Here is a 234,911-nt window from a genome sequence, read left to right on the forward strand (position 1 = left end):
TGTGGCTTAGGCAAATGTAGGGTAAGTTTAATTTATGTAGCACCATTACATTGTGATTTTATTAACTGCTTCTAATTTTTTGTTATGTTTATGTTATTTATGTTATTTGCTACCTATAACATCATTACCTTACATAGCTATCATTTACCTTTAAGGCTTACATTTATTTATTTATTTATTTATTTCTGCCTGGAAAAATGGCCAACATGGTATTATTGTAAAACTTTAATACATAACAAAAACAGTCATTTATTATTTATTATTATTTAAAAATGTAAATTATGGTGAATTTGTTAGCATTTATAAAACACAGTAACTGTATATACAGTCCAGTACAATACATATAGTATAATCTATACATCATGTATTGGATCAGAGAAAGTGGCTCATTAGAGGGTCTTCATTCCTGTCTTCTACTGTGTTCTTCTGTTACTAGGCTGTTACTTGGATGACTAGTACAAAGAGAAAGAGCATATGGGCGTCTTCCAACAGTGTGTGTAGTCCACAGTTTTGTAGTGCACTGAAACATTTTACAAGATTTAACTTTACATTTTTAAAAAAATGTTTACATAAATTTTGTATATATTTATCTAGATAAATTATCTATTTTATGCTTTATGATTTACTAAGTCAAAAAGAAAAAATATATTTTCCTTTTTCTTTAATCATTGATGGGAAAACTAGAAATAATCAAACCTGTGAATGTTAAAAATTTGGATGGTGAACTGTAGTTAGTTATTTTGTGAAATAGAAGAACCAATTCATATTTTTGGCCAGAAATATCATATCAAAATGTCAACTCCCATAACTATAACGCCCCTAATATTCAGGCTATTAAATGGCAAGATCATATATTTTTAGCTGAATCCACCATTCTGCTTTAAATGAGTACACTATTCTATTAGCATTAACATATTTATAAACAGAAATATTTAATATATATTACATTATTTTAATTACATTTAAAGTTTAATATTTATATTTTTAAGTAAATTAATTACTTAAATAATTTAATAAATTATCAGGGCAAATGGAAGGGTAATTAGTGAAAACATTTAAAAATTATGATTTTTCCAAGAAAATTTGTTATTAGTTCTTTTAGACAAAATCATATGGGTCTATTTACAAATCTGGAGGACTAGAGGCATAAAGGATGGCCTGATGACCGACACTCCTGGTAAATATGTCAAAATGAGTTAAAAAAGAATTCTTTATATTCTCAAATTTGTATTCATATTTAGGAATATCAGAGCCATCATAATACACAACCTGACAATGTATTCTGCTTTGTTATATTCACATAAAACTCGACGGTATAACTGGTATAATAGACCTATATGATTTTGTGCAAAAGAACTTATAACAAATTTTCATGGGGGAAAAAATCATCATTTTCCATTATATATTAAACTTTGAATTTAATTAAAATAATGTAATATATCTAAAGTGAAAATATAAACTTATTTATAAGCGATATCATGTACTACCAGTAGATGGCAGCAGCACTGAACGTTTACTGTTCGACTTCCGTTTGGTTGGAAATTTTACATTGTTTTCCTCTTTCTTTCATTTTAATATCTAAGAACACATTGGGCATCACAATACCGATTATTCATTGCGGTCCTGTTTGTTCGATAAACTCGGCTTTCGAGTCTTTTGCACTAGAGATCCCAGGACGATGGCTGGTGACGTCGTCACCAGTGATCCGTCACCTTTTCCCCCACATCCGGCTGCACTGGAACACGGAACTAGAAGTTGTTGTTAACGACAAGAAGTAAATAAGCCGTTTCTGACAGGGTTGGGTTCGGATGTACAAGTAGCTTTTAATTTAACTGGGCAGCAACTTCAACAAGGAAAGGTAATTTGTTTAAAATTCTTGTTGTTTGTATTGTGGATGATTGCAGGACTGTGTTTCTGAGCTGCTACTGTAACTCAGTCAGCTTACTTTGATATCAAAATAAATAAACAAACAAACCAACAAATAAATAATATTCCTACATTTGTAGCTAGATTATTTGTGGTGTTGTTATGATTCCATGTTTGTATATGTTATAGATGTGAGCTACAACATAGCAGGTAGCTTTGTGACCACCTGAAAGTGCTCAAGACATGAAGGATTTCCTTCTTGCGAGATGTGGAAATATTGTTGGATTTACACTTTGTTTGTATCACGTTTTGAAACGCTCTGTGATGATTTGTGCTCTTTTGCACTAACACTTCTTGTCTGCTGTGTCTTCAGTATCGTCCTGCAAAATGATGTCTGAAGGCAGTTCGTTTTTCAAAGGCTTGGTCCTCGGAGGCGTCTTCTGTCTGGTTTTGTCGCTTTTGGGAACCTTTAGTCCAACGATACCCCTACACGGAGAAGAACACCACGACCATCATCACCATCTCAAACCCCTCAGTAAAGAGGAGATGCAGAAGTTAAGCGAGACCGAGAAGTCTGAGCTCACACAGCAGGTGCGGGTGTATTGTGTCATCATGGTGACGCCTAAGAACCTGGTGCACTGGGTGGCTGTAAATGACACTTGGAGTAAACACTGTGATAAGGCTGTTTTCTACACCTCTGAATCAGCCAAAGTAATAGATGCTATTGATATGCAGGAAAAGGATGAGTGGATTAGGCTGCGTAAAGCAATCATACATGCGTATGAGCATGCAGATGGCCTCCGCTGGTTCTTTATTGCTCGACCTACGACGTTCAGCATCATTGAGAACCTAAAGTATCTAGTTCTGGTTAAAGATCCCAGTCAACCCTTTTACATTGGACATGTGCAAAAGTCTGGTGAGCTGGAGTACGTAGAGTATGACAGTGGCATTGTGCTTAGCTATGAGGCTGTGAAAAGACTCACTGAAGTTTTTAAAAATGAGGAAATATGCCCTGAGCAAGGCTATAGCTTGTGGAAAATGAGTGAAGAGAAACAGCTTGCTGCGTGCCTGAAGTTTAGCGGTGTGTTCGCTGAAAATGGAGAAGATGCTCATGGCAAGGGGCTGTTCAACAAAAAGAGTGTGTACACGCTCATCTCTGACAGCATGAGCCAGAACCCTGCCGATGTGGTGGAGGCTTGTTGCTCTGACATGTCCATCACATACGGGGACATGTCACCCAGCCAGATGCAGTTAATGATGTATGGAGTTTACAGGCTGAGGGCATATGGACACAACTTTCATGACTCCTTAATGTTTTTACCTCCAAAGAATTCAAACAATGATTAATCACCAATACCGACACTACTGATGCACCAAAAAAAAAGGTTGTATAATAGACAGTGATAAAATTCACAGTGCCAGAGAATATTAATGCACTGTAAACTGTTAGTTAAAAGAAATGTAAGAAAAGGAATTTTTGTTAAATAAAGGTTAAATTGTTCCTAGTTAGAATTATTACAATCTGGATACACTCAGGTTACACTGCAGCCCTGACAAGGATAAAGTGGTTACTGAGGATGATTGAATTTTTATACACACACACACACACACACATTATATATATATCTCACCAGGGGTTCAAAATGAAACTGTCCACAAGATCAGCAACCTAAACACATGTTAGTGCATAAAAGCCTAGAAATAATCTTTGTAATTGTGTTGATTCTAAAGTTACATTACTATTTTACAGTAAATAATCATGAGTGAATGAATAGATATTAATGAAACAATTATCTTAATGAAATACAATATACAGCAGTGATTAACTTGGCTTTTTTGTTTTCTTTCATCATTTCTTTATATTAGCAGGTGTATCAGAAAGAGAAAATTTGTTTTATATGATAAAATGCTGTTTTCGCACTGTTGAACCAGGGTTCTAATGAAGGGTAATGACTTTCTTTTTGTGTTTTTAAGCTGATTTTGTTTGTGATTATAGTTTTTTAAAGGTTTATTCTATATGTAGGTAAAAAAGAGCTGTGAATTCATGAGGCATTCCTTTCTTTTCATTCAATTCATCTGGATTCACTTGATCATTAGGTTGAGTTGTGGTGGTGATGAAATTTGTTGATACAAATAAAAGTTGGAATTCTTATTTTACAAGAATTCTAAATATTTTTTGTCACATTGAAGTCATTTTTTCACTTATATATACAGGTGCAGAATTACTGTTTATGAAGTGTACAGGACTCCTATTAGGGCTGCCATGACCAGATGTTATTACGGCGGTGTTTTATTTTTAACACACCACTGATAATGACTTAGTAGTGGTTTGGTTAAGTCTGCACTATACAACCAAATGTTTATGGACACCTGACTGTCACACATTTGACATGTGGTTGGGAGGCCTAAACCTGTTCCAGCATGACAATGCCCCTGTGCACAAAACAAGCTCTATGAAGACACGGTTTGCCAAATTTGGAGAAAAAAAATCCAGTGTTCAGCACAGAGCGCTGACCTCAACCACACTCACCATCTTTGGATGATCGGAACTCTGACTGCACCCTAGACCTCCTGACCCAACATCAGTCACTTATCTAACTAAAGCTCTTGTAGATGACTGACTGGTTTTGATTTTCACCTTCAGCCTGTGTGCAGGTTCTCCCCATGCTTCAGGGGTTTCCTCTGGGATCTCCAGTTTCCTCCCCCAGTCCAAACATGTAGGCTTACAGGCATTTCTAAATTCTCTGTGATGTGTGTGCAATTGGTGTGTGTGCCCTGCGATGGGTTGGCACTCCGTCCAGGGTGTATCCTGCCTTGATGCCCGATGACGCCTGATATAGGCACAGGCTCCCCGTGACCCGAGAAGTTCGGATAAGTGGTAGAAAATGAGTGAGTGAGTGTGTGCAATTGTGCCCAGTGATTTTATGTCCTCTATGGTGACATCTAGGATGTTCACTGCCTTCTGCCCTGAGATAAGCAGTACAGAATATGGAAATATGGATAGACAAAGTCTATTGAGTAATTTCACAAAGAGTAACATCCCACAAAAACCTAGCGTATTGGGCTACATGTTTGTTCATGGAATTAAGGCAATCACAGGTGATTCACAAGCTCTTTTCACATTAGACCACTGGTTTTCAGTTGATCTCTAGGGTAAAACGGCTGGCTGTACCCAAGGCGACTCTGATCTATAAAAACACCCGTTTAGATCGGCTTGAATGCAGGCTTTATTAGTGCATTGGGTTCAGGATCTTCAGCGTGGTTTGCCGTTGATGTACAGCAGACAGGCAGAGTGTGTTGTCTGGCAGTTCAGAAACTTGAATTACATACAGATGTTTTACAGCGTTATTACTTATACGTCTTCATGTGCCACAGTCCGTCATTGAGATAATGAACGTTCTCGACCCCAATCCCCTTGTTGACCTTCTCTCTGTTTTTAGACATAATGATTATGGTTATTCAGGCAGAACACAACACACAATCCAAGTTAACATCATCTTGCTTGTAGTTTCCGACATGAATTTCATGTGGATATTTAGAAAGAAAAAAATAACCAAGACCACTTACATGTTGTCTGTAGACATCTTCATCACCCCCACAGAGAGAGCATGCTGCTTGCCTTCGGCCATTATCGCCTGACACCATGACTCAAGGACAAAAAACAACCCATTTTGTATTCTGTACCAGTTTAACCTTTATTTCTACTGAAATATTCTGTGCTGAGTCTCAGAGGATACGACTACTGTGTCCACATCAGCAGGGTAGAGTTTAGCTCCTGGAGACGTCAGCCCCGGGCACATGATGTTCGCTCCGCTGAGAACAAACTTGATTGCTCCTTTATCTACTTGCTGGTGTGGAAGAATGAAAGGATCTGTAAAACAACACAGCAAAAAAAAAAAACCAGCACAAATGATCAAATACTGAATCCTGGCTTAAGCAATTTGCCATTTTTTTCAATAACACAAATTGCCTCTTTAGTTATTTTCCCTGTTATATCTCATTAGAAAACATATGGAAGAGAGGCACTGATGCTTGGATGAGAAAAATATCAAGATAAGGAATTACAAGAGTACACAGTGTACAGTTTGTCATTTGGGACATAGATTAAAATGTATTTCAGGAAACAGCACAATAGCTATGTTTCTATTAATGAAATCCTCTTATGCTATTAGGTAACAGAAGTTATATAGTTGTTATATAGTTGAATATGACAGGACAAAGGCAGGGTTGTGTAATGTGTCCTTATTATTTCTTATGAGAGCAAGTTTTGAATGATTTGCAAATGTTAATACATTTTTAGTAATTGTTAATAAAGAACGCCATGCACTTTTCATCACTTTCAAATGACATTTAATAATGTGGAAAATCCACCAAACAAATGGCATCCTGTTATCAGTTACGTTAGAGCAGCTATAAAAAGCATCCCTCATCAGCACCTCTTTTTCTCTAGCAATTTTGCCAAGAAACCAGAAAAATAAAAAGGTGCAGCCAGTGGAGACTGGTTTCAAAAAAATAATACATAAACCTCAACTTTACCACCGATTAAACTTTTCCTACTGACCAATCAGAACTAAGAATTTAACAGCACTGAGAAGAACAGATAAATAATAAATGGATATTGCTGAGGCAAATTAGGAACTTAGGGTGTTTGATGGTTTAGAAGATTTACATTTGTGGAGGAGTCGCAGGGTTGGATAGAAAGGTCCTTCTCTCTGCCTGAAGAAGAGCAGCTCACCATTTACTGTCAGAATTTCAATGTGTTCATGACTGCAATAATAAACAAACAGGAATCAATAAAAACTAAGAGATTTTTGAATTCACAAAATTAAGAATATGCGATTTACAAGCATAATGTGTTTCATACCATCTGACAATTTTGACTGGATCCTTTTTGGGCATGATCTGATTGAGCCATGGGTCAATGTCAGGGAACTGCTCAACAAGCTGATTCTTAATGCCTTTGATTACAGAAGTCTTTAGCTGAATACAGTTGGAGACATTTTCCTTTTCATCAAATCTGGATGAGGAAATACGAGGAACAGGAACATTTGGATTAGTAAATGAAAAAATGAGCATGATGGAATGAATGGATGTTCAGATAAAGATGATTAGACCCTATTACTAGTCCTTTCCTAAATCCTTATTTAGTTTCAACTGTTAGATGTTGTTATGGATGAATGTGAGAAAGTATGAGGTTGAGCTACTTTTTATCTCTAATGAGTGTCTGGAGCAGAGCAAATTGTTAGTTTGCATATCTGAGGTTTTATTTTGTCTAGAGCAAATTGAAAAATGCGGCATTTTTATCACATCTACCGTCACACATTTTAACAGCACAGTGAAATCCTCTCTTCGCTTATCCCTTAGCTTGGAAGATGGGGTTAGAGCCTGGTGAGCATAGGTCAGTCATGATGCAGCACCCCTAGAGAGGGTTTAAGGACCTTGCTCAAGAACCCAACAGTGGCATTTAGCAGTGCTGCAGCTTGAACCCCTATCTTCTGATAAACAACCGGAAGCCTGAATAATGTTGTGATGAAGGGGTATATTTGGTCTTCATCAGTGTGTTGGTAGGTACTAACCACTATATACCAGGAAAACTCTACAAGGCCTGCTGTTTTGCAGATACTGTCTTCTAGCCATTACAATTTTGGCTTTTATCAAAGTCACAGATTCTTACACTTGCCTGTTTTTCTTGCTTCCAACATATAGACCTGAATAGAAGTGAGCATGCCAGTAGTTTTAATGTTATAGCAGATCAGTGTATAGTATCCATTACTATTCACAGCAAATATCTATTATATGTACATTTACATTTTCAGCATTTGGCAGAAGCCCTTATATCCAGAGCGAATTACATTATCTAATTTTTATACAGCTGAGCAATTAAGGGTTAAGGGCCTTGCACAGGGGCCCAGCACTGGCAGTTTGGTGAACCTGGGATCGAACTCACAACCTTCCATTTGGTAGCCCAACACCTTAACCACTAGGCTACCATATGTCATTATATTATATTAAGACGTTGTAATGTTTAAAGCACAACAAAATATAAACACAGCACCCGAGAGTAACTCCTTGCATACATTGGTGCACATGTTCCCAACCCTGGTCCTCCTGTCCTTTACATTCTGGTGTTGTTCTTGCTCTAAGACACCAAATCAATTCAGGATTAACTGTTGATATGATTGGCTGAAAGTGGTGCACTAAAGGAGTAAAAACACATTTACAGCATTTAGCAGACACCCTTATCCAGAGCGACTTACATTTTTTTTATCTCATTTTTATATAACTGAGCAATTGAGGGTTAAGGGCCTTGCTCAGGGGCCCAGCAGTGGGAACCTGGTGGACGTAGGAATCGAACTCACAACCTTCCGATTGGTAGCCCAACACCTTACCCACAAGGCTACCATGGTTGGGAACCCAGTGCACTTGGCTAAGAAAGCACGATCCACATGATTCACGGGACTCTTTGATGGAAACCTGGTGGATGTGTAGAGAAGGATTAAAGCACATAATTAATGTAACACAGCAGTGAACTTCCTAGCTAGCTTTAGCATGTAGCCTGGCTTTATAAACAGAGAGAATAATAGTAAGCTGCTAGCGTGAGTACTCAGTGAAATACATGGTTTTCACATTGTTTTCGTAAGTAGGGTCGATTTCATCATCTGTACAAAATGAAAACAAACATAATTCACTCTCCCATGTTGAAAAGCTAACTGCTAATCATGCTAATCTGTGTATTAAAAAGTCACAGCCGGTTCTTACTTCTTAAACATTTTGCTGGTCGTGTCTCAATACTCTTTCCTGTGTGTCCCTTGGTTTAAAATAAAAAAAAATAATAGTAAAAGGTTAACAATACGTAAAAATCATTTAACAAGATGTTCAATGAAACAAACGATTCATTCCTCACGTCGTGCAGCAAGCAAACACAGCCTAGCGGACTCTACCGTACGCGACGTCTTTTTTTTGTGACAGTTTTCAACTCTTTACGGCATGTAAAATGTTTGTATATACAATATGTGCCAGTGTGTGTAGTTCATTGGCTACAAATACAAAAAAACCTGAGCTTTCACCTGAGTACAGTTAGTAAATATATTTCTCATATATTTCATACCAAAGACTATACCCTGGATTTTAAAGACCAATATTTTTAGCTTTTATAAAACTGACTTTTAAAATTTGTAAAATAAAAATCCTCCGAAAATTTTAATGAGTACACTTTTCAAAAAGCAGCAGAATAGAAAAGGACATGATAATGGAAACAGCCGTTTAATCTGAAGCAATAAAAACAAGCAGATGTATTCAGACAAGAGATACTTGTCCTATTATGATTTATCGAAACAATGTAATCATACAACTCTATTCGTCCAGTGATGCCATACAGGAGCTTCTCAGTGTAATATGCCAAAGAAATACAAACATACTAGGATAAGGTAATTATGACACTGCTGTGCTTTTATACTGTTCAGTTTCTGAAAAAAATTGTTCATTTGCATTAACTTAATTCCCAGTCAATTTTAAAAGACAGTTTTCCCTCCAACTGCAACAAAACAGAATCTTTATTAGAAAACCATCCTTAACATTCCTGCGATTTTGTCCAAAGCTTGACTAAATCTGTGGTAAGAAATCCATGCCAAGATGGGTTGCAGGGTGGATGTGGGCATGACATATATATTTAAACAGAAATCAAACAAAACCAAACCTCTGGGTAGAAACGAGTAGATGTATTGACAAGTTTAGCAGCATGATTTAGTCCTATAACAATGAGTGCTTGATTGTATCTAGTTTGGCACAGTTTAAGTACTTCAAATTTGGCTTGCCTCATGCCTTCTGACCATTTTCAATTAACCTGTGACCCATCCGTCTCCAGTAGTGAAGCTTTGTTTCTGTCTGTAGAGGTTTCCCATTAGAAATGTGAAACCTTGTTTTTAATGTTATACACTCGTGTTGCTACAGCACTAAACAAATCTTATTTTATTAGTAATATCTTTTTTCCATTTTTCCTCCAAATGCAATAACATTTTGCACAGGATACACAGTGAAATAAAAGGAAACGTGACTTAAAAATAAACAGAAAAGGACATCCTGAACATAATGGACTTGGAACCAATTCTGAAAAATAAATACACTTTTCCTTTAAGCAAATAAAAAAAAAAGTGAGGGTGGAAATCATGTATCTGGTATTGTCCGATTCAAAAAGAGGAGCTCTGACACTGAAGAATACATTTCTTTAATGGGCATGCAATCCAGACGAAAACATACCCCAGAGAACAATTTCCATTCAGTTGTCGGTCACTGGGTTAAAGAGGGTTAAGATAACTGAAGGCTTCTATTTCACATGTTTACCGAGAACAGCCTCCTCTTTCTTGTTATTCCCCACTCTTCCTTTCCTTTTCTCTCTCTCTAAGCCACATAATTGTACTGATTAGAATTCTCCTTGTCTCTTTCCATGTAGTCTCTATCGATGAGCGACTCTATCCTCTTCTTTAAATCAGCAGGCTGTAATGCAGAGACAAACACATGACATGAACTTAAATTTCTATGTATGAAATATTGGGTTTCTTTGTATATTAGAATTATTTCTACAGATCACCTTAGACACGTCTCAGTCAGCTCCCCAGCTTGTAAATCAGTACATCATGTAGTTCGGACACTGGTTCACTGATGACTTCCAGTGACGTAACTACAAACCCACACTGTACAACTAAACCACTGTCTTGTTTTCAAATTAATTATGGAAACTACTTTGTCATTAAACACTTAAAGTTAAAAATGGCTAATGTAAGTAATCATTTAAGTGGTGCTACAACAATAACAAGCTACTTAATGTTGGCTGAGAGTTCGTCCACCATTTTTTTTCGACCTCAAAAGCTTTGGAAAATATGACATGATTTGCAGTAACGAAACACAAAGAGTATTGATGCTCCCTGGTTTTTGCAAGGCATTGTGGGATTTGTAATGAAGTGAATGTTCCGATGCACTGCAAGGATATGGTGATTTAGAAAGCCAATAAAATGGCCGACTCCCTGATCAGTGCCCTGCCTAATGAACTAGGAAGCTGGTTGAGATGCACCTCTTATATTTGCATTTGCTTTACTATTATTACATACTGTATATTAAAAAAAAACATTACACAAGATTAAAAGTAAAACATTTGATGTCACCTTTACAGGGAACTTGAGTTGGTTGTAAACCTCAGACACAAGGAGGTTATGACTCAAAGTCTTCCTCATCTTCATAATGCGGACGATGGCAGCGTCAATCTGGTATTGCCGGTCCTGGAACACTCGCTCTGTAGTGCTTGCCTGCTCCTCCACCTGTAATGCAGGAATCGTGCATCAAATAAAACTTTCCATTACCTCTAAGACCAGAGTTTATTTATTTGATTATGAAACCCAATCGGGTGTGTACCGTTTCTTTCATCTGGATCTGGTTGATCTTAATCCTGAAGAGCTTGTGCTTGAAATCATCATTACAGGAAAACTTGTCTCCATCTTCCACGTCTTTACTTTTGGGGGTTTTGGTGAGAACTCTCGCCTTGCCACAAGCCAGGGACTGGAGGGTACGCCTCAGCTCGCCATCCTCTGTAAGTATTGGTATGAACCTTATTTTCACTATCATATTTGATTAAATATTTTGCTTAACTTTTTCTGAGATATATATATATATATATATATGGAAACACAGGGCTGTAGTTCGTGTACAACAAATTTTGCATACTTTAGAAGACTGCAGTTTTCGCTTGTGCTTGTATCTCAATCTTATTCAACACACTTTTAAAATCTTTTTTTTTCCATAAGTGAAAAGAAACAAAATTGTATTTAAGGCGTTCATTCTGTCTGAAGCATGACTTCAGAATGGAACTGAACTAAATATTCTTATATCTATATTGCTATTTTCCTTCCTTCCCCTAGAGTGTGACTGACATCTGTTCTAAAATGCATGCACGGTTTGTATTAAACTCTCACCACATCCCTGAGTGACAGATTTCAATGCAAGGTATTGTGAATGCAAATACACGGGCACAAGCAATAAGACATACGAAATGTAACTGCAATAGACTTTTGGTTTTGTGTAAACAAAAATGCATTTTTCATTTGGTCGCAATTTATTATTATTTTATTATTATTAGTTTATTAAAAATTTTAAACAACCTCAAATACAATTAGATTTGATACAAATAGTCCAGAATGTCCATATGTAAGTATCAAAAACCTTCAAACTGTAACATTCATGGTGTAAGAAGTTCCCACTAGACGTCTTCAACAAACACTGGGGTAAAACACGATGTGGGTGTGATTCTGGAGGGCAGATACCCTAAGTCATGCTGTTTTACTAAAATGTTTACTTAAAGTCCAGTGCTCACGGTAAAGTAACTGCAGAAATTTGTGAAGTTTCATCATTTTTGCCCGGAACTCAAAGACTGTGGCATTTTTGCTCAAAATAATACTATGCTTCATCCTCCCCAGTCAGAAAACATACCCAGTGATTTTCAACTGAGGATAAAAAAACAACCTAGATTTACACATACCTATTCCTGTGGCCAGTTTGATCTCTTCCAAGGAAAATTCTTCTCCCTCATTAAACATGAGCAGAACTAATGTCTGAAACAGTGACACCTGCAGCTCTTTCTTCCCCTTTACAAAGACAGAGATATGGTGAAATTGTCTCAGGGTTTCTTTTGGTTCACAGCATGCATAATGAGAAATGTCAGTCTACAAGTTGATGGCTCGGTGTTATTCATTGTACATGTACACATGACTTTTCTATGAATATGCATTTAAAAACTTTCATACCTCTTTGAATTCAGCTTTTAATACACAATGTCCTAATGTCGACTGCCACTGTAGTTTTCTTCCACTGTGCTTCCCAAGATAAAAGGTCTTAAAGATTTCTTGTAGTCTTACCATCTTAGAGGATAAAAAGATGAGCACTGATTCACTGTAATTATGAGTTCAGAAAACTTAGAAAGCTTTATTTATTTATTTTTAATTTATTCAAACAAACCTCAGCAGGCAGATGAACTTCCATGGGGACGTATGTTGGCCAGTAACCCATAGTGAGAATGTTCACGGTCAGCTCAATGTTTCCTGGAATATTTTGGCATTGCATGTACTGAGATGAGACATCAGAAAGATAAAGATGTTAAGAGGCCATGTGAGCACTCAGTCAAAGGGACTCCAATTTAAAAAAAAAAAATACAAATAAAAATAAAAGAAAAACACCTGTTTGAATTGCACCATAATATCTTTTGAGAGCTCCATGTCCTTGAACATTCCTTCCAATTTACTGGTAAAAGCTGCTCCACATTCTAAAGCAATGACAAAAAGGCAATTAGTATTGGCTCAGCATTGGCTCACACAGTTCAGATGGTTAATGGTGAAATAGTGACACAATAAACAATTTGATTCACAGCCATACAGCAATCTAAGGACGTGCAGCAATTACCATGTTTCAGTTTTGAGAGCATCGACTTCTCAGCATCGACAGAGGCACTTTTTCCGACCAGCAACCTCTTTGCCAGGTCTTTTTTGTAGAAGGCCTCAAACACATCTTTGCCTATTAAACAAAAGAAAGCTCAGTTGTAATAACAAAATATGTAAAATGTTGTGTTCTACACATAGTTTACAAGCTGGAAAGTTGTAATTACGACATTAGTTATGTCCCAGTCACTGTGGTTGGAGCAAGATAGAGGTCTCTTTACATAAAAAAAAAAAAAAATACAGCCCAAAAAAAAAGTTTTATTCTAAAATTAAAAACAAAGAATACACATCATATGTGTATGTTTTAAAACATTTATGTAGAAACTGTAAAGAACATTACATATTATATTGTGATTTCACAATACTATCATAATTGAAATGCAATGCTTAAATCTTAAACTCTTGTTGAATAAAACTAACAACCAGAATCAGATTCTGAGACATGTAAACATTCAATTTCAACAAATTTACCATCAGCTATGAATGCCGTGTCTATTGATTCCACAGACTTACGACTTTGTGGTGTGTCCAACTCGTAAATACAATCTTTCCAGCATGACCACATATACTGATATGTCCTGTTGGTTTTGGTGGAGAATACAAAAAGATCTCACCATAAATAAACCTGAATATGATCATAATCTTGTCTAGCATCTTCTCAAGTTCTTCATCTGTGGCTTCCTTATTTCCTGCCCGCAGTTTTGAATCCACATATTTTGCTAAAAGAAAATGATGATAATATTTACACAGGAACGTTGCTTCCAGGACTGTAAATTCTTAAGAGTTTAAATCTTGCAGTAAAGCAGTAAGGACTCAAGAGATTTCGAGGCTCCTCACCTATGAGCTCTGCAGGTTTGTTCGGCCGCTTGTTGATGAAGGTCTCAAAAGCTTCCTTCATGGCATTTACAAATTTTTCATTCTTCATGAAGCATATATCGATGATGGAGTCCACTTTATCTTTGAAGTCCAGCAGTTCCTGCACCATTGTCTTGTCTTTCTCAGGATTGATCACTATTGTGCTACCGAAGGCCTATAGCATTAAAAAAAATCATATTAATTTAAGCAGGAACTTTTTTTTAATTGAAGCTTAATTAAGATTAACAGATCTGGATTTTACCTTGATGTACTCAATCCAGTGCTGCAGAAGGACCTGCACTCCCCCCCGAACTCGACTGAACAGCTGATACAGCAAAGACAAGTCCTGGATACGATTCTCATCCAGCAGATGATTCAACCCTAACACAACATGATGAACATTTGGCGAAATGATGTAACAAAAGCTTTATTTTCAGGAAAACCATGTTGCTTCCCTGATATGTAATTACACACTTTGATTCAAAAAAACTTTTAAGCTAAGGCAGAAATGTAAGAAAAGGCCTGCTTTAGAATTAATATTGTTTTCAGTTGAAGCAGCTGCCCACTGGCAGGGTGTGTTGGATTTACACATCATTAACACATCACTATATATTACTATTTCTGGATCATACTTTATTTACCTTAATTTGCCTTTAAACTACAAAGAGCCTGAGATTTTTCCTTTTCACCAAACAACACGACAACGAGTGGCACCGAAAAACACACGTGCAAATAAATACGTGCAGACGTGATTGTTCTTTTGTACTCTCCGTCCCACAAACATGGGTTTGACTGATACTGAAAAGCAAAGCACTTTATACAGCACTCTAAATTACACTTTTTCTGAAAGGTGCAGAAAAAAAATCTTTCTTTCATGTGTTACCTTTCTGAAGTGTTGCTGTCAGATGTTCACCAAGTAACTGCTTCTCCACAGTGGCAATGAGAGGTTTTCTACAACATATCACACAGGAAGTTATTCATATTTCCAAAAACCATTAAAAATTTAGTTTTCTAAGGGCAGATGAGGAGTTTAATCATTACTGTGTGCTCTGGTCCAAGTATGTGATGACTCTGTCTGCTTCCTCCTCCAAGCGTTTGTTTACATGATGGAGATACTCAGGCACCTTCAGAAAAAAAACATTTACTTTAAAAGTCTTTTTTTTTTTTTGTGGAAAAATGGAAATCACCATTTGACTGAACAACAACCTCATGTATCAAACTAGATTCAGTAAGTCAATGTTAAGAGTGTTTGCACAAGATCTTTACTGTGGATTAGAGCAGTTTTATATATGGATATATATTATATATTTTACTGTTAAGTTTTAATTGGATGTTTTTATCACATTTACAGCATTCAGCAGACACACTGAAGGCACTTGGACAAACTTTAACAATATCCTAGAACATTTTGTAAAAACAAGTCCTTTCATCATATTGGCATTTATTAAAGAAAATGAAAAATACAAAGTGAATCAACGTAAACCAATAAAATAAGACAAATAAGATTCATTTAATTCTGGCAAAAGAAATGGTGCCAAATAAAATGGATGGACCATACTGTTTGTTTACTATTAGTATTAACATTAATAAAGACTTTCACTGGCATACAATTGAGTCAAAATCACTGCCACTTGTCTTTCAACCTTCACTGTCAACCTTCATTTCAGGCTGTCAGCTGCCAGCTCTTGAACTTGTATGGAGTTTTATGAGTGACATTTGATTTACAGATGATCAGTATGATCACACCAGAGTATAAAGAAAATTCAGCTTCTCCATACCGGACAAAACTTTTTAAATTACTATAAAAAATTTATTAAAATGTGGCCCAGTGGATTAACACATAGCTGTAGCTTGTACACACTGAGCTTTTTGAGCTGCAGAACACAGACCAAAATAATATTTGTGCTAGTATAGGGAATAAGAAGAGTCCAGTCTAAAAGCAGACACTAAACAAATACATCACCTCTCTTTCCTGCATCAGCCTCTGACCTTCTGCAGCATACAGCCGATTTGTCTCCTCCAGAAAGCGTTGCTCAAATGAATCCTGATAAATCTGTATGAAAAAATGACATTTAAAAAAAATAAAAATCCAGAAAAGCAGCCACAAATGACAGGAAAGATTTTAAGAGATTGTTCTTTTTAAATCTATTAATCAACTTAAGCATCTTGTGCTCTCTAATGATTATTCCCTGTGACAATAACAACCAATATAAATTATGAATATAACATTTGTTAGGTTCGCAAGAAATATAGCAAATCGACATGTGTGGCTTTAAATGCATCTATCACTCTACCTATTTATCTAAGCTGTACTAACGCACACTGATGTAAATGTGGGCCGAACATTAAACTTTTTCATGTATTCAGTCTGACAGCTCTATGTTGCGTCTTATTATTAAAGCAAGCAGTTCGTAGGAAACAGTCCTGTCTGTGGTTCTGTAAAACTGTCTTTGCAAACAGTGCTGCTGCTGCCCCCAGTGGCTTCCCCGTGCTGTTACACCCTGGAATAAAGGTTGCAGTTACTCAGATAAAAAAAAAAAGACTAGAAAAATATAAAAGACTAGAAAAATATAAAAATCAGTGCTGTTGATATTTCACGATTAACATTATCTACTTCAGAGTAAGCTTAAAAGCCCTAAATATTTCCCAAAAATTGACTTTACAAAGTTTCAACAGCACTAAAAGTGAGTTTTTGTCCACGGTTAGTTTGTGAATTGGCCCTCAACAAGTCCATAATGCAGCAGCCAGCACCAACAAAAGTAAAAAATAAGCTTGTCATAGCACTGCTAATTCTCAGTTTATCTGGTAAGATGCTGGTCATTTATTTTCTATATCAGCAGGTCGCTGACAACAACAGAGCCTGCAAGACAAATGAAAAGTTTAACATAAAGCGCTTGTTCTATTGAATTGCGATTTCCATAGACACTTACACAGAAGCTTGCTGTATATGGCACATGTACAACATAATATCATGTGAGGACACATTGACTTCGGATTTTTCCGGAGGAGTTTCCATTGTCAGTAGATTGTACAGTACCAGTTAAATGTAAAGCTAGATTCTCTGACATTAGAAAGCTTATATGAGCAGGAGCTCTGCAGTTCTTCACTGCATCAGTAAGAGAGGCTGTTTCTAGGTCAGTGATGATCTAACCTAACCCAATCCTTGTACAATCCACAACGATTAAAGTAACATTCAATGTATGAAATTTCATTTTGTGTGTGTTCTAAAATCTAGGCACACAAAAATATTGCAAAAGTTCACATTGTTTTGGAGTTGATTGTTTTCCTAGAACAGTACACGCTGTAGTTTTTTGTTCCTTATCCAACACATACGGAGTGATTTAGGAGTACCTGGAGGTCAGACAGCATGCTCAGCAGACTTCTCAAGAGAGAGCGGTCTATAGCCTCCCCATTGCGTTCTCTCTCTATGAGGAGTAGGATCCCGTCAATCGTCTTGCTCTGTACTTTCCAATCACTGATAATGTAGAAACGAAACAACTCCAGTCCCATGTCCCTGAAGATAATATGAAAAAATATGGACTTAGAAATACTTGTCTCCAACAAAACAAACAAACAAAAAAGAATATATCTGTAATGATTTTTTTTAGTTTACACTTACAGCAAATTGATACATACCAGATTGATGGCAGCATTGAATTTTGTAAAACATATGTGCGATCCAAAAACAAAAATATACTCCTAATCATGATCTGATGAAAAACCAGCCAAGAAGAGAAAGTGTTCATTAGTTTAAATGTTAAACTGTAATAGAAAACATGAAGAAGAAACAGTGAAGTTTCTTGAAGTTTTTTGCAAGAAGTACACAAAAAACAACTGGAACTAAATATAATAAAATATTCTAAATACAAATGCTAAAGAGAAATATTGAATTTAATGTTACTATAATTAAAACAACACATGCTAATATCCTGCAATAAAATACAGCTAGAGTGAAACTAGAAAACCACTGCATCTGCCCCAGCAATAGCTCATCTAGGTACACCATGTCCTCTTTTTAATTCACTTGATAGTACTATAAGAAAATAAACGTCTAAGAAATAAATAGTGATTGGTCTGAATAACGACCCCCAACATTTCACATCAATACTGTACATTTCCCCTAATAATCTTTCCAAGTTGCATTATTACCGAAACCCAAACAGTGCCTTCACATCAAACACCATTCTCATATGGAAAAGAAAAACTAAACTAAAGGGCTTAGTTTAAATGTAGTTCTTTTACCATCTGTCTGCAGTGATCTTGCCAACACTTGTCTATTTTCTTCAAGAATAGCACACTGTCCAGAGAGTCCGTGACATCAAGGTTAAGAAAAAAAGAATTTCATCATCATCATCATCATCATCAGGTCAATTCAGTCACAATTTAACAAACTGGTTTCACCACTGCTTGTGTCATAGACTTCACATTGATTTGCAAACATGAGGCTTTTAACACAGCAAACTCTGCAAAATCAACATGCTGAAAAGGATATTCTCGAAACTCATCGATTTGTGCCTTAATGTGGTCTTCACAAACCAATCTCAGCTGCTTATACAGCTTGGCAGATATCTTATGGGAGCACAAATTCTCAACAGCCTGAAAGAATTAAAACAAATATATAGATTTAGAGGTAACGTGTGTACAGGGAAAAACATACAGCATGGTGGATAGTGATACTGCTGCAATAAACACGGACAAATGTTTGTCACAGAAGGAAATCCAGGAGCCAGGCTGAACGAGGACATCACTATTTGTTGTAACAGTGACTCAGCAGGTGTAATGGAAGTAATATCTGAGCACTTATTTTCCCACCTGATAAAGTTCCTCCAGATTGTACTTTATTGACGTGCTATTCTGAATGGCTTCCACTGCATCCTTCAGCTTCTGCCATGTCTCACGTGTGTAGTTTTCAGGCAATTTTGGCTTTTCTGTCAAAAATATAAAATATAGGATAGAATAGTGTGTATATATGTATATATAAATATGATGACTGACACATGGGATTAAAATATTGCTAAATAATAATAATAATAATAATAATAATAATAATAATAATAATAATCAGATTTGCTATAGTTCTTGTTTCGTAACCTTTTAAGGATTATGAGAAGCTGAACCTGTTACAGCACCTAGTATCCGGTATATTTAATATTGTGTACAACAGTAATACAAGAAATCCAGTCCTGGAAAATGAAGTGTGTGTGTGTGTGTGTGTGTGTGTGTGTGTGTGTGTGTGTGTAAATTTAGTTGCAATGTGGATTTCTAATAACAAGCTAGTGGTTCTGGTTTAGTGGTTCATCTTGGGAGGCTTTTCATATCATCAGTACAGAATATTTGGCACTTCCAGGCCCTAATACTGATAACTGATGCACCAGTAACAACTTATCCGACACAAGAGCTTATATTACTATTATAATAAGCAGTCAGATTGGAGCTCGAGCTCGTGCTCACGGTTTAAATATAAACAGGGTGATTTTCCTAAGAGACAACAAACCGTACACACACTTGACACCTGCGTGCAAACGTCCGTGTGAACGTGAACGTAAATAAATGTCAAGTTTCGAAGCGTGAAAGGGAACAAACAGACATGGGGCTTTAGAGGCCAGTGGTTTCGGCTGTTTTTACCCTTAAAGTTTTTGATCACAAGTTTCTTAGCAGCTCCGGGTTTGCTATTGGTGGTGAATGTCGCGGATCCGGCGGATTTGGTGAGTCCGTTTGCGTGACCGGAGAAAAAAGCGCTTTTCGCCTTGGAGCACGATGCGGTCGGAGATTCTTCTGCCATCTTTACATCCAGCCCTGTGCACTCCGAGCGCTCCTCGAACCGCAACTTCTTCTGGATGTGCTGCGAGGAGGAGGAGGAAGAGCAGGACGCAGAGGAATTGCACACTGCTTTAGGGGATCTCGGAGACGCAGAGACGGAATCAGTGTCCTCTCTGTCGGAGCTGAGAATCTTCCTCTTCCTGCAAGGCGTCAGGCTGCTGTCGCTGCTGACATCCGAAGCTGCCGCTCTGGCCTCTTGGCTTGGCGCTGGGGGTTTAGGGGAAGGTAAACCTGTTGGAAACATGAAAAAAAAAAGAAAGGAAAAAAAAATCAAGTCGGTGATCTGAGAAATGCTGCGCTGCTGCTCGACGTGCCGGTGGAAGTCGTTTCTATAATCCTTTAGCCCTTAGTGTGGGTCAAAAAAATCCCCAAAGCTGACGTCCGGTCTGTGTTTAGTGTTAAACAGACAATAAATTGAGAAGTGTAGCCCTAGTTAGAGCCCCTGTTTTCTTGTTATTGCTGGCAGAGAGGAAAGATGGTTGATTATTGCTTCCTCTTGGACACAAGCTTGTGAGATTCTTCAAATTGATATTCAAATTCATTTCGGTCACAAAACACTACAGCTGTACGTTGTAACGGTTGTATTAGCATTCATATTAAGTTTCTTAACCGTATTAGTGTAGAGTTTGTTATGTAATTCCGCTGATAAATAGTTATGATCAACTTTACAAGTCGAAACGTTGACCTACCGGAAGTACTTCCTATACTGTTGTGGTTAGCATGTTAGCTCCGTGTGTTAGCTCAGCAGCTGCGCTGTGCGCGTGGGTTGACCTGACGTGGGCCTACCACCAGGGGGCACCCCAGACCTGTTTCAGCTGCACGACGTTTACCATAACAAGATTTCAGTGTCAAAGTATGAAATGAAATAAAGTACAAGTAACTATAGTAACAGGTGTTCTGTCTGTTTCCTCACACCACATGTTATGATCACGTGTTTTTTACTAGTCTATGTTGTGTCAAAATGCTATCTTGCAGTGAAGATACTTATTGACCAAATAGACTACAACACACACACACACACACACACACACACACACACACACACACACACACACACATACACACACACACTTCTGAAAGACGCAGTGGAGGGAGAACATCCCACTGACCTCAGTGCTAAATCTCACAGGGACATCATTCACCATTAAAGCGGTTTACAACAAATTTTGTTGTGACCTTAAAATATGAAAAAAAAAAACTGCATTTATTAATGATTAATTTTAACCTTTTGTCTTACATAACATAAGGATTACCTACTAAAATATACCAGCATATTATTTTGCATTCTATAGATTGATATCACTGACTGTTTTCGTTGCTTTGGGGTAACCAGTGTGGAATTATACTGATAAACCCATATGTAACATCAACTAATGGAATAGACCTGTAAAATTGAGTCCTGCTCACTAGTATCATTAACTTTTTACACTTAGCCAGTTAACAACTTCTTTGTTGGGCAATCCAGTCACATACAAATCACAAAAACCTTCCTGATCATAAACTTAATCTGAATAAAACAAATATGTTTTTATTCTTTTATTTTAATTCCTTATTCACATATTTCTTTTTATATAAAAGAGGAACCGTCTGTACTGATATATTTAGAGAGTTATATAACTTTTTAATTACATATGTGGGGTAAAATACATGCAGATGCAGTACGAAAGCCCGCCCTATAATGACGGGATCCCAAAAACACTTGTGTAAAGCATCAATGCAGTTCAGGGACAGCTTCTTTCCCCAGACACTAATGATAAAGGCAGGCATTATCTGACACCAATTTTCCATATCTTACTACACTAAACTTCTCGGTGTATCTGCAAACTTCATTCTTGTGATTATATCTTGCATCTTCTAACCCTAACCCTGTTCAAAACAGCCATCTTTTTTCTGTGTTCTGTATTGTACACATTCATCCTCGAACCTTTCATAACTTACCTGCATTACTGGATCATTTTGTATTCCTCATATATTATGCAACCTCACACCTGTGCAATATCTTTCAGCCAAATTGTGTCCTGTCGTCGTTGTATGTTGCATACATGAAATCATGTGCACTTTATGTTAGCTGTAGCATATCTGTCTTGTTTTAGTCTCTATCCTTGAAACAAATCCCAGCAAAGTTGACTTGAGTCAGAGACAGTCTCATCTCCTCTTATATTTATTTACGTAAAGAAAAAAAAGAAAGAAGTAAGAAAGAAAAACATGACACATTGGCTCAAAACATCCCCGTCGATGGAGGGATTTTTAAAGCATGGCAACACAGCGGTGCATCTCGCCTGTCATGTGACTTCCTATCAGCTGGGCTGATTGGCAGCCTTTTATAACCCCAGCTTCAGCTGCTCTCTTACATTCAGCTCTTTTTGTTTCATATACATTGGAGTCTCGGTTTTTTTTTGGGAACTGTGTGGGGAAGTAACCGTGGACATGTTTCGCTGTCTTCGCCTGTTTATTTTGCTTCCTTTGTGTGGTAAGTACATCTTCCTTTTCATTAGAGTGCACCAAAAATCTAGCAACTTTTTTTTTTCTAAGGCAAAATTTGAGGCCCGGATGCTAACGCTGGCTAGCAGAACAGTTTCCCGGTCCTGGTAAAGCAGGTAACTCTCAGTTCCTTTTTTTTTTGTTTTGTTTTTGTTTTTAACCATTTGTGCATGAGGTTTAAGCGTTTTCGGCGCTTACGCTAAGTTGTTTAGGATGGGAGAGCCGTTATGTTTGCTAGCTGAAGTCTGACGCATTTTGACGGCTCGCTGTTAAATAACGGGTTTCTCTCGCTAGCTCTCTGTAGTCTAAAGAGTTCAATTGACTTTTTACTGCTATACAGACTGTGAATTCCCTGTTTTAGAAGTATGAAGTTTGTGTTTGCTCACAGTAACGAGTCAATGATTTTAGAGTTCGGTGGAATGACCTGAATTGTGGTGATTGAAGCTGACTGGCACCTCGTTAAGGTGTTTTCTTGTACATGTGCCTGCGCCTTTTCACTGCTTCGGTCTTTCTTCATCATCATGTGACCTGCAGCGCTTGTCATACGAGATGCCGCTGTAAAATTCCCCAAGCTAATCATAAGGCGAACGGGTTTTAGTGTCAGTGTGAACTCGTCACCTGTACGTGACTTCTTCGTGGTGTAAAATGCCCTGCAGTTTGAAGGCCCAGGTCATTTAAACATGCATTTTTAAATGGCTTTTTGTGGTGGGTTTTTATTTATTCTGACAAAGGCCATGGGCAGAAGTATAGTCTCTGGGTGTAAATGCTTGCTTGTAGTTTTGTGCCATTTAACAATTGTTGGAACATGGCCTATTCTGAAATCACACGTGTGTATGCCTGCAGACAAAGCAACAGGAATGGAAAATTATTACTTATTATATATTGAAGCAACGAGACAGTAGGAAGTTGTCCTGTGGGCCAGAAGTTCTAGTGAGGCTTCTAAGAATAACAAACCTGAGGAATCTCTCTGAGCTATGTTTGCTTTAGAGACAGTATAGGTTTCTGAGATGGCCCTGGTTGTAGAATCTGATTCTAGATCTGATCCAGCTCATGTTCTAAACCAGAACCCAATTACCTAACCCTAATCCAGGTCACACTGAGCCATATGAAACACAATAACCATCCTTTCCAAGCTAAAATGTGTTCCAACAGGGCTGCCAAGGTAGGATCTGCAGGTTTAGGTCTGACTCCACCCCATGGACTATTTGTTTTCTATTTTTTAATGTTCATGACCTAGTTTAGAGGACCTAAATCATGAGATAATTACTGCCAATTATGGTTTGGTTCTTGCCTTAATCTAAAGCACCTGATTCTACTAATCAAGGTTTTTAAGGTTGTCTGTATCAGTGCCATGTAGGTGGTTTTTGAAATCAATGGCCCTTATTCACAAGCTGGTTTTAATAGTAATTGACCCATGTTTGGGTGGGTTGGATGGCAATGGTTCCTTCCCTCTATAGCAATGGTTCCTTCAAGAGTGAAGTGTATAAGCATGCCACAGCTAACCATTTAAATTTTGGCAGTGTGACTGAAATGTGACTAATACCTATATTTCTCTGCTCTTTTGTAGTTCTTGGGCAGGCTGATGTGCTTCTGTCAACGCCTTCCAAGAGCTTCACGTTTCCCACCGATCAGCCAATTTGGGAAGAGACCCCTCCACCTACAATCCCATCTTCAACAAAAGGTTCTGCCAATGCTGTAACAGGGATTGCAACCACCTTTGAGCCAAATTTGCCCAATGATACAACTTCCCAGCCTGCTCTAGACATAAGTGATGCTACAACTGTTGAACTAACCACTCCACCTACCCTGCAGTCCACCAGTTCTACCATGGCTCCTCTATCCTCTGAGCCCACCAATGCAACAACGCCTCTCCCCACCCCTGAGCCCACCAATGCAACAACGCCTCTCCCCACCCCTGAGCCCACCAATGCAACAACGCCTCTCCCCACCCCTGAGCCCACCAATGCAACAACGCCTCTCCCCACCCCTGAGCCCACCAATGCAACAACGCCTCTCCCCACCCCTGAGCCCACCAATGCAACAACGCCTCTCCCCACCCCTGAGCCCACAACCCTGCCAGTGCCTGAGGTCGGAGATTATGTTGTCCGGGCTGAGCAGAACTCCTCTGCATGTCTGAGGGCAAGGATGGGTTTGCAGTTTAGCTTTAGAATGGTATGTGCAATTAGGGCACTGTCATGAGCTGGTATTTTATGAATGTTAATTTATTAATTTTTTTTAAATGTCACCATGTCTGTGTCCATTCAGGGAGATGGCTTTCAGACAATAAATCTTGACCCTAATGCGACTAAGCCCACTGGAACTTGTGGGAACAATGGCAGTGACTCTGCACTTGTGCTGATATCAGATAAAATTATTGTCCAGTTTGTCTTCACCAATGTAAGTATGATCTTTATACACTGATCTGGATCAGTTTACATTTGCTGATTTGCTATTCACTTGAGCTTTTCCTTACACTTTGTAATGGTGTCCCATTGAGCCATCCAAATCTTACTGACTTTTATGACCTCTTGTAGCAAACAAGCAAATTCTTCTTGAGTGGTTTGAACTTGACTGTGGTCCCTGGAAGTGGTAAGTAAATTTCACTGCATTGATTTGTTGAATGTTCAAGTGTCTGTCTGCACTGACTTTCTTGCAAATCTGATTTGTCACAGGCCCTAACTTCAATGCTGTCAGTACTAACTTATCTCTGTGGGAGGCTTCATTGGGGAGCTCATACATGTGCAAAAAGGAGCAGAGTTTCAACATCTCGGGTGTTCTTATTTTGAATACTTTTGAGCTCCAAGTTCAACCATTTGGAGTCACGAATGACCAATTCAGCACTGGTAAGATTTGCCTACTTATAAAACAGCTTCAAATCAAACAGTCCTAATTGTGTGACTGTGCATAGACATCCTATTCTAAAGTTTTCTGTGCTTGTTTGATTTTAAATGTTCAGTTCCTATGAAATTGCAGCCTTATTGTGTTCATCTTCTCTCTGCCTGCAGCCCATGAATGCTCAGTGGATGATGCCAGCCTCTTAATCCCAATCATTGTTGGCGCAGCTCTGGCTGTCTTGATTCTCATTGTAGTGATTGCATACGTGATTGGTCGACGAAAGACCTATGTTGGATATCAGACCCTGTAATGACCTCACTAAATCTCAAATTATACTTCATTAAATCAGGTCCTCTAACATGATCCTGGGCCACTGCAACTGTTAAACCTTCAATTGGCTAGTGCCTCACTTTCAGTTCATTGTTTAAGGTAATGACTAATTTGGCAGCTCCTTGGATTCTGTGCACTAAAACCTGAAGTGTGATCTCTATAACTGATCCAAAATCATGGGCCCTGTGATTGTGTGCACTTGTTATTCCCCTGTTCTTTCTTCCCCCTCAGTACTGGAAGCAAGTGAAAGATTTATCTAACTTTTTCCACTTCCTGCAACTGGAGTGCTCATGACAATTGACACTTTGCCCTGAGTTTAGGGAGATTGGTCAATGATGGGGAAATTCTGTTCTTCCATAGCTTTATAGTAAACCTTGCACTTGCTTCTGCTGCACGAACTAAATTTAATTATACTCTGCTTCTTATGACATACCACAAACATTTAAGGAGGTTAATTTTAATTTAAAGTTTGTGGTTTGATTGTTGCAGTGGGTTATTAAATTCCCAAGTTCAATTTCAGTCATTACCTTTTCACAGAAGTTACTCAGTTGTGAAATAAGGGTTTTAAAAAGGGATGGCATTGTTCAGAAACAAGTTTCACTTGCTGTTGGTACATGAAGGAACCAAAATGGTGAGGAATACAAGTGGCCTGTTGCACACCTGAATTGGCTTTGCCTCAGGATCAATTCTTAATGTGTTGCTTGACTATTCTTCCTAACCTAAAGCTCTGTAGTAGTGCTACTAGTTGAATAAATGCTAAAGTTTAAACTTGAACTGCACTCTTCTTCCATTGGACTTACTGAATGAAAATTAACTAATTGCATGCACTCTGACTGGCTGTCTACATGTGATTTTTTTTAATGGTGCCAGAGAGCTTTCAATAAAGATTCAGTTATTTTCTGAAGTATGGGAAGAACTACCAAAAAGATGTGCATGTGATCCAGTATCTCTAGGTTTGGTTTTCTCTATAGAAGTGGTTTTTATTTGGGTCCTAAACTTTAGTCACTTAGCATTCAACTAGATCTTTGGGTTGGAACATTGTAAAGCATCACTTTGGAAAAACTGCATGCTATGGCACTGTCATACATGACCGTATAAGCAAAGATGAAAGGTGTCTTTTGAATGCTTGTATGTTCTTGTCTTGTCTATCCAATGTAGCACAGCATTTTAAATCTTGATTACCTTCTTGTTTATCATTCCATCTGTTTTGGTCTGCATTAGATTCTGTGTTGCTGAGAATCATTTTGTATCTGTAAATTCTTTCCTGCACCTCTGATCTGTAAAATGCTGTTTGTTCACTAATTCACTTGTTGCTGTCTGATCAGTTTGGATTTGTTTGTTCAGATTCATGCCTTGCTTATTGAAGGTGGAATTGATCAATAAAGATGGATGGACATGTCACATTTTCAGTTTTTTTTTTTTTTTTTTTTTTTTTTTGCGCGGTGTAACTTGATAAAGGGAACTCTGACTCATGGCATAAAATATTTAATAAATTCTGGCACTCTGTTGAAATTTCTGGTCTTTTCATTTATTTTTTATTTATTTTTTTGTCAAATATAAAACATGTTGCAGTCTTAATGTTTTGAGTAGTATAATACCATCTTAAATGTGGTTTTCCTCATTCATCACTCTTCACACATGCATGCTCTCTTCCTCAGCTGAGGAATGCAAGGCTGATGATTCAGGGAATTTCATCGTGCCTCTTGCAGTTGGCATCGCCCTCATTGTTCTTGTCCTCCTTGTCCTGGTGGCCTATTTTATTGGACGGCAGAGAAGCAGGAGCTATGAACAGTTCACCTAACTTATTCTGTCTTGGTTTAACTGCTATTAGTACACTACAGTCTGAAGCCTGTTGAAAAAGTGATCTGTGAACCTCCTTCTAATATGGTGTGTAATGCATATAGAAAGCTAATTTTCCCTCCCTAAACCAGCCCTTTTTTTTTAAACTCTTCCTTCTTTCTCTCTCTCTCTCCCCCCCCCCCCTCCCTGGTAATGCACTTAACTTTCTCTCTTCTTTCCTCGGCAGTGGAGGAGTGCTTTCTGGATACTGATTTAAGCTTTGTTGTGCCGATTGCTGTTGGCGTGGCTCTTGGCTTCCTAATCATCCTCGTGCTCATCTCTTACCTGGTTGGTCAGCGGAAGAGCCACACTGGCTACCAGTCTGTATAACTTCGCTCCCAAACCCTTATAACCTTCAGCTTGCCTCATGCTCTGCTCTGTTCTTTCTCCACGCTGTCTTGTATCCAATTTCAATCTTTTTACTTCTTGATCCTACTCAAGCACTTACTGCTTCTGTGAAGTCCTCACTTGTTTGTTTGCTGCCTGTGTTAAATCACTTATGTTTTGCTGACGTTTCTTCCCATTCAGAAGAGGCAGTATGCCAAGCTGCTACACCATTTGCTGAGTTGAATACTGTACAATTAATTTCCTGCTTTGTGCTGAATGTTTGAAATGCAGGGGGTGGCACCTTTTTAAAAGGTTATCTATTTTTAATTTCTCACATCAAATATATAAAATTATTGTTTCCACATGCTTTTTTTTTTTTTTTTGCTCATCCATTTTCATGTAAATGGGCATATTACTTTCTGTACAACCTGGACATGGAACACTTAAATGTTAATAAATGATGTAAATTAAATTAAAAAAATCTTGCACTTTGCACATTGTGTGGAATAGGGGACATTAATATTTGGAGCGAGTATTTGTAACTTAATTCTTAACCAACTGGTTTCCCTTCTTTATGGTTGGAATTGTCCAGTATAGGTCTAAATACTCATTTGATCTGGCTGTGGACTTTTTTTTGTGTGCGTGCAAACTATCAAATTTGTTAGTGTGAATTCTAACACTAAGAACACTAGAGTGCAGTCATCCCTTAAATATTGTGTGCCTTTTTCACTTTATGGTTCCATTACCTTCACTGAAAGATGTTTCAATAAAATACCTGATTTCGATATCTTGGTCTGTGCTTTTTTGAATCATAAGTATCATGTTTCAAACACACACACACACCCCAATATTCAAAACTTTCTAAAGCTTATGTAGCCAAGCATTTGCTGCCATATTGTATTTTTTTCCCTGATGTATCAAATAAACACACATTTCATTTGGTTAAATCTGGTCCATCTTTATTTTTTATGTCTAGAACATTAGGAGTGCTTTTTTTTAAAGACGTGAGGTGGAAACACTCGTGTGCTGTTTTTCACTGTGCTCAAAGAACCACCACCAAAGAATTTACACTTTTTCCATCTAGCCATCACAGTTAATAACTAATTGTACAATGTCAATTAAAGACAATTAATAAATAATACTGTTGATATCCTTCTCACAGAGAACCAAACAAGTATAGGATTTTTCATCTTTAAATGAGTTTGGTGTGTGTGTATGTGTGTGTGTGCGAGCGAGAGAGAGTGTGTGTGTGTGTGTGTGAGAGAGAGAGAGAGAGAGAGAGAGAGAGAGAGAGAGAGAGTGTGTGTGCGTGTGATTCTGGATATGGAATCATGTAAAAAGCTGTAAAGGGATTTCATTAGGTTTCAGTGTGAATCCAACAAGAAAATAATTTGTATAATCTTAGATAAACTTCATTCCACATTTTAGGAAAATACATATTTACTAATACACAAAATCTGTTTAGTTCATGATGTGTAAAGAAGTCTGTTAAAATATAACGATTTAATGGCATATTTTTTTGAAGCCATTCATGGTTGAATAATTGTTTAACACACAACTGAAGAGAATAAATCATCTTGAATATACTGCATAATCAAACTAGATACAAGAAGTCTTTTGCAGTTAAGATGGATTCAAACTGGCTGCCAATTGTATAAATAACATTTTCAATACTTGTGTCTGTTCTTTCTTGGACTATAAAGTTTGTGGATATTTGTCCCGTTAGAATAACTGGCTATATTGGAATTTTGTAATTGATAAGTAATTCCACATCTTGGTGTATTAAACCACCAGTTTTTTGTTGTTTTTTTTTTGCTTCTTCATTCATTCATTCATTCATTCATTCGTTCGTTCGTTCACTTATTCGTTCATATCTTCATAAAAGTGATGGTTAAACAATTAATCACTTGTATGGCTTAAGAGCTAAACATCTCTTGATTTGTACAAAAAGAAAGCAAAGACACGATGGACTTTAGATAAAGATATTTTAGTAAACTCACCAAAAACCCAATACTGACCCTCTTTACTGTACAGTGTATATCTACATTTGAACAAGTTTGGCTCAAATACCTTAATTTGTGATTTTTCTCCCCCCAATTAAAGTAGCAAATATTAATGTTTGATAAAAATAAACAAAAAATTAAGTTCCCATAGGATTCTAAATATTATATACTGCTCTTCTTAGTAGTCTACTGGGGCATTTTGTTTGTAAGCATGTATGTACTAAACACATGTGTAAGGCAGGAACATGTGTAAAGGGTAAATGGTAATGGGTAAAGACGGTATATTTGACTATTTTAACCATCATGTGCACTGAGAAGTTGGTTCTGCATTTCTACTTCCACACTACGCTCCAACCTGTAGATTAAAAGACACGCTACCGAGGAAGCGGTCGGTCGGTGAATCATTGATTATCCCCTTGCCGTTTAGCTTACATTGCACATGTAGAAGAGCGTCCAGCTGGAGATTGGGAAAACGAACAGCCACCAGAGGAGAAGTGTAGTTTACCTGTACACAGCAAGAATTTAAAAACTCATTTGATTCAAAATCATTAACATTCTGATTAAGTGTGAATTAAACTTATTTGTGAAAATGCTACAAAAGATATTTAGGTTAAGAATGTGTACTTACATGCCTGAGCTTTCCATAATAAGGATAGTACATCAAGTCAAAAATATTTTTGGGGTAGAATTCTACTTCTCCCAACTCCTCCGGCATCCCTTTCTAGACAGACAGTAGGATATAACTTGAGACTCTTCAGATGTAAAGGTTGCGAAGCCTCACCCACAAATCAGTGCACGTTCTCCATGCAAAATGACTGTGTCAGAGCTACGATGCACAAATTCAGACCAAAAATGCAGCTCATTGTCATCTTAGTAATATGTTACTTACTTTAACAGCACATGTCACATTGACTGGAGTACCGTGACCAGGTAGATAGCCGAGAATCTATATGATTGTAGCCGTAATTAAAAAAAGAAACATTTTAAATAGAAGTCAGTCATCCAATAATCACAATGCAAACAATCCACTGAAAAAAGTATGAATCCTTTAGCAGTTAGTAGTTCGTTTTAAGAACAAGATGTTGCTTTAAGTACAAAAAATTATTCTAATAAGTTGTTGTTTCATATGTGTACTTCCATTCACTTCCTTTATTTCATGTTCTTAGTTCATGTTTCTTGGTTTTTTGATTGTTCGTTCACTCACTCGGTTCATTTTGAGGAGGATGCAGGGCTTTCCATTAGCATAGCCAAAGTCTTTTTGCTCCATGCCTGAGCATGGCCCCAGTGAGGACCTCTTAAACTGGCATGCTTTTCTCTCAGCACTCTCCTCCAGGTTGTCCTGCATGAAGTATGTGCCCTGTTTGCATTCAATGTTACGCCTTTTCTGAACTGTGTCATCATAGGCTGGAGAGATGCAGTGCAGGAAGTAATGGGGTGTATGAGAGAGAGAGAGAGAGAGAGAGAGAGAGAGAGAGAGAGAGAGAGAGAGAGAGAGAGAGAGAGAGAGAGAGAGAGGCATTAAATAAAGCACACAATGACTAAACACCCTATCAGGCCCCTCAGTCAAAAGGATCAGCACAAAAGTGGGGCCCGAGTAGCACAATGTGACTGTGCTTAGCGTTCAAAAGGGATTCCCCTTCCACTGTTTCTCTAAAGCTGAGCAAAGTTGCCACAATTATAAATTTGCATATAGGCAGGAAGATATATACATACTTTAAAGAAAACAAGACAAATTGCTTTACTCCATAAAAAGCACCTTTTAGACAAAACTCACTTTTAAGTTGAGCCTCCAGTGCTTTTGCATATTTCTTCCACGAGCTGCGATCCGAAGCATTGAAATGGATTTCAAATCCATGGACAACATCTACATGTGGCGACATTGTCAAACCTGTCGATTTCAACAGCAAAAAAAAAATAATTTTCTTGCATTACTATCATTAAGTATAATGATATATATATTTTAATGCATCTTAATAAATCTTTAAATTGTTCAATATCTACGATTTAACACAGAGATTAGGATTGGAAAGAAATTTTCAGTAATAATAAACTGACCTAAAAAAAAAAGCCATATAATTATACATAGTTGACTAAGGTACTTGGATTATGTTAATAAAATAATTATTACTTTTTTTTTTTTAATTGTGAAATGTTTTCCATTCATTTATTTTTTACATTAATTTGAGTTAAAGTCATACTTGAATTCATATGGAGGTGGTTTTCAAGAATTTTGATTTATACCTGGAGGCATCACCCGGTCATTGTAGGTCGGGGCATAAGGACTGATGGACCACATGAGACAGCACATACAGCCAGCAAACATGGCTGCCAGGAAAATGTATAATGCAGAGTAGAAAAAAAGAATGAGGCCTAAAATGAAACAAAAGAAGAAGAGAAAATTAATCTGTTATCAATAAAATGTTATCAATAAGATATTTTCAATGTATTGTCAATTTTTACACATATCTCATTTAAATTAGTTGAAATTTAATGTTTTATTTTTGTTTATGTAATCATGTGAATCAGGTAAAGACACAGAATTAACCAAATTAGCCATCTACCTTGCTCTGCACTATTTTCATTCATGCTGCTTGCATGTCTGAATCTTGGCTGTATTTGCACACTGAGCAAACAAGTGTGAATGGAACCAGACTGCAGCTATTGTGTTCATTTTTAATTTCCAATTAAGGGTCTGAACAGGATCAAACAAAGACTAAATAAAATGGCTTTTGCTGCACAGGCATTTTTGCAGAGCCTAGCTGCAGCCAGCCTTGTGTCCCTCAGTCACAATGGCCTTTCTGTTCAAGCTCAGTGAGAATTCTCCCAGCTGTCCTTTTACTCAGGAACACAGTGAACCTCCGGTTGCCATCAGAGTGACGCTCTTTAGCCACCGTCCAGAGCCACCAGTGGCTCCAAGGAGCTCGATCACCCCACTCTGGCATTGTGAGGCCTCTACACACTCTTCTACACTCTCCTTTCACAAGATTCACATTATAGACTGAGGAGGCCCCTCCCCTGCTCATGCAGCTTGCCAGACCAGTCCATTTTATCTGCTCCTGAAATGCTCTGCTAATGGAAGCCTATTTCAATCAGGTCATTATGATTTAAAAGATTGTAGACTATACGACATTGGCACTAGACAGGCTTGCTCCTGTGATTATTTATTTTAGCTATGAGAAGATCGTTTCAGTTTGACTGCCAATCCAACAGGGATTCAGTGTGCTGTGAGTCTACATCACTGTCTCGGCAAAACTCCACAGGAAGTGGCACTTGCCAAAAAACTCTGCTTTAAGCTTTTTCATAGGCATGGTAGAGTTCCTGGGAGACAAGCACAATGCAAATTATAGCACACTTGGGACGTGAGAGTGTGTTCTTTTCTAGCTAGGGACATGAGAGTGTATTCTTTTTTGATGGGTTTTTGAGTATAGGAATGTGATTCCTGGCCAGCGAATGGACTGTGACAGTTGCTCTCCTGTTGTGAACCATTCCCCAGGCAGTCTGTTTTTGTACAGATTTCTCCCAGCTATCTTTGCACCTATGTAAACACTTAGTTCAGACCCACACAGTGACACATGCACACACATATGCACTTGCTTTCCCAGCAGAGTGTGCAGTGGCATGGATAAGAGAGGCATAGTTCAAAGCCCCCTCTTGTCTCATTCTGACCTAAAAGCTAACGCAAAAATAAGGAGCAAAAATAATAAGCTGTGCACTCACTTGCCTTTTGTTGTTAGACATAGACAGAACATTGCTAATTAAAGCCTTTTGTTTCCAAACCATGCTTAATATGAAGGTGAACCCCAAACACACTCACTTGGATCATTAAACAGATTCACACACTCATTCATGCACTTCTACATTCTACTCACTCCAGCTCTTTCCTGATCGCCCCATAAACTCCTTGGTTTCAGGGTTCCACAGGTATGTTTTCAGGTCATCTATTTTTTCATGCAGTGTCCTCTTGGGCTTTGGCTTGGGCTTCCATCTCTCAAAGTTAAGATCATCCTGCTCCAGAGGCTGGTGCTCCACTAGCCCTTCTTGCTCAACTTCCAAGGATTCAGCCAGCCCATGGCAGTGTTTGTGCATTGACCCAGCACGCTAATGTGAGAATAAGTACAAAGTAAAGTGCACTGTTTTTTAAACAAATTAACCAGCTCAGTTACATTTGGCAGAATAGTTTTCTTAAGCACAAGAATTAAGCCCCCTATAAATCTATAGTATACAATATTACACTCTACATCGGGTTGGTACAGGTGCCTGCACCAAAGTAAATCAGTACAAAATACTGGGGAGGGATTGAATAAGGCAGTTAAGTAATAAATAAGTGAGAAGGTGTAAAATTTTCTTTCACAATCTCAGCAAAGCGTTCCTGTGAATGCAACTGAAAGTAGAAAAGAGAAGCACTGCTGACCCCAAAGACCCTCATTGGGGTTGGAAGGTGGTGAGTTAATGTCCCCCCAGCTGCAAAGGAGAGCAGGGTCATTCTCTGTCCAGATGTTCTCAGCACTTTCGTTCTCAGAACAGAGTCACAGCACACACTGAGACCTCCATCTGACCACTGCTCAGGAGCCTCAAACCCCCATGGAGCAACTTGATTCTTTGGCTTTCTTTTTCTTTCTTGCCTTATAAGTCAAGCACAACCTATAATAACTAGGTTAGAGCACCTATAACTGTTGAATGTGAATCTGGATCTATAAACTATCCTTATCAATTTGATTAAAAGATTAAAGATGACAATCACAATAGATGATTCAATAGATGAATCATTTATAGATGACAATAAAAGTAATTCTACAAAGCATTTGACTGCTTGTATGTCACAGAAAGAGAAAATTCGGCTCATAGCTGATGGAAAAATAAAGGATAAACGTTTCCCATCACTGTTCATTACCCTAAATGGCAAAGATGCAGATGTTGATGGACTGATGTTTGCTTACCGCTTTTGGTCCTGAGGATTCGAGCTGCAGCTCCTCAGGTCCGCCCGCGGTGTTCTCAGCTTCCATGCTTCGTTCGCTGGAGAACAAAGGCACTTGTTAAACCAATCACATACACGAGTGGCCCAACGCCACTAACGCGATGTTCAAACCCGCCGAAATAAAGTTTGGACCAAGCCAAAAAGGTGAAGTGGGGAAAAAACCAAAAAGCTTACAGTGAGCACGACTTAAAGTCTTCAAAGATATTAAAATCCACCAAAATAAAGTCTGAGCCAAGTTCAAAAAGAAAAAGAAAAAAAAAAAGAAAAAAAAAGGACAATGTTTTTTTACAAAGAAAAAAAAGATTAAATTTTACTAATGATCTTCACGGTACCCAAAAGTAGTTCTTGTGCGCTGGAAACCGAAACGTCGCATTGACACTGAACGCAGGGATAAATATCGGTCAAATTAAGCGTTAAAGGTTTGCTTTATTTCATTGAGTTTTCCCTGTCCTCTCTGGGTGACACGCTCACTGCTACAGGGCCAGCATCCTAGTGAAGGAGGTCCGAAACTGCACAGAAAGTGGGGGTGGGATAGAAGATGGAGGAGGGTTTTTTAATCCCAGAAGAGCCTTTTGGCTGAAGTAAGGGCCACTCTGTTTAATATGGTATTCTGCACACGCACAGTGCGCTCTCAGTCTGAAATGAGACACAGCCACAGTGTGCGTTAATACGTGATTCTGGCCACATATTAACTCCTGTAGCTGTTCTTAAAGTTGCTTTAGACAGGAAAATAATCGACCAGTAAATGATTTTTGTCTCCTTTTCCCCACTAATTCATTGACAAATCCAGTACACACAGTACACACTTCAGCACCTTCCCATTGGAGACTGGGAAAAGTTGTGGCCCCTGTTGATGATAATAAATCGAGCTACTTGTCTAGGGGTTAAATATTTGTATCCCAGTCACGTTGTACTCTTCTTGCTTGTGTGAACCCGCTGTTTTTTGGGTTTTTTACATGAATGGAAATGTCGTCATGGAAAATTCGTTCTTTTTTTTTCCTCCTGCGTTTTTATTTATGAAAAGCACGTAGGACCTTGCACACAGTGAAACAGTGAAATGAGGAATGTGTATATATATATATATATATATATATATATATATATATATATATATATATATATATATATATATATATAAATTAGGCCATTAGAGAAGTCTATGGAGCATGCATGGCCTTAATGCGACAGACTGCAACAGACTGGTAGTCTGATTAGCCTTTTTATAGCCTATAGATAGATATCAATAAATGTTGATCTAATTGCAAATAGAGTACAGTTGTGTCAATTTGATTTTAGACTATAGAAGGTCTGTGTTTATTACAACATAGAGCAGCGTTTAATCCCTACTGCCACAATGTGTTTTGAAAAGCTGCAACACTCTAAGTGGCCACTGTGTGGCGCTCCTGAATAATATGTACAGTATAAATCGACTAAATAGCTGCAGAACTTGGCACGAAATTAAATGAGAACAAACTTAATGTCTGCTAAAAAAAAAACAAGGCACAATTTCATCTGTCCATTTACATTCTCCTTGCGATAACCAAGTTTGTCTAAACCGAGCTGTTAAACTAACCAAGTAACCATTAATTTGGTTTTAATTTAAGACACATTTCTTCAGTCAATGTCTAACTTTTATGCTAATTGTTAACAACCACAATAATATCTATAACTAACATGGGTGGGAAAAGAAACAATCAAGCTGAAGAGACTGATTAGGTTTCCCAAGAAAATGCATTTTTACTCGTTTAACCCTTTACATTTGCAATCAAGTATTGGTGTCTTGGTAAACTTAATGACCAATCTCTACTACAAATATATTGTATAAATTCGTAATGATAACTTTTACAGTGGTAACATTGTGCGTATATATATATATATATATATATATATATATATATATATATATATATATATATATATATATATATACACAATTTAATACATGACTAAAATGACAATTTAATAATTTTTTTATTTTATTAAGAGAATCACTCGACGACTTAAACGCAAGCTCCTGTTAGAGTTCACAATCTTAATAGACAGTAAAGTGACCTATTGTGTGTGTCAATAAGTCCTTATGCTAAATGCATTGGTGATGATGTTCCTCGTGTCGCGCGTGTGGAGGGAGCACAGAGCGCATGCGCAAAGGCTGCGTTTTTTTGGACCAAAACACGAGGACGACAGTGAGTTAGGACGGTTGAGCTTACGCTCTAATATGACAGCTAAGGCGAGCGAAAAAATACGTCTCGTCTCGTTAGGGGTTTCAATTTTAGTCTTAACACATAACTGCAATTCATGCTAGAGATCCTCCAATAATGCCAGCCGGAGTGAACGCGCAAGCTGCTGGGATCCCCATGTCCGATGCTATGGGTACGTGCAAGGTCAATGCTGTTCAGCTCTACGGCTTGGCTTTTGTGCGGATATAACATTATTTTCGATTAGTCTAGACTTCGACGTGTTTCTGCACCGTGTATGAATGAATATTAACGTTGCCGCTTATTTAACGTCGCTTCTTCATTGCGCATTGTTTGATTGGTGCTACAGGAATAACATTGTCCCAATCCAGCTGTACGGTTTACCTTCCAGTCCTAAAAGTCGTGATATACAGTACAAATCTACTGTATTGGTTTTTACTAGTGTTCGTTATGATTTGATGTGATGATGTAGGGTACAGTTTAACCCTGTAGGTGTGGCGGTGGATGTTAATGGTCGCTAATTTGCTGACCAATGAAATCTTACTTGCACTCTGGGTTTTAACTCTATACTTTACATGTAGAGCAACTGCTATAAAAACCAAAAAGAGTCGAGGTGTGTTCAGATTCACTGAACTCTAGACTCACAAGCCTGAGGTCAGTAACCTGAAGACCAACCACCTTTATTGCTCTGGATGCTTGTTTACAGTTTTTTTTTATTTTGTAAACAATAAAATAAAAAGTAATCATTCATGATGTCATTTATAATTGATAACCATGCAAACAAAATGGCTTCCAAGATCAATATGGCTTTTAGTTATCAGCATGGCTGATGACAATAGTGATGTTTGAGACAACGAAAACACACTAAAGCGTTTCACAGATGTGTATAAATGATTGTATTGAGTTTGGATGTAGGGGGGAAAAAATCTGATGTAATCTGATAAAGCTTAACTGGCATATGCCCTCAGAGATGCTTACATATTTTCATGGCATTGACCTACTTATTGTCTTTTTACAGGGTCTTTCAAAAGGAGGAAGAGAAAGTCCATTACCGTGACTGCATTGTTATTTGTAGTGTCTATACTTATACTAATCTTTGGCTTGGCTGCCACCACAAGGACAAAGAACATTACAGTTGGAGGCTACTATCCTGGAGTCATTGTATGTATTCATGCGTAAATGTATTTAAAAAATCATTTTATACACCAGTGAGAACTAAAAATAAATGTGAATTATTATCAGTTATTGTTGATGTCTGAGAAAGGTTAGTTCCTAGTGTTCTATTGTGCATAGAAATAAAAATCTGTGTACATAAACTGTCCATAGCACATTCAATAAGGCAAAGAATCTTCATAATCTTTTAAGATTACATTATGTAATGAACTAATTAAGAAGTTGATAGTTATAACTGGAATGTAATGGCACTTGAATTATCAACTTAAAAACCTCCAACAGACATCACATGCTGAAAATGCAAATTGACACTGTGTGAAATATGAATGAGTGAGATTATATAAAAATGATACATCTCTGTCTGTGATAAACCAGTAATAACATCTATCCTGTTATTTTTAGCTTGGTTTTGGCTCCTTTCTCGGAATCATTGGGGCTCATTTAATTGAGAATAAGAGGCAGATGGTAAGTGGTTTTCTATTTCCTTCTTTCTGTTTGTTGTTGTTTTTTTCTTTGGGCTCTGCATCATACAAATTACACTGCATCATGACAGGGACACAGCATTGCTTCTTCATGAGAAAATTGACCGTTCTTTCATTTTGAGACACTCACGTTTTCAAACGTATTTTTGATTTGGTTTGCGCCGTTATAGCATGGGGATAGGTCTGTTCAACAGTTTAAACATTAGAATATGTTCCAGGGACTTTGGTGAGATACACCCAGAAATAGCACTGTGTAAGAGGAGCAGGATGGGAGTCCAGACAGGAAGGTATTGGGGGAAAAACGGCAAAGCAGAAGAACTAGGAAATCTTAGACATTATGGACTGCCAGGAGCAAGCGTTAAATGGGCACAATTCAGTGCTTACATCGTGGCTTAAATTGGATTGTTTGTGAGAACTTAGAGCTGCTAAAAGGATAAGCAGACTGCTAAAATGCCATTTACATTTTTGAACATGATAGTTTGTAGAGCTGTCCTGCAGTGCTTTTCAGTGCAAGGTTTGTGCCTAGTACAACTGTCAGTTGTAGAATGTGGTACATCACTGGGTGTGTTCGGCTCCCTCGCTCCACCAGAGCTGTGTGGATTGCAGGAAGAATGGGATGATGTGCACTTAAATCCTCCCTGTTTCAGTGATAAAGGAGAGGAGAGCTCATTCAAGGGGAGCTAGGCAGAGAGCCAGATAGGGGCACCAGAGAAGGGAATGAATTTGCTCTCATCATATCCTTTGCAAAGGACTTCACACTTAATGACCCATGACTACAAAGTAGAAGATACACAAACTAATGGCACCACAGTCTTTATTAGTTATACTGAAATATCTGATGTAACCAAAATTGGTCTCTGTTCAAAGAGAATGTTGAATTACATCATGATGTTGCAGTGTACCAACACTGAAATGCAAGAAATTTCAGTGGATGTAACAGGAGAATTTGGGCAGAGTGATTATAAAAATTAATAAATTACAAGAGTAGATTGTGAGGTTGTGTACTGTATAGATCGTGCATTTAACAGTAAATTCCTGTCTCTGTTGCAGCTGGTAGCTTCCATCGTCTTTATCAGCTTTGGTGTGGTGGCTTCGTTATGTTGTGCTATAGTGGATGGTGTTTTTGCTGCAAGACACATTGTGAGATTTTCTATTTCTGATATTTCAAAAAGAAACAGTTGGTTTGTGTACACTATTTTCCCATTATTATGTGCTTATTTCAGTTGTACTGTCATCCCACAGGACCTCCGTCCTGTTTATGCTGGTCGATGTGAATACTACTCCAGTGTAACAGCCTTTGATGTGGATGTGAGTTCATTCTTCACCTTATAACCTTACACATTTTATATATCCTAATAGCCTAAGTAATTGCATATGAGAGTAGTTACTGCTTGCTTTTAGATAGAAAAGGAGCATTCACATACTCAGATTTCCTCTTCTGTTATTAGGTTCACTGCCAGACAGCATCACGTGTATCATGTAACCTGCGTGTGAAGAGTAAGACATGCTACTGCTGTGACCTCTACAACTGTGGGAAGTATGTACGAGACCTTTGCCCTCTCAGCCTGTTTCCTGTTTCTAAGCAGCTCTTAAGTTAAATAGAGCTATCTTTACTTTATCTTGCTTATGTTACCGTGTCTATTTGCTTTCACAAAGCGTGATTTCTTTTGCCTCAAGCTCTGCTGGAAAAGACCGCCTGTGTTTACTTATGTTTCAGAGAACATCCTCTTTTGGGACTTCAGAGTAAAGATGTTTTGAAAAAAATTAGGAAAACGTCCATGATTTGGAAGTAGGTTGTTTTTATTTTTAGCTCCTTTGACAACATTGGCACACCATAATTTGTTGTGGTTGAAGTACTCAGTGTGGCTGTGTACAGGTTGCACCATTGGAAACATGGTATTTTTGAAATGTGAAAAGTTTTTTCCTGGTGAATCTTCCTAAAGTGAAAACCAGACCTTATTTCGGAACACCACAAGCAGTTCCATAGTATCCTAATGGAAATGTAACTCATTTGTGGTCTTAATAAAACCTTAAAAACCTTGTAGGCTAAATTTAAGGATTTGATATTTCATTTATGTTATGGTTTTCTTAAGAGTGATGTGCACTGACAGACCCTGGCACTTTCATTGTTCTTGCATCTTTTGTGATGTGATACAAATTCATTTTAAGTAGCTTTTGCTTAAATGATTTTTTGTGCCCCTTTGGACAGCCATGTTGACCCCAGAGGAGGCTACCATGAGTACACAGATGTGCACAGTTGCCAAGATGTTGTGTACCTTTACCACCTGTTGTGGTCTGCCACCATTCTCAACATCATTGCCTTCTTCCTGGGTATCATCACAGCAGCAGTGCTCGGAACCTTCAAGGACATGGTAGAATTTAAATATTGAATCTACTTTGTGTAACTGTTAATGTTGGTTTGAATTTGTAACCTTGTGAATTGGACCAAGCATACACTACCAGGGAATAATGAATTCACACATTCATTTCTCTTCATTAACTGCTGTACAGTACATCCTTGATAGAACAACAGTCCACTGTTATTTATTCCATCCTAAAAATGCGCAGATACCTATTTTAACTGGTATTTTAACTGGTTTGTCTTAAAGCTATAATTTAAAATGGGATTTTTCTAAATTTTTTCTAAATTCTAACAAAAATGTAATTAAACTGCGTGTCTATATGGTTCCCAGGTTTACCAGGCCATAAAATGCAAGAAAATCTCTCTAGACATTTGCAATCAAATGTGTCGATACATAGATAAAAGAGTAAGGAATGAAACCATTTCTAAAGCTTTGAATGTTCTAAAGTACAGACGGCTCTTTAATTGTGAAATAGAAAAAGCATGGATTCACAATCTAGAATTCTTCCTAGAGTTGGGCATGTGGCCAAACCCAGTAATTACTAGGAGTACCAGCTATGGTTCAAAGGGCCTTGGTGAGGGAGGTCACCAAGAACTAAATAATCACTCAGAACTCCTCTGCAGAGATCTGAGAACCTGCTAGAAGTACAACCATCTTTAAAAATAATCGATTAACCAGGCCTTTATGTTAGAGTGCCTTCATGGAAAAAGCACTGAGTAAAAGGAATATGGAAGGTACATAAAGGAGGTGATATATTTTAGTGTATTATCTGTATCCATCTGCTTGACCTTATAGTCAACTTCCCAAACTCACTGTGTGACCTCAAAGTACCCTTTGTAGGTAATTTAGAGCATGATATAAATAATAAACGATCTTACAAATGATACAGTTCACAGAGGGTGAATGACATGAAAAAGGTGCCCTGGTCCATCAGGTTTTCTTTAGTTATTTTGACATGAGAGAGAGCACAAAATAGCGTCTCCACAACAATGCATGTTGAAATATTTCAAAGAGTCACTGCTTCTGTGTATTGCATTGCATAGTCCAGAAAAATTAGCAGAAACCAATGGCTTTGTCCAGTCAGGTTTTAATGGTTGAGAGAGGTCCATGCCTGTTAACTGAACCTCAATTAGTGGAAGAAAGCATCAATGGTTCTTTTGGGGTGGCTAGGGGTCTCAGGTGATAAATGATATTCCTGACATGCCACCTGCAAATATTGCCACTAATTAATGGCTTACAGTTGTACCCTGCCCCAAATGCCTAGCCTTGGGATTGTCAAGGGATGATAAGAGTCATGGAATAGCATTTCCCTACAGCTCTTTGTTAACAAACAGTTGGGTCATCTCTTATTAGGTTTGAATGTACTGCATCAGTGGACATAAAATATCCTTAACAACTGAGGAGAATCTCTGCTAAAGATGGTGGGACAGAGTCGCATGTTGAATTCTCTCAGCTTTGGGGTCTGGTTGACCCATTGCAATGCTGCCTTCTGTACAGTCTGGTACTACAGCTACACATGTGGCACCAGATGCTTTGTGCCAAGCTGGGTTTCCCATGTCAACAGAGAGAGTATGCAATCCAAGTTCAAAGAGGTCCATAAAGGCCTCTGGATCATCTATAGAGGACGTATACCTCCTCCCAGGTTTCAACACGACTGTAAAACCATGTGTGTGTGAAGTTGGCTTGACTTGACTTGGGAGGATATGTGAGAGCTAACTCTTGACAGAGCTTCAGGCTCACTTTGTTTTTCATACACTGTTAAAATATGTAGGTTAGGTTCACTCTTTGCTTTATGGTGCTCCTCTTTCTTCTGAAAGAAGAAAATGAAACACACGTAAGTAAACTCATCGTGATCACATAATGACAGTCATATTACCTGATGATTCAACCCACCTCTTGTCCATCCCCTCCTCTCACTAAAGCCCCCTTGTATACAATGCATTACAGTTCTGTGCAGATGTTTAAATTTAGTTTTAGTATAAATTTTGTTATAGAAGTTTATTTTAATATCTGCATTATTGGGTCAATACCAAAACATTTTATATTTTCAAACATAAAAAAAATTAAAAACAAATATTCAATATTCTAGAAAATTGCTTCTAAATTAAGACAAATCAAGTATCCAATATTCAGATTATTCAAGATTCTGAGTGAAATTTTTCTGCTACCAGATATAAAACTGAACAAATATTGCCTGATGTACATGTGTGTGTGTTTGGCTTTTTGTGGAATATTGTTTATCATATCTGTTTTTAAGATGCCATCTACAGCCCCTGACACATGTGAACCAGATTCTCTGGCTACCCCAGCAGCCCCTGAGACTCATGCCCCAACCACCCCCAACTCCTTCTACAACACTGCCCCCTGCCTGCCACCTTATACTGCCTATGACCTCCAGGTAATTAGCATTTCCTTTGTGCCATCTGATATCTGTTGAGCAGGTTTTATGAGAAAAAGTGCATATAGCAGATGTTGCTCATTTTGATGTTTAAGCTAGCTCATTGTTACTAGAGCATTCACCAGAGTTATTACTAGAAACGTGTAGAAGTGATGAACCTTGACCGCTGGACCATCACGTCCTCACATAACAATTTCATAACAATTAAGCAAGTAGCTTGGTAAGTTTACCCAGTCATTGGTTTTTAAATGAACTTAACTGACAGAACAAGATTCTATTCAGAGAGTTTTTGACTTTGCTTCACCAGGATATCTTCAGTTGGTACATTACATTATATTTAAAATTTTCAGTACAGCTACCTATTCTTTGATTAATATATCAGCTATTATTAGATGGCTAGCAAATGTTACTAAAGTCAGCTACAACTCAAAGCTCAGGACAATTAATATTAATATACCATCTTTTCCAAAAGCATTGAAGTGGCAAGGTTTTTTCTGCTATACATTAAAGACATGTGGGTTTGAGATCAAAAGAAGAATATATGGCAATAGATCATAATTTCAGCTTCAACTGACATGAAATAGATTGACTGTTTAAAAAATTAAGACTCAAAGTCTAGTCTTGGCTTGAGCCATGGTTTCAAATGTGAACTTGTTGATGAAAATGATACACCTATATGAAGTCCAGAGAGCTGTCTGTGAAAACTCAGCGGTAAGAATCTGAAGGCCAAATTGGAATTTTGCAAAGTAGTACAGAGATGAGCAACAACATTGGAACAAAGATTTACCTCTACCAAAGTGGAATTTCTTAATATATGTACACTGCCAGATGTCTGTACTACACATACTGGCATAGGTAATTGTTTCCTATTTTGGACTTCATATTAGTTACACTGTGACGGTATCAGATCTATATTTTAGACAACTTATTAGTTGCTGGTTGTCAGAATGGAAACTGCAACTGCTAATAGAGGTCCAAAGGGCAGCATTTTTCTATCCCCATGCTCACTCTATGGACATTTTTACTTGAGAAGAAGGAACAGACAGGACAGTTCTCAGTGAAATTTTACAGTTACAGGGGTGGCAAGTTGGTAGCCAAACTACCTTTAACCAACGTTTCAGAAACACTGATTTCATTCATACTTTTGTCTGTATATTGATAAATGCCAATCACCCATAAATTACTAGGCTTGTCTACAGCACAGCTGATTTGCTTTAGTGATGGCCACAAATCTTTCTAAAACACTCATACAGCTAAAAAGAACTGAAAGTTATTTTACTTTATTACTCGGTTCTTTTTGTACTGTTTTGAAACAGGAAATTTGCTAAAACTTGACAGCCTTGATTTTTACATCTGACTGAGAAGGTACATGTAAAACCATTCAAAATTAGCTGCTATACTGTATATACAGTATTGGACTTGTATTTGTTCATATTAGGTCATTATTAATATCAGTGTCCCACCAAAATCTATTAATCTAAAATTGCCCCTTCCTGATTTTTGCATGTTTGTCACGCTTCAAGTCGTGGCCTAATGGTTAGAGCATCTGACTCGTAATCCTAAGGTTCTGGGTTCGAGTCTCGGGCCGGCCATGACTGAGGTGCCCTTGAGCAAGGCACCGAAAACCCCAACTGCTCCACGGGTGCCGCAGCATAAATCGCATAAATATTTTCATTAAGGGAAAATAAAATCCAAACCTACATGGCTGTATGAAAAAATGCTTGCTCCCTAAACCTAATAACCTTAGAAGCAAGAACTGCAATCAAGCCTTTGCAATAACTGGCAATGAGTCCACTCATCGTTGCAGAATTGTTGTAATTCAGCCACATTAGAGGGTTTTAGTGCATGAACCGCCTTTTTAAGGTGTTGCCACAGCATCTCAGTAGGATTCAGGTCAGGACTTTGACTAGGCCACTCCAAAGTCTTCATTTTGGTTTTCTTCAGCCATTCAGAGGTGGACTTGCTGGTGTGTTTTGGATCATTGTCCCCAAGTTCGCTTCAGCTTGAGGTCACATACAGGTGGCCACACTGTCCTTCAGGATTTTTTGGTAGACGGCAAAATTCATGGTTCCATTTAATCACAGCAAGTCTTCTAGCTCCTGAAGCAGCAAAACAGCCCCAGACCATCACACTACCACCACCATATTTTACTGTTGGTATCATGATCTTTTTCTGAAATGCAGTGTTACTTTTACAACCGATGTAATGGGGGACACACCTTTCAAAAAGTTCTACTTTTGTCTCGTCAATCCACAGAGTATTGTGTATTGGGGATCATCAAGATGTTTACCGGCAAATCTGAGACAAGCCTTTATGTTCTTTTTGCTCAGCAGCGGTTTTAGTCTTAGAAACTGGGCAAAAATGGCCTGCTTGGCAGAGTTCCTTCTTATGGTAGAGTCATGAACGCTGACCTTAAATGTTGGTTGGCCAGCCACTCCTGAGAAGGTTCACCACTGTTCCATGTTTTTGCCATTTGTGGATAATGGCTCTCACTGTGGTTTGCTGGAGTCCCAAAGATTTAGAAATGGCTTTATAACCTTTTCTAGACTGATAAATCTCAATTATGTTTGCTCTCATTTGTTCCTGAATTTCTTTGGATCTCAGCATGACATGTAGCTTTGGAGGATCTTTTGGTCTACTTCACTTTGTCAGTCAGGTCTTATTTAAGTGATTTCTTGATTGTGAACAGATGTCGCAGTAAGCAGGCCTGGGTGTGGCTAGAGACATTGAACACAGGTGTGATAAATCACAGTTAAGTCATGTTTTAACAGAGGGGTAAACACTTCTTTCACACAGGGCCATGTGGGTTTGGATTTTGTTTTCCCTTAATAATAAAAACCTTCATATAGAAACTGCATGATGTGTTTACTTGTCATCTTTGACTAATTTTTAAATTTGTTTGATCTGAAACATTAAAGTGTGACAAAGGTGCAAAAAAAAAAAATTAATCAGGTGGCGGCCAACACTTTCACACCATTATATTTTATGTATGTATCTTATGTAAGCAGTGATCGGATTATGTGTGTAGATGTGTGTAGCTGTGAGTAAAGCAAAACAGAATAAGAAAAGCAAGTTGTACAGCTATTTTATTACATTTTTTATGAGAAAAATGTTTATTACTAACTCTGACTACCAAGTGCTAATTAAAACCTCATGTGTGCTCTTACCCTGCATCTGCTGTCATTGTTACAGCAGTGCACATTTTGTTCCCAGCATTTTGATGGTATACACTGCCAAAAAGTTTTTTTTGTTTGTTTTTTTTTGACCAGACATGAACTATTCCAACTGTAGTTTTTATCATGCTTGGAAACATTAAAAAATGTCTTGGGTTGGTCACAAAATGCATTTTTACTATGTGCTCTTAGGAAATGCTAAGAGCCATTTCATCATTGTTATGGTGGTAGGATCTTAAGCATCAGACTCCTCTCTGTTCATTTTAGTTTTGCACTGGTAGCTATAGTGATGAGAATGAATGTCTGATTGTTGTACAGCAATCCAGCTAAGATGGGTTTATCTAGTCTTGTTTTAGTGAGACCATTGTAAATAATACTTAGTCAATTTTATTGTCCTTTCATCTGTATGCAACTAAAATTCTGAATGATAAGCCATTGTGGATGTTCTGTAGACTCCTACAATTCAGAGTGCTTCCAACATAATTGCCATTAAATCATTTCGTTTCCTCTGAGTCCATCATTACGAAATAACTGTGTTACTCATTTCACAGCAACTGTTATTTTTTGTTGTCCTTCAAAGCTAATGCACTGTATACCACCAAATAAAATAAGCACACTTATAATCTTTGTCATTGCAGGTTTCCAACATGTTTCCTGACTCTTCTGGCCTATCTGATGACTCGCAATCTGGAGCCAGTCACATGTGGCCCACTATGATTCCTCCACGCTATTCTCCTCCTTATTATCCACCTGATGATAAACCTCCACCGTACAGTCCTTAAAGGACACCAAAAAGAGTCATGGTATCTCTGACAATAGGCCCTAAGGATTGAGGCGTGAATGGGCATACATACCTTAAAAACAGATCCTGCTGCTGTGGAGGATCACTGCACAGGCAATCCTGCTGATGTGATGTCTGTTGAACGGAAGCAGATCGTCGCAGAAGCTGAATGTTCATCTCTGCAAAGCAGATCTACACAGTTGTCCTGTTTAGGTACACTACGCAGCCTCATGACTCCACGCTATAACTAACATCAAGACTGTTCACAAATATGCCTTAAAAGTGTCATTATGCTCCTGTCATGAGTCTTGTCTGTGAGCTGTTTGGACACAGTGACTGCCACCATGCATCTCCCTTGCCATATTAAGTGACTATTTCCAAAGTGGCACAGTGCGTGCTGTTTGTTTTTGGCTTACCTCAGCCAAAGAGAAATGAGAAGACTTGTATGTATGTATGTATGTAATGTCTTGTTTATTTGCACTTTACTGTACATGAATATAACTGTAAAACATCAATCTACATAATCCTTCTGTGTCAGTTCGGGCAGCTAGAAATAATCGTATGGAGCCCACAGCATACTATTGTCAAAGCAGGATAAAAGATGGTTACATTTTATTTAATACCTCACCCAGGTACAAATAATATGAATTGTGCAATCATATGTTCAATCACCTGCAGTGTAAATATTCTTTTAATGGTTTTTAAATAATCCTATTACAATGACAGATTTCAAAATGAAAGATCTGTAAATAGAACATGCAGATACTGTAGATCCTTAGATCACCTCTGAGAGTTATGTCAGGTTTGTAAATATAGACTTGCAACTTATTAAAAAGTGACAACACATGAAATATTTCAGAACATTAAACTTGAAATGCAGATTTAATAGGTTAAAACATTGTTACTGCAGTGACAATGTAAATTACACAAAGTGTACACTTAAGCTGTCCATGTATGACCTAGTATTACATGTTTAATGTACAGGAACAGTTCATACTGCCTTCTTAATGTACATTTAAATCATTTTAAAAGGTGTCTGTTCACTGTGATTAGTCTATAGGTTTAGATGTATTTGATGTTTTTTTTTTTTACTTATTTATTTTAAATGTACAGATCTGTTAGCAAAATCTGTAGATGGCAGAATCAAAAAAATTAACAGGAATCACATACGATCCTTTCCGTGTATGTTTAAAATACATTTTGTGTGTATTAATATTACCTTTGTACTGCAGAGCTGGATCTGGTGGTTCCAAACAAAAACAGACACAGTGTAGACCAGCACCTCCTGTATACTTCAGATTGCTAGATTATTAGACTTAGTAGCTCAGAAATTCATAGCTAGACACAACCATGAAGAATGAACCCTGGAGAAAAAATTTTCATGTAGTTGACAGTGATGAGAAATAAGTACTCTAAAGGTTTATTTCACATTGTACAGCACTAAGACCTAATAAATACTGAACAAAATAGAAACAATTAAAACGGTCTTTAGTAGTACAAATATTTGTTAATATGTAAGATTAACAAATGTTAGAGCACTCACTTTCTGACTGGCAATATTGAGTCACAGGATCATCCTACTGTCCAAACCATTACCCACTAACTAGAATATAATGGAATACATATATGTATATGTAAAAAGGAAGTATAGAAAAGCACGTGAAAAAAAAAGAAACTGCAGAAAGCTATCATTTACTCCTCAACTTACAGATAATGGTCTGCTGAGTAAAGGCTCACCCATTTACTTCATTAATTCACAATAATTCATACACTCTTGTTGGAAACACAGCCTTATATGGCCAGCATATAAATAAAATTTTACAATATTACAAGTGCAATCTGCTAAATAATGGACATATTACTAACATTCACAAATGTCTGCCATCCACCTCTGCACTCAAATCATAAATACAAATGTTTGTTAGACAAGAAAATCAAGAGAATTATATAAAATGAATGGTCTCTGTAATGAAACGAGTGTATTATTATTGTAGAACCGATTGAGATAACCATTATGAAAGATCCAAAATGCTATAAAAAAAAAGAAAAACAAGTCCGCAGAATGTTTAAAATATATCCAGTACTAAATTTTAACAGTTAATCTTCTGCACGTTTGCCCACTTTTTGTGTGCTGGAATGATACAACAAGGGACTTTGTAGACTTTGTATAAATGGTTTGCGCTCTGTCTCATCATTAAGTTCCTCCACACTAACAATACCACAGAAATGTTGAACATGTAAAACATGTAAAATGAAACTCACAATGCTTAACTATGCCATAATTCAAACAGAATTAAGTGAACGTGTATTTACCCCACAAACTCACACCATTTATCCATTCATCATTTTCCCCCCAGCAATTCAATGCTTGTCACAGATTAAAGGAATAATATGAAGTGCTTTGATTGTTTCCTTGACTTTTCCTTTCATTCTTGCATACTGCAACATGAATTCACATGGTTTCTAATTAAGTAATATCCACAGTCTGATTAGTGTAGGAAACTATTGGGGTTTTTTTGGTGGGTGTTCAACATGTCCACATTGTACCTTTATATTAAAATTTAAAAGAAATCTGTTGTATGAGACATATTGCCAAGTTTTAAAGCATTAGACAAATGCAATTAAAAGCTACAGAACAATTTACAGCTATAAACTGTTCTGTAAAATCAAATTTTATATGATTCTGACAAAACCCCTGAAACCCATCTTGAATGACAAAACATACTGTGTTTTGTCTTTTCAATTAACTTACTAACTTTTCCAGTTGATGCACTTCTTTGAAACCTGTAACATTAAAAGGCACCATAGTAATCAGATATGTGAACATGCCAGCTCAGTATGTTTCTGGTATGACAAATTCAAACTCTGTTGTGTTGTCTACATTTATTTGGTTTGCGGGTCGAGGGGGGGGTCCGGGTCGTGCATGAGCCCCTGGCCGAGTGTGTGCATCGGGCTCGACAAAGATATCATCCCAGTTCAACATTTTGCTCTGACTTGAATGGAGTTCCTGGTTTGTGAAATGTGGCCTGGCAGGGTTAACGTGCTGCACAATCCCATTTTCATTAATGATCGGAATCCCTCCGGTCTCACCAGAGACAAAAGAGTACGGCTTAAACTGCAGCGTTTTACATGGAAGTAAGCGGTACAAGTTATTGTCTGTGTCGTCCTTCTCCTTCCTGCCTGAGGGGTCTTGATTGTGCATTTGCTTGCAGTGCGATGACAACAACTGGTAGTTTAGAAACATTTCATTACACAGTAAACATTGATATCGTCTTTCACCTGTGTGAATTATCTCATGTTTGGTTCTGTACTCAGCCAGAGCAAATACTTTGTCACAGTAACGACACGGGTACTTTCTCTCCCATGAGTGCGTGTTAAAATGTCGCCGAAGGCTTGTCAGGCACACGTAGGGACGCTTGCACACAACGCACACGTAAAAAGTCTTTCCATCCATAATAAGTTCATAATGGTCTTCTTGCTCCGTTTTACCCTTTTTCTTTCCTCGAGGTGACCCAGGGGACAGATTGCTTGTGCCCTGCACTGAGGTCTGTGATTTTCGCCCAGCAGCTGGTCGAGCTTCTCCCTCACCCGAGCATTCTTTCACAGGAACAATGTCATATGTGTTCTCCCCTATGTTCGCATAAACCTTACATCCTGATGACAGCGAATCGATTTCTGAGGCTTTGTCTAATGTAATTGTCTTCTTGGTCAGAGCAGCATCTAGCCCAGTTCCATTATTAGGGCTGAAGGTCGGCCTCACATCTGACAGTCTGATTTTGCTTGGTCGATCTGGCGACTGCTCCAATAAAACCTTCTTCTTCTGAACTCCAAGGACTTCACTGGATTCCACAGGCATGGTAGAAGTGGTATTTAGCGAGTCAGGGGTAAGCCTGTTCACTGGCTTGTCTGGGGTAGAGGGTGCACTCTGTGTGGACAATCTTGTATCACATGCCATAACATCACTACTGGTGTTTGGAGACATAGTGACAGCTGTAAGGATTGCCTGTGGCTCTGGGGCTTCTTGGAATTTCTTTGGCACATCACCTTCTGAAGGGAGCTTTCTTTCCTCATGTTGGGCATTTCCTTTTTCAGGGTTCTGTTCTTCATCATTTGAGCCTTTTTTTCTTTTAGGCTCTGGTCCTTGATCCCTATCCAAATCTATAACCTGAGATTTCTTTGTTTTCTGAGCTTTCGGTGCTTCAACCTCTGAGACAAACAGGACATCACCATTGTCTGGATCTTCTTTGTCAACACTGCCACTTACCATTTTAAATTCTTCAGCAGATAAAGTGAATGATTCGGTGATGACTGGCATATTCTCCACTCTTGTTTCATTTTTCTCATTTGTATTTAAATTGCTATTGTCCCCTTCCTTTGACAAGCCAGGTAGTCCCTTTACTTGTGAAAGTGGGGCTGCAAGATTAGCAATAAACTTGACTCCTAAGATCTGGCCTGCACTGATAAGATCTTCAATCTTGTCAGACCGAATTCGGTGGATTTTTGCGGTGTAGATGTAATTCAGGACTTCTTCAAATATGTCTGCCTTGACAAAATTTAGCTCAATCACTTGCCCTGCAACTGAAAACAGCTGACGAAAGTAAGTGCTAGATGCTGATAGCATTGTCTTGTGTGCCCTGAACTTACGGTCCTGTACAATTATGGTCACATCACAGAATAATCCGTTGTTTCTCTGCTCACTGATGGCCTCCAGTAATGACACAGGATACTGTGTGTCAGTTACAGATATTAGTTTTAGTTTCGACATCCCTGTAAAGAGAGTGGTAGATGCTTGGTGAGCACAGTAAAGTCAATCAAATCAAATCATTCATTCATTATATATATATATATATATATATATATATATATACACACACACACACACACACACGCATGTATGTGTATAGAAATATATATATATATGTGTGTGTGTGTATATGTATATAAATATGTGTGTGTGAATGTATGTATATATATATATATATATATATATATATATATATATATATATATATATATATAAAAAATAAAAACTCACAGTAAGTATAAAACCTGTCGCTGGTCATCTGTAACAGGGTTCTTTCGCCAGAATAAGCAATGTTTTTAATTAAATTTTATTTGGACTATTAAACATGCTTAAAAATGTATTGGGTGTTAAAGTACATGCTAATGTGAACACCTTTATTATTCTACTCGTATTAACTCACTATTGATGTAAACCTTATAGCTAACAAGCTAAAGTAATGAGAAAGCAACAAAAAGATTTGTTTCTAATCCAGTCGCTAGGCATGCAATGCTAAGTATGGCATTAATAAGCAGATATTTAGATATATAAGATTGTTGCGAACACAAAAGCGAAATTATATTATCACCAGATAATGCTGCAAGGAGTATAAACAAAAAATGAACTGGTTAGGAAGCTGCTGAATGCTCATTTTTTTCTCTCCTGGTAGGGCGCCAGGATGCGGCCTACGATGATAGCATAGCATGCTAGCGTAGAATAGCATAGCTAACTTAGCTAGAAGGGTGTGAAATGCTATGCTAGGTTGACTTAACTGTCACATTTATTACTGAAATAAAACGTCACATGTCTATAAAATATTTATCTTTAGTGATGATTAATTGTATACCTGCAGTGCGAGGCCTTTGTATCGAGGCTTCTGCTTCTGAAGTACTAAAAACACAATGCCGGTTTGTGGCAGCAGACAACAAAAAGTCTGTTGTTGGAGCTGAAGGAAGGCTGCGACTCTCTGTATAACCAACAGGAGTCGCACGACAGCAGACGCAGAATAACATCTGCCTACTAAATCAACCTGATGGGATGAATAATAATGATCAGACAAGATGAACTCATCTATCTTGTGTTTGTTATTAAAGTTATTAAACACTTTCAGTAACTGCATTTAGATAAGTTACTTTTTATGTATTTTATTTAACTGCATTTGATTTTTCCACCCCTAACTAGTCAGATTAAATGTTTATATATGTACATTGTAAATTATTACAAAAGTAATAATGACCTTAAATGGACCTCAATGTAAAACAGTTTCTACTTCATGGCAGGTTATGACGCAACCACCCGCGTGCTTTTGTTTTCAATCAGGGTTGCCAGGTCTTCGCGTAAAAGGCAACCCAAAGTAACCCAATACAGTCAAACGGGAGAATATTGAAACACTACGCCTTTGTATTGAAGAATGGAAAAAAAAACCCGACCAAATAAAAATGTGCAAAGCTCATAGCGTGAATAATTTTTAGTTAACTAAATATATTAATTTTAATATTTTAATGTGTATAGGTTTGCATTTAAATAACCATCCACGTGTGATTTTTCATGTATTGTGAATTACTAACTACCAAAACAACCTAAAGCCACTTCAAATTCAGACCAGACAACAATGTCCCGACATTGACTAAATAATAAAGTCTATTATGAGCAGAAACTGACTGAGTTTTATTGCTAAGTATAATTATTTATTGTGCATACAAGGAATTAGTTTTAGTGTAAAACTCTTTCAGTACACAAAACTGAAAAATGTAAAAAAAATATTTATACGAAATATATAAAAACATATGCACCTTTACAGACATTTTCTTAGATTTTACTGAAGCTGTTTCATTATGTATATTATTGTGAATAATAATAATAATAATAATAATAATAATAATAATAATAATAATAATAATAATAATAGATTTTGTGTTTACACACAATCCTCAGAATAACGCACAAACTCACAAAATGATTAGCATGGTCACCTTCACAAATAATGAACGCTGAAAAAAAATGGAAGTGTTTGATGGTGTTCTGGTTATCTGGTATGATTTCTTTTAATAAATTTTTGTATAATAATAATAATAATAATAATAATAATAATAATAATAATAATAATAATAATAATAATAATAAATATAGCTGCAAGCAGCGATTCCGGGGTCAAGCCGATCAGATGCGCTCAGAATATGTCGCTGATGAACCATACCAAGTTTCGTAGCGATATGGCATTGCATTCGTAAAATACTGGACTTAACGTGAAAATATCGTGGCCACTAGGTGGCGCTGTCACGAAACGTTGCGAAATGTCTACGTGTGTGTGTGTGTGTGTGTGTGTGTGTGTGTGTGTGTGTGTGTGTGTGTGTGTGTGTGTGTGTGTGTGTGTGTGTGTGTGTGTGAGAGAGAGAGAGAGAGAGAGAGAGAGAGAGAGAGAGATTCTGATTCTGATTCTGATATTAGCACCCAATACATGTGACAACCAACATGTGTTTTGGAATGTTGGTGGAACTAGAGGGTTTGAGCTAGACACACCAAAGTTGCTATAATAACTTATAAGACTGGCCTCTACATGTGTGCCAAATTACATAACTTTCCCACGTACGGTTCTATGGGCTGCCATTGACTTCAATGGCAGAAGAGGAAGAATAATAATAAGAAGAAAACCGACAATAACAATAGATGTCTACGCCCCTTCGGGTCTTGACCCATAATGATAATAATAATAAAAATAATAATAATAATAATAATAATAAACAGGACGTGAAGTATGACGTGTTTCCGCCGGAAATCCAGCTTTAGGGGGCGGCGTTACAAACTCACCTCAACCCACGACATGGCGACGTAAATAATAGTTACACCAGATATTATTTCACCGAAACGCGTTTATTTTAGATTCACTGATACGTGTTTTTGTTTTACAGAGTGTTTTGGGCGGTTGGGGATTTTGGGCGGTTTTGTGGATTTTAAAGTAACACTGAGGTGTTGACAGTTTCAGCGCGCGCAGTAATTAAAATAAGGATAGCTGTTGTTGTAAAAACACAGGAAGACGCTAAACGATGCACGAGCTAAGTGCTAAATATACGGAGGCCGACAGCCCGAGAAAGCGCCACCGGAGCCGCTCGAGTAGCGGAAGTGCGCGAAGTCGCTCACGGGAGCGTGTCACGAGCCCTGCGACCGATCAACACCGACACAACGGGACAGAAGTGCGGAAGTCGAAATGGCTCGAGAGCAAAGAGAGGAGTCGGAGCCGCTTCTGGTTCGGCAGCTCGCGCAGTCGGTCCAGGTCGAGAGAACGTGAGAAGTCGGCGTGGGCTGATGAACGGGACCGGGGATCACGATCTGATTACTACGACAAGAGAGACGACATCCAAAGGCAGAGACAAGAAGCTTTCATCGCTAGGTAACATCTCACATTAGTTTATAATCTCACTCATAGTCAGACTCGCACTGTTGAGGAAACTGAGTTAATGATGACTTTAAGGTTGGGAGAAGTCATGTTTAACATGTGATTCATTTTCCTTTTCTTTATTCAGACGCTTGCAAGAGCGTGAAAGAATCGGCGAGCTGGGATGCCCAGAGGTCTGGGGCTATTCACCAAGAGTCCGAGACCCAGAGTAAGTATGAGTGAAAGTTTGGATGCAGAAATGTGCCATCTGCTTTCTAACAGCAGACTGTGTGTGAGATATTTTTGTCTTGTCCTGCACTGTTTGTACCAGGTTGCACAGATGCACTTTATGTGGCTACAACTACTTACTAAATATGTATCATGAAACCGCTGTGTGCTCAAGTCACTGTTGTTTTCCTTCCCCCAGCTCAGATGAACACACCCCAGTTGAAGATGATGTGAAACACAACAGCTCAGAGACAAGTTCAGAAGGTGATTTAGTGACTTACATTTATGCCACGTTGGATCCCCGGTGAAGTAAATTGATTTAAAGTGTACTGTGGTTGACTAATCGATTTCTTATAAACAGAGGAGAAGAAAAAAAAGAAAAAGAAACGGAAATCAAAAAAAAAGAAAGCTCACAAGCACTCAGAGGACAGTGGATCAGAAAGTGATTCAGAAGGTTGGTCCATTTTATTGTTTTCAATGGTTCATTTGAACTGCTTTCCTCCTCCCAGTATGTTGTATTGTAATGCTATATGTACAGTGTGGCTAATGGTTACACAATCATACATAAATAATTGGAAGGTCTCTCTATTCCTGCAAGAGTTTCCACCACAGCATGCCATTACCAACTCATGTGGAGTAATTGTTATTAATCATCTGGTGATGTTGATGGCACTGAGGAGTTGAATGACCCTGATGTAGTGTATTCCTTGTTAAACTAGGAGTTATATTTGACTGAGCCTCTGTTTTACTCAGACTAATCATTATATATATATAAATATGGTTGTTGTTTACAGAAGAGGTCAAGAAGAAGAAAAAGAAGAAGAAAAACAAAAAGTCAGTAAGAATTTTTTAATGTATGAATATTAAAATGTATTATATAATTTCCTTCTTCTAAGATATCAAATTCAACTTATATTGATTAATAATTGGTTATTTTTTTTTAATGATTTGATAAATAAGATTGATCAGGTGTGTGGAAGAAAATGCTACACCATGCAGAGCTGTGGCTTTTTGAACAAGAAAGTAATAGCATCAACAAGAAGTAATAACATCTGCTGACATATATTTATTTCCACAGGAAGAAAAAGAAGAAGAAGGCTAAAAAGAGCCGCAAAGAGTCCAGCAGTTCCAGCAGCGATCAGTCCGAAGAGGAAGATGATGAGCTCCAAGAACTGTGGGTGGAGAAAACTCGTCTTGATGATCAAGTGGTTGGACCTGAAGCTCCTCTAACTCACATGGCTCAGGATGATAAACCACTGGAGTGCGTATCTACATTTGTATTTTCTTACTCATTAAGTTATTGTTGCACAGTACACGTTGAATATAAAGACTGTATGGAGTTAAACTGTTTTTCCTTCCTCTCCTTGATTTTATAGTTTTGGACATGCTTTGTTACCGGGTGAAGGTGCTGCCATGGCAGAGTATGTCAAAGCAGGCAAGCGTATTCCCAGACGTGGTGAAATTGGCCTTACCAGTGACGAGATTGCTGACTTTGAGCAATCAGGCTACGTGATGAGCGGAAGCAGGTATGTTTTTTTTTTTTTTTTTTTTTTTAAATATTTACAATACACATTGGTTAATTGGCTTCATTCACACAGCAAGCAAAAGTGGCCCAAATCTGCTTGGTGTGATAGTTTTTGAAAAAATAATGTATCACATTGGTAGGCATGAGCAAGAGTAAAGAGGTTTCACAATTCATTGTGTGCTGCTGCTTGCACCACATGACCCAACCCTCCCCGTGTAGCACGAGTGAGGCAGGGCCCAGATCATTGAGTACATCAAGATTTTACAGGCAAGAAAACATCATCAATCATTGGCTTAGATGCACAACACCTGCTCACCTCCTGATCAGGCTAATCTTATCCTTACCAAGGTCTGCTAGAAGCTGTTTATGAGCCTAAGTCTCACCAACTCGTCTTCAGTTTCCCCTGCCCTTGTCATTCTACAAAAATACTCACTGATAATAACAATTTCTAGTCACAAACTACTACCAGTCACAAGCATAGAAGGTCAGAGCCTTAAAAAACAACTCGTTAAAAATTTCCACCACAGGCTGTCGACAATTTTTCAGTGTGCTGTAGCGGTCAATAGTCTGAACACACGGCACTCCTAAACTTACTGACAGGCTCCAAAGAACGATTTTGAGCCTGCAAAATTGCAAGCTTGCTGTAAAAAAATGGCACCTTAATTGAGGTTAATACCACTTTTTTTTCCATGTCCTTTGTTTTTTTTTTAAAAAAATTTTTTAATGATTTTAAATGTTTTACTTTGCTTTGTCGCTGCATCAAACACAAGGTCGCAATATGTACCGTCCAATTTTGTTTTACAGCATCATCACCATAAATCAGCTGTGTCCAATCTTATCCACAAAGGGCCGGTATGGTGCAGGTTTTCATTTCAACCAAGCAGAAGCCACACCAGAGTCTACTAAAAGCCAAGAACAACTGATTTAAAAGGTGGAATCAGGTGTGGCTTCTGCTTGATTGGAATAAAAACCTGCACCGGCCCTTTCCCTATAAGATTGGACACCACTGCCATAAATGTTGATGAGCTCTGTTACTTCACCATCCCAGCACTTAATCCTCCTTCACCGTCATCCCTTTTTCCTGTTAATGCAAAATTATGACAAATCTTGATTTGAATTAACTTAACAGAAGTTGCATTACGATGTATCAGATACACAGTAGATTTCATAACCATGTATGAAAGTGTCCCAAATCGGAACTGCCTGCATATTAGTTTTATTTCTGGGATTAATGTGCATAATTAAGGTGCACTGTTTATGGTGTGTTTTGTCTAATGACTCTTTTTGCTTGATAATCCCACAGACATCGGCGTATGGAGGCTGTCAGATTAAGAAAAGAAAATCAAATTTATAGTGCGGATGAGAAGAGAGCCCTCGCCTCCTTCAACCAAGAGGAAAGAAGGAAGAGGGAGAGCAAAATCCTTTCCAGCTTTAAAGAAATGGTCTACCGTAAAACAAAAGGCAAAGAAGAAAAATAAAATTTTAAAAACTGCTGAAATTGTTCCATTTTGCACCCAAATAAATATACATTTAAAGATACCTTTTTTATCCACTTATTTATTAAACTGAGCAGTTGAGGGTTAAGGGCCTTGCTAAAGGGCCCAGGGTTGCTAGCTTGGCTGTGGTGGAACACATGACCTTGCGATCCATAGCCCAACCTCCTGACCTCGAGCTACTGCTCACCTCAATGAATGCCCTGTGGTGGATTTTGACAGCGATGTTAACCTTTCACTTTTCTTCAGTCAAACAGACATGACATACAGATCTGTTGTATAGGTCTTTTAAAGCCAGGGCCATCTTTAACAGTAAAAAGACACTTCACTGACAGATTTCATTTGAACATAATCCAGAATAGAATTTAAATAATATTTATTTAAATATTATTAATATTTTAATTATAATATTTATATTAATTATATTATAATAAAAAATGGCTTATTAGAGCCCCATTGCCATTATTCATATTCATTAATTTGGGGATCAAACCCAGTCACTTCTGACGAGTTATGAAATAGGCAAATAACTTTCCTGTTTCAATGTCAGTGCAGTAATTCTTATAGAAGCAGTAAAGGCAGCTCAAGGGATCCTTTTGCCTGAATTACTGCAGCAACGTGGCGTGGCATGGAGTCGATCAGTCTGTGGCACTGCTCAGGTGTTATGAGAGCCCAGGTTGCTCTGATAGTGGCCTTCAGCTCTTCTGTATTTTTGGGTCTGGCACATCACATCTTCCTCTTCACAATACCCCATAAATTTTCTATGGGGTTAAGGTCAGGCAAGTTTGCTGGCCAATTAAGAACAGAGATCCCATCATCTTTAAACCAGGTACTGGTAGCTTTGGCACTGTGTGCAGGCGCCAAGTCCTGTTGGAAAAATTAAATCTGCATCTCCATAAAAGTTGGTCAGCAGCAGGAAGCATGAAGTGTTCTAAAACATCCTGGAATACGGCTGCGTTGACCTTGGACCTCAGAAAACACAGTGGACGAACACCAGCAGATGACCTGGCACCCTAAACCAACACTGACTGGAAACTTTACACTGGACCTCAAGCAACATGGATTGTGTGCCTCTCCTCTCTTCCTCCAGACTCTGGAACCCTGATTTCCAAAGGAAATGCAACATTTACTTTCATCAGAGAAAATAACTTTGGACCACTCAGCAGCAGTCCAGTCCTTTTTGTCTTTAGCCCAGATGAGATGCTTCTGACGCTGTCTGTTGTTCAAGAGTGGCTTGACACAAGGAATGCGACAGCTGAAATCCAGGTCTTGCATACGTCTGTGCGTATTTTGGTGGTTCTTGAAGCACTGACTCCAGCTGCAGTCCACTCTTTGTGAATCTCCTGCACATCTTTGAATAGGATTTGTTTCACAATCCTCTCCAGGGTGCAGTTATCCCTATTGCTGATACACTTTTTTCTACCACATCTTTTCCTTCCCTTCACCTCTCTATTAATGTGCTTGGACACAGAGCTCTGTGAACAACCAGACTCTTTTGCAATGACCTTTTGTGTCTTGCCCTCCTTGTGCAAGGTGTCAATGGTCGTCTGTTGGACAACTGTCAAGTCCGCAGTCTTCCCCATGATTGTGTAGCCTACAGAACTAATTAAAAGCTTTTGCAGGTGTTTTGAGTCAATTAGCTGATTAGAGTGTGGCACCAGGTGTCTTCAATATTGAACCTTTTCACAATATTCTAACTTTCTGAGATACTGATTTTGGGATTTTACTTAGTTGTCAGTTATAATCTTCAAAATTAAAAGAAATAAACATTTGAAATATATCAGTGAATGTGCTGTGTGTAATGAATGAATATAATATATAAGTTTTTTTTGAATGGAATTAGTGAAATAAATCAACTTTTTGATGATATTCTAAATATATGACCAGCACCTCTATAAGGCCAAAGCTTTGTGGACACCCATATGTGCTTTTTGAATTCTCCATTCCTGAATTAATCCCCCTCTGCTGTTCCACTGCTGTCCGATTTTGGAGCGTGACTATGGGAATTTGCCCAATCAGTTACAGGAGCATTAAGTCAGGCACTGATGTTGGTTGAGGAGGCCTGTGGTGCAGTCAAGTGTTACAATTGAGGTTAAGGCTCAGTGCGGGACACTTGTTCTTTCATGTTACCCTTGGCAAACCTTGTCTTCATAGAGCTATAGATACTTTGTGCACAGGGGCACTGTCATGCTGTAACTGTTTTGGGCTTGACTCCTTAAATGAAGGGAAATTTTAAGACTACAGCACTCAAAGATGTTCTAGACAATTGTGTGACAAACATTGTGGCTTGGAGAGGTTTGAAGAATACACGTGTGATATTTGTGTGTCCACACCACACATGCTTGGCTGTATGGTATAGCTCAGTAAATGGCACCAAAGTTTACTTTTCCATCACTGACTGGTTGTATAAATTTGTTGTGTTTGATTATGTGATGTATATCCACTGCTGATAGATAAATCATGTGTATTTTCTCATAAAATATAAATCCATGGACACAAAACAGATATCATATATACATTATTTTAATAGATGGCTGGTCAAAATGCACGCTGCAAAACTTTTGGACAGGGACAGGGGTATGGTATGATCTTCATTTAATGTTTTCAAGTCCCTGTGAAAACAAAAAACATTTCAGAAATCGCTTTAGAGAAGAAAAATGTTGCACACTAATATAAAAACAAAAATGATAACAACAACAAAATATAAACAATAAAATGACTTAATTTAATAATAGAAATTAACCTTTGACTGGTAATACAGTCCAGTCCCTGACACCCTCTTGTCTCTTTCCATCAGGTACCACTGGTAAGGAACTCTTGCGATTCTTTTCTCCTAAATACAAAATTAGGTTAAGTATCAGAAGGGCAAGAATATAGCTTTTTTTTAACCTTGTAATACAGATAATCTTGCAAGACCTTTCTGAAAAACTTAACTAATTGTACTAATAAAAAATATACTAATTTTTAAGACAGAAATGAATTTCTATTTGCTAATCTTTATGCTTAAAGGCATAAACATAACGTCATATCTGAATGGCTCAGTGAGGTTTCTGGGTTCACATATTAATCAATAGAGAGACTGAGGAAAACATGTAAAAACATTTGTTTAATTTATATACAACCCTGTACATGGTATATGCAGTACTTATAAACAGAAAGAATTCTTGTTTATGAATTTAAACAAGCTTTCGTATGAATGTGGAAACGAGTTAACAAGTTGAACAGACTTAAATGCAGATGAATGAGAGAGGATGCAGTTTCTTATCTCACGAGAGGAGACTCATCCCCTCTCATGAGTCTCCTTTCAGATCATCTTGTTTGTAATTTCAAGTGAGGAGCACAAAGAAAAGGCATCACCATTCAGCACACAATAGTACAATTATATATACACTATATAGCACATAAAAGTAGCTGGATTTACTATTTTCCATGTAAAATAAAAGGCTGCCATGGCTCTAAGATTTCCTCCAATGAAACTAACTGCACTGTGATGTTGAATATACTTATTAAAGTATACATTCATTTTCAAGCCAAATTTAACAAAAACAAACAAACAAATATTAAGGGGTTTAATGTCTGAACTAGATCAGAACACTGAGTTAAAATCCCAGAACTTAAGTCACTTAAGATGTAAACAAAACTCACTCTAATCAGCTTTAACACTCACCTTTCTACCGTTAGTAAATTTCTGTATTTGAGAAGTTGCAACTCCAGGAACGATCAAACAAACAGTCATTATAGCAAATCCAGGCAATATTTCATACCACATGATGAAGGTAAAGTGTGTCTGAGCTGCAGTTTAATATTTTGACCAAAATGGCTGCTGCGTTGAGGGTCAAACACCGACTTCCGCTAGATAATCCACCACTTCCGGTTTGCATAATTTTTTAGCCCCCTCTTGTGCTGAGTTTATGATATCTACATATGACATACATTTAAAGACGAAAGTAAATATAAATAATGACATTAAACCAGGGTAAATATTAAAATAATATTTGAAAAATAATTTGTAATACCAATCGAACAGAAGCACCACTTTGCTTTGTATACCTCCGTTAGGTACAATGCTAAAAAAAAAAAAAACAACAACAACAAAACGAAAAAAACAAGAAACAGAAGACAGTTCACACCAGTGTGAATTTCATGCAGCTGCTATAAGGGCCTTGTAGAGTGAATTTTGCTGCTCTACGCAGTTTTTATCAACAAGAAAGCGTGCTGCGATTTGTCTAATTAGCTAGTTGTTTTATCCTGTACAATCCAGAACTACATCGACAATCCCTAATATCCCTGGGTCAGAGACCAGACAGCCAATCAGAAGCGTTTGTCTGTGTGTCGTGAAACTGCTACAGAAAGTTGAGCGAAGTAAAAGCTTCAACTCAACACCTCTTCACAGCTTTGTTAGTACATCCTGTTGTTCGATTCTGAAACATGAAAGAAGACAAAGAAAATACGCGACCCAAAGAGAGGAAAGTGGAGATCAAATGTGAAGAAAACGAAAGAACGGAGAGGCCAAATAAGGAGAAGAAGGAGGCCATGACAAAGGTAGCTAGTCTGTTTGTTGCTAAGCAGTAGCTTCTTAGCTTCATCTGTCATATAAATCTGTACAACAAAATAGTTACACTGTTCTGAGCACTATCGCAATTTTCTTTACTTCATTAGCTGGTTAAAGAAAAGGCAGATAATGTGAGTTTGGTGTTAGTCACTGCTGAGGGCAGCATTTGTAGTGTTTTCGACTGTCGCTAATCTGGAGGGACGGTTAGCATAAAACTATTTAACGTTAAGCTCTACGACCTTAAGGATGTGTGGCAGCATGTTAATAACGCGGGAGATTTGGAGCTCATGTTTGTCATGATCGCGTTGTTGGATGATGATGATGATGATGATGATGATTTTTGATTTCTGTTCGAATCAGATTGTGATCCGCCGCCTCCCACCAAGTCTAACTAAAGAAGAGCTGGAGGAGCAGCTACAGCCTCTGCCCGAGGTGGATTATCTCGAGTTCTTCTCCAGTGACACCAGGTCTGTAGCTGAACTTTATTGTCATTGCATAGTACAGATACACAGCAACGAAATGCAGTTTGGTATCTACCAGAAGTGCAAAGACTAGCAAATGTGCCAATAGACAAGTGCAGATAAATATGTAGTATATGTACAGCATGTTATATACGGGTAAATATGTACAGTAAAATATAAAATCTATAGCAGTGCAGAAATATGTGGACATTGTTAAAAAGTACAAGTAAATGATTCTAAGGCTATGGCATTGAAAAATTGTGCAGACACTGTTGTAAAGAAACAAGAAGTTAGAAGCTTCTTGCAGTAGAAGGTTATGGCATTAAAAAATGTGGAAGCTGAATAAACAAGTCCACTAAATATACTTGTGTGTGTGTGTGTGTGTATGTATGTATATATATATATATATATGTGTATGTATGTGTGTTTATATATATATATATATATATATATATATATATATATATATATATATATATATATAAAATATGTATATTCTATGTATAATTGTACAGAAGTTATATACAGTATTTTTAGTGTTCTAACGGTGTAGCGTATAGTGTTCAGTAGTGTGATGGTGAATGGAAAAATGCTACTAAAAAAATATCAAACGCTGTTTTTGTTTATACAGTCTCTACCCTCATCTCTTTGCAAGAGCATATCTAAATTTCAAGAACCAGGAGGACATTGTACTTTTCAGAGACCGTTTTGATGGTTATGTGTTCATTGATAATCGAGGTTTGTAAATAAGTTTCTTCTAATATTTGTCATTGGTATTACCTCCCTCTTTTTTAATCATATGCTGTTTTAAGTGCCATTCTAAGTTTTCTATGCCTTATTTGCCCTCTATGATATAATGTATAATAATCATAATGTCATTGATGTGAAGGACAAGAATATCCTGCGATTGTTGAGTTTGCACCATTCCAGAAGATTGCTAAAAAGAGGAATAAGAAAAGAGATTCCAAAAGTGGAACAATTGAAGAAGGTAAGAAATCAGACCAGAGAAACAAAAGTCGCAGATTTCTGTTACTGATGATGTGATTATATGACTGGGCTTTTTATAGATACTGATTATAAAAGGTTTTTGGAGATCTACAATGGTGATGAGGAGAAGTTTACATCAACAACTGAGACATTATTAGAAGAAATAGAGGCTAAGACGAAGGAGCTAGTTGGTAAGTTACTCATTGAACTCAACAAAAGCTACCTGAAGAATCGTTGTTATTATTTTAATTTTCTTTCCTTTACTTAGCCAAGAAAACAACTCCTCTCTTGGACTTCCTTAAGAATAAGCAGGTAAACATTGTCTATATTTTTTGTTTCTTTCATTTGTCTGAATGTAAAAGGGCAAAAACTCTTTGGATTAGAAATACTAATTCACACTTTACAGAGATTAAGAGAGGAAAAAAAAGAGGAGAGGAGGAGGAGGGAGCTGGAGCGCAAACGCGTGCGGGATGAAGAGCGGCGGAAGTGGAGAGAAGAGGACAGAAGGAAGCGCAAAGAAGCTGAGAAATTAAAGAAAGCAGAAAAGGCGCCTGATAAGGACAAGGACCAAGCTAAGGAGGAGCAGCCAAAAATCAAGGTACATTTACTAATTAAGAAGCTGTGTATAATTTACTAATACAAATAAATAAAAATGAAACTAGTTACCCAGAATGTCTGTTTGCCATCGAGACAAATTTGTTTTTCTTTCATACTACTTTTGCTCATACATTATTTTATTTATAAATTATTAACATTCTGTGGTTAATAAGACATTTATGGGGATCTGAATACTGTAATCTCATGCAGCAATGCAGTTTGAACCAATTAACTCGTAAGTAATTGTACATTCTTGTTGACCCCAAAACATTCAAAAAACAAGTCGAGCAAAATGAATTTGGCTTGGAGCTAGAGCTTGGAGTCCACAAGAGTATTATTGACTGTGTTCTTTGTGATTTTAGTTGTGATGCCGAGTGTGTTACATGTAGAGATGTTGGCACAGTTGCAGTGTTTGCTTGTCAGCGCTCAGTATGTAAATTAAATAAATAAATATTCCAAATGCTCTCTTAGACAAGGTGCCTAAAGTGCTTGAATTTAGCATTTAGAAATTTACGGTCTGGAATATTGACTAGTTTTGTTTAACCAAAAAAAAAAAAAGAATTAAACAAGGAAGCAGTTGTTATTTGTAAGCAGTTTTCACACCGGAAAAATAAAATTGTTTTGTGATTATATAATGATAATTATGATATTTCCTGCACAAACTGCTGTAATTCCGAAGTGGCTGTTTGACTGATATAAAAAGTGTCACCTCACAGTCACCTCCATTCACAATGACCTCACAGTCAGGTCTTGATGCACAGGTCCTATCTGAATTTGGTTTTTTTTGTTTTTTTTTGTTGTTGTTTTTTTGGCCCGTTTGTTTACATTTATTTTAGATGCTACATTAGATGTTTACATTAATAACCACTGAAAATGATTGACACTGAAAGGTTTATTATGTACATGGCAGACCCTCTAGTTTTCAATAAATTAGCTAATATTCTATCATGAAAAAAGTAGCATGTAATTACATTTATGGATGAATTTGAATATGAATAATAGAGAGAGCGCAAGCAAAGGTCACATTTCTGGTTTAAGCTGCAAAAGAAAAAAAAGTTATTGCCTGATGGAAATATTATGCCGCTTTCAGTAGGGAACTTTTTATTTTTATTTTAATTTATTAATTACAATAAAATTAACCGGGTAGAGATTGAAAATCTGCTGAATGTGTGTTTTTATATATGAAAAGATATCTAGAATTTTTATTTATTTATTGTAGGAACAAAAGAAGTTTCTAACATATTTGCATTTTAAACCTGAGCATATTATTCAAAAAGAACATTTAGGGCAGTTTGTTTTATTATATTACATTGTTTTTTATTTCTATTAGTTGATCGTATTTATGGCATGTTTTATTGGATTGTTGAGACATTTCAGGTGTTCAATATGTTAAACAGGTGCTGAAAATAAAAAACAGGTGCTGGAAAAAAGTGATCAAAAGTCCATGATTTTTATGATGTGGTGCCTGTAAAGATTTTTCTATTCTGTTAACATTTGTTTTTGCTTCAGCTCCTGAAGAAACTAGAGAAGCAAGAGAATACTGACAACGAAAAGCCCAAAGAGAAACCCAAGAAGCCAGAGCGGGAGAAACTGAAGGATGACCGAGCTCCAGGAGGAGTAAATGAAAAGAAACGTCAAAATGGCGAACACAGAGAGGACAAGCCAAGAAAGTTTGTATTCAGAGCATTTTTGACATTTTGTTGTTGAGTTCAGAAAAAAGCCAGCTTTGTTCTGCCAAACATTTCACGGTGTCTGTTTTGTTCTAGTTTGAAATTTAGTTCAGATTCATATCAAAGTAGTAACTTTATTAGTGCTTTATCTGAACTCACTGCAGATATGAGGAAGATGGACGCAGGGAGCATCGGGATCGTGAAGTCGACAGAGAAAGAGATCGGGATCGAGAGCGACGGCAGAAAGAGAGAGAAAGAATCAAGAGGCAGGATGAGGAGCGGCGGAAGAGAAGGGAGCACCACGATGGAGAAAATGTCTACAGAAAAAGAGACCGAGAGGACGAGAACAAAAAGGAAAAGGAGTATGTATGGGAAAAGAGAAAGAATGAGAATACGGGCGAATCCACTCAATCTGACAAATTTTCTAAAGATGCTAAAAAGGATGAAAATCTGAAAAAGGATCGTTTAAGGAACAAGGTAAATTGTCTTTTGAAGAATATATCGCATGCATGACTACAGATACATGAAACAGTACATATGATGAGCTTAAAAGACTAATTTGTCACTGGTTTGTTGCAAAAATAATACATGTAAATAAATAAATATTTATTTTAAAATACTCACTTGAAAGCACCTTATAACAGCTACCTTGTCTCTTTTAATCTCAAGAACATGGCAAATATTTCTCTCGTGGTAATTAATGTGGTAATAAAATTAATTTTACTTGCAAAGTTCATGAACAATCCTGGTAAATTTCAGGCAAATATGTTGAAGAAAGCCCAAGTTATGACGCAAGTTTCCAGAAGAGGTCAAAATTGACCCGAGGAAAACAGGAATTTTAAAACCTTCAGAGAAACCAAAGCAAAACACAGCTGATCTTTGAACATAGGGATGATAGACATGCTTGTGAAAGGACATTTATTGAAGTGCCAATTTAACACCTTCCTCTCCAACATCATGGTTACAGTGAGATAACTTGCTTCATAAATGTGCTGTCTTCCTTCATAATAAGTCCTTTTCACTTTGCCCTAGGATCGCCCTGCCATCCAGCTATACCAGCCAGGAGCAAGGAGCCGCCACAGAGGATCAGAGGCTGGCGAGAAGAAGCCAGATAGGGATGCCAAAAATATACAAGAGAAAGGGGAAGAGTGAAGAAAGATCATCACATGATGATAAGAGAATTCTGGCCAAATCAAGGCAATTTAGCAGTGCTGCTAAAGCAAGAGGGTCCTATCCCTCACAAGCTCTCTGTCAGAGACACAGAAGTAGATGTTGCCACCATACAGTGCCTGAATAAGACCCCCTTACTTTCTGTTTGCTTTGAGCTGTGCAGTGGGGCAGAGTGAAAGAAGCCAAAGTTTTTGGGCCATGAGAACTCCAAGTGACCTTACTCTTGGTACCCAATCCAAAATATCGTACTTCACATACTCTGATTTTCTGGTAATAAAGTTTTACCAATTCAATCTGTTTCCTGTTCCAGCTTTCACATTAATTTCTTTTATTTTCTATTTTTGTGTCACAAGACGCTCTGCACGTTATACCACATATGCAGACTTTTGATTTGAAGAATATTTTTGGAAATGTGAGATGCACAGAGGCTGGGGTTTTGTTATAACAGACTTTTGTCACTAGCAATGTTTTTAATTTAGAAACTTTTGACTACATTTCTTGTTGAATTCGCTTGAGTGGCCTTCCTTAATTTTGAAATAAAGCTTTACCCTGATGAAGAATTAAAATGTGCAGAAAATATTATTCCTCATCTTCTTACTGATATGTTAATCTTTTTTTTTATTTGTCATTTACTTTTAAGTGAGCAGCTAATGGGAAAGGGAGATTGCTTTCTAAACCGAATATATATGCATTAAACTGGCAACACAAATGTTACACTGAAATGGGGCCAACATGCTGCAAATATAAAAAAAGACATGTATAGGAAAGTGGAAATATTTCCGAGAGACGTGTGATGGAATCCTGATGGACCTCTCAAAAAAGAAGCATAGCTGGTTGTTGTAACATCACAGTCATCTGATGATCCCAAAATCAATGGGGTAATTAAGTATCGAAAGCAGAAAGCCTTCTTTTCCTTAAAAACCTCATTTTTATGTGCTTCTAGAGAGACAATGCCGCATTCCATTTCACCAATTACACCATGCGCTAAAAGTATGTTCTCTTTTTGTGAGTGTGTAATGTAAGTACTGGTACATGGTAAAACATAATTTAACAGAAGATAACATTGATGCCTAGTCACTCACACTGTCACTGTAAACAAATCCTCAGTGCATTCCAGCTTTCATTATTCCTAACTTTTAAAACATACCAGAAAGAGTAGACCATCCTGGTAAATCTGAGCTGCTCATTTCAATATACTAGAATTTGGGACACACTAATTCTAATTTCAAATACTGTTCAGGACAGCTAGCAGGCAAATTGAGACACAGTGCCTTTGCCAGTGCAGTGTAATAATGGGCTGATTTAAAAATTTTTGAAACTGCTATTCTCTTGGGATTTTGGTACACAATATTCTCTCAACATACATCAACTTTATAAGGAATGGTGTGAAAAAAGATCTTGGCATGCACAAAACATCAAACCTTTAAATGGAAGCACTAAAACAGCAAAAGAAAACCATACATCGTTCCACTACCTTCAACCACAAACAAGAATCTGAGGCTCTTATGGCCACAGACATAGTCTGAAAAATCACCTGGCCTTTTTTCCAGTTATCAACTGTACAGATTAGGTTGAGTCTGTGCCTAGTTTCTTGTCCTTCGTTGGCGGGAATGGAACCTGATGTAGTCTTGCCTATGTAGTTCATTATATAATTATGGTGAGTTGTTAATCAGGGTGATTGCCTGGGGAAACTGTTCCTGTGTCTGGCAGTAGAGGAGCTGAAAGAGGTTGTGTCCAGGGTGCAAAGGGTCAGTGGTGATTTTTCCTGACTGGTTTCTGGTTCTTGTGTCGTACAAGTCCTGGGGAGTGGGCAGGGGGGCACCAATTATTTTTTCTGCTGTTTTAACCGTGCGTTTTAGTCTGTTTCTTTCCTGTTTTGTTGCTGCACCAAACCAGATGGTGATGGATGTGCACAGGACAGATTCAATGGCTGCAGTGTAGACCAGTGTCAACAGCTTCTGTGGCAGACTGTATTTCCTTAATTGGAGTAGAAAGTCTGCTGGGCATTTTTGGTGATGGAGCTTATGTTGCACTCCCATTTCAGGTCTTGGGAAATGGTAGTGCTCAGAAACTTGAAGGCCTCCACAGATGACACCAAGCTGTTGGACATTATGAGGGGGAGTAGTGTTGAGGGGTCTTTCCTAAAGTCTAATATCATCTCCACAGTTTTGAGGATGTTTATCTCTAGACTGTTCTGACTGCACCATAGCACCAGCCGCTTCACCTCCTGCCAGGAGAGGTGGCAAAAGTACACACATCCTTTACTCAAGTAGAAGTACAGATACTCAGTTTTTAAAAGACTCCAGTAAAAGTAGAAGTAGTGACCACACTCTTTTACTCAAGTTAAAGTAAAGAAGTATGGGCTCTGACATGTACTTAAGTAAAAAGTCGCCGTTACTACTACCTGTTTAGTGTCATGCTGGTAATTGGATGTCAAGTTATATATATATATATATATATATATATATATATATATATATATATATATATATATATATATATATATATATATATATGTGTGTGTGTGTGTGTGTGTGTGTGTGTGTGTGTGTGTGTGTGTGTGTGTATATAATTTTGTAGTGTGCTGATGGATATTTGTTTCCATCAGCCACAAGAGTGTTGCGAAAGGCAGGCACTGATGTAGGTGAGGTAGGGTGGAGTCAGCGTTCACATTCATCCCAAAGGTGTTCAGTAGGGATGAGATCAGAAAACAACCACATATAGCAGGAAAGGTCAGGTGACCCAATACTTTTGGAAATATAATGTATACCGTGTATCACCAAGGCCATATCCCAAACTGTAGGGAGATTCCAGCTCTGTCCTTGAAAACAACTCAAAATTATTGTGAGGTTTTAAAAATGACAAAATTAATGTTAATTAAATTAAGCACTTCGTGTTTTTTGGGTTGACACCAGGGGTGGTTCTAGGATTTCATCTTTAGGGGGTTTTAGCCCTCGGTGAGAATTTAAAACAAGAAGAGTTCTATATTATATATTATATGACAACTCTGGTAATAAGAATAGTGACATTTCACTGCTTTTGGTTGCCGTCTTTGCGTCTTTCCGCCGATTAACGTTATAAATAAACGCTTCCAGCTCTGACTGCGCGTGCACGCTGCGCGTACCTGTGCTTCTCCGTTCAAATAAAGCAGACAAAGTAAAAAAAATCGCTTTTGGATCAAACTGATAAATTTCTTTCCCATCGACGACATGTCCTGCATTTTAACGTCATTTTTATTGTTTATTTATGAAAGTAAAAATGATCCTTATAGTTTTAGGGTGGCTGAGATTACAGACAGGGGGCTGAAGCCACCCTAATAAAGGGCTAGAACCGCCCCTGGTGACACAATTCACAACGCATTCGCCAGGAATCCTTTTTGACGCCGATTATTTCAAACATCTCCCTCATATATGGCCATGTGTGTTCAGGAATGTCCTCGTTGTTAGTTATTTTAACATCGGTGACATGAAGGGTTTAACATCCCTCTGAATTAACATTAGCCATTCCTTTTGTAGGCGTGCTGCTCATTGTTAGCTCCGCTATCCTTAGACTATGTCTGATAGCCAGTAAATAATACAGTACACCAGTCACATGGGGAAAAAGCCGCACAATGATAGGATGATAGGCTGGAAACAGCGCTCAATGAGAAGAAATAATACTAAAAGTAACGAGTCCGTTTTGAAAATGTAAGAAGTAAAAAGTACAGATATTTGTGTAAAAATGTAATGAGTAAAAGTAAAAAGTTGTCCGAAAAATAAATAGTGGAGTAAAGTACTGATACCAGAAAAATGTACTTAAGTACAGTAACGAAGTATTTTTACTCAGTTACTTCCCACCTCTGCCTGCCAGTATGCAGACTCATTGCCAGGAGATCATCAATCCCAGGAGTTTCTGTAATGCTCAAACCAGCCCATGTGGCATCACAACACAGTCACAGAGTTACAGAGATCACACCGTTTTCTTATTTTCACGTGAACATTAATTGATCTATTCGGCTGCTGCCACATGATTGGCTGTTTAGATAATTGCACGAGGTGCAAATGTACACGTAATAGGTGAAACATATTTGATATGTTTTCGCATATGTTTGCATGCGTTTGCCTTTATTTTCTGCATTTGCGGTAACTCTGTATATTTTCGTGAGGGTGTCTGAGGATATGAGGACGTTGCAGTGACTCTCCGCTTGGGGTCGCTGTGTCTCTAAGAGGTCGCGTGTAGCTCCGCCCCTTAAACTCGGAAATACAACACGGTCGTTTCCCAGAGTTCCTCCTCTTCAACCACCGCCATTGTGGTGAAAGGATTGTGTGTCTAGAATGGTGAGAAATAATCAGTAAACATCCTGATGAAGTCGATACTTTGGCTGCAACTTTCATTACCTTTCTGTGCTAACGCTTCTTCCGTGTTTCTTCGTTGAAATATTTTACGATGAATCGCTTCTAAACAGTTTAATTAGTTCCTGGTGTTTGTCGCTTAGGGACAATTTTACTTGAGGCACAGATATGTGGTTAAGTGTTTGGTCTCGGTTTAAAGGAACTCTGTTTGATTAAAGTCACCAAATCTGTGTTTTTCGGTGTAAACATATTAAATATGTATTTCACATGAGGGTAGAGATTAAGTTCGTACGTGTAGCCCGCTTGCTAACAGCTAATGCTAACGCGCGTCTCATCACTGTTTCAGGCGTCACACAAGACTTTCAGGATTAAACGCTTCTTGGCCAAGAAGCAGAAGCAGAACAGACCGATTCCTCAGTGGATCCGCATGAAAACAGGCAACAAGATCAGGTGAGAAAATACTGCTTTTTGCAACAGGACAGCTAGCTTGAGTGCTACGGCTAAAGGCCCGTGAACTTTTAGCTTCGTTTGTCTTGATTTGAAAGCAGGACGCAATTACAGTGCTTCATTTGGTGGAAGGACTGTCATTACCCTGCTGAGAGCAACATCCTGCTTCAGAGTAACAGCTTCTCACCTCTGTGGGATTGTATACACTCTGTAGTAGGCACAACTAGTGATATCTTTCACTTCCACTCCTCACATGTCTCCTTATTGCCTGTATGATTCCACCTTAGAACATCTTACGCTTCTGGTTGGTTTTCTTGGACATTTACCATAACCTACAAATACACATTGGAAGTGTCACCTGATTAAGCAAGTGTGTTGTTTAATGTGTGTTGGAGAAGGAAAAAAAAGCATGTTTGTTTTTTGTTCCCTTTTATTTTACTTTAGGCCCATATATATCTGCTTTACATCAAATCTCCAATAGTGATGGACAGAAAAGACAATTTACATTGTACTGCTTTGTAGAGATGTGCCTTTTATGTTCTGTGTGTATTCAATAAGAATACACACATTTTAAGCCTCATGTGTTCACCCTAAAGCAGCATAGCAGCAAAGTTATGCTTGTAATTTGCATTAGAACTTAACTTATCCGTATGTGGTTTACATTTTGGTTGATAATTCTTGCCACAAGTGCAGTTTGAGTTAATAAAATAAGCTGAGAAGTAGTTTATTAGCATGGCAATTGGAACCTGCTATGGTGTACATTTTGACAGGGTTATCAGAATTTGAGAATCTGCTGTTTGCTATGTACAGTATAGTTGTATAAAACCATTGAATCAGTTTTATTAGGATCTCAGTAGCTGAACTGGCTGCACATGTGTGTTCATTCTTGGAGTTAGACCAGATGATGGTGTAGATGTCTGAGGCTGTTACTTGCAGCGTTGTTCCTTTCATTTGTGTAGGAGGAGAGATGTGCTTTTTTCCTGTTCATTTTTTTTAATTTGTTTATTTTTTGTTAACACATCAGTATGTTAGATATTAACTTTAAAATTGACCTTATGTTTGCCTGCAGGTACAACTCCAAGCGCAGACACTGGAGGAGGACAAAGCTTGGCTTGTAAGCTCAGTACTTGCCTTTTCGGTTCTGACTACATCTGCACCCTGCAAGCATCACCAACTCTGACCAGTTGTTTGGGGAGCATCTGTTATGTGGATCAGAAATCTATTTTGTACAGATACTCTGAAAATGCTGTTGGTCAACAATAAATGATCAGACCAAAAATGAAATGCCTCTTGCCCTTTTTTCTGAATGTTTATTTGAGGGAAACATTGTGATTTGAAGGTGCTTGGGTCTGTGGTATTGGCTTGTGTTCAAGTAATGTAAACTACTTTTTTACAACTGATAAACTGGATGAGATTGGGTTGATTTCTAGAATTCAGCTTCAAATACATTGTCATTACTGATACTTTATGTAAATATACATTCAGGAAATTATATATACAAACTAAATTGGCAGTTACAATGCTTTTATTAACTAGTTCAATATAAAAACAATAATTTATGAAATGTTGAATTTGTATTCACTGGAATTTATACTATTTCCAGTTATCTGGTGTGTAATTATTAGATTTCTAATGTCTTTCAGTTCTTCCCTCCAGAGAAAAATGGGGAAAGTAACTTTCTAAACGAGCCCAAGCGCCATGGCCCGTTACTACTGACTGTGTCAATGTTTGTCTTTTTTTGGCAGTTCTTCACAGAAGCCTCTTCAGTGCAACATGCATTATTGTTATTAGCGTTCATTTGGCAGATAATGTGTTCTTCATCTAATGCACCAAGGAGCTCCTTCATCTCTGATGGTGCATCATCTTTGAGATATTGCCATGCCCTTTTTCCATTGTAGTCCATGGCATCAACTTTGGCATTAAATGCACCAACTAAGATCTTGATTACCATATACTGTCTGTGCATAACAGCAACATGAAGAGGGGTCTGACCACCACTGCCCTTTAAGTTCACGTCCACGGGGTTCCCTTTTCTCTCAGCATTTTTTAGAAGCTTTAATAACGCCTCGTGTTTTCCTTTCTTTGCTAACCAGTGGAGAGCTGTATAGCCGGTCACAAAGTCCTTCCTGGTCAGTAAACTGGGGTCCTCCAAGAGAAACTCTGCTATAGTGTCATAATTCCCATCAACCACTGATAGCATCCATGCGTGTTCAGTGGGATCCAGTACCCAGGATGCATTGCTCTCGTCCGCACCCTGAGAGGTTGCATCCACGCTGTCCCTAGAGGACACGCTCAAGATTGTTGACAGGCCACTATGCGAATTATAATTCAAAAATAAGTCCTTCAGGTATTTTTTGCGCATGGCAGGCGTAATGGAGCCTTTCTCCTGGACCTCGGCTGATGTTTTTGATTCAGATGCTTCCAGCTGTCTTTGAAATCTGGACCTACGCACTGCAGCGCTGAGTGTCAGCGACACCGCACGCGCGCCAACTTTAGCCGGCCGCTCCTCTGGTGTCGGTTCCGCCGTAAGGCTCGAATTTGACTCATTTGAGTCGTTCATTTGGATTTTAGCCTCTTGTTTTTGTCCGCGTGTCTGAGAATGCGAGGGAGTTTCAGATTTGATGGCGTCTCTTTCTGACAGCTCGCCGCTGCCCGCAATGTCACACATGTTTCTATCAACGACTTCGTCTTCCTTTGTCCATATGTTCTTTGTCCATATGCACTGAAGAAGTTTACATATCCGGAACTGTTTACTCTTTTCAGTGCCGGAAAACAAACATAATAATTAGATATAGGAAGTTCCTTATTTAAGCCCTTTATTGTTCCTCTTCCCACCCACCCCACCCCCAAGTATTATTTTAAACCATTAGATAGCTATAAGCTTATTGCCCAGATAGCCTATAGTTTCACTTTTACTGATGTACCCCACGGTAATAAATCAATTTCACTTCTCTCACCTGTCCGAAGGTTTCCGAAGAGTGACAGGTCTCGTGCCCCCTCCGTCTGCAGGTTCCCTTTCACAACTACGTGTGACTACAAATCCTTAGTCTAGAAAAACAGATAGTCACTCTGTATTATATCTCTGAACCGACATTTGCTTTCCAAATAAAGCACCAATTTGGTTCCGTCAATACACCACACCCCTTGAGAATTTCCTTGGCTCAAAGGTCAGCTATAATATCTATGACGACTGAACGTTCAGACACTCAGATCACGTGATCATTAAAGTTGACTAAGAATATATACTCACCATAATCAGTGACTTATCACGGTGGCTTTCTGTGGGTCACATCTGAGAAGATTTAGTTTCAGTTTCAAGTTTTAGTTTGTCTTGCAGTGAAGGGAACTGTTCAACACACTGTTGTTAAACTCTCAGTAATAGGACATATTTTTAATTATAATAATATACTGGTGTTTCATATTGACCTACGGTTAGATTAATCAAGGTTAGGTTTCTTAATGATAAGTGCTCATATAAAATTTAGATGTTTATCCTATTAAGGAAGTTGCTTATTTATTATTAAGAGATTTGTTGTTTTAAACTAGCTGTTTAATTGGTATCACTGTCACTATAGCATCTCACTATAGCATTTTTGTTTAATACATTATTACATATAAAGCTTTATTTTTACAGTGCTAATGGAGCTAAATGTCATCTATTTTGCTGGATTATGGATTATGAATTATGAATCTTACACAGAATCGTGAATGGGGTATATATGTATATATAATGTAATGTATGTATGTGCTGAGTTAAATTTCTCCCCAGTAGCAACCAGAACCCAAGAGGTTCCAGCCCTGATATCAGGTGAAAAATGTCTGGGACATTCAATGGGACTGAGGTGAAGGCTCTGCACAGTCTGCTCAAGTTGTCATGCTGGAATAGGTTTTTTGCTCTTGGAATAGGTTTTCTTGCTGTCTTTTCAATGCTCTTGACTTGGAATAGGTTTAACACAGAGTTTTTTTTTTGTTTTGTTTTTTAACTTGGGCTTCAGCAGCTGCTATGAGTTTGTGGGATTCCAGATAGCCAAAAGTCTGCATGCTGAGTGTGGAGGACAAATGGTTTCTGAAATTGGTACACCAAAAATATGGCTGGCCGGGGAACGCATGGATGGACAGACATTCACTGCTAATAATTTAGGGGCTGTGCTAAACAATTGGTGCTGAGTCACAACATGGTGTAAACAGCAACACAATGGCAATGGAGAGAGCTGGTAACTCCAGTGAGTGTGAGGGAACACATACAGAACACCCACAAGACCTGCATCCTCTATCCGTGTTAATACCCATAGCCTGGGGGTTGAGAGAGTAGCAGAGATACATACAGGTATCTTTTCCATGTGAATCATGAGATAAGTAGAGAACAAAATAAAGAGGTGACATGGCATGAAGGTATTCATAGCAAATTTTATATCACTCTCGATTTGTGACATTGTTAACGTCTTTTTCTTGAAGGTCTCAATGAGAGGATATCAAGTTTTAGACATGGCTCCTGGTGTTATGAAGGGTGATATTAAACCTATGACCATAAATTACATATTTATTCAAGCAAGATTAAAAATATAGGAATTATAATATATAAAATAGGAAAAATACACAAATTGTATTTAGGTTGTTTGAAGTTTGTCTCAGGTTGTCACTGACATTTTAAAAGTCCTAATATTTGAGTGTTTCAGATTATCCGAATTCAAGTCAAGTCAAGAAGCTTTTATTGTCATTTCAACCATATATAGCTGTTGCAGTACACAGTGAAATGAGACAACGTTTCTCCAGGATCATGGTGCTACATAATAGAAGAGAGATAAGGACTTAAGTAAGTAGTCCTAGCCACATAAAGTGTATCTGTGCATCCTGGTACAAACAGTGCAGGACAAGACAAAAAGACAGTGCAAACAAAAAATACAAGACATTACACAAAAGACAATTAACAGAAACATTAATTCATTAATATTATATAAATTATTGTTACTAACGCCTATTAGCTTTAAAACGTCGCTATGTTTTATAGAGAATTAATTATTCTAAGAGAGAGGGAGTGTGTGTGTGTGGGGGGGGTTACAAATAAAAAAAATGTTTTTTGTAGAAAGTCGTTTTATTTTGCCATAAAACTTGTGTGTACAGCATGTCTGATTGTATATATGTGTGAGTAAGAATATGTGCATACGCCACTTTGTGTTGTATGTTATGCTTGTTGCATCGTGTGTAAATTGGCACACAGGATTCGGAGTGTGCGTGCGCGCATGAGTGAGTGAGTGCGTGAGAGCGAGCGCGCGCGCGCGCTTTGTCGTTTCCTGTGCAGGCTCTTTATCCAGACACGGAGCATGGCGGCCACTGAGATAGCCCGACAAGCAGTAAGTGAGCTTTTAGCTTGGGGACAATGCTTTATTTCTGGATGTATATCAAAAGCTTAGTGCTATAACTCAACAATGGCTCAAATGATTTGTTTAGCTTTTTAGTTTATTTAATGGGGTCCGTGTTTCATTGCTTTCTTCTAAACGCCGCACAATAAACAGCACGCAGGAGCGGCGCGTGCGGAGGAAACGCAGTGATGAAACTCACCCCAGGCCTATAAGTGCTGCACAATTTCACTAGTCATGTTGATTTGCGAACGCATTCGTTTTTTTTTAATGTTTTAAATGTTATATTTCGGATGATGATGATGATGATGATGATGGCTTTATATATCGATGTATAGCTGCACAACAAACCCAGTGTGGACAAATGCAACGTTTGCAGCTACTGACATGATAAATATCGAGTGTTGTGTGTGTGTGGACTCGTATATAGAGCACATTATCGATTGTTTCATGGCGTCCGTCAGCCAGCTGTAAAGGAAGAAGATCCGGCCATGTCCTGCGCCCCCGGTACCGTTATATTATCCATCCTGGGCTGTTGATTCAGTGGGCGGTGTCTACTACCGACCAGAGGATGTGAAGAGACATTCGACAAAAATATATACCGCATAAGATTTTACAGTCACAGCGTTTAGCAGACGCCCTTATATACAAAGAGGCTTGCATTTCTATCTCATTTTTATACAGTTGAGGGTTAAGGGCCTTGTTCAAGTGGCAGCTTGGTGGACGTTGGAATCGAACTCATAACCTTCTGATTGGGAGCCTTAACCAGTAGGCTACCAAGTCCCCAGACTATTCTCTGTCTAATCCATTAACTACAGCCAGAAGAAGAGGCTGCTCTAGTTTCCCCATTTACAACTGTATAAATACAAAGTGTGGCACACATATATATGCCATAAAAATATTTGAATCGAAATATATAACCGTCAAAGGCCTCTGGAAAATTTCCAACCAGTGTTATTATTTTATTAGTGCAGAATCATTTTCATGCATATTTGTGTAGAGCAGCTGCAGTGTTTGTTCTGTCTATAGTTTATTGTAGTCTAGCTATATATCATCATATAGCTAGACTACTTTTAACTCAATCTAAAAATGTAATTAACCATATCAGTGTATTGACATTTAACTGTTACTGCTTAGTTGAGACTCTATGTGACCGAATGCTTTGAGTGTTATATACAGAATAAGAATTTTGCATTATTGTAAGAATTAACACACAAAAACTGAACACACGATTGTCTGGTGAACACAAGTTCAGTATTTCCTGTTAGAGTCATGCAGGCCAGGTGCAGACCTGTTAAAATCGTGACAGTTAAAATGCATAAAAAGCCAATAGCAAACCTGTATGAATACATTAGTGTTGAGCAAATGTGTGTAAAGACCAGTTAATTATAGTTGTATGTATAGTAAGTTTAACTTAAAAAATGACTGTTTCATAGGTATCAGCACTGGTAGATTAGTGAGAATAATATAGACTGTGTGATGTTTTAGCTGTGGTTTTAAACCGTTGCTGTTAGACAGGAAAGAGGAAGTGAATTGAAGGTTTCCCTACCTGATCTGATCGTTTTAGCAAGAATAAACTTCTACGGAAACAATAACCTAGCCAAGGTTATTTATTTTTCTGTTGTAGAGATTTTCTTCCATTAGACATACTATACATATGGAAACATAAGGTTTACATGCATACATAAAGCATTGGCAGCATTAAACAATTTAATAGATGAATGGATTTTTTTTTATATTTGATCTGTGGGATTTGGGGAATGATTATAGTCTTTGGGTTATAGTCATTTGATTGCTAATACACTTCCGATTGAGTGTTACTATCAATAAAAACCTACATAGTTCTCTGCACATTTGTACTAAAAATGGACCTGGTTTTGTTTGCAGGGAGAGGGAGCACGCGCAGTGCCACTCTCTGGCCATGTTGGCTTTGACAGCATGCCAGACCAGCTGGTCAACAAGTCTGTTAACCAAGGCTTCTGCTTCAACATCCTCTGCATTGGTAAGTGTGTCATGGTGAATTCTTATCATTTATAGCCGTCAGTCACTTACTCTGATTCAGGTACATTTGCTGTATTGCGGTGCTTGTTTGCTTGAACTGGGCCAACACCTCATGTACCTCATGATTCTTCCGCCTACTGCGGCCTACTGACTTCCTCCTGACGGCTGATGAATGACATTGTGACTACTTATGAGATATACATAATAGACCAAACTTGTATTATATGAACAAAATGAGGTACTGAAATTATTACTACATATTATGAATGTAGTACAATTTGCAATGCCATTAGAAACACATAGGTGAACCCTTGATGGGAATCATGCTTGAATTATTATAGGGAATGTTGTAGCTCAGTGTTTAAGATTGGTCACAATGTTCACACTGATTTGATGTCAGAGTATTGTGATCCAGTTTAAATGTGATCTATTTTAAAATGATGCACAGCTTGAACCAAGTCAACCTAAAGGTTCTAGACATTTGTCATAAAAGTGAGTATTAGCATCAGTAACTGTCAGTGTTTTGGAATCCTACATCCTACATTGTGAATAAAATTTTACTATTCTACTTAATAATTATTCCACCACACACACCTCTTATAATGTTATCTTATTAATGCTGCTCTGGCCTGGAAATTTTGTGTGGGTTTGTTTAATGGTTCTCTGCCGAGAGTGTATAAACATTCCAAATGTGTGATGGGCAGATGGGGTATATTTTTATGATCATTTTTAAAACTGTATATTGCCATTATATTGTCTGAAAATCTGTTGTATATGCTACACATAATTGGAAACACTTCAGGAGTTTTGAAGTTGTCATGTGATTGGTGGAATATTACAGAATTTGTTTAACAGTCTGTCTGAAGATTAAAGCCATTGTGATGCTCTTTTTCACGCATGGAAGAAGGAAACTTGTGTGTATACAACTGTGACAGTGAGCGCTTATGAGGGTCAGCTAAATGCTGGATTTTCAGAATTATGTGAAGTTCACAGTATTGACTCATTAATTTAACTTAACGATCTACAGTTGCATGTCGGCCTGTTTTTGCAGGGACATTTTCAGTCTTAAACGTGACTCTAAACAAAACGAACTGCGCTTGCTTTACATGTAAGTCAGATGCCCTCTTGGGTGGTTTTTGGTAAATAAAAGCTGCTGTTTTTGGCTGTGCGAAACTAGATATTATGTAACAATGGTGCTTTTAAAGTGTGGGTGACTGATTTTGGTATACCAGGTTTAGTTAAAGATAGGGATGTTTTTTTATTTATTTATTTATTTATTTATTTATTTATTTATTTATTTATTTATTTATTTATAAATAAATAAAAAGTCAGCCTGGAATTTTTAAATGTTTTTAATTCAAGAGCCCAAGCAGACTTTACTGGACCCATTCTAAGCTCCATAAATTGAAGGTAAGAGATATTTCACTGTGCTGGAGTTGCAGCTGGGGTGAAGGCATGAGAAGTATTGGGCTTCGGCCATTTGTAATCTTTATATTCTCTGTAATTTACTCTGGCATGATGTTGAATAAGACAGGCAGCAAATCTGTAATTAGCAGTGTGTAATTAGGAGAAATCTACCAATTAGAAGACTTAATCTTAAATGATTTATATTACTTTTATTAAATGCCCTCCCAAATATTTGTTGACATGTTTTGTTTTTTGTTGGGTTGTCTATTTATCTAACACTTTTTATTGTAATTGTACAAACTGAATATTCATTCATACAAAAAAATGTAATGTAAGGCCATCCTTAAAAATATTTTGTTTTGCAGTAACAGTAAAAAAAAAAAAAAAGGTCATTAGGTAGGTCTATTTTTTTTTTTCCAAGTTTCAATGTAAAAAAAAAAAGTACAATTTTGGTGATGGTGATTACGTAGGTATGACTCTTAGCATATCGTGACGTCACTGACTGGCCTCTTCAACCCGTGCTTTCGGGCGCATCATTGCCAACCTCATTTTGATGATGGGCACAGTTTTTCCAGGCCGTCGTGCCAAATTAAAGCGGTGTCGAACTGTTTTAATGAATTTTTATGTATTTATGTATTATGGTGCCCGAACCGGTATGACTTTGAAAGGTGACCGCGAACATTTTGTTTACGGCAGCCGCAGCCATCATTACCAAGCGCGAGCCGTTGACAGTGAATGAGAGTATGAGACGAAGCGAACGCACAGGCCATAGTGTGACATCCGGTAACCAATAGTGTAAACATACATGACGTCACAGGTTTTTATTTAAAAGAAAGAACGTAGCCTTCATTTGTATGTAGGCCTAGGCAACTTATATATTTACAATACTTAATAAAATATAATTATGTTGGCTTTGTAGAAGCCAACATTCTGATTTCCATTATAAGCTTATTATTATTATTATTATTATTATTATTATTATTATTATTAGACAAAAATTTATTAAAAGAAATCATACCAGATAACCAGAACACCATCAAACACTTCCATTTTTTTTTCTGCGTTCATTATTTGTGAAGGTGACCATGCTAATCATTTTGTGCATTGAGTTTGTGCATTATTCTGAGGATTGTGTGTAAACACAAAATCTATAGATAGCCCAAGCATTTCTGAAAGTATTTGTTATGCATTCAATGCACAGTACTCCAGGCATCCAGAATGTTGGTTTCAAATTCTCGTTCTGTCTATTGTACTTTCCCTGGTCTAACACACCCAAGAGAGCATGTTAATTACCTAATTACTTAGGTCAGACACTAACTAATTCTAACAGTAAAAAAACAACTACAGTTGTACAATAATCAAAGCAGCATAGTCTCTACATCACTATATGTGGCATGAAATAATGGCTTTTATAAAGTATATGCCATGTTGGATTAACCACAATATGAATGTGAATTCCACATTTTCATTCACAAAGTCTTGTTAAGTTAGGAAGCAGAGATTAAAATGTGCACATGTACAAAAACTGGAAATATAATTGCTTGAATTAAAGTCTGATTAATATTCATTATTTTCCTGAATGTTTGTGACATACAAACTTTATTCTCCCTGACCAGTCACACTATGAAGAGTAGAGGAAATGCTTGTGACTCGATGAGCAAGCTTCGTGGGTTAGGCAGCATGGGTCAGATGAGCAATGAGTCAAGCCTTTGCTGCTATTTTCTAATTGATCTCCCGGTGATTTAATACCATCACTGAGCGTTTAAACTGTGGTTTAATCTTTGCATCAGAAAAGCATAGCATGAGAAAGATATCACAGTTTTTGACAAAACGCTGGGCTCCTATATTATTCTATGTGAAAACACTTAGGTAGGAAGGAGACTCATTGGAAAGTATTTTGCAAGTTAAATGTAAGAAGTGGCCAATTAGAGCTATACATATAATTAACATTCTGCTGGTTGGATGATAAGCCTTTTTATTACTTTTATGGAGCACTGGAAGCCATGAGCAGCCAAGACGATGAACATGTTAAAAAATTGGCTGTGTGATTAATGAAATAACGGATGTCACAGAAAATAATAGCTCTTACATAATAAATATGTAAGTAAATATGCAGCTATTTGAATCACTTTAATTAAAGGAGACTGTAAGTAAGTGTACTTATATATATTTTACCATTTGCTCACTTGGACTCTGGTATACACATCAAAGTTTCTACTGAGCTAATGCAGCTGTTATGTGATTTTAGGGGAGACCGGGTTGGGAAAGTCCACTCTCATGGACACCCTGTTCAACACCAAGTTTGAGGGTGAACCAACTCAGCACAACCAGCCTGGAGTGCAGCTCAAGTCCAACACGTATGAACTGCAGGAGAGCAATGTGCGCCTTAAGCTCACCATTGTTAACACGGTTGGCTTTGGAGACCAGATCAACAAAGAGGAAAGGTATGAATGGGTTTGGCTTAGTAATGAAAATATTTGGGATTGATTGAAAATCAGATTTGCGTCGAATTGTAATGGTTATGCATACTACATTGCAGATCACCTCAGAAAAATACTCTGCTATACATACATTTCAACTTTGTGTAATTTTACCTAGGTGTTCCTAAAGTACAGCAATACTTTGTCATGTCGTGGCCACATTGATCATTATTAAGGTTCAAACTCTCCTGAATACTTTTGCACAAAACTTGTGGCAATCTGACAATAATTCTAAGACTTTTTTACAAAAGTGTGTTTTGCATATTATGTCAATTATTGTAAATTGGAGTGGGCAAGGCTATATGATTCATATGAACCAAAGAATCAGCAATAAATAGAAATTGTGGCTCTTCTTCAAGAAATATGCTCGAGACATAGACAAAAATATTGCAAACTTGCATAGCAGTGGGAATTCTTCTGTTAGCAAGAAATCATTTGCTGTCCAGCTAATTACCAACACACAGTCCCTAACGGTCATTAATTTTTTAATTTGAATGTTTTTAGATTTAAGTGCATTACTTTACATTTGTTCCTGTTTGCAGCTACAAACCAATTGTGGAGTTCATCGACACTCAGTTTGAGGCCTACCTTCAAGAAGAGCTGAAGATCAAGCGAACCCTTCACAGTTATCATGACACACGTATTCATTCCTGTTTGTACTTCATTGCACCCACTGGACACTCATTAAAATCTCTGGATCTGGTGACCATGAAGAAGCTGGACAGTAAGGTCAGTGCTGTTTAAAGCCTTGCTAAAGGCATTGTCTGGGCTTTATGGGTTGTTAAACTGTATTTCATCCATTTGATTGGTTTGGTTTGGTTTTGTTAGTGGGACTGTGTTGGGATCATGGGTTTTCTGTGGTTATAAGGTCAAAAATAAACTGTAAGGACAGATGTTTTAACAGTCTACATTTGCATGGACAGCCCTAAATAAACGTCTTCTTCTTATCGTAGTGATAACCATGTGATAACCGTTTGTTTGCACTGTCTTTTATCTCGCACTGTGTAGTTTGCACAGATGCGCTTTGTATGGCTAGGACTAACAAGTACTTAGCTCTGTGTTGTTCTATGTAGCTCTGTTTTTGTTCTATGTAGCACCATGCTCTTAGAGAAATGTTGTCTCATTTCACTGTGTACTGCATCAACTATACTGTATATGGTTGAAATGACAATGAAATCTTGACTTGACGGCAAAATTAAGAAACTAATTCGGAGAAGCACATATTTGGTGGATTGTTGTGTATGTTATACACACTGAACTCTGTCTAGGTGGGTAAATTGGGCAGTATATGTAAATATATGAATAAGGGAATGGAACTACAGAAAAAGATTTTAGACAGCTAGAGAAATCTTGCAGATATCTGTTTATTTTTAAATAGAGTACAACAAGCTGTTTTTGTGTTATGTTACCAAGAGGGAGATAAACTGTGCCCATCAGAATTATTTACCTGTGGTATCCCTAATATGGTGACCTGTTTAGGTATGCTATTATGTCTATGTTTATTTGGCTCAATTCCATAGTTCATTGAGCAGTGTAGGTATTTCTTACTTTCTTCTTTCTCTTTCTTTATTTCTTTCTATTGCTCTTTCTCTCTCTTTCCTAATAAAGGTGTTCCTAATAAAGTGGAATGTAAGTGATGTGTATCTGCAATTAGTATTAATGCTAAACATTTACATCAGTTAAACAATTGTTAATCATTTCATACATTTTCTTGTTGTGAAATGGTCAGGTTTTGTATTTAGGACAGTGATGTTTCCTTTGGGATTATTAAAATAGTTTCCCCGATCTGATTCTAGGACATTCATAAAAAAAATGCTAAATTTGAACCACCCCACTGTGATTTGATGGATTTCACTGCCCATGCGATTGCTGTTAGATAGAGAGGTTACATTTCCATATGACTCTTGCATTGTATGAATCACTGTTAAGGCTTGTGTGGTAGTAGTTACCACATGATATTAGGGATTTTTCTGCTTCTGTTATTTAACAAAATGGGGAAAAGCTTCAGAAATGTATTTCATTCATTTTGATCTGCTTCTTATAAATGTGTACTGATGATCACTATTAATGCAGGTGAATATTATCCCCATCATTGCCAAGTCAGATGCCATCTCAAAGAGTGAACTGGCCAAGTTCAAGATTAAGATTACCAGTGAGCTTGTCAGCAACGGAGTGCAGATTTACCAGTTCCCTATTGATGATGAAACAGTGGCGGAGATCAACTCCACCATGAACGTAAGTAACTCCAGCATTGCCAACACAGCAGTCACTAATCAAGTGCAGAAGTCCAAAAGAATGGTCTAAGTCTGACATGAGCAAGGTGGTCTTGAGCAAAATGCAAGATGTGAAAAAGTAGTCATTTCAATAATTATTTTGTAATGCACCATATGACAAAAGGTATGTGGACACCTGACCATCACCTGACACTCATTTTTCAAACTGCTGCCACAAAGTTATAAGCACACAATTGCCTAGAATGTACTTTCCCTTCACTGGAAGCAACAAAAAGAGATTCATAAAAACAAGTCTGATGTAGAAGAATTGACCTGCAAAAAACCCTGAACTCGACACCACTGAACGCCTTTGGAATGAAATGGAACATGGATCGGTCACCAGGCGTCCTTACAATAGTGGCTGACCACCTGAATACTCTTGTGGCTGAATGAGCACCAAATCGCCATGATCTAAATTCTAGAGTAGAGCTTTCCCAGAAGAGTGGGAGGAAGCTGTTTTTACAATAAAGAGGGAACCTTGGGGAAGTCTGTGTAATGGTCATGGTTCTGGAATGACCATAAATGCTTGTGAAGGTCAGGTGTGCACATGCAGTACTTTCAGTCTTATAAAATAAACTAAGGATAGCTCAAGTTTATTTTTTCTACTCGCCCAAAGGTTGTTTACTTTTTATGAGCTATGTGCATGATTTTACACCCTCAGCTGATGTTTTTTTTCTTTTTGGTTGGTTTAATTACATGTAATTACATTACATACTTTCACCCTGATGACAAGTCAGCAACTGGACTTTTAAGTGTGAATGCGGCTTTCCCAATTCCCGTGGGATCCCAGTTACTATACACACCTTTTTTTGGATTTCTTTATGAAGACCATTCCGTATTTAAAAAAAAAGATCCATTACTCAAATTCATATCATATGTATATGAATGTAAATTATATGTAAATAATGTCTTTATCTGTAGGGAAAAAATGTCTACAATGTTAAATTATGGAAATATTGTGGGTAATCCAGGCTGTTTGAATTTGGCAGCAAATCAGTGTGAGATTTTTTTGTTGGAAGTGTTTTAGTTGTGTATATTTTCTTTGATCACAAAATGTGAATATTTTGGCTATATATATTGTATAGTGTTCATTTGCATTTGTTATTGTATTTGATTATGTCCATTAGGATCCTCTACTATGTTTAATACTTCTATATGGATTATTTCCTTTTGCATTTTATATGACAGGAGAAACCACTCATGTGGTATACAGCTTGCCATCCTTGACTTTCTGTCAGGAAATAGCCCAGATGGACAGGAATGTATAATCAGTGTGCTGTCACTACAGGAAGTGTGGGAAAGACACACACAGCCATCCATAGAACAAAGACCTCTGTGTGAGACAGTTAATAAATGTAGACAGTGAGTGTAGTTGAGCAGACACTTGTCAGTTACGGTTAGAGGTCTCACTGCACTCATTTTCACACACAATGAAAAACCAGAGTCCATTTCTCTCATACAGAGAATGTACATTAGATGCTATCACTGCTTAGATTCATATCTAACACTCTACTGCTGCAGATAGCTTTCCTAAGAGTAAATATTTCTATAATTGTGTTGTGGTAGTTTGTTTGCTTTACAACCTGCTATCATTTAACAAAGTTTACTCTTTCTCTGGTCTTTCTGTAGGATTTATAACAGGCCATGAATATTGGTCATGCCCGTTTGTCTGTAAACTCGGTTGTTTTCTGAATTCACCTAACTCCATATCAAACAGTGCATTTTTCAAATGTATGTAAAAATTTTGGTTTTAAGAACACCACTGATTTTTGATTTGCATGTTCTTTTTGGGCTGTGTAGGGCCATTTGCCGTTTGCAGTAGTGGGAAGTACAGAGGAAGTGAAGATCGGGAACAAGATGGTGAAAGCACGGCAGTACCCATGGGGAACTGTTCAGGGTAAGCACTTGTCACGTCCTACAGAGGAAATAAAACAGATCGGCTCTCAGAATCAAGGCTGTTAATTCAGACCCAGGATTTCTCTCACTTAGCTACACCACATGGTTTTGTTTATTTTAGTATAAGGAAGCAGAGAACAGTTATAACATGTCACATGATTTGTGACCATTACAATGAGACCTAATGAGACTCTTTATGTAATGATATCTGAGTGTAATTTGATCACTCTGTCCTTGTACAGTATTATTGAGAGAATCATAAGCATTGCCTGAATGTGAAATAAGGAAGCCTATAAAGCTTTTTGACCTCAGGTGAGCTAAGTAACAAATCAAGAACATGTACAGGTATAGTGAAATTAAAAATGTTGGTTTTGAAGCTGTTGATCTTTCCTGGAGATTAGTAGAGATTTTTAGAGATATTTTTTGAGAAGACCTATTTCTGCCTATTGTATATAAATGTTTTTTAATTTGCATGCAAATCTTTGTATACATGTATAATTGGATGCATGTAGGTGTATAGTGTGGCTTTCTGAGCACCATCTACTGGACAAAACCTATTCACACCATAAAAAGCTTGTCAAACTCAAGTTATACCTTCACCACATCAGCAATTTTTGTGACTTTTGAGAATTGAAGGGCCATAACCGATGACTAATAATATTTTTTATGCGTTATTATTCTTTTTTTTTCATTGATCACTTATCACCAATATACTCAGCATTGGAAATAGATTTTCCTAGGGTTAAAAAAGAAAAAAAAAGAACTGTACAGTTCAGTTGGTTGACACTTGTTTTTGAACTGTAAATATTATTTTCTGCAAGTTGATGCGGCCCAAATGAAACCCTTTAGTGGGTAGTGAGTTGACACGTGGTAAAAAAAAATTCAGTATTTTATGAAAAGGATTTCTTTGAAATGGAGGTGGCATGGCTTCGATTCTCATCTGTTCATAAAGTATTTACTGTTTTCAGTCGAAAATGAGAACCACTGTGACTTTGTGAAACTGAGAGAGATGCTGATCCGAGTGAACATGGAGGATCTGAGGGAGCAGACCCACACACGCCACTACGAGCTCTATCGCCGATGCAAACTGGAGGAGATGGGCTTTAAAGACACAGATCCTGATAGCAAACCTTTCAGGTGAGGAGAGAAATAGTTACATCAAACATAGGAAGGACTAATTATGAATTGTGTTCTTATAATAATAATTAAATATGCATCACTGTTCTTCCAGCCTGCAGGAGACTTATGAGGCCAAGAGGAATGAGTTCATGGGTGAGCTGCAGAAGAAGGAAGAAGAAATGAGGCAGATGTTTGTTCAGAGAGTGAAAGAGAAAGAGGCTGAGCTGAAGGAAGCAGAAAAGGAGGTTTGCTTACTTTTAACACAAGTGTACAAAATTTAGTAAAATACCAAAAACGAAATATTCAGAAGAATAACAGAACGTTTACAGTTTGCTGAATTTTAACATTTGAGTACACACATCATCTTGTTCAAAAATATTCCAAAATATTCTTCAAGTCTTCATTTTTCCCATAATAAAAACAGCATATGAGGCAGTAGTCATGTAAATCTGGTCTCATTTTAGACATGAAAATGTAAAACAGTCCTGTCTCCTTCTAGTCAGCACGTACATGTTTTAACAGTTCTTATATGGGACATTAGGCAAGTCTTTCAGACAAATTTTAAAAGGATCATATCAGAAAAGGACTGTTATTTAGAATTTTGAATATATCTTCCCTTAAGTATTTTGCACCTATCTGATATCTAGATCTTTGAAATTTCTTTGGTAGAAACAAAACTAAGTCGTTAAAATAAGATTAAATGGTGTAATAAAGTGGTGCTATTCCTTCACCTGATTAAGGAAGCCATTTGACCATTGAACATTTGGTCCTCATATTTAGCTGCATGAAAAGTTTGATCGTCTGAAGAAGCTGCACCAGGATGAGAAGAAGAAGCTGGAAGATAAAAAGAAGGCTCTTGATGATGAGCTGAACATGTTCAAGCAGAAGAAAACGGCAGCTGAACTCCTGCAGTCCCAGGCCCAGCAAGCAGGCAGTTCCACCACACTCAAAAGGGACAAAGAGAGGAAAAAGTAAGTATCGCACTCTGTCCATCTTTAATCTTAGTATTTTTCACTCAAAACATCAGCCTGCTGACTTTAGAACAGCTGATATCCCTTTAACGATCTAGTTAACTTTCACTGTCTGATCAAAAATTAGAGATTAAAATCAGTATAAATATACATAACCATAGTTTTCAGTAGATGTAAAATGGTGCAATAAAGTTTACATTGTAAATGTAGTTATTATTGTCCTGATTGCCTGTTGTTAAATGTGTGAGTAGTCATGGTTTAGTATGTCCTAGTTTTAATCCAAATCATGAAAGGAATATTATGAATTAAATCTTAAAAAATCTCTGCTGGTAACAAGAATAACTTTTATGAAGTAAGTCAATATACACACAGAAATGTTGATTTTCAGTCGTAGCTTAGATGTTACTCAGCTCACTTGGATATTAATGATCACTATTTTGTTATTTTGAATAGCTACCATTTTTATATTTAACAATTAATATTTTTTAAATAATTCTAATTTTTTAAATAATTAGAACTGTTCAAAGGACAAAAGCTTAAAAGAAAAATCCACCCTGACTGACTTAACTTATTAACAACAATATTGCATAACAATGGGATGTAGTAGCTTAGAGGTTAATAGTGTTGGAATACTGATCAGAAGGTTGTGAGATTGAATCCCTGCCACTGCTGGGCCCCTGATCAAGGCCCTTATCCTTCAGTTGCTCAGCTGTATAAAATTAGTTTAAAATTAAGGAAATGTAAATGAAATGCCAATAATGCTATTTATAATTTAGGTGATCTTAAGTAGTGCATAAGAGGTAAACTTGTTTTAAATGTCATTCATCAAAAAGCTGGCCTATTTTCAATTTGGTTAACTAATACTAATTACCCAGCAGGTAATAATGTTGGGACCAGTGGAAATTCATCTCTACACAAAAGACAAGTGCAACAATGCTTAAAGCCCTTTAGTGAGTTCAGCTTGCTCATTTCTCCTGACACTAAATACGGCTGCATTGCATTCTAGAACTATGAGTCCAATGTTTTGTGACTGCACTACTTTTGTGTTTGTTTTTAATAGTTATATAGAAAGCTGACCATTATCTCTAATGTTTGGGATCATTTACATTTTTTTGCCAAAATCAACACTATTCAAACTGCACAGTGACAACTGAGTAATCTGACCTGAGTCATCAAACATTACAGATATTACAGCATAAAACATGTCCTTCAGGGTGGAATTTTCCATTAAATCAGCATTATAGTGTACACAACACCTTTTTCTTGCATTGACACTGACCAGATATATTTGTTAAGCCATTCTCCCAGAGAGAATAAACATAAACTAAAGTCAAAGTGACCACTGCTCCTAACATGTTGGTTATCACTCATGGTTGTGTATTCAAGCTGATTTGGCCACTTCAACAGACCATTATAACGGAGGAAGGCACTCACACTGAGAAGGTTTCCTTTTTTTTTCCTCATTTTTTCTCACTGGCTTTTTTGTTTCATTGAGTAAATCCACAGGTTCCCTCAATGGCTGCCCACTATTTTAATACATTTCAATTCATTTCATATTCACGTGTTACTGAGGAAACACTGTTCAATATGTTTGAAAGAGAATTTTAGAAAAACGTACAGTTCTCCTCAGTAACAAAGCAGGGCATGGCATGTATGATGGAATATAATGTTCTCTTCATCTTGTGTGGTCAAGTTTCTGCATGTTAAATCCATGCTTTCTTCCAGTTAATTCCTCATCTGCTTGCTGCATGCTGCATGAGACACCTTAAGCTGGTAAGGCTCTTGAACATTAAGGCATAGCTTAATCTATATCTTAGGGAAAGGATTTATAGCAAAGTCTTGTGCTTTAGCTTCAGGATACATTAATGGATTTAGAGAAAGACTCTCAGGAATGCATTAAGCAAGGATATCAATTGCACATTTTTACCCAGCCTTCATGCCAGGTGTGGCTTATTTGGCAGGCGAGCGTCTAAGAACGTGTATGCAAATGAACACGTGCACTTGCCTGAATAACATAAGGCCAGTGCAACAACAAAAAAAAACGTGTTTTGCATATGTCTCTTCAAACGAACCAGAAAGCCTGGGTTATCTTACTTTAATATTTGTTATTAGGATTATAAGTTCTTTAACATCCAGAATGTTTATGGGAGGTGCCTTCTGCTTTCGAACACATGGTCATTCTTGACTGGTGGAACAGACTGTGAGCTGTTTGTAAACTAAAATGATGAAAGTTTTACGTATAATTTAATACCCCATGACTTGCTTTTCATTGAAACACTGTGACACAAGTTGCAAAAGTGACCTTAAAATTCCAGCTCATATAACATTCTTATTAAAAGCTACACAATTGTTTTTATTATATTGTGATATAAAATAGGACTTAAGACAGCATATGTTCAACTCTAATTATCAATAGTCTGAATTCTGCCACAGCTGTGGTAGAGATGGTGGTTAATCTATTTGAGCTGTCACATACGTCCTCTGAATGTTTACGTTTATTGTGCTATGATTCCACATTAGCAAATGCTTCTCTGCTACTCAGATTGGATCATATCGTTGTGTCCCTTGGCCATAAAATAACACTGTAATTGGGACATCTGTGAAGTTAAGTCCTCTTTGCCTGGGTGATGGTGTAGTTCTTTATAATGATGGAACAATGGACATTGTGTTGGTTAGATGAAGCAGCTGGACTTCAGTTAGCTATTGTTCATAATTTCATGTTTTCATAATTGAAACATGGAAACTATAAAACAGCAAAGGTTAGGTTTCATTTTCAAGAACGTCCACCTTACACTTTCCCCATAACCCCTTTCAACATCTCTAACATTGCATTAACCTTTAAGATTTGTGTATAAGTGAACATAGTATGAATGTAACCGATAGAGAAAATAATCCTCGTTCTCTCTCATTTGCAGTTCAGGGTTCCTGTAGAAAGTGCTCTCCCAGCCAGCTGTGAATGAGTTCTTCCCCCTCAGTGCTACTGAGCCATGCTGCTCCGCTCCCCTTCCCCTCCTTTCCCTCCTCTCCCAAGCCTCATACATAACCACACTGAAGAGGGATCATTAATGTGAATGGAATCGTTGACTTAAATGCATTCTGTTTCCTTAATTTTTGTTATTTCCTGTTAAGAGCCATTGTTTCTCTTCTTTATAGTAACTTGTTTTGGTTGATCTGTAATGCATGACCAGATTTGCTATTAACGTTAGTGAGCAGCGTGACTACTGTTGTGTTAATAGTGGCCTAAAATGAGACAGACATCAGCAGGTCATGGTTTGCTCGTCATCAACAGTTAAAACTGGAATGGCTTTGTTGGTTGGGTATTTCAACCTTTGTATTGTTGGTATTTCAACCAAGAAGTCCCTCCCTGTACTACGAATACTAATGGTGTGCATCAATTTTTGCTCATTAGGTTAATACTTGAAGTAAGTGGTAATGATTTGAAATCCAAGCAATTATGTACACCTTTAGGATCTAAGTGGTACTGAGTTTGGCTTGTTTGGTGTTCGTTTCATTTTATCCTGATGCACGTTATCAGAATGTTTTCTAGTTATCTTTTGTCATGCCTTAGTGTTTTTTTTAAATACATGCCATGAACACGCTTATACAAGGTGTATTAAGACATTATAATTCTTTAAGTATCAGCGCCTGCTTATACCTGCTTCTTTAACTATTTTGTATTGCATTATTACAAGAAAAACATTTTGTACTTAGCTATTTTTAAGAAGCATTGCCAAGGGATCAATATTGCACTTGTCAGTGTTCAAAATAGTCTTCTAAAACTAATAATAAAGGACCAAACATGGACATTGTGGGCAAACTCCTTGTGTATGAGTTTCATGTCATAAAATTCTGCATTGTTACATGTTTTAAAAATATAATGTCACACTTTATCTTCAATAATAATTTTCATAATTTGCAAACACCAAAAAAAAAAAACATTCTCAAGACTTAGATAAAAATGGATCTTGAATTTGTCACTTTTTTTTTAATTCACTCCACTCAAATAGCTTCAGAAGAGCAGAAAAAAAGCATCCAAATTTGTTTCACAATCAATTTACCCTCATGTTACATATACACTCCTATATCTTGTTTAGTAACTTATCAAGCACACTTTACATATAGCATGAGTGGTTACAGACCTGAAAGCCTGAGTGGTTACAGTCCTGATAACCCCTCTATACCACACTTCAGTGGAACAGGAGCTTTGTTGGTTAGAACCGGCCACTGATTCGGGGTAAATGCTGATTAACAAACTGTGCATGGAACGTTGAGCAGTGCTTTCTATTAAAAATGTCATCAAGGTAGGTATATAATGCAGTAACAATATGCAGTTTAGCACAAAACTAAGATACCACTGTGCGGAGAATGAGACACCAGCGGAACATGTGATGTATTTTGATGGGGCTGGCAAAAGCACATGGGCTACAGTCAGTAATTATTGTAGTTCAGTGTTCATTAAAAAAAAAAAGAAGAGTACATATTTAACAGGAAATTAATGAGCATCATGTAAAATGAATGAAATTGTCTTCATAAATTGCTGCTTCCAGTTGAACCTGAGATCATGTATTGTTCAAATGGGACACAAACAATTCCTTTATACTTCATTACATCATATACATATACATCATTAACACACACAGTAAATACACTTAACTTCCATTTTATTAGGAAGACCTGTTCATTGAAGTAGTAACAGTTCAATCTTGCGGCAGTAGCTCAGTTAGTAAAATTACACAGATGCAGGTCAAGAGTTTCAGTTAAAAATACAAACATCAGAATTGGGGGAAAAAGTCTGATCTCTGACTTTATCTGTGGTATTCTATTAAGGTAAACGGTGAGTGTATAATAACTAGATTTTAAAAATCCATGATCATTAAAAGAGATGAGTGTACTGGTGGAAACAGGATGGGTATGTTGAATGGCATTGAGTAGGTGTGTCTTCCTCTTACATCCTAGGTTGGATGTGTGTGAGCAGACTTTCTTCTGGTGGGTCGAATGCTCAAGCTGACCACAATGTCCCTGCTTACTGCTGTGTGTGTGTGTGTGTGTGTGTGTGTGTGTGTACGTGCGCGTACATGCGCGTGTAAATGTTTGTGTATTTGCTTTCCTTTGCAGTAATCCCTGGCTCTGCACTGAGTAGTAACTTCACCTGCACAGCTTTGCTAATGGACCTGACCATGATTTTTTTGGTTATTTGCTACACTAAGGCCATAGGAAGACACTGTGGATGCCAGCTCTTGGGGGTTTCTAATAGAACGACTTCCTTGTGTATAAATGGGCTTTGTTTTTGTTATAACAACATTTGCAGAGAATGCTTTGTGTGCTAATACTTCTAATCACTTCCTTAAGACTCTGCTTACTTTGCTTGAAGTATACTCTATGCAGTGTTGTGTGAATTAATATGCTCACCCTGTTTAGTTCCTTTAGGTAGATCCTGAAAATGCACTCAGAATATATTTCATGCTAATTAATACATGTATATACAGTTTTCTCAGAAACTGGAGTTCAGGACGTTTATGAATATAAACAATATACAAACCTTAAGTGGATTTTACGTTTTTAAGGCTTGCATTTTTTAAACATACAGTCCATACCCATCCATGGGGATTGCACATAACTCTAAAGATGTTAATATGTGGTACAACACTTCAGTTCATGCTCGTAAACACAGTACTGAATATGTGCACTAAATATTTTGAGTGTCAAAATGTGTGATAGAATTTCAGATTGATTTGTGTAAACCTTGTCCTCCAGTGTTTTGCTATCTATTTCTATCTCTTTCTCTAATCTCCGTTTCTGTTCCTTTCTTCTAGCTTCTTTTAAATCTCTCGTGGCCACCTGTCAGAAGAGAGGATCACAGCTTCCTCAAGAACTAGGCACCCGTTTCCTCTTCCTGTCTTTCACTCTGTTAGCCTTTTTTCTTCTGGAACCTCTGTTGTCTGCTCAGTTGAACATGGTCATATGTGGGCTTTACATGGTATTTTCTCCCAGACGTACTGTATATGCTCTTTTCTATTTAGGCACATCAAACAGTCCCACACTAATATTTTTATAGACTTTGTGAAGATACTGGAACCAAAGTTCTGGTAGTAAAAAAAAAAGAGCATGAAGTGGAAAAAAAATATTGTAAAAACATCAGTTTTTATCAATTTTAAAATATTGCTTTTGCATCATAGCTTTCATTTAAGCCCCCATCTTTTGCATTTACACATCAGTTTTTATTGATTTATAGATGTGTTTTTGTTGACTCTGACTGTGAGAGAAAAACCCAAAGAAAAATTGCATTACACTGTTTAATTATAAATATTCTTTATCATAAATCCATGGAATAAATCTAAAGTTGCTCATAGTGCACAGTTATTTAAGTGAGGCTGATTTTAAGTTTGAGTTCCGGTGATACAACACTAATTTTTCACCGTCCTCTAATTTGTTGATTTTAAAAAGATTTATGGTTTAAAACAGCCCTTCTGAATACCATGTAGGTCACATTCAGAGCCCCCTATTTTCATTTCATGCTTTGCCTTATCTAATCAGCCTTTGCATGGTTTATATGCTTCTGCAGTGTAAATGTTTTCTGTTTGCCTTTTTTCCTCATTGGTAGTTATTACAGGTTCATGCTTAGTTAGATATTGCTGCAGATTTCTATTAAAAACCATGTTCTGGAAATACCACACATTTACGTATATAGTTTTGGCAGTTTAATATTCACAATGGCAGTCACAGATATCTGTGCATATTTATATATAATTTATAAGGATCTATTTTGTGTATTGAAGTAGAACTGTGCTGATGATCAGTCACACTGTTGGTAGTCATTCTGGTTGGTAGACTCCCATTGTTATTGTAGCATCTTTCATCAGTTACTGTCCAGCGCCTGTCCTATCCCAAAGTTGTGAAATATTTCATTGTGCTAAAATTGCATCTGTTTACATTTTCAATAAAAAAAAAAAAAGCCTAAAAACTTTTGTTTAGTTGTTCAATTATTTAAAATGGATCTTAACATCTTAGCAAAGGTTTTGGCAGTCTAACATGTGATACATAAATCCAGTTCTAAAAATAATAGCTGAAAATAAAAAATGCCACGTTTCTGATTTTAACCATCACAAAGGCATGATGATCCCAATATATAATTATTTATTATATATTATACAGTATATGCTCTGGAGCTTACTGTTGGATTCAACAGGGGTAAGAACTGAAAAACACTGGTATGATATTGATTATTAACAAACAAAGAACTATAACCTGTGTTATATAACCTATAACGTGTACAAATATATAATACATATTAATTTGAAAAATCATTAAGATTAATTAAGTAGCTTTAACTTAGGGTCAGCTGCTGCAAATACCTTGTTGTCTTTTTAGTAGAACATCGTACTTTCTACCATGGAAAAATTAAGATGGTTGATGCATTCATAGCAAACTAATGAAGTAATATTTCATGAACATAATCTTTATGGCATCCAGTACCCTCCATCACAGAGGCACAACTAATGAAAGGCCTGTTTGAATAAAATGTTTTGTAAATGCTTGATTATTAAATATAGTGGGCCTGATGTCATCTAGTACAAAGATCGATGACCAGTAGTATATACATTTATAGTTATTTGTTACAATGACAGTGACACATTAGTGGGTGTTGCTTTCATACAAATGTATCAACACATAATTAAACCCAACTGTATGAAAAATGGACTTCAGCTGCTTATACCACAAGGCTGTTGAATGCTTGGTTTTAGTTGGTTAAAGTTCCAGGCAGGTCTTGACCACATGGACAGTTCCATATCAATTCAATTCATATTTATTTGTATAGCACTTTTAACAATGCACATTGCCACAAAGCAGCAAAAAGAAATACATAAATTACTCAAAAAATACAAAATTTCACTTCACCAAGTTAATAGAGATAACAGACTGATAACAATAAGATACCACTGTTATGTCAGTGTCACTGCTGACTGAGAACGAAACACTACCTAAACAATATATGTTCAGAGGTGGCTGCAGAGACTGTAGTAGTGGTAGATCTGGGAAAGCACTCACTTGTGCAGGACATGCCAGGACCAAGGTAGAAAAAATGCAATTTGTACAATGCACTGTATAGAATACAACCAGTAATTACTATATATAACAACAAAATGCACATATTTTGGTGTACATAATATATGCTACACGACTGACATTTGCAGACACTTGTCCACCACAACCATACATCCAGTTTGAAATGTAGTCTCATTTTGCTGTTATAATAACCACCAATCTTTTGGGAAGGCTTTCCACTAGATTGTGTTAGTGGGGATCTTTCATTCCAAACCTTGGTACACTATGTCTTCATGAACCATGATTTGTGCACAGGGTTCCTCTTATACTGAAACAGATTTGGGCCTTTAGATTCAGTGATGGGGATCTTAACGCTACAGCATACAAACATGCAACTTTTTGGCAGAAGCTCCACACATGGATGTGATGGTCAGGTGTCTAAATGTAATAGTGTATAATTAAAGTATCTAATATGTTTTTGTTTCAATCCTATGAAACAAACAGCAGTTTATGCACATTGAAAAGTGCACGTGTATTTCAATCATTGGTCACTACGCGGCGCTAAATCAAACCGAAAACATCGAGTGGCTAACAGGCTCCTGCTGCTGCTGGAGTGTACAGTGTCCTTCGCCTGCACAGTGAATCACGTCTTGTATAGTCGCTGTCTATTTGGTTTGATAAATATGTCTACTACCACCGGCGGCGGAGAGTTCGGCAATCCTCTGCGAAAGTTCAAGCTCGTCTTTTTGGGCGAGCAGAGCGGTGAGTGGCCTCTGAGACAAATATTCCCCGATGAAGTGCAGACACAGTGGTGATTAGACGGGCCGAGTGAGAGGATGCTCCTCCATCTGACAGCCGGGGCTAAATTAGCCAGTTAGCTAACTGGCTAGCTAGCTAGAGGCCTCATTGGTGGACATACATGGCGAAATATTTCCCTCTGAATAGTTAAACATCTTAAACAATGAATTATTACTCTTCATGAACAATAGTACGAGTCCGTTATAATATGTGATCACTTAGAAATTATGTCATCATTGCTTGTTGTGTTTAGTTTAGCTTCAACCCTGCCCACATAAGCTCGACATTTTCTTTAGCTAGGGCGTTAAAGCGTTAACGTTAAGCGTTAATAATAAACGGGTTATATGACTCCCTACTATATTTTAGCGAATACAACATTCCTATGTTGATCTCTGCGTTTACAGACAGTCTATTCGAAGCGAAGTCTTATTTCAGAGAGGTAACATAGGTGGCTAAACGCCGTCGCTAGCTTGCTACAGTCCTAGACAACGCCGATAGCTAACGCTAGTTAGCTAAATATCAGCCTGAAACGTTACTGAAAACACGATGCAGTCCCAAATTGTTTTTGTCCAAAATTGTATTATCCATATAATAAATACAGCGTCTAAATAGGTGCATTTGATAGATTTGGTTATTTATATGTAGCCAAGTTTAATTCAGTTATAACTAGTTGGCTACAGGTTATTGCTAAATCGTTAGCAATTAGCAGGCGTTCTGTCAACGCCTGTTTGTGACTAGCATGATTAGCTGTTTGGTTTAATCAGCGATGTGTCAGGTGTGCGGTTCAATTCATCTCCATTTTTATTGTCTTAATTTCGAAGCAACGTGACGGTATTAAAATCGCTCATACGTAGTTAGCATATCCTTTTTTTTATCCTTAGCTAGGATCTGACACCACCCATGTTGCCAACTCAGCGACTAGAGTTCACACAGTTCCTCTGAGCAATGACTACATCATGCCTTTGTTACATGATGTGTACGTGGATAAATGATGAATATGTTTTTCTTGCTTCTGCAGTTGGGAAGACTTCTCTAATCACCAGGTTTATGTATGACAGCTTCGATAACACCTACCAGGTACAACAGAAATCCACATTCATCACACTGTAAATAGTAAATAAATAAATAAATAAATAAATAAATAAACGGCATCATAATCAGTTGTTTGTGGTTTTGAGTTGATGAAAATCTTGTGGAAAGAATTGCTTGAATAATTACACGTATATGAGCAGACGTGTACTGATATTCAGTGTTCATACAATGTTAAGCAAATAACCTGAAATTTTGATGAATCATCATCAGGCATTATCTAAGAATTGAGATTATTTTCTCAGACCAGGATACACGATGCCTACTTCAGATTTTATTTATTATTATTATTATTTATTTTTTGAAGAAAGTGGTTTTTATGGTGCCTTTCAAATAGGACAAGATACACCCACCTAGGTAGCCTGTAGTAACAGTGTTATGATGAGTCCATGGTAACAGCACTGTATTTTTTAATAATGAATTATAAAATAGCATTGTGATATTAAACAACACAGCTGTAAGCAATTTTACTCAGTTCATTGATAATTGTTTCTTATTTTAGGCAACGATTGGTATTGACTTTCTATCAAAAACCATGTATCTAGAAGATCGTACGGTAAGCAGCTTTTATCCGTCATAATGTTCTAAATGCTTTCATAATTGTCACAATGTTGATTTTTTTTTTGTGGACGACTGACTGATTTCATTTACCTCCCCTGAATACCACAGAGACCTTTTTTGTGCTAACTATTTTCCAGAGGCTGCCTACGTTGTAATGTTTGAATGTTTTGAAAATGGCATGTTACAGCTTTACAGTTTTTAATATTCATCTTTTTAATGAAATATGCTGTGTAACAACACAGTAGAAGCGTTTTTGTTTTCATTATTTTTAAATGTACACGCATGTACCGCTTGTAAAACAGTCATTGTGTCATGTCATTTTGTTTGTCTTTCATTTTGGTTTGGTTGTGTTTTTGTCCACTCATGGCTGTTTGCCCAATGGGGTACTTGTGACCCGTGTTTCACGGATGCTGATAGATTCGGCTACAGTTGTGGGACACGGCAGGGCAGGAGCGCTTCCGTAGCCTCATCCCCAGCTACATTCGTGATTCAGCAGCTGCTGTGGTGGTCTATGATATAGCAAGTAGGTAGCTGTGGCTCCTGCTTCACCCCGTCATGATGCCTACAGCACATGGTGGAGTAGATTTGTGAGCTGGCTGAGGGTCAATGGCACTCACATAGCTTTGAGTATGCTGGACCACTCACAATGTCTCTCTGAGCGACTCTAGAAAAAAGTTTTGATATTTAATGCACAATGATGGTAGTCTAATTGAATTCAGCATCCAACAGAGTAGGCAGAGGAAAAAAGGCACTTATTTAGCAGAGGGGAAAAAAACAAAAAACATTAGGTGCATTTCACAGCAAAAACCACACACCCAGATGGTGTTCATGCATGACGAAGCAGAGTGTCCAGCATTACTTCAGCACAGAGAGTGCCGTTTGTAAATCGCCTGGCCATGAGCAGGAATGCAGAAATTCACCACTGAAATTTTAACTGCTTGTTTGCATGGAATGATTCCTCTTAACATCTTGACATCTTCTAGATTCACTGAACTGTGCCTCTGTCCCAGTTTTAAAGATTGGTTTTCTCTGGTTTCTGAGATTTTGACCCTTCTTTTTAACCAAGCTTTCTTCCAATCTGTACTGTTGACTGAATTCTCATTTATTTCACTGCTTCTATTCTCTGCTGCATGCTGTTGACTGGACCTTTAGGTTCGGCTGCAGCTGTGGGACACTGCAGGGCAGGAGCGCTTTCGTAGCCTCATCCCCAGCTACATCCGTGACTCCACTATCGCTGTAGTGGTGTATGACATCACCAGTGAGTCAGAGCCACTCATTTGATCAGCAGTGCTCTGTATTGCTAAGCTAGCAACTAGTGTCAGAATTAGTGTTGTATTAATATTAAAGCATCACTTGTAATATTCTACACAAACTACAGCTTTTTCAGATTACATGCTTTGACCTTAACTGCGTTTCACTGTTTGCTCAACTTTTATGCTAATAATCTACTTAAAGTCTGCTTTCTCTGTTTGCTCTAAAAGCTTGCGTTAGCGTCTTCTCTCTTTGTGCAATGACTAATCAAAGCTAAAACGACTGGCTCGTTTCACCACAGCTGAACTGAAAATGTTATTTCCGTCCTGTAGATCTCAATTCCTTCCAGCAAACCTCAAAATGGATAGATGATGTCAGAACAGAGAGAGGAAGTGATGTCATTATCATGTTGGTTGGCAACAAAACAGACTTGGCTGATAAAAGGTATGGCACTGATGAAAATGATTGAACTATTTTGTTGCACTGTTTTGTAACAGACCTCCATGAGAAAATCCTCACACCTCTCGGCCTCCAGCTACAAAGACTTCTTTTCCTTTTTTAATTGCATGTCACATGTATTCAGTGTCTCATTTCATTTTAATTGCTCCTTTTGCTTTTTACGATTTTGTTGCAGCTCCTTTTCATCATCAACTTTGGAGTAACTTTTAATCTTTTTGGTCGTTCTAAAAAGTTTTTTTCTTCAATGTGACATTTTGATTTGATTTATTTTGATTCCCTTTTATCACTTTTGTCTTTCCATTCTCCATTATGATTTGAACCATTTCCTCACCCTGTCCCTTTACACTGGACTATGGCAGGCAAGTTTCAGTAGAAGCTGCAGAGAAAAAAGCACGGGAGCTCAATGTGATGTACATAGAGACCAGCGCCAAGGCTGGTTATAACGTCAAGCAGGTGGGTCTTTACAGCACAGGTGTGTAGACAGGAGCTGATTGTGTTCTTCACCTTCCCAAAAGAACTTTAATATCCGTTGTGGACTTCACCACACTTTTCATGAATGTGTTTCTGTATGAATGTTTATTGACCTTTTGATATTTTTCCTTGCCCGCACTGCTGTTTCTTTTAATTCTCAGCATATTATAGGAAAACTAATCTTTTCTTTTTTCCTCTTACTAATCTAAAGTAGAGTTTTTCTCTTTTTTTTCTCTCTCTTCTCTTTTCTTTGTTGTTGTTGGCATCTTTCCTTTTTCTGTTTATGTTCCACCCTCCCTGCTCGGACCTGAGCAGACAGATCACCACGGAGGAGGGCGAGCAGAGGGCTAAGGAACTGAATGTCATGTTCATTGAAACCAGTGCAAAAACTGGCTACAATGTCAAACAGGTATAGACTCAATGAGATGAGAACAGCCCAGCCCATCAGCCAACCCTTTCTACCACTACCTATCACTCGCTTTTGTTCTGCTGTCCCTTTCAGCCTCACCCAGTGCTTTTAGACACTTTCTCTACAGTTCATATGCAAACCGGCTGAACTAAGGGTTACCGCTGAGTCTGCTTTGCTGTTGCTTGTGGGTTTTGCTTTGTTTTTCTTGCCCTGAGGGTCTCTGCATGTTAGTACAGCATGCTGCCATTTCCATGATTTGATTTACCCCATAAAACACAATGAAACTAAGCATTTCCTTAGTAGTCAGGATCTTTAGATCATGTAGCCATTATAATTATTTGATCCTATTGAAATGTGCTTTTTGTTTTCTCCCCTAATTTTAATATACAAATTATTTTGAGTTAAGAAAAGGATCTTTGGTTTAGAGCTAGGAGAGGGAAGATCAAAATCAGTCATCTTGCTGTGTGGGGCGATGCACGTGTTTAAAGCATTAATAAAAAGACACGTTGCCAGTGGGAATACATGTTTATAATAACATGATAATGACAGTGAGCAAAACATCAGTACACGAGTTAGAGCAAAAGAATTATACTTAACTTTAGTGGAAGTTTTATCTTTTATCGTGTACAGCACAGTTGTGCTGCTCTGTGCATTAAAATATTGCAAGGAAGTTTTTAGTAGTTAGTTTTTTATTTCAACTGCATTAAAGTGGACTTAAAGAATTTCACTCTTGTTATAGCTTTTTAGACGTGTTGCTGCAGCCTTGCCTGGGATGGATAGCGCACCAGAGAAAAGCAAGGAGGACAGTATCCTTTAAAATGCAAATGATGTACAGTAGATTGTATGTGCTCACATCGGATACCGTGGATATCTGTGCTCATAGCGTACAGAAATGTTTGTGGTTTAATCTCTGAGAATCTCATTATAGGTCTTAGCAAACATTTTAAACATCAAAACATGGTTTCAGTTTTTTTTTTTTGTTTGTTTTTTTAACAAACACAAAACTTTGCTCTATGTATAAGGTAATGTACCGACTGTTCATATTTTAAGACCTCTGTAGAGTTGCTCTCTGTGAACATGTGTACGATTTATTATCCCTCCTTAACTGCGTTCTCTCAGTGATTGATATCAAACTGGAGAAATCTCCAGAACTGCCGGTGACTGAGAGCAGCTGCTCATGCTAGTAACCGCTCCAGACTCACACCAGCTCGGCCTCCTCCCCACCAACAGCTTGTCTCTCAGTGGCCCTGCGCCATTAGTCAGAGCCTTTTATTTCCCCTTGACTCAGTGACTTTTCGGAGTAACCGTGTGGATGTGCTATTATTCTGTATTAAAACAGATTATCGAAAAATATATATGTTAAAGGAAAAACAGTAAAGAAATTTAAGCATAGGTTATACCCACATTGGATTCGTATCTATCCTGACTGCATGGCATTGTGTACGATTGCAGACTGACACGGCTCAATTGCTCTTGCACTTTTTTTTTGAGCATCAGTGCCGTCACACTCATTATTGTCAATTTGTTTCAGATTACCTAACTCACTCATGTCGACCAAGATCTTCATCTCATCACGCCTTGCTATTTCATTGTGGTGAACAGAAAGGCAAAGGCAATCTAAATAGCATTGACTATTGATGAAATTTAAACGTGTTACTAATGATTTATTTTTATTTTTAACATAATTATAGTTTTGACAGTTGTGTTTTTCATAAAACAGCAGAAGGGCCAGTTCTGACATGGATATCGAGGGACCTCTTCTAGCTCTAATTCTCACACAATATGTTAAAAAAAAAGAAAAAGAAAAAAAGTACAAAGAAAGTGAATACAACAAAAAGAATGAATGTTAATGAATTTGGTGTTATGGATCAGTACAATTAGAGTCTTTTGTTTCAGGGTATAGGTGTTGGCCAAAGAAGACTTTTAAATATGATAATTATTAGACATACCTCGGCATTCTGTTCAGACTCTAACACACTTTATTGGTAAATTGCATGGAATTGAAATGCTCCTACCTGGGTTGAAAAGCTGTGGATGTGTATTCAGACACTATTCTAGATACTTGGGTTCTTTACCAAACACCATGTATTACAATTACCCATTAACTCAAATTATGAAACCTAATTAACTGAAAGCAATGAATACCTAGATAATGAGTACCTGAATTGTTTCTTGTGAGTGAATTGCACACTAGTGGGTGTACTGAATTTTAGCAGCTGCATCTGGTGCCTGTTCTCACTGTGCTCTTTTTTGCCTTGTGTTCAGTAAACCAGTGCAGGACCAGCATGCTATCTGAGGGTGCTTTAAACAGGACAAAGCACCAAATCACAACATTGTGGTTTGGAGAGACCTGCTGATTTGCATAAAGCTGCAGAGGTTTCTGTTGACTATATGAAGCTTTTTTTCCCTTATGCACAGCTATCGCTTAGTGTAGAAAAACGTCCTGAAGAGTTTGATCATGTGTTGCTAATGCTCGTTTTGAGACTGTTGGTTTTATATGTTAATTTATTTATCTCACTAAGAACAGAAAATGTGTCGTGTGCTTGGTCTAAATGGCAGTTATTAAACACTTGGGAAACAGTCAGTTGATTTATGGCTTGCATTTCTGCTTTGGTGACTGTATCACAGAGACCTGGTCGTGTAGTTTTCTCTTCACTATGCTCATTCTCTCTCGGTTGTATGCTCTGTGTGTAGTTTTAAGGATCTAGCCAGACTGGATCTCTAGATGTGTACATGCACTTAAATGTACATTCTTTGACAGCACCACTACACAGCAAGCTTGTTTTGAAATATTAGCATTTGACATTGTTTCGATATGTAAGTATTTAGTTACAAGAAACATCTCCTGAACAGCTGTACACTTATTGTCACTGATTGAATACTCCGCTGTGTGCTATTCTGAAGTGTTCGTCTATTTGGAATATGCTGTCTTACTAGTGTTTAGCAAAATTTATGTGGAAAAATTGCATTATCTGCTGTAAAAAAAAATAAATTCAATAAAACACTGAAGTGTATCACATGAAATAAAGATATTTCACCAAGCGTTAATCTTGATCAAATGTGTGTTTGTTTGTTTGTTTGTGTGTGTTCAGACACAAAAAGAGGAATAGGAGAAAGTCTCTTCTAGTGAAAATGAATGTTACAGGCTATCAGCTATAATAAAATGTCTACATAGTGAACCATCTATAACATGATACAGACTGTGTACCTGTTCTTTAAAGGTAACGTTAAGGTAAGAAAGTCTTTTAGGTTTCTAAAAGCAAAGAATCTGTACCAGTGCCATCTACATTGGTGCCATCTACATCCCTGATCATCACAGCTGATCACCTGGACTTCAATCAGTTTCGGTTAAACACATCAGTGCCGTTCACAGCTCTTAAGAGTCGACTCATCTTATTGATTCACATCAGAACCGTAAACAATAGGGTTAATCGACAAGTGCCAGTATCACTGACTACACCCGCTCACGACCAAAACTCCGTAGACACGCCTTAAATAAGAAGGAAGTGAGAGGAGACCGCAGTTTACCTATAAAAGCGACGCAGTACGACACAGACTCATTAAAGTGTTCAACAGGATTAGTTAGATACAGTAGTATGTGCGCGTGCTGCGGCTAACAGGTTACACCTGTACTAATCCCGGAAGTCGTGCGTTCTGGGCGCTTTGGTGCGGAACTGAAGACCACACTCAGGTTTTAGAGCAGGAATTTTCACTCAATGACGCGGTTTGACACGTGTTTCTTTTCTGGCTCTGTCTGAAACGGTTTAAAAGAGGAACTTCATTAAAAGTCTTACAAAGATATTTTCGTGAGACTGGACAATTTAGGTAAGTTTTAGCCATAGCCATGTCTCTGGGCTCAGATATTATCCCAGGTGAGGCGCTTTTCTCTGACTTCCGGAGACAGTGTCTGGAGACGGAGAACTGGGTGAACAAGTACAATAAGAACGGAATGGAGGTTTGGGTCGAAGTGCCTCCTGTCTCCAACTCCCTCCAAGGGAAAACCAGCTACTCCAGAGTGCATAAGGTCAAGGTGAGGGCTGACTTGTTATAGATCCCTAGTGTGGAAACGCTTAGATTAACCTTCAGACTCATAGTAGATCCTTTTTTTTCTTTCTTTCTTTTTTTTTAATATATATAAATTCTATTGGAGATATTAGTCGAAAATGAGAACTTTTACACCTTATTATAATGTCAAGTTATTTCAGTTTATAATGGTTGAGGCACACGGTACAAATGGGTCTAACGAGCATCAGTGTAGGCATAAGTTTTTGTACAACAGAATTTGACACTTGGGAAATGTTGCTTCAAATTTCATTTGTATCATTTGAAAAATTAATTGTGTGTGTGACGGATTCTTTATTGTTTGTCTTTCATGTAGTGTAAAATTACAGTAAATGATGTATCTGCTGCTACAATGTATGATGTTCTTCACGACAACATCTATCGGAAAACGTGGGACCCTGCAATGCTCGAGAGCTTTGAAATTGCACGTCTGGCTCCCAATGCTGATGTGGGCTACTATTCATGTGAGTCTTCACACACAAGTCAATTTATCACTCGCGGTATAAGTACAGGTACATGACTTCACTTCGCACTACAGTCAAACATGTGAGGACTGGACTGAAGTCTCAAACAATACAGAACAGATTAAAAGTTTTGTAAAATGCTTTGCCACTGTATACGAAGTCAGAGAGGTTCTGCAGCAGGTTACAGACCGAAATATTGCTAAAAATGTCGTTTCGATTACTAAATGGTGTATTAGGTAGTGTTTCTGGTTAGTGCCTTGCAAAAAATGCCTATTATTATTTTAGTTTACATAGTAGCTGTAGTAGTGTAAAGGCTGCTTTGATTACATCAAGTTATCAGTTCTCCGTTTTGAACTCAAGGATCCTCTACTAAAGCATTAGGAGTTCAGGCTTATATTAAAGTTTTTGAGCATTTTACATTTGATCCACAGGGCTCTGTCCTAAACCACTGAAAAACCGTGACGTGGTTACCGTCCGCTCTTGGCGGGCTTCTGAAGATGAATACATAATTGTCAACTTCTCTGTCAAGCATCCGGTATGTTGACCTATAAGCCAATACTTTAAACTTTAATGCTGGTGTTATATTGATACATTGTCCAATAAGAATGTAGCTGCTGACGATTTAATTTGTTTCATTACAGTTCTGTATACTATTGTTAGTGTTTTCCAGAATGGTGGTTCATGCTTATTCTTGTTTATTCTAGAAATACCCTCCACGTAAAGAGTTGGTGAGAGCCGTCTCTATTATGACGGGCTACATGATGAAACCAACAGGGCCAAACAGCTGCTCCTTCATTTATCTCTCACAAGCAGATCCTAAAGGTACCAAACATAACATGTTCACTTTGCCAATATAAAGAAATTTGTGTATGAGTGTAAAGAAATGTCCAAATGATAGTATATTGTGCTTATTAAAGTAGTTATGTGTTTTATGTCAGCAAACAATGTTATTAAATGTCACTACAAAAGAAAAAGTACTTTGTAAGGAAAAAGGCTATTTAGCAAATTATCTATGATGAAAACATGAATGAGGCACATAAAACTGTATTCTGTAAGAGTATTTTAGCACTTTCACAAAAAAATTATTTAATACGTACCTACTACATACGTCCACTACTGTATTATGTTACCTAAATGTTTTGTCTAAAAAGTTGATACGGTGTTGTATCAGAAACCAAGCTTCTGAGCTAACAGTGATCAGTGTTTTGAACTGTTTAGCCCACTACTATTGACCATGTGTCTTAACGGTAATATCTTTGAACAGGTTCTCTTCCTAAGTGGGCAGTAAATAAGGCAACTCAGGTCCTAGCACCCAGAGTAAGTACATTATATTTGATTAAATTTAGATTTAATTTCATATGATTGGTGTAATGTGGTGTTTTTCTCTGTAGTTTCTTCCGTCCAGCGCTGCTGGTATACAAATCTGATTAATCTTAATTCTGATCCTAATGATCGAATGTTTCTGGTTTAATAGCCATTTTTGTAATTCCCAATGAGATCAGACATTTTCTTATTTCCCTGTAGAGTGTGGGCTCTGAGTTCATTAGCTAAATATCACTAAATAATGTCATCTGAGCATGACTAGTGATGGATCTGACTGTAATTTGTAGTGTAGAGACATTTCACAATATCCTAAAATGAATGACTCAAATTGGTCTACATGAGAACACGTGCAGAATCACCTAGAAACTCACCGATACAAATTCTGAGGGCTGCTGTATCCATAGAGACCCATATCAAATTCTTGTCAAGTGTGTTTCTAAAACTTCTGCAGAATCAAGCTGAACCTGCCAGTCTGGTTTCTAAGCATTGGTTACTGCATTGCTGCTGCCATCTAAAACTATGTAGACCAAAGTACATATTTTGTTTTTGGAGATTATATGATGTTCAGTCATGGTTCACAATCTTATTAATAGACCAGGAGCTAACATGTGAAATGAAAGCTACTGTGGATTTTGACATTTGTTGTTTTGTCTTTTGATACATTCTTATATGCATCATGACTAGCCTCTAATCAGGCGTTACACGTAATGAGTGAAATATTTGTCAGCTGAAATTAGTCAACCTATCCCCCCAACAAAACGATACTAAAGAAAAAATTTCCAATCCATGTGTGTAAAACGAGGCCTGAAAAGCAGGATTCCAGTGTCATAGGTCTTACTCAGCCTTGTAAGTAAACAGAAAGGACTAGTGTTCATTGTGTTGATGTGTTGATACTCCTGCTACATTCTCAGTCACTCCCTTGTACGTCAATCTGCAGGTTATGAAAAGTGTGTATAAGGCAGGTCAAAACTACGCTGCCTGGAAGGCTCAGAACTCTCCAGATCATAAGCCATGGCTCTACCCTATCCAGAGTGAACTGCCCATGATGAACCCAGCTGAGCTGAGCATCCAGCGTGCAGACTCGCTGGAGAATGTGGATGAGACCGCAACTCGTGATGCTGTGGAGAATGAGGATAGCAGCTGAAGGACACCACAATAAGATGAATAAATGGACACTACACACCAATTTCTATTATGTAATTTGTGTTGTTCTTGTGTACTTGTTCCCATTATTTTTAAGATAAGGAGTAGTTATAGGCACTGTGGTCTATATCTTAGGCACAAAATGAAGCTGAGCTTACTACATTTTTTTTTTTTTTTTTTACATAATGCAAACAAATGCAGAATCATATGAAGGCTGGTCAAAAGTGGCAAATTGTCTACCCTTTTATAAATCGAAAAGAAAAGGCGAGCTGAAAGTTTGTTTTTTTGGGGGTGGGGGGTGGTGGTTTGGGGGGCTGTTCTCTGCCTAATGTAACTTTATTGCAAATGAAGGAAAGCGAACACTTGACCTCTTCAGTAAAGGTAAATTTATTCTTTCATGTAAGGTTATTTCATCTAATTAAATTATAAAGTGTTATGGACGTTTTTATTTATTTCTCTTTAGCTGATTTAAAACTTGAACACTGCGAAATAGTGCAGAGGTTATGTGGACTGATGAAGGGTCTCTTTAATCGTTTAGAAATTAGTTTGTACACCTCGTCTTGAGACTGTATTTGGTTGAAACAGAGAACTTGATTTTACATAACTATCCAAGCAAGCTTAGTAATTAGTGTTTAATTACTGTGTCTGTATATGTCAAAATATGACTTAAGTTTGTATTATACCAGATTTATTTATTACTTTCATAAGTTTCCAAACCTAGGGATTGTAATATACACAGATCTGTTTCTGCTGTAACGAATTAATTAGCAACGTAGCTGATAAATTCATTCTTACATATGTTAATGTATAAACATGTGCCAAGCATGAGGTGAGGGTTAAACTGACAACGCTGGTTTATAGAAATGCAATGTTTATGCTAACAGTGTTGTCCCTAGATATTGTTCTGTTTTCTTACTGGAACAGGTTCTAACCTATGTGACAGATGATCTGTACGCAGACCAGGGATGGATGTGGAGAATATATTACCAAAGACGTCATAGGATACTCTTCCTCATTGCTGTTTTTTTGTTTTGTTTTTTTTAACAATGTTCTCATTCTAAATATTTGAACAAGGATATTTAAAATAAAGAATTTCATCATTTATCAAGTCTTTATTTGTCACACAAAAAGTCTATAAACATACAATCTCTGAAACACTAAAACATAAAGCAAGAAAACACACTACAGGAGAGCACACATGACTTACTGAACAGTTATACATGTAGGGATGAGTTTGTCAGTTAATGCCAGGTACAAAAAAAAAAAAAAACCTGAACTGTGTTTTTTTTTTTTTAATATATCAAGAGTTACCATACAATGTAAAGTGCAAAATCCAAGCCATAGACAAGCATTCTGGATTTGACCACTGTATTTCTGAATGAATCTATCATTATAATAGATATCAGTTATATGTGCTGTGATTATTGTAGTTAAGATAAAGTTAAGGTTTTATCTTTCAGTAGTAAAAATTCAATCAGCAGGATATTAAGTTAAAAATTTATGGTGAGTGAAAATCATTTTATTATAATAAGGAATAGGAGATAATACAGAGGAGTTATATAATCCCCTATAGCGTATAGCCACATAATATATAGTAGTATATCCATACATCAGCACAATCAATACAGAGAGTATGAATAAATCTGCAAATCATAACATCCATTAGCTAAATCAGAAGTATCAAACTCCAGTCCCAGGGGCCCACACAAAGGAGCGTAGCAGCCATATGGAAAGTCAGGGGGGACCGAAAACCACAACACAGTGACTAAATGCATAGCCTTGTCACTACTGGAAAGTAAATGAATAGCTTTTATTGTAGAAATGCTACACGGAGTCCTATTGTTGTCATTAACTGTAAGCTAATAACCAAAGCATGAACTCACAATAGCCTAATTATTCATAAATAATAAACATGATATTCAAATCTCTGCAGAACTGGTAAAAATAATCAGTGATCTACTGTTGCCTCGTGTTTCTTTTGGTATTGTGCAGCGTTTGACAATAGTGACCACAATATTATGATGGACATGCAAAATACTCTTAGTTAATAGACTTACACTTTACTCTGCTAGAATTATTGGAGATACTTTAAAGATTAAAACAGAACAATATATTGTTTGATAGTTCTGTATTTAGTTGCAACTCCATTCATGTTACAGTCTCTAGGACACGTGAACTACAAACAATGTTGTGCTTCACTATTACACTATATCACAGAATTATATTTATTGCTTCATACAGATTAAGCAGCAATGAAAACTGAAGGACTGCGTTTCATATATGCAGTGTTTAGCCCATTTGAATCGAACCCTTGTGTATTTTCCTCTTTGGTATGGTTCTTTTAAGCAGGTGACAAAAACTAAAATATGAGCAAGGTGTGATTATTGTGGGGGGAAATGGGCTGAATCACACCAAAGGCAATTTAATAAGAAATTTATTTCTGCTTTAATTCACTCTATCAGAATTCCAGTGTGACAAATGTTAGATACAGAAACTTGACTGCCCCTTTCAATAGTGCAGACAATGTCAAGACATTAACCAGAAAGTTCAAACCTGGTCAATACAGTAACATACAGCAGGATATCTCCAAAGTTGCAACAAAACAGCTTAAAGACAACAAAGTTAAAGTATTAGAGTTGCAATCAAAAAACCCCACCTGAATACCAAGGAGGCCCACAGACTTGACTGACTTACATCAGTTTGTTTAAGAAGGAATGAGCAAAAATTCTGTTAACGCATTGTGAGCAGCTGGTGCTAGACTAGCCAGGTCATTCAACTTACTCCATGTTAAGCAATTAAAATGGCAAATGACAAAATGTTAACAAAACTATTTGACCCACTGATATAGTAATATAGTACATAAAAACTAAAACAAATCTCTCTCTCTGTTAGCAAAAATTTTGAAATTACTTCTTTATAGAAATAATGATCACACAAACTGTGGAGTTGTGAATCACTGAGCTTAAATATCTTTAGCTGAGGTGTAAGCAAACATTTGACAACTTTTTAATTACTGTATTTCTGACCGATGAACAAAAGGTGTGAATTTTCAGCTGCACCTGCCAGCAGACATCATTTTATTTACTTTTCAGTTTGCTTAATTAATAAATGTGGCAGAAAAACATACAAATAAACCTAAACAAATAAAAGTCTGATTCAAGGTTTATGTGTAAAAACTTCCCATAGTCACTGCTATTTAAGCAGTTTAACCCTGTGGAATGCTCAGTGTACATGTATACTAGTAAACATACAGTGGTGTGAAAAGTATTGGCCCCCTTCCTGATTTTTTTCTTTTTTTGCATGTTTGTCACACTTTAATGTTTCAGATCATCAAACACAGTAAGCACAAAGATAATACAGTAAACACAACATGCAGTTTTGCCAGAAAACATCTTGATGATCCCCAAGACTTTTGGGAAAATACTCTGTGGACTGACAAGACAGAACTTTTTTTTGAAGGAGTGTGTCCCATTACATCTGGCGTAAAAGTAACACTGGTGGAAGTGTGATGGTCTGGGGCTGTTTTGCTGCTTCAGGACCTGGAAGACCTGCTGTGATAAACGTAACCATGAATTCTGCTGTCTACCAAAAGATCCTGAAGGACAGTGTGTGGCCATCTGTTTGTGACCTCAAGCTGAAGCGAACTTGGTTTCTGCAGCAGGACAATGATCCAAAACACACCAGCAACTCCACCTCTGAATGGCTGAAGAAAAACAAAATTAAGACTTTGGAATGGCCTAATCAAAGTCCTCACCTGAATCCTATTGAGATGCTGTGGCATCACCTTAAAAAAGGCGGTTCATGCTCGATAAACCCTCCAATGTGGTTGAATTACACCAATTCTGCAAAGATGAGTGGACAAAAATTCCTCCACAGCACTGACTCATTAAAAGTTATCGCAAACACTTGATTGCAGTTCTTGCTGCTAAACGCAGCCCAACCAGTTATTAGGTTTAGGGGCAAGCACTTTTTCACACAGGGCCATGTAGGTTTGTTTTCCCTTAATTTATTGTATGTTGTGTTTACTCGTGTTATATTTAACAAATATATAAATTTGTTTGATGATCTGAAACATTAAAGTGTGACAAACGTGCAAAAAAATAAATAATCAGGAAGGGGGCCAACACTTTCACACCACTGTGACTTCCTTTACTGAGAGTAGCAGTAGATGTATAGATTAGTAGTATTTTCTATAAATAAAAAGAGTTATTATTGGACTAGAGTGCAGTAATGCTGCTAACCCATTACAGAGGAATGTGGGCTAACTTGCTGTTGTACTGCTGTATAACACTGAAAGAAACTAACCAGGTCATGGAACTTTCCTATTATATAATAATCACACATTGAACCTTTGCCAAATGTCTTAGACATGGCATGTTTTTTATGCAAATAGAGGCTTTATATTACTTGACAGACAAGCTATATCACATAGATATCATTTAGTCACAAATGTGTAAACAAATGGCTTGCTTGTGTGATAGCATGGGAGAATAATACACATTTGAAAGCATCCCCATGTGTCTGCAATTCCCCTGGACTCTTACAGAAAGTTGTGTTCCCTCTCCAAATGTAAAATTCAGCGTATGACGGCCTCTGAGATTAGCTGGTTAATAGCTAAAGACATTGCTAAACTCTAGAAGGCTGCGGGCCTCCCAGACTGGAGTCTGACAAATCTGTTTTAAGTTAAAACACACAGTCCTCTCTGAAAGTATTGAAATGGAAACCTCATTTGGGTTCAAGATCCAAAAATGAATATGAGAATGTCATATTTATTTCCTGATTACACCTAGATGTATTTAACAACATTTGATTGGAAACCTACCACAAAAGCAAAGAAGCTGAGATTACAAGGCTGGAAATACTTTGGTGATGCCAGTGGGTTGCTGGCTTGAAGTAGTTACTGCAAGTAAGGGATAAGTAAGCAAAGATTAAGTGTTATTTACTAGCTGTCCCAATACGTCTGCTCACTCAGAAAATGGGTGATTTGTTGTTAAAGTGACAAAGTTGCCAAGTTGTTTAAGAAATCTAGATCAGGGAGTTTAATGGTGAAATTCAGAATTACCATATCAAATTTTGATCTCAAACCCAAATGTTTTATTTAAAAAAATAAATAAATAAATTGGCCTTGCTGCTCCAATACTTTCCAAGTGGACTCCATAACACAGTTAAACCACAAGGCCAAACGTATGTGCAGGCCTGACCATTGCACCCTTATATGCTTGCTGAAGGTCCCAGTGAAACACCATGGGAAGTAATATAGTGTTGATTCTCTGTTGGCTACTTTGAAGATTTTCCCACTGTGTTCTGGAGCACGGCTGTGGGGATTTGTGTTAGCCATCCTTCAGCAACTGGAGCATTAATAAGGCTGGACAGTGTCAGTAAGCAGGAATGTTTGGTGTGCAGTCTGCTTTTCAATTCATCCCAAAGGTGTTCAGTGTGGTTGAGCTGAGGGATCTGTGCAGGCCATTCCAATTCTTCCCCTCCAACCTTGACAAATCATCTCTTTATGGACCCCAAACTGTGCACAGGACATTGCCATGCAGGAACAGGTCTGGACTAGGTCCTTTAGAGCCATTAAAGAGTGTTTCGTTAATACGACTACAATTTACAAATATATCTACTACAATTATGCACTTCAAACTTTGTGGCAACAGTTTGGGAAAGACTTACGTAAGGGTGTTAAGGGCAGTTGTTCACAAACAGTTGGCCATGTAGTTTAATTGTGTTAGACAGTGCAAAAATCAGAATCAGTGCAATCTTTATGGTGTTGTTTCTTTCCTGTATCAGATATAGATTCTTGCTTGCATGGGAAAGTAACAAAAGCAATATATTAGTAGTAGAAGGAAATGTGAGGTAGTGTATATGTGACGACTCTCTAAACTGGGTTTGCAAAGATAAAAAAAAAAAAGTTAGGTAAATTCTTTGAATTTCCCCAGGCATATATGCTAATATTTTCATACCTCTGATAGCACATAAATGATGAATGCAGAATTAGTGAAAGAAAACAGCTAGGATGCTGATGGTGCATTGCATATTCCCCAACTCCTCAGTAATCCAGGGCCAGTAGGACACACCGCAAAACGTCAATCTTCGGCACGTCTCTGCCACCTAGTGTACGGTCCTCTCCTTCTGTCTCTGGTAATCTAACATGCAGGATGAAGCACACTGATAAACTGGAAAAAACCCTACCGGAAACTATGCAATCTGTATCTTTCACATTAGTTTTTAAGAGAGCAATATCACCGGAATAATAATGCAATAGCAATGAGAGAACTTACTGTAAGGGAAATAGCGCACTCTCATCACAATTTCTCTGGCTGTCTTCAAAATCTCCACAGCCTAAAGCATAAACAATGATTCAATCATTGTGTGCTAAAGTTACCTAAACTATATGAATCATAAAAATTCACCAAACACAGCTATACTTTGTTTCCTCACTGCCCCATGCATCCATGATATAGTGCAAAAGGGGAGGCTTTTTAAATAGTGTAGAGAAAAAGTCCTCATGTCCCATTGCTGACTAAAAAAACCCCAAATAACAACCAAAAGAAATCCCCTTGTTAAATTGGTGAATCTGACTGGTCTGAATGCTTCAATAAATTATCTAAAACAGCATTAGTCACTTGACTTGTGGATATGGGCTTATAGAGAGAATCAACTACAGGGACGTAATCATTACTCCAGTTTGCATCAGGCTGATTTAGACCATCAATTATTGTTATATAACAGCATGCACTGTTGTGTTTTATTCTTTACTTATTTATCCATTGATATTCATACGCTCAATCTAATACATTATTCCTACTATAGTAAATTCTTAGACGCTAACAAGACAGGTTGTTGCAAAATTCTTATTTGTGTTTATATAATAAACTGTTTTGATAGACTCATTCCTTAAACGTTACATAGACCTTCTCTAAGTCTTAAGCAGACTTGCTCTCTTGGGTATGCTTTCTATTTTCTCTGTAAAATAAAGGCTGCCCTTTGTGTCTGAGTGAGGATGTGAGTAAGAGGGAGAGTGTAATCAGACAGAGTAAGTGAGAGGCTTTATCAAAAACTTTAATGTTAATTGTATGTAAAACTATAAAATTAAAATGTGCAGCATGTTGCTGAATTACTGCTAAGACTTTCTCATGTAAGAGGAATAACAATTCACACTGTGCTCATATATAAAAAAAATTTGATATATCCAGTGGGTACGGAAAGTATTCAGACCCTTTAATTTTTCACTCTTTGTTTCATTGCAGCCATTTGCTAAAATAAAAAAGTTCATTTTATTTTATTTTATTGTACACTCAGCACCCCTTCTTGACAGAAAAAAACCAGACATGTAGAAATTTTTGCAAATTTATTAAAAAAGAAAAACTGAAATATCACAGTCATAAATATTCGGACCCTTTGTTCAGTATTGAGTAGAAGCACCTTTTTGAGCTAGTACAGCCATGAGTCTTGTTGAGAATGATGCAACAAGTATTTCACACCTGGATTTGGGGATCCTCTGCCAGTCTTTCTTGCAGATCCTTTCCAGTTCCGTCAGGTTGGATGGTGAACGTTGGTGTACAGCCATTTTCAGGTCTCTCCAGAGATGCTCAATTGGGTTTAGGTCAGGGCTCTGGCTGGGCCAGTCAAGAATGGTCACAGAGTTGCTCCGAAGCCACTCCTTTGTTATTTTAGCTGTATGCTTAGGGTCATTGTCTTGTTGGAAGGTGAACCTTCGGCCTTGACTGAGGTCCTGAACACCCTGGAAGAGATTTTTCCCCCAGGATATCTCTGTACTTGGCCGCATTCATCTTTCCTTCAATTGCAACCAGTCGTCCTGTCCCTGCAGCTGAAAAACACCCCCATAGCATGATGCTGCCACCACCATGTTTTACTGTTGGGATTGTATTGGGCAGGTGATGAGCAGTGCCTGGTTTTCTCCACACATACCGATTAGAATTAACACCAAAAAGTTCAATCTTGGTCTCATCAGATAAGAGGATCTTATTTCTCAGTCTGGGAGTCCTTCATGTGTTTTTTTGGCAAACTCTATGCGGGCTTTCATACATCTTGCACTGAGGAGAGGCTTCCATCGGGCCACTCTGCAGTAGAGCCTCGACTGGTGGAGGGCTGCAGTGATAGTTGTCTTTCTCCCATCTCCCTACTGCATCTCTGGAGCTCAGCCACAGTGATCTTTGGGTTCTTCTTTACCTCTCTCACCAAGGCTCTTCTCGATTGCTCAGTTTGGCTGGACGGCCAGGTCTAGGAAGAGTTCTGGTTGTCCCAAACTTCTTCCATTTAAGGGTTATGGAGGCCACTGTGCTCTTAGGAACCTTGACTGCTTCAGAAATTCTTTTGTAAGCTTGGCCAGATCAAGTCAAGTCAAGTCAAGAAGCTTTTATTGTCATTTCAACCATATATAGCTGTTGCAGTACACAGTGAAATGAGACATTTCTCCAGGATCAGGGTGCTACATAAAACAAAGACAGGGCTAAGGACATGTAAGTAGTCTTAGCCACATAAAGTGCAACTGTGCAACCTGGTGCAAACAGTGCAGGACAAGACAAACAAGACAGTGCAGGACAAAAACACAGTGCAGACATAAAGTTACAAGACAATACAAAAAGTACAAAAAATGCAATACACAAAAGACAATAAACTGTAACAGAAACAGCGCCGGCCGACCAGTGTAGATACTGAATGTTCAAACAATATTTCGTGCAGTAACATTAGAATGAACACAGTTTCTTTGCAGCAGGTCCTTTGGATAATATATAGAGTTGTGCAAAAAAAACAGCAAATGACTGAAATATTGTATAGTATGTGCGTAATGGCTGAGATATTGTCCAATATGTGCAAAAACAGCAGAAGTGTGTGCAAAACAGTGTGTGTGTTTTGTGGTCTATGCAGTCCATACAGATGATGTGTGTGTATGTTGTGCTCAGTATAGTACAGTTCAGTTATTGAGAAGTCTGATGGCTTGTGGGAAGAAACTGTTACACAGTCCGGTCGTGAGGGCCTGAATGCTTCGGTACCTTTTTCCAGACGGCAGGAGGGTGAAGAGTGTGTGTGAGGGGTGTGTAGGGTCATCGACAATGCTGTTGGCTTTGCGGATGCAGCATGTGGTGTAAGTGTCCATGATAGAGGGAAGAGAGACCCCAACGATCTTCTCCGCTGTCCTCACTATCCGCTGCAGGGTTTTGCGATCCGAGATCGTACAGTTCCCAAACCAGACAGTGATGCAGCTGCTCAGGATGCTCTCAATGGTCCCTCTGTAGAACATGGTCAGGATGGGCGGAGGGAGATGTGCCTTTCTCAGCCTGCTGGGCTTTCTTGGTGATGGCGCTGGTGTTGAGTGACCAGGTGAGGTTCTCCGCTAGATGAACACCAAGAAATTTGGTGCTCTTGATTCGGTGCTCTTGTCTACAGATGATCCGTCGATGTTCAGCGGAGAGTATTCGTTCTGTGCTCTCCTGAAGTTCACAACCATCTCTTTAGTTTTGTCCACATTCAGAGAAAGGTTGTTGGCTCTACACCAGGCAGTTAGTTATTGCACCTCCTCCCTGTATGCTGACTCGTCGTTCTTGTTGATGAGACCCACCACAGTCGTGTCATCGGCGAACTTAATAATATGATTCGATCTGTGCATTGCTGCACAGTCGTGAGTCAGCAGAGTGAACAGCAGTGGACTCAGTGGTTCAGTGTGGTGGTGCTGGAGATGCAGTTCCCGATCCAGACTGACAGGTCTCCCAGTCAGGAAGTCCAGGATCCAGTTGCAGAGGGAGGTGTTTATTCCCAGCAGGCTCAGCTTCCCAATCAGGTGCTGAGGGATGATTGTATTGAATGCTGAACTAAAGTCTATGAACAGCATTCGTACATAAGTGTCTTTATTGTCCAGATGGGTGAGGGCTAAGTGGACGGCTGTGGTAATGGCATCGTCTGTGGAGCAGTTTGGACGATACGCGAACTGTAGGGTGTCCAGTGAGGGTGGTAGCTGGGTCTTGATGTGCCTCATGACAAGCTTCTTGAAACACTTCATAACTATGCGTGTGAGTGCAACGGGATGATAGTCATTGAGGCAAGACACTGTAGACTTCTTTGAGACAGGAACGATGGTGGTAGTTTTGAGGCACGTAGGAACAACGGCGCTGCTCAGGGAAATGTTGAAGATGTCCGTAAAGACATCCGCTAGCTGTTCTGCACATTCTCTGAGCACCCTGCCAGGAATGTGGTCGTCGGGACGAGGGATGGTCTTCCTTGGCTACATTGTTCTGTACCTCGAACCGAGCGTAGAACTCGTTCAACGCGTCTGGGAGGGAGGCGTCGCTATCACAAGCAGGTGAAGCTGTCTTGTAGTTTGTGATCGCCTGTATGCCCTGCCACATGCGCCGGGTGTCTGCGCTGTCCTGGAAGTGGCTGTGGATTGTCTGGGCATGTGTACGCTTTGCCTCTCTGATGGCTCGAGAGTTTGGCCCTTGCTGTTCTTAGGGCCACCCTGTCCCCTGTTCTGAAGGCTAGGTCCCTAGTCCTCAGCAGAGCACGCACATTAGCAGTCATCCATGGCTTCTGGTTGGAGCGTGTAGTGATGGTCTTGGAGACGGTCACGTCATCAATGCACTTGCCGATGTAACTGGTCACTGCTGACGTGTACTCCTCCTCACTCCTCCGTTGGTCTCAGCCTCCCTGAAGATATTCCAGTGCCTTGCCACAATTCTGTCTCCGAGCTCCTTGTAACCTTTTGTATCCTTCGACCTCATGATTCTCATTTGCTCTGACATGCACTGTGAGCTGTAAGGTCTTATTATAGACATGTGTGTGCCTTTCCTAATCAAGTCCAATCAGTTTAATTAAACACAGCTGGACTCCAATGAAGGAGTAGAACCATCTCGAGGAGGATCAGAAGAAATGGACAGCATGCGAGTTAAATACAAGTGTCACAGCAAAGGGTCTGAATACTTATGACCATGTGATATTTCAGTTTTTCTTTTTTAATAAATTTGCAAAAATTTCTAGGTCTGTTTTTTTCTGTCAAGAAGGGGTGCTGAGTGTACATTAATGAGAAATAAAACGAACTTTTTTGATTTTAGCAAATGGCTGCAATGAAACAAAGAGTGAAAAATTTAAAGGGGTCTGTATACTTTCCGTACCCACTGTATATAAACATCGCATGTGGTTGAAAAAGTTCACCTTTGAGTGTTCTATATCCTGAAAGTCCACTTCATTAACTGATAGCACCTGATCTCCTTCCTGAAGTCCTGCCCTGTGAGCATCCGAATCCGGCACCACCTAATAAACACAAAAGGAGAAATTACTAAACAATGCATGCAGTCTTATTCTTACAATTTCATTGATTCAGTTTTTATTTTATTTTCATTTATCATCATAACTTAAAGATACAATACTTTTCTAATACAATTAAACAATAGTTTCTTTAGTAGAATGAAATCAAGGAATTGAGGTTAATATCCATGTGTTCTTTTCAGATACATCTTTATTGCAAATTTGGTGTAACAGTGCTATAGTGGATTTGCTGTTAATAATTCACTGATGCCTGTCGTTCATAAAATAATATATTATAATTATCCCCCCAGATAATTAGCAACGATCTCAGAACCTGTGAGCTTCATATTTAGAGCCATGCCTTCATTGGCAATGATAACATAGCTGATTATGATTTGATTGTTTTTTTTTTTTTTAAAAGACAGTAAGAGTCAGTAAGTGTCTATCTGGAGAAATTAATATGCTCTGGTGTGTTAATTGTCCAGAAAGCTTCACAATTATAAGTCTATCACTTTTCTTTTAAACAACAGCCCTTAACCGATCTATCTGTCCAAATCATTATAAAGGTGACAAGAAATAAACATTTTAGCTTGATGAAAGCAGTATTAGCAGCTATGGCTCACCTTTGAAATAAAGATACCAAGCTGAGAAGCTTTACCACCTCGAATATTGAAGCCCAGCTGTGCTCCTGGAGGCTTCTTTAAGATGATGGTGCGTGGTAGGAACTGGCTAAGTTCATTATTATAATCAGGGTGATTTATCCGCTAAGAAAAAAGATAAAGGACATTAAAAAGACATGTAATTCAATAGGAGTTGAATATATAGTTACAAATGTATAGACTAGGAGTGTTACATCCTGAGGAGGAATCCATGTAGGTGGATTTTCATAGGAGGGCAGAAAAACAACAGGCAGCTGATAGTCATCATAAGGGATTTTCTGATCCATCTGTCATGCTTAAAAGAGGTCAAATAAATGGATAAATAAATAAATTAAAACATCCAAAACATTACAGACTATCACAAAGACACGAGAACAACACAGTTAGATCAATAGACAGTCAAATAGTCAAAACAGACAGTTTAATATGTATTACAATAATGCTGGTGCAGGCAAACTGCATAACCACAATGTGGCTACAACTGCAATGAAAGGTAAGTAAACAATCAGGTAAATAAATACATAAATAAATAAATACATAAATCTCTCTCCTATAAAATTTAACAAATACATCTATATCCTACTCTACAATAGTGCACTGTGAAGCTTTACTCGTAAAGGAGTCATGTTTATATGTGTATGTTAACGTTTATACTCATTTCTATTACTTTGCCTTAGCTTAGCTTAGCTTAGCCTGTTAGCTTAACTACCACAGGAAGAAATGAACTCCGATGTTTATAACCTTCCAAGAAATATGGAATATTCCTACAATTTAAAACTGGATTTGAAACAAGAGAATTCCGAAATTGTTACCTATTTATTTTCCACTTATTAACTCACCAAACTGTCTGGAAGTCTGTTGTCTTCTTCTTCGCTTATTTCCGCTTTCTCTTCTTCTGCTACTCTTTCGTCTGCAGCACACGTGGTTTACCGCCGTCTACTGAATTACTACTGACAAATCCGTACTGGGGCGCTCAGTACACTCATACAGTATCTTTAACTGAGCGCCTTCTGCTTTTTTTTTAAACCAAAACCAGCTTGTAAACAAGAACTGTCATGTTGAAAAGAAAGAAAAAACAGTTGTTCATGTAGCATCAGGGTCCCGGAGGAACGTTGTTGTGTTTCATTATGTACTGCGTCCAAATATGTGGTTGAAATGACAACAGAAGCTTCTTTTCTTGACTTGTCTTGGCTTGACAACAGGGAAAATAATGTTATTGTAAAACAATAAACGTATATATTATAGGCTTAATAAAACAGTTTTAACATTAATGGGTGTTTAAAATATGGAATATGTTGGTGTATTTTTTTTATAGCTGTTTTATACCCTTCTGTGTCTTAGCATTATTAGCACTGTCATCCATATGATCTATATTTAAAACAATATAAAAATAATAAACAATATTATTAAGACTTAATTATTGATATTGATACATAAATATATAGACTAAAAGGCAGGTTGTTTAGCTCTTGGTGTGGAAGACAATGCAGCACTATACTCAAGTTGAATTGGAAATTATTGGAAATTAAATAAAGGCTCTTCTAAACTTGTGGTTAAATGAAGCTCTGGTACTGTCATCCAGAAAGGTGAGCAGGCCTTATATAAAATACAGTTGTTTTGTTTTAGAAGGCTATTGCAACAATATCTGCAATGAGTTGATAATCTAGTAGTTACAGCCTTCTTTCTGTCATTCTGTTTTCATTGTGTAACTAAATTACATGTTCATTTTATGTAATCCAGAAGAGATGGTGGTGAAAGGTTACCTCTCAAACCTGTCAGGTTACATGTGATTTATGATTGATTTTGTGTCATTGTGTATAGGCTAATTGTTAGCCTATAAACAATTGTAAATCTTTTTTTTTCTGTTGCACAATGCATCAGACCCAAGCACAAAAAATTATCAGAATGAGATACAAGATCAGAATGAGACACACAAATAAAGAAGAAGCAATATTTAACATATTTAAAAATGCAATGAAAATACTGACATAGAAGTCAGTTGAATAACGAACAGAATGAAGCTGAATGATGAACATATAATGACAAACAAGTCATTCAAACACAAGCAAAAGTGGGAAAATCTAATTCTGTCTAAATACCATGCCAAAATTGATCCTTATCCATGAAGCAACCTCAATATAGACAGCAGTGGAGATTGCACTAAGACAGACCTGGGATTCAGTGTGGCTCATTTTAGCAGAAATCTCTTTGTTCAGCCAAACTCAAAAAGACTGGATTCAGACAAGGATTGGCAGTCAAGAAAGACAGCAAACAAACCAGCCTATTGGAATTACATACATTTCATACATGTTCAACCTCCTTTCAACCTGTCAGCTCATTTTTTTTCCAGCCTGTCCTCTTGTCTAGCCTTTGTCTAATAACATTTCAGCGTATATAGCACTCATTGCACCCATATTCTCTAGGTATTTTGTTTAACATTTATTTTGTGGTCCTCTTCTTTCATATTCTCTAGTGATGAATGTACTCTATGCCATGTACTTATCGTACTATATCCTACTCTACAATGATGCAGTGTGAGGCCTTACTTGTAAAGAAGTGTTGTTTCTTTTATGTACCTTACCATGATAAATGTTTATACTGATTTTTATTACTTTTTTATGTCCTCTCTACTGTATTCAGCTTGGCAAAAAATTACCCCTTTAGTTCCTTACTGGTTTTGGCTTTTTTTCAGTGAATTTCACTGACTTAATTTGACTTATTTTATTGTCTATACTACCTCAAAATCACTTGCTGCTGTCAGTCTGAGAAGCTTCTAGCTTTTCTACTGATTTTCTATTTCTTTAGATCAATTTTTAAGATTTCCTACAACAGTTGATTTAATGTGTTTAACAGATATGTGTTATACTGCTGGCAAAGTTCCCACATTTTAATTTACATTTTATTTGTACATCAGCATGCAATCAAAATCAGGAGAACTAAACAAAAGCATGAGACACCCCTTCTCTACATACCGATCCCCTAAGTTCCTGACAAACCTTGGAATTGTCCATAACAAACTGAAAATTTGCAGCACCATAAGTAAAAGTTTTACTTATAGCTAATGTTCCTGTTTGTGATAAAGTAATTTTTTTATGTTTACTATAATCAATTCAAAATTTTAAAACTTTACAGCTTTTAGGGATCAACTAAAATTGCACTTGGTATACAAACTGACAATATGTGGAATGGGACGTCTTCCTAAATCTCCTATGATAACACTATTGATTACACTTTTAAACTACTAAGAGTTTTTAAATACATATGTTCAGGAGTAGTTTTAAACAGCATTAACAGCATTTGGCAGACACCCTTATCCAGAGTGCCTTATATTTAATCTCATTTTATACAAATGAGCAATTAAGGGTTAAGGGCCTTGTTTAGGAGCCCAGCAGCAGCTGCTAGCTGGACCTGAGAGTCAAACTCGTAACCTTCCCTTCAGTAGTCTAACACCTTAACCACTAGGCTACCTCATCCCACCCATCTTAAATGTCCATTCCAGCACAAGAATATCTTGATAAATCTTGAGATTTTACCTACAAGACTATAAATATACATGTTTGATTAAAAACGTAAAAAAAAAAAAAAATCATGTAAATTTCCCAAGAGGCCATAAAAGTCTTTCACTACATAAGATTGATTCGTTGTCGACATTCTTTGGTTTTAGGTTCCACGTGTTTTGTGGAGTACTACCCCATGACAAGGTGACCATTGTCTCCAAATCCATTTGTCTTCTACCTCCATAGAGAGTCTGACAGCACAAGAAACGAAAATTATCCCATGATACTGTCTGATAGAGTTCTAAATCAAGCCAAAATCATTTCCACTCTCCTCACACAGACCCTGTCATTGTGCTATAAACCTAGTAGGTGCCATTCTTCTACATTCATACATTCATCCTTTGCCCAGCACTGGGGCTGATGCTATGAAAGTGCACACAAGAGGTCCTCAAGCAGGGGCTCATTCATACTCTTTATCATCCGCAGCAGGGGATTTTACATTATGGAAAAAAAGACATAGTCTCAAGTCTGAGTTTTACCTAAACTTGACCTGAGGAGTGTGTACAACCTCAAACATGTGTGTGAGTGGGTCAAGGGGTCAGAGATGATGTTTTAATGTTTTCACACAGCCTGGAGGAGCACATGTGTACAGTACATTCTGTAAGGACCTACAGGTAAGCTGAACTGTTTGATCTAACTCACTTATCATCGTCATTATTATAATTATTATTCTTCAGGCGCCGGTGAAGGCTTTGATTAACAGGTCGAGGCATAAACAGTTAACGGGTTTCCTTAAAGTCTGCTTTATATACTTTGAAATGCGAGACGTTTCCAGATTTGCAACTATTTCCGTTTCATTCGTCTGAGACGCGACTGTAAGGAACACGGACAGGTCACCATTCAATGAAGATAGGCTTACATTAGTCATTAGATTTGAACTTATCCGTTGCCAGTTGAGCTGCTTTAAGGTGCCTTCCCTCCCCAAAGGAATTTAAATCACTTCTCATTAGTATTCAACTCCCGACGCGGTGCTACAGAGATTGTGGGTGCGCGCGAGTGTCTTTCTTCTTTCTTTTGTGTGTGTGTGTGTGTGTGTGTGTGTGTGTGTGTGTGTGTGTGTGTGTGTGTGTGTGTGTGTGTGTGCGTGCGTGCGTGCGTGCGTGCGTACTGTGTGTCTGTGTGCGTGTCTGTGTGTGTGTGTAAAGAGGCCCATGTGCAGGAGGATGATTTGTGTTGGAGTGTTAAGGCATGCAAGCAAAGTTAAGATCCTTCTAGTTGCAGTGCTAAGGTAAGAGAGTCTGGTTTGTTTTTAAAAGTGCATGAATAACTGTGTATTCACAACCTAGATTTTGTTTTTGTTTTTGTTTTTGATTTTTTAAAATCGGGTCTGATAAAAAAAAAAAAAAAAAACTGAAAGTGAACTAATGTTGTGCCGGTGTCTGTTGAGTCGCTTTTGTTTAAAGCCACTTCCAAGTGAAAGTAGAAGCGGATAAATCTGTTCGCAGCTCTGATCCTAGTACCTAGACTAGTATGTACTGATGATCCGAAGCAAGTGGAACCGAGAGCCCCAAAACGAATCACCAATTCTGCATGAGCCAGTGTACTTTTAATTAGTCATTTATTCATTCATTCATTCATTCATTCATTCATTCATTCATTCATCTTTAGTAAAAAGTAAGGAATACTCTGTTTGAATGAGACGCCATAGTTAAGACTTTAAAAATCAGATTGTTCAAGCAGTATAAATACTGGATTCAGATTTCATGAGAGTTTAGTCATATCCTACTTTTTAAAAAGAAAACAACACAATAAAGGATAAAATGAAGTACAGAAACTCCACTAATACAAAACCCTGAGTCAGAAAGTTACCTGTCTGAATAACGTGCACACATTATAAAGAAAAAAAACCAGACCCCTTGTCAGACACCTTGTTACTGCGATGTTTTATGCATATATCCATCCATTAATGCGTGTCCGATGGATTCGAAAAACCAAGTTCAGCTTATTTATATTCAGGATATTAAAGCTCAAAAAATATATTAAAGCAAATAAATGATTTATAAGGAACTCTACATCGGCTTTGTCATGGATCAACTGGACAGAGTTACAAAGGCAGTAGAGAATCATTGTGGTGTGTGATGGGACTGTATTTAACTAATCAAAAATCAAAAGAAGACACTTTTGTTATAAAATGTCAGCAAAGTAAGAGTTTAAAGAAGACAGAAAACAAACATTATTTCTATGCTTTTTACAACATACACATCTTGTCTATGTATGGAATGTGGTCCATGTAAGAAGTGCCAGTGTAAAAAAAAAAAAAAAGGATATTAAAACTAGTAAATGATTTTATAAGGAACACTACATTTTGTTTTTCTTTCTAATAGGTCAACTAGAATATTTATATTATAATATTAAATTTTTGCCCCCAATATTTAAATGAACTGTGTGTATTGCAGTTGTTCAGTCTTACAAGTGAATTTTCGTGAGTCCTGTCTATAGTGGAGAAAAAAAAAACATGCTTTGTTTTATAAAACTGATCGGATACCATAAATCTGCATGCAGGATAGATTCTAGACTCAGAAGAAAGAGTACATCATGGTTGTGGGTTTTTGACTGCTTAGAATCGACCACTGTGACAAAGTTAGCGCAGTTAGATCGTTAGAATGCTCTTGACTGAAAACTGCACAGAAAACAGATCCTGTAACAACGTGCATGGTAAAACTTCTCAAGCAAGAAAAGCATGATTGTGATTGCTTTGTATGTGGCATTTCTTCTTGCAGCAAAGACAGGTTGTTCTTCTTCATGATAAAATGTTCCAAGTAAAAATATGCAAACCACAAAGGTGAGCTCATTGCACACTTGTTATAGTGGTCTTATTTTCTTTTCTACTGCACAGTCCAGGAAAATATACTCTGGTTCTGGAAAGAAATTTTTGTCTCTGATTTGTCAAATGTCCAGATGTTGTAAACTAGCAGACTGCAGTCTGAATGAGGTTCAAGCAAAAGTGTTTTTGTGGTTGGACAAACGTTTAAACTGTAGCAGTACTGATCAACATAATACAGAAAATGTCTGTAGATAATTATGTCTGTAAAAATGTCTGTAACCTAATTGGACATATCATCATTAAAGGGATATGTTGTCACTGATATGCATTTTGTATGATTTTATTTACCCTTTGTGGTCTAATTTGTAAAGTGATGTCAGAAAGGTCAGCAAGGGCAACCTCAACCTGTTTTTGAGAGATCACAATTATGAATCTGGATTATTCCACAGATGACATGATGTCCATTTCCTGTCATTATTCCAGCAACATTAGCTCATTGTAAGCCTCTGTGAGACGCGGCTGTGCTTTAAGTGTGTTGAGACCTCAAACCACTTGATCAAAAAGTGTCAGTGGTCTGGCTTCACATATGTACTTACTGTACTCATGAAATTGCTGTACTCAGGTTCGAGGCACATAAAACAAACATGGTGTTTGCTGACTACATTGTAATGATGTCATATGATGCGTCATAGCCTGAATCCGTGGAAAATATCCGAAAATTTATCCAAATAGATTTTGTGCTAATTTCTGTGAACTCAAAATCCTGGAGGGACAAAAAAATACAGCACCTGATAAATTTGTTTAAACAATTAAATGTAGATAATCATGTACTTATCAAGAAAGGGAAGACACGGAATGTCAGCAAACAAAAAGAAAGTTTAAAGACGCATTTCCCCCCTATGCTTTCTTATTACACCGATATCTTGTCTTATCCATGTAGTAAAAAATACAGGATATCTTGGTTTTACTTGGTTGTGCGTAAATATACATATATGTAAGCATATATACAGTATAGACCAAAAGTTTGGACACACCTTCTCATTCAAAGAGTTTTCTTTATTTTCATGACTATGAAAATTGTAGATTCACACTGAAGGCATCAAAACTATGAATTAACACATGTGGAATTATATACGTACATAACAAAAAAAGTGTGAAAGAATTGAAAATATGTCACATTCTAGGTTTTTCAAAGTAGCCACCTTTTGCTTTGATTACTGCTTTGCACACTCTTGGCATTCTCTTGATGAGCTTCAAGAGGTAGTCACCTGAAATGGTCTTCCAACAGTCTTGAAGGAGTTCCCAGAGATGCTTAGCACTTGTTGGCCCTTTTGCCTTCACTCTGCAGTCCAGCTCACCCCAAACCATCTCGATTGGGTTCAGGTCCGGTGACTGTGGAGGCCAGGTCATCTGGCGCAGCACCCCATCACTCTCCTTCATGGTCAAATAGCCCTTACACAGCCTGGAGGTGTGTTTGGGGTCATTGTCCTGTTGAAAAGGTGGTGTGTCAAAACTTTTGGAAGGTGTGTCCAAACTTTTGGTCTGTACTGTACTTTAAATTGATGTTATCTTTATAGCCCTGAGCTATTCATATGTTTCAACATTAAAAGGAATGTTCTCACCATGCCCCTTTGCTTATCTGGAAATTTGAATGAAAGGAATCAAATCTCACTCGCATAGTCCTTTGTTGGAGAATATAGTTTATATATGTTTTTCTAAAACTTCTGAAATTAAACCTGGCTGCTGTGAAATGAGATTCTGGTGTCATTTTAAATAATATTTTTTTATATCATGATACTATAAATAAATTAATTTTGTACCAGTGTTTTGGGATGTTGGGATTAAAACGAATATTTTTGCACCCAGAGCCCCTACTGTATGTTGTATAAAGCCGAGTGCAAGAATTTGCAACAGAGCATAAAAGTTAAAGCAAAATCTCATAAAATACTGTTAACTCTTATTTCACCCGAGGCATGTATTCATGTTTTAAAATTCTTATAACACATTTCAACATGTCACAACTGGTAATATTTACTTTAAATGGCTCCATCTGCACCACTATACAATAATGTTAAAACTAGGATTATGCCAGACTATTTACCTGAATGATTATCAACTTATTTCTTTTATTATTTATTATCACAATATACACTCCTGGCAGTACATCATACCCTCAGGTGGAACATGTCTTGTCATATGATCTAAGCTGTCTTTGCAGGTTTGAATAATGCTGAGATTATATCCATTTTTCTCCAGCCAGGCCAGATTAATTTTTTTTTTCTCCTCATAACTTGTGTCCTACTTACTGTGCTTTATTGTGGGGTTTCTTCTTCTTCTTCTTCTTCTTATTATTATTATTATTGTTATTAATAGTAGTAGTAGTAGTAGTAGTAGTATTAGTATTATTATTATTTTTAAATCAGTCAGATCAGCAGTTGGGAAGGGGAGCAGATTAACTTAAACCCATTAAAACACACCTTTTGACTGTGTATTCTGATTCTGTCTATGGTTAAAGCTTCTGATGGGGAAAATACCATTCTGACAAGTTAATTACTCGCTTTGGTTTACGGAGGTCGGTTTTAGTTGGTTAAAAGAACTCTTGCCAGCAGCTGTAAATTATGCAGTTATTTGGCCAGTGAATTGTTGAATTGTATCTAAATAAAACATAGCTGTAGTTGTTGGTGTGCTGTGTTTATCCCCAAATCTAGATTCTCCTGGCTGTTGATAAACTCAGTAACTACACAGAAAGACACACAAATATATCCTTGTCTAACTATGGAATTAAGACTAAAACACGTTATATTGTTACTTGAAACACTTTGTAGAGGTTTTCGTCTTTCCCTGGCCTACTTTAGTAAACTTGGATATTATTTTCAGTCTTTTTTTCATTTGTCCATAATCCATCTATTAATTTATCTGCTGCTTCTTTATACAGCTGTTAATCCACTACTGTTTGTGTGTCAGTTTATCCACCCATAAATTTCGTAACTTTTAACCAACCTAATAAGTTAGGAGGTGTGTGCCAATATAGCAGTGTTCTATATATATTGCCTTTCTCACATGCAGGTCTGACATGTGAGTCATTTAACGGATCCTCACACACAAACTCCGCTCCAAACTATCGCCGAAGCTCTTATTCACTTTTCATTCTGTGCATGAATTTGTGAATAAAGCACAATGAAGTCAAGAGACGGCATCTTCAGGACCTGCCTCAGAGGGATTTACAGTTGCTCCTGGAAGCGTTCTAGAGAAAGCAAACAAAATGTAAGCATTGATCAAGTGTTATCCTTCTGTAATATCATTGAATACTTCCTTAATGAGCACTTACAGTGTAATTGTGTTTTCCTTTTAACTCACCACAGTTTTCTTTGACAGATGATTTAGTCCTGATGAAAAGTCTGTTAATTGGATGCCTGATTACTGGAGCATAGGGATTTTTTTTTGCATATCAAGACTAATTTGGAATGTATTCAGGAGTTTCTAAAACCTTGTGTGCAGTGAACTGCTTTGGTTAAAAGCTGTTAAGAGCTGCAATTAGTTTATCACATCCAGCATGTCGTGTCTCATCAATCCGTCATTCATCATCAAGCGAAACTCAACATGAGGAAACGGGGGCATGGTTCCAGGAGCCATCCAGCCTCATTTTAAACATTCACACAATAAAGATTAAGTATTTTTTAAAGCCACATTTAAACCAAGGTTTAGCACTTTTTTCTTTTAATTGAGCTTCAAGACAGGAGCCAAAAGAGAACTATCTTTTGGGGTTTAAACATTTGGAACAAGTATTTGACCCCTTGAGCTGCTCTACTCAGGAAAGATCTTTAAATTCTTTGAAATGATGCTTCCTGTACATGCTATTTGATCCATGTAACCTGAACACAGGAAGATTGCAAAATCCAATACTGTAATATTTACATTTTTTAAATGATCCATAAGATTTTCCTAATTCGTGTGAACTGTAAAAACCAAACACTGAAATGAAAGATTGATGTGTTTGTTTGTGCAATAAGAGTTGACCTGTTTGGCCGGTATGATGATTACAAGAAAAAGTAAGTTGGAATGACTGTAAGTGCGAATCATGTAGAAACTTGTACCATCTTTGTCCTCTCTCGACCTTCTTTACAGTGTGTATGCTGCTGGTTCAGTTTTCTCTCACTGGTTACCCTTCTGAGCCTAGGTTGGATGTATATCTGTTTTGTTGCATACAATGAGCACGATGACGTCAACTGGTGAAGACACATGCACACACACCACATGAAGTATCTCATACAGGTCTCATATTTATTTTTCTTGGTGTGGTAGGTAGCTAATTCATGACTTATCATTTGAACAGGAAGGCCTTTGACACCCTCAGTGTTTGGGTGAACTGGTACATGATTGTTATTATCCTGTCTGCCGTATTGGCTTCTTACTGCCTCCTGTTCCTGGTGAGAATGGAGAAAAGATTTGTAAATATTATATATATTTTTCTTAAGTGCCTGATATTTGTTGTGATAAAAAAAAGTATTTCTTGTTACAGGTGTTTTCATTAGTCCATATTTCCTTAAAAGAACCTTTGGCCTTACACTGGCTGCATAAGGTACAGATATATTTTTCTTATGACGTGTTAATGTTTAAAACAGATGTTTTATTTCATGGCCTTTTACAGTGCACAAAACTTAAGCCGGAAGACTTTTCAGTTGATTTTCTGTTCTGACTTTGCAGAAGGAAATGATTAGAATATTCTTATCAGTTTTTATCAGAGTTATCGGTTGAACAGGTCTGGTTACTATTGAGTCTGTTCTTATTGTGCAGGTTTTGTTGGTGGTCGGACTGGTTATAATTGTGCTTGGCATAACTGGAATGAGCCACCTTTGGAAAGAAGAATGGTTCGCTATCTACTTATCACTGCAGGTGCAGAATGAATAATTAGACCACTTCAGATCACTTTTTTGATGAGCTAAATACAGTACCTGAGACATTTTATGTATTTTGAAAATGCATTATCTTTGAACGCACATTCTTTACAGCATTTCTTTGCACATGCTTAAATCCTTTGCATAGTAATGTATATTGAAACATTTTGTATTATACAGGCCACAGCTCCATTTCTGCATTTGGGTGCTGTTGTGGCTTTGACTATCATTAGCTGGGTTGTGTTCCAGAGTTACTACAGAGCTCAGAGATGTGGTGAGAATTTCCTCAATATTTCACTAAAACATTTCACATAAATAGATTTCTAGTGGCTTTTAGTAGATTGTAGTTAGTGGTTGTTTCAGTGAAAGTAGGGCTGGGTGATAATACAATATTGATTATATAATGAATCATGTCACAATGAGCTTTTCTGGGATTTGTGAATATTTTTATGTTTATCTTTTTTTTCAAATGTATTTTATATATTTTTAAATATATTTGCAATTTAACTAGAAGCAGGTATGGTGTGATGAAAAATAGTCATTTTAAATATTTTTTTACATTTTATTGTAATTTTTTATTTCTTTCAAATAGTTATTCAGAAATGCACTGAACATTCTTCACATTGGTTGTCTGTGTGTTGCTGCAGTTTCTAAGGTCTCCATCATTGGGGTATTCATGGCAGTGTTGGTCATGGTTTTCCTCAGTCCTCTCTTCATTTGTAGTCCATGTCTTATTGATACACTTCCCCCAAAACCCAGACTTGTGGCCCATCGTGGTGCACCTGTGGTAAGCACAGCTTTTCGGAAAAGTTATGATTAATGTGGTGTTGCATTTATTTCTACAGATAACAGATAACAGTAGTCTGTATCATGTTACTCATGTGTATGCCTGACAGGCTGTTTGGAAATAGTGCTTCTGTTCTATGGTTTCATGTAAGTTATTATAGTGTGTGAATCTTTTTTTTTTTTTTTTTTAAAAACAAGTGTCTCTTTGAAGCATATTACGAAGTGAAAGTTTTGGCATTATTCCCAGAATGTACGCTGTTAAAACAAAGTCGTTATTTTATGAGTTGGCTGTCTAATGTGGGAATGTTCTTCAAATCAAAGGGATTTATAGACTTAGTTCGCATTAATGAGAAAATGTAGTGGCAACAAAGGTTTAAGGTAAATATATTTGGTGATAATTAAATGATAGTGTATATATTGTAAAACTCTAATTTATTTATTTTTTTTACTGTGTTCAGCTGGCTCCAGAAAACACTATCATGTCGTTCAATAAAAGTGTGCAGTGCAACCTGGCAGCCTTTGAGACAGATGTGCAGCTCAGGTACATTGAATCCAAGTGACCTATTTCTACTGTTTGTCTTGGCTCAGCTTTCTAATGAGAAGGTTCCTCTGTCATCAGCAAGGACAAAGTTCCTTTCCTAATGCACGACCATGGTAAAAAGTTTTTGCAGAGGACAACTAATATTGATGTTATGTTCCCAAATCGAACATACAACAGTAGCAGTGACTTCACTTGGGAAGAACTACAGAGGTTAAATGCTGGTGAATGGTTTATCAAGGTAAAACAGGGAAATTATCCATGGTTTTTTACCCTCTTGTGTTTAGAATTTGACTCTATTAATTAATTGATTTGTTTATTTATTCATAATGATAATGCAAATGTTCTGTTGTTCATGTAGACAAACCCATTTTGGTCAGTGTCTTCCCTTTCGGAGAAAGACAAGACTCTTGCTTGTGAACAGAAAATACCATCCCTTGATCAACTCCTACAGCTTGCAAAAGAGCACAACACTTCTCTTATATTTGACTTGGTGAATAAAAATGAAGATGACTGCAATATCACGGTTATGACCATACTGAAATCTGGCATATCGCAAAATTTGGTAAGCTGAGTTGAAGAATGGCATTGCCGGCTATTTGGTCTTCTGACCAACTCTGTTCAAAATCCTAGCTTTTAGACTTAAGATTTTCAGCTAATCATTGAACAGAAAATATTGTAGATATACATCAAAATTAATATTACACAGGTGTAGTGGCTATGGCCAAACCTTTTTTTTTTATTGATCCTTTAAACTCCTGCTTTGTGGCTTTTTGTTGAAGCTCTGACTCTGTAATCTGTCTTTCAGATATGGTGGCTCCCTCCACAGTGTAGACAATATGTTAAGAAGCAGGCTCCAGGTTTTCTTCAATTCTACAGCAATACGTCTTCAATGAAAATCGAATATGGACAGTTTCTTAATGTGAAATACAGTGCACTGAAAACGAAAGAGATTGGGTGTGTAATAAAGGTGTTTGAGCACTATTTGTGGCAAGCATAGGCATGATGATACAAGGTTCCAGAATGTTGGCTCTATAAAAATGTAGTTCAATACTATGAGTAAATTCCATGAGAGATACATGAGATAAGATCATGCAAGTAATTTAACGTCATTGTTATAGTACTGTGATTCTTTTACAATCTATAAATCTAAATTTTTATTCCATATTTATACGTCAAAGGTTTCATATGTGTAAAATGCATACAAGACCTTTCCACATATGAATCCTTTGAGGTATAAATAGGGAATAAAATTTAGTTTTGATGTAGATGTATATTAAAGGTTTTTACATTGTTGCCTATTCAAGGAACAGTAACATGACTGTCAACCTTTGGGTGGTGAACGAGCGCTGGCTTTTCTCGTTACTGTGGTGCGCAGGGGCCAGCTCAGTGACCACCAACAGATGCCATCTACTCAAGGACATGTCTCAGCCTGACTGGCATCTGGTAATTTCCACTTTGCTGTTGTTCTACTTTCTGTTTTCATCTCGAATTTGTCAAAGTCTCGTTAACTTTATGGTGATGTTCAAAATGTAATGGAAGAAGTTTTGTGTGTGTGTGTAAATATGAAATTCCACAGGCTCCTCATGTGTACAGGATTATATGGATCACTGCTGATGTGGTGTCATTGCTGGTGATATTCACCCTGTTTTTTGTTCAAGGGTAAGATGAGTTTAAATGTATTCTAAAAGTCACATCACTACAATTCTTCAGTAAATTGGTCTGGTCTATTGGTCTATTTATTTCCATTTAGTTTTAACCAAACCAACAAATCCTGAATGTATGAATGTTAATGCCATTTTTTGTTTCAGATCACTTTTCCTTTTTCATTCAATATGCTCAGTGAGAAAACTATAATGATTACACACATGAAACAATATGTTTAATTATTTGTTTGCAGGAAAGCAAGAAACCAGATTTTTGTCCTGGAATCAGAAAGAACTGTCCCCCTTCTTAACTTCTGAGTTCACTGAAGAAAGAATTAATCCTATACCATAATAATAAAATGAGTAGTTTGAATCATAGCTACAGATGGGACTAATGGTACTAATACATGGCCTTCAGGCCTTCCAGCCTTAAGTTTGTAAAAAATAGATTAAAAAAGGGGAATTTTTTTTACTGGACAAACTGTGCAAAGATGATTTGTCCACTTTGATAGGAGCACATATATACCTGTTCATTTATGTAATTATCCTCAGACATTTTTTTTAGCAGCTGCATAGTTCATAAAATCAGGCAGATGCAGGTCAAGGACTTCAGTTAATGTTCATATCAAAAATCAGAATGAAGACAAAATGTGATCTGTGACTTTAAACATGGTATTTGGCTTGTTTGAGTAGTTAAGAACTGTTACAGTCTCTAGAGTATACATAGATTGGCAAAAAAAACAATAAAACACACTGGGCATGTTTGTTTTAGTGGAGGGTGAGTGGTTGTATATAATTGTTTATAATACTAATAAAAAGCATTAAGTTTTCTGCATTAACAACATGGTCCCCAAAGGGTTTGGTACTTGGCTAATGTCTACATCATGACACTGTGTTAATATTCCAATAATACTAATGAATGTGTTTTTAATTAATTAACTAACAAGTAAGTAAAGAAAGAAAGAATAAAGAGGGAAAGAAACCACAGTGCAGTTCCACAATGCAGAAATTAGCTTCAGGCATACATCTCAACTTGCAGAACTGTCACAGATCTGAATAGTGAAGCTGTAAAATATAACAGACATGAGAGAGAACAAATGGAATGTGTAAAAACACCTTGAATTTAATATAGCAAACATTTCAATCTCATTCTGATATATATGGCCTTTCAACTTGGTGGCAAATTGTATGTGTGTGTTTGTATGAATGGAAAATCTTTTACATTTTTTCTACAAGTATTTCTTTTTACAAGTAGTTTAACCAAATTCTAGGATGATGTGACTGTGATATGAGTTTTTACTACCACAACTGGTTTAATGATATTTCAATCCTCTGCTTATGTTTTAAAGTCTTGTCTAGTCTAAACTGGTAAATTGTATATATGAATGTTTGCACTGATCTAATTATGTCTGTGACTATGTTTTGGAACCTGAATTATATAGCATTTCAGATTCTGCTGAACTAAAGTATTTAGGTGACTTAGGATGGATTTAGTGTTTTTGTATTTCTATTTGACTTAAACATCCTATCCGAATCTCAAACATGTACAAATCGAGCCACGGAGAGAATTAAATGCCTAATGTATCTGTGGTATTGCTGTACATCATACCAAATGACTAGGTTTTTCTACCTGCTTACGTTTTTTTTTTTTTTTTTTTAAAGCTATTGCTTAATAAAACAATGGCCGTTTTCAGAAGAAGGACAAATTAATAGTTTAACAATTAAAAAATATCTGAATTTCTTTGAATGTTTGAAACAGGGTTTAGGAACTTGTAAGCCACTTTATTTCGCTTACAAGTGAGGGGGGGCGGGCGAAATAATTGTGTAAGTAGAAAAAAACCCCGCAAAAACTGCATTTAGAAACAGTTAAGTTCCCCCACCCCTTCCTCACAGTGGTTTGACCCACTGCCTGCTTTTCCCAGATCTCACCTACTCCGCACACACGAGTCAGGTGTGGCTGCGGCTCAATTAATGTTGAACTGCATTAAGTAGGGTATTTTATTCACTTTAAATAAAGCGATTCTCTTTAATGTAGTTGGTGCATATTCATTCATAAATTAGTTGAGGCAAAAATGCTGATTACCGATGTAATTTTCCATGAATCTGCTATATTAGTGATTAAAATATTACTTGTCTAGTTAACGTTAGCTTGTTGCATAGTGCACCGCAACTAACACGCCAAAGCCGTTTCCCATGCATTGTTTTATTTTGGACGACTTGGCATAATGTTAACTTAACATTAACGGCCACAATTAGCATATTGTTTAGCTGTGCATTTACTAAATGAGCACTGTACTACGTCCGAACTGACCTCACTGTACTTTTTTGTATAATCAATTTAATTCATTTTAATTCATTAAAATAAATTTTTAAATAAAATTTGAAACCTTTTTTTGATTCCTTGTTTTTATTGTTGTGATTATTTTTATGATAGTTTTACTTTCTTTGAAGAAAGACATTGAAAATAACCATAATGACGCAGTCTCCATGCTACAATAATAATGATAAAAGCAATTTTTTTCACTGTGGGGACGTGACTTTATAAGTACAATTAGACTATTATGTGTCCCCCTTCAAAAATTGCTCGAGAAATTTTATATTTATCCCCCCCCCCAACTGCTAAATGAAATTTACGCCCATGCATGGAGGTGTAATTTTAATAATCTGTCTTAAAAACTATAAAAACTGATAGTGCACTTGCTACATGGCCAGTTCATATTTCTTTAAATATGCCCTGACACACGTATTTCATTACTTTTGTGGTAATGTCTGACGTTTACCATGGACTCTTACATTTTTTTGTGGGAAAAATGCCTTGGTTACCTTGTTTCAAGCCATTTTAGTGTGGTATATAAAGCCTGCAGGAAGACTCAGCTCGATTTGCGCCAGTTCTCATTAATATTCAATGAGCTATGCTGCTTGGCTCCGATTGGCTAACCGCTTGTATATGAGAGCATTCACCCAGTGCAATAAGTAGCCTAGGATAGAGGAACTTTGTTTACAATCACCTGGAATTGCAGCAGAATGGTTTCTTCAGGTATATTGTCATATGTATATGACCCTGAATCTGAAGAGGAGACAGAAGCACCAGAAGAACCACAACCAGCTCGTTTAGCCATGGATGTATCTGGATGGTAATTTAACTATTTAAGTAAACCATCAAGCATTTTGAAATGTAATAAAATGTATTTGTGGCAATTGTCTTTTGACATTATCTCTTTTAAACCATTACACCTTTGGCTAGTGGCCAAATGTGTGTAGATGACAAAAAGGGCAATGCTTCAGATTGCTGCTACATAAAGTTTCATTCACATGAATGGGCCTTCCAAGGTCTGTTAAATCTATATAATTAGGCTATATAATAACTGCAGTGAATGGCAACGGATTTTGTGCTTTTAATTCACGTCTTTCATATCATTCTGCGAGAGATCCGTTCAACTATTTCAATATAATTCCATTAAAGGTGAAAGTCAGCTAAGACGTTGCCTCGCATATACCCGCGGACAATACCCCTATTATTACCAATTTACAATTATCCCTTACATAAGCAGCAGAATTTATACCAATGTATTAGCCTAATAAGTTTTGGCTCGCAAAAAACCTGATCGTTGACGTTCAGCCATCCTTACTGTATAGGAAACTCACTGAGCTACACTAATTCTGTGGGCGCGATCTCAAGTGGGAGAGGTCATGAAGAGTAATGAGCTCGATCATTTCTACGTCACTCTGAACAGATTTTCTAACTGACCTGATTTCTCTGCTTATTTCCTTTAAGTGGCTAGAGCTGACAGGGGAGGTAGTAGGTCATTTTCACATTCCTGACACAACACAAACACATATGGACCTAACACATATCAAAAAATACAAGTAAAAACGTTTTTTTGTGGAAGGGCACCTTTAAATAACTGTGATGTGAAGTTGATGTGAACAAAATGCTTTATTTATCATTATTTGACTAATCAGTAACAAATGTTGGGGATATTATCTCACCCCCCCGTGCAAATTCCTTACCCACCTGCCCAATAACATGACAGATACCAACCTGAAAGAGCTTCGGCCACCACATACAACGGCCCAGCAGTGGTAGCTGGTGGACCTGGGATTTCAAACTCGTGATTTTCTGATCAGTAGTCCAACACCTAAACCACCCATCCCACATTCAAGACACATGAAGCCACCACCTAAATGCATCTTTCATATTGCACATGCTGCAGGGCAGTGTAAAAGTGCTATATACCAGGTTTACCTTACATGAGATTAATTTACACCCACAATTCGCTACCATCACTCTTATTGAAGAGTGGGAGAGTATATGCTTTCCTTCACATTGAGTCAGCATATACTCTCCCACTCATTGAAGAGTGGGAGAGTATATGCTTTCCTTCACATTGAGTCAGCATAGACACTTTTGCTTCCTTGACTCCTGGTCACAGATAGCATTGGCATTATCATTATTCGTACAAGAGATCTCCTGATTATACGATATATGTTTTCCTGTTGTACCACCTCGATAAAATTAGAGAATTATCTATTATGTTAATCAGCTTCATTCAAAAAACAATTTTATTTTAATCTAAGTGATAATCCTTTGTTTACTTAATGCACTATCTAAACCATGCACCTGCATTTCCCACACCTATCTTTTCATCACACAATACCTTTTGAGATAATGCAGTTAGGTAGATGAATAGTCACATATATTGTTTATATAGCTTATTATAATTCTATAATTCCCTAGTTTTACCAGCTAAAATGTGTAGACAAAATACAGTGTAAAAAAAGAAAGTCTTTAAACTTGATAAAGCTTGATCTGTTTAGATTATATTAACAATAAATTTCACATCTATTTTAAAATATTGTTGAGGCACAAACCTTACACTGCAGCAATAGACTATAGAATTAGCAGTGATGAGGAAAAAGACAGTGGAACACTGGAGACCAGAGGTGGGTAGAGTAGCCCAAAAGTTTACTTAAGAACAAGTAAAACTACTTTTACTCAAATATCTATATTTACTCAAGTAATAGTAAAAGTACTAATGTTTAAAGTTACTTGAGTAAGAGTAATAAAGTATCCAATGAGAAAACTACTCAAGTAGTGAGTCAAGTTACTATTTACTTTGGATCTGATTTAAATGAAGGGACAATCCTGAATCTCAGATTATATCGAGATCTGTAAGCCATACCTCTTTCCAAAAGTCTGTTCTATTTATAGGTTATAAAATTATATAAATATACAATTATGTTTTATATCAACAGGATTCCTCTTGTGACACAAATGTTGTAATGATGCTCAGTTTGCATAATGTTTAAAAAATGTGCAGACATTTGGATAATACATTTAAATTTGACTACAATTTGGACTACATCTGACTTCAGATGACCACATGGTAGGAGTCTAGAGACTGTCACATCTTAGTTTTCAGCAACGTGGCGACAGAGTCATGGATGCCGCCATTGGGCTAGATGGGTTCACCTCGTTTTGTGCTGAAGAAAATGCAGCTTTGTGTAGTAAGGCTTATGATGGTGGCTTGTGTTTCAACATCAACACATCATCAATTGTGCAAGAACTGTGCTTGTTTCTAGTTACTGCTCATTGCCAATGTAGTTTGTTAGACTGTTAGATGCAGTGTACATCCCCTCAGCACTAACATGTGCACTTTGCAAAGATCTTGTTGGATCTTGTTTACACAAACATACCAGCATGTACTGGGCATGTACACCCACCTCAGCCCCCCGCATCTCTGTTATGCCTATTCCATCATACAGGCTGCTTGTCAGACACTCTAAATCTTTTATGAACAGGTGAGAACCTTTCATCGGGAGCCACTTCTGCACTTCAGGACTTTTGAGTGCACTGACTCTGCAACCAACAGCGATTCTACCAACTTAATGGAGTACACAGCACCAGCAAGTGCATGGATAACATGACTGTCTCCAAGACCATCATCGCATGTTTCAACTAGAAGCTGTTGATGACCACAAATGTGAAAGTGATGCTGAATTCCAAAGACTCTGCCTTCAGAGCAGGTGACAAGAACAGCAAGGGCAAAACTGTTCCACAAATTTAGAGACTTCTGTAAGAGTGGTGACATTCAACGCATGTGTCAGGGCATCCAGGCAATCACTAACAACAGGAGAACTTTATCTGCCTGAGACTGATGTGCTAAATGACTTCTATGCTTGGTTTAAGGTACAGAACAGCATGGCAGTAAGAAAGACCATCCTGACCAGGTGCTCTGTCTAACCATGGCTAATTGAAGAGAACTCTACACAGAGTTAACCCAAGAAAGTAGGTTGGTTTGGTCCTGACAATGTTTCTAGCAGAGTGCTCAGGGAATGTGCAGAACAGCTAGCGGATGTCTTCACCAACATCTTCAACATTTCCCTGAGCAGCATCGTTGTTCCTACAAGCCTGAAGTCCACACCATTGTCCCCATACCTAATAGGTCTACAGTGTCCTGCCTCAATGACTATCATCCTGTCGCTAAACACCCATTGTAATGAAATGCGTGAACACATGCATTGTGGGTCACTCATCAACACATCAAGACCCTGCTGCCACCTTCACTGGATCCCTTGCAGTTTGCGTATCTGCCAAATCGCTCCGAGTCAGCACACAGAGAGGAGGTGCAACAGCTAACAGCCAGATGTAGAGCCAACAAGACTAAGCTAACCCTAACCCTGGTGTCCTCCTGGTGGACAGCCTTGCCTGGTCACTTAACGCCAGCTCCATCACCAAGAAAGCCCAGCATGGCTCTACTTCTTACAAAGTCTAAGAAAAGCCCATCTTCAACCCCCTATCCTGACCACGTCCTGCAGTGGATAGTAAGTGCAGCTGAGAAGATCATCGCTGTCTTCCCTCTATCACAGAAGTTTATACCACACGCTGCATCTGCAAAGCTAACCCTACACACACTCTCTCTCTCTCAATCATTTACAGCAACACTCATATAAACACTTTTTTACATGCTGTTTTGCACACCACAAATTAAGGCTACCTCCAAATGCTGCTAGTATATAAGTGTAGATATGTTTACCTTCATATTGTTTCCAATCCTTATGCTCAAATTACAAAATGTATACTAGTCTTGCAGTGTTTACACTGGGTTGCACACAATGCACTTCATGTCTTTAGTGGCTCTTTTGTAGCTCTGTGTTGTTTTATGTAACTTTGTTGTATGTAGCTCTGTGTTGTTTTATGTAGCACGTTTTTGTATTGGGTCAGATATATCTGTTTGAAATGACAATAAAAGCTTCTTGTTGACTTGAAATTGATTTCTTAAATTGTTTTATAATGATTGTGAAAATAATTGTATAAAACAATCTTTTCTGATAGTGTTGCAGACTTTTTGTATAGAACATTGTTCTTTCTCTCTCACACACACTCTCCCCCACACAAACATTCCTTCTCTATCTTACACATACACACAGATGCCTTGACCTTAGTTTAATTGACTCCCTCCCCACTGCTTGCAGTGGGACCCCCTGCTTTGCACATATCGCACTTGCAACACCGAAAGCAGTTGTAAGAAACATGATACTTTGGCTGGGAGGTTCCTACATTGAGATAACGGCCAAGGCTGCTTTTGTGGACACTAGCATTAAGCTCTGGCCGCACACATTACGCCATCCTTCTTCTTGTACGACTATATATTCCTGTTTTACTTAATAAACTTTGGAATTTCTCTCTGAAAAGACTTTGACTAGTGTGTTCATTGAGACGTCCCAGAGTACTCGCCAGGAACCAGAAACCAAGCAGAGGTTGAGAAGGCTGAATTTAGTTACCCTGTCCAGGCGACAGTTGAAAATTCCTTACAGTGATTCATGCTCAAAGGCTGCAACGCTATCTCATATACTACGGTATACTCCAGCTTTAGCTAAGCTACATCACCACCTGCTGGGAAAATTGTAGCAGTAATTGTAAAAAAAAGTGATTGAGCTTTTGCTGTGAATCAGAAGATAGAAACCCTGCAGCGCAGCTTCTCTCCATGTCCTTGATTGTGTTTAGTAATTGTTTTTAAATTCAAATCAATTATATCAGATCTAGAGATCAATTAATACACAATTCTGATTAAACAAGCAAAATATTAGTACCCAACTGGCCTTCAGTAGAGCAGCTACCTCAAGTTGAGAGATGTAAAGTCATGATCACACTATATGACCTTTTCAATGCCATTAATATATTTGGTCAAGATTATAAAGAGTTGTTGGTCATAAAGTACTGGACTTTTACAACAAATAGTACACAAGGGAGTTCTTCTGACTGGAAACACAAAGAAACACTGTTCATTTAAGGCACTTCAAAAAGTTTTTTTTTTTTACTTCTCGCATTCTTCTCTTCTGAATGGTGATGTGTTGAGTTCCAAAGGCAGTCTTTTATATTTTCTAAAAGAGATGTTAGTCTGAGGCTCAACAAGACTTATTTAACTTGGAACAATATACTCTTTATCCGGTCTATCACTGCCCACTCTCTTGTGGGTTTCCATAACCCTGAGCCTAATTAAACATTGCTTCAGCCAGCAGCAACTATCTGACGAAATCCAGCTGGTAGTGGCAACCAGCTTAAAAAGAGTATTGTACAAACATTTTTGCATGACATGGCCCAAAATGTTTTCTTGCATCTGTAGCCTTTAAACGCCAACAATCTATTTGACTGGCAGGAGCAAAGAATTTCAATCTTGTTGTATATGGATTTCCAGGAGCAAACTGCCTTACAGGACAACTACACTAAGAGGTCATTGCTTCATCTAAAGATACCTTGTCTGGTCTTGGTAGATTGAAACAGCCTTGTTGGTTAGTAGAGGCTACACATTTAATAGAACAATTTTGTCTCTCAGAATCGTTAAGATTTTTTTCATTTTGTTTTGAAATATTTGTTCATATTTATTGATTTGGCACTGACCATGGTCTTGTTTCCTGGTCTTCCAAGGCCTCAAGCTGTTTTATTCCATTTATTTGCAGATACTGAAAGAACCATTGAGCTCTGGGGCAGTATCAGGCTAATCTGACCAGCCCAGAGGAACTGGCTCTAAAGATCAGTGTGGGCAAAGTTTCTGCTATCTGTGGCAGACAGCTCTTTGAGGCTCTGTTGGGCAAAATATTTTTCTAGCGGAATCATGTATCTGGACACATTAAACCTTATCATTTTCATGCTGGACAACACTGAGTTTAGTACATTAAATGTGAAATCACTATGTTGCAAGAAAATATTTAACCTTGCAATAATCTGTTTTTGATGCACTCGTTTGGGATTCAACAATGTTTTAGATCCACAAGCTTCATAACACTGCTCATGCATGTTTCTTCAGGGGGATTCCACAAATGGAATATTCCCATCAGGACAAAGACTCAAACCCAGGTCATAAGAGTTATTCAAAATTAATGCTTAAACTTAAAACTTCACTTGGACAGAGTGAAAGTTGCAAAATTTATTAGAGAAGAGGTAGAGCAAAAACTTACACGTGCAACGAAACTAAAGCATGAGGTGCAAAGAAAATGAGACGCTAGGGAGATTAAATACACACAGACAAATGGGTCTCCGGTGGAAACAATTAACAAAGGAAGAACTGACATAGAGGAAAGAATGGACGCCTTTCGTGGATAAAGAAATGATAAGAAGGAAAGAAAAAATAGACAAAACTCTGAGGGGATTTCCCCCACCCCCTCACCCCAGGGACAGCTGCTTACTTTCTTCCTAGGCAAAAGAGAAACTATCTAATGAGCTCTGGGCAGTCAGGAGCAGTCATCAGGGTCCTAGCTTTCCCTGTCCATTATGCTGAAGGAAACTACTCACCTGTCATGAGCCCAGTATCCAGTTAACAGCAAGTTGCAACTTTATTTTGGATTATTTGCAGAGGTAAAATCGGGTTCAGGGTTAGACCTGCCAGGAAAGAGCTGTAGTAGGCCAGTCTTGAAATAACAAAAGACTGAACAAGCATCTGAACAGCATGTGTGGATAAAAATGGCTGAATATTTCTGATGTAGAGAATTAATAACAGGAACATGTCAAATTAGCAATATGTGAGGAAAAAAACAGTTGCTTGTCCATGATTACCCCAAGGTTGTGAACAGTGGCTGAAAGGGAGATCATAGAGTTGTGTGCGGATATCACCATTGAGTATCATCTGATGAGCCATATACATTGATGATATGTGGTATCTGAGGGAGGGAAGTGGAAGATAGGTTGGGGTATGTGTTAGCCTAGTGGTTAAGGTGTTGGGCTACCAATCGGAAGGTTGTGAGTTCGATTCTTATGTCCACCAAACTGCCACTGCTGGGCCCCTGAGCAAGGCCCTTAACCCTCAATTGCTCAGTTGTATAAAAAAAAATGTAAGTCTGGATAAAGGCGTCTGCTAAATGATGTAAATGTAAGTTTGAGTGTCATCAGCATAGCAGTGGTAAAAGAACCCATGTGAGGATATAATTTCACCAAGAAAGTAAGTATAGAGGTAGAAAAGGAGAGGTCCAAATACTGAGCCTTGTGGAACATCAGTGAAGAGTCTGCATAGTGCAGATATCAATCTCCTCCATGCTACCTAGGAAGCAATGCTTCATGAATCCCAAGACTCCTGAGGGTGGACAAGAGAGTTTACACAGCATTCCCTCAACCCTATTACCTGACCACATTTATTGTCAAGCCTTGAAAAGCAATTCATATTTATAAATTTGGCATTGAAGGAAACCCTAGTCTTTGTTTCATGGACTCAAGCACTTTGTAATCTATCTACTGCTCTAGGGCCTCCAGTCTTGTATCATACTCTTATTCATTGTAGGGTTCATCTGTAAAAGGAAATCATGTAGTACCAAAGTGCAGAAGTACCAAAAGGATTAATTAATGAAATAATGACACGGAGAACGCTGCAGTGATGGCTTCCGTGACTGTGTATTAATTCAGAATGAAGAGCATCGGGGCGCATCACTTAGTGGCGCGCGCGATGACGTCATCACGCAGGTAAGTCAACTAATAATTATTCATTCATTCATTTTCTACCGCTTTATCCGAACTTCTCGGGTCACGGGGAGCCTGTGCCTATCTCAGGCGTCATCGGGCATCAAGGCAGGATACACCCTGGTCTGACTTTTTAATCTTCTCTTCAATGCTGGCTGACCATCTTCATCTTCATCCAGAAATCCTAACATGTCTGACTTAACTATGGAAAACATTAACTAAACATGTTTTCAGAGAGTTACTTTTACTTTATATTACAAAATCCTTTTTGGGATAAATTGAATTTCAACCTTAGAATCACTATATTATATCAATATATTCAATCATTTACCTCCCTCGCTGCCATAAAATATGGAGCCTAAGATGGCAGCCATATACTAACAAATGCTACACTACAAAGCCCTCTAAGCAGTACAGTAGGATTCTTCACGATTGTTAAAATGGTTCTTGAGAAAGAGACCTTAGACACGTCTCCCACACTGGACAAAAAATAATTGCTGGGTACCAGGAGGATACCAGCATTGTTCTGACCTTGCAGCACAGTTTTGGGGACAAAAATGATAATCATCATCATAATCATCTTCTTTCTCTTTAAAGCTAATTTCCGCCAAAATGCCTTAGTATATCTTTTAAAATTAACGAGTAGCATGGTCACATTTAAAACGAGATTGCCACCCCTTCTTACCACTAGATGGCGAACATGTTCTGTTTATAAATAAAAACTCATCTCGTCTGTCTGGCAAACAAGTTACACCCTCAAACCACACACTCTCTCACATTCATAAAAAAGCTTTTGTTCAATAACTGTTTCATCACCTGTGCAAATAAGGGATCGTTAATAGCAGGAGCACAAAACATAGGTGAGTATTTGATATCTGGGATCGCTCTAATAAAGTAAACTTTTTTACTCGAAAGAAGCAAAACAAATGCGTCTTTTAAGGAGACATTAACCTCTGGGTGTATCATCCGTGCCTCTGTGTATTACACACCCTCATCTCTCTCTCTCTCTCTCTCTCTCTCTCTCTCTCTCTCTCTCTCTCTCTCTCAAACACACACCCTCATCTCTCTCACACACACACCCCCATCTCTGTCTCTCTCTCTCTCTCTCTCTCTCTCTCTCTCTCACACCCTCATCTCTCTCTCTCTCACACACACACCCTCATCTCTCTCTCTCTCACACACACACACCCTCATCTCTCTCTCTCACACACCCTCATATCTCTCTCTCTCTCTCTCTCTCTCTCTCTCTCTCTCCTCTGCTCTCACCCCCACACCCAGCACACACACACTACCTCATCTCTCTTTCTCTCTCTCTCTCTCCTCTCTCTCTCTACCTCTCTCTTCTTCTACCACACACACACACACACATCCACCCGCTATCGTATTATCATGTGTACCATCGAGCGTCTCTTCTCTATCTCCGCCTCCTTCTCTCCGTCTCATCGCGCTCTCTCTACTCTGGCCTCTCTACTTCTGCACTTTCTCCCTCACACACCACCACCTCTCATCTCTCTCTCCTTCTCTTGACTCTGCCGTCTTCACCGACACCACCCTCCTCTGCTTCTCCTCCTCTTCTCTCTCTCTGCTCTCTCTCCTCTCTACTTCTCCTCTTCTCAATCTCTCTCTCCACACACACACACACACAGACAACCTCATCTCTCTCTCTCTCTCTCTGCTCTCTCTCTCATCTCCTCTCACTCTCACAACACAGCCCTCTCTCTCTCTCTCCCTCTTTCTCTCTCTCTCTCTCTCGCTCTCTCTCATTCTCTCTCTCTCTCTCTCTCTCACACCCACACACACACACCCACATCTCTCTCTACTCTCTCTCTCTCCTCTTCTCTCATCTCACACACACACACACAAACACACACACTCATCTCTCTCTCTCTCTCTCTCTCTCTCTCACACACACACACACCCTCTCTCTCTCTCTCTCTCTCTTTCTCTCTCTCTCTCTCTCTCTCTCTCTCTCTCTCTCTCTCTCTCTCACACACACACACACACACACACACACACTCATCTCTCTCTCTCTCTCTCTCTCTCTCTCTCTCTCTCTCTCTCTCTCTCTCACACACACACACACACACACACACACACACACACACACACACACACACACACACACACACACACACACACACTATCTCTCTCTCGCTCACACACACACACAGCGCTGAGCTCTGCCCCTACCTACGTGTCCGTAAAGCGTCCACACTGAGTCTGTTATGGCCTCAAAAGTGAAAGAACTCCACGAGAGAGCGAAAACTGTGAAAAAGGGCAATCTTTAACTGACCCACATAAAACGTTTGAGTTTCTTTGTGAATATTAAGGCTGTATACGTGGACTGTATAACTGTCAGGCAGTGAATATTCACGATGGTTCATAAATATGGTAAGTTACCTTCGCTAACTTTGGCTAACGTACTTTAACTTTAAACTTAACTCGTGTGTTATAAAGGCGACTAACGGGATGCTGTTCTTCGTAACACTTCGCATTTAATACCTTATTTTGCTGGGTTTGTTTTCTGTGTTTATTTATTATTTTGACGCTCTTTGAAGATGTTCCTTGGGAAACAGGAAGTGGCGAAAAAATCTCGTCTTATAATATTGTGTGCTTTTCATTACTGGTGTATAAAAACTCTGGTGTGTTGGTGTTGAGGTCTGCACTTTAATTTACGCCCACTTTCAGTAAGTAAAACAGCTGGACCACGCTGTCACTGAACATTACAGTAACTCAACATCAGGAAGATTAGAAGAGTAAAACACAAGCTAAGCTAAGTAGAATTTTAAATTGTTCATCACCTGGGATTTAAAACGGCGTTTTTTTCAGACGTCATAACGTGGCCACGCCCCCTTGGTCACATCATTATAACCATAATAAATGCTGATAATAAATCACACTGTGAGTTTGATCAGAGAAAAGAGCTAAACTTCATCAGCGTGTCGTTGTTAATGATATACCACTGGTAGTGGGGGGATGTCTTCACAAACTTAATTATGAGCAGCATTTTCAACCTCATATAGATATACATTAAAGCTATAAGCAGCCAAACGCATAGCCAAGTCTCTTTCCCTTTATTTGCAGATACTGAGAGAGCCATTGAGCTGCTGGGGCAGTATCAGGCTAGTCTGACCAGCCCAGAGGAACAGGCTCTAAAGACCAGTGTGGGCAAAGTTTCTGCTATCTTTGACAGCCAGCTCTTTAAGGCTCTGTTGGGTAAGATATGTTTCTAGGTGAATCGTGTCTCTGGATACGTTAAACCTTATCATTTTCATGCTGGACAACACCGAGTTCAGTACATTACATGTGAAAACACAGTGTTGCAAGAAAATATTTGGCCTTGCGATAATCTGTTTCTTTGGTACTGCTCTGGTTTCTGTATTTCAGGTATTATGAAATCACCTCAAAATATCCATTCTGGTATGATACAAGAATAAGAGTTCTGCAATAAGAGTTCTGCAAGCTCATGAAGCATTTTGCTCATGTTCGTTCGTGATTTTTCAGAATGATTCCACACTTGGGATGTCCCACTGATGTTGCGTTTAAATGTGTGAATGTAAAAAGCCATTCATTGTCAACATAGTGTCATTCAGTTCAGACCATGTGCATATAAACACAGATAAATAACTATAAGAAGTCGACAACTCTAAGAAAACCACATTTTTAAATATTATTTTGTAAACTACATTACATTTCCCTGAAACATAGTTCCGAAAAGTCTTCAGGATCTTGGGCACAAGATACTCATTATTGGTTCTGATAAATGTGCATTTGAGTTCTGTTATCTGACCCCAATTTCCCCTGTGAAATATTTGGAATATTATACATGTTAAGTCACATAGTCAATAGGAATTAATTAGGATTTACATAGAGATTTCCTGAAGACCTGAAGACCATTTTTTTAAATTATTGAGCATCACAAAATCAAGGCTAGGTTAAGACTAGGTGTGTGAGTGTTCAAAGCGATGCTTGCTCTGCTATTTAACAATGCTCTTTGTGCTGAATTGCCTTTGGGAAATTCAGCCCAGGTTATGACTCTGGTACCCTTAAAATAAATAATTTATTTAAAAAAAGGAAAGAATTAGATTATCCCCAAAATCCTACAACAAAGACAATTGAACTAAAACTTTACAAATGTTTCAGAATGCTTCAGATTTACTTTATCTCTGTGTGTATATTGGTCACCCTTATAGTGCAAAGGGCTTTTATGACACAGAATTATAAAAGTTCAAGTTCACAGACAACAGAGAGCAACAAATAAAGTGAGGCCAGAGGCTGGAAAACAACAGTGGAAATTATTTTGGCTGATTTTTATGCTTATAACAATATTATAATTTACCATATATTATTAAATATGTTGTTTTATTTGAGTTATTTTTGTAGGGCTTATGACTGTGCACATACAGACCGACCCAAAAGGGACTAATCCCTTTCCTAATGAACTAGCATGTTCACAAATGTATCATCTTCATATAAGTTACCACTTAAATCTTTTTTAAATGGTTAAATGATTTTTTTTTCTTAGATACAATACAGTACAGTTCTAAAAAATTGAATCATGACACCTCTATTATACCTCAATTACAACTAATTAAACTGACATTTTCCTGACAGTGATTTTGGCAGGGACAGGAACGAGCAACCTGTGCTCTTATGTTATATAATATGCTCTTATGTTATTTCTCTGTGCACCTATGTTACGTCTCAACAAAGGAAATTTAGTTCCATCACCTCAAGGCTATGTTTTTTCTGAATTGTGATGCTCATACACTAATGAACTTTTCCTATTAGGAAAAAACAACAAGGCACTGTGTTAGTATAGTTTGGGTTGCTATGATCCTGTAGTGATGAAAGGGACAGGTTCTCCCTTCATTCAAAATCCCATGTGACTCCTGATGAAAGGCTTACTGCTTGCTTTGTGTCCGTGCCAGATAAGATTCTGATGAAGTATAAACACAGCACGGGGGATAAAAATTACTTTGCTGCTGCTCATGTATCTGTAAATACTTTAAATGCATTTTTAGACGATATGCATTTGCATGTATGTTGTACAGATAATGCTAGATAATTCTCACAATTGAAATCTGTCAGTAGTTGAATCAAGGGTTTTGAAACCACAAGATAACAGCGCTTAAACCCTAACTGTAACCCTGTATGCAGATAAATATTTGACACATTCGAAAAAGAGCCTGGATTGTTATTGGAAAGTAAATAACATGACATTCTCTATAGGAAGGATAGATACCGGCTTATCTTCACACAGGGTGTAATCTCAGCTTGTACTGTAGCGTGAAGGAGAGCCCAAGTTGTTTCTCAGACACATAAAAGAATGAGGTCAGATACTTTTGCCTGGAAGTAACATGTGGTTTTAATCTGTGCAGATTCTGGACTGGTGTCATGTTAGGAGCATGAATGAAACTTGATCTTACCTTTAATAATATATCTTTTTGTTTGGGTTCTGTAACATTTTTCCAGGCCCCAAGCCTATTGTTTTACTTATCAGAGATGTTCATTTATCATGCATACAGTCAGATTTCTTACTGAACTCTTTTATCACCTTAATTTTCTTAAATACCCTTTTTTGTGCATATAGCATAATTTTCTAAACATTTTAGACTATTCTTTAAATCATCAGGATTTATTATTAAGATATTCACCTTGAAGCATATTATTCAGTACCTGCTATGAATTATTCAGTAACTACAGTGAGACTGTTAGGGGAGGTTTGTCATTATGAGAGTGAAAAATGCTAGTTTGGACCCTCCTAAGAGTTTAAGAAGTTAACGCAGTGCATTTCTGTATGTTTTATGCAGCTTTCCGTTATAGGTGACACTGTAATTATGATAATGGTATTGGAGAACCTCACCTCAGCTCAGTAACAAGCCAACCTCTGTGCTATGTGGGAGGTAGGGAGAGCGGCTGGGATGCTTGATGGGATGTCTGCATGATTGCACAATTTTGAACAAAGGTTTCCTTAACAGCAGACTCATCTCTTTGTTCCCAAACACACACAACACACAGGAACTTACAGTTTCCACAAAAGAGATGCCATGGCGACCCCTTTCAGGGCATCACAGATTTCTACTGTATGGAAGAGACTTAGCCATGTTTGACTTCACTTTCCTTAGCCATAAGGAAACAAGGTTGTATATTCTTTTACCGTAGTATAACACATGCAAAATATATCTATTTTTTTTCCAGTGAAGTACATCTGAAAAAATATGACTGTGGTGGGTCTGGTTAATTAATGTGTGAGACTTTTGTACATTGTGGTTTGTGTCCAGGAATGTGTGTGGTTTTAATGGGGAGAGAAAATGCAGTTTGAGGAAAATTGCTGGAATATTTTTTATTATTCAGTCATGATGTTTATGTTAAACTATGCAACAACATTTTGCATTGGCTGTTGCACCTATTTTATATGTACGTTTATTGAAAATTTCTGTATGCAATTAAGAGATGTGGGATGTTTTAGTATTTAATGCATTCAACTGAAACATTAAGAGATGAATGGAGCAGAATTAGGAAATTGAGCTCACAAGGACCAGTGCTGGTACTTCCTGCCATTTCTATTCCAATTAGGACTGAATTCATTCTTGGTGTACTCTTTACTGGTGCACATCATTACTGCCTACATGATGTTCTAAGACAGCTCTTAGAACTTTCCTAAACACCCATGTCCCTTTGTGACACATTTAAATATTCCTATTCATTACAAAGCTGAATGTTTTAATCATGCTTTGTTTAGAGGCGAGCCCTGCTCATTTAGGTTGCAGTTTACTTACTTTACTTTGTCTCTCTGTCTCTTTTATCTCTCTCCCGCTCTCATCTCACGCTGGCCAGCCGGGCAACATAACTACCTCCTACACAGTGTTCTCTTCCCACACACACAGACTTACATAGACACATCCATGATGAGTCACATAGCCCCCATTCTTCTACTGTCTTTTCTAATGCACCTCTGGGGGACATTGACGCTGCCCCTAACACCCTCTCATGCACAAATAAACAAATGGCACAAATATCTAAATTTCCGCTCAGAGTTTCTTTTAGGTCCCTGCAAATGCTATAGTCTTCTGGGAGGTAAGTTTGTAATGGGACATATTTATGGACGTAGTAAAGAAAGCACATTTCACTTGAACATATTAAAGCAGCAAGAAACATGGTATCATTAGCTCTGTGTGTATTCTGAGTTCACATTTGGTGACCATATGCCATGGATTGTTAATGAGCAGAGAGGTGAAGAAAAAAGACTAGAACAGGGCAACGGGTAAAGATTTCTAGCTGAAATAAATCCCAGTACAAGATCTAGCAAATTGTAAAAGGGATAGAACTGTAGATGGTGTGAGTGTGATGTGGGCTGGATTAGCAGAACAGCATGTTATAGTGGTAAGAGAGATTGCTTATCATTCGCCTATTGCTTATATCATTCTTGGGTAATTAAAGATCTCTTAAATGTACAACAGCCAAAAATATTTCTCATAGTGTTGTACTCAATGGCTCATATGGCTGTAAACATAGCATTTCTTATGTATAGGCAGATGGGAAATTAAAGGGAAGGAAACAACATAAAATGTGTTGGGAAGGTGTTGGGCTACCACAAGCTGCCAGAACAGCTTCAGTGCACCTTGGTACAGATTCTGTAGTCTTTAAAATGGTACTATAGTGATGAACACTGTTCTCCTAAAAGATTCCCTCAGTTGGTGCTTTGATGATGGTGGTAGAGTGATGGCTCCCATATGACTACAAAATCCTTTATAGGTGTTCAAAGGGATTGAAATCTTCGGACTGGAAAGGCCATAGCATATAATTTACATCAATGTCATCCTTACCGAACCATCCCATGAGCCCTCATGCCCTGTGACTGGAGCATGGAGCCTGGAAGGGAACCCTCCCATAAAGGTAGAAGTGATAAAGGTGATTTTAGTGACTCTTTCCTTTGAGAGGTCATTTGGAACTGAACCATGCCAGCAGAATGCCCCAATAGCACAACAGAGCCACCATTTTCTTTCACTTAAATCTTGTGTTAATCTAACTTCATATATCCTTAATGCCTTTTTGCTGTGAATGATTCTTGAACATTTAAACCACACCAGCTAGCTTTGGAGGCAAATAAAGGTGTACACTGTAACTGTGATCCTACTGGAGAAAATGATCCAACAAAATATTGCCAAAAAGAAGGATGTCAGGTGCTGAATCAAGCTTGTGGGAATAAAATTGCATTAAAATTCTAATGTTAGGGGTTGTAATTGCACTAGCAGTTTACAAGGGATTAGTAAAAAGCTTGTGTATCTGACCGAATAGTCTCTTCAGAGTTGCTAGCCTGTTCATTGTACAACCTTGGACGACATAGGAATAAAATAGACTTCCAAAAAAGACCATAAATTGCTGTAGATAAATATAAATATAAGATGTCATTAGTTGGTAGACAGTGTCACCAATTTTGCTGGACCCCCAACACTGTTGTGACCTCCAGTATCGACACTGATGATTTTCCAACTGTGGAATGTGCTGTGCGCTTCACTGCGTTATCAGCAGTGCATCACATTAACAGCCTCTCTGTTAGTGAGTGTGACTGTTGCTGCTGCCATCTAAACTCAGTATGGGCAAGAAATTTGGATGGAGCTGCTAGAAGATATTTATAGATCTGTACAATGGCAAGACTGATGCACAAGTTGAGCCATGACGTTGTTTATAACTTTTGACATGTAAGTTGTGCTGGCCTTTTACATGGCCGGAATGTTTTTCTGTTGTTGTCTGTTACTATGACAATATTTAATTCTTCATTAAGCAGTAATCTAATACGTGTCTTTAATGCGATGTCTGTTTCTTCCTGTGCTAGTGGTTCATCATTGTTATGGATAAACAGTCTAGAATGATTAACCGTTAAAGCATAACAAATAATCAAACAACAGCATTGTAATTTTCATGTTTATTATTTTCAGATATTCAAGAATGCTATGAAGTGACCCTGCAGCTAAATGCAACAGAGAATGCAGCACAAGAGAACGGTCCCAACAAGATGTTAGAGGTAAACATCTCTAAATAATGATTAAAAAATGTGTGTAATATTCAGGATTGGAAATATGCACATACTGTACTGTACCAGTCAGTTTGCTGTTTCACATACTGATTCCACTGATTACATTAGACACCAGCTTACCTTGTTTTTTGTTCAGCGTTGGTCATCTTCCCATAGAACAAATGTATGAAAAATGAAAGAATTTGGTGCATTTCAGTAATCAAACCAGAGTGGAGAGAAGATGAACGAGAAGGAAGTAAGTGTGAAAACAGATGGAGAGAAAGAAAGAGGGAGCCAAGCATTAGTCATTTCTAGAAAATACTGCAGTGGTAACATCTAGTGCTCATCAGTGGGAAACATAACAATGCCACCAAGAACCTCAAATATAATGTCGAGTCACATGGAGCAACAAAAATATTTATAGGCATGGTTGACAAAATAAGCTCAACCTCTTTTTGTAATCTGGTAAAGGCCACTGGGGATGAAACTGGGGATGGACTGCAGGTTACTTGTCCAGTCCATACTGCAGTGTAACTATTCCTGACTGAGGGTACATTCATTATTTGTTAGGTCTAAGTGCATGCACGTACAGTATAGGCACACACTCATGTTTAAACAACAGCCCCAAAAAAACATTAAACCTCTTTAATTACAGAAAAAGTGCTTTCGAAAAAAGAAAATAACAGTGTGGGGGTTTGATACAAATGCAAAAAGAATTGACCATAAACTTAATCAGTTCAAATAATGAATTTGAATAAATGAAGAAACTATATTTTAGGGTAATATTTTTCAAAACCATTAACAGGTCATGAGTAATCATATTTAAAATGCAATTTTAAAAATTAAACTAAACAATTATTATTAATAAATCATTGCTAAAAATGTAATTACAGGTGATTCTTTTTTTGATACACACACACTTACAAAGCATTTATAACACTATGAGGTCAGAAATATGTACCAGTATTTTTGTCACAAAGTTTGTGATAAATTTGCTTGACTTATTTCATAGATGTTTCTGTACTGCATTGATTAGCCAGATCTGAAAGTCTACAGACATTTTCATATTTCTATTCTCATATTGATACTGATTTTGAACTTCTGGTCCTCCCTTCCGTGAAAATACTGCAGGGGTCACTGACTCACTGTGTTATCTGTGGTGAAGAATGTTCCAGGCGCAGTAGAGCCCAGTATGACACTGTAGAAATGCAGAGCCGTGCTGTGGAGAGTTACTGGCTGTTGAGTGAGAAGCAGCAGGCAGAGAGGGAGGGCTAGAGCTGACAGAGTCCAGTGCAGTTCTTATTAGCATTCAACACACATTGTCACCTGAGTGGAGGAGAGTTAAATGAAATGAGTCTGCAAATTCACTGATTTCGTGCAGAGGCTAGAGAGAAAAAGACATCAGCAGCTCTAGAGCACCATTAATGTGAATGCAGAAGTGGTGACATGCCACTTTTGCTATTAATAGGATTCAATGTAATCAACCTTCTGGGTTTTGGATTTAATATGACTTGAAGAAGCTCTGCATTTGAATATGAGTCTTTTGCCATTACGGTGTATTAAAACTAATTTCTGCTCAGTGGGTAACACAATTGTGTTTATTTGCTTGACTGTTTCTGCAACAATCAGTTACACTTATACACAACACTAGACTATCATAAGTCAGGGAATATCATCCTGTTGAATTTGTATCTGCCCCATCCCACTTTCCCTAATTACCAATTTAATTATGATTTACAGTTCACATGAGCCCTATGTCTTCATGGGTGTGGAAATCTTTTGGGACTCACTGGTTAAATATTTTGTAGCAATTCCACGAACTCATGCTCTCCGGGTTGTGCCTATTAATTTGTTTGCTCGGTGGCAGTAAACAAAAAGGCACTGCACAACAAATACCTATGATGTCACAAATTAGTTGCTCTAATCATAGATGTAAGAAAACAGTAGATGCTGCAGTAGCGGCTGCTGTTTCATGTCCTCCATGTTGGAAAAGGATTCAGTTGTAAGCCAGTTTAAATCTAATGAGTCTTAATCCTGATGAAAATGTATTCTTGAACTGAATTTATTTCTTTGCTGCAGATTTCTGTATATCGCAGGTGTTTTAGAATAGCATTGTCAAATAACTTATTAAAAAAAAGATTTCAATTTATTATTACTTACTAAAAATAACTACCCTAAAACCTGAGGGAATCGGAGTAGGGATGCAAAGACAGTCATTTTAACCCATGTGATTGGAATATTAGCAATAACAAAATTATAAATGTAAATTACATAAAATCACAAAGTTAAGGTTTCATGTTCAGTTATACAGTAGCTTTCAAAAGTTTTCTTAAACATCCAAATGCCTGTGTATCTTCACATTTATAGTTAAAATAGTATTGCTTCAAATATGATTCTTGACAGGGAGCTCATACGAGAACCAGGTGCTTTAGTATACTGGGAAATGTATCGTAATTTGTTCATAGTGTTGTGAGATACATACAGCCATCTCACTAAAAGTGTGCTTTCATGAAATTTTCAAGATTCATCGTAAACAACCAGACATTTTTAAGCAGTTCACCTGAATATTTTGTGGTGTATATGAATGTTTTTCTGTATATGTGTAGCAGAACACGGAATTGGATGGTGTGTCGCGAGTGCGAGTGACCAGCAGAAGGAGTCCACAGAAGGTGGAGAGAGTGGCCGGGCTAGTGAGCCGTTCCCATGTGGAGATGCCCAAGGTTAGTGACAGACTAGGAACAATTTAAAATTGATGTCAGTGGCTGTTTGAGAATTCATGGAGTTCCTTGAAGAAAAACGTTCTATATTGCTCTTTGTAGAATAATTGCAGTTTGGGAAAGAATACTGGATCACACAAAATAACACCATCCTTGTCTGTGAATAGTGACTTTGTAGTGTTTAACCTGAAATGCCAGTTCTGTTGTGAGGATGAAATTACCCTAAATTTCTGCTTGTTCAAATTTGCATGGACATAATGTATGCTTAACGATTTATGCCCATGTTTAAAGTTAATGTTTAAGGTTAAATCTTCAGCAGTATTCCAGCATTTAAAATATTAATCACATAACGATTTAGTGTAATCTTTTTCATGCCTTTTGGTGATTTGGGATGAATGTAAGGAAAGGAAAACCGTGAATTGCCGTCATTTTTACATTAGATTGTAGATCCAGGCTAATAGCACAAGCTGCTTTCTCAACCAGGAAAATAAAGTGTTAATCACAATTTCAGAGTTTGTCTGAGATGTCACTGTTTTTGTTTTTAATGCTTTAAAGGCATCATGGGCAAGTTGTACTGTATCATGGCAGACCTCATTTTCACATGCCTTCCCAATCACAACACGCCCAAAGGCACATGGCAGCACAATGCCTGCAGGCGCTAGCTTTTGAGATGAGTGGAGAACTGAGCAAGGGGTGTGGGAGTGCGGAGGAGGAAGAGGAGTGTTCTGTGGTCTCAGCTAATGCTGTAGGAAGGCTCTGTGTGTGTTTTTTAAGCTATGTCAAGTGTCATTTCTCTACATTAATATCTTATGGTTGATACTCAAATCACATTGTGTTGGTGATAAAAGCTGGGTGATGCTGGGTGATGTTGCATGGCAAATGTAGTGTGTCTCTTTCCACACATGAGTAGGGAAAATCGGGTATACAAAGTGCAGAGTAAGGATGGAGAGAAGCACAAATAAAGAGGGAGCAGCAGAGATAGAGAGAGAAAAATAAACAGAGTGGGGGAGGATGGAAGGAATGAGCCGACTGAGAGGCGAGGGCCGGTGCAGTGCAACGCAGTCAGAGCTGGAACGGACACCCTGAGCTCAGCCTTCCGCAGGTTGCCATGGAAACCACATTCCTCCCTCTGCTTGCATCCCCACAGACTGACTGCCTCGCTTGCTCTCCCTCCCTCTGTCTGTTTTCCCATCTCTCTTTCTCATCTCTACCTTACGCAGTTATATGTGCTCACCAGTAAAACACGGGCAGAAATTCAGCAACAAAATCATAAAATGTGTCGACATGATAAACTGAAGCAACGACCCTAGCAAGATTCAAAGTTTATCCTATTTATTATATTATAGTATGAGTAATGATTATTTTTGTTCTCAGAATAATCTTTTTCATTCCTTGTGTTTCTATGTAGTTTGCTCGTCATAGTTCCTTACATTTTTATGCTTATGATTTGCATTCTGCATGTGATAAGCCTTTCTATATATTTCTTCTCCTCTCAGTAGTATGGCTGAACCTTGCGCCTGCCCTTTCCTTCAGAAATAATCTTATTAAATGTCCTTTTCACCTGATTCCCATAATTTCCAATCAATATCCATGCACCTCACATTCTCCCCTTTTTCTCTGACCCTCTTTTCCTTCGTCACTATCTTTCGTTTTCTATAGCTCCCCCTATCATTAGACTGTCAATCACATGTGCACTGTTTGGTACAGCAGCTGTTTTCTGCCACCAGTTCTATTAATAGGAGTTACAGCCTTCATAGGCGCTTTTGTTTAGGGTCTCAGAGAGTGTGTAATGTGGAAGCCATGGCTTAATGTTTGTCTTTAGAGTCATGTTTCTACCTTCAGCTCTCCATGAAACACTGGAGAATGACTTGAGCATGACTGAATTGCATGAGGTCAGCACAATGGGAAGAAAATTGTTTGAAAAAAACATTTCCCACACTATACACCGAAAGCTACAGCATCAAAGGCATTAATATCTATGACATATCTTCACACTCTTTTAGAAACCCTGCTGTATTTTATGCAACCTTGCCTCTGCATTTCATCGAAATGATGCTTAGTAATGGTGCTACTGCCCCTTTAAGTCTGCCTGTGTCTTATCTTACCTTATTTGGGCATGCATCCTGTTAGGTGGTTAGAGAGCAGTCACATGGCCTGCTGTGAGAATGCACAAAAATTCCAGAAAATTTTCTATAGAGCTCATCTGTGTGAGTGTGTATCTGAAAGGTTTAAAATATACGTGTTTATGTAATTGGGATTGCAATTAAGCTGACAGATAAGGGTTATTTTGTGGCAAAGGCTCTGTCTTCCATTTAAAATCATATGGATTTCCACATGTTCCTCATGTTTATAATATACATGTATCGGTAAACCTTCTATACTGATTTATAAATTATAAATCTAGAGCTCTATAAATGTCTCCACATTATACAGCTGTACTAATGACATAATTTTTTCTAGATATTAGCAGATATATAGTATTTTCAGTACATGTGTACTATACACCATGTAATCTGTACATAGACATACATCTGTACACGTGTGTGGAAGATTTATGCTTTCGTATGTTAAGCTGCTTTGACAGTGACAGTGTCTTTTTAAGGTGCTATATAAATGCAATTGATTAGTGGTGAATGGGGCTGCATATACATTGCATGGCCATAGGTTTCTGGACACCTGACCATCACATCCATATGTGGGCCTTCCCGAAACTGTTGCCATAAAGGTGGAAGCAGTTGTAAGGTGTTTTTTTGTGCAAATTAGTGTAACAGTTTCCTTCAACTGTACGAGGCATAGCCCAAACATGCTCCAAGATAATACACCCAACATGAGTGCCTGACCTCAATAATGCTCTTGTTGCTGGATGGGCAAATTCCAGTAGCCACACTCCAAAATCTAGTGGAAAGCCTTACAAGAAAAAATGTAGGTTATTAAAACAGCAAAATGAAACTAAGTCTGGAATTGGATTTAAAATGAAAAGCACCTACCACAAACGTTTGGCCATATGACCAGACAAATCAAATTAAGTGATACAACAGTAAAGCATTTACCTTTTTGTCCGGAAATCACAAGTTTGAACCCTGACTACACAACAGCCATCCATGGCTGTAAGTCCAAGAGAGCAAAATTGACCATGTCTGGGTGGGGAGTCCTGGCATATTCTCTCTTGTCAATCACGGTGACATTAGCCGATTACAGCCATCTATGATGTCATGCATGTGGAACCGGTCGACTGCTGCTTTCCTCTAAGTGTGTTACACTGCCTTGTGACGCAGTGCCTAAATGTTAAATTGGCATAGATTTGCTCTCATTTCCATTTTCTCTCCATACCACTCTTTAGTATTGCATTTTTATAGAGTTCTGGCTGTTGAGTATCTGTGCTGCAAACATAAGGCTGTTTTATATTTTAATATTATATAATATTTGAAAGAGTAGGACTCCTTCCCTAGAGGTACTAGAAACACCCACATGCAGTCACACACTAAAAGATGTAACAAACCCGAAGACCTAATGCTAGCATTATATGCTTGAGTATAATCCTGGTCTGCTTCTCTATTTTCTCATCTAATTTGCATCTTCAATTGTAAAGATCATGGAAAACAGAGCACTGTTATTGTGACTCCTATTGAACTGTGCATCACTGTACGAGGGGAAGCCAAAGATGAGCACAATGGAGAAATGGAAAGAAATGAAGGAATCATGTACCCTGGGATGGATATGTTTGCATCGTCATTTTCAGCTGAAAGACACCATTATATATAAATTGTTTTCAGATGAACAAGCCTCTTGGTGGTTATAGTAGATACTAGATGTAGTATCAGTATAAAAATCAGTAGTTTTACAGGAAATTACCAGGCAATAATTATGTACCCTTTCAGCAGATTCAGTAAACGTTGTTAAACTGGGTTAAAACTCTTTAAACTGGCTTTTATGGAGTATGATATTGTTATTGCATTATATGAAATAGGTTTGGAAAATCGCTCTTTGTCAAAACTGATTACTAATTGACAAAACATGCAAACCAAATAATGAACCTAGTTAATATATAGGGCATATGGCATGATGGGTAATGCACCACAGTCCTGTTCTCTGTGTCTATGTGGCTTTCTATCAGGTTCTCAGATTTCTCCCACCTCCCAAAACATGCTTAAATGCTCTTAGGTGTGAATGTGGGTGTAGGGTAGCCTACAGTGGACTGGTGTAGGGTAGCCTACAGTGTTTGCATCTCATCCCCTGTTAAAGGGCTCTACATTTACCATGCTACTGACTAGAATAAAACAGCAATTTGGGTGATTTTTTGCAGTCTGCAGTGATTCATATAAACATGACTACATGAAATGTGCACCTGACTCATCCTAATTTGACAACCTTAAATCATTAAAGCTTTTATGTGCAAAGTAAGGGCCACTTTTCTGATATGGAGCCAGCAAGTGATAAGTGATAGAATCTCTGCATCTTCATTCTGCCTCTGTGCCTGTGCTCAGTTTATGGAGCGCTGCCCCTTTAAGAGCAGCCACTGAAACAAGGAGTCCTGGTGGTGCTGCTGCTGATGGCAGTGCTGCAAGATGATTGGCTGTGTCTCTCAGAGCTGAGGTGCTGGAGGGATGCTGCTACGCATCTCCCTCTCCCCCTCTCTGTCTTGCTTCCTCTCTCTCTCTCTCTCTCTCTCTCTCTCTCTCTCTCTCTCTCTCTCTCTCTCTCTCTCTCTCTCTCTCTCTTTCTCTCTCCCCCTCTTGCTTGCTTGCATCTCTCTGTATAATCCTCATCTAGGGCAAGCGAACTGAGAGGCAATTCAGTGCTCAGCTCCTTTCTGCAGGCTGAGAAAAGAGAGGGGAGGAAAGAAAACGCTTCCCAACACACGAGGAAGATAAAGAGGAAATCTTGCTGGTAAAAAGAAGAACAATACAGAGGAAGATTTGTTCACGGATTTGATCTATAGATATATACAAATTGTTTATTATATATATTTGTACACACGCATATAGATATATATATGTGTATATATACATTATATACCTGTATATAGCTGTGTATTTGTGTTTGTCCCTTTATATTAATATTTTTTTATGTACTTGTGTGTGTGTGTGTAAATATATACATATATAAACAAATGAATTTATATATCTATGAATTTATTTACTTATCACTGTGAAGCAAAACAGTCAAGAAGAAAGTTCCGTCATCGGGGCTGGTCTCAGATTGAGAGATCATATACTGTATTTTCAGCTTTCCCTTCTACATTTTTTTACATTGAAGGGAGGAAGACTATAGACCTTTTTGTATTACTTGTTTCCCGGCCGATACCTGGGAGGAACAAAGCAGAGGATAAAAGGGCTCAGAAGACGGTGAGATTCCTGTGATTTCTGCGCTTTCCACCAGCACTGCTGTTCTCTGAGCCGAGCAGTATTGCGTGTTGTGTTTGATCTGAGGAGGCAGCAGCAGCAGTGAGAGACAGTGAGAGAGCACCGCGTCGTGAGCCAGTCAGCATGCACAAACACCACCACTGCTGCAAGTGCCCAGAATGCTATGAGGTGACGCGCATGGCTGCCCTCCGCAGAATGGACGCCCCAGCGTATGGAGACTGGCAACCAGAACCCTATGGATATCCAGCCAGCTATGGAGGTGGCCAGACCTTACCGCCCCAAACCTCGGGTGGAGGAGCAGGCATGGGCGGAGGGGGCACACTGGGCAGAAGTAAAGGGAAAAAGATGTCAGCCGGGGGCCCTGGAGGCCCTACTCCCATGAGCCAGTCCAAGGGTGGCCCCAAGGTAAATGGCAACAACTCGGGAGGGCAAGGTGGATGGTGGCCAGAATGCACCTGTACCAATCGGGACTGGTATGACCAGGTAAATGCATTTGTCGTGCTTGATAGACTGCCCGTGCCCGTGGGGGCGTTGAAAGGAGGCAGGTGGCGTATGTGGTTGCTAGGTTGGGGCTCTCATTTTTAGAGGACCTCATCCTTCTCCTGGAAGTCTGTTTTTACCACAGCCAAAATGAAGCTTGTGTCAAATCCCTGTTAATAAGTGTTTTTTTGCGGTACATAGGTTTTCTGGGTTGGTGAGTGCATAATTCAGATTGGATAATATCATGCCTGTTTTTTTGGTGGAGAAGATGGAGGAGGGGAATGACTGGGTGCTGAGTAGCTTCCTTAAAATGTCTCTAAATAGCTGCACTGATTGAGGTTTTATTTATATGTGAAGAATCCTGATATCTTTGGATGCCTAGCTTTCTAAGGATGATATGAAATACTGCAAAAGAGACAATGATCTTGCTTTAGATGAAGATTTTACTGATTATTCAAATTTATCTAAGCCTGTATGAATATTCATTTATTGCTTATACGGTATTCTGGGAGCACAAATCAGAAAAATAGGAACATCGACTGTAATTAAAAAACGTGTGTGTATGTAATAGAGAGAGTAGAGGTGGGGGAAGGGTCACTGTCAGTGTATGAAATGAAAGAAGCAACCACTTATGTGAGCAGCATAATGCATGTATGTACAGTGCATTCAAACCAAAGCTTGTATGTTATACAAGGCTCAGGACCATTTTAATGTGAGAGAGCAGGCATGGAGGGTGAAGGCTACCAGAGAAAGTGAGAGAATTCAACAAGCAATGGGAAGAAACATGGAGAAAAATGTGAGCAGCTGCTACGCCTGCTCTGTTATCCATGTCAGGATGGACACCTTTTAAATATTTTTTTAAGCTTCAGGAAAAATGACAAACAATAACTCTTTTTTAACCATTCTACTAATTTGCCAGTGTTTTTTTTGTTTGGAGTTTTTAGAAAGTATAGAGATTGAGGAGTTGGTGGTTAAAATGGATGGAGGTTAAATACAAAAAAGTGAGAGAATTAAAATGTCTGGGTCGGGTGGATACTGTACTTCATTTGGCTGGATATCATGATGTCATCTTGCCTGTCAGGTTTTCAGAGGATGCTTCAGTTGGCTTTGAAGGCGTTTTTCTTACAATAGCTATTCTGTGTAAACGTGAATGAATTGGTTATAATCTAAAAGGACAGCATTATAAAATCATTCATTATCTGATGATATCCCAGACATATAACGGATATAGAAATGTCACTGAAACAGGATACATGGAAAAATGGCAGTGATATAGGTGAAATGTTGAGAAAGAGACGAATATGCTCATAAAAGCAGCCAGGAAACCAGGAGGGGGAGGGGGTTATGTAAGATCAGGCGGTTGCAGGAGATGCGTAGAGCAGCCATGTAGCTATGAACCAGCATCTGTCCCAGCCCTCAGTAGGGCAACAGTTTACAGCCTGCTAACTCAAATTAGTGTGAATGCCACATTTACATGACACGATTTATGCTTTTTCTTTCTTTTTCTTTTTTTTAATATAGATTCAGATGTAGTATGGTTATTTTACCTGTTTCCTATCCTCAGTGCTTTAATGTTATAGCAGGCTAAATAACCACAACATGTTTATTACAAAGGAGTCTCTTCCCCAACCTGCACATTCAGTTAACTATACAGGAGCAATAGAGTCTCACACACAGTCAAGGCTTGTCCAAAGGGGCAAGTGGTGGACTGATCCTCACCCAGCAATCCTGGGATGTTCTTTGTATTCGCTGGCCTTTTCTGATGCTCTTAAACCATGGAACTTGATTTCAAAATGAGAACCGCAGCAAGTATTTATAGTGGTCCACTCATCAGTTGCTGTAGGAAACTCACTGGCCCTTGCTTATTCTTCACATTTTCATAGGGAGGAGAGGACAGATACTGGGATGCTAGTTTGGGCCAGTTTAAAAACACTCTGTTGGCACCAAGATGATATTTTACATCAAATATTCAGAATAAAATCTTATAAAGTCTAGCAAAGTGTGAATGCATATACTGTTTCCCAGTACCTGATTATTTTTGGTAGTTTTTGTATTTTGTGTGCTTTTGAAATGCAGTTGGGCTTGAAATTTTGCTGAAACCTGTCAGTTTGGTTAATAATATTAGCTCTTCTGTGTTGAACAAGGTATGTCTGAAATTACTCAAAAGCTGCTAGACTGTATGATGAGCCAGTTGAGGGCTATTTACATTTAAGCCACTCAATTTTTATTTCAGTTATTAGTTTTGTCCATTATTTTACTTTGCGACATAAAATTTTGTGCAGAAAGCTTAATCAAGTTGTAAAGTTTTAGTAAATATACCTATAAATGCTTCAAAATAGTAGCGCAATCATTACATTTAAAAATAGTCAAAGGAAATAAATCATGCATACAAAAATTTTATTTTTTGGAAAGAATGATATTTTATGTGATATAAAATTGCATTTTAGATGATAAATGTTAATATAAATAATTTCCTGTAGTATAGTCATTAATAATTGTCAAATTGACAGTGGTGTCAATTGCTTTATGATATGATATGTAAAATGTATCAGACAATCATACAGGGTATGAAAGGTTGTTGCATGGCTTTTGTGCTCTTAAATAAGCACAAATAATTATCAATGAGTCTTCCCATTACACTTCCCTTTAAGCAGATGTAAGCATGTTTTTTGCTTGGGGCCGGTCTTTTGCCTTTATAAGGTTATAAATCTGAACTGAAACTATTGGTCAATATTTGGTTTATAGGTCAACACTACTTCTACATGGGTAAGTAAAATGAAAACCTTAATTAAATTAATAAATTACACTTGAATTACAATAGAATCAAGTGATAGAACATTTGCACTAAACAAAATGAAGATTATGTAGAAAACTGATTCACTTTTCTGAAACCAATTTGCAATAAACAGTGCAAAATAAAAAGGTTTTTATTGACTTGTATATTGTTTTCATCCATTTTTTTTTCAGCCATCTAACTTATCATTATATAATATATGATCACTGAGAACTTTCAGGAAGAATGTTCTAATACTGGGTAATTTTTCTCTGCTCTCAAAACTGCTTCAATATTTCTTTGCATAGATTGCAAAAGCTGATGAGATTCTGAGATTCTGGTCCATGTTGACAGGTTTGCGTCACACAATTCTTGAAGATTTTTTCACGTACACTTTTATGCTGAGATTCCTCTGTTATACCACATTCCAAAAGTTGGATACAGACTCACATGTTGGCACTTGAGATGGCTTTTGCTTTAATACATAGCCAGAAGATGGTAAATTGTGGCTATGAAGGTACATAATCTGCAACAATGCTCAAAAAGAATGTGGCATTCAAGTGATAATTGATTGGTATTTAAGGCCTAAAGTGTGCCAAGAAACCATTCCAAACATCATCACACCACCTCCATCAGCATGGACTGTTGATACATGGCAGGTTGGGTCCATGGATTCATGCTGTCAGTGCTAAATTCTGACCCTCTATCTATGTTACAGAAGAAGAAACCAAGCCTTATCAGACCAGGCTATGTTTCTCAACCTGTCCAGTATTTGTGATCTTACTGCAGCCTCAGTTTTCTGTCATTTCCTGAATGAAGTGGACCCTAATGTGGTATTCTGCTGTTGTAGCCCATCCACAAGGTTTGATGTGTTGAATTTTGAGATGTTTTTCTGCTCAGCCCATTTGTACAGAGTGGTTATTTGAGATACTGTAGCCTTTCTGTCAGCTCAAACTGGTCGGACCATTCTCCTTTGGCCTCTCTCATTAACAAGGTGGACTGCCACTCAATGGATGTCTTTTGTTTATTTCTCTATTTTGAATAAACCTAAAATCCCAGTCTGCCACTAACAATCATGTCACTGCCAAAAATATTGAGACATTTCCCCCCATTCTGATGGCTGATGTAACATTTACCATAGCTGCTGGCCAGAATCTGCATGATTTTATGCATTGTGCTGCTGCCACATGATTTGCTGCTTAGATAATTGCAGGAATGTGTAGGGTGTGGGTGACTGCATATGGAATTTTTGGTTCTTTCAGACTTGTCAGATTATCCGAGTTTGAGGAGATGGGATTTGTGTTAACTTTACTAACCCATGACAATGTTCTGAGAAATGCACACTATAATGTTGTGCCCTGCTACATCTCCTGTCTGACTAAGCATGGGGGACAATTATATTTAGCTATACTAGAAAAATCAGTTGAAGGAAAGAAAATTCAGTCAGTGTTTAGTAGATCTGGTGAGGTGATGAATACATACTTGGTAGTTTTGTGGTACTGTTGTATGTTATGGTGTTTTTCTGTGCAACAAGTTTCATGTTGCTCATTCAGATGGATAGCAAAGAAATGTCAGGCAGAAAAACTTGCACACACATTCTGGGGTAAGGTTTCAGTTCTGCTGCACAAATAACCTATTTTAAAAATATAGGTGTGTAACGTGGGTTAAAAGGCAGTCAAAGAATTAATGGTAGAACACATTGTGTTGTATCAAGTATTCATGACGTACTTAGAAAAGACCATTGTATTTAGCTAAGAAAAAACTTGTAATCCTTGCCTGAGGTGTTACACATGAAACATATATTTATGCCTTGAGGAAATCTGTGCCAACTGACATGCACTCTTAGAAAAGTGGTCTTTCAGGGGTTTCTTCTAATAAGTTTCTTTTAGTTAAGGATCCTTTGTTTCCTAAAGTTGTTCTAGTTTGGAGTTTCTACATAAACCACCCAGAAGCACAACTGAAGAACTAAGTGCAATTGGCCTTTCGAGAGGAAACAAATAGTCCAAGGAATTCTTGGGAACACATTCAACAAAATGTGTAAAAGGCCAAGACCATACATGATATCTTTTAAGATCAATCTATTTGGAAACATGGATTTTCTCTTATTAACCACATTATTACTAAATATTTTTAGGCCATTTATTGATATGGGGCTTAATGATCAGTTTCCAAGAGGGGGGTGGAACAAAATGATAAAAGTAAAATATTCTAATATACATTGTAAAAATATTGCAGGATTTCTTTAGGCATGTATTCTGATTTATCAGACTACATTTATTTATTACTTAGTTGTTATTTTGATGATGTAGTAGTTCTCATGTAAAGTCTTAAAGTCTCTTAAAGTCTGACAGATTATTCATATACCTTCAGCACTGACTGCCTTGGCATGGACAATTTCTATATTAGAGCCAGATGACTTGTTGAATGAACACCCAAATTGTTATTGTTATTTTTGATACTAGTTCAATACTAGTGTATTTTCTGTTTAAAGGGAAGAAAGGAACTGCAATTACAAACTATAAAGAAAGTTTGATCCCATCCCTGTATTTCATATTATTAGACTTGGATGATGATATTTTTATTATCTCCTTAAATGTTTTGACCCATGTAAATGATTATAAAATGCCTTTAAATACCTAAAAATCCTGTCAGGTCCATTTAAAATGTACTGTTTGCTATGTGTGTGATTACATGTCAAATTGCTACCCAATAAATGGTACCATACACAGTTATCACAAACAAGTTTATTTCTGTGGATGCATGTCATAACTTGTGAGAGCATGGGCATGTGGGGAATCAGACAAATGAAGGGTACTTATTTTGTGCCTTTTTAAAATATGTCTGATTTACTGATACTGATACTATGATACTTCTGATTTGAAATTAGCATAGATCTATCTTACATGCAAGCTTACATGCTTTCTATCTATCTATCTATCTATCTATCTATCTATCTATCTATCTATCTATCTATCTATCTATCTATCTATCTATCTATCTATCTATCTATCTATCTATTTTACGAATAAAATACAATTAAACAAAGTAATAATATTTAAATCATTTTCATCATCAACTCATTTCCATGATGACCAGTAGGTAAGTACTTACATGTTATAATTTAACACACAGAATGTTAAACATGCAGCTAACTTTGTCATTTGTGAAAGAAGTTAGAAAAACGAATGGAGTAGAGCAAGTTACTAAAAAAGCACAGATGTCATTTCTGTTTCCTAAACCTTTTAGCCCATCACAGAGCAAATCATGACATTATTGGTATCTATGTTGTTATATTCATAGTATTTTGTTTGTCAGCGAGACACTGCTCTGAATGAATTGTTCATTGTAAGGTTGCATATATAGAAAATGTGCGTTTAACATTCTAGGATCCTTGTCCATTTGCTGGATCAACTCTTCCTTGGTTCTGTTACCTATTGTTTGAAAATTAAGCACTGTTTGTGGGTTTATGGATGGATTTAAACTTCCGCATTTCCCTATTCGTAACTGAGCCTCCAGTATCCGTGTGTTTCATTTTCAGAAATCTATTTTCCTGATTCCTGCCCAGAACTTTACAGGCAGCAAGCTGACGTTGCCATGGTGACACAAGGGAGATCAGAATTTTAGCGCTGTTTTATAGTCTCGGTTATTTCAGCATTATTATTTTTTTGTGTTGTGGCTCTGGTATGTGCAAAGAACTTTACTCTGGTGCAGCAGATACATTTATACAGAATGTAGCATATATAGTATGAATTTGTAGATTTTTTTGACATCTGAATCAGAAAAGTGCTTTAAAAAACAACAACCCTGGAAATAGACATAATCCTTTTGTTGTATGACTCCGCTATCCGTTGTTTTTTTGGAGAGTATTGTACTAGTAAGGGAAATAAGGTGGACTAAAAAAAGCACATTGGCCATACTGTTATCACCACTAACAATTACAAGGCTGATAAGTACAAGTTCAAGATAAGTTTACTTGGGTTAATAGGTAATTACCTATTATTAATTTATATAAATTATTAATTATTAATAATTCTTTTTCCTTATTTATTAGACCACTGGGAGAACTGGCCTAGCAGAATAATGTTCGCTCACTGATTGCATGATGTGCCGATTGTTCGCTGACTTAGTGACTCCCCATTGCTAAATCTCACATGCTTTGGAGTAGCTCAGCACTTCCACACAGTGTCATTTACCCACAATCCCCGTATAAAGTATAGGAACAGCAATGACAGTTCTTTTGTTTTTGCTATACACCGAAGACAATTGGGTTTGATGTTCAAAAGAAAATGAAACAATAGATCATAATTTGAGCCTTTATTTCCTGATATGTCTAGGTGTGTTAAACCTTATCCACCTTAGTAAGGCAGATGACTCGACTTTTATAACTGTATCAGGCTGGTGACTTACTGACCAACAAATTTTTTAGGGGATTTTCTCTCTTCTCCCTTTCAGTGAAATGTGGATAAATTGAGTTAAGTCTGGTGATTGTCAGGGCTAATGTGAAACCTTTTTCCTCTGATGAAGGCCTTTGTTGTGTTTGAACGGTGTTTTGGATCATTGTCTGAATTTATTCTGCTGCCACCATTATGGATTTCATCATCAATAAAATTAGTGAGTCTGTTCCTGAAGCACCCATGCATGTGCTTGACCCATGAGCTTGTATGCTTTATAGATCTTTTTTCTTCTCACTTTGGCCACAATCTTGGCTCCAAAACCTTTGTGGCTTTTCTCTGTATTTCTTTGCAAATTCCGATCTTGTTTTATAATTGTCACTGCAGATGAGTATTTTGCTTCTTGTAGTATAACCTTTTTATTTCTGCCCTTAAAATCTTCTTCAAATGTGGATTTCGATACCATCACCCTGCCCTGTGGAGATTGTTGGTAATGGCTATGACTGAATGCCTATGAATTTAGGTTTTTGTTCTTCACAGTGTCAGTTGCTTCTATTTCCTTGACCGACCTGTTTGATGCCTGGTTGGTTATACACCAGTGGTTTCCTTCTTTTTTCAGGACAATTCCAAATTGTTGTATTGCTTCAAAATGGCTTTCTTTTCTCCCATAGACAGCTCTTTGCCTCAAATCAGGAGGTGAGATTCAGAGCTTCTGATTATTTTAACAAGCAATCAAACAGGGTGTACCTGGGTATGTTTCATGCTGAAACACCTGGTCTTATATTCCACATGCTCTAATATTTTTAACCATTAAAAATATGGCGGGTTCAAACAAAATTGATTTACCTTTTTTTAATCTAAATTTTTTACTCAAATGTTGTCTTTGTTTAGCAAAAAAATAAATAAATAAAAATTCTTGTTGTTCCAGTACTTTCAGAGTGGAATATATAATATTGGGTAGTAAATAAGTGAAGACGAGTTGCGAGAAGCTCTGTTATTCTTTTTCTGTTTTTGATTATTTCTGCTTCCTGTACCTAACTGTCTTGCAGTTATTACTCACAAGCAGTCTAGCAAATGATCAACTGACTAGACCAGATTCTAAGAAATGGAGTCAGAATTTTTGTGGAATGGATTTATTGAAAAAAAGGGAGGGGGAGGCACATTTTGTCACTATTTTGGGGGGAAGCACTGGCAGATGGTGTCCTGGTGTCTTTTGTGTAACTTGGTGGCCATGGATGCTTCGATTCATAACGTCCCAGAGGTTATCAATTGAATTCAGGTGTGGGGAATGTGAGGGCCAGTAAATGGCATCAATGCCTATGTCATCCAGAAACTGCCCACACACACTGGCCACATTAGGTTGGCACTATAATGCACCAGGAATGTTCAAAAACATGCACTTAAGTAGCCTACTGTAGATCATTTATGGGACTCTAGCAGTGCTCCTTCTGTTCTTCTTCACACAAAGGAGCAGATACCGGTCTTGCTGGTGGGTTGTTGCCCTTCCCAGCTTTCCTTGTGTAATGGCTCGCTGGTACGGGCAACAACCCACCAGCAAGACCGGTATCTGCTCCTTATGTTCTTCACTCAAGGAGCAGATACCGGTCTTGCTGGTGGGTTGTTGCCCTTCCCAGCTTTCCTTGTGTAATGGCTCTTCTCCCGCTGTGTCCACCATACTCTTAAAACTGTTCTAGGAGAAACACCATACCTCCTTGTTTGGCATGTATGGATGTGCCATTCTCCAGGAACTGAACTTCCTGTTGCAGGTACTGCCTCAAGCTACAAATAGTGACAAAACTAGAGACAAATTAGTCAGGAAGGATAAGGAGAGAGTAATTGTCTGTGGCCACCAACTGCAAAACCATTCCCGTTTTGGGGTTTTCTTGCTGTTCACTCTCCATTGCACTTGTTGTCATTTTTATTTGAACCAAACCATGTAAAAATAATTTATAAACTAAAAGCTTTCTAAATGAACAGATTGATATTCCTGAAGTTTAATTGAGTTATACAGTAACGATTAAGCATTTCCTCAATTCTAAAAACTTCTCAGATCTGGTAAAACTGTGAAGATATTCATCTTAACATATTCAAGTGCAGGACACTTAATTAATGGAATTTTTGTCTTCATAGCAACTTTTTTGTTTCCAATGTTGTAAACTGATTTGTAAGATCAAAATTTAAAAAACATGTTGAATTGTCGATTATTTAATTAGTACTTAGCAGAAAGACACAAAAGACTAATCAGATTTTACCATCCTGTCAAAGAGTTTCATAAACAGGAGCGCCTTTGCACAAATTTAAAAGATTCTCCAGGGCAAGATTAGGAAAATTAATTGAACAATTCAGAGGGCACATATGAGTTTGACTGAGCCTGGACAGCATTGCTATGACAACCGCTGCAAGCTTAGACTCCCCTGGTCCTATGGCAGTGCTAACTGTCCTGTATCTTCCTGTATTTTAATATGCAATCATTTATAAATAAAATATATATAATACAGAAAATAATATGGTGTTGTGTTTACAAAATCATTCTACTTGAGGCTGGATTATACCCCACTAGTTGGAAGAGATAATGTTTAGCAAAACTGTATAGATAATTGTTCTGATTAAACCTAGCTATCTAGCTCATCTCGCATCTTATTATTGGTAATTATGTCAGCCTACCTAACTGTAAACTGCTCTGATAGAATGTCACACATGATCAATCAATGCTATATGTATAGAATATGCACAGTATTTAGGCAATGAGCACTACCCTTCTATTAAAGCACAATGTTCAGAGCTCATAAAGCAGTGGAGGAGGAAACGAGAACAGTAAATCACAGCAAATGCACTATGGAACTGGAGGACAAGGTGCGCACTGCAATATTCATTTCCACTGTTAGATATTGGCTTTCGTCCATGTTGAGAAGGGCTAACATGTCTGTTCCTGAGGAAATGACTAGGAAAAATAAGACTCTTTATTTGATGAAAGTGGACACCCTTGATCACGTGAAGGAGAGAGATTGTGGTCACCAGAGGTGACATGATTTTGTCTTAATTGTGACACATAAAAAATAAAGTGACCCACAGCCATCAGTTTTTGTTAGTGCTGACCAGACAATGTTAAAATCTACTCATGGTTGACTAAATTTATTGATCACATTACTAAATGCTTAGTTAAGTAAACGTTTATATAGGCGACACAGTACTGCCCTATAAATGAGAATAATTAGTTACCATGACAACAGGTTAGTGCACTAAACTGAGACCTCTGGTGTATGGGCCTGGAAGTGCAACCATGCTGGTTATGATTCGGCTCTTAAAGCTTTGTCTATGGTGACAGGAAAAACGGGTGTGCATGCAAGCCCTTTTTTTTGGCACAATTACTAATTTTGTGCTATGAGATTCACCCTCCTCCATACACCAGTTTAAAGGTGGTCATCACAGTGAAACACTGCACAAGGTTTAGACCAGCAATGTGCTGTGGTTTTGGATACTGTTTACACCCCACACAGTTGCAGGGCTTATATAAAACTACTGTATCATGGCTCCTATACTTGTTCATGGAATCTGCCTCCATTGCGATCAATAACACTACATTGGGTCCTTAAAGCTTTCCTCCTCTTTGCTTAACTCCTCTGTTTTGTGGGCGTCTGTGGGTGCATTTACCAGCCTTTATGCTTTGCTGAACTGGTAATAATTTTAGACTTTAAATGTTGTTCATTCTACTGCAAAGCCTAGTGAGAGACAATGGGGCTAGAATACTCCTTATTTCAAATCCACATTTACAGAAGGTAGACTTTACATTTTACACATATTGAGGTGCAGTGTGCCATTTCTCAGTAATATACTGTATATATACATATAAAAGCGCGCACACACACACACACACACACACACACACACACAGACACACACACTCACACACACACACACACACGCATATATATGCGTGTGTGTGTGTGTGTGTGTGTGTGTGTGTGTGTGTGTGTGTGTGTGTTCATGCAAAAATACAGAGGCAAACATTCATTCTTATATAAATATGTAACATCTATGTGCAATCTATGTTTCACAAACTTACTACTGTATATGGGCTACTTTATTCTAAATATGTAATTTCTGATGGCACCAGAACTACCTTTTATTGGTTTTATTGCAGTGGCTATAAATATTATAATATTATATTGGGGGATATAATTGGGGGGGGTTTGTCACCAAGACAGTAGTTGCAGGTCCATAAAGTTCTGAAAGTTGTGAGGTTGGGCCTCCATGGATCAAACCTGTTTCTTTGAAGCCTGGGGAAGTTTTATTCAACGCGTTGAACTCTTCTCAACCATTCCTTAAATATTTTTGGTCTGCAACAATGATTTGATAGGTGTTATTTGTCAAAGTAACATTCACATGAAAGCCAGGATTGAAGTTTCCCAGTAGAATATTGCTCAGAGCATCACACTGCCTTCGGTGGCTTGCCTTCTCCTCATAGTGCATCCTGGTGTAATCTCACAGCTGCACTTATGCCGGACTGAATCATCAGTGAGCCTCGGCACCCATGACCTTATCGCCAGTTCACTGGTTGTCCTTCCCTGTACCACATTTGCAAGGTAACTAACCACTGCATTACGGAAACACCCCACAAGACCTGCTGATCTGGAGATGGTCTGACTCAGTCTTCTAGTCATCACAATTTGGCCCAATCAACAGAAGAGCTCTCAGTTTATTCTTCGACAGGTGCCACTGTAATGAGATAATCAGTGTTATTCATTTTACCTGTCAGTGGTTTTAATGTTAATGGGAATTCTTCGATAAAGTGCATATAATATTTTGAAGCTCATGACATACCCGTGAAATATGTAGATTCTTAAAAAGCCCACAGTAGCTCTGTCTTTCTGTTTCAGTCTGCAATTGGAGAAAAAAGCAGTTTATGTTATATTAGTCATCATGACTTCGTGACTTTGTGACATTGCAGGAAAGCAGGAAAAAACATAGACACCATTAAGATGTTGTTACAGCATGAAGGACACAAGGGTTTGTGTTTGCTTATTAAGCTTTTCTTTAACAAGTGTGTAATTATTTGTTCTGGGTGTTATGAGAAGTACATCACGCATCCTAATCATGTAAACCTATATCACATATCGCAAACACAAACACACAGTCCAACATTAATGCTGCATCCACTTTGGTGCTGGGTAGGAGGGGAGTTTTGCCAGACACTGCTGTTGTTGCCATGGTGCAGTCTGAATTGAGCTCCATATTAGCCTCTCTCTGCCTAATAGGAAGAGACTGCAAGACTGTATTCTGGTTTGTCCACAAGCATATAAATAAGCTTATAGTGTACGGTATATGGACTATTTATACACACAGACAAGATGTTGATCAACAGATAATCATGTGTTAACGCATTTTATGATCAGTATGACCAAAATATATTGGGTTGGTAGTCTCCATCAGTGTACTGTGAACAGATTGTTGTATCCAGATTGTAAAATCCAGTACAGGTCCTTTGTGGATTAATATTTGCCATTAAAATTCTAATTATGTAATAAGTTGAATCCAAATGCTGTTGCGGACACAGTCAGTGGGTTGGGTGATGCTTTGGGTCAGAGAAAATGATGCAACCAAAGATTACTTATATTTACTCATTATACTATTATGATTTTGCGGAACTGATGAGATCCACCTGGAATTAAAAATTCCTACAGTGTATATTGGAGATAAAATCTAAATTTTCTAAACTTCGACTCCCTTCTAGATGATTACTTCATAGGGCCAAAGACAATTTAAAATAATCCCCTCTCAAACTGTCCTCAGAGAATATGGATTGTGCAAGAGTCATTTATGTAATTACCTTGGGTGATTTATTAAATTAAAAACCAAGACGTAATACCCTAAATGGGGTCTAAAGCAGGACTAGTCATAGATGTCCTAGTAAGGATGAGTAATTAAAGCCACCATCCAAGGTTTTTTTTGTTGTTGAAACTTAAGAACAATCTCCCATGATGATGGAGTAAAAAAATGATGTAAAATATAATGTATATGAGATTTTGTGTGTTGGCCTGACAATCCTGTATAAAAGCGCAGCAATCCATTGAAATTATATCATTTGAAGCTGATGTTCAGTGTCGGTAATTCTACAAACCTAGTTTGTAACTCGCTCGCTCACTCAAAATGCAATGTTCCTGCTGTATTGTGCAGTGTATGCCTATAATCTAGTTATGCCTGCATACTGTATACTGCAGTGGTGCACAGTCTCACCTTGTTTTCTAGTTGAGGTTTAATGCTGTGGAAGATCTGCAAGAAGTTACCACAGGATCTACATTTTCTTTTCGATCTTTCTTCATTTCTTTCTTAAAAACACGCACAGGGTTATTTTACCAGGAAACTGGAAAAGATGAAGTCCTCTTTCCTGAAGACTTAAACTCTTTCCATAAATGTTAAATATGTGTCTCTTTACAAAAAGCCATCCTTTATATGATTATACATTTGTCTTTATTAAACAACTCCATTTTAAATTCCATTTATTATTAGTCTTTGATTACGTGGACCAGCCGTCATCCCTGTGTATAGCTGTTACTATAGCAATGCTAACATCGAATCAGTGCATTAATATAAAACTATTGTTCACATGACAGGTACAGTAATTTGAATAAATTTGCTTGAAGTGTTGAAATACATTTCGATTATGCAAATAATAATTTAAAGTATGAAAATGTACCATTAAATGTATGTAATGGAATATTTTCACTCTTGTACTGGTCATGCGTACTATGATGCTTTGCATCACTAACATTGTGTGCTGTTGTAGATTTAGAGGACTAATTTGACTAACAATGGTGCTGACGTGGTGAGTTTCTGCATATTTTTGTATTTTAATTGTTGTTGTATCAGGTGTATATTTATTTCTCTGTATTTTATCTAGTATTTTAACACTATTCATGTTTGACAGAGAGATCAGCATACACAGATTATATACCAAAGTTCACAGAGAACACAGATTGAGTTGCTGTAAACGTGAATGTATTGTATCTGGTAATAAAATACCGACACTAGAAGTGACCAGATGTGTTCCTTTTGCTCTCTGCACTGTTTTTTTTTTAGCCCTCTAGCAAAACCTCCACAGTGTAGATAGATGTGAGATGTAAGCATACACAGCAGATTGTGAGATTACATGAGAGATTTTGCTCTGTCATCTGTACTCAGTAACCGTGCCAGTCACGCTGATGTGCACAATAAAGTTTTTATTCTCGTAACATTTCTTTCATGCTGAGTGAGCATCAGCAAGCAATAATACTTGGGTCCATGTATCAAATAGGATACTAGCATGCTAAACAGTTTGTCAGTACACTTCTGGTTTCAATAGAATTTACTGCAAATTATGTGTATTTAAAAAAAAAACCTGCAAAAAAATTGTATTATTGATTTATTTGCCATTGGTAATGTCGTAAAATCCAATTATATTTGTATGCTCAACAAATCCTTACACAGATAAGGATTAACTGGTCCAGCATAACATCAGCATTTGTTTATTAGTAAAACAAACTAGACTTTAAGCCAAGACATTTTATTAGCAGTATTCATAACGAATATACACTTACTGTCCATTTTAATAGTATACCTGCCAACATGAGTAAGTGAACATGTAACCTGTATTTTTATATATATATATATATATATATATATATATATATATATATATATATATATATATATATATATATATATACACACACATAATTTCTATTGAGAGATTTAAAATTAAATCATAATGGTATTTAAAGTTCTGCATGGTGTTATGTAAGACATTTTTTTTCATTGCCAGCTGGATTCCAAAAAGAAACACAACGCACTATGAAATAAATTATTGTCTTTGTTCTTGGTACATTGAATTATCACAGCTCTTCCTCTTTGACGGTGATCGTGTGAAAATTGTCAATCTGTGTGATCTCAGATTGGTGGGTGTGATACTTGTGTGTGTCTCAGCAACGCACGCTCGGATCTCAGTGGATATACATGCTGTAGGCTTGTGCTCCGAGGCTCTTCTTTCAATCCGAAGGTGTGCAAAAAATACAGCAAATCTGGACCTTCTGTGGGAGGCAGATTGTTTTGGCAATATCTGATATGACACAGATTTAAAACAAAAGCATTTTAGGACCGTTTGGCATAAAAATATACCGACATATAAAAGCATGTGTACAAAAATTTATATTCATAATTATGTAGAGGAAAGCAGTGTCACAGCTCTTGTTTTCTGCACTTTTTTATTATCGTTGTCCTACTTACTGTAAATCTTCATCACTTTCCACACCTACACAAATTTGTCAGCCAAACTCAACACAAGCACACTGAGTGAATGGAGCTGTGTGGGTGTGTTGGAGTGGAAGGATGGAGAGCTAGTCCCTCAGGCATATCAGTGAGGATGGAAGAGAGGATTGGGTCTTTCTTCCATGCTAAGAGCAAGACATGCCCCTATCATCTGTGCTTGTTTGTTTTAATAGCAGATCCCATAGAAGCCCTCTGTGTTTTGATGACCTGCAAGCTGCTTCTGTGTGCTTGCCTGCCAAATGTCTTTCTGTCAGTCCCCACACTGCTTTCTGGGGGTCAGAGCCATTTTCAGGAAGGCCTTTTAAAGAGCATAAAGTTTGAGCCTTGGAGTTCAGTCTGTGTTTGTTTGCCAGCAAACATTTAACTAATTCAGTAATAATATTTGTCAGAACATGAGAGTGATTGGAAAATAATATACACCAATACTGGTTATATATTTCCTATAAAATGACTAGAAAAGAAGCTCAGTTGCAGCTGTTCATCATGACATAAGAGATAACTTAATCAGTGTGTACTTTAATGCCACTGAGTAAGGAAGAGATATTGATAACTTAAACATCCTGTTAGTATTTTATAAATTCATCACCTACAGGATGCAGCCCTGTATTTGTATTGTATAATATCATTTACTGTCAGTGTTTTTACTTGCCCTGGTGTGTTGCCATCAGTAGGAATATATGAGATCCTTTATTCTTGGTTATATTCATTTATCAACACAACCAGCACAGTGCAGCAAACACTACTCTTATCCTTGCAACCAAGGATACCAGCCAAATGCGAAGCAGCACACAATGGTCTCAAATCCTTATCATTTCAGCCTAATTGACACAGGCATTAATATATTGTCTAACTTTGGCAGCACTAACCATGGTTAGTGTCTATGAAAAGAATGTACTCTAAAATTCACAAATAAAAGAAACGGGCAAAGTAAACAAATCCTCCAATAATTTATCAAATGTCACTGTATGCCACGGAACATCACACAAAGCAGTTCAGGTTCTGCTTTGTGTGGTGGCACAGACAAGGAAAGTAGCGTGGTGTTTTATTTCAGTAAAAATCGAGCATGCATCCTTATTGTAAAGATGGAGATGATTACAGTGCTGCTGCTGCAGTGGCTAAAATAGCATGGAAGCAGTGTGATCAGACATGGTGGGGTAGATTATTAACTCAGTGTCGACGTGCTTCATACCAACCTCAGCCAGGCTGCTTGTGACAAACATTGTATGAGATCAGAAACTCACTGTTTGTACAGAAGAACATCACCTTCTTTAAATAGGCGTAATATTTTTCGGATCGCCTGACTATGAGCATAAATTAAATGCAAAAATAAATCTCAATTGATATCCACACGTTGTGTGTTGCTTTGGCTTTAATGCTTTCTTGGTTTCTTTGCTCATTCATAGTTGTTCATTCTTACATGCGCTGTGTGTTGAGCTCAAGGTCAAAACAGTGACCTCTCAGAAGCTCATTTTGAACTGTTTACTTCTTCAAAATTATATAATAAATGGAAAATGCTGCTAATGGTTACTTTGAAATGCATAGCATAAAGATTCTTCAATTTAGTCTTATTTTAAGGTTTTTGTGGGAAAACAGTTATGAATTATGCCATTACATAGTTTAAAACCTGTGGATACTACATTGTCATATATAAAAGGTGACTTTTCCTTGTAGGGAAAAATTATTATATTATCCTTTTAGCATCTCTCTCTCTCTCTCTCTCTCTCTCTCTCTCTCTCTCTCTCTCTCTCTCTCTCTCTCTCTCTCTCCTTCTCAACAACCATGCCTCAGCATGAATGGGACAATGGGTTGCATTGTAATTGGCTCTCTATTGATTGGATTGCAGTGTGGTTTATATGAAATATCAGTGAAGACACCTCTCTCTCTCTCTCTCTCTCTCTCTCTCTCTCTCTCTCTCTCTCTCTCTCTCTCTCTCTCTCTCTCTCTCTCTTTTTCTCTGTTTCTCTGTCTGTCTCTCTGTCTCTGCAATGGGCTAAAGCTCAAGATGCATGCAAACTACATAGATTTCTCTGCCTATAACCAGGAGAGTATAAAGGTCCTGTAAAAAAACAAAAACAAAGTATGTGGAGACTGCAAATATGATTATTTGGAAATATATTGCATTGAGGTTTTGGCTTCTGAGCGTTTACAGTGTCGCAGATGAATCTGGACTTGATAGTCATATATTTATATCTGTACCAGGGGTTTTAAACATGGGACCTGTTTTTAAGGTTGTGATCCTTCTCAACAAATACATTATCTGTGTTTTAAATTTGAACTGGATTGTAATTCAATTGAATTATTTGAAAAAGTTATTTTCACTAGGAGGCAAATAATTGTTCCACTAGGGGGCAAAATAGAGTGATAAGTTCAGGGCCATGAGTTTGGCTACTAACTAAAAGATGGAACATATTTCAGATTATTTTCAACCATTTTAGTGTGGCAGCGGCTAATTTAAAGGAAATAGAGTGAGCTTCAGGTGAAAATCTGTTTGCAGTTTATAAAAATTCATTTTATCATGTTATACGTTACTATATTTAATGCCTCGTTCCAGCAGGGGTAAATGTTACTGCATGACATAAAACCCTGATTATGTCCATTTCAGCTCCATGTTGTAACACTACAAAATGTGGAAAATTTTAAGAGGGAACTATCATTTAGAAAATGTTTTTTCATGGCAATGAATAGCAATCTATTCATCAGTATTCTAGGTGATACACATTCAGGTGGATAAAGCAGGAACTAAATAGAGCTGCAGTGAACTCCTGGTGGAGCATCACTAGGGAAGACACCAAGCAACTGATGATGTATACAGTATGGCTCTAGACTTTAGGCAGTCATTGACTACATATCAATTTGCAAACTATTAAGAATGAAAAATTTAAATAAAATTAATGATTGTTATTTTCTGGGGATTTTCTGCACTTTATTCTATTATTCTATACTTGAGTATTCTGTCATAGACAACTAAAAATGTGCAAATATTTCTGGATCTGACTGTATGATCTTAATGTTCTTTTCAGTTATATTAATGTGTTAATAAATTCTAACATTTAAGAGTTGATGTGTTATTGTTCCACTAAACTGGTTTTGTTTTGGTCTGGTCCACTGGACACTAGGCCGAGTGTAATGTGGCACAGTAAAAAAAAAAGGTATTCGAGTCTACTGACAAAAGAAAGTTTTTGTATTACAAAACATGTTGGCCGATAACACTTGCATTAGCTATTTTAATATTTTCATTTTCATGCACAAAGCCCACTATTCACTATTTTTTAGAATGAAAAAAGGTCAAGCATGCTTTTACACATGGAGTGTTGGGAAATGGCCTCAATTGCAGATGCCATCTAATGGATAATAGTAGTTCTCAGCTGGCTACTGTGCGGCAGTTTCAGGGCAACATTGGGTGAATGTGATATACTGCTGGACATGGTGGACTGTCTTCTAAACAGTTATACCCAGAGCAAGCCTTCACCAATTTCACCATTAGTAGCAGTGTGCACTGCGAGAGACAGACTGGGGGGAGGATCCTATCCATTTCTACTCTGTAGCCTGGGTAGCTGTTGCCATGGGAACACATTGATTATTTAACAATTTGGCTACGGCACGTCCCACCGCTCACAAAGGTTCATTGAGAGCTCACATTGTAATCCCAGGGGTCTGTAACCAAGTCCAACTGGGAAAGGCTGTCAGGGATGGGCGCTAGTATTAATTCATTTTCTAAATAAGCAGCAGCTGCAATAAATCCAATATCCAACCAGCATTTTGTGTGTCTGGCCCTGACTCCTTTACTGCAGCTGGAGAGCCGTGAACAGTGACAGCTGGCTGGAGAACAGCCTCTTATCATTAGTTTTTGAATTAAAGGGAAATTAAGGGATTTATGATAATCTTATCCAGATTTGGTTAATTCCACCCATGGTCCTTCTCTACCCTTCTGCCACATCTGGACATCTTCCAGTATTTTACTCATTGTCTTTTTCTAGGTACGTGGTTTAGTGTTGGTAATGTGCTTCACTGTTTTGATCATGTAAGCTTCACTGCAGGTCATGGCCTCTCTGGGTCACATACAGTATTGCTGTGGTGATGCAGCAATGCTGTAGACTGCTCATTCACCTTCTCCAGAGACAGATACAGCCTACACTGAGATTACTGTAGTGCAATAAAGATGCAGAATTATAGACTACATTGCTGGCTACTTTGCTGGCTTTTACATGCATGAAATAATATCTGGTGGGTTGGGTAATTTCATACATACTGTATATAAATTGACATAAGAAAACATTTTATCAACTTATACATTACTATAGCTTATGTCTTGTATGTTGAATGGATAACATTGTGGCTCTGGTCCATATCAAGTGAGGATTTGTATCTCTTTGCTTAAACCTCTCAGAACATGTTTTTTTGTTGAATGGTTAGAATTAAAAAATAAAATGTAAAAAATTTAAACAGAAATATGAAACAATACATCTAATTTAATAGTTATAGTTAATAATAGTTATTTATAAAGTGCAAAAAAAAAGTGTTAGTTTCAATGCTATAATTAGTACGCTTATGTCTAAGCCTATGAATTCAGGAATATATCTCCTATAGTATTTCAGAAAAATTCCACTGGAAAATACCACATTGTTATACTAAAACAACTGCCTTTGGGCGTAACGTGATCCTTATTTGCAAAGAAACGATCTGACTGTCTTTGTAAAAAAAGACTAATCAGAGACTTCAGAACAGATTACTAATTAAAACACATAAATACAAATGAAAATAATGAAGCTCGTATACGAAGCACTGGAGATTTGTCTGTTACATTTAGCAGTGTAGTAAATAAGGAGTGTTTGTTTGGTTTGGACGGTCGACCAGGTTTTCAGGTTATCAGCAAGGCTGTGCTGTTGTTGTACATTTAACATGTCATCTTAGGAAAAACAGACAGTGTGGAATGCGAGTGTCTTTCCCTGTGTACCTGTTAGGAAATAGGAGATGGAATATAAAACTTTGATACTGGAATATAAAAAATTTTTTGCACATAAAGTGAAGAAGCTATTGTGATACTGTAAAACCGAAACTGCAGTTACAGTACAAAGAGAACATGAAGGGTGAAACTCTATGGTGTATATAAGGTGTTTGTGTATCCCAAATATTGCTGTTGCACTCAATTTTAAAATGTTCTTAATTTAGTTGTATTTATTATTATGGTTTATAATTGTGGTTTATGAATTCCAGGAAGGATAAGCAGATTCATGTAGAATTATGTTGAAACACCAAGCAGTTTTTGGTTAGATCAGCAATAGCTTTTTGTAACTCTTTCTGTCATCTTTATATCTTTTTGCTTCTTGGTCCTTCTTGAAATCTAGCTTGGTACTTTTCTTCAGTGTGGTAACTTACTTTAAATTACAAAAAAAAAAACACTAACATGCACTGACGCTGATCACTTAGCAGATCTCGTTGAATCATTAAGATCAATGATGGGGAAAAAAAAGAACAGGACTACTTTCGTGATGCCCCGAAAGCCCTTGGGATGCTTTGTGTCTATTCATTAACTTCACTGGATACCTCATTGATGTCGTCATGAATGTTAGTCTGTCACATACTTAATCTGAAGCACATTATTGCATGCATCTCTCCCTTGCGCATAATAACACCTCTTAGTAGCACTTTATTAAAGAAGAATGGAATCATGTTCGGTCCAGAAGGGAATTCAAACATATAGTAGCAGATTCTTTTTGCTATAGGTGTAGTTTGGTGACAAGGAACTACTGGCCAATTTAGTCCTAACACCTCCAGTCCTGATTCCGCTCGTCTCCCTACGGCATCACACCTTGGTGATAATGTACCATGTTTCATGGAGGCACACTGGCTGTTTCCATGGGGTGGATTTATTTTCTCCTTGCTCATGACAGTGTGTATATGAGGGAGTGGTGTGCGTGCGTGCGTGCGTGTATGTGTGTGTGTGTGTGTGTGTGTCTGTGTGTCTGTGTGTTACTGTGTGTGTCTGTGACTGTGTGTGTGTCTGTGTGTGTCTGTGTGTGTGTGTATCGGTGTGTGTGTTACTGTGTGTCTGTGTGTGTCTGTGTGTGTGTGTATCTGTGTGTGTGTATGTGTGTCTGTCTGTCTGTCTCTGTGTGTGTCTGTGTGTTACTGTGTGTGTGTGTGTCTGTGTGTGTCTGTGTGTTACTGTGTGTGTCTGTGTGTGTGTGTGTGTGTGTGTCTGTGTGTTACTGTGTGTCTGTGTGTCTGTGTGTTACTTTGTCTGTCTGTGTGTGTGTCTGTGTGTGTCTGTGTGTGTGTGTCTTTGTGTGTCTGTGTGTGTGTCTGTGTGTTACTGTGTGTGTCTGTGACTGTGTGTGTGTGTGTGTCTGTGTGTGTGTGTTTCTGTGTGTGTCTGTGTGTTACTGTGTGTGTGTGTGTGTGTGTGTGTGTCTCTCTGTGTGTGTGTGTGTGTGTGGGTGTCTGTGTGTGTGTGTGTATCGGTGTGTGTGTGTGTGTGTGTGTGTGTGTGTGTCTCTCTGTGTGTGTGTGTGGGTGTCTGTGTGTGTGTGTGTATCGGTGTGTGTGTGTGTGTGTGTGTCTGTGTGTTACTGTGTGTGTCTGTGTGTGTGTTTGTGTGTGTGTCTGTGTGTTACTGTGTGTTACTGTGTGTGTCTGTGTGTGTGTCTGTGTGTGTGTGTGTGTGTGTCTGAGAGAGAGAGAGAGAGAGAGAGAGAGAGAGAGAGAGAGAGAGAGAGAGAGAGAGAGAGAGAGAGAGTGTATGTGTGAGAAGCCAGCCTCATACACTGAGGTAATGTGTATCTCTTTATTTTGCAGGCAAACCCTCCTCCCATCATTGTCAATGCAGACTCACTGGATGCAGGTCCTTATGTAAGTATCTGCTATTTCTCTGAGTACACAACCAGTAGTTTCTTCCTGTCATGTGGAATTATTCTCCTCTGTAATTTCTTTTTTTGTAACCGATAGGTGTTTAAGAAAACTAACATCAAGTACAACCAATAGGATATACCTTCAAAAGGAAAAAACTTTAAAGTACAGTAAAATAATGTCTCTGTAAGATACTACTAATGCTTTAAAACCCAAAGCTTGACTAAATAGGTTTCAGTCTTGATGGTAGCAAGTTTAGAATAAAGGCACTTCCTTAGTTCAATGAAATTTGCAGCATAAAAACTAATCTTCATCTTCACCAATAACTGACAAGTTCCTCTTGACATGAGAGTCATGCCGGGCTTATATTGTTTGAGCATAACAGACATGTATTGCTCCAAATCCATTTACCCAATTATACTGAAATAATATCATTTCAAATTTCATTCTGTTTCATTCTGTAACATCATCTTCATTTCTTTGAATCAGATAACCATTACAGTAGTTACTGTATATAATTAAAACTGCTAAAGCTATTATTTTAGATTTCTATTCATTTTGCTATGTTATATGATTATAAAATGTCAGTAATTGATTTGTTATGACAGGTAAAACTAAGATTTATGTTTACTGGTAATACACTGACATCTGGTCAATGGAGCTATAGTTGTTTTGTAAAAGAGCTAAATCTTAATAAATCTGAATATCATCTGCATAACTGTGGCAAGATATTCCATAAACCGGTTAAGATTTGGTGATAAATATGTGAATTGAATAAAAAAATTTAAGATCTAAACACTGTTGAATGCTACAGATCATGTGCATCTGTTTGATTGGTATTTGCTCTTGCTTGTAATTATGAGGCAAACTAATACCTGAAAGTCTAAGTGTATTTTATGACTGATGGTGTCAAAGTCTTTGTTGAGGGTCAAGTAGTAGCAACATCGATGGTCTCCTAAAATCCATATTTGGCATCTGTTTGGACTGGAATCCTGCCTCAGAAGGTGCTTTTAAAGGTTGGGAAGCTAGTCAGTTGATTGATTTTCACAGTCGAGATAACTTTGAAACAGGTTTGTAATTATATAACATGGTTGTTCTTTGCAAGGGAAGGAACTAGAAGAGTGCCAGACATGAGCAAAACATTGACTGTTTGTACTCTGTATGAAATACAGATCAGAAAACAATTTGCTTGTCCAAAGACTTAAAATTTCAGGTAGATGATTTGAGTTGCCATACAGTTTCGATCAGAGTTTCATAGTCAAATGCACAAAATTCTGAACCAAAATGTCTTTGCATATTAGAATTGTCATTAGTAGGAATCATATTATTCCTTTCATCTCTTGTCTTCAGTTCATTGAATTAATGTGTTTATTGTTTAATTGTAAATTACTGAACATTATGTTTAATAAATGTTTTATTGTATAAAAAAAAATTTTATGCGCTAAAATATTAATGGATAAAATTATGAGAGCCAGTACATTAATTGATTGTTTTCTTGTTTATTACAGGTAAATGGGAGTGATGGCATGTATAAATATGAAGAAATCATTTTGGAAAGGGTGAATATACAGTTACATTCTGTTACCCCCCAATAGATTATTACGTTTTGCTCATTTGTTTAAGTTTCATGGTCTCCAAGTCGCCTGTGAACATCTCACCACTAGATGGCAATAAATAACGAGCCTATGAACTGAACAAGAGGCACAACTGTAAAATGGCTTCTCTATAAAATGAACAATTGCATTCCTTCTCCATTTATAATTTATTCATCCTCTCAGGCTGCACTCATTAAATATGACAAGATAGTCCCAAGGAAGAAGTTTTAAGTGAGCACTAAACATATATGAGCGAATAAATAGCCTTTCAAGGGCTGAGGCTTTTTCTGAATTCGTCCATTTTATAAAGCAATAAAGTTAGTAAAAGTTAGTAATCGGAGAGTATATAGCACCTTAAAACAGCAGTAGCTGTTGCAGGAGTTTTTGTGCATGCCAGAGCATTGTGAGTCTCCTACAGGTCTACAAGTATCCTTTGGCTTTCAAGATAATTGCAGGGCTGCGACTCCACTAAGTGGAATTTCTCTGTGCTAAGGCCTAAATAAACTATTTAGGATCACACAGTAAAAGGTCTGTGGGTGTGTAACAACTGACAGTGGGTCTCAGTGTGTCTGCTCTGGCTTGAGAGCCAGCCTCCCTAACTGTTCCTCATTAATTATAGAAAATAATAAAGTGGATCTTTTCTCTGCTGTCTTCTTTGGGTCCTGACTTGCAAACATGTCTGATAGACCATCTGGTTTTAAGCCACAACACTTGCATCACTTTTGTTTATGTGCTTCTATCCATCTATACATCATTTATTAAAAAAAAGATTTTTAAAAATCTCTCGTGAGATGCTTCTCTTTGATGGACAAAGGAGCTTTTATATGAACTAGAGCCCATTCAGTTGCCCAAGGAAGATAACACAATGTTAGTTTTAAAGACCTAATCTTTCTTCTGTACTGTATAGGGAAACTCTGGGCTTGGCTTCAGTATTGCTGGAGGGATTGATAATCCACATATTCCTGATGATCCAGGAATCTTTATCACTAAGATCATCCCTGGAGGTGCAGCAGCCATGGATGGAAGACTAGGGTGAGTCTGCACACTCTCATCTGTCAACACTGCATAAAATAAATGCTGTCCTAGTAAACCACTGCCTTAGAACCACTGCCCTAATTTTCATTATGCACTTGTGTTTTTTTTGAAGAGCTTTCTCAACCCCAGTATCCTATTTACTAAATGTGATCATTTTTCAAAGTAGTCACAATGCCCAGGTGGGAAGCATAGAATGTGGGTCAAAAGCTTGTCTTACACGCATAGTAATAGTGAAAAGAAAAACAGTATTAAAAAGAAAATAAAGAATAAGAACAGTCTGTCATAAATGTAAGGTCTGTAAAGCCTGTGATACATTGTTTTAATTTTGCAATGTTGTGAGATTGACGGCAAAAATACCAAGCCCGTAAACATCACCTTTAAACCACAGTCACTTTATATATACTTTAAGTAAACTGGCAATTTCGGACCATGGTCATATTTGCCTCTTGCTGTTACAGATGCAGTTGCATTTATCTTTATTTCATACATTATATGTCTTATGTTTGCTATGGAACATTTTTAAACAACATTTTTTATGGAAGGTATGTAAAGGTGGTAGTTTTGAAATTTTAAATTAGATTAGGTGTATAGTGGAATTTATGTTTGTCATGTAACACTGATTAACATGGTGTTTATGTGTGTGTTAGTGTGAATGATTGTGTATTGCGTGTAAATGAGGTGGATGTGTCGGAGGTGGTGCACAGCCGGGCTGTGGAGGCTCTAAAGGAGGCTGGCCCTGTGGTCCGACTGCTGGTGCGCAGGAGACAGTCTCCACCTGAATCCATCCTGGAGGTCAATCTGCTCAAAGGGCCTAAAGGTCAGAGCAAAATGCAAATCAGATTCTCTCACACATAAATCCACACTCACAGTATTTTGGAAACTTTTTATGTAGTCCTGGTATTAGACTTTCTCAGTACTGTCTCTAGCTGGTTAATTGTTTTATATCTCTGATTAAAAAGCCAATAGTTAATTTCACATTGCATGTAGGTCTGGGGTTCAGCATTGCTGGAGGTATTGGCAATCAGCACATCCCTGGAGACAACAGCATCTACATCACAAAAATCATCGAAGGTGGAGCTGCACAGAAAGATGGAAGGCTGCAGACAGGCGATCGTCTGCTGGCTGTAAGCCACCATGACTACACTACACTAAGCAATGTATACAGAAAATCTAGTGTTACTTTTGACAATTGGTTTGATTCAAAACCAACATACATTTGTGCAGACACATATTTGTACCAGCCTTATCTTTTCCTTCACATAGCTAGGTGCATGTGTTTACATCCCAGTGAAATGACTGAAATGGTTCTGTTTCTTCATCTGAACTCCAGACAAAGATGATTGCAGATATAAACAAAGCCTCTAGTCTGGTGGTAGAGTTTCACCACAGAACAAAGCCTTTGACAAGTTCATATTAATTAATGTGAATAATGTACTTCATCTGACAACAAAGCATTCATCTGTTTAGCTTTGTGGTATTTTACTGTATGGACAATTTCCACCAAGAGCTTAATACAGCAAGGAAACATGTTTCTTGTTTCCTGGCTCCTGTGTCTCATCTACTTCCTATTGTAGGGAAGCTAGTCGTAATGCAAGGGGCCACATGGCATCCTCTCCACTATCATTTCCTTCACATTGCTTCAAATGCAATGTCCCACTCCCTGGGCACAAACATCATACACTGATTTTTATGGTCTGTATGTGTTTGTGTGTGTGGTTTTTAGTCACTTGTCAGGACAATATGTTTGGATAACAATGGACATAAATGACATTCACAACATAAATGTTAGGATTATGAGGTATAACCCAAGATTTGTTTAAGCATGCATCCTATGTTTGAAAAATTTATATTAACCGAAGATGGTCTTTGGGTACTTAGTTTAATTTGACCTACATTATGTATTTATGTTAATGTTGTAAAGTCAATGGAAGTACCTCACAAAGATAGTAAAACCAAAATGTGTGTGTGTGTGTGTGTGTGTGTGTGTGTGTGTGTGTGTGTGTGTGTGTGTGTGTGTGTGAAGGTGAATAACATCATCCTGCAGGATGTGCGTCATGAAGAGGCTGTTGCTGCACTGAAGAACACTTCAGACATGGTCTATTTGAAAGTGGCTAAGCCAGGGCCTGTGCACCTCAACGATATGTACGCACCTCCGGATTACTCTAGCAGTACGTACCTCCTTCTGCCAGTTTACATTGAAGACCACAAACACATAAAAAAGTATATGTTATTTCAGGATGGAATGCATCATGTAGAATGCAAGAATAGTTAAAGGATAATCGAAAAGTAAGTAATAAAGTAAGTAAATTGAAGCAATAAGTGTTATACTTACTCAACATACTTCCCATCGACTATCCATGTCTTTACAAGAGACGTTAAGATTTAGCCTACTGCTGTGTAGTTTTATAACAGTGCAGAGGTGTAGCAGTGGGTGTACCGTGTCTGCTCTTATTCCAGACTCCCACATGCCACAGCGCTCCACACACAGCCCTCCTCCACTCTCTCTCTCCTGCTGAGCGAGGAGGCGCACACAAATCTGTGTAAAGTCACACCTAAAGAGTCTGCCAAGCACCAACTGGGCTCACACACACGCACATGTTCACACGCTCAAGCTCTCATTCTGCCTTTCTATCACAAACACTCGTGCTTTTGCAAACGCATACATGCAGCTTTAACCACTTCAGGACTAATCATCTCTCTTTTTCCCTCTACTGGTCTCGCCCTCCCCCCAGCCTTCCCCACCATGGTGGATAACCACGTCAGCCACAACTCTAGCATGGCATACATGGGAGCCATGGAGCCCAAGCCTGTGTACCAGCCTCCTCAGGTCACCCCCTCACGATATTCACCAGTGCCGCGGCACATGCTGGGGGAGGACGACTTCACCAGGTCAGCTCTTCACATTCACTGTGTCATAGTGAAATAAAAGCACTCTCACTGCCAGATAATCACAATACACCTACAGTGTGTTTCACCAGGATGGGAACTTTCAATGTTTTGCACATTATCCTTTTACACCACTTTTACCTGAACCTATACTTTTTTTAATTTTATTAGTTTAACTGTATTTGTAATAATTACATGTTTAATTCCTACTGATGCTATTTGTTACATAGAATCCACCTTATTTGGACTGAACAAATGAGAATAGACTATTTTCATATGAGTGATGGATGTGGGCAGTAGAACATCTATGATATCTCTATGATGTTATGCCGATGTGTGGTGGTGTGTTTGTGGTATAAATAGTAATGTGAAAGATAAATTAAGCCTCCTCAGGCCTGTGGGAGCACAGAAAACACTTGTGAAGGAGAGCTGAATTTGGGAATTGAAATTTAACGATCTAACCTTCAATGGTGAAAAACTGCCACAGTTTCCTGGATGAGATCAGCATGTGAGTCAGTCCAGGCCCCACCTCTGCCATTCAGTCCAGGCACACGAAAGCCCTCAAGTCTAATCTGTTGCATGAGAAATGCATACATTTTCACTGATGCATACAGTATGTGTGCGCACAAAAGCTTGCCTCTGTGTCTATGCATGTTTAATGTGCTGAACACACCAACATCTCTGTCTGTCTGTTTGTGCCGCCATGTCTGAGCCAGCCCCATTTACTGTGTGATTTCTGTACTCTCACTAGGGCCGAGCCTATTTACAGTGTCATCCAAAAAGCTCTCAGCGATATGAGCCCCTCCTCAACCCACCTGTGCAGAGGGGGGGCTGGCAGGTACTAATTCAATGCTTCTTGCTCTGCTCAGTCTACCCGTTCCTAGCCTAGCTAACCTAACCTTACAATCACCCTTTCTGCACCCTTTTAGCACCACCATTTCACTTTAGTCTCGTTAAGGAGTGGATGGTGTGCAGTCATGTGAATATATACACTATAAACCTGCATAGGTTATTAGAATTATGAACAATGATGCAGTGGCACCTGAAAGGTGCAACAGAAGTGTTTAACCTGTCGTTGAGAGATTAAGAGTTCAAATCCAGATGATACCACAGCTGTCCATGGCTTGGAATCAAGAGGACAAAAATTGTCATATTTTCTGTGTGGGAGTGATGGCATTACTGTATGTCCTCTGTCAGTCACAGTGACATTAGCCAATTGTGGGTGTTTGAGCTTATGCTTGCAGAACAGGGTAATTTGCCTCCAAGTGTGTTACAGAGCTCTGTTCAAAAAACGTGGCGTCACATATTTAGGTGAAAGCACATTTTAGCCTTCATTCAACTATATGTCCAGTCTGTGATTTGCTGTAACTATGCTGTATATCATCCATGTCACCTGGCATTGTGTGCTCAGTAATCATCTGTCCTGCTATGCTTCTTTTTCAGTTTTACAATTTTTTTTTATTTGAATATATTAAATTATCACAAATACCGTTCCAGAGATTCACAGAAAGTCCAGGCCTCACTCGGATACACACACTAATGTTGCCTTGAGGAACTATAATGGTTTGGTTTCTGTTCCACTTATATAACTATACCCTGTTTTTCCAGTTTTTTTTTTTTGATTGAAAAGCAAGAAGTCAGGGAGTATTGAGGAGACACATATAGTGCAGTTGTCCTTCAGGTATTCAGGGAGAATATCAGGACACACCTTCCACCATCCCATATACACACACACACCAACATGAGTGATCAGAGTTTGTTGAAATTAAGTGATATAAAAGTGATATAAAACTGTTCACGTCTAGGCATGCACACACACATACCTACAGACACACAAACAACTTCAAACACATTAATTTGAGTTGTCACATGTAGACAAATAAATACATATATACTGTATTCCATCAGGGTGCAAAGATATGGTATCATAATACCAAACAATTCTATAGTGAAAAAAATCTGCAAATATTCTCACTAACTGATATTCAGCTGATAAAAGTTCGAGTTAAACATGTTGAAGTTTCAGTACTTCATGAATTATTGATGCAATCACATAAATGATGTACATAAATTATACATCTACTTTCTTAGGTTAGGTGTGTATGTTTATTCAGGTTGCAAGGAGATGTTATGGATATAGATATGTAGAGTTATGGATATAAATATGTCGTTATTGCTTGTATGGTGCCAGTGTGCTTCTGGAGATGTGTTTGAGTGAGTGACAATCACTGAGTCATACTGGGGACTTAGATCAGCATTTTGGCCATCTGCGCTTCCTGCATGCCTGTCAGTGATACATTTGCATGTCTATCTGATCCACCTTAGAACCACAGCCACTGCCAGATGCATATATTAAGAAGATTTAGTTGAGAATTTCTTCCTATCCCTTGATGGACAGGCAGCCATTTTATAGAAATGTTGCAGTTTTTAAATCCATTATGTATTTCTTGATATTGAATAAGCATCTCCTTGCACCTTTCACACTAAATTTGACATGAGTTGTTACTTTGGGGATAATGCATTGTGGCATTAAGACGTGAAAGGATGTGACATACCTGCAGAAAGACCTTTTAGCCACAAAGCAAATGAAATGGCCAGGTATAACACCTTTCCACTGAAAACAGCAAGGCTTGACTCAAACTCAGAACCAACCCCTGTTGACCCAATTGTGTGTCACTTTCTCATCACTCAAAACACTCAAAACACTGCTTATGAAAGCAGGAGGAGTTTCATTTGAACCAATGAGCACAAGAAATAGCTTGTTTTTTTAGTACCTAAGACAATGGCAACAAACTACAGAAAAATAGTAAAAATAAAGACCATAATCTTATTAGTTATTAAAAATACAAATATGTTAAAATATACCAACAGAATTAACACAAAGTCTATGGATTTATTTTTTGTTGTGATTTTACTACAGAAAATATAATAAATGCATTCTTTTGCAGCACACAAGCAGATGAAATAGGAAGCAATTCAGTCTAACTAAACAAATCAAAGTATAAAGTATAAAAGTATTATAATGACTCTACATTGCTATGATCAGACATGGTGCTTAAAAATTGTGCCATAAATTACCAGTCATAGCCACAAATAGAAAGCAGGGACCAACTTGTATGTTCTGTTTTGTGTCTTTTGTTTTTCCATGTAGTTTATGTTATGAACTTGTTGGGTAACTTCATCTGAAGTTTATGTGGGAAAAAATTTGGATGGTTGGACGTCACTGTTTGCTTTGTACACATACAGTGCATTGTAGTCTAATCACTAACGACGAGTCAACAGTGAGTGTAAAAATGGCCAGCCTCTTTATAGCTCATAATCTAAAAACTATACTCCTCTATGCATCTTGGGACTGCTAAGTCACTGTGACCCCAATTAAACTACAGTGTTTTTTTTTTTGGCAACTTTAATCATGCTCCTGAATTTAAACTGTTAATCATTTATCACACCTAGTTTATTCTTAGCTGCTCCAAAAGGCTTGGAATATCTTGAACAGTCTGTTGCTGCAGAGTCAAATTAGAATAAAGTCATGTGCTCTGAGGCAGAGAGCTGTGGTAGAGTATTAACTCAAAACTTTAAAAGTAAGAAGAAAAAGAACAGAAAGAATAGAAAGAGTTGTATATACTGTAGCAGCCATGAAAGCCATGGACCTGTGATTGTGCCAAATAGAATGTGTTTCCCAGAGAGAGTGTTTGTGTGGAGATGTGTCAGCTCTGTCCACCATTAATCACCCAAGCAGAGCCAATTACTGTGAGCAGAAGCAGAGAGAGAGAGAGAGAGAGAGAGAGAGAGAGAGAGAGAGAGAGGTAGCGCACTGGGACACTGTGACCCAATAAACAACCTCAGAGCTTCATCCACAGCAGTGAGTTTAGGGAATTTCAGCCTGTGCCCCAGAAGACCAGAGGGAGGGCAACTCACCACAAACATTATCAGAGGGAGACAGACAGCAAATGTACCAGAAGAAGTGATGGAAACAGTGTTTGAGGAAGAGACAGATAAAATATATTTCTCTTCTTATATTTCTTTGCTCATGAAAATGAGGGTGAATGTGGGTGTGTAAGAGTTAATTCTTACGGTTGATACCAGTGTATGACAGCCAAAGTGGAGCTGTTTCCCATCACACCCATACAGCCAGAGATTCCACACACTTGCAGACAGATACACACGCCATCCGAAAGACAGGACAGAGATATAGATAGTCTTAGTATAACTTATAGTACTTTCAGGCTGCGTGAAGTAGCTGGTGTTACGCACCATGTTCACCGTGAACATCTCCTCGTCTGTGCCGTTGGTGAGGTTTAATATGGAGAGACAAGGTAAGAAACATGTCTCCTTCAGGACCTGGAACGGGATTTCCAGGTAATTGCACACTTAACTGAGGAGACTGTTTCACACAAAGGCTGTGGCTTCTTTAAGATCTTTCATCCTTCCAATCCAGATCTTTTTAGAAATGGACGTAAAATACTTAGATATACTTGCTGGGTATTTTATGAACACAAATGAACTTTTTTTAACTACTGATTAAGTTTCAAATGATATGATATATTTGTACACCTCATATTATATTTTATATATACTCATATTTCACTAGACATTCTATAGCTATGCAAGCATTATATACAGTATTGTGAAATATTATATATGTGAAACATAGCCTTAATTTTAGGGATAATTTTATGTAAAGTGATTGGCAAATGGTCATAGTTCATAGATCATAGTTACATTTGGGGCTTCAGGGTTAATTTTCATCAAAATGAAGTCTGACGTTAATATACTCTGATCTCTACTTTAATTAAAAAAAATAAATAAATGAATATGTTTTATTTAGTATACATTTTAAAGTTGTAAAATGTTCTCATTGTTCTCATCCATATCATTAGGAACACTTGCACGCCTTCTATTTTATGTAGGTGTATAATCAGAAAAAAAAAGTTGGGACTCCTCCTCCACCCTACAGTATATATATATATATGACATTTCTGCACTGTGTCTGAGATGTTACAGATGTTATCAGAATCAGAATCAGCTTTATTGCCAGGCATGTTTTCATATGCGAGGAATTTGTTCTAGCGACATAATCTCCACAGTGTAACAGAATGACATATGTAGTATAGATGAAATTGTATGTACACATTTACAGGTGTAAAATGTGCAGTTAAAATAAACATATGAAATATACATATGCAAATAAGTATACAATATATACAATTTGTATGTACACATGTGCGATTGTGAAAATGTGCAATTGAGGTATACATAGTGCAAATATTATGTGTTGTGTGTTCCATGGTGTTAATTGTTCATCAGGTAGATTGCTTGAGGGAAGAAAATGTTCCTATGTCTGGTCGTTCTGGAGCTCAGGGCTCTGATATCTCTAATATGATGCATCACAAAAATAATCCCTACATATGTAGCATTTGTATTAACTCTGTCATTATTAAGTATTGTATACAATACATTTTTTCTCCTCTGATAAAGAAGCCTCTTGAAAGTCCTCATCACTACTCCTAAGACTTTTTGACTTTAAGAGCTTATCTTTATAAATAACTTTTATCTTTACTAGGATCTTCTCTTCTATTTTAAAGGGAAATGCCCACATTTCTAAGAAGTTTCTTCTTTCTTTCTACTTCCCTTTGCACTAAGAATTTTCATGAATACGGGCCCTGGTGATTTTTGTTTAATCTACAATGGTACAGTTTGGGTGACACGGTGTCCATGAAAGTCTGATTCTTTTTCTTAGCTGATAAAAGTAGAACCCAATGTTTTCTGCGGTTGTAGACCATCCACCTCAATGTCTGATATTTTGTGCATGTTGAGATGCTTTCCTGTACATAATAATAACCTTCCTGGCAGCTCAAACCAGTCTGGTAATTTTCCTCTGATTTCTCTTAGCTGGCAGTGCTGTAACTTACTTTTAGCTCATGAGATTAGACAAAGTCAGATATGGATGTTACTTGGTAATCAAAAAGCTAATTTGTTTCCAATTGTACAACTCTATATTTTTAGAACCAAATATTTTTTACTTTAACATTATGGCAGCAATATTTCCATAAGTAAACTAGTGGTCTATACACAGACGTCATTTTTTTATTTTTGTGACTTCTGTAGTTCTGTAAAAGCAACACTAAGCAATTTACTTTGTCAGTATCCATCAAATTGCTTTTCAAACATTTAGTATCTTGATGGACATGATCTGTTTTCTTTTTTTTCCCTCTCCTTTTGAGATACAGTAAATAAACATTTATGTTCATGCGTTTTAGAGAAGTCGACAGACTGCCGTCAATTGTCACTCAAAAGAGAGACACAGGCCACAGGAACCCCAAGTATTAAACCCTACTTTAATGAAGGTACTTTAATTGAAAACATGAACAATACAACAGGGCAGGCAGAGTTTTGATGTGTTTTGGTACATAGTTGTTAAAAATATGTCTCAGGATCCTGCCTTGTGAATTTTGGAAGAGGTTTATGATGGTGCCTCAGTGTGGCTGAGACTCAGGATGCCAGAGCAAGCTGGAATGTTTCTTTGCTTGCAGATGAGTCACAGGAGCTAAAACAGAAGTGGTCAAACGAGAGGCAGGAATGAACTGTGTGAGCGTACTTTGTATATGAGAGAAAACATTCTTGTGTGTTTTATAAAAATTACTGTTTGTTCCTCACAAGCTTTAAGCAAAGTGCAGTTTGATCTAACCAATATTAGTAAATTACTACTGACTATATTTTACAGCTTAAATCAGATTTTAAACAGATTTAAGATATTAAACACCCTTCTGGTTGTTGGGAATCACATTGTAATAAGAATTGGTCCTTTTTGCTTCACACTATCTACAAGTCTAAACAGAAGTACATCCACTTACCCACCTATCTGTCTTTCTGCTTTACTGGTGTCCCCATCTGCTGTTGGTTGATATGAGCAATGCTCCATGTCCTGAAGTTTTTTCCCTCTGTTTGGCAGGGAGCCACGGAAGGTTCTGCTGCACAAAGGCTCCACAGGACTGGGCTTCAATATTGTGGGTGGGGAGGATGGAGAAGGAATCTTTGTATCGTTCATCTTGGCAGGTGGACCAGCTGACTTGAGCGGCGAGCTTAGAAGGGGAGATCGCATCCTATCGGTCAGTAACAATCTATAATACTGAGGCATATTAACTTGCATCATCCTGTATGTGCTTTCACTAATTTGGTATTGTTTTCTCAAAAGTGTAGTGTTTTGGTTTTCCTGGTCCAAGCAGTAAATGGTCATAATTGTATGCGTATGTTTATAGGCAATGCCATGAGACAATTGCTCATAAATGTTTGCTGTTCAAAAATCCAAATTTTTGTTAATAAATAAATACACAAACAATTTAAAATGTGACAGACTTTAAAACTTTTTAAACATCATTTCTGTTGTGTCAGGTGAATGGTGTGAATCTGCGGAATGCCACTCATGAGCAAGCTGCAGCTGCGTTGAAGAGGGCCGGGCAAACCGTCACCATTATCGCCCAGTATAGACCTGAAGGTACAAACAATATTAAATTTACTTTGCATGATGTTAGTAAAGTCATGTGCTATCTGTGGCATAATGAAAAGAGAGGCCATGAACCACAACCTTTATAGTGATAAAAATGCTTACAAAAGTCTTTAGTAAGAAACCCCACGTTGGTGGCCACTTGGAATTGTACGTTCAGTATTATGAAAGACATATGAAGGGTGGTGGGTTGCCAACAGGAAGTCTAATCTTCTACACCGTTTCTGCTCTCGTACATTAATTTCACGATGCAGTAATCAAACTATGTGCATATCTCTTTAACTCAGGTGTACTACAGAACCTCGCCTTGTTCATAAAAAAAAAAATGAGCGAGGATGTTGATTGGCTGTTTTTAGCTTGAGTTATTACCGCATTCTCCACGGAGCTGCCTTGCTGGTGAACTGTGTGCTATGTGTTAAGCGGCCTGGTGCAGTTTACCATCTGCTAAAGGGGAGGGACCAACATACACCCCTGCGGGACTCCACAGCAGAGACACAGAAACAGTGAGAGAGTCTGGAACAGAGGATAGAAACGGTGTTTGAAACCACTGACGTTTTATCAACAACTTGTGGGATTGGACATCTAGCTGGTGTTTTAGCCGTGTGATCTGAAAGCAAGCACGAGGAAAACTCCCGCGCTTTGAAGCTTAGCTGCGCGTGCGATCCTGTCCGGTCGAGGTGCCGTGCTGAAGGGAGGAGCAAACCGAGGACGACCGAAACTGCTTTAATCTTGTTTGATTAAGGAACCCCCACTCTTTTTTTCCCCTCGGACAACAAAAAGACAGTATCTATCTCGACAATAACATGGTCTGCTGATAGATCGTCTCCCATCTCGGTGATTTTAAACGGCTTCAAAATCTCTCGAGCGGCTTGAATAGGTTTGGGTGCGTGCGTGCGCGCGCTTGTGTGCGTATAACTTGGCTACACTAAACAGGGAGCTCCAGCCGGGCGGGTGAGAAAAACCTCATCTACTGCAAAATACGGATTAAAATAGTTAGTCGGTGTTGTTTTAAATTGTTCAAAGTTTGAAATAAGACTTTAATATCGGGTCTTTTGAAAAGTGCGGGTAAAATGGTGCCTTTAAAAGTATCTTTTTTGAGTCAGCTTTCATTTTTCCGTCTGTAACGCTGTGCATTGTTTGTTTGGCGAAACCGAATTAGCTCGGAATGCTGTTGTAGTGCTTGAGTTACAGTAACGTACACTCTTCAGTTTAGTATCAGGTTCATTGAGAAATGTTTTTGAACGTTTCCGACATGAACCTCTAGGATAAAGTAGGTTTTACAAAAAGCTAACAACTTTCCCCGAGTTACTGTACTGCTGTAGTGCTGTAGCTCGACATGTTAGCCACCTACTGTACACGGGAAATATGGGGTGACTTGGGCTTTAAAGGTAGCAAACCGAAAATGTATCTATACACGTTCATTTATTATGCTGCGTTTTTTAACATTTTAAGCGTCTGTAACTTGAGTTTTGTTTTTAGATGTGATTTTTGGTCTCACAAAGAACATTAAATGTACTTGCAGCTCATCGGTGGAGTATAGACGCTCAGGTGGTGGTGGAGTATAGACGCTCAGGTGGTGGTGGAGTATAGACGCTCAGGTGTGTCAGGAAGCGACACGATCAAACTCTACGTGTCACAAGCATTTGTCACTACCTTCTAATACTTGGTTATTAAAAAATTCATCATTAACATTACTTTTACTGACATGCCAGGTTTTGTGTTTGTGGAGTAGTAAGCAGTATGTATGATTGATTTTGTAGTGTGATTGTTTCGGTGCAACTATGAGTGGAATGTGGCAGTATGTTATCTGTTGCAGCATGCTAACTCTGATCTCTGTAGTCATATGCTGCTGAAATATAATTGGACCCTCCCAGGGGCTTGAAAGTCTGCATAGAAATAGTGACATACTAATTTGGGTCAGAATAGATTGTTAAACTAATGTGGGAATTGACCATAGGCCAGCTTACATATAAAGATAAGAAACAGACCAGAGCTAATACTAATAAGCGTATGGCATATGAATTTGTAGAATTAAATGTGTAAGAATTAAAATATCTTTATTCTCTTGTAAGAAAACTTCAGAATGTGTTGCAGCCCTACATAAAACAGATCACTTAGTTCCTCATAACACGTATGCCATGACCCCACCATGTTAACAGAAAAAATGTAAAACAGAAAAATGACAATCTGAACTGACCGCTTTACCTCTGACAGCTATCAAGGACAAAGAATCCGTACAGCTTTGCAGTGTATTATTCTGGTTATAGTTAATGAATAACCAGCAAATAAGTTTCCTTTGTACTCTGTCTTTTTTACTTAAACTTCAACCAGTAGTGTCACCTTTTTTGACCTAATCAGCATGTCCCCTGTCTGACAAGTGTCCTGTTGTATGGGTAAGACTGCTGGCTCAAAGAGCAGCTGGGGTAACAGGAGTTGCAGTGGCGCTTCAGTAGTGGCTTCTCGGATGTCTTCCTGGGCATGGTGCCTAGAGCTTCTCTGCCGGCCCGAGCCTGGAAATGTCTGTAAGACATTTCAAATTGAAGTTCAATATAGAGGACTTAATGAACTCCATAGGAAGTCCTTCTTGTTCCATCTTTCCATTCATTACTTCATTCTTTCATTCATTTATTTGCTCCTTAACTCCGTGATCATGGGTAATTTTTATGTTTCTTTGAATGGACTGCCACTAATCTCCTGCCAGATTAACCTCCATTATACTGTAGAGCCAAATGTAATGTAGAGTTCCAATGCAATTTCCATGGGGACACAGTTTGGCCCAAAACATTTTGTCTGACAGTTAAATAACTTTGTCCAGTACGACAGAACATTTTCAGCTTTGTGCCAGATACCATTTTTACAGTATGCTAAGCTAGTTTCAGAACATAACAGTTTCACAGAGTCACTATATTTATCGACCAGTACAACAAAGACAATTGTTGTTGTTTTTTTTGTCATATTGCTAAAGAAAGTGGCTGTGAGGAAAATCAGTATACTGAACCAAAAACAATAACAAACAAATCTCACAGAGCAGTGTAAAGTGCTGATTATCAATTTTAAAAAAGGTAGTTTAATCACAGTCAGCACTGGCATGTTTTTCTGTGCATGATAGCTGTCGTATATGAGGAAGTTACGAACATGCTAGGTGTGGCAGCACAGGTAAAAGTTAAAACATTCAAATAGCTGAATGATTTGAGGGAAGTAAAAATTTAGTCTACAAAAAAAATGGGATCCACTGGAGTAAGGATTTTTTGAGTAAAAAATAAACAGATATAAAGTAATGGATGCATTAGTGTTATTATTTGTATTTTTAAAGAAGTCATTGGTGAGATAACAATCCGATCATACACGGTAACTCTGAAACAGCAAAGACTTTAGTCAGACATGTGCTGATTGGTTTTCTATGATCACTGCAAATAGTACAATAAACCCAAGTAAGACATTACAGTCTGACATTAGCTGTATCACTTGGTGGGCAAGCCAGAATATTTTATTAAAAATGTTGAGCTGTGCTGTTGAGTGCAGGAATTATGCATTAAAATTGCGCATAAATGCTTTTGGTTTACTGAAAACTGTTGTATTGGACTCCCTTCCAAGCTAACACATTACAGTAAAAGCTAGTTGTGGTTGTGTTGAGAGGGATAATTGGCCGAAAGAGTTCTGTCTTTCCTGTGTCCATCTTGTTGGTTAGATAACGTGCTTAATTTATATTGCTTTAAACCTTTGTAGCCTGCTTAAAATCTACATCAAGAAATAGCCATGTAATGCTTGAGAGCCAGACCCTATTCTTATGGAGGATTTGACTATAATGCACACTAACTGCTAACAGTGTTCAGCTATGGATTTGTAGACATATATATTGTTCACAAATGGATGGGTAGTGCCTTGGACACAACAATTTCAGTGTTGTAATCATAAAGCATTACATCTTAAATGTGGCCACAAACAACAAAGTTGTAGGCAAAGAGACTTGTATGCCTTCAGTTCTTCTCTAGTATAAAAAGAGCAGTATCTCAAGAATGAGTGGTTGGATGCTTGTTGGATTTCTGTGGAGTTATGATTTTAGAATCAATCTAAACAGGGTTAAGCTTATAGCAAGAACAGCTGTATAAAATAGATTTCTTCATAATCTTTCCATATAATTTATGTTTAAATGGTATTTCTGACACACAAAATAAAGGGCTAGGTCCCCTCTTTTACTTCTTTTAGTTTTCCAGGGTTCAGAGGTCAGAATTCAAATAATGGGTTAAAAGTCTGGACTCCTGAGTGACTTTGAATATTGCATTGCCAGTGAGCTTTGATGCAGTTTGAGTCACTTTTATGGTGTTGACAGACAACTGCATATAACTTGAGATTTATAATGAAATCTTCACAAACTGCTAAAACCTCTGCTCAGATCCTCAACCAAGGAATGTAGACTTTTTGCTATATTTCAGAATATTTAATATAGTTTAGTTAAGTAATTGTAACAGAAAGGACAACAGAGTGGCTGTTATTAAGGCTAAGTGTAGACTGTGTACTTGTGTATTTCTTCTCTTCCTCGTATTTTAATTGCCACTAGATTATCAAAAATGCAGAACAGCTACAAAACTAAACTTAAAAAAAAAAACAAACAGATCTACAGCAGTCAGCATTTCCCTAACAGACAGTATAAAGACGTAAATGCTAGTAAAGGGGGTGTTTAAAAAATAGTTTATTCTTGGTATGGCATAAAACATTTAATGTTTATAGAAAATGTAGAAGTTAGTTTTCGTGGATGATCGGCTGTAACTGGATACCTACACCTGTGATAAAGCTACCAGCAGTATGTTTTTTTGTTTGTTTGTTTTTTTTCAAAGAGCAATTTCTTGTATGGTGTTTTCTCACTTCTCTCTGACTTGGTGTTCCATGTTGGCTGATTGATTGCTAACTAATGACTACTGTTAGATCACAATGCTTCAGAGGTGCAACTCACATTTTAATCCAGATGATCTGGTGTCATCCTTCAGTATTGTTTTAGTAATAAAAACTTTTGTGTGTTTGTGAGATCTTTCCACAAAGTCTTCATCTCACTAAACGAAAGTGGCTATGTTCAGATTAATTAATATGTATAATTATATAAATTAGAAATGACCTGGCAATAGCTATTAGACTAAATATCCAATATCTACAAGTTTCTGAAATTGTTCATGAGATGCTGGGTTTTACCATTTTTAGGGGCGTAACAATACAGAGATAATGTTTTGTTCGATAGATTGTTTTGTTTCAAAGCTGTGAACAGTGCGTTCAACCGACTGCATAAAAGACTATCCATCATAATATGCCGCTTGTATAATGTGAGCTTTAATATATTTAAACTTAAGCTAGCTCACATTCCCTTCTCTGTAAAAGTAGCAGTTTTTGATATCAAATCAAGATGGGATACAGTGGTTTAAAAAGAAACTAAGCATACAGTTTTAATGAGTCCATACATGATTACACCCTGCAGGAATAGGAAAAATCCCTCAAAATTTATAAATATAGGGTATTAGCTTCCTGGTTAATGATAAAACTGACAGAGATTGAACTGAAACATTATATTTGTGCTGAATCCACAATACGCTGATGTTAATACAGCACAGTAAGTCTCTGCTGCATTCATTCAACCTTTCCACACTGATTCAATCCAGGCTAATGAAATCACTAATGTGAGTGGAAAGCTTATATTTGGTAGAGGAGAAAGCAGGATTAAAAAAAAACACATCTAGGGCTAGAGATCTATATGACAGAGCACAAACAGTTAGCAGTGTAATGGAAAAACTATGAGCTTCAGACTCACCCCCAGAGGGATGCAATTGAAAGTTTTAAGATTTAAAATTACTTTTGTTCTTTTCTGGTGCTAAGTAAGAGTCTGAATGGATCATATAAACACTGTCATTAAAGATGCATTAGTCTATTTTTTTTATTTTATTTGTTGTAATAACTTGGAAGATATGTATTGCAGTAGTAAACAATAGGATAAGCTGTGGCTATAGCAAAAGATTAGTAAGTCTCTGAGGTAAACCATGTTGGGAATGTGACTTCTGGTTGGGAATGTTTCTTTGGAGATTCTACAGCATTGTAGAAGGGGTGGAGCTTCATGAAGATGAGGGGTGGAGCTTCATGAAGATGAATGGGAATTACTTAAATATCAAACTGAATTATTACTTATGATTACTTATTTATTGTTTAGTAGTTTATTATTTATATGGAAGAATTTTCTAGACTTTTTGTATTTACACTTTTTCTTTGTGTATAGAAAATGTATTTTTCTTACTAATATACCCTCAAATAAAGCAAAAGAATATTATACAAGTAATTAAAATTTTCATTTTCACTAAGTATCGTATGCGTAAAAAAAGGCCATTGTTTTATTCTTGAACAAGTGATTAAAAAAATATAAAACACAATCTACTGTAACTATTTGAAAAAATAAACACACCTTATAGTAAACTCACCGCTTCACTGATTGACAGGTTTCTATTTAAGGCATTGGAAATGCAAGGGGAATTGCAATGTCGTTGAAATTGTGGCAGCCTCCATATGCTACACACAGTAATTGAAATAGTAAATGAGGTAATTGGAAATGGACATGCAATTGAATGTATCACAATTTTTTTGTATCGAAAAATAGAAAATACAATTTGCAATTAGTTAAAGTCAAGAACATACTTCTATTATTAATGTAATATTAAATACTGTAATTAATTGAAAATGGAACCCTAAGTCACATATTCATGCAATGCTTATTTTTACTGTATCAAAAAAATATTGAAACACCACTTTAACATATTGAATTTGTTGTATTGTCACACCCCTTATGTATATACTTCTGTTCTCTTCGGTACAGTCAGCAACTCTTTAAGCTATGTTTTTAAATAGAGTATGATTGACTCTGTTTTTCATTTTTTGGCAGAATACAGCCGTTTTGAGTCTAAGATCCACGACTTGCGGGAGCAGATGATGAACAGCAGCATGAGTTCTGGGTCGGGTTCCCTACGCACCAGTGAAAAGCGCTCCCTCTATGTCAGGTAAAAGACATGTCTAGCTCACCCTCCTGCATACAGTTTATGGTGACTACTTGTAGAAAATCAATAGGTTTAAACCATCTCATGCAGGCTGAAATGCCTCTCTGTGGTTGAGCATTTCATTTATTTAACCTTTGTACTTTGACCTGACAGATAAAGCGTGTGTCACAAACAGCTATACCTAATGCAGTATTTGTAATCATGTAGCACTTTTACTGACATTGTCCTCTTTTTGGTTTTAAATCTGTACACATGTGACCATCACTCAGTTTGAGTCTCCATGGGTCAGGGAAAATTGATTAAAGCGGTGGTTTTCAAAAATTATTCTCTGGGTTTTAGTCCCCTTTTGTTAGTAGCATCAGAGCACATTTCCCCTTTATCTGCACAGCTATTTCTATTATTGCGCTATTCTATACAGCATACATGGTGTTTAATCAAATTTATCTTTAAAACATGTCCCACTTTTTACATGTAAAGCAGGTTTAGTAAATTAATAATAAAACCATTAGAAATGTTTATAGTTTGCTTAAATAATTCATGAAAAGTTTATCCAAAATTTTGGTTTAATCTATGGCTAAACGTATTCTATAACTGGAATGTAGTCTGTAAAATAAGAACAGCAGTATAATCCTATTCTATGTGGCAAAACAATTTAAAAGACTGAACATAAGTGAGTTTAAAAAAAAAGATAAAAGATTTTATATTACATTAATACTAATAATTTCTTTATCACCCACTTATGTGTGAATATTTTCACCTTGTTAGTTGTTGCATGTTTGCAGGTTTTGTTCTGAGAACACATACTAGAAGCACTGAAGGGGAGAGGAATCCTTTTCTGGTTAAGATTACAAGGATGCAAAACCTTTGTAATATTTGCACATTCAGTTTCTGCGTGATGATTTATGATAAATCCATTCAAGTAACATACAAGTTAACTTAGAAGCTTTAGTAGGCTTTTCTGGGTGTTGTCATTAAGGGGCAATGGTAAAATTTCATAATTTCGTAATGTAAATTTTCTGTGTTTATGGCACTCCCAATAAAATTTGTGCCGTATTGCTTATCTTTCTATATTACAAACTAATGACGAAAAAACCTTAAGACCTGGTTATTTTTAGAGAAATAAGCTATCATTTTGAAGGTTACAAACAATTTTATTGTTAGATTTAAGAAATTTAAATGTCTCATTTGTTTCATTTAAGGTCTGGTTTTATCTCTTGGCATCAGACACTCTAGGCAAGAATGGCAGAGTAGCATGGTGAGAACCATTGCTAACCAAGAACAGTATAATCTCTGTCTCAGTTTAGCCAAGTAGCACCTAGATGATCCTTAGTTCGGGAACTTTGGGCTCTGTTATGTGAAGCTTGGTGGTGTCAGTGTGATGGTTTGGGGATGCTTTGCTGCATCAGGATCTTGATGCCTTGCTGTCATTAAGGGAATGGGTTTTCTGCATAAGAGAATTCTTCAAGAGAATGCCAGGTTATCAGCACATGAGCTGAAGTTGAAGCACAGTTGAGTTATACCCACAGGACAATGATCAAAGGACACAATCAGGTCTCCACAAAAAATAAGAAAATTAGATATTTGTAATGGTCTAGTAAAAGTCCAGATCTAAAACCTACTGAAATGAATAAGGACACAAAACATGCAATTAATACTTGAAAGCCTTCAAATTTCACTGAGATGAAGCAGTGTTGCATGGAGGAGTGAGGAGTGGGCCATCCAACTACAGAAAATGTTTAGTTGCCATTATTGCTGCTTTAGGGGTGTTGACTGCAATCACATAATTTTTGTTCCCCCGGGGTTCCTATGCAGGCAATAAGACAAATTTCATGTCACATCATGCGCAAACACACATTTGGCCATATGTAACTAACAGACGTTAAATTCTCTTATTGGTAAAATCAGTCTGGATGTCAAACATTTTACAGCGCAAGACACAAAAGAGGCCCATTCAACTTGTTGAACATATAGTGCATGAGAGTAGAATGTCAAAGGAAAGAAAAACCAGTGGAACAGGTCTTTCCAGTTTCTTTAGTATATTACCTGTCTGACAAGGTAAAAATAGAGGCTCTGAACTAGGCACATTGCAAGGCACTTTGTTTCACCTACATGGAACAATTCAGTCAGCACAGAGGAAATTGACCATTGTGATCACTTTAACCAAATACATAAATATGAGTACACAAGAAACTGTAGTAACAACAACCAACTACACAAGTACTAAACTAACATTTACAGCATTTGGAAGACGGCCTTATCGACATACATAAGTGCTTAAAATTCTAACATTGGATACACTAAAGTTAGGGTTGCTGTTGTTTGAGAAATGCTTCAGAAAACTGAGTCGGGACGACAAACAAAACAAAAATCAAAACAAATGTGTAGCCAATGAGCAGAAAGGGGCATGTCTTGTCAATATGGGGGGAGAGAGTGTTCAGTGCACATGTATGACATTAGCAGAAAGCGATTTTAACATTGACACAGGATAAAAACAAAGAAAGAAAGCAAAGAAAGGCTTACGATAAGGCAAGAAGTAGGACCCGTGTTAATATAGGATCAGCTTTCCAGCGCTGGAGAGAACTGAAGGAGCAGAAAGTTGGCCGCATGTTCACAGATTCGAATTTCTGAGCTAAACGCAGTTACTACACAAATAACACCTCTTTTTTCTATCGTAGTAATGTAGAGAGGCAGCTACAACCACGTTTTGCTAGTAACAGCATTTAGCTCATTAGTTATTGACTCAGGAAACTCCAATCTGTGAATCTTTGAATTGTTAGACGCAGAGGTTGTTTTTTTCCTGTTCGATAGGTGAGTAACTTTGGTTTTGCGTTGTTTCACAGAACTAATATATGCTGTCCTTTGCATGATTATGCTTGTGTGTCATTTTTGTTTGTTTGTTTATCTGCAATTGTATTGTTCTTCCCTTCAGCTATGATAGACACATTTCTTTCCATTAGTTGCATGGGTTACGTATGTAATTGTGGGCGGAGCTATCAATACAGGGGTGGGACCCATTTTGGTTAGGGGCGGTTTTGTTTTGGTGATTTCAAATGTCAAAATTGGCTTTCAGACCCTACCTTTAATGCTGGCTCACTAGGTTACATACTTAAGATACCATGAGTTTAAAACATTGTTCAAAGTTACAATGAAAAAATGTCAAAGGTTGTGTGTTTTTTTTAATAAATGCAAAAGATAGGGAAAGAAGTGCTAGTTGAAGTGTTTCCTGAATAAGTAGGTCTTTAACCGCCGTTTGAAAATAGCCAGTGACTCAGCTGTCCGGACCTCTAGAGGAAGTTCCAGAACAGAGAAGAGTCTTGTAGTATATTTGCCTCTTACACTGAGAGATGGTGGAACCAGTCGAGCAGTGCTGGTAGATCGGAGGGTGTGGGGTGCAGTGCAAGGAGTGATGAGGGCTTTGAGGTAAGAGGGATTTGGTCCATTTTTGGCTTTGTGGGCCAGCATCAGTGTTTTGCTATGCGTGCAGCTACCAGAAGCCAGTGGAGGGATCGCAGCAGCGGGGTGGTATGCAAGAACTTTGACAGGTTGAAAACAAGCCATGCAGCTGCATTTTGGATCATTTGCAGAGGACGGATTGCATTCATAGTTAGACCTGCCAGCAGTGCGTTGCAGTAATCCAGTCTTGAAATGACAAGAGACTGAACAAGTACCTGAGCAGCCTGTGTGGATAAAAATGGCCGAATCCTAATGTTGTAGAGAAGAAACCGACAAGAGCGAGTCACATTAAACATGAGATGAAAAGGACAGTTGATTGTCTATCAACTCACATAGCTACACCCAGCTACATGAGTACACAATAAACAGTAATATATACAGTGAGTAATTATTTGCAGTGCAGCCTGCAAAAAGTACAGTAAGTGAATTTTGTAGCTTGTAGATCTTCCTTTAGCTGCAACAGCAACCTCCACTAATTGTGTCCTTTAGTTCGTTATAAGACTGGCACAATCTTTTTTGGATCATTCATTCATACAGAACAATCAGTATTTGTGAGTTATCTTGATTGAAACAACCCTCTTTAAATTGTTCTACAGCATTTTAATTGTGTTTACATTCAGGACTCTGGTAAAGTTTATAAGTTGATCACTCATAACCTTAAAACAACCTGAATGATATTATTTAGGTCCTTCTTGTATCGCCAAAAAAGTTCTGCCTCATTGAGGCATGGGCTCCACAAGACAGGTGGGTACTTATTCTGAAGCATTGATAAGGTAGGTAGCATGTATCAAAGAAACATCCACATAAATTCCCAGGACCCAAGTTTTACCAGCAGTACATTGCCCAGTGCATCACCTCCTTTTGCTTGCCTTTTTACCATTGGGCATCCTGATTTCATATATTCCCTAGATAAGCAGTGCACACACTCTTGGCTATCTACACCGTGATTCACCTTTGAAGGGGCAGTGATAGCTCAAGTGGTTAAGGCTCTGAGTTGTTGATCAGATCGTTGAGGTTCAAGGTCCAATACCGCTACGCTGCCACTGTTGGGGCCCCTGAGCAAGGCTCTTAACCTTCTCCAGGGGTGCTGCTAACCCTGCCCTCTGACTGCAATTTTCAGAGCTGGGATATGCAAAGAATGAATTTCACTGTGCTATAATGTATATGTGTCTAAAATTACTACATCCTCATAGCTTGTAGGTGCTTTCAGAGGTGCACAGAGAACAGCATGGACACTCTGATCAGTCTAGGGCTACACAGCAACATGTTCAGCAAGCTGTGATACATGGGGTGTTCTGATGGTTTCTACTATAACATGCATTAATGTTTCTGCAATTTGTGCTACAACAGCTTTTTGGTGGGATTGGACCAGCCAGACTAGCCTTACCTATTGATATGTACTAACAACTGCAACAGTATTCCTTAATGCAGGGGTGTCAAACTCAAATTCACAGTGGGCCAAAATATAAAACTGAGATAAAGTCACGGGCCAAACTGAATATTTATTGAAAAATTAACTGCAACTGATATGTGATATTCAACCTTTTTCATATGGAAACAAACTTTAGTTTTGCTTAAATACAGGATTTGTAACAACCAGAGCTTGATATTACAAACACATAAGAAAATAAATTTGAAATAAAAGACACATCAGTGGTGTTCATTTCACAAACTTTGACCATACACTTTTTGACAAAATAATTAATTAAAGGGCCTTAAAAAATTAATTTACAGCCTTTACAGCAGCTTCACTTTTTGATTTTGCTTTCATGAACATAGTCTGCCGGGAAACCAGACTTTTTTTCATCTCCTCCGCCTTCTGGAGCTTCTGCTTTACGTCCAGGTCCTTATTCTTCTCATAATGTTTCGTTTCATAGTGTTACAGACACATTAGCTCTGTTAGCACACAAGATAAACAGGTCTTCCCTTTTATATACGTGAACAGATAATCTGCCTCCCTCCTGTCTTGAAACCTCCTATCCTCCCTCCCGTCCATCTTTCGTTTGGCCATTTTTGCGGAGGGTGGAATTAACTTGCCTAATGTGACTGTAACATGGTTGTTAACGACTGTAAACAGAGAATGAGGGGCGCTTGCTGTTCGTGACTATGTTGACTATGCTGTTTGATACAGTGGCAAGGCATTCTGGGATTTATAGTATTAGCAGGGAATGCGGCTAGCCAGCTGTAATGCACATTTGATATGATCTCGCGGGCCAAATATAATTACACTGCTGGCCAAATTTGGCCCGTGGGCCAGAGTTTGACACCTCTGTCTTAATGGCATTGGACTTCCAATTGGGCAGTTGTGGGATGTGCAGGTCAAAGAAGTCAGATCCTTTTAGGCCTCAGGTTGAAACTTACAGGACGTAAAGTATCTGCTGTTGTCCTTTTGGTGCCAGATATCATATCACACCTTCATTGGTCTTGTTGAGTCCATGCCTCAGAACTGGATCTATACACACACACACACACACACAGTACTCTCTGAAACTATTGGACTCAGAATGCCCAAAGATATTTCAGCTTTATTTTCTGGTATTTCCTGTCTATATGTGTTGAACAACACTAAACCTTTGTGGAACCTTTTGTTTTGTTATAATGTTTATTTTGGTTGCATCAAGCCTACAATTCATTGACATTACCAATTTGTTGGTTTATTAGTTTGTGGTTCTTTTCCAGGCTTTTAGCACGGGCTTTTTCTCTTGTTGTATGTTTTGGAGTGTTTCCCCTTTAGTCTCTGGAGATGAACTGCGATTCAGTTGGTTCAAGGTCTGGCCAGTGCATCCTATTGTATGGCCTCTTTATTTTTGCTCTTAGTCTTCTTTGAATGGTGGATTGTGATACCTTAACCCCTGCCCTGTGGAGGATGTTGATGTTATTGACTGTTTTTTGTTATTGTTTTTTTTCTTCTCTCATCATGTATTTTTTTTGGCCAAATTCTTGTGTGTCTGTTTCACAATATATGTTGGTTTAGTGTGTTCTTTCTTTTTCAGGACAAACTGTTGTATCGACTATACCCAATTTTTGTGCAATGCCTCTGATAATTTCCCATTCATTTCTCAGTTTGGTATTTTCCTTAACTACACTCTAGATGAGTTTCTGCTTGATTTTGGGACTGATTTTCCCCTTCAGTTAATGTGGGGACATGGCCTGAATCTGGGCTTGTTTAAACTGATTATTTGTCTAAATAATGCTCAAATGTGTGGTGTCTATGATTTATTTTACTAATCCTGATTAAGGAATACCCACAATATCCAATGATGGTGAGCTGCCCAGGTAGTGTCAGCAACCCGACCAGACAACTCACAAACACTACCCAAGCCAAATGGAGCACTATACCGTCTTCTCAGCCAGGATTTAACCCATTTGTTTATCTCTCTTATTGTTTTTTATGCAAAAAATCCATACTAGTTTTTCTGTTAAAGTAACATTTAATCATGCGAGTTTTTGTGAAATCTCTGTGTAGTCACCAACATAAATTTGTTGCTATCAAGAGCAGGTGTGCGGTCTCCTGGTCTGGTTAAATCATCTAATGTGTGTGTTATAATTTGAAAATCATGTAATGTGTAGTCTGCCTTAGACAGCTCTCTTCATTTAATCTGACAGGTCAGACCAGGATAACAAGAAATACCTATCTGTCACACGGTCCAAAATATTTGTTTGCCTAAAACTCGGGTGGACTGATACAAAATGTTTTGTGTCAATTAAATATAAATACCAGGAAATAAAAGCTGATATTCTAGATATAACAGTCTCAAAATATAGCACCATGAACCACTAGGTGTTCATGATATTGGTTGCTGAATCTTTGTCTTAGAAAAGGGTTACTGCAAATCAGTAAATTACTGTGAGTGATCACCTTTATCCTATGATGAAATCTGGACTGGGTAGTACTGGTATGACTGGGGTCCACTGTGTTTTGGAGATTAATTGTAATCTGACCACTCAAACTACCCTCGGAGGTGGTGTAGGATGTACTGTATATGTCCCATTCACAAAATGTTTTCATGTCATCCTGACGGCAACAAAGGACCACTTAATTCACTGTCATTACACAGACCACAAGATTAAAACATTTGAAATAGAATGTACATAATTACATGGACATGAACAATATACTGCCAAAAAACAAATGCAATGAAAGTTTGTCTTGATAAATGTTAGTGTTACCCTTCCTCCAACAAGTGGTCACTGTAGATGCAGGTGTAAAAGGCTGTTTTTCAGCTGTCCACTCAAGACGGATATTAGTACCATGTGTGAACAGGGTTGTACTGACTTAACATCTTAAAAACATATTAACTGTCTTATTATTTGATCGTTATTTTGTCACCTATAAGTATACAGTGGGTATATATTAAATTTTGCCTGAAGTACTTTTTTTCATTAGTTTTTATTAGAGCCTTCATTTGCTTACTTATTCTTCCATTTGGTCACTGAGACACGCAGAGACAATGATTTGCATAAACACTCTGTTCCTCCCATTTGTGCAGGGCTCTGTTTGACTATGACCGTACCAGAGACAGCTGCCTACCCAGCCAGGGCCTGAGTTTCTCATATGGAGACATATTACATGTCATCAATGCCTCTGATGATGAGTGGTGGCAGGCACGGCTCGTAACCGCCCATGGTGAAAGTGAGCAGATAGGGGTTATTCCCAGCAAGAAAAGGTACTGCATTACCAGTCATCTTTGACAAAAGATAACAGGTTAACATGAAAGTAAGAAGTGGTGTGGGAAATGTATCATATTACATACAAATGCAGATGTATTTAATGGAAACAGTTCAATAACAGTAAAGGAATAATTTATTATACTGGGTTCATTTCTAAAATCTGATGGATTGTTAAGACTCAGAGGGGGTGGGGGTGGGAATAGAACCAGATACAGGTACAAAAGGTATAAAAACAGTTGGTTGGTTCAAAGTACAGCGTACTTAATATAAATGCATCTTGCAATGGAATATGTAACAAACAACAGTAGGTGCACACAGTAAAAAAAAATCCTAATGCTTGTGCTAGAATGAAATGATTTGCATTTTAAAGGGAACATTTGGCATATTTGTTGAGCCACTTAGTTGCAAAAGCAGCATAATTATAATATCACATTTTTCCTTTTTACAGGGTGGAAAAGAAAGAGCGTGCTCGATTAAAAACCGTCAAGTTTCATGCTAGGACCGGCATGATTGAGTCCAATAGGGTGAGTGTGATTGAAAAGCACCTCACTCCCTTCCTTTCCATCTGGTCATCTGTTTAAACTACATGCTAGATGATCAACCTCATTGTGTGTATGGGGAGCAATAACATTCCTACTAAAGTCAGAGAACAGGAAGTTCCTCATAAGGCTGTCCATGTGTCACTGGATGTGTAGAGATGGACAGATGCATATATTTAATACAGAGATGCAGTCACTTGCTGTGAAGGAGACCGAAACATTCACTATTTAGTGGACTTTTATTAGATTGAGACCATGTTCCTTTTTTACATTTTACATTTGTTACATTTTGGAGTTTTCCACTTATACACATTCATTACCTCATGATGAATGTCTCTGATACATTACCTTCCATTAGTTGTTTTATTTTTTAATTTATTTTGCATGCTTGTGTTTTGCTAGCTGTGGGTGTGCTGTTGACTGTATTGAAACCCATTTGTTCTGTTTTTCATCTCTCATTTTCACTCCCCTCATGTGGTCACCCCCCAGCTGCCAGTCAAAGTAAAGCGCAAAAAAAGCTTCAACCTGTCACGCAAGTTCCCGTTTTACAAGAGCAAGGAGAATATTGTGCAGGAGTTGGTGGAATCTGAACGTGAGTATAAGTGTGTGTGCGGGGGTACAAGGGCTCTAATGCTTCCTGTCCTTCATGCTTCATCCTCCTTCATGCTTACCTCTGGGACAGCGTGTGGCTGGCTTTTGGTACCTCGTTATACCTTTAAGTCCTCTTGAGTAGACAGCAGACCCAATCAGAATACAGTGTTCTCTGGCCTGTGTGCTTGGAGTGAGGTCTCAGATGTCTGCTGCTCACTGGTGTAGAGATGCACTAATACTCCACTGCTGTGCTTTACCTAGTCCTTTTCATTTGCCTGCAAAATCTGTGATTATTGCCATTACAATCTAATGCTTAAAGTAATATTCTACATGTCTGCACTGTAGACTAATCGGTGCAATGTGTTACACTTATATAGAGGAACAGATCAAGAGCACAGCCAGTTTGTGTTAGTCTCTCTCCATCCCCAGAGAGCACTACACCCCTCCTCTCAGACTCTCACTAACATCTATTTCTTCCTGTCTGCTCTCTTCTTTCTTTGTTTCTGCTTTCACCTTTCGGGACACTCAGGACTTCCCAGGGTTAAGCGATGACTTTTATGGATCAAAGAGTTTGAGTAAGTGTGTGGTTATACTTATCAAGCAGCTGTCCTGTGAGATTAAAATAGCTGTGCCACACACACAAAGATCTTTCTCTCTCTCTCTCTCTCTCACTCACACTCACTTTCTCTCACTCACACTCTCAATCACTCTCCCAATCTGGCTTATTCACTCACTCACACACACACACACACTCTTGCTCACTCACACACTTACACTCTCACCCTGTCTCTGTCTGTCTGTCTCTCTCTCTCTCTCCCACTAGCCACCCAATTAGAATATGAATATGATGAGAGTTGATGATAAAATGACTGCTACATTTCCAACATTAGAAACCTCATTACACAAGGTGTATGTTACAATTAAACTACAGATGTTTTTTTAAGCATATAACTTTTTCTATCTCATGCTGCAAAGATAGACATGCCAGGAGTGTAAATGTAGAATGTAGCATCTACATTCTATTATACGTTATATTAGTTACACGTTCATCTGACAGCAGCAGTGTGACATGTCAAATTCTTGCAGTACAGACTAAACAATTTGTCTCCACTGGGCATTTAATATTTTATTGGGTGTATTGAAGCAACAATACTGTTTCATGGCCAGTGCTAAAGCGCCTGTGTGTATTGTTATTTGCACAGGTCATGCTCGAAACACATTATCCTTAATGAATCATTTACTTTGATTCTTACAATTCCATGTTTAAAAGTCATCGATTTCCTATGCAAAGTACAAATGAAGTCACATAGCACTGATTTTGTATTTGAGATTACAATTTGTGTTAAATTGGTTGAAACATGTAGTTAGTGGATATAACGTGCGTCCACCATTTTATTTCAGTGAGAAATTAAATACCAGCATTTTTACTGTGGCATAAATTGTAATCAGTTTTTGGTGTAGTAACATAGACATGGTAATAGGAAACACTGACCAGGGAGTGGAGGCCATTTGGGACTTTACAGGAGGAAATACTTAAATTACTTCTGCCAACCCTTCCATTTCCCTGTAAATGAACTGGTGGACATCTTTGTGCACTTGCAACACTTGCTTTCCTTTTATTTCTGGTCTTTATAACCTTCCTGTAATATGATTATTTTTATTCAAGCTAGTCTGCACTTTTTACTAATTATAAAACTGTTCACATGGTGATATTTAAAAACTTCTTTCTTTCTGCAGAATGTTTGACGTCTAATACCAGTGACAGTGAGAGCAGCTCCAGTAAGTGACTTGAAAAAGCCCATTATTGTATAAACATCTATAATTTTTTTTTAAAGAAAATCTAGCCCAAGTATTAATACAGGAAAACATGTAGAATTCTCATTTTAATAGAGTGTATAAAACATTTCTTATGTAGGCATTAAAATTACAGCAGCTTGTACACTTGTTTAGTGCCTACTCGGATTATCAATGCCCCTCGTACTGCTTTACTTGAGCACTGTATTTTTTCTGGGGAGATTAATAGCATTTGAATCACTTTCTGGATCACAGTTCAAATCTGGAGATTAAGATACTTTGTTTTTTTGTTTGTTTGGGCACTAATTGCACTTTTGGTCTATTATGTGTGTGCATATATATGCATGTGCATGTGATCATTAATTGTGCAAGTCGGTGAAAGTCAATTCCATCTGTTCTTATGTGTGCAAATTCTTTTTTCCTTATTTGTATTTTTGATAATAGAAGGGCAAGAGGACACAATCTTATCCTATGAACCAGTGATTCGACAGGAGAGTGAGTATTCACTTGGAAGAATAATTTGTACAAATCCACCCAATAAAAAGTTTCATGTTTGATTTTTATTACTTCCATTATAGTTCACTACACAAGGCCTGTGATCATCTTGGGTCCAATGAAGGACAGGATAAACGATGACTTGATCTCAGAGTTTCCCCATAAGTTTGGATCCTGTGTTCCACGTAAGTATGCCAAATTCAGCCATAGGCAGTGTGTCATCAACGGTTCTTTTTGTCCTTGTTTTATAGTTATGCACAGAAACGCATTCATGGAATAAACCATAAGTATCCCCTTAGATACAACTCGTCCACGGCGAGAGAATGAGATGGATGGGCAGGATTACCATTTTGTGGCTTCAAGAGAGCAGATGGAGAAAGATATTCAGGACAACAAGTTCATTGAAGCAGGCCAGTTCAATGAGAATCTCTACGGGACCAGTATTCTATCTGTTCGGGCAGTGGCTGAAAGGGTTCGTAATGGCTTATGGTTTTCTAATGCAAACGTTGCACAGCACCGTAACCTGGTCAATAAACAAATTCATTTGTGTTTAAATCTGATTCAATATAACACATTTTAATTATTATTATTGGTGCAGAAAACCCATGCATTTTCTTTCTGTTTGTAGGGGAAGCATTGCATCTTGGATGTGTCTGGGAATGCTATAAAGAGACTCCAACAAGCACAGCTCTATCCTATTTCCATTTTCATCAAACCAAAATCCATTGATGCCCTAATGTAAGTTTTAATCTTTCTAACTCAGCTCGAGTGTGAAGTAAATTATGTAAAATGTTTTATATGCCCCACGCCCTTATATGTGCTGGTGTAAACACATTAATATAGTGGTATACGTATGTTCCCTTTTTATAGGGAAATGAACAAGAGGCAGACATATGAACAAGCCAATAAAGTCTTTGATAAGGCAATGAAGCTCGAACAAGAATTTGGAGAGTATTTCACAGGTAAATGTTCTTGTTTTTCAGTGGTATGTGAATAAAATCATTATGGAACAATTTACTGTCTCCACATTATTGTAAATGAAATATGTAAACTGTCTTTCTGAAAAAAGAGTCTTTCTGGAGTTGACAAAATTCAATTAGGTTTGTGTGTCCTCTCTCAATTCACAGCCATAGTTCAGGGTGACTCACTAGAAGAAATCTACAATAAAATCAAGCTGATCATCGAGGAGCAATCAGGCCCCTACATCTGGATTCCGTCCTCAGAAAAACTCTGAGTGTGCAGCCTCCATCCTCTGCACACACGCGGAGTAATATTCCAACCCCTGCCCTGCTCCAGCCCGAGTCCTCTCCTTCCCTTTTTACTGAAATGTTTCATATCAAGTTTTAGTGTCATCATTATGTTAACTCAAATTAAAAGAAGTCTTATCCCCTATTACTGTGACTGTGCACACCCCTGCATGAGTTTCTCAGCAAATCCATTCAAGACTAGGAATTTCATTACAAATTATTTTTGTCTGGTAACAAAAAGGGAAAATGAACAAATCACTTGTGTTTGGATGGACTTCGGAAGCCAATGTCTCAAGACAGAAGAGTGGGGTTTGGGATTTTGGGTTTGGGAAGTTTCTTAGAAATGCAGACTGACTGAAAAGCTGGAACCCTGTACATGTTCACTGTTGCATTGTAAAGAAATGGAAAATGCTGATCAGAGACCATCAAGGTTTTCTACAAGGACTAAACACAAACCAAACTTGCTGAAGGTACTGTTCATGGATCACTGACCATGATTATAAATTTGGTGGAGAATCTTAGAACTTGGTGATCTTCAGTAATCACACAGCAGTTTGCTATTTGGCTGGCTGCTCCTGCCAGTTGATCAAGAGACCACTGAAGGCAGAACAAATGGAAAACAGAATATGAATCTATACATTTATATTACTGAAATCACATGGTAAATAAAAATCCTATGGAGATTTTACTACGTAATATTATACTATGGTACACATTTTACACTTCACTAGAATTGTCTATTTGGAGGGCTGTTAGAGTTTTGTCTTGGTTTTTTTGTGTTTCCTCTTTCCACATTTTTTTAGCTGCTCTTTATTAAAGATGGAATAGAGGGGTGTAACTGGGCTCTCTGCAGAACACCAAACTGCCTTACAATTAATACAATTAGTTAATTCTGAGGGGAAGCTAAAAATTACTCAACCGATCAGTGCTTAATAGAAAACTCGATCAAACTCATGTTCTGAGTTTTCTGCCTAGTTTTGGAGGCCTAACTTGTGAGTGCAATAGACTTAAGTGTCTTACCTCTTTGAAATCCTTGTTTCATCATTGCTTATCTTTTAGTGACTAATTTTTGAATAATGATTTTGGCAGCCAAGGCTCCTCTTAAGCTATTGAACAGCAGCTAGCCCATTTGCACTTTCTCAACCTAAGTCTCTTCGCTTCAGACTGAACGGTAACATGGTACTGTCCTGTATGCTGCCCAACTGGGAAGCCTTAAAACGGGTAGAATTAAGACAAAAATTGTATTGGATGTCCTTCTCAATATTAAAAGTCAATAGAGCCTGGATTGGCCTAAGTTCCCTAGAGCTGCCAGATGTTTTCATTAAAGGTGTTTGGGATTGTTTTATATATTTTTTTCTTTATATTTTGGGCTGATGTGACTTCTGTGATTATCATTGTAGCAGGATTGAGCTCAGAAATCTGGTGATTTCATGTAATTTAGCAGTAAAATGGCAGCAGTGGTATGATGGAAAATAGAATATTCCCTAAAAGGAATATATGTCTGAGCATCTACTGATGCAAAGTTGTTATTTTTAGGATTGTCCCTCATTATTTACCATGCCTTGGGATCAGTGCACCTGTGATGAACCTACTGTACATAGTCTGAACAAAAGAGGAAAAGCCCACTGCAGTTCTGAGCTTTCCGTTCTGCATTAAAAAGGGACTGGGCAGGCTTAATGATAAAGAATTATTAATGGCTCCTGGATGGAAGTTTCATAATCCTTGGAGGTCCAAGAACCAGCCTAACATTTACTTCTATGACCACAGGAAGTGATGAAAGTGACCTCCAGACTCAAGAAAATGTATCTGCAGGCATTTCCTAAGCAGATGTGACCATCTGCCAGACATCATCATTAAACCAGCTGTCATATTTGTGTCAAAACCAGAGTTCAGGGAATAATCGAAGGGAACAGAGCCATTTATAAACTGCTTACAGACTGTTTCAAAGGGTGTTAGCTGTAAAATGTAAATATCCCCTCACTTGTGCTTCATGCATGCATGACACAGCTGGGACAAATGTTTTATAGATCACACGTCAGGTAAGTAAACCGACTTATTCTGAGATTAATTTCCATTCAAATGTGCCGTAATGTTGGTATTTCTCTCTAGACAAAAATCTTCAGCTGCCTATCAGAACACATTTCCTAGTCATTTGGGGATTGACTTCCCTAAACTAGGGCCTGTCTACTTGTGATATCTTGTGGAACTTGTCTGAGTGTATAAATGAAAATTGTAAAATAAATAAACGAACAAATAAAAAATAACTTAACACACACACTCATGAGACACAGACAGCAACCTGTAGGAGGTTGTTAAAGTAATCCAGGTGCATAACTATTTCTTTTAACATACAACAGGTCCTCTGGTGTTGAGTAAAGGAAAAGCTGACTGTTAATTTGTTGGAAGTCAGTCAGCCATGCCAGTAAAAGCCCAAAGAATTTTCATTCATTGTATTTTCTTCTAGAGAGGTCATGGAATCACCCATTGATTCTGAATGGCTCTGTGTGTACTGATGATATCAGTTTTTACTCCAGTGGAGAAACCATTAAACATGTTTAAGGGTGGGGCAAAAGGGTTCCCTTTTGTCTTCTTGGGTTATGATTAGTTATTAATGTGAAAGCACACGTATACTGATTGTAAAGAAAGTCCTTTTGTAACTACAAAAATGATGATAATGATCTTGACTCACATGAATACAAGTCTTCTATCCAGGTCAGGTGAGAACCTGAGGTGGTCAGTTCTATAATATTTTGGTTATTTATTTTTCCCTTTTTTCTTTTTTGAACTGGACAAAAGTTTATTTGTTTGAAATGAATAAAAACTGTGGTTCTGTTGAGATCTGAACATGGGTTTTTCCATTCCCCTATCAACAACAGGGTCAGTATGTAATTTTAGGATACAGTAAAGGACATGTATAGAATATACAGAATGTTTCCTAACAATCTACAATCTTTCAAGTAATGAGTAAAGTGTCACAGAAAAGTTTTCACTTGCTACTAAATACAAAAAAAAAGACCTAAATTAGTTATCACTCCTCCATTATGTGGTTCTTCTTGGCTTTGTCCAGCCTGTCCAGCACCACACTATACAGACCAGACATCTGCAAAAACGTTTTTTAATGTAATTTTTAGTCTATATTAAATTTGTCACTGACACCAAATTTAAGTCTCTAAAAATCATACCTTTAGGTATCAATAACTTATAAGCTGGGATCTAAAATTCTCCTACAATAATGATGATTATCATTGCATGTAAATCAAAAAGCATGTAACATTTATCCTATAGTGCCTAAAACTAATGTGACAAAATGCACTTTGGTGCATTGCTCTTACAACAGAAATACAGTGTTATTTCACCTGAGTCTGATAGCTATCTTGCATAGAACCCAGGTGCTGCAGGAAGCTTATCCCTAAACCACACCACTTTTCAGCCTCAGTATATTGGGACAGACTGTAGAGCAAAATCCCTGTGTTCCAAGCTCGAGTCAACAGCCATAAGATCTCCAGTTCAGGGAAGTCTTCTGACTGAATTGAAAAAACAAAAACAATTACACTACAGAATAACTTGGGGACTTGCTTTTCATTTTCATGTAAATGTTTAGGTTTGTACTTGCTCCTAAAATTATGAATTACCTTTCAAAACAGTGTAGTTCATCATGATAGATGGGTGACAAATGAAGGAAAACCTAATGGATTTCATATAGTGGGAGGGCAATTTGCTGGCAAGGTACGAGTCCACAAATTAAAAAAATAGCTTATCTTCTTTATCTTATCATGAAATATTTCTATCACGAGGGGAGTGCTGTGTTCCCGTATAACAATGTCCCATGCACAGGGCAGGAAGTCTGACATAATGGTTTGATGAGCAGGAAAATTATGTAAATCATATATCTCTCTCATCTATGGCCTTCAGAGTTACTATATCTCAACCCAGTATGAACAACTGGTGAACTATGGGAAATTTTTGGATGTGTCATACAGCACTCGCCACCACCATCGTCCACACAGATATATTTTTTTTAAAAGAATGTTGTTCCTTCTACAATACAGTTTAAGAAACTTGAGTTAAAGAGGCAAGTAGAATCTGATAGTGGCTTAATACCTTATTACTACATTTACAACTGAATGTATATTTGCTTAGAGTAATTGAAATGTAAAGTAAAATGTCTGTTCAATGTCTTGATTCAGATTAATCCAACCAGTCAGTTTTTTTTAGCCAATCAAAGAACAAGTGCTGCAAAAATTTTCAATTTAGCAAATTGGCAGGAAGAGCCTGGTGAATGCAGCATCTGCTAACTGAAGTGTAGATAAAAGCCCATTGACTGAAACAGGAGATTCTTTTTGAGATGGGGATAATTGCTGAGCTACAGTAGTTGATATGTGATGGGTGCTGAGTCATGCTGGCCAACTCACTGCAGCTGAAATGATGGACAGGGCCTCCTCATAGTAACCCCACGCTTCCTCTAATATACGGGGATCCACTTCACACACACCGCTGGGCAGTGACAGCTGGATCAATGTGTGTAAGCAGTAACTGTTGGGTGCAAACATAAAAGCAAGTTTGCTTTTAAGGTAAATTTTTGCCTTTATTGGCATTATGTGGCATCAGGGCAATTACCAGCAGCGTGCCAGATCTGCTTGTGGGTCTTGCTTATGTAAAGAGAGGGCAACTGATAGAGCCTTCTTACATACCACAGGAAAATGGGCTGGGGGTTTCATTGCTATGGCTGAAGATACAAATTGTTAGCCATTTAAATAATTATCTTATTACATTTCGGCACAGAATTTGCATACTTAGTCATATGAATATGTATAAAACCTACGTTTAAATTAGTTAAAGAAATGACTCAAATCAGTAAACAATATCTTACCTGCAACTGTCTCCAAAATTTTTGTATCAACGTTATCAAGCTCCAGGATTGACTCAAGTACAGTCTCAAGTTTGGGATCATTTAATTTGGCTCGTGCCTCAAACTCGTATAGAAGCAATATAGTGTCAGTTGGGTCTTTGGTATAGTCACCTAAAAATAAACTGAATAGCATGTAAAGGCTGATACATTTATGAATTTGTGTTTAGACTGGAATTTCTTGAAAGTTCTAGGTATTGCAGCCTTATTTAAAATAACTGAAAATAAGATACCTGAAGTTTTTAAAGCTCTCCATATCTCTGTGCAGACCTGAATGTGTTCTAAAGCTTGGGTCAGGATCTCAGCCTGGAAACATAGCAGATTAAGGTAGATTTAGCATACAGCACTCTCTAGTGGATCGCTCAGGGAACACCTAAAAATACAGAACACTTTAGTGACAATCCACATTCACTACTAAAAAACTGGTTATGTGGTTAAGAAATACTTAATATTTGCTACATAAAATGAAACTAATTTTCTAATTAAAAAAAAAATCCGAATAAGAAAATAATCAGAATGAAGGCTATGTCAAAAATGTGGCATAGCTTATCTGCCTGTTGTTCATTCTGAGGAGTCATGCAGCAGATGTCCAGACACGCAGCAGTAACCATCAGCAAGCACGTTTTCTGCCCCATCAACACACCTCTATCTTGAACACAATGCTGTGACAGCTGACCAGCAATAGAACCACAGGAACCAGAATTAACAGAAAATTACTTTGGAGACTTGGATGTATTCAGACATTAAGCATGACATACAACACATGTGTTCTATAGTACTCTACTGCCCAACATTTTCATACAGGGGCAACATGTGTTAAAATAGCTGAATGCAAATATTGTCAATATTGAGATCAGCTAATCTTTATTTGTGGTTATTCAAAATAATTTAATTGATGAAAGCTCTATTAATTGTAATATGAGATTGAATGTGATTGGTTCATTTTAAACACAGCCACAAAAAATAAAACGTAAGCAAAAAAAATTATCTTCATTTTTTTAAAAAAAATTTTAAAGTGTGTGTTTGAATGCACGTGTATAAACAATCTTATAATATTTTAGTGTTCTAATTAAACAGCCATGGGTGGATAAATGGATGAATTTATAGAGTAGGTTTCAAGACCCTAAATGATTATGCCAATGAGGTTAAGATAAAAATTGAGTTTATCATTTTCTGAGGAGAACATTTTATGCTATCTAAATCTACCTGGTAGCAGAGAAGAAAGAAATCCCTCATTCTAACAGAGCTGCTCTCACACTGCAACGCTGTGTTCCAAGCTGACAAAGTCAAAGAAATGTAATATATATAATTATGCCACTGCAGTCATACGGTACTTACAAATATACTGAATAATAAATACACATGTTCTCTGCATGTGGCAGAATAGGAAAGTAAGATTGCACCAATTCTTCTGAACCAGTTGGCCTCATCAGAGCAAAAGTCCTCTCCTTGGCCAGGTGCTTTTCTGAGTTGGGACACATTTTTCAGTGCTGTACAAGCACACACAACAAGCATAGCTTACACACTCTTGCAAGTATACTCTCTCAATTGATTACAGAAGTGACATCACCACTCTTAATGGATATTTATGTGAAAAGTTTATTCCTATTTCTCCAATCAATGTTATCACACCTACCCATCTTGAGATATAAGAAGAGTGCATCTAGACTAGAATTCCTGGAGCAATTGAAAGAATAAATGTGTCTCACACACACACACACACACACACACACACACACACACACACACACACACAAGTGTATATATATATACTATAATGCATGTATATATGTGTGGAAAGTGTGTTTATATATGAAATAACCTACTAACCTGTTTTCTTCATACACATTCTCCATTGTTGACATCAAAAGGCGAACTAAACACCTACATAAATAAAATTATTTTAGCAAATAATTCAGGTGCTTAAGTTTGCTGAAGTACTATACTGTCAATGCTGGTATATAATAACTTTTTACAGTTTGACACAAGACAGAGTTTTACTTACCTGAGAGCAGTAATTACTTGGACTACATCATGAGAGAGTTCACAAAAACGTTCGAGTGCTTTCACAGCTGTCTCCTGCTGCTTATTCTGTCATAAACAAAGATATTCTGTACGTCTGATAAAATATGGACACCTGACCATCACATCCATATGTGGTGTCATCCCAAACCTGTTGTTCCAAAATTGAAGCACACATTTATTAAGAATGTATGCAACAGCATTACGATTTCACGTCACTTGTGCAAAGTCAATAAATATAAGTTTTGCTGGTGTAGAAAAACTCAAGTGGTATGCATGGAGCACTTTGTACTGGATAAACTGTGTTCCATGCTCCAAGTTCCAGTGGAAAGTCTTCCCAGAAGAGTGGAGGTGATTATAACATCACAGCTAAATTTGTAATGGGATTTTCAAAAGCACACATGGGTGTTATGGCTAAATCTTGTACATATAGTATATAACTGCTATACAATTATTACAATAGTCTATTCACCAGTATAGTCTACTGGTGACAGTATTACAGATTACTACTTATATTCTGTGTTTTCACTGACATCCAAAGCAATTTGAGCAGCAAGGATGAGAAGGTTTGCTGCTGCATTCTCAGTGACAAGAAGTCTATCCTCATTGGGCACAGGCATCTGAGTTAGTACACCAATCTTTCCTATAGCCTCAACAGCTGAGGGGCAGAAGAGTTAAAACAGGTTGCTTACATGCAAAACACAGAACAATTAAACATTTTTGTTGCATTTTATACCTGGAAACAGTTAGCCACTTTTCACAACTTTACTGTAATTACACAGTATATGCTGTATTTTTTGTATTGTAGTCCTTATTTGACTTTTTTTGTTGTACCGTTACTCTAGTTACCAGTCTATACTCTTATGTGTGTGTGCGTGTTAGTTATCATATTCCGTTACATGAGCAGTTTATTCTACCCTCATTACAAGCATTCCCATCTATAACCTGGCATACTGTGCAAATGATATCTTGAATTGACAATATTTGTAAGTAGTACACATTATATTGTATGAATGTCACTAACCCTTCTCTATATTGTTATCCATAACTGCTATCTTGTAGATACTAAAATGCGTGAAGATGCTGTTCGGATCACACTTTAGTGCCTCTGAAATAGTATCCTTGGCCTATAAGAAATATTGAAAATTAGCTTTGAATATGAAATCCATAGGTATGCATGACAGTGTGTCTATGCATATATTTTAGAATTGTATTAAATTACCATATCTAATTGCTGCAAATAAAGAAAACAGGAAGCTCGGTTTCTCTGAAGTTTGGCCAGGTTCTGATCCAGCTCACCCGACTTGTAAAAACTTATTGAATAGTTGTACCACTGCAGAGCCTCATGATAGTTTTTGGCCTGGGCAGCAAAAATCACCATTTAATAATAATAATAATAATAATAATAATAATAATAATAATAATAATAATAATAATAATAATAATAATGTCAGAAGACATTATGGGATTTCCATAAAATAAAAGGCTATAAAGACTACCTCAATGCTTTTAGCAGCTTTATCCCACAGAAGGAGGTGAAGGGAGGTTAGATTGTGTGGTGATAACTGCCTTCCTGTGTAATGACCTAAAAAGTTATCAAACAGTGTTAGTCAAGAGGACTCTTAATATATTATTTTTCTAGTTGTGAAATAGTCTACATGCAGAGCCAGACAGGTCCTCAGGCGACTAAGTGTTTCCATGCCATCAGATTAATGTCAAACAAAGAAGAAGCCTTTATTTGTCAAAAAATCTACCTTTTGGGTGTTAAAAAGTTGGGATCAGACATGATCAGCACTCCTGGAGTAAAGAGGGTTAAAAGCTTTGCACAAGGGCCCAAAAGTGGCAGCTTAAACCCCTGACCTATTGAAACATAAACCAGAGCCTTAACTGTTGAGGCACAGTAGGTAGTAACAAGTCTCTGTACCTGTGATTGCATCCTCGATTTTCATTTTGCCCAGAAGTTCTTTGCCTCTCAACATCAGCAACTCAATATGCAACACAAGTGCAGAGCCCAGCTCAGAAGAGGATTCAAAATGCTGGCAAACCACGTTCAGAAAATCGAAGGCCAAAGTTTCTCTGTAAAAATCACAGTATAATAGTGACACAATGGATAACATTAAATAAACAAAAACAGATTAGAAGGGAACTTTTAGAATCAAATGTTGTTACCTATCCTCTGCTATGAGTAGTTTTACTGTGCTTAGACACACATCCAGCTGAACCTCTGAGTCAAGTAATTCCTTTAGTCCTATGATACAAAATATATATACTACAATATATATTGTTAATGTTAATCAGCTGCTCCTGTTCAGGGTCAACACAGCAGATAACCTGATTCTCATATTTTAATTTGGTACAGGTTTTATGCTGGATGCCCCTCTTGAACCAACACTCCCATTTTATCTGGTTTTTGGATCGGCACTAAAAAGAACCATTTTACTCACCAGATTTAACCCCTTCATCTGCTGTTCCACTCTTTAGCAAAATACGGATCTTCAGATAAATACCTGCTGGTTCTAAGTATTCCTATTATCAAAAGATGTTATTATTTTATAATCATTACAGCTCACTTTTTAAACAAAAGTCTCTGTTTACTGGTCAATCAATGTAATTTATTTTCAAGGGCTTTGTGTAGTGACTGAAAGAGTAAGGCTTTCTGTGTAAGTATACATGGAGAGTTTCCATTTTAAGGTTGCGGGGCTTAAACTCTAAGGAGTTAGGCTAAAGAGCTTGGAAATCTGGGAGAGTCTCACAGTAGAGGTGCTTTTTCCACATTTGAGTATTCTATCAATTCTACCTTTAAGTCAGTACTAACTAAGCATAGTTAGAAGAATTATACCTTATTAGCCAGGCTCACAGCATAAAGAGCTTTATCTTGATACTTCTGACAGTCTAACTCCAAATAAACTCTAGCAAGTAGTCTTAGGACTTTGGCCTGAAAAGAAAGTGCAGCAGACTATGGCATCATTTTTAAATAATAAACAGGTAGACAGAATGAACCAGACAGGTTTTGGTCCAGTGAAGTGTTGTGGACATACTTGCATTTCTGGCCCTTGAGAGTACTTTGGATTCATCTTCCCTATATCATAGCTTTGACTGGAAATAAAAGGAATTATTCTTTGTAAAGCATGTGTATGAATAAAGTGAAAGCTTAAAAAAGTCACTACTATAACCATCAAATGACCATCTAAATTATATACAATAGAATAGAATATATTCACTAAATTTTATCATTAACACAGTAAGAGTATAGTCTCACCTGAGCCAAAATGAGCTGTCCTCAAGCTTGTTTTTATTATATGTATCCACCCCAAATTTATAGCAAATTAGAGACAGATATCCAGTCTATTAAACATTTTCCCAGAACAGAAAAAAGATTAAAATACAACAAAAATGAAAAACAAGAAATATTTATTGTAGCACTTTATAGCACACCTCCTTGGGAAGTCTCAGAAGCATCTCTTTACATCGGTCTACACAGGAAACAGCCTCCTGTTGATTCTCTTGAGCAAGGGCCTGCAATGAAAAGAGACCAATGTTCTTTTCATTAATTCCTGTCTCCAGGACTTTTTGATTTGTGTAACATTTAATTTTGTGCATAATGCAATGTATTTTTTTAAGAAATGTATTAAATGTGTTTCTTTGCTCACAGATTCAGCTTTATAAGAAAGAACCCGCAGCAGGTCCTTCTCAGTATCTACTTTTGGTAGGTTGCTATCAACAACTTCACATCTTTGGGATATCAATCTGCAGTAAAGAGTCTCTAGGCTCTAGAAGGTAATATAAAACATCATCACATCATATTTAGCATATTTAAAAGTAATTTGTGCCCCTTATGTATGAAGCAATATCTTAATACATTTTTAACCCCGATATCATGTATTACTTCTAAATGACACTTACAGTTACAGCCTGACTCAAAAAATCATCAGCAAGTTTAGGATTTTTACAGTCAAGCCATGTTCTCCCAGTCTTAATAGCCATCTGAGAAATACAGATTACACAATTTAATAACAAAAAATATAAGCTGGAATTTGTAAGTAGATGTAAATGTGAATAAACGCTATTTTAACACCACCAAATAAAGTAAGAGACAAACATTTTCCTAGGCAAAGACAAGTTTTTAGGACAGTACAATAAAATGCTGTGATTATGTCAGCAAACCAAAATTTGCTTGCGTATTGTATTCTCTGATGGCTTCTCAGGTTCACACAAATACAGGAGTCGACAAGCTATGTGTCGCACTGAAACATAAAGGAAAGCACGTTTTTAGAGCGTATGTACATTTAAAACCAATAAACTGCATAGAAAACATGACACTCTACTAATGCGCAGTTTTGTAACAAATATGTAGAGCAATTAAAACTACAGTACTGAAACCTTTGGCTCTTTGTTGCTCGTTGATGGCTGAACCAACATTTTTGGTCACAGCCCAGTTCCACAACCGAAGAACATATTCTTCAACCTAAATAAAATATAATAGGTATTTACATAATGTACGTATAATATTTATATATAAATTTTATATTAATTTATTAAATGCAATAAATTAATTTGATATAAATACAACATAGATATAATATTAAATAAATTAATATTTAATATTTAATAAAAAAACAAATAAAAAATAAACAAATACATAAATATGCCAGCAAAATGGCTTTGAAACAGAAGGTCTACAACAGATCTACAAATCTGCCAACTAGCTTTAGCCAGTTTCTGATGAATACATAGCACGCTTGCTAGCCTACGCATTTACCAAAAAAATAACTTTTTATATAATTATTTTATTATGATTTGTTTCTTAAAATAAAATAAAATAAATGAAGAAATACATTATAACAAAAAAAAAATCTAAATATGTACTCACCTGTGAATCCTGGATTTTAGTGTGTTTCTCAGGGGACTCAACTTTATCAAACAGCTTCTCAATACATTCACTCACGGTCTCGTTTCTTTGGCTATGCAGGAGCTTTTCTAAAAGGTCTAAAAAAAAAAAAATCTTTAGCACCGAAAGCTTCTTCCAATTAAATGGTGTTCATAAAAATGTTACAGACTCTATTATATATTGAGTAGTCTGTTTAAATATTGAGTAGTCTGTGAGGTAAACATCACTGTGAGGTCAACATCACCTCTACAGGTGCTATATACAAACAGGCTAATATGTCGGATACTGACCTTTCACAGCGTTGGAAAACAGCTCCATTTTATTACTAACTGAAGACGTTTTTATTTTTAATGCGAATATTGTACAATATATACAAATAACTGTAATAAATATATATTGTATTGTCCAACAAAACCCGACCGTCAATCTGGAAGTACTTGCTAAGTTAGCAAGCTAAACCTGCCTCAAAGTCGTGTCTCGCGCATAAAGATATTTTTTGGCGCGAGAATGAACCGATGCGCTCGAGCTGAGGTGCATCTAGTGGTGGTGCTACATGTAGGTCGGTCATTTAGCACGTGAGTTAATCTCGTTCAGCAAGAAGCAAAAGGCGGAAAACATGTACTCCATGTTTAACATACGAATAACAATGTTAATTATGCAAGAAACCTTGTGCTTCCGACATCTGAACCACTTATTTAGATGAATCGATTAGACACATTTTAATAAAGTTAAATCTGTGTGTGTGTGAGTGTGTGTAAACACTCACTAAAGCTTGAACACAGTAGAAATACTAAGAATATAAAGAGTGAGGTATACATTGTTTTATTATTTTTTTTTTATCTAACAGAATTTTTTAAATTAAATTTACGTATTGTACAAGCAGTATTCATTCTGAAGGTAACCAGTGTGGAACCTGTTTAGGAACTTTAAGAAAAACCTCAAGGGTGAAGATCTCTCATGATGCTGGTGGAGAAAATACCAAATGTGTCAAAATAATTTGTATCTGTTTAACACTTTCTTGGTCACTGTGTAATTCCAGTTCAGGATCATGCAACGAGAAGTCTGCTTTCTCTCCAGAAGATGCAAAAGTTTTTTTTCCTTTTATAAACTAAGTGGATACTTGCATGACTACAAAATACAAAATACATTCAGTCTACACTTCCAAAAATAAAAAGGAGTGCATGGAGATGCCTCTGCATGAAGTGTGTTATTTCTACCATCAAAGTGAGAGGTGTAATGATCTTGCAGATACAATGGAAAAGATTACTACTCATTACTTTAGTTCATTTAGAGTTTTTTATTTTATTTTTATTACCAGTATGAGTGTAGAATAGTTTTGGTGTAATGTGTTTTTAGTGTGTAAGGTTCCTATTCACTTTTATGTTCTTAGCTTTTATGATAGCTGCACAATCTGTATGGGTTCCCACAAAGGGACAAACCAATGACACTTGAAAGACAATAAAGCTGCAAGTAAACCGTTTTAGCAAACAAAATGTAACACAAATGAGAGTGTGGAATTAAATATTATCCTAAGATACTAGGATCAAATACTAGGACAGAATATAACAGGGTGTATCCTGCCTTGATGCCCGATGACACCTGAGATAGGCACAGGCCTGTCGTGACCCGTGAAGTTCGGATAAGCAGAAGAAAATGAATGAATGAATGAATGAATGAATGAATGCCACACCCATCAAGCTGCCTGTTTACATCATTATATATCAGTATGTGTGGGTGTGCAGTGCATAAGGCTCAGTTGCTTTATTACATACTTAGTAATAAATAAGCTATTAGGTACTCCTAATTAATGCATGCATTGTTGGCTATATGTTATTGATGCACTTTAATATAAAAGCATCTGTAATAAGATTTTTATTGTTTTCATTGTTTTAATTCTCATTAAAATTTTGATGTAACCTGGTAACTATGGCTAATCCACCCAATCAGAGGTGATTTTAGGAATAATGGGGTTCTGTACAAACGAGAAACATGCAAACTTATTTGGTATATTGCATATAGTAATATATTTAAATATAGTATGTAACTAAAATTTATTTAAAGTCCCCCCCCACAACTGTGACTGTGTTGCATTCTGACCACAAGATGGCATCTCTTGTCACATGCTGAATCCGGAACACCAACGTGTGAGATCCACATTTTTGTTTATTAAATTGAATACCTTTCTCCATATATTGTCATTAAGCTGATTTAGCTATAAAACAGTCATTTAGTATTTTAGAAAGAGAACAAATATTTACAAAGCATTGTGGTTTCCAATATTTGTCTGCTGTTCTATATGAATTAAACCCTATGAAAAGGTTTATGTTTATTTGAACTGACTATATACCAATTTGAAGTCTGAAAAGCTTTATTAGCAGCCAATATATACATTATGACAACTATGTTTTTTTGTTTTGTTTTTTAAACTTAACTGAGTGCTGTATTTCTATAACAAAGGGTTAAATTTTCATGTTGAAATGAATGTTTCTGATGAATATGACTTACAGGAAAGAAACCAAAACAATTACTGCACCAGCAAACCAACATAGTTCTTACTGAATCATTTTTAAAAATAAATAAATAATGATATTACAGTTTCATAATAATAGATTAACAAAACTGCAACTCACACTCTGTACTTTTGAGCCAGACATATGCTATTATATTTATATAATTGTGTTTTTAGGCTACTATGTCTTACCTCAAACACTTTGGTTAAAACATGAGGTTACTGCTGAGTTCAAGGAAAGAGCTCAA

The 234,911-nt window shown here is 37.5% G+C and overlaps 19 protein-coding genes, 1 long non-coding RNA gene and 1 other non-coding gene across 65 annotated transcripts; 12 read left to right on the plus strand and 9 right to left on the minus strand.

Annotated features, from left to right (window-relative positions):
- The first annotated feature begins 1,546 nt into the window (after positions 1-1,546).
- c1galt1c1 (C1GALT1-specific chaperone 1) lies at positions 1,547-4,048 on the plus strand. Its single transcript, XM_027135525.2, has 2 exons — positions 1,547-1,858; positions 2,240-4,048. The coding sequence occupies exon 2, from the start codon at positions 2,254-2,256 to the stop codon at positions 3,211-3,213; it is 960 nt and encodes a 319-aa protein (XP_026991326.1). The 5' UTR covers positions 1,547-1,858; positions 2,240-2,253; the 3' UTR covers positions 3,214-4,048.
- A 1,027-nt stretch (positions 4,049-5,075) lies between these two features.
- On the minus strand, positions 5,076-8,874 carry mcts1 (MCTS1 re-initiation and release factor). 2 transcript variants are annotated; one of them, XM_027135527.2, is made up of 7 exons: positions 8,771-8,874; positions 8,626-8,674; positions 6,731-6,883; positions 6,536-6,633; positions 5,604-5,737; positions 5,434-5,501; positions 5,076-5,296 (listed from the first exon to the last, which is right to left on the minus strand). In XM_027135527.2, exons 2-7 carry the CDS (start codon positions 8,634-8,636, stop codon positions 5,215-5,217), a joined length of 546 nt encoding a protein of 181 aa, XP_026991328.1. In that variant the 5' UTR covers positions 8,637-8,674; positions 8,771-8,874; the 3' UTR covers positions 5,076-5,214. The 2 variants fall into 2 exon arrangements, with proteins under 2 accessions (XP_026991328.1, XP_047658475.1); XM_047802519.1 differs by having other exon boundaries at positions 8,626-8,813.
- A 239-nt stretch (positions 8,875-9,113) lies between these two features.
- On the minus strand, positions 9,114-22,181 carry cul4b (cullin 4B). 2 transcript variants are annotated; one of them, XM_027135253.2, is made up of 21 exons: positions 21,957-22,181; positions 19,824-20,249; positions 19,011-19,126; positions 18,691-18,794; positions 18,441-18,510; positions 17,835-17,908; positions 17,550-17,712; positions 16,162-16,251; positions 15,240-15,322; positions 15,082-15,149; positions 14,461-14,579; positions 14,181-14,373; positions 13,958-14,062; positions 13,309-13,419; positions 13,086-13,171; positions 12,868-12,975; positions 12,657-12,770; positions 12,392-12,497; positions 11,272-11,444; positions 11,025-11,177; positions 9,114-10,359 (listed from the first exon to the last, which is right to left on the minus strand). In XM_027135253.2, the coding sequence occupies exons 2-21, from the start codon at positions 19,978-19,980 to the stop codon at positions 10,264-10,266; spliced, it is 2,289 nt and encodes a 762-aa protein (XP_026991054.1). In that variant the 5' UTR covers positions 19,981-20,249; positions 21,957-22,181; the 3' UTR covers positions 9,114-10,263. The 2 variants fall into 2 exon arrangements, with proteins under 2 accessions (XP_026991054.1, XP_026991053.1); XM_027135252.2 differs by lacking the exon at positions 21,957-22,181 and having other exon boundaries at positions 19,824-20,698.
- Positions 22,182-22,315: 134 nt separating this feature from the next.
- On the plus strand, positions 22,316-28,615 carry lamp2 (lysosomal-associated membrane protein 2). 2 transcript variants are annotated; one of them, XM_027135254.2, is made up of 6 exons: positions 22,316-22,488; positions 24,067-24,671; positions 24,765-24,896; positions 25,034-25,088; positions 25,172-25,342; positions 27,323-28,615. In XM_027135254.2, the coding sequence occupies exons 1-6, from the start codon at positions 22,446-22,448 to the stop codon at positions 27,463-27,465; spliced, it is 1,149 nt and encodes a 382-aa protein (XP_026991055.1). In that variant the 5' UTR covers positions 22,316-22,445; the 3' UTR covers positions 27,466-28,615. The 2 variants fall into 2 exon arrangements, with proteins under 2 accessions (XP_026991055.1, XP_026991056.1); XM_027135255.2 differs by lacking the exon at positions 27,323-28,615 and adding an exon at positions 25,505-27,065.
- A 431-nt stretch (positions 28,616-29,046) lies between these two features.
- On the minus strand, positions 29,047-35,331 carry atp1b4 (ATPase Na+/K+ transporting subunit beta 4). Of its 2 annotated transcripts, none has more exons than XM_027135249.2 (9): positions 35,141-35,331; positions 34,771-34,846; positions 33,703-33,931; positions 32,075-32,203; positions 31,608-31,721; positions 31,038-31,237; positions 30,723-30,779; positions 30,462-30,554; positions 29,047-30,338 (listed from the first exon to the last, which is right to left on the minus strand). In XM_027135249.2, the coding sequence occupies exons 1-9, from the start codon at positions 35,179-35,181 to the stop codon at positions 30,177-30,179; spliced, it is 1,101 nt and encodes a 366-aa protein (XP_026991050.1). In that variant the 5' UTR covers positions 35,182-35,331; the 3' UTR covers positions 29,047-30,176. The 2 variants fall into 2 exon arrangements, with proteins under 2 accessions (XP_026991050.1, XP_026991052.1); XM_027135251.2 differs by having other exon boundaries at positions 34,983-35,306.
- Positions 35,332-36,857: 1,526 nt separating this feature from the next.
- Positions 36,858-47,892, plus strand: tmem255a (transmembrane protein 255A). 4 transcript variants are annotated; one of them, XM_047802484.1, is made up of 10 exons: positions 36,858-36,991; positions 38,022-38,164; positions 38,579-38,641; positions 39,709-39,798; positions 39,901-39,966; positions 40,107-40,195; positions 40,376-40,447; positions 40,868-41,030; positions 43,279-43,419; positions 47,231-47,892. In XM_047802484.1, exons 1-10 carry the CDS (start codon positions 36,886-36,888, stop codon positions 47,372-47,374), a joined length of 1,077 nt encoding a protein of 358 aa, XP_047658440.1. In that variant the 5' UTR covers positions 36,858-36,885; the 3' UTR covers positions 47,375-47,892. The 4 variants fall into 4 exon arrangements, with proteins under 4 accessions (XP_047658440.1, XP_047658442.1, XP_047658441.1 ...); XM_027135802.2 differs by having other exon boundaries at positions 36,908-37,178; XM_047802486.1 differs by lacking the exon at positions 43,279-43,419.
- An 878-nt stretch (positions 47,893-48,770) lies between these two features.
- zbtb33 (zinc finger and BTB domain containing 33) lies at positions 48,771-53,459 on the minus strand. Its single transcript, XM_027135801.2, has 3 exons — positions 53,391-53,459; positions 53,001-53,183; positions 48,771-52,140 (listed from the first exon to the last, which is right to left on the minus strand). Exons 2-3 carry the CDS (start codon positions 53,164-53,166, stop codon positions 50,207-50,209), a joined length of 2,100 nt encoding a protein of 699 aa, XP_026991602.1. The 5' UTR covers positions 53,167-53,183; positions 53,391-53,459; the 3' UTR covers positions 48,771-50,206.
- Positions 53,460-54,925: 1,466 nt separating this feature from the next.
- Positions 54,926-58,818, plus strand: LOC113636188 (NFKB activating protein). Its single transcript, XM_027136177.2, has 8 exons — positions 54,926-55,541; positions 55,675-55,755; positions 55,954-56,018; positions 56,116-56,208; positions 56,549-56,588; positions 56,833-57,015; positions 57,131-57,280; positions 58,583-58,818. The coding sequence occupies exons 1-8, from the start codon at positions 55,198-55,200 to the stop codon at positions 58,755-58,757; spliced, it is 1,131 nt and encodes a 376-aa protein (XP_026991978.1). The 5' UTR covers positions 54,926-55,197; the 3' UTR covers positions 58,758-58,818.
- Positions 58,819-61,279: 2,461 nt separating this feature from the next.
- On the minus strand, positions 61,280-62,666 carry ndufa1 (NADH:ubiquinone oxidoreductase subunit A1). The gene is made up of 3 exons (XM_027135987.2): positions 62,440-62,666; positions 61,516-61,605; positions 61,280-61,384 (listed from the first exon to the last, which is right to left on the minus strand). The coding sequence occupies exons 1-3, from the start codon at positions 62,539-62,541 to the stop codon at positions 61,364-61,366; spliced, it is 213 nt and encodes a 70-aa protein (XP_026991788.1). The 5' UTR covers positions 62,542-62,666; the 3' UTR covers positions 61,280-61,363.
- A 131-nt stretch (positions 62,667-62,797) lies between these two features.
- upf3b (UPF3B regulator of nonsense mediated mRNA decay) lies at positions 62,798-68,775 on the plus strand. Its single transcript, XM_027135986.2, has 10 exons — positions 62,798-63,314; positions 63,685-63,791; positions 64,417-64,523; positions 64,675-64,773; positions 64,853-64,963; positions 65,041-65,084; positions 65,179-65,370; positions 66,879-67,039; positions 67,204-67,516; positions 68,072-68,775. The coding sequence occupies exons 1-10, from the start codon at positions 63,201-63,203 to the stop codon at positions 68,189-68,191; spliced, it is 1,368 nt and encodes a 455-aa protein (XP_026991787.1). The 5' UTR covers positions 62,798-63,200; the 3' UTR covers positions 68,192-68,775.
- Positions 68,776-72,371: 3,596 nt separating this feature from the next.
- rpl39 (ribosomal protein L39) lies at positions 72,372-74,266 on the plus strand. The gene is made up of 3 exons (XM_027136182.2): positions 72,372-72,525; positions 72,887-72,990; positions 74,057-74,266. Exons 1-3 carry the CDS (start codon positions 72,523-72,525, stop codon positions 74,103-74,105), a joined length of 156 nt encoding a protein of 51 aa, XP_026991983.1. The 5' UTR covers positions 72,372-72,522; the 3' UTR covers positions 74,106-74,266.
- On the plus strand, positions 73,082-73,212 carry LOC113636213. The gene has a single exon (XR_003438997.1). It is a non-coding gene; the product is annotated as a small nucleolar RNA SNORA69 (small nucleolar RNA).
- sowahd (sosondowah ankyrin repeat domain family d) lies at positions 74,051-76,281 on the minus strand. Of its 2 annotated transcripts, XM_027136180.2 has the most exons (3): positions 76,238-76,281; positions 75,945-76,035; positions 74,051-75,742 (listed from the first exon to the last, which is right to left on the minus strand). In XM_027136180.2, the coding sequence occupies exon 3, from the start codon at positions 75,653-75,655 to the stop codon at positions 74,627-74,629; it is 1,029 nt and encodes a 342-aa protein (XP_026991981.1). In that variant the 5' UTR covers positions 75,656-75,742; positions 75,945-76,035; positions 76,238-76,281; the 3' UTR covers positions 74,051-74,626. The 2 variants fall into 2 exon arrangements, with proteins under 2 accessions (XP_026991981.1, XP_026991980.1); XM_027136179.2 differs by lacking the exon at positions 76,238-76,281 and having other exon boundaries at positions 75,945-76,177.
- Positions 76,282-78,190: 1,909 nt separating this feature from the next.
- septin6 (septin 6) lies at positions 78,191-97,452 on the plus strand. Of its 9 annotated transcripts, none has more exons than XR_003438933.2 (12): positions 78,191-78,338; positions 80,232-80,346; positions 84,001-84,196; positions 84,775-84,961; positions 86,306-86,467; positions 88,306-88,402; positions 89,370-89,538; positions 89,633-89,765; positions 90,301-90,491; positions 91,878-91,934; positions 92,217-92,264; positions 96,305-97,452. XR_003438933.2 is itself a non-coding variant. In XM_027135637.2 (11 exons), exons 1-10 carry the CDS (start codon positions 78,309-78,311, stop codon positions 92,218-92,220), a joined length of 1,284 nt encoding a protein of 427 aa, XP_026991438.1. In that variant the 5' UTR covers positions 78,191-78,308; the 3' UTR covers positions 92,221-92,264; positions 96,305-97,452. The 9 variants fall into 9 exon arrangements, 5 of the variants coding, with proteins under 5 accessions (XP_026991438.1, XP_026991437.1, XP_026991436.1 ...); XR_003438931.2 differs by lacking the exon at positions 96,305-97,452 and adding an exon at positions 93,407-94,295; XR_003438934.2 differs by lacking the exon at positions 92,217-92,264.
- Positions 97,453-99,089: 1,637 nt separating this feature from the next.
- rab41 (RAB41, member RAS oncogene family) lies at positions 99,090-106,620 on the plus strand. 5 transcript variants are annotated; one of them, XR_007138304.1, is made up of 9 exons: positions 99,090-99,296; positions 100,351-100,409; positions 100,924-100,977; positions 101,400-101,505; positions 102,566-102,677; positions 103,052-103,145; positions 103,479-103,572; positions 104,312-104,378; positions 104,692-106,620. XR_007138304.1 is itself a non-coding variant. In XM_027135445.2 (8 exons), the coding sequence occupies exons 1-8, from the start codon at positions 99,218-99,220 to the stop codon at positions 104,754-104,756; spliced, it is 636 nt and encodes a 211-aa protein (XP_026991246.1). In that variant the 5' UTR covers positions 99,090-99,217; the 3' UTR covers positions 104,757-106,620. The 5 variants fall into 5 exon arrangements, 4 of the variants coding, with proteins under 4 accessions (XP_026991246.1, XP_026991245.1, XP_026991244.1 ...); XM_027135445.2 differs by lacking the exon at positions 103,052-103,145; XM_027135444.2 differs by lacking the exons at positions 101,400-101,505; positions 103,052-103,145 and adding an exon at positions 102,135-102,240.
- A 351-nt stretch (positions 106,621-106,971) lies between these two features.
- stard14 (START domain containing 14) lies at positions 106,972-111,668 on the plus strand. Its single transcript, XM_027135441.2, has 6 exons — positions 106,972-107,602; positions 107,951-108,098; positions 108,530-108,633; positions 108,803-108,920; positions 109,363-109,415; positions 110,359-111,668. Exons 1-6 carry the CDS (start codon positions 107,417-107,419, stop codon positions 110,563-110,565), a joined length of 816 nt encoding a protein of 271 aa, XP_026991242.1. The 5' UTR covers positions 106,972-107,416; the 3' UTR covers positions 110,566-111,668.
- A 3,257-nt stretch (positions 111,669-114,925) lies between these two features.
- Positions 114,926-123,561, minus strand: pdzd11 (PDZ domain containing 11). 5 transcript variants are annotated; one of them, XR_007138341.1, is made up of 8 exons: positions 123,322-123,476; positions 122,677-122,777; positions 122,447-122,587; positions 121,731-121,829; positions 116,843-116,903; positions 116,525-116,707; positions 116,235-116,364; positions 114,926-116,127 (listed from the first exon to the last, which is right to left on the minus strand). XR_007138341.1 is itself a non-coding variant. In XM_027136094.2 (6 exons), exons 2-6 carry the CDS (start codon positions 122,767-122,769, stop codon positions 116,673-116,675), a joined length of 429 nt encoding a protein of 142 aa, XP_026991895.1. In that variant the 5' UTR covers positions 122,770-122,777; positions 123,322-123,476; the 3' UTR covers positions 114,926-116,672. The 5 variants fall into 5 exon arrangements, 2 of the variants coding, with proteins under 2 accessions (XP_026991895.1, XP_026991898.1); XR_003438977.2 differs by having other exon boundaries at positions 114,926-116,364; XR_003438978.2 differs by having other exon boundaries at positions 116,235-116,707.
- A 3,539-nt stretch (positions 123,562-127,100) lies between these two features.
- On the plus strand, positions 127,101-138,297 carry gdpd2 (glycerophosphodiester phosphodiesterase domain containing 2). The gene is made up of 15 exons (XM_027136004.2): positions 127,101-127,267; positions 131,870-132,067; positions 132,929-133,032; positions 133,137-133,230; positions 133,323-133,382; positions 133,598-133,696; positions 133,879-133,972; positions 134,346-134,485; positions 134,943-135,025; positions 135,104-135,263; positions 135,384-135,587; positions 135,831-135,979; positions 136,330-136,468; positions 136,602-136,684; positions 136,923-138,297. Exons 2-15 carry the CDS (start codon positions 131,981-131,983, stop codon positions 136,984-136,986), a joined length of 1,560 nt encoding a protein of 519 aa, XP_026991805.1. The 5' UTR covers positions 127,101-127,267; positions 131,870-131,980; the 3' UTR covers positions 136,987-138,297.
- Positions 138,298-148,334: 10,037 nt separating this feature from the next.
- Positions 148,335-221,683, plus strand: dlg3 (discs, large homolog 3 (Drosophila)). 16 transcript variants are annotated; one of them, XM_047802178.1, is made up of 25 exons: positions 148,335-148,476; positions 150,701-150,832; positions 156,559-156,644; positions 159,242-159,355; positions 187,456-187,509; positions 189,015-189,065; positions 190,009-190,133; positions 190,784-190,953; positions 191,124-191,260; positions 192,160-192,304; positions 192,851-193,025; positions 193,774-193,860; positions 199,975-200,131; positions 200,415-200,517; positions 207,437-207,551; positions 215,492-215,668; positions 216,121-216,196; positions 216,701-216,803; positions 218,540-218,581; positions 219,041-219,091; positions 219,175-219,276; positions 219,391-219,563; positions 219,720-219,829; positions 219,962-220,053; positions 220,219-221,683. In XM_047802178.1, the coding sequence occupies exons 3-25, from the start codon at positions 156,636-156,638 to the stop codon at positions 220,323-220,325; spliced, it is 2,475 nt and encodes an 824-aa protein (XP_047658134.1). In that variant the 5' UTR covers positions 148,335-148,476; positions 150,701-150,832; positions 156,559-156,635; the 3' UTR covers positions 220,326-221,683. The 16 variants fall into 16 exon arrangements, with proteins under 16 accessions (XP_047658134.1, XP_047658130.1, XP_047658132.1 ...); XM_047802174.1 differs by lacking the exon at positions 148,335-148,476 and adding an exon at positions 149,739-150,007; XM_047802176.1 differs by lacking the exons at positions 148,335-148,476; positions 150,701-150,832 and adding an exon at positions 149,740-150,007.
- On the minus strand, positions 199,341-201,036 carry LOC113635631. The gene is made up of 4 exons (XR_003438872.2): positions 200,896-201,036; positions 200,379-200,511; positions 199,877-200,104; positions 199,341-199,569 (listed from the first exon to the last, which is right to left on the minus strand). It is a non-coding gene; the product is annotated as an uncharacterized LOC113635631 (long non-coding RNA).
- A 1,368-nt stretch (positions 221,684-223,051) lies between the features above and the next one.
- On the minus strand, positions 223,052-232,804 carry tex11 (testis expressed 11). Of its 6 annotated transcripts, XR_007138262.1 has the most exons (30): positions 232,445-232,791; positions 232,137-232,252; positions 231,647-231,731; positions 231,431-231,510; positions 231,170-231,250; positions 230,917-231,036; positions 230,702-230,782; positions 230,526-230,611; positions 230,305-230,362; positions 230,106-230,201; positions 229,711-229,792; positions 229,436-229,514; positions 229,191-229,342; positions 228,766-228,851; positions 228,489-228,626; positions 228,291-228,393; positions 227,800-227,924; positions 227,250-227,335; positions 227,075-227,128; positions 226,881-226,948; positions 226,648-226,734; positions 226,451-226,521; positions 225,799-225,915; positions 225,478-225,550; positions 225,209-225,358; positions 224,956-225,064; positions 224,751-224,871; positions 223,971-224,023; positions 223,695-223,862; positions 223,052-223,438 (listed from the first exon to the last, which is right to left on the minus strand). XR_007138262.1 is itself a non-coding variant. In XM_027135167.2 (29 exons), exons 1-29 carry the CDS (start codon positions 232,470-232,472, stop codon positions 223,367-223,369), a joined length of 2,772 nt encoding a protein of 923 aa, XP_026990968.2. In that variant the 5' UTR covers positions 232,473-232,784; the 3' UTR covers positions 223,052-223,366. The 6 variants fall into 6 exon arrangements, 3 of the variants coding, with proteins under 3 accessions (XP_026990968.2, XP_026990969.2, XP_047658129.1); XM_027135167.2 differs by lacking the exon at positions 223,971-224,023 and having other exon boundaries at positions 232,445-232,784; XM_027135168.2 differs by lacking the exon at positions 223,971-224,023 and having other exon boundaries at positions 226,881-226,921; positions 232,445-232,783.
- Positions 232,805-234,911: the final 2,107 nt, after the last annotated feature.

The sequence above is a fragment of the Tachysurus fulvidraco genome, chromosome 17 (assembly GCF_022655615.1).
Source record: "Tachysurus fulvidraco isolate hzauxx_2018 chromosome 17, HZAU_PFXX_2.0, whole genome shotgun sequence".
In the NCBI taxonomy this organism is placed as follows: Eukaryota; Metazoa; Chordata; class Actinopteri; order Siluriformes; family Bagridae; genus Tachysurus; species Tachysurus fulvidraco.

Bases quoted from the DNA above. Each gene is read 5' to 3' on its own strand.
- rpl39 (XM_027136182.2), top strand. The intron at 72,991-74,056 runs GTGAGAAAATAC...GTTTGCCTGCAG, and splicing joins AAAACAGGCAACAAGATCAG to GTACAACTCCAAGCGCAGAC.
- rab41 (XM_027135445.2), top strand. From the start codon at position 99,218: ATGTCTACTACCACCGGCGGCGGAGAGTTCGGCAATCCTCTGCGAAAG. The intron at 100,410-100,923 runs GTACAACAGAAA...TTCTTATTTTAG, and splicing joins GCTTCGATAACACCTACCAG to GCAACGATTGGTATTGACTT. The intron at 101,506-102,565 runs GTAGGTAGCTGT...TCCGTCCTGTAG, and splicing joins GGTGGTCTATGATATAGCAA to ATCTCAATTCCTTCCAGCAA.
- cul4b (XM_027135252.2), bottom strand. From the start codon at position 20,262: ATGTTTCCAACAGGTTTACCTTCCCCTAAACCCCCAGCGCCAAGCCAA. The intron at 19,127-19,823 runs GTAAAAACAGCC...TATTTTTGACAG, and splicing joins TGTGATCAAAAACTTTAAGG to AAAAGCCAAAATTGCCTGAA. The intron at 12,498-12,656 runs GTATGAAAGTTT...GTCTTTGTAAAG, and splicing joins TAAAAGCTGAATTCAAAGAG to GGGAAGAAAGAGCTGCAGGT.
- ndufa1 (XM_027135987.2), bottom strand. From the start codon at position 62,541: ATGTGGTATGAAATATTGCCTGGATTTGCTATAATGACTGTTTGTTTG. The intron at 61,606-62,439 runs GTGAGTGTTAAA...TTTTGTATTTAG, and splicing joins AATTTACTAACGGTAGAAAG to GAGAAAAGAATCGCAAGAGT. The intron at 61,385-61,515 runs GTTAATTTCTAT...TTGTTTTCACAG, and splicing joins GACTGTATTACCAGTCAAAG to GGACTTGAAAACATTAAATG.
- c1galt1c1 (XM_027135525.2), top strand. From the start codon at position 2,254: ATGATGTCTGAAGGCAGTTCGTTTTTCAAAGGCTTGGTCCTCGGAGGC.
- zbtb33 (XM_027135801.2), bottom strand. From the start codon at position 53,166: ATGTTATTCTGCGTCTGCTGTCGTGCGACTCCTGTTGGTTATACAGAG. The intron at 52,141-53,000 runs GTATACAATTAA...CTCTCTTTACAG, and splicing joins ACAAAGGCCTCGCACTGCAG to GGATGTCGAAACTAAAACTA.
- sowahd (XM_027136180.2), bottom strand. From the start codon at position 75,655: ATGTGTGACATTGCGGGCAGCGGCGAGCTGTCAGAAAGAGACGCCATC.
- stard14 (XM_027135441.2), top strand. From the start codon at position 107,417: ATGTCTCTGGGCTCAGATATTATCCCAGGTGAGGCGCTTTTCTCTGAC. The intron at 108,099-108,529 runs GTGAGTCTTCAC...TTTGATCCACAG, and splicing joins TGATGTGGGCTACTATTCAT to GGCTCTGTCCTAAACCACTG. The intron at 108,634-108,802 runs GTATGTTGACCT...TGTTTATTCTAG, and splicing joins ACTTCTCTGTCAAGCATCCG to AAATACCCTCCACGTAAAGA.
- atp1b4 (XM_027135249.2), bottom strand. From the start codon at position 35,181: ATGCGACGTTTCGGTTTCCAGCGCACAAGAACTACTTTTGG. The intron at 32,204-33,702 runs GTGAGTAGAATG...GTTTCATTTTAG, and splicing joins GCGATCAGGAAAGAGCTGGA to GCCTCATTCTTTTTTTCTAC. The intron at 31,238-31,607 runs GTGAGTTTTGTC...GCATCTCTCCAG, and splicing joins ACTGGAGGCTCAACTTAAAA to CCTATGATGACACAGTTCAG.
- upf3b (XM_027135986.2), top strand. From the start codon at position 63,201: ATGAAAGAAGACAAAGAAAATACGCGACCCAAAGAGAGGAAAGTGGAG. The intron at 63,792-64,416 runs GTCTGTAGCTGA...TTGTTTATACAG, and splicing joins TTCTTCTCCAGTGACACCAG to TCTCTACCCTCATCTCTTTG. The intron at 64,964-65,040 runs GTAAGTTACTCA...TCCTTTACTTAG, and splicing joins TAAGACGAAGGAGCTAGTTG to CCAAGAAAACAACTCCTCTC.
- tmem255a (XM_047802484.1), top strand. From the start codon at position 36,886: ATGCTAAATGCATTGGTGATGATGTTCCTCGTGTCGCGCGTGTGGAGG. The intron at 39,967-40,106 runs GTGAGTTCATTC...TTCTGTTATTAG, and splicing joins TAACAGCCTTTGATGTGGAT to GTTCACTGCCAGACAGCATC. The intron at 40,448-40,867 runs GTAGGTTGTTTT...CCCTTTGGACAG, and splicing joins AAAACGTCCATGATTTGGAA to CCATGTTGACCCCAGAGGAG.
- pdzd11 (XM_027136094.2), bottom strand. From the start codon at position 122,769: ATGGATCAGAAAATCCCTTATGATGACTATCAGCTGCCTGTTGTTTTT. The intron at 122,588-122,676 runs GTAACACTCCTA...CTTTTTTCTTAG, and splicing joins CATGGATTCCTCCTCAGGAT to CGGATAAATCACCCTGATTA. The intron at 116,904-121,730 runs GTGAACTTTTTC...TTTATGCTTTAG, and splicing joins AGGATATAGAACACTCAAAG to GCTGTGGAGATTTTGAAGAC.
- mcts1 (XM_027135527.2), bottom strand. The intron at 6,634-6,730 runs GTATGAAACACA...TTATTATTGCAG, and splicing joins CCAGTCAAAATTGTCAGATG to TCATGAACACATTGAAATTC. The intron at 5,502-5,603 runs GTATCCTCTGAG...TCATGGTGTCAG, and splicing joins CTGATGTGGACACAGTAGTC to GCGATAATGGCCGAAGGCAA.
- gdpd2 (XM_027136004.2), top strand. From the start codon at position 131,981: ATGAAGTCAAGAGACGGCATCTTCAGGACCTGCCTCAGAGGGATTTAC. The intron at 133,033-133,136 runs GTGAAGACACAT...TCATTTGAACAG, and splicing joins GAGCACGATGACGTCAACTG to GAAGGCCTTTGACACCCTCA. The intron at 133,697-133,878 runs GTGCAGAATGAA...TGTATTATACAG, and splicing joins CTATCTACTTATCACTGCAG to GCCACAGCTCCATTTCTGCA.
- dlg3 (XM_027135169.2), top strand. From the start codon at position 164,839: ATGCACAAACACCACCACTGCTGCAAGTGCCCAGAATGCTATGAGGTG. The intron at 200,132-200,414 runs GTCAGTAACAAT...CTGTTGTGTCAG, and splicing joins GGGGAGATCGCATCCTATCG to GTGAATGGTGTGAATCTGCG. The intron at 219,564-219,719 runs GTTCGTAATGGC...TTCTGTTTGTAG, and splicing joins TTCGGGCAGTGGCTGAAAGG to GGGAAGCATTGCATCTTGGA.
- tex11 (XM_027135167.2), bottom strand. From the start codon at position 232,472: ATGGAGCTGTTTTCCAACGCTGTGAAAG. The intron at 226,522-226,647 runs GTGCAATCTTAC...TGACTTTGTCAG, and splicing joins CAACTGGTTCAGAAGAATTG to CTTGGAACACAGCGTTGCAG. The intron at 225,551-225,798 runs GCAGATAAGCTA...CTATGTTTCCAG, and splicing joins CTCCTCAGAATGAACAACAG to GCTGAGATCCTGACCCAAGC.
- LOC113636188 (XM_027136177.2), top strand. From the start codon at position 55,198: ATGCACGAGCTAAGTGCTAAATATACGGAGGCCGACAGCCCGAGAAAG. The intron at 56,589-56,832 runs GTCAGTAAGAAT...TTATTTCCACAG, and splicing joins AAGAAGAAGAAAAACAAAAA to GAAGAAAAAGAAGAAGAAGG. The intron at 57,016-57,130 runs GTGCGTATCTAC...TTGATTTTATAG, and splicing joins CAGGATGATAAACCACTGGA to TTTTGGACATGCTTTGTTAC.
- lamp2 (XM_027135254.2), top strand. From the start codon at position 22,446: ATGTTTCGCTGTCTTCGCCTGTTTATTTTGCTTCCTTTGTGTG. The intron at 24,897-25,033 runs GTAAGTATGATC...GACCTCTTGTAG, and splicing joins TCCAGTTTGTCTTCACCAAT to CAAACAAGCAAATTCTTCTT. The intron at 25,343-27,322 runs GTAAGATTTGCC...TCTCTTCCTCAG, and splicing joins GAATGACCAATTCAGCACTG to CTGAGGAATGCAAGGCTGAT.
- septin6 (XM_027135633.2), top strand. From the start codon at position 78,309: ATGGCGGCCACTGAGATAGCCCGACAAGCA. The intron at 89,539-89,632 runs GTGAGGAGAGAA...CTGTTCTTCCAG, and splicing joins CCTGATAGCAAACCTTTCAG to CCTGCAGGAGACTTATGAGG. The intron at 89,766-90,300 runs GTTTGCTTACTT...CCTCATATTTAG, and splicing joins TGAAGGAAGCAGAAAAGGAG to CTGCATGAAAAGTTTGATCG.